Source organism: Lacerta agilis, chromosome 3, assembly GCF_009819535.1.
Source record: "Lacerta agilis isolate rLacAgi1 chromosome 3, rLacAgi1.pri, whole genome shotgun sequence".
Taxonomy (NCBI): Eukaryota; Metazoa; Chordata; class Lepidosauria; order Squamata; family Lacertidae; genus Lacerta; species Lacerta agilis.
In genome coordinates, this window is record NC_046314.1 from 75,850,476 (window position 1) to 76,138,833 (window position 288,358).

Consider the following 288,358-nt stretch of genomic DNA (forward strand, 5'->3'; position numbering starts at 1 on the left):
CTGTGATTGGATATCATGTAACGAATTGGAACATAGGGGCTCAGAATCCTTAGTCCAGACTGAAGCTCAAACAAACACAGATCACTGCATAACAGCTCCCAACCAAGCATATTTTCTTACATAGATGAGGGAAATGGCTCTTGAACCCACTAGTATTCACCCCAGATGCTGCCACACCCCAACTGCCAGCCGGCATGGGAGCCAGAGATACGGTCCTCCTGTAATATGAAGATGCTATCTATACCATTATAGCTGCTGGTGCATATCTTCCCCTTCGTGTTTTTTTTTTTTTCATGTGGCCGTTCATTTTTAATGGCACAGAAAAGTGAAAGAACAGAAGGAGAAGGGGATGCACAGATTTAAAGATGTTCCCTTTCATCTAAAAATGAAACATTAGGCCCCAAGCCTGATTGAGGGTAAAACAACCCAATGCTGCCATCTGCTGGATTGGCCTGCTTCTTACAAGTCCCTCAGGGAGCAGGATTTTTGCTGTCAAATCCTTTAATGGTTACAAAACTCAATGGAACTCATGCCAAAACAGAAGAAATATTTCAGAGCACATTTCTTGCTGGTGCACATACACACTCAATTCTAATTTATCTTCTCAGAAAAGAAAATTAGTTTATGTATTTAGAACCTTTAAGAGGTTTCTAAGATGTTATTGTTTTATTGTTTGTTGTTTGCTGTCCTGGGCTCATTTGGGAGGAAGAGAAGAAGAAGAAGAAGAAGAAGAAGAAGAAGAAGAAGAAGAAGAAGAAGAAGAAGAGAGTTTGGATTTGATATCCCCCTTTTTACTACCCGAAGGAGTCTCGAAGCGGCTAACATTCTCCTTTCCCTTCCTCCCCCACAACAAATACTCTGTGAGGTGAGTGGGGCTGAGAGACTTCAAAGAAGTGTGACTAGCCCAAGGTCACCCAGCAGCTGCATGTGGAGGAGCGGAGACACGAACCCGGTTCCCCAGATTACGAGTCTACCGCTCTTAACCACTACACCACAGAATATAAATTTAATAATAAACAAATAACACAACCTAGGGTGGTGAGGTATAGGAAACCTGTCCCCCTTTTATGTAGCCACTCTAACAGGGCCAGTCATTTGTCATTTCCTGAACTAAACATATACCAAACCACAGAAATTACATACATAATGTGGTTAATGCAGTTCAGTGGTTTCCCAAGTTCCCTCCCTGGCCCCAACCACTTGAAAATTGCTGGGGGTCTTTGTGGACCACTCAATTATTTTTCTGCCTGTTGTAGCAATTTTGATGAGCCGTGCTAGACACTGTTTGATTGCCATAGAATTCAGATTGCAATACTAAAGATACAATATAAGAATTAAAAGAAGCAACAATAATTCCACTTAAAACACAGTATATGAACATACAGTGTGAAGTCTCTCGTCCACAGCCATGCCATGGGCGACCTGAATGAAGCTTGCAGATCACTGTTGGTTTGTGGACCACAGTTTGGAAATCCCATTAGATGTGGCATTGAGTTCTGGGCATTCAATCAGACATATGCAACTGATTCCCAGTTGTGTCTGGCCTTGTATCAGCTTGTTCTCTCTTTATCGCAACGGCACCCATACTCACTGCTCAGAACAGAGCCAAATTATACACATAGTTTCAGGGCATGTACAGAGTTTGCAACTGAATCAATCTTCTTGATTACATTGGCAGCAAACAAAATGAAGTATTGTACCTGGCACTAAAATGTTTACCACCTGTGTCAAATTTCCTCAGTGCATCTAGGAGCCAACAAACATGGAAGGTTGTACTATCTAAATCACTGTGTCAGGTACCATTCGAAAATTGGGCAGCTTTTTTCTTCAGATCCCAGTGAATGGCTCTGAACACTCTTTTCACCCTTCTCTTCTCCATCTTGCCCATTTCCTTGTACTTGTCTGGTGACCCATATTCTCCTGCATCTTCCTTAAGCACTTACAACCTTCCCACCACCAGTAAGTTAGGAGATGGCAGAATATCCCTTAATGGGGCTTTTGGCAACATCTCATATATTTTGGAGATAACTTTCAAGATTTCATAGTGAGACTCATTACAACAACTTTGCTCCAAGCTGTGAACATACTTTTGGGTCACAGCAGGACTGAATTGCCAATCAGCAGGCAATGCTGAGGACGATATAGTCTCTCTAGCACAGTAGTCAAACACTGAGCTTTCAGCATCTGTAGGGGAAGAAATTCTCTTTCCAGATGATAGTGAAGAGGAACCCTGAGAGGGACTAAAGTGGTGTCTTTGATTCAACACACACACTGGCTATTTGCTCCAAGGAGTTTGCTCCCCACTCCCCACAAAAAACTTCAAATGTAATCTTGAATTTGCAACTATTGTGATTGTACAAAGGTGGCATCAGTGGCTGGTTGAGGGAGGGGGAAATCCGTCTAGACTGTGCCTTTCATTTTAACTATATCCAAAGCTGAAGGGCAGAGGTACAATCCAATGAATTCCTGATTCTGCACAAAGAGCCCTATTATATCCTCTGCTAAAGAGTTGCTTTCATTTAAACCTTTTTAAAATCATTTATCTCCAGTATTTTTTAATGACAGCAGCATTTCACTTAGTGAGACTTCCTCTTGAGTAGGCATGTATAGCGTTGGGCTGAAAGTTAAGTAAAAGGAGGGAATCTGCAGAAAAGTCAGTTGCAAAGGTGTCATGGGCTTTGAAGACACTCAAACTCAGGACACAAGGGAGAAACGTGCTAAGAGGAAGGCACGCTTGGCAAATCCACACCGTGATCAACTCACACCCGGAAACCAATGTCCCCACTGTGGAAGGACATGTGGATCCAGAATTGGCTCATTGTTAAAACCGTGTTTATGGAAGACAATCTTACTCGGCTATGAGTGATCGCCAAAGAAGAAGACAGATCTAGTAAGCAAAAGTAGCAGGCAGAGAGAATCAAGGAGTAGTAGGAGCAAATTTAAAATGCTAGTGGCAAAAGGTCCAGAGGGTGGTTGAATTGTCTGCCTCAGCACATTCAGAGATTACTTTCTCTTCTGGGAATGAGGGAACATGCCCAGCCATAGAATTTAGGAATCCAGGTCTAGCCCAGCATAAAACTCTGGGAGCAGACTATTAGCTGGGAGGTGCTTGAAAACCAGTCTTCAGGTGGTGCTTCCAAGGCCCCATGTCAGGGCTTTACCACACCACCTCTGCACGGCCTCCGCCATCAGCAAAGAAATGGCTCTGGCATCTGCACCAGTTTCCAGTGAGATGTCACAAGATCTCACCAAAATCTCACGAGATCTCATTTCTCCACCAAGGTGGCTGCTTCACTCCACATCACGGAGCAGTGTTCGATGTTTAATGTCTGATGTTTTATCATGTTTTCAAGATTCTGTTGGGAGCCACCCAGTGTGTCTGGTATAAATGATGATGATGATGATGATGATGATGCATCGACTGTGCACTTGCTGCCTTCTATACAAGGCCACAGTCACTTTTGTCTCCCTGATGCCTTAGTATGTGATATGCATGTCCTCAAACGTGGTTTACAAACGTACACATTATACTCCCATGTGCAGTAGTCCTGTGCTATCTTACAAACGACTTGAAAAATACAAGCATCAAATGAGGAGTTGGGTGGGTCATGGTAGCTTGATTTTTAACTTGCTAGATTCTTACTAGCATGAAACATTTTTCTGCAGTGGTACAAAACCTTTCAATGTGACCCTGCACTTAACCCCCCAAACATCCAATCAGCCCATCTATTTGTTTGCTAGTATTTTCCTTTAGAACTTAAGATTACTCTGATCTTTGGAACATCTGGAAATTGTCACATACGATTGTTGACTACAACCTCTGAAGTTTATCCAGCAGGATTTAAGAGAAACATCCCGCTTATAAGACCATTTGGGAGAAATTAACAAAAAAGACGCCATCCACAAGATGAGGAAGGGACACGCAAAAATATCACTCCTCCCAGCCTTGAGGTAACAAGGCCTGCCAGGGCCTGGGGCTTTATTGCCGGTGTATTTTGCAACATGTTCTTGACACAAGAAAAGTGCATTAGTGGTAGATTTAGTACCACATTATTGCTTTCCAGAGGTTGAAGAACATTGCAATTCCTTGGGGGGCTGGTGGAGTTGGGCCAGCCCTGCTTTTATCAATGGCTGAGTAATACTTGTCACTGAAATGTTTATAATAAAATGCTGGGGGTATCACCTTCCTGAAGCAAACAAAACAAGTCAGTGTGATCTTGATACTAACTGCTTTTGAACGGCTCAGTTTTATTAACTGCTGGGCAAAGGCTGTTCTTCTCAGATCTGGAACTATAATCCTGTCACTATGTTTTTGTAATCAATGTTATTAATTCCCCCCCCCCCATTCCCGCAGATAGAGTACATTTGCCTTTAAAAGCTTCATTAAGAGGCATACAGAAACAGGTGCCAGTTTCCCCCATCATTGCTTCAAATAAACCAATAAAATGTTTATACTGTTTTTTTCTGCCTGCTGTACAGTTTCATAACTGTTCTTTGCCTGTCCTGTCTAGTGCAGTTTAGCTGTTGGTTTAGACGATGTGCACCTCTCCAAACAGAAAGGAAGTAAAAACCATGTTGCAGCTCCTGCTAGTCTGATGAACTTAAACTTACCAAACGGAAGAGATTCGGCATATTTTAATGAAAGATAAAACAACAATATAAACATACACAAATTTACAGAGAAAGGATCAGCTTTAATACATTTGGAGTAAAAGGTGTTCTTTTTGTCTTAAAATATGGTATAAAAATAAATGCAAGAAACATTAACATAGAATATACAGACAACAGACAAAGACACAGACTTTCTTTCTCGATGTGACTACATCGGTGAGATGGAACCTTCTGTGCTAATTTATTGTGCAATAGCCGTGATGTCATAGTAGGTATATTTATGAATATATTCAATTTTTTATTTTTAGGTGGTTGGTTTTTTTTTTTTACATTTCTTCCAGTTTGCGACTGACAGTATTGTGAATAAACTCTGCCTAACAGAAGCTTTTTTCACTGTACTTCAGCTTGCAGGAAACAAAAAGACACAGATCCAGCTTGATATGAAGGCGAAAGTGAGCAGAGAGTTTTTCAAAATGGAGGCATCGAAAGGTTAGCGAGTCCCTTGGAGTCTGTAATGCCTTGATATACACAAAAGAAAACGAGTCATGTCCTTTGCTCATGCAACATCTTGTTCTACTGTCCTCTGTCTTCAGGCAATTAGTGAGCTACAAAGTATGTATAATGATTGAGTCTGCTTCCATGCTATAAGGTGATCCTTTTAGTAGGACTGCACTAGACTGGTTAATCTCTTTGATGTGAGCGATTTCCCCTGAGGATAAGATAAAAAACAGACAAACAAAAGAAAACAGAAAATAGAGGCATGATCACTGCAAAACCAGTTCATCGCGAAGCACCTACCTTGCTGTAGGTAACATCAATGCATCAATACATTTTACCCAGGAACTCTGTATGGACTGTTTCACAACAAATGGTTAATCATTTGATGACTGCTGGTATCAAGAGATGACATGCATGTCTGAATTGGCCATCACAGATAAAGGTCATAGATGGAACTTCCTTATCACCTTAGATGCAAGCCTTCCATTGAACTGGTTCAGCTGCCAAATCACCAAGTGTACAGTAATCAATTGCAGGGAACTCAAGTGACATATATGGACGTCTGGTTCTGTACCTGAACATTCTGAATAAATCTAAGTCTAGTGCTAAAAGCAGCTTGGTTTTCCATTTAGCATGCCACACACTGTACCCATTTGTAGCTATCCAATTGAAATTTATCCAATTGAATTCATTAGTTATCAGCAAGCAAACAAAAGACTTCAGAGGCTGGAAAGCTGGAGAGAAGATCGTTTTCGCAGCCCTGACATCATGCTTTTCAGTTTTCACTCTGTCTGAATTCACTTGATACCATAAAAACTCCCTAACATTTTCCCTGCAGTGTGTTTGGCAATATAGGTTAAAGATTTGAAGCCACAGAGTGAACTGCTGAAACAAATCAAGCTACTATTTGATTTACTGCTGCCACCAGGGCCGCCTTTAGCATATGCGCTGCAGGGTGCAAAGATCCGTCCAGTGCCCCCAAGTTTAGTTTAGCCCCCAAATTAACTTTTATTATGCCTTATGTCCAAAAGGAGTTTTTTGTGTTTTGTTGTTGTTGTTGTTGTTTGTTTGTTTAAAGCCAGCTTTTCTAAAGGAGACAAAGAACACATTGGGAGTCAGTGTAAAGACTCCACACATGCGCTTAGGGTCATAGGGAGGTGTCTGAAAGATGAGACGGGTGGGCATTGTACTAATGCGTGGGAGAGGAATCTCGGGCAGCCTTTCATTATGGGAGTAACCTTATTTCTAGAGGAGCTGGGAGGGCCCTTGCAAGCGCGCATATACGAGCTCTTCTTGGGAAGGTTCCGGAGCCTGTGCGCGTTCCTGTCGCTAGATAGGTGCGTTCTCTTTCTATCTGTCTCTCCCACTTTCCTGTCACTCCCCCTCCTCCTGGCAGGCAGGTGGCGCAAGATCAGTTGTGTCAAAGGTGCCGCTGACCCCACTGCCGCATAGCAGCTTAATACAATACGCTTAGGCGGCTTCAGCAGTGGGTGCCTGGCGCCCCCCAGAATTTGGCACCCGGGTGCCCCGCACCCCTTGCACCCCCCAGGTAAAGACGGCCCTGGCTGCCACAAGCTGCTTTTCAAGATTATGACAAATTGCACTGGCCAGGTGCCCCAACAAACACTCCCATATTTCAGTCTGATTATTTAGATAATGGGGACAGACTGAACAAAGATTGCAGTGCTTTGTGTCCTTTGCATGCATTGTTTATTGAGTAATGGTTGGTGGCCGTGACATGGCTACAGAGAGGTAGACACACACCCACACACCCTTACCTTTCAGCACTAGGAGGTAGTGGCAGAGGCAGGGTGCTGCAGCCAGTACACAGTGGCTGAGTAGATGGGTGACCCAGTGCAGACACAGGCTGCTGGTATCCAGCAACTGGGTGCCTCCATGCTGCTGGGTGCAGAACACACACACCCCTCTCCATGTTGTCACCTGGCGGACACCCTCTGCACCCACTATTGTCATGCCAAGCAGCTTACAACATCATCTAGCAAACTGGATGCTGCTGTGATTGAGTATTTGGAGTTGTCATGGAAGGCAGCTGATTCAGGGTGCAGAAGCCCAGAGGTGAGACACTGTTTTAAGGCCTTGACCAACAAGGACTGTTCTATTCTGCAAACATGCCTAATAAAAGGCAGGAGCGTGGCTGAAGTTACCTTGGGTTAGAGAGAAAAAGCACTATTTTTTAAAGGCCACAACCTCTTTCTTGACATGCTGCAGCATAGTTGGTGACAGCAGTGGGGTTAAATAGCTTCTTACTTGTATCCCTCAGTACAGCTTCACTCACCACTTTTCATAATGACTCACTGGAATTCAGTAAATGAGATAAAAGCTAACATATATTGAAGGAAACTGTGCTGAAAGTTGTGGCCTGAATATGTCACATATGAACTGGAACAGTTCTTACCAAGTTTATTCCTCCATAGCATCAGTACCATGAAGATAGAATAATAAAACTAATTTATTAATAATACCCTGCCCATCTGGCTGGGTTTCCCCAGCCACTCTGAGCAGCTCCCAACAGAATACTGTATTAAAAACACAACAGGATTGCCTTCAGATGTCTTCTAAAAGTCAGATAATTGTTTATTTCCTTGACATCTGATGGGAGGACATTCCACAGGGCAGGCACCACTACTGAGAAGGCCCTCTGCCCTCTGTAAATTGTGTGTGTGTGTGTGTGTGTGTAATTTACATTTGGTTCTTTGCAATATGTCTGACAAACCTGCTCTGCTGTGCTGATGCAATTTCCCCAACTCACTCTCATGCCAGGGTGGACAGCCAAACCCTGGCCAACCCAAGATTTACTTAGGCTCTGGATATCAGACCTCCAAGGCCTGAACTGCTCCAGCCAGAGTCAACAGGATGACTGTGTATTTGGTGGACTTTGGGCCATACCTGTTTCTGGGGTAGCCTACACAATGCGTTCCAGTTATTGCTTTTCTTGCTCAGAAGGCGAAAGAGGTTTAAAGAGACCAGAGCAGAAAATGGGGCGCCTGGAGGGGGGCAGGCCCGTGGGCCCCCACCCCTGAAGAGCCAGGGGGAGGGGGAAGAAAGCCAGCTTGGACGTGAAGCGTTGGCCGCAGGACACCCCCTCTCATTCTCTCCCCCTCGCCGCCATGTCGCCGTCTTCGGAGAGCAGCGCGCGGCAGGCGCCGGAAGGAATCCCCACGGCCCCTTCGAGGAGAGGACCCCCGGCCCACTAGCGCGGCACATGCGGGTGGCGGTCCGCCCCCTGGCGCCCTCCCCTCCTCCTCCTCCTCCTCCTCCACCCGGGATGGTTTACTGACCAAGAAAAGAGAACCGGCGTTATCGATCTCCTTTTCTTCTCCTCCTCTCGCTTTCGTGCTCCCCTGACCCCCCCCCCCCAGCCGCCCCTCCAACCGTTTCGGCCCTCGGATTTGCATGGCTGCAGCGTAACCGTGGAGAGGCCAGGGTACCACAAACTTATGGATTTTGATAAGAGAGGAGGCAAAGGGGACGCGGAGGAAGGGCGGAGGATGTCTAAGACGGGGGGCAGCCGCAACACGCACGGGAGCCGGACGTCAGGGACCAACTCCGGAGTCTTAATGGTCGGCCCGAACTTCCGTGTCGGGAAGAAGATTGGGTGCGGGAACTTTGGGGAGCTCCGACTAGGTGAGTCTCTGCACCTTCCGGTCCGTGGCCTGTTTTCAAATTTCCGCCCTGCTTTCCGAACACGATGCATTCCCCGGAAATGGTTTGCTGAACGAACTGGCTGACGATTCCCATTATTTATGGGAAGAGCTGTCCAGCTCTTTTTTAAAGAGCTGTCCAGCTCTTTTTTAAATATTTTTTTTCTTTTTTTTCTTAAATGTTTTAAAATGTTTCTATTATTATTATTATTTCTTTTCATCTTTTTAAGTTTTCTTGTTGTGGGGGTGGGATAGATGTTTAGTGGGGTTTTGAGTTTTGTATAATTTTGGTTACTTGTAATTTTTATAGTTTTTGGTTTGTATTGTTGTGTTTTGTTTTCTGTTTTTATATAGGTTTAATTTTGTTCTTAAGGGGTGGGGTCAGGGCTGCCTGGGAGGGGGTCCCGGCCAACAAAATGGCTGGGGCAGGTTCCACAGGGTGGGATGCACTGGGACAACCGATCTCAGTGATCACGGGCAGGAGGAGGAGTTACGCTAAGACCAGACCATGTCATTGCCGAGGAGGCAGGTTTAGTCGTTGTCTGAGGACTATTCCTGCCTCCGGGTCTGGTCCTGACCGGACGGATACTGGATTCAGCAAGGGATACCCACATGACCTGAAGATGCTGCTGTGCAATGCCAGGTCAATGTTGAATAAAACCACTGCCATCCACGACTTGATTGTGGATGGTGGACTTGACCTGGCATGTGTAACAGAGACTTGGTTGGATGAAGCGGATGGGCCTGTCCTTGCCGCTGCTTGTCCACCAGGTTTCTCTTACGCACAGCAACCCAGGCCATCTGGGCGGGGAGGGGGGGTTGCAGTGATTTTTAGGAAGTCATTAGTTTGCACCAGGCGTCCTATTGGGAAGACCCAGTTCTCTGAGTGCATGTTCTGGAAGTTGGGCAATAGGGGCAGTACAGGATTCCTTTTGGTGTACCGACCTCCCCGCTGCACCAAGGATTCCCTGCCCGAGCTGCTTCAGGTCGTGGCGGATGTTCTCCTGGAGTCACCTAGTTTGGTCGTCCTAGGGGATTTTAACATCCATGCCGACACGACCTTACAAGGGGCCGCTCGGGACTTCGTGGAAAGCATGGCCTCCATGGGGCTGTCCCTGAATAAGTCTGGTCCAACTCATAGCCGAGGACATGCCTTAGACCTGGTATTCACCTCTATGGATGTTGGTGATCTGACATTAAAAAAAAGTGAAACTAAAGAAGTGCCATGGTCAGATCACTTCCTGGTACAACTGGACTTCTCCGCAACCCTTCCCCTCTGCAGGGAGGTGGGACCAATTCGGATGGTCCGCCCCCGCCACTTAATGGATCCAAATGGTTTCCAGAGAGTGGTAGGGGATACTTTATCCCATGTTGATGGCCTTTCAGCCGATTCCCTGGTGGCCCGCTGGAATGTGGAGCTAACCAGGGCTATTGACTGTTTGGCTCCGAAGCGCCCTCTCCGGTTGCATGGAGCCCGGACAGCCCCGTGGTTTTCCCCGGAGCTGAGGGCGATGAAACAATCGTTGAGACGGCTAGAGCGCCGGTGGCAGAAAACCCATTCTGAATCCGACCGAACACAGGTTAGAGCTCAACGTCGAGCCTACCAAGTGGCGATAGCGACGGCGAAGAAGACTTTCTTCACCGCCTCTATTGCATCTGCGGAAAATAGCAGCAGGAGACTCTTTCAGGTGGTTCGGAATCTATCGGAGCCACCTTCGTCATCGGGGCCTGGTAGGGACCCCAAGATCTCCTGCAATGCGTTTGCAAAGTTTTTTGCAGATAAAATCGCTCAGATTCGGAAAGAGATAGACTCCACCGTGGGAGCAGGGCCAGGGCGGGAGAGTGCCAGAGTCCTGTCTAGTCCAGTTGCGTGGGATCAATTTCAGTCTGTTACCTCCGAGGATGTGGACAGGCTGCTTGGACGAGTGAAACCAACCACCTGTCTCCTTGATCCTTGCCCATCCTGGCTTATAAAAGCTAGCCGGGAGGGGCTGGGCGATGGGCTGCGCGGGGTGGTGAATGCTTCCCTCTGTGAGGGAGCCTTCCCAGCCCCGCTGAAAGAGGCGGTCATTAAACCGCTTCTTAAAAAAACATCTTTAGACCCGGCCAATATGGCCAACTATCGCCCAGTCTCAAATCTACCATTCTTGGGCAAGGTGATTGAGAGGGTGGTTGCTGAACAACTCCAGGCACGCCTGGAAGAAGCGGACCATTTGGATCCCTTCCAATCGGGATTCAGGCCTCACCATGGGACTGAAACCGCCTTGGTCGCGCTGGTCGATGATCTCCGGCGGGCTAGGGACAAAGGTGAGAGCTGTTTCCTAGTTCTGCTGGATCTCTCAGCGGCCTTTGACACCATCGACCATAACATCCTTCTAGACCGGCTAGAGGGGTTGGGAGCTGGAGGCACTGTTATACAGTGGTTCCGCTCCTTCCTCCTGGGCCGTGTTCAGAAAGTGGTGGTGGGGGATGAGTGTTCAGACCCCTGGGCTCTCACTTGTGGGGTGCCTCAGGGTTCTGTCCTCTCCCCCATGCTTTTTAATATCTATATGAAGCCGCTGGGAGAGATCATCAGGGGGTTTGGGCTGGGTGTTCATCAGTATGCGGATGATACCCAGCTCTACCTCTCTTTCAAATCAGAACCAGTGAAGGCCGTGAAGGTCCTGTGTGAGTGCCTGGAGGCGGTTGGAGGATGGATGGCGGCTAACAGATTGAGGTTGAATCCTGACAAGACAGAAGTACTGTTCTTGGGGGACAGGAGGAGGGCAGGTGTGGAGGATTCCCTGGTCCTGAATGGGGTAACTGTGCCCCTGAAGGACCAGGTGCGCAGCCTGGGAGTCATTTTGGACTCACAGCTGTCCATGGAAGCGCAGGTTAATTCTGTATCCAGGGCAGCTGTCTACCAGCTCCACCTGGTACGCAGGCTGAGACCCTACCTGCCCGCGGACTGTCTCACCAAAGTGGTGCATGCTCTGGTTATCTCCCGCTTGGACTACTGCAATGCGCTCTATGTGGGGCTGCCTTTGAAGGTGACCCGGAAACTGCAATTAATCCAAAATGCGGCAGCTAGACTGGTGACTGGGAGTGGCCGCCGAGACCACATAACACCGGTCCTGAGAGATCTGCATTGGCTCCCAGTACGTTTCCGAGCACAATTCAAAGTGTTGGTGCTGACCTTTAAAGCCCTAAACGGCCTCGGTCCTGTATACCTGAAGGAGCGTCTCCACCCCCATCATTCAGCCCGGACACTGAGATCCAGCGCCGAGGGCCTTCTGTCTGTTCCCTCACTGCGAGAAGCAAAACTACAGGGAACCAGGCAGAGGGCCTTCTCGGTAGTGGCGCCCGCCCTGTGGAACGCCCTCCCATCACAGGTCAGGGAAATAAACAACTACCTGACATTCAGAAAAAACCTGAAGGCAGCCCTTTTTAGGGAAGTTTTTAATGTTTGATATTGTTGTATTTGGTTTCTGTTGGAAGCCGCCCAGAGTGGCTGGGGAAATCCAGCCAGATGGGCGGGGTACAAATAATAAATATTATTATTATTATTATTATTATTATTGCTGGACTCCCACCATCATTGGTCCTAGCTGGCTATAAAGTGAGACATCCCCTCTCTGTCTATATTCCAGGTGAGCCTACTGTTTAAATCCATTAGTTACATCCTCATAGTCATTACAAGAAAGGAAATCTCCACAGCTCAGAGGTTCACTCTCTAATCCGACACCTTCTGGTCCTCCTGTTTTGATTTTGATTGACTGATGGCATTGTATGTTATATGTTGTTTTAATCTGCTCTTTACCACTTGGCTGGCCTTTGGGCCAAGAAGCGGCATATGAATAAACCATAATAATATGATTCCATATTATAATTGATGATAATGCCATATCCATCTCAGATTTTGTTCAACAGTTTACCTATAATTATAAAAGTGAGTTTCAATCACACATCTCAATTTATTATAATGCTGGCTTTATAGACCCTTCCCCCCCACCCCCACCCCAACCCACCCCAGACAATACAGAATTCACAGAATAACATGCTGTGGGGAAACCACCATGCAAAAATAGGGGTTTTTGTTTCAAACTCCCCACTAATGGTTTATTTTGGTGTGGCTGGATATACACAAAGACATCTTAGTGTGCAAGGCCCATTGAAATGAATAGGATCTGGAAGAGAGCATGAAAAATCCCAAATCCCATAGAATTCTTAAACGTACACTGTACTTATTACTGTGTAGTATTTATGTTCCCCCTAAATATCAATATCCAAACCTCCCCCACCCTCCAAATCTTTATTTTTAGCTCACAAAAGCTACTCAGGATAATGTGGTTCATGATCTCCACTTGCTACATTGTCCTTATCATGATATTAAATCTACTTTAGGTTGTATTTTAAGCCTTGCTTGTTTGGGAGTTATTAAAGAAATTGATTGGAGCATGCTTGCTGGTTGATCTCTTAGGAAGCAACTGAAAACAAAAACCGTGATCTTTGCTGATGTTCAGTACAGACGATCACTTCAGCACACAAGGCTTCATTAACTGGCTGTCACAGCAAAAGCTACAATACGTTACGCTTATACACACACACACACACACTCGCACACATGAAATGCACGTGATTCAGCAGACAGTATCAACAAACTGAAGTATAATTCAAGTTCTTCTACCTCTTTTCATAACAGGTTAGTGCTCGCCCTCAGTGTTGGTGTACAGTTTTTATGGCATGGGAAAATTGGGATGTTTCTGCCCTACAAAAATAAATGTGTTGAATGCTTTAGTTTGAACTTGCACAATGTTGAAAAAAGTGATCCAAAGTCATTGGCACATTTAAAAAAAAAAAACCCCCTCCGAAACAAACACAACATTTGGGGGTGGGAGTGGCTTGTGATTTTAAAAAAAATAATGCAGAGTGAAATGTAATAAATCCAATTGCTTTAAAATTTAGCAATCTCTCTCTCTTTTTAAAAGGAAATGAATGGGATTTTGTTTCCAGAAAAGTGGTGTGGACACGTTGCCTGCTTAAGCTGCTCCTGCCATTTAAACCAGCCTTCCTCAATCTGGTGCCTTCTAGATGTTGCTGGACTACAACTCCCATAATCACCAGTCTTTGGCCCCCATGCTGGCTGTGGTTGATGGCAGCTGGAGTCCAACAACATCTGGAAGGAAGCAGATTGCGGAAGGCAGGTTTAAAAAGCATTCCAAATAATTTCGGCTGGGACTGTGTTTAAAACAGTGCTTGGTGACATGAGCAGGTTGTCACCCAAATACCACCTGAGGAAAGTCTGTTAACCTGCAAGGTTTACAAGGTTATGAACTTACCACACTGCGTGTGAATTTCTCAAAAGATGTTCGGCGATCCATTGTGTTTCCAAACTTAAAGTGAAAGAAAAGAAATAAAAAGGGGAAAGGAAACAAAAGAAGCCGAAAAGAACAGACCATGGGGGGGGGGAGAAACAAACAATGGGCTGCTAAAACACAAAGCTCATGTACAAATCACAAAGCAAACGCAAATGTAGGAGAAGATGTAAAAGCTTGTAGAGAAATAAATAACAGGGAAGCTTTGTGATGTTTCCCCTGATCTGGGAAGGGCAATCTGGATGCAGAAGCAGGTTTACAGGATCAGACGTCCCTTCGGAATGGGATCCCACACAAGCAACTGAGTGTGGCTTGGCTGCAGGGTGAGTGGGTGTGGAAATCGCACCCAGTACTCCCGCACAGTTTCTGCACCACTGAGCCAATGGATGATCCAGTCAGCTTTCCCAGTGCTGATCACCAGGGAGGTGGCGCACGGGTGCTTGCAATAATCTTGGGATCTGTGCCTTTGGTTAGAAATTTCTGGCAAGTGGATCAAACTGGCATTTTATATTTATTTATTTATTTTCACACACGCACACACATAAAATTAAAGCAAAACAATGAGATGCTGATTAAATGACCAGACATTTACAGAAACGAGAAAACCACCCAAATTAGAGAATCTCTGGCTTGTTTTACATCTTCGCTTATTTGATATACAAATAGCAACGTAACTGGAATGGGTGAGGAAAGGTCGTTTGGTTTTAGGCTATTCCGTAGGCAGGCTGTTAAATGTAAGAACTAAAGTACATGTTACGTTGCTCCATATATCTTGCTCTGAATAGCAGTGATGGCAGCCCCCAATCAGTACTGGGACTGTGGTTCTGGTATAGCTCTTTACTCCCCAACACTATTCCAAGAAAAGCGTCCCTGAAATGGCAACTGAAGTCGAGAGGAACTTCTCTCCCATGGTGTATCGCAGCTTCAAAAGGCAGGAATATAGTGGGGAAGGAAAAGGGTTAAAGTGCACCCCCCCCCCAACATCCCAATTCCAATTGCTTTCCCCCATCTGCTATTTAGATTTTCAAAAAAGATATACAGTTCACAATCTAATGTGTTTGGCATCACATATAGTTGGGGGGCCTTCTAAAGCAAAAGAGTATACAATGAACATCAAAAGCCACTCCACTGATTTGTGTTAGTCTAAATCATTTGTTTCCTGTCCTTATAGTATCAACATTCATTTCAATGGGGTTTACACAAGGGAGCCTCCCTATGAACATGAACTAGGGCTAGATGATGCACTTTTAACTAGGACATAGCAATAGACCTAACAGAAAAAAGAAACAGAATTTCCTGTCAACCGAGAATAAAAGGCTTATGATGCTGCAATCCTAGCACACTTATGAGTTCTAAATGAGAGATAGGAGTAAACTCCACTTGACTTAGTGGGACTTACTTCCAAGTAAGCATACACTGTAGGATCTTAAATGCTTTTAAGGTAAATCGTTTCGTAAGATATAATAAGGTGGGGAAAAAATCACTACTCTGAAACACTGTTTCTACAGATATTTGGCCTACTTAAAAGCTATTTTCCTGATTTAGTCCTCTGGTTACTAGGTGAAATTGATAATGTGAATGTCAACATGAAATTGGTTAGTTTAACTTATTCAGTCATGCACAAGTGCAAAACAGACACTGTATATGCCTGGATACCTTCAGTGATGCTCAAGCTTAACTTTTCACCTACCGGATATGCACCTCACCCAAGGCGAGAAAGGAGCCAATATGGTAGCAAGGAGAAACCACCACTGAAATAGTGGAAAGACATAGACAAGATGGACCAATACCTTCTTCTTGGCCTGTAGCAGTTCCTGGTAGGCACTGGATCGTAGAAAACGGGGATATGAATCACTTTTCATCAATTTGTAAATGTGCTCCTAAAATATTTAAAGGAATATAGGAAACTTTAAATCACAACAAGATTGTTTTTGACAGTACACAGAAAACAGATACTGCAGCTGATTGTATGCATGTCAATGTTAATAAAAGTTTCGTGGATGTATAAAAGCATTCCCGGTCGAATGGGAATGGTCTCATCCGCCTAGCATGGGCAGAAGTGTTGTTCCAGCAAAAGACATAGGAAATATTTACTGTAGGGAGTTTGATTGGCAGCTCACCCAACTTGCTCATACTGTGGCTGTTGTGTTGCAGGAAACAAGCACTTGCTGTCCAAGAGCTTCAGGAGGGCATAGGACTGAGTTGGTGCTTGGTGACTGATTTCCTTAACATTGACTGACTGCTTGAGGAAAATATATTGTGCTGCCTAATTGCTGTATCTGAGACTATCGCTATGAGCTTGCTCTCAAGCAATGCTAGAGGAGCACAGATGGGATTGGACAAAGGAATGTCAAAAGCTCAGAATGGGTGGTTGATATTTATTCAATGAGAGCTAATGGTTGGTAGCAGGGCATTTTTTCCCCTCAGCCAGAACCTCAGGTGGGCACCGTTGCCATTATAAGAGAATGAGGGAGGTGTTCATTGGGAGAGATCTAGACACTTTTCTGTTTGTAGATTAGGACAGACTCGCAAAGGGCAATAAAATTAGGATAATGGGGCACTAACATGTAATTGACATGTTGTGTTTATAATAATGTGGGTACACTTAACAGTGATCCCAAATCAGTACTCCTCTTCTTTGCTAAGTAGGGACATTCCTATTCTGGAACAACTATGGGATAACTCTAAACATAACCCATTGCTCTGACTTGTGGAAATGTGCCTGGAGTTCCAGCACACACAGATAAGAAAGGGTTATCGTGTAGTGGATTTCCAGATGCGCAGGATGAACTGAGTTGCTCAGTCCATCTCAAGCATCTTTGTATCTAGATCTCCAGATCCTTAGAATGCCATTGTCAATAGCAATGATAAAAAATTATACGATCAAAGGCCAAGTTGTTCTGCTCAGATAAAAGGACCTATGTAAATAGGTATTCTGAGCTTTTGGGCATGCACCCCCCCCCCAAATGTGCACCATTAGTGTGCATGATAGAAATAAAGATTATGGGAATAAGGATAAGGCCTTGAAGGAAAGGAGGGTTTTCAAGCGAGACCAAACATGTTTAAGGATGAAGTTTCACACGTAGTGAATAGCAACAGGGAATGGGTAGATTATTGCCAGAAAACAAGACACCTTTAGAAAGCTGAGGGTAGCGGCATTGGAGGATGGGGGATATAACAAAGGGCAAGAGACAGGGTGGAACAAGGCAACAGAGAACTTAAAGCTAAGGACGGTGTTATGTACTGAGCTGAATAGGATCCAAAATACAGCAGTCTGATTGGTCCTAGAACAATAGGATCCAGAATGCAGCAGTCTGATTGGTCTGCAGGAGCCACCCAATCCAGCTCCAGGTGGAAGTGAATCCGTAACCCGATTGGCATACAGGAGTATCCCGGAATTAGCCAATCACGTGGGGCCCATTGTGTAAATAGTGTATATAAAACAGACGTTTTGGGTAAACTGCATTCCTCGCCACAATGAGCTGAATAAAGAGCATGAAATCCACACTTGACACTGAGTATATTTCAGAAACAGAGTCTGTGAGAGATGAAATTGTATCTAAAAAAGGGATCTCTTATCTTTAGGCAGCTCTTATCTCTAGTCAGTTGATTGCTGCAATTTTTCATTTCTAACTAAGTAGATCTACCACAGCCAGTGAACCAAATTTACTTTTTAATAAACAAAACTGTTCATCTCAGTGCCATCAACTGTCTTAACTATATGGCCTGTAACCAAATACAGAACAATCCCCTACACCAAAAACACCTTTACAATCCCCTGCCAATTAAGAATGCTTCTGCAGAAAACATGACTACAGACAGCCATCTAGTGGCATAAAAATAGCATTTGCTATGTAGATTTGAGTTCTGAAACGCATTATAGCATTCTACATATGAAAACTGTAATTAGTTCCAACCAGGAAAATATTTCTGTCTGCAAATTGTGATGAAATTAAGCAGACAGTAGTAACCATCCTTATTTTTTTTAAAAAAAGAAAACAACAACAACCATGTCTCAGATTCATTTCAGAGTATGAGACTCTGCTAGTTTAGCATGTAGTACTATACATATGGAGTCACCTGAACTCCTTTCCAACTACACTGGAGAAGCTCGTGAGCAGACAGCTGTGTAGCATTCGAAATGTGAGCAAAAGTGTAAACCTTACGGCAAGCCTTGTTAAATCAATTTGTCTTCCAGTTCCTCTGAACTCAATAGGATTTAGTCGTGGGTGGGTGGGTGGGTGGGTGTGGGTGTGTCATATATGTGTGTGTATATATATAAGGTTGCACCATTAATCTTTTCCTAACTCTGGTTGTTAGGCAATCATTGACTGTTAAAAAATGCTGACATGTTTTATTTATTTATTTGCAGAACAATCCACAAGGGGGAGTAAGGAGAACCCAAAGCAAATGAACTGCCAGATATAGAGCCCTGCTTGACACAAGACAGACAGGAGGGGGAAATGGCATACCGGTATTTCCCTCTTCCCTGCCCCCTTACAGTCTTTGGGGTTGCTTTTTAAAGCTATTTCCCTCCCACATTTTCCAGTGGGACAGAAAATAGAGGAACTTTATCCAGGACTGACATATCCCATGCCCCCCCCACACACCATTTTAGGGTTTATGTGGGGGGAATAGAAGACTTTGGATCCTCCCCAAAGTCAGCAGGTCTACTGTTGTCTCTCCAACATCAATAAGGCAAGGGCTGCAGACATTTCCAGAGCAGCTGAGAAGGGGGTATGAGGTCAGATCTCCCCCTCCAAGGTCAGGACTCTCTTTCTTTGCTCTTGGAGGAGGAGACCCCAGGGAACATAGGATTGCAGACTTAACCAGTGAGGTATGGTATATTGTCTGTCCCGAATCTTGTAACACTGAGCTTCATTGGATGTCCACGAGTCCAAATGTTATGAGGGAGGGAAACTTTTCTCTATCCACTTTTGCCACATCATGTATAATTTTATACACCTGTATCATGTCCCCTCTTACTTGCCTTTCCTCTAACCAAAAGACAACTTTCTGTTTGGTTGGTGGTGGCAATTGTGCCCTGGCACAGCCGTTAGAGAATGACTAGGAGTAGCACTGACAGCCTTGGCAGGACACAGGGTCTTCTGGGACATCCCAGCAAAATTATATTTCAACTTTGCCAATCTTGTCCAGTCTAGTGGGCATTGGTTTGGAGGTGGACCTGAGGGGTCTCCACTCAGGTCCATCTCCATAGCGTAAATTCCAGTTGCGCTGGGAAACATTTGCTCCGATTGAATGCTGAAGAGCGGGTTTCATGGGGAAAGCTCAGGTAAAAGCTTTCAAACACAGACCTGTGCCTGGCAAGAGTGGGGCAAAAGCTAAGTATTTATAAGCCCAGGAATATATTTATGTTTGACTGAATTGTGCCCATTTTTTTTTAAAATCAGCAAGTGAATGAATAATTAAAACAGACCTCATGGGCCTTAAATGGTGTACATCAGGTAGTACATGGCATGTTATGTGAATGCTGAACATTCTGCCAATGATACATTTAGAAAAGTGGAAATGGATTGAAGAACCGTCCATAGGTTTCCACAGCTATACATCTCCCTAGCCAGCAGTTTCTTTGTATATATCTATATTAATGGATTCTGCTAACCTGAGCATCGCCAAATGTATGCCGCCCTGGTTCTTTTACATTCTGCGTGGTTTTGTCATAACTTTTTGAATCTACGTTAATGGCACTCGGTGCTCCAGGGGCAAGAAATTCTTGCCAGATTTCCTGCACTCTGGCAGGGACTTCCCTCATTGGTCTCTTCTTCAAATCTTCTACAGATAACCAGAACCTGTACAAGAAAATGGGGAAACATTAGTTGTGAAGCTACATTTAAAATCCTGCTAACTAAATCTTGTAAACGTTGATGCAAAGCTTCCGTTCCCTGACAGAAAGATTAGTTTCAAAGTTCTATGCTTGTAACGGAACAAATCAAGAAAGGTAGTATTAATGGAAGCAAAAGACCTTCTTACCTTAAATTCTCTGAGCTGAATTCAGACTCCAGGAATTTGAGGAACTGCTCTCTCCCCACAGGGTCTTTCAGGGCTTCATCCATGCTAAATCCCCATCGCTTTACTCTTTGCTGGTTTGGCTCTTTACTGAAAAGGGGGAAAGGTTTTTCAGAGGCAAACGGCTTCAGTTATTTTTTTTTTAATGATTTTGTCAGTTTTCTATTATCCAAGATAGCATTTTACAGCAACTTGTGAGAGATCAGTCTAGGGACTGCTGCAAACATTCCTCCCCCTTCGTTCCCTCATCATTTCCATCGAAAAAAACAGGGATACACCCTCAGAAATGAGTGTTTGCTGCTGGGTTTATTTTGGGGGAAGGTGATGCATTCCATGTGAAGTAGCCCTAAAGGGTAATTAGGCTTGAAGCTAATTTAATGATGTGTAAAAAGCAGTAAACACACCCCAAGACTGCAACTGTAGAGCAGGCTGGTGACTAATGATCTTTCTCTGAAGATAAAAATAGTGACAGTTCATGAAGAGAATCAGCTCGGCTTCTTGACCTAGCAAAGTGCTCAAGTGTGCTGCTTTCCGTTCCACTGTTTCTGTGCTTTGTTACCAGTACATTTGTATGGATGGAGATTGTTCCATGGAAGCTGCGATATTTTTAGGATCCGCCCATGACTCCTCTCCCAGGCCATCTTTTCCCATTTCTTGCTTCAAAGACTTCCTTTTTGTGTTATGTGACTGCCCTGTGTTTAGCTTTCATTGCGAAAGTGATTGACAATGGAAGGCAAGCACTGATGTCCAAACTCTTGATTTCTCCTTCATCAGGGGTGGGGGAAGCTGAATATGGATTCAACTTTAAAAATATTATTTCCCCATCTCTGTTAGGAAACTGGCTCTCTTTTTTTTAAGCAGAAGAACAATTTACCTGAGAATAAGGCCTAGGTCCAAATCACATACAACATACCTTGCTTCTGCTTCCCAGAAAGTAGTATCATCCGACAACCAAGGATTAGATGGGTCGGGTGGTGACAGAAATGGGTCGTATTCCACAAACTGCTCAGTATAAGACAATAAACTAGAAAAACAAAAACAATCTGACATTTTCACAACAGAATTGCTACTATTACTGCTAATACCTTGTTTCCATAGGGCAACTTACTCTCAGTTATTTTGTTTTACTTTTTAGAAAATTATAACGCCGCCCAGCATTCTTATGTCAATACAACCTAGTACCTGCTAAAGAACTTGATAGAACTGAAGGTAATACATACCTTTCTGCAACTTTTGACATTTTTAACCGGTGTCTATCTAGCTGTCTTTGCCAATACTTTATCTACAAAATGCAAAAAGAGAAGACCAAGGTAAGAGGATAATTGCTCAGTTGTCTTTGTCAGATGCGAGTAAGTAGAATTCCATTTGGTCTAAGATAAATTGGGAATCTGCATATGCTCTGAGCCCGTGTGTGTAGCATTGACCCCCGCTGCCCAGCAGCATGCTCCTTGAAACTGGGCATGCAAAGATGTCTCCCTTCCAGCTTATGTATGTTCAAGCTTAAGTTTGCACACACATGGATTCATGGCTTCTACAAATTCCACAGATTCTTATGTAAGTGATAGGCAGCAGATTCCTATAAGCAATTGATAATGTTCTTTGCAAATAATAATAATGACTGTTACGTATTTTAGGGAAACACCCTTTGAATACTAAGCAGGAAAATACATTGGTGTTTGGTGTGATACAATGCCATTCTCAGTGACTTACCTCCCTATTGCTCCCGTACGTGTCCCCTTCCAATGTTTCCCCTCATTGCAGGCCTCTGTGCTGCATGCACAAATATGTGCTCATGTACACAGTGCTGTGCGCCTATGCAATTCTGTGCACCGAGCACCAACTTCATTGCCCTCTGGATCTGTTCACCTCAGCTCTGATTCATGTCAGAACTGAATCCCCATATACTGTGATGGAAAGCAATATGTGGTCCACCTCTGGTGAATTTAAAGAGACCTCGTTTAAATTAAGGGTGCAGCAAACCTCTTCTTGCAATTCCTCTTCTGTGGGTGGTTTAGTTTCTGGCGCTGGTGTGTGTGTAGGGCTGTGACTTCGAATGTCGTTCTGTAATCCGTAAACAGACTATATGTAAACACAGAAAGAGAGAAAATGGTATGTTGGTGCTGCTTTGGTAGGGATAGATGTACTAATTATGCACAAATGTATACAAAACATTTAGTACATTCATTTTACAAGACCCATTTCAATATTTCAAATTGCCACGCCATGCATGAACTTGTGACATGGTAAGATAATGAGTTTATGCAGATGACCAACCAACTCTCTGCTGAGTTCTCTCACAATGATATAGCTTGATCTGCCGAGTGCTAAGGGGGACTTTATCACATACAATAGGAAGCTGCCTTATAACAAGTTAGACCATTGGTCTCTCCACCTCACAACTGTCTACACTCTGACTCTCCAGAGTTTCAGAAAGTCTTTCCCAGTCCTTCCTGAAGATGTCAGGGACAGAACCAGGACCTCTCTTTTCTTTTGTTTTGTAAATAACTTTTAAAATTAATTTTGCATGTACAAAATAAAGTGTATTTTACACACACACACACACACACACACACTACATTGACAAAGAAAATAAATAATAAGATTATTAAAAATAGATAAACTAATGGATACCAATGGAGAGCATATTTATATAGTAGAAAATGTAGAATTTTAAATAATAGGTTGAAGACTATGGTACACGGCAGAGAAAAAGAGGAGGGAGAGAAGAGAGGAAGGTGTGACATAATGAATGAATCAACCAAATTCTTTTAAATGTTGGATGCGGATTTAAATTGTATAAATCATCATTAACCTATTTAATAACCTATACTGAATCGCAAATATTTGTTTGTTTTGCTTTTTCCTCTGGCCACTCTAATAGGGCAGTCTCCCACACTTTCTTATACCAGGATATAAGGTTTTCACCAGTGGAGTCCACCACTGCAGAATAAATATTACCCTATCCTTGGTCAGCAGGACAGAGAGTTGTCACAGGTCAAATAACACACCACTACAGCTGCCCTTAATGAGAGTAGGACAGTATATGTTTACCCCTTTGAATATCTGGGGCAATTATTTGCTCTATATTACAGTTAAAGGGGTTCAGTTGGCTAAACTATTATCTACACCTAGGAGATATTTATTACATCTCATGGGGATGGGCAAAACCATACTTTTCATGCCATAACAGAAATCCAGGGGAAAGAATCGTGCCATAAGAATCCTTGATATTTTGTAAAAAATAAGAGTTTAGAGTTACTTTTATCTTAAAAATAGCTTCTGGGCATTACCTTTCTTGTTTTGTGAGGATTTTTCATTCTAGAAGACTTTTTAATATCCACTTCAGTAGTATTTACACATCCAGGCTAAAAAACAAAACAAAAACAATATGTAAATGTGATGGTTTCATATATAGCTAATTAATTTGGCTTTTAGTTAAGGAAGGTTGGCTTCATTCATCAGCTCACTGCCCCAAATTAGCCACTTGGGGTGACTAGATTCTAGAAATCCGGTATATCATTAAAAAAAATAAAAATCACTTACACTGTAGAACAATAACTTAAGATTTATTAGCTAAACACTATAATCAAATAGTGAAAACACACACACACACCAGCCAATCATTCTTGGCTGAACCTCTAACCATGAAGTATCTCTTTAACAACAACAACAACAACAACAAATCCTTCTCGTTGCAATTGCTGATCTTTCACGGGAAAATCTCTCATACTAAGATACATTGAGATACATTGTGGGACAATTAATTATCCTGGGCACTTTCTGATTTTCTGATTTTAAGACATCAGGTTGGCCAAAGGCTAATCCAGAGAGACAATGATTTAATCTGGAACCCTTTATATTTAAAGCAGGCATGTCCAACAGGTAGATCGTGATCTACCGGTAGATCACTGGACATCTCTGATAGATCACTGGTAGATCACTGGGTCCCCCCAAAGAAGCTCAACAACTTTGGCTCCCCTTAAAAAAGCTCATAATTTTAGCCCTGCTTTCCTCCTCCCAAAACAGGGCTTTCCTTCTTTAAAAAAAGCTCAGCAACTTTGACCTGAACCCCAAAAAGGGGGTAGATCACTGCCAGTTTTTAACTCTGTGAGTAGATCGCAGTCTCTTGGGAGTTGGCCACGCCTGATGTAAAGGATGTGTTTTACTGCTGAGCTATCAAGGATGGGGAACCTCTCACCTCGGATGTAGCATGCAATGCAGCCATATCTACAGATGATTCAAACAATATTCTCTCAAGATTGTGGGGTGGGGAGGCAGGACCATACAGATCATCCACACTTTTTAGCTCTGTCAGACTTTATGGTTAAATGTGGTGAGAGAGCATGGGCATTCATGCTTTTTCACCATCCTGATGGAGGGACTGCTTAGCTAGATTATGAAGTGTCCTCAAAGGAACTTTGGACACTCTGTGTCTTCCAAGAACTTCAGAAGACAGTCCTCCCCCCCACCCCGCACTTCTTCTTGGTAACATTGGCCTCTTTTTTTTTTTTTTTGGTAAAACTTGCATGGGAAGTTAAATAGAGTGGACTTTATCAATGTGAGAAAGCTGACATGAAATGTAAGATAAAGCAACCTGTTCTGCTTTGAAGTCATCCCTTCTTTCCTAAAAGCATTTGAACTCCCAATATAACATAATCCAATAATTCTTCCATCATCAGATCAAAATGGTCAATTAATGGTTGACCCATGTCTATTTGACTTTGTCAATCTCCTTCAACAAATTGTGTTTGTTTGTTTGTTTGTTTGTTATACTCACCAGGGGCAGAGGAAGAGGGGGCGGGGGAGCGCCCTGCCCCCGGCAGCATGATCCCAGTGGGGTTCCATCGCGGCTGGCCCCCCCGCCCGCGCTGGTCGCCCCGCCACCACAGGCAGCGTGCCCCGCCCCCAGGATGCATGCCAGCCCCGCCCCCACCTGCTCTCCACCCCTGGTGCTGGAGCATGAAGCTTCGCCACTGATACTCACAGGTCTCAGGGCAGGTCACAAGATAAAATCACAATAAAAAAATAATAAAATACCTAATAAAAACAAAAACAAGAACAACCCAATAATCTTGTTTCTTGAAGCAGTGTTTTGTTTGTTTGTTTGTTTGTTTGTTTGTTTGTTATGAGACTTATAGCCCACCTTTCCTTTGTCATTGAAACCAAGGTGGCATATAACTGACATTTACCCATGATATGTAGAAATGAAGATACCTGACATTCTGTGATACCTGAATGAACAGATACCTGACATTCTGTTTGCGATCACAGAAAGCAGCCAAGTTAAAAGAGTGTAGTGTTTTGGAAAATAAGGGTTAATGCATGGTTTTAGCTATTTAACTGCATTGTAATTTACTTTTATGGGGACAAACTTTATTTGGATTAGCACATCTTCCTGGACTGCTGCCATCTCACTCATTCTAACTGGGCTTGCCAGTCTTGCAATATGAATACAAATTGTGGGAAACAGATGCTGTGGATATACTAATTTGACTTGATGTTTCATTATTGCTAACAAAATTAAAAACCTATCAGAATTGAAAAAATGTCATAAAATGGCCTGTAAAATCTCTAAACCTATATTGACTTCTATTTCATGTTCACCCAGTCAAAGGCATACCTCAAACAAGGCATACCTCCTTTTCTTCTGGAGCCTTCCTTTTGATTTTTATATCAAATTTCTATTCACTAATATGAACATACCCTTTATATATGTTCTAGAAACAAGCTAAGTTTGTACTGCTGTACATAATGTGCTAAAACGTGCACTGTGCATGCTAGCTCAGATGATTCCTGAAGATCATGTGCTTGTTCGTAGGGACATTATACAGAAGTGTGGTTTAGCTGAACAAGTAATAACAGCTTTGAACCCTTCTGATCCACCCTTTTCTGGATTTTCTTTACTGCATGACGTGTGTAAAACAAAAAGCAGACCCTGGTTGGGGCCTGGTTTCTGTCTGTGAGCAAAGGGGAAATCTCAGAAGCACAGCTTCCACTTACACAAGGTTTTGAACTTGCCAAAATGGGCACAGGCAAACTGTCTGACCCTTAAACCATGAATCTCCACACCTTATTGTTGATGCACATCTTATTCCTGACGCAAATTCTCATGAAATGATTCCAGTTCTTGCCATGTGCAGCATCATTAAAGATCAAGGCCATTATACCTTTCCTCCATGCCATACAGATTTGATTTCCCTGCATGCACTTAAAAGCATGGGGCTCATTATTGTTCACTAAGATAGCACCTTCAAGCACTCCTAGTGCATCACAATTGTTTTATTTATCCCGTGAGGCAGGTTAGAGACAACAAATTTCCACCAGTGTCACTTCTGCAGGGTATTTCTTTGGTCTAATTTCCCACCCTTTGGGCTCTTCGCCAAGCTCAGAAAATACTGCTCTGTTCTGATGCTCCCATAAACTCCACTCACCATCTGTGGCAGCTTTCTGCTTCATCATGTACTTCTCTCAATACACCCAAAACAAATTCTTCTCACCAAAATATTCAGTGACATGGAGATTTTTTTGTAAAACAAAAAGTTACAAAAAGTTAAATGCTTACAAGCGCAGTCATTTAATGGCCACTGTTCCTTGGTAAAGGGCAGTGTGAAAATAGTCTAAATTTGAGTTGGGAACGGGGGTGTGAAAAACATCCCTGACAATTTCCACAAATACTGTTTTCCTCACCTAAATGTGTCAGCACATATCCACAAAAGTGAAAGTGTAATTTTTATACTGGAAACTGATAGATTCCTGGCTGCTTTAGATGCCACATTTTTTTTGCTGACCCCAATTGTGAGGAAATATAAAGAGTAAAACAGGACATCATCATTCATGACCTAAAGAGCCAACTATGATTGCATGGACATATTTCCTCCCAGTTCTTACCAGCTGGAGACCTCAGAAGCTCACCAATAACACACCATGCTTGTGCATAATAAGAGAGTAGATCAAGCAGCTCACTGAGCAAAAGGTACAATGTCTGAACTAACCTTGCAAAGTCAGCAAAAAAACAAATAAAAAAGGAAGAAATAACATCCCTCCAAATCCTAGACAGATGCTGATGCTCCACCTTACAAGGATCCATTTGTTTACATACCACTGGCCGGTGTACATCCCAAAATGCTCTCTCTTGGCTATCGAGGATTTTCCTCTCTATCTTGTCCCTTTTCTTGTCCACTCTGTTGATGGTGAGGTAGATATGTAACACAAAGAATGTAAATTGAAATACCTCTTAAGATGGTGGGTGACAAATCCAGCAACAAAACGTCAGTGGAACTCACTTTGCTTGTGCTTCTGCTTGCATAAAAATAAACTCCCATTTCCGTGCAAATGCTCGCTGTAACCTGGCCAAGCTCTCCTGAAAACATACCACATATTAGCAAGTTCCTCGGGTAGCCCTTTAAAGACTTTCTATCGGCTTTTCAGGCGGACTGTTCCACAGGGCAGCCGGCTCTAGCTGAGACATTGTCACTCATCCACTCTGTGAGCTCCTGCCGTGTTGTGTTGTTGTGTGCAAGCTACTGGATATACCAGTGGTGATGGGTGTGTGCAATTCTTTTTAGATGCCTCTTGTAATAATTATAGGAGAAAGATCCTGGGGAGAGATCTTTGGGGAGCATGAAATGTTCCTAAGATAAATTTATCTGAGCAGTTTTCTTCCTTGTTTAATTACACATCCGAAAGATCCGAATTCCCCTCTGATTTTACAGGATCTCCTGTTAATGGAGTAAGATGCAACATCAAAGGCCTTTGTTTAATCCAGAGAGTTTTATGTCCTCCATTCGCCTGGCATTGCTTTGCAGCCCAGAGCTTTCACTTCCACAGAACTGGATGGGAAAGCTCTCAATGTACACTGCAGCCTCCATGCTGACAATGGATAGCTGGGTCACAAGACAAGTTTCTAGGTGGCTTTTCCCCATAGGTCAGTCCTACATCTAAAAATTGTAACATAAATAAATGTTGAAATTCATATGCTGATCTATTTCCAAGAAAGACTCAGCACTTCTGTCCTTTTTCAGAAGTAAACTGTATATAAATGAGCCTTACATGTTTAGATCCAGGCATAATTGCTGGGGGAACTTGTAAAATTAAAAGTGTAGTGCAGAAGGTGAACCTGAGATGTTCAGGATGCAGCACTGTAGCTACAAGCAGGCTCTTCTCCTGGAGCTGAAAGTAGAATTGGGCCTGTACATGATAGCAGCAATCCTACACACACTTACTGGGAAGTAAGCGCTTCTTAACACGGTGGGGCTTACTTCTGAGTAAAACATACATAGGATTGTGCTGCAAGCCAACTGTGAGCTTTCATATTGGGGCTAACTAAAAGTAATCTGTCTATTAAATGGGTGTTAAAAATGTAGCCTGAAGTGTAGTTGCACTCACAGGAGAATACAGTGGAACCTCAGTTTTCAAACGTCTCAGCTGCCAAATGTTTCGGAAGCCGAATGCCGAAAACCTGGAAGTGAATGCTTCCATTTTTAAACATTTTTTGGAACACAAACGGCTTCCGAGGCACATTTCTCTTCCCCCCCCCCCATTGAAATTGCCGACAGCCCTTTGATTTTCAGTTTTCAAACATTTTGGAAGTCAAATGGTTCCAGAACGGATTACATTCGAAAACCTAAGTTCCACTGTAATAAAAAAGGGTCCTTTTAGTATTTAGCTTTGCAGAATAGTAAAAAAATAATAATACTGTCTGTAATGAGGATTCTTAAAAATATATATTTATATGATGAATATAATTTTATAAAAATATGAGAAGTGAATATTTACATAGGAAAAAAACACAATTGTGTATTGTTTGAAGTAAGGTGCATTTTTCACCCCCAGCTCATATACAGGTTGGCATTAAGCCAACGTGTACATCAGCTTTCCAACCTGTGTACCTACAAACTTTAAACGATACTTTAAGTGAACCTAATTCTGTCTTGTGATGCAGCTTTTTGATTCAGGATCAACACAGACCAGCCTGGGGATCTACTGCATGTACAACTGAAAGCCTTGTTTATTGCTGAACTTGCAGCCTCTAAGAGACCCAGACTATAACAACTCTGTGGAAGCTCAAATTAAATCATCTCTGTTTTTGCCACACTCCTATCACTAATGTAATGCTGCAGATTTTGAAGTTCTCTGCAGGATTTTCAAAACACTAAAGTACCACTGAAGTACCTGTATGTGGGTTACAGTTCCTGAACCTGTATTTTTTAGGAGCGGGTAAAAAAATTAATAACAATAAGAGTGCTGTGTTGTCTTGCTCCCTACACACACTACCAAGTTTCAGAGTCTCATTTATCTGACAGTTCCAGGAAAGGCCCCAGGTACTTACTGCTTCATAGTCTGCTAGCTCAAGCCGTGCTTTGTTTTGCATTGTTCGCTTGCAGAGGTAAACCGCTGGAACACAAAAAATAATCAATCATTTCTTGCTATCTAAAACCCCAGACATCAAGATCTAAAGGCTTAATATGCTTTCCATTCAACCAGAGGTTCCTGAGCATTGTTTCTCCATCTTATGTTTCAGTTTCAAAGGTTAGGGTTTATCCAAACAGGGCTATTTTTCACTAAGGACTCAACTATACAGCTGCAAATAAAATGTTTGAAGTGTGTTTGAAGTGCAATATACAATGTGACACTAGATGGCGATGGTGAGCCGTGTGGGAAATTCAATGTATTTTTTAAAACGCTTTTTAAAAACCATTTTCAGAACAGTTTTTATATGTGTGTAGATGCCACCTAAGATATAGTAGATGTCAAAAGTAGTGATTCAGTGATTTCTACAGCTGTGCATGATTATGATGAGAGTAAATGAATGAGAAGTTTTTAGAATTTTAATTATTTTTATTTACTTTGCTTTCTGCCATTTAATCAAGAGAAAATGCCCCTTTCCTGAACAATGAACACTATGGACCGTGGCCTGGATTGGCACTGTGGAGCTATTAATTATGTTGGAGCACCATATCTGTAAGGGAGAGAGAAAAGCTAACACATTTACCACACCTTAGCCACCTTCATTGTAAGTGCAAGAAATAATGGATTCCTTGTGATAGCATAATAAATGCAAGTGCTTGCACCTGTCAAAAGGCACTTGTGGGTAGAAGCAACAAGGTATCCTTTTGAGGACGTTCTGTAAAGGCCTCCAAATGGGCACCAAGATGTCCCCCCCCCCGTGCCCTTTGAAGCTGCCCTTGAGTCTGTTAGGAGCATCTCATGCCTTTGCAAGATGAACAGAATCTGGGACAGAAAAAGGGGGTGTTCACCCCAAATCACCCTCCCTGCCTCTTTTCCACACATAAATTTGCCTTCCATTCCTCTGCATTCAGCTTCCTGGGCTTTGGGAAGGAGGCACGAGGCTCTTACAGAATCCTGCAGCCCTCCTGCCTCCTTCCCTAAGCCGGAAAGCACTTGCCCGGTTTGGGGAAGGAGGCAGGAGGGCTCTCAGACCCTGCCACAGTACCACGCTTCCATCCCAAAGCTGGGCAGAAGCTTCCTAGGCCTTGGGAAGGAGGCAGGAGGCTCTGATTTGTGGGGGGAAGGTGCCGGTACTGTGTACCAGCATGCACCACCAGAAAAAGCACTGATTTAAGTAACAGGGGAAATAATAATATCAGAGTGGTAATATTTGCTTCTCATTTCCTTTCAGCACACACTATCTGCAGTGATGAAGGCCATATTCCTCAGAATACAAGTTATTGGGAATCACAAGTGGGGAAAGCCGCCCAGAGCAGCTGGGGCATCCCAGTCAGATGGGCATCATACAAATATTGTTATTGTTATTGGGCATTCATATTCATGCCCTGTTTGTGGGTTTCCTGTAGGCATTTGTGAGAACAGGCTACTGGACTGGATGAGTCTTTGGCCTGACCAATCAGGGCTCTTCTCATGTTTTCATGCTGCTGCAGCCCTCTGATACAGCCCCGTTGTGTTTATAGGTTGTCAGAATTAGAATGTTATCCAGATCACAAGCAGAATCCGCTTCCTTTGATTTTGGTGGAAGCAGAATGGTATGTCCCTTACTCTCAAAACCTCATTCAAAACACTCAAGGGGGTTCCGTGCTCACTGGAATAAAAATAAATGGATTCTCCTTAAGTGCCAGATGATGTTTTGATTTTGAAAAGCAGCCAGCACATATGGGCTGCATCAAAGGACTGCGCCCACAGTACTTCTGTCTGTGTTCAGTGGGAAGAGGAAGCCAATACAAATGTCATCGTTTTCTTTGCGATAATAATTTATTTGGGAATTTAAATAAGTAATGCATGGCCCCAAGGTGTGGTGCGCAGGTACACATTTCTTTCTACACTGAGGAATGGATAGATGCAGGAGTGATGGCAATACCTGGAAATAAACACGTGGAGGCACATTTGGCTCCCCCTGATCTGCCCCCTTTTTGCACAAGTAGACTGGGTTAGCTCATTTAACGGCATCCAGTGGACAAGCAGGATTTCCCTATTTCCCTCCATGCATGGTAGATTGCTTTGAAGGTGCTCACACACACAGCAGCTGTTCTGTGTAACCTAGATTGCTCCTGTATGGCTAATGTACATGCTACATTGGAGCACCCCATTAAAATGATCACACAGGGTTATGTTGCAGTAGATTATAAATTTCTCTGTTAAGGGGAATCCCTCCACATGACCATGTGCAAGGGAGATTCTTGATCCTTCCTTTCCTAGCAGCAGATTATAAATTTGCTCCAATATAATAGTCCCTTTTCAGGTTTTTACTTGGAAATGTTTAAGGTTCCCCCACTCCTTCTCTGTCAGCAGCTTAATTGTACCTTCAAACTCACTGGAAATCCCATATATTTTTGTTTTTCTTTTTGGTCAGGAGAGACCAGATAATTATGAGGTTTCAAATGAGAAACAAGCAAGTGGACTAATTATACTTTACATACTTTTTTTTTAAGTAGGAAACCCACAGATATATATATATACATATATGAAGCTGAGTCAGTTGTTGCAACTGAGCTAAACTGCACTTAAACAACACCAACTTTTGAAGTTTTAAGTAGCTATTAAGTTTTAAAGTTTTTACTTTTTAAACTTCGTGCTGTTTGCATTTTTGATTTGTTTTTGCCAAGAAAAACAACCTAAAATATTTTAAATAATATTATTATTTTTAAAAAGTAAATGGGGCAATAATTTACTAACTTTTTTGTCTATCTGACAAGCATTTAAAATGTCATTTATTTTATTTAATATTTTTATATTTCACGTTATTAAAACAAAACACCAAGGCAGCTTCAAATGTACATTGTATTCTCAGAATATATGTCCTCCTGGTTACAGCTATCTGTGTTTATGCCCAAGCCAGCAGGGAAACACTACACCTCTCACTTTGAAAACCAAGTCCTCATGCAAATGTGCGCACAGTGTCGATATTCAATACCAATGTTTTACCTTCTCAATGTTCTAAAATGGCTACTGACCAGAAAATCACTAGACAGAAGAAAACCAAAACCAAACTCTAGCTGCTTGGACGCGGGGTGGGTGGATGGGCTTAATACAAGCCTGATGCATCTTGGGGTAATTCTTCTTTGGGGGAATGTTTTAAATAGCACTTCTCACCAAGTATATAAACCACGATAGCAAAAGTGTTACTACAGCAGTTTGAATACTTGGTGAGAATTGTTCCTTACATTTTAAGTAGGATTATTCTGAAATTATTCTGAAATATTCCAGAGGATTATTCTGAAACATGTGCTTTGGGGATGAATTCTGGAAAGGCAAGGAAATTCTATCCTACTGTTATGAATTCCTCTCTAAATACATGACCTATTCTTTCCCACACACCACAAATAACCAGATTGCATCATTCTATAATACATTCAAACTTAAAACTATGCAAGAATTTAGAAGATTTATTATGACCCAAGTCTTTGTGAACTACAATCCACTTCAGTTATCAAATAAAAGGACTGTAGTAGTTCATGAAGGCTCATACATGAGTTGGCCTTTAAGGTCATGAGACTCTCTATTGGAAAAGACCAACTACTCCTCTAGGAATTTAGCAGGTGAACTTTTCCCTGACATAGAGATAAAGTGATGGGGGGGGGGGAGTCAGTTTCTAATGTTAAAAGCACAGGAACAAGACCTATAATAAACTGGTACCCTCACGATGGTAAACAGGGGCAGATATAGAACGAGTGTAAACTGGATAGTCTGAAAAGCTAACTTTCTTCAGTGACCAGGTGGCATGTTTTGAGTATGCACATTGGTGCATTGCGCATTCTCGTGAATGTTGTTAGGAGACCCCCCTCTTCACCTCACAGAGCTGCCATTCTCTTAAGTCCCTGAGAAGAGGGATTGATTGTTAAACCACTCTGGGAATTGCAGCTCTGTGAGGTAAACAGAGGTCTCCTAACAACACTCAGCACTTTTAACAAACTACAGTTCCCAGGATTATTTCAGAAAAGCCATGATTGGTATGATACTGCTTTAAATAGTGCAGATGGGGCCTCAGTTGGACTGCATCTGATGCTGAAGCTATGAGATAACCTGCCTTCTGAAAAGGTGATCTGACACAAAAGTACTAATACAACTTCAGCTTTACGGCAGGGATAGGAAACATGTGGGCCTCTAGATATTGCTAAGCTACACCTTCCACCATTCCTCACTGTTGACTATGCTGACACAGCTGATGAGACTTTGAGTTCAACAACTTATTGAGGGCCATAGGTCTTCTATTCCTGCTTTAGAATGAAAAACTATTTGTTTAGCTGAGCTTCAGTCCTAGGACTTTGCATTTCACAACTGAGCTGTGCGAACCTGAGATAGGCACAGAATAATTTCAATAACCCCTTAAATTTAAGCTCCCAGGTCATAGGCAAGCACAAACTTCTAATGTACAAAAATAATGTTGACAACCTGGTGAACATATCATTTTTAAGTGCGCCAAAGCCAAACTCCTTTATTTAAAAAGTTGATTCCTTGTTTCCTTTCAAATTTCCACTCAGTCACTATGCACACACTTCTGCAGTGTTAATTTTAAGACTGTAACCAAAACCAGTTGCTCCTTTCATGCCATGTATATAGTCCAGAAAATTATAAGTGAAGCAGGAAAGAGCAACAATGCAACACAATAATAGACTGGGCGCAGTACAATGCAATAAATGTCCATGGCCAGGGTTGTTGTTTTTTGACAGTGCCCATTTACATTTATATATTCATTTTGTGGAATGAATAAGGTGCTTCATTTTGAAATGTGTTGAATGTGTTTCAGATTTAATGTTAAGTTTAATTTTTAAGCCCTGCATGCATAATACATGGCATAAATATCAAAAAGGAAAGTAACCTTATGCCAAAGAGAAATGTAATGGACCACTTAACAGTGAACTTCTCAAACTCTTGCTGTCTTTCACAAGAATGCTACAAGAGGTCACCTAATGATCCCCTATGCTTTGTTTATGGGGCAGAGATTGAAATAAAATTACATCTAAGTAACATTTTACACCAGGCATAGGCAAACTCTGTCCCTCCAGATGTTTGGGACTACAATTCCCATCATCCCTAGCTAACAGTACCAGTGGTCAGGGATGATGGGAATTGTAGTCCCAAACATCTGGAGGGCCGGAGTTTGCCTGTGCCTTGTTTTACACCTAATATAAGTTAGAAAGATATTAGCAAAGGTGGCCATGGGATGGTGGTCATGCCCAGATTCACATGTCTGTGACCTAGTCTGAATTAGTTCTCAGTTTTGGGCATTATTAAGTTGATCGCTGGCTGTTGTTTCAACCAAACACAAATGTCAAATTCACTACCAGTGAACAGTGTCAGCTTTGGGCTTCAGAGGACCCTTGGCCAAGATGCTTTGAGTGGGTCCACCTCCTCCTTCCCTTTGCCACCACTGTCAGTTCACTAATCAAACTCAGTCTGGGACAAAACTGTACAACCATCCAAAGGGAGAGCAGAAGGCAAATGGGAAATGCAGCTCCATCTCCTCCTCTCTCTTGTTGTTGCTCGTGTGCTCAGGATAGCTGAACAGTGACCAGGGAGTAACAGCAAGACAGAGGAGGAGCAAAAGCACCAGGCTGATCCAGGGGTTAACAGTGGGACCCTTTCTGGGGAGTGGGCCTTGGGTGGTGCCCAAAAATGCCTACATCTGGTGCCAACCCTGCCTTTGAATTAATTTCTGAGTCAGCACATTTACAAAGTGGCAAAAATAATGCTATTTTTGTATTCCCATGTTGTGTGCAGATTTGACCTCTGCCTTAGTAAACTTTGTAAACCAAAGCCAATCTTGAGCTCAGCATTAGCAGTTCTTGACCTGGGTTTGAAAAGTAAAGCCAGCAGTGGTTTAGTGAAAAAGACAGATTAAATGCAAAAGACGATTATGAGACTTTCATCCATACAATGCAAGACTCCGGAGTGAAAGAGAAGAGAGATCCACACTGACCATAATCTGTGTTTTCCGGCTCCCAACAATTGGATGGCCAAAAATAAGGTGTCTGCAAAATAAAACAAAAATGGAAAAATGTAGGAATTTATGTCTGACAAAACATAAACATGCATACTACATTTCCTTTGACTTTTAAAATTAACTGTCTGGGGAGTGGCTAACAGTATCAATTGAACATACTGTATTTAAATGTCATACAGCAAATAAAAATTGATACTCCAAATAATGTTGTTATAACTTTGTGCATAGAATCAAATGTTTCTTATAAGGTTGGTCAATTATCTATATTTTTCTGAAGACACTCACCACTTCTTCTTTGCAGGAGAAACCAATGCAAGTCTGGTGCCAATTTACAGCATAACTTGACTTGCTGGAAGTAGCACAGACCACCTTCTCTATAGGCTGCTGCAGTTTTTCTGCTGTATACAATGGATTGCTTCAGAGCATCTTTGCAGTGACTAGCTAGGAACCGGCCTATACCTCTGCCTTGGGCCACTCAGAATCTCTTGTACTTTTGTAACTTAGATAGAAGTTATAAACCTGCCTTCATTTTGCTATTTAACTGCAGCTTCAAGACCTAGATTATGTAAGTAAATACTACTTTTACTTCTTCACAAAGCAATGTATGCGTGGTTGATATTTTTTAGTGAGGGGGACTGAAGGGGTCATACCAGGAAAATCCAGTCTGCCTTAAAGCATCCTGGATTATTGTTTCTAGAAGGTTAAATCAGTCTTGCCTTAGCTTTCAAGTTTAAAGCTGCAAAGGATGGTACTCTGCTAATCTCACTCATATGAGCAAGGAAGGATAATAGCTAAATAATATATCCTCTCCTATTGCTTAAATCCATTCCTAATCAGATGGCGGGTGTTCTCATTCCTATCTGGAAATGTGGAGCACTGAACCAAGGACTGACTACATGCAGAGCAAATACTTTATCACTGAGCTATTGCCCTTCTCCTAAGTATCCATAAATTATTCCTCCTCTTCCTTTGGCCACCTTCTTAAACTACTCCAATAATTGCTTTTCTAACAAAGCTCTGCACACAACACTGCCAGCAATTGAATGTGGATCTGTCTGTGCGCTATTCCTTCGGGATGTGTTTGCAGATGGCTACTTCTATAGCCACTAGCTATATCAAGGCACCTCTCCCCCACTCCCTGCACAAACGCATGTGTTTTATGTACCGGTATGTGGCTGGGAGAGATACTGGACCACATCATGAACAGAGGTCTGCTGTATTGACAATGAAGAAATCCCTTGCTGTTACATGTAAAGTCAATGAAATAAAGCAGGAATACTTACTTGGAACCGGTAAAAGGTGCCATCATCTTTCAGCGTCAAAACATGGTCTGAGATAGGAAAGAAATAACCATGGGCTGCCATTAATGTTCCCAAATGAAGAGCTTCCACTGTGCCAGAGGGAAACAAAAGCAATTAACATGTTAGTTTGTTTGTTTTTAAAACTTCATGGAGAAGTGTTTGAACATTTATTCTTCTGAGAGAATTTTCACCAGCTGATGACAATTTAGACGGGGAAAATATATATAAATAAGAGACAGGAAGTAAAGATGAAATTATGCACTCTTCTTTCCTGACTTAGGACCTCATTAAGTCAGCATACATCCAATTATCAGAAAACAAATGCCAGTGCTTTTTTTCTAAAAAAATAATAATGTTTAGAGGTACTCTCATTTCCCTTCTCATATTGAAATACTGCCCCTCAATGAGGCCAAACTTAGATTCACAAAATGTTTAGGCTATGTGTACCCCTGTCTCCCCCTCCCAGGAAAAAAAAGCAATGAGTAAGGCTACCACCTTCGTATGAGTTAAGAATAAGAAAGGTTGGTAGAAAATGTTCTAGATGCTGATTTTCCTGTATCAAAGAACTGAATATCGTTAAGCTGCTAGTGCAATGGCTGCTTACAGCCACTACCAAAATATAGATGATAGGTAGGTAGGTAGGTAGGTAGGTATTCAAACTAAGATGTTCTTCCATACACAAGCAAAGCAATCCAGCATATTGCCCAGTGATCTTGAGATCTCAGCAGGATTTGCATCTGTGTAACTTCATATTATTTATATTATTCATATCCACATGAGATCCCTGTACCCATCTTTTATATCTTTTTTATTTTAACTCTGTTAAAAGTATGGGTTCTACATAGCTCCTAGCAAAGACCTTTGCTACCCGTGTCTGTGTTATAAGGGGTCCTTGATCAAGAGATTTCATAACTTATCAAGGCAAACAAATGATTACACTCTGAGCTCTTCTTCAGTCTACTTCGAAGCTTCACCCACCTCATCAAAACTCTCCACACAGTGTCTAGCCTCACAGGAAGGGACCCCCGAAAGCCATATCCCCTCAGAACAAATAAGCAGGCATTGAGTAGTATGCAACTGAGATTTACTCAGAGTAGACTTACTGAAATTAATTAACCTAACTCCATCATGTTTATTGTTTTCAATGCATCTAACTCTGAGTAAAACTTAGTTGACTATCACCTAAACTCTCTGCGGCTCATTCCACCCCCTTGTGAATCTTGTTATGGACACCCTATCATGACCAGTCATTTATTTAAAGTATTTATTACTTGCTTTTCTATGCATGAATCCAAAGCAATGTACATAAACTACAAAGCAGTGCAAGCAACCAATTACTATACTAATATACCACAGGCATCCCACTTGTTTCTGTAGAATAGCATACACACCACTCATTCAGGAAGGGGAACTAATATGAGGCTGGAAGGTCATTTTAAAATATAATTTCCCACTAACAAATTACATAAGGAACACCTGGAACTGGAGATGGGACAGTCTTTTCATATTGAAATTCAGATAATAAATACTTGAATAGCAATCTACAATTGCCATTCCAGAATGATATTCTGAGCATAATGGAACATATTCTAAATAATGATTTTTAGAAATGTAAATATAGCTTCCACTTCCAAAATACAAATATAGCATTTGCTTCATAGTTACTATAGCTCCTGAAAGCTACATGTCAGAAATTTCCTTTGATCTGCATTTCATGAATAGAAGCTTTCAATTTGCCAGGGACAAATTGGAGCAGATGTTTCATTAATGTGTACTTCCAACAACCCAAGCAAGTGAGATTATTGGGCATTTATTTACCTTTACTGCACAAGGATGGTAGAGGTTCCCATTACTGAGACATAACTCAGTTTTTTTTTATCATAGGACAATGAAATATTTCCCCCTTGGCTTCTCAATCTCTACTTTTTCTGCATAAATTTGCTTGCTTAGCATTTAAGGAAGATTGAAATTCATAAGGAGGTTGTTGTACGAGTCAGGAAAGATCGTTTTGAGATATGGCAGTTGGCAAGAGGAGGTGTCGTTTACTTGCTGGTTGAAAAAGCATTTGTCGGCATCGATCCAGTTCTGTATACATCTTCTGCTCAGTCATGTTTATGCTCAAAGTTTCTTTCACAGAGAAAAGGGGGGGGGACCCATCACATTACATGAGCTGCATGTATGGTGGGATCAAAGGAAACAGACAGAGAGAGACACAGGAAGAAGAAAAAGGCTGGATTTCCCCCCCCCCTAAAATGCATCTGTAGCTTCTGCCCTGCCTGTCTCTAGAAGCAGTAGTGGGATGATTGGTTCCAGCAGTTGTAATAAGGAAGGAGCAGGAACCATAGTTGTCAAGTCTCCCTTTTTTTGCGGGAAACTCCCTTATTCCAAGCCGTTTCCCGCTGCTATCCCTGATTTTTTATATCCCTTAAATTTCCCTTATTTCAAAGGGAATATTCCTCTCCCCAGGCACGTCTCTACCCTGTGGCAACAGTGGCATGGGGAACCAGGGCTAGGCGGCAAGCTGAGTGTCCAGGAAGGAGAGTTGGAGTCCGGGGAGAGCAGAGCTTTTCCCCCTCTGCAATCCTAGAGTGCTGCTGAGGGAGGAGGAGGAGAGTCCACCACCCACCCACCTCCCTGCCCACGCAGCTGGAGGACCATGCTAAGGAAAGAGGCCACGCTTCCCAAACTTCCTGCCCCACGTTCCTCAACATCCGGTTGCCGAGTGCGCGCCAAGTGTGAGGAGCAAGGAGAGAGCTGCGTCAGAGACCCTTAAAAGTTCTCCTGGATCTGAAAGCGAGCTATCGTGCAGCGCAGGAGAAAAACACAGACAGGTGGGCTCCGTAAGTTGCCCGTGAAGCCGCCTGGACCTTTAACTCCCACCCCACCCCACCCACCCACGCCTCTTTCTCGCTCCATCGCCCCCCATCATCTTCGCAGGGACAGCAAGAGCTGCATGGCTCATCCAGGGAAGGGGGGGGCAAAGTAGGCAGAGACAGGAGGAGACGGCGACGGAGACTTTTTATGGGGCTGACATAGAGAGCTTTCTCTCCTTCCTCCGGTGGGTCTCTAACCCCCACCCCACCCCTAGATTTGTTCCTGGTGAGTTCTGGCACCTCTTTCTCTAGAAAAATAGCACTGGGAGGACATTAAGCATAATATTGTTTGGTCTACGTAGTAGGCAGAAGACCAGAGGCCTGCCTTAAAAGGAGTGGTGAGGGACTTTGTTGTCCCAGAGTGGTTGCAACTCAGTGTTCTTCTCTGAGGGGTTGTCCACATTGGAGTTTAATGGGAATTTAAGGTTGCTTATGTCTCTGTTTATTTAGCAATGCCCTCATAATGCCCTTCCCCACTCAGCCCCTATCTCACACATTCTCACTTGTAAATCGGGTTTTCCCAATCTGAGAATAAGCCTAAAAGGGGGAACAGTGTGTGTGTTGCCAAACCAGTCAGGGCCAAAGGGATTGGGATGGTTCTGACAAGAGGAGAGAGGTGAGAAGCCAGTTGCAAATTGTGCCCCCCCCATCCTGCTTTAGAGGTCCCTTATCCCGTAAGAGAGAACCTTTTGGGAATGGCACATGCAGAAAGAGAAGAGCGAAATACATCCACCCATTTGTCCAAAAATAGCAGATCAAGAATAAATATTTGCTTTCCTTTTTATTGTATTGCCATGTGCCGGCCATTCCTTGAAACTACAGGCTGGGATTTAATCAGTGCCAGATTTATGTATAGGCTAAGTAGGCTGAAGCCTAGGGCCTCTAAATCTAGGGGGCCTCACCAGCCCTCCCACTCCCCAAGACTTCATGTGAGGGCAGGACAACTCGGGCCTCTAAATCTAGGCGGCCTCGTCAGCCTGCCTGCTCTCCAGTGCCACAGTCTCCCCTCTCCCAAAATTGTAAACCCAAGACTTCATGCAAGGGCAGGGCAACTCAGGCCCAGCAACTATTAGACTCAGGGCTACCCAGTGGGGCCCAATTTGAAGCAGTGGGGCGCAACTTGATTTTTTTTTTGTAGGGCCCCAGTTCACACCCAAAATCTGCAGAATCTTATAGACATAAATAAAATCCATCTAGATTGCCTTAGTGTGGGGGGGGGCCCTTAGAGTGGCCCGCGGGGTCCAATTGCTCCAATTGCTTTAAGGTCAGCCCTGATGAGACTGTGTAGGGGTTGGACTGATAAGCCCTGCACCTTGTAGGTCCCTGATGTCACCATTCAGAGTACAGACTCAAGGACTTGTTGTGGAAATAAAGGGGGGCACTTATTGTAGCTCTATTAGGGGAATAGAGGGTCTCCTAACAACTGTAATAAAGTACAGTTCCCAGGATGCTTTGGGGGAAGTCAAGACTGTTTAAAGTGGTATGATGTTGCTTTAAATGTCTAGTGCAGACTGGGCCTTATTTCAGTCTTTGCTGACCTGGTGCCCTCCAGAAATTTTGGCCTACAACTCCCATCAGCTCTAGCCAGCTGTAGTCCAAAACATCTGGAGGGTGTCAAATTGGCCAAAGCTGGCTTAGTTCTAATCTGGAGATCAACTAAATAAAGTCTCTGCTAGGTGTTACATATACCAGGGTACACACCAAGGATTCTGGGATACGGAAGCAAGAATTACTCTCCATTTTTTGTTTGTAATCCAGATCTGTCCCATACAATATAGGAAACACACACAGGTTCCTGGTTAGGCAGGCAGCAGAAGAGGAAAATGACAGTTTTTTTTATATTAGCAAAGCAAGGGATTAATTTTGTTGGTGTACCATCTAAGAGTAAACTGAAGCCAAATTGTGCAGTATTGCACAACTGAAACTGAGTCTGCAACTGACCTTAGGGCAAAGGTGGTTAATTCTCAGGTCAAAAGCCTAATCTAGCTCCCCAACAATTTTTTCCTGGCTTCCTAAGACCCTACTGATCCCAGTGGAAGAAGCAAAAATAAAAATAAAATAAACACACTGCTGTGAATTGGCGGAGACCAGCATCCTCATGGAGATTCAAATTGCCCTCCCCAGTTATCATATTGATAATTTGATGAATGGAGGAGGGGCTGAGGGAACACTGGGTGGGGCAAAACTAGAAAAGAATTTTCTCCATTGTTACCCTGTCAATATCAGTTCTCCAATTTCCCCCCAATTGGGCCAATTACAGGGCAGGTTTGCAATACAAATACTGCTTTAGAAAATACTGCCTACAAACAGAGTCCAGCAGCAGCCGGCTTAGCCTTCTGAGTGGAACTCTTCCTCCGTAGGCAAAAGCTTCAGGTCCTGCGGGGATTCGGTGCTGGAGCTTCCCGTGCGTGAGTTTAAGCTACCCACGCATGAGATACCAGTTGCCGGGGATAAGCGGCCAGCGTTCCGCGTGCGTATGGGCACGGGCGCCGGCCAAGCCTCAATATCTGAAGGTTCGTGAGTAAGACGGAAATGACTCCGAAGGCGCGTGAGTAAGTGGATGCCTCGAAACTAAATGGATGCCTCGAAAATGAATGGATGCCTCGAATCTGAATGGATGCCTCGAAACTGTACTTGGAACTACTTGTGACCTCCTGCACTATCACTTAAAGTAAAGGAAACTAAACCAAGGGCAAAGTTAAAGCATTAAATGAAAATCCCTATCGTTTTTCGACTAAAATTAAATCCAAACCTTTTCCCCAATAAAGACAGACACCGACGTTTCTTTTATGGCTTTGGCTGACCCGCATAGGCTTCTACACATTGCTGTTCCTAGCCCTATGCTAAGTTTTCCCTAAACTCTCAGTCCCTACACCGCCAAATCTTCCGCCATGCTAAACTAAATAAAACTACAACGATAAATCTTCTGCGATCTAACCCTATACTAGATCTAAAGGCTATCTAACCTTTACCGATAAATCTTCCGCGAACTAAACCTAACTACCACCGGCACGCGCTTCCAACCCAGCCAACCCTCAGCCCAAAGACCCTTAAACTAAACTTAACCCAACTGAAAGAACTAAAGAAGAACGTGACTGAGATGACTAAGATCTTAAAGGAACTGACCTGCCTAAGCAGGGAGCCTCAGCCTTTTATTGAGAACCAGGTATGACATCACGATCAATATATTAACCAATAAAACCACTGTTGCTGCCCCCAAAAAAGGCGGGAAGCAGAATAAACGTCCATTGATAACTTTGAAAACCCCTGGAACTACAATTTTAGGCGGAGTAATCCCAGTGGCAAAATGCCTCCGCTCAAAAGTGAAAGTGAAAGCAAGAGTCAGTGGCAAAGTGCTCACTGACTCCAAAACGGAAGGATACGAAAAGTAGTGCATAATAACCATTAAAATAAACAAATAACCGCGGATCTTTAACGGATCCACGAAGTGTATTCCCACAAGGTCCATTCCAACTTTTCTCTTCTGCCTGCACCTGTCTTTATCTCTTGGCTCTATCTGAGCTCTGCTAGTCACCTTTTGTGAAGAGAGATCTGTGAGGATGAGGGACTGCTCTTGTGGCACACAAGCAAGGCAGAGGAGGAGCCATCCTGCTTTTGGTGCTGCCTGCTTCTGCCTGCTTCTTGTTGTGATTGTTTTGTAAGCTTTTTGTCCCTTTACCTCTTCCTTGTTCATATTTGTTTGTGTTGTTGTCCACCCTCCTGTCTTCTTTCATTGAAATAAACAAATTAAAACCCTGGGTACACACCCCAATGAGTTGTCCTGCACACACCTATGTGCTTAACCACTTTACTGGAAGCAACTCCTCGATGTTTCTCATTATCAAATGGTACAAATATCCACTGGTATGAATGCAACATGTAGATATATATGGCTTTTATTAGTTTGACTTGCTGTGTATTATGTGGCTGGCTTTGATGGGGGGGTTTCCTATCTGGAATATCTGCTTTGTGCATTTTTAGTTCCCACTTCTGTCTTGCAATGGACAACTATTATTCATGAGGCCACAAAAGTGGCTTGCCAGAATCCACCCCAGCCTCAGCAAATCATGCATATTTCATTTGTGAGATTTTGCAGAAAATGTGCCTGTGGACAAACACACCAATAAAAGGCATTGGGGGAGGGAGAGATTTAAGAAAATGGAAGGAGAAGAGTGCCAGGGTTGAAAAGTGTTTTGAGGGAAACAACCAGAATATTCCATTACTAAAAGCCATGGTCCTCTAGAAGAACACTCATAAATATGCCTGTAGAAGACAAATCAATACCAAACTTGTGTTTATGCTGGATCTCTCAGCGGCCTTTGACACCATCGACCATAACATCCTTCTAGACCGGCTAGAGGGGTTGGGAGCTGGAGGCACTGTTATACAGTGGTTCCGCTCCTTCCTCCTGGGCCGTGTTCAGAAAGTGGTGGTGGGGGATGAGTGTTCAGACCCCTGGGCTCTCACTTGTGGGGTGCCTCAGGGTTCTGTCCTCTCCCCCATGCTTTTTAATATCTATATGAAGCCGCTGGGAGAGATCATCAGGGGGTTTGGGCTGGGTGTTCATCAGTATGCGGATGATACCCAGCTCTACCTCTCTTTCAAATCAGAACCAGTGAAGGCCGTGAAGGTCCTGTGTGAGTGCCTGGAGGCGGTTGGAGGATGGATGGTGGCTAACAGATTGAGGTTGAATCCTGACAAGACAGAAGTACTGTTCTTGGGGGACAGGAGGAGGGCAGGTGTGGAGGATTCCCTGGTCCTGAATGGGGTAACTGTGCCCCTGAAGGACCAGGTGCGCAGCCTGGGAGTCATTTTGGACTCACAGCTGTCCATGGAAGCGCAGGTTAATTCTGTATCCAGGGCAGCTGTCTACCAGCTCCACCTGGTACGCAGGCTGAGACCCTACCTGCCCGCGGACTGTCTCACCAAAGTGGTGCATGCTCTGGTTATCTCCCGCTTGGACTACTGCAATGCGCTCTATGTGGGGCTGCCTTTGAAGGTGACCCGGAAACTGCAATTAATCCAAAATGTGGCAGCTAGACTGGTGACTGGGAGTGGCCGCCGAGACCACATAACACCGGTCCTGAGAGATCTGCATTGGCTCCCAATACGTTTCCGAGCACAATTCAAAGTGTTGGTGCTGACCTTTAAAGCCCTAAACGGCCTCGGTCCTGTATACCTGAAGGAGCGTCTCCACCCCCATCATTCAGCCCGGACACTGAGATCCAGCGCCGAGGGCCTTCTGTCTGTTCCCTCACTGCGAGAAGCAAAACTACAGGGAACCAGGCAGAGGGCCTTCTCGGTAGTGGCGCCCGCCCTGTGGAACGCCCTCCCATCACAGGTCAGGGAAATAAACAACTACCTGACATTCAGAAAAAACCTGAAGGCAGCCCTTTTTAGGGAAGTTTTTAATGTTTGATATTGTTGTATTTGGTTTCTGTTGGAAGCCGCCCAGAGTGGCTGGGGAAATCCAGCCAGATGGGCGGGGTACAAATAATAAATATTATTATTATTATTATTATTTATGTTTTTGCTATTCCCTGAAACCACCACAGAGCTAATCTAGCTGAGTGGAATCACAGCTGGAAACACTGCCATCATAGGAACTGTGTGTGGAGTTTTCATTGGCAGCTAGGATGGCTGGCTTAGGGGATTTATCAAAAAACTTTAGTTCAGAGATGTGGGTGGCGCTGTGGTGTAAACCACTGAGCCTTGGGCTTGCTGATCGGTAGGTCGGCGGTTTGAATCCCCGCGACGGGGTGAGCTCCCGTTGTTTGGTCCCAGCTCCTGCCAACCTAGCAGTTTGAAAGCACGTCAAAGTGCAAGTAGATAAATAGGTACCACTCCAGCAGGAAGGTAAACAGTGTTTCCTTGCGTTGCTCTGGTTTCACCAGAAGTGGCTTAGTCATGCTGGCCACTTCACCCAGAAAAACTGTCTGTGGACAAACGTCGGCTCCCTCGGCCAGTAAAGCAAGATGAGCGCCGCAACCCCAGAGTCGTTCGCAACTGGACTTAACTGTCAGGGGTCCCTTTACCTTTTTAAGTTCAGGTTTACAGCAGACATACTCTTTATTGAGGGTTGTTCCAGTTGATAGGGTGTACGTGTTATTTGGTTGTTATAAGGCAGAACTAGAACTAGAGCTAGAACTGGGAGTTCCTGGAGTACAGGGGGAAGTGTGCCTATGCACAGCAAGGTTAGTGTTCTTGACCCTTACTTCTGCCACCTGGTTTCTTCTACCTTATCAAACTAGCGTTCTCCTTTATTATTGCTGAATCCCAGGGCTCAAAGACAATGTGCCCCTTTTCTCCATTTGAGGTTCAAGAGGGCATGGCTGCATGAAACTCACTGCTGCCCCTCCCAGCTTATCAGGCCTTATTTTTATTTTCTGACGCTAGCCGAGAATGTAGCTATGTCATGACATGGTATCATTCCAAGTGGGGATAAATGGGTTTCCAATGGTTGTCACTAGCCAAAGGGAGATTGCAAGGGTACTTAGTGAATGTTCCCCTCTGCCCCCAAAAGGGAAGTCAGCTTTGCCTCCTTTCACAATGGACTCTTTTCCTTCCTTCAATGGAAGGTTTTGGACCACTAACCCTGTAGCTGGGGATGCTTCTTGCAAATTGATGGTCACTTTTAAATAATGCATAACTACAGTAAAATTGTTACTGTTATTGTCTTTAAGCAGATGCTTGACAGCCATCTGTCAGGAATGCTTTGATGGTGTTTCCTGCTTGGCAGGGGGTTGGACTGGATGGCCCTTGTGGTCTCTTCCAACTCTATGATTCTATGATTCTATTATTCTAATCACTCACTAGGGCAGCTATAGTATTCATAACATATAGAACTGATAAAGAAAAGTGTTTTTTATATATATTTGCGCGCACACACACACACACACACACAGTGCTCATAGGAACTGAAAGAATTAAAAAGGGATAAGCTAAATGTAAACATGTTGTGTATTGGTTTTTGATCTCTTGGTTTCTGAACTCTTCCTAGGCACTTTCTAGGTCTGTGGTACTTCTAGAAATCCTAGATAGGAAGGCAGAAGATAGAGGAAGTTAGGAAATATAGAAGGGGTGGAAATGGACATGGTTCCATTCTGAATATCATGGATATGAATTGAAAAGAAAGTCTGAGGGAAAGGAATGTGGGACGCAGAAGGATTGGGGGGACGGGACGGGACAGAACGCTGGCAAGACATGGGATTGTACCCCACAAAGTCACCCTGTTAGCACAAGGATTTCCATCTGTGCAACATAAATTCTTTTCCCATGGCTCCCTCCAATTTGCTCTAGGGGTTTTGCTCTAGCATTAACAGGGAAACTTTGTTGGCAACAACCCATGGCACCCCACAAGACAATGTTTCTATTGCTAATGTAGAGGCTTCCTCCTCCCTGCCTTGTTTTGAGGAAGGGGGTTTGTCAAGGTGAGCTAGAAATCTTTCTTGAAATTTAGTTAAAAGTATACAGTTACTTTAAAGTTATCTAATTTTTTAAAAAAAAATATAGCCAGTGTTCAATTGGCCATGATATTTAGAACCAGAATATTGCTGTCTTAAAATAGTAACTTAAAAACATGTAACTTAAGTAACCTGAAACTTAAAATAGTATATTTTTCAAAGACTCCCTAGGTTTGAATCTCTCAGTCATTGCTCCAGTTCTGTCATAAGCTGACACAGGAACATTTTTTAAAACTAGTATTAGCATATAATTAGAACTGAACGTTTAATGGGATGATATTTTTAAAATGATGAATACCACAATCCGTACAGTTGATGTCACAGATGATGCTTCTGGTACCACCAGATAAAAGGGTCATGGCATTCATCCACCAGTATCTCGGAAGTCTGTGCATACATTGTAAATAGGTAAAAACAGCTGCTGGAACCTTGGGAATTGGTTATTCCATCACTGCCTTAGGAAGCACATCTTTAGGCATTCAGTATGAACATGTAATGTGGCTTTCATACATAGGGATGTAAGGGTCTGTCCAGTTCAGTTCTCTCAGTTTCTCATTTTTCCCATCTTGAATTTATTTCTCCATGTTTCTGCAGCAATTTGCAATTTATTTATTTATTTTTAAATGGGTGAAAATTATTCAGTGAATTTCTTCTAATAGCCACATTCTTGTCTGCCATTTTGGAACAGTCTTCGTTGGGAGGTGGTTGACTCTCCTTCCTTGGAGGTTTTTAAGCTGAGGTTAGATGACCATCTGTCATGGATGCTTTAGTTGATATTCCTCAATTGCAGGGGGTTGGACTAAATGACCTTTGCTGTCACAACTCTACATTCTATGCTACTATGACCAATGTATACTTCTTTTTTGCAAGCAGCTTCTCTTAATATAATGCTTTTTGTATGTTCTTTTCGCTAATATATTCATTTTCATACACAATTCCCCATAATATATGCTTTTTTGTAATGTTTGATTGGAGAACAACGATGCAAAATTTGGATCCTACTCACACAGTGCCTCCTTCTGGCTGAGATGGATTGTACATGCACTGGAGGTGGGTGTGGCCAACACATGCATCACATGCACCAAGGGTAGCCTGATCTCATCAAGTGCTCCCTTCCTTGTTTTTTGTGTTTGGATTCCATTGACTGCTATGTACTGGTGGCTGGAAGCCAATATATAGGCTAGCATATTTGCAAGGGGAAAACCCATGTTCAAAACACTTTGCACAGAGGTGTAGTGAAGAAAATATGAAATAACTTCATGTTTCCCACCATGAGCTCCTTTAAGACAAAAAAGATATACAAAGAGAGCTTTCATTACAACAACACTTTTTACAAAGATGCCACGATACTGGTAACTTGGAAGACAGAAAGCATTTAATTTATGTAGTGTTGTGCAGCTGAGGTCTACACAGGGACAGAAAAAATCAGAGTGAGGAAATTGCCAATAATGATATACGTCCTTTGGAACCCCGTGGTAGGCCGGCACCAAAATCGGCTTTCATTTTAAAATTTCTAACACTCTTCACTCCAGGAAAAATCTCATAAAGTCTGACTAAAGTTTACTTCAAAGACTTGGAAGCAAACTCCAGCTTATGAATTGTTGAAATTCAGCCATCCATGTTCTTTGATGGCTCTAAAACAGTTTATGGCGGGAATGGGAAAAAGCTGACAAATTTTATTGGAATTATTCGCACGATATGGAACCGCAATCTCTGTGCAAGCATTCAAGTTAATCCTAGTTATCAGAACAAACCTGAGCACTTTAGTTCTTGTATAAAATCTCGTTGGGGAACTAATGGCCATTAGCGCTTAGGAACTTGGCTTTGGTTCACACTAATAAAGCCACAACTCTGCAATACCTCAAAGTGTATTAACAAGAAACGTGGATCTGGATTATCTATGACAGGATAGCACAACATGCACCAAATGGAGTGGTTTTGGCACTTCTTCAATGGTGATATAATTTAGCCATTCTCAATCTAGGAAACTGGGTAGTACATCAAACACATCCAGGTACTGTTGTGTGCAAGACACTGTGGACCAAGCAGGACACTAGAGTGATAAATCTGGCTTGAACTTCCATGCTCCTTAAGAAAGAATAATAAAAGTCTTCTATTGCAAACACTTCCTAAACGAAAGGAGGAACACCATCATTTTAGGTTAAATAAAACACACGCAAGCTGTATGAATAATAAGAGCTATTCATGGCTGCTAACACATTAACACAATACCACTGAATCTCAGCAGTGTGAAGATGTGATCTCTCCATTCTCAGCAGAAAGCTGTGAAGCAGTATATAGCCCTGGCATTAGAAAAGGTCCTTGCTGCTCAATTGCTAGCTGCCTCTGCAAAGGATCTGATGAAACATTTTTGCACAGGCTAAAAAGGCAACAGAATGAATATGGCCACATAATGTTTGTGTTGCATTTTAAAACTTCCCTGCCATAACTATATCTATGTAGCACTTGCTTTATACAGTGTTTCACAATATTTATTGTGTCCACTTTCCCAACAGTCATTTGCAACTGCTTACAGATGGAAAACTAAGACTGAAAGTCAGGCAATTAATGCAAGGCCAACAAAATGGGTTTACTTTGCTGGTAACATTTGAACAACCCAGTTTTCTGGCCCAAAACCAGCTTCAATCACATTACACATTATCACCAGTAGCAGTAATAGTAGTAGTATTAGTAGTAGTAATAGTAGTAGTAGTAGTAGTAGTATTTTCACATTGCCCTCCCTCTCATGGAAGCCAGAACAAAAATAAAACACATACAAAAATTAAAACATCTATGTCACAGAAATCATTCACATATACAAATACAGATTCAAAACTGCTGCAGATTCAAAACTGTTGCAGTTTTATAACAGTTATATCCCCAAAGGCTGAGTGAACGAATACACCTTCTGTTGTCATTAGTGTGTGGGATAACTGCACTTCCAACCAGGAGGGAATTCCAAAAGCCAGCAGCACTATATGCCCTGTTCTGAAGTACTACGTAGGTATACAATATTGACTCCAAAGCCACGCCCAAGCTGGAACCTAGCATGAACAGGACACATGTGCAAGATAGAAACTATGAGTGCTTCTAGGTGCTATTACTCATAGAATCATAGAGTTGGAAGAGACTACAAGGGCCATCCAGTCCAATCCCCTGCCAAGCAGGAAACACAATCAAAGCATTCCTCGGTAGGATTCAATCACATACCAGCATATTCCGGTTGTGAAGTCAAAGTTGTTTTGACACTCCTGTACAACAACAACAACACACACACCCTTTGACTTTCTGCTTTACAGAAAGTGATAAGAAAACGTGTTAGGAAGTGTGGAATAACACCTGCTTGACACAACGTATTCTAATCTCCCTGCGAACAAATCATAACAAATGTTCAATAAATAACAGACATCAGCTAACCTCCCCACAAACTTTGTGAAAACAAATCAGGATTAAAGCTCAATAAACAGGTTTTCTGTTTCTTGTGATCTTCAGATAAAGGGCAGTATATAAATTTAATAAATAATAATATTCTAAGAGACTGTCCTGAAAGGAGTTTTCTCCACAAGGGTAACTGCAAAAAGAATTTCATATTGGCCAATGACTAGAGTGGCAAAGGAGGGGGGGAAATGAGGCAGGATTATGGAAGGGGTAGGAATGAGTGATATAAAAGCAGTGTTTTAACTGACAACTTGCCCACACCCGGTCAATGCTTCCCATTTAGGAACCATGTGCCACCTGGAAACAGACTTTGTACTGGTGCCATTAGTACCTGGTCCATGTTCGCAGCACAGCTGGTTTTATAAGCGCAATCATGCCATCCAATGTACCCTCAGATCCTGTAATAGCAAAGTCATTCCTCATTGACACCCACTAGCGAATTCCCATCTGAAGGCTTTTCTATACTCAGAACCAGCTCTGCTGGTTGAGGAGGAGGAGGTCATTGCGGCAAAAGAGAGTAGTGGCAAATAGCATTCACACTTTGCATTCCGTTTGCTAAATTCCAAGCGGGTTTCCCATTTACTTTAATCTGAGGGAAAATGGATGTCAAATTGCACAGGGAGTCGCAGGTAGGCAGTCCTAAGAATAGCAGGAGCTCACATGTAACAAATAACTGAGGCTTCCTACATTATATGTGCACTTCTGCAAATCACTCTCACGACAAAAATGAAATAAAGCGGGAAGGATTTATACCTGTTCCTACCAGAGATTATGTGGGATTATAGAAGCTAACAAAAGTTCTAAACCAAGCTGCACACATTTTCTCAACCATTTCAAAGGTGAAAATGGGGACACTCTGCTCTGCTGCGTGAGCATTTAGGACTAAGCCATGGTAGACAATCATAGTCCTTTAGAATGCTTAGTCCTTAAGGTACTGCAAAACCATTTGTTCCCTTTATATTATAATTTCTGATGGTCTGAAACTTTGCCTCTCCACTTCCACAGGGCCGTTAGCTGGCAGGGGAAACTGGAGACTTTTGTAGTAAGTTGGGGAAAACTCTAACCTTTTTCATGTTCCACAAGGCAATAGAAGCTTTCACAGTCTCTCTCTTTTACTCAAAAAACGTTTTGCCACCACATGGTGCTGGAACCACAATAAGCAGCAGACCAGCAGCTGTCCTCAATGGTATCAGAATGGCCCCATGGAAACAGGGCTAAGCCATAGGGTGGCACTGTTTCCAGTGGCACTGTTAGTAAAAATTATTTTTATATGCATAATTGCTTTATCTATTACAGGTAGGTAGCCGTGTTGGTCTGCCGTAGTTGAAACAAAATAAAAAATAAAAAAAATCCTTCCAGTAGCACCTTAGAGACCAACTAAGTTTGTTCTTGGTATGAGCTTTCGTGTGCATGCACACTTCTTCAGATACCTGAAGAAGCACGTATCTGAAGAAGTGTGCATGCACACGAAAGCTCATACCAAGAACAAACTTAGTTGGTCTCTAAGGTGCTACTGGAAGGAATTTTTTTATTTTTTATTTTGCTTTATGTATGTTTCACTGATGTTTTCATTGTTAAATCACTTCAAGATGATTTACCGGTATATCACATGGTTCAAATGGAACAAACAAACATGCATTAAAAAGATGTCTGCCCCCCAGCACTACTTGTCCCCCTGAGAAGACCATTATTATGTCATTCATCTGCATCAAATGAGCCAAAGGTAGAATCATAGAATTGTAGTGTTGGAAGGAACCCTGGTCATCTAGTCCAACCCCCTGCAATGTAGGAATCCTGCCCACAATAATCCCTGGGTGGGCTTGAACCACCAACCTTCTGGTTAGCAGCCAAATGCACTGACCCACTGTGCCTTATTTATTATTGAAGAAATGAATTTAGGCTTCCTGTCAAACAACAGACAAATTATAAGCAGAAAAATTGAGTCAACTTATGGAGAGAGCCTTCCACTCACAAAATTCCTCCGATTTGTGAGAGTTTCTTTCATTAATGGAGGCTACTTCCATTCATAAAAGGCAACCTTTGGGACCAGCCCAATATTGTTAGATATGACGCTTCTGATATTCAAGCTCATTCTTTTTTCTCTTCACCTCACTGAGATTTGCAACATTTTTCTTTTTGTAGTATTGCTATATAAAATTCTCCTTGCCCTGTTCAGTTTCTATATTCTCAAGTGTTTTTCTTGTCCCCAAGAGAATACATATATAAAGTTACTTAAGCCAAGGCTAGTTGCATTGGAACTGCTTGTGGTGAGATAAAACAGATTTCTTTTTCCTTTAAGGTATTTTTAAAGGTGGAGTAATGACTGTATATGCATCTATAAAATGTGTTATCACTCTGCATTTGTCGGTCTATATTTTATTTCTATGTACCGTACTCTTACTGTTAGCATGAATGATTAACTCAATAAATCCCTGCTTTTAGCATGTTGCTGGTGAAAGTTTGTTTCAATGAACACGTTTTAAAAATATATTCTAATTCTGGTTTTGATGTAATAAACTTGCTTAAAGGGTTTACCTGTGCTATCTCATGATTCTGTTAAGACTGAAGATGCTTGTTTATGGGAACACTCGGTGCTTGATGTTCAAAGACCCTAAACACATGATCAAGGCTGAATGTGAGAAGTCCACATCCTTGTGTTTAAATATTACAATTGCAAACACTAAAGGAAAGGGAGCCTAAAAGTCAGTTGAATTTTCACAGGGGTGCAAAGTTCTCATGAACCCCTTCCAACCATCCATGGAACCTGCACAAATGGTCTGATACTCCTGTGGGAAACTGTCATATGACTCAATATTTCAAGGTAATGGCTCCTGCAGAGGTTTCCGAGAACAGAGTGCCACTTCTTAAAAACCTACTGTGATCACAGATTTTGGAATCCTCTAACTCTCTGAAACTATCCTCCATGGTGTTATGATTTATAATGGGAACAACAGGAAGCTTAGACAGCTTTCCAAAAGTACAAAGGGGATAGCGTTCAATAAACAAAAACAATATATTTACCTGGGTCTTCTATAGATAAATTCTTTGTTAACCACTGAACAATGTCGGAACCTAGAAAAAATTGTGAAAAATAATTAAAATGCAGCTGCCATATTTTAAACATGCATGACATTCTAGAAAAGAAAAGTTTGCTTCCCCAAGAGCACCCATATCTGCAGTAATATGTGCACTTTCCTTGGAGTAAGCTCCATGGAATACAAAATGAAAATTGTAGAACTGGAAATAGTCTGTTTCCCATTGTCAAAGAAATATTTATCATGGACACTGTGGTCACAAATGAGGCCCTTGTACCACACTGACCTTATTGCACACATGTTGACATGGGCTTTCACTTTAATTATTCAATGCCTGCTTATTTCATTTGGACTTTCACATTCTACCTTGTTTTTAATATTCTGTGGGGAATCGCCCAGAGTGGCTGGGGAGGCCCAGCCAGATGAGCAGGGTGTAAGTAATAAATTATTATTATTATTATTATTATTATTATTACTCTGCACAGGTCCTACATTCTGGCAGTAGATTTGATAGCAGTTTGCATTGGGTTTCCCTACATTTTCAAGTTATTATGTTCAAGCGCTGTATGTACATAGAGGGAATAAAATAGGCCCTGGAAAGCTATGGCTTCCAGGAGAACATCCCTGGGACTGTCAGGTGCATCAGATCTCTCTCATCAAGGAGAGCTTGCATAGTTTAATCCCTTTGCTTACCCTCTCATTGTTTCCAATAATTTGGAAACTGTTTAAATAAAAAACTAAAAAATTGCAAACTGGTGTGGAAATGGGGAACTGAACTTAAGACTGGAAAAATAATAAAGTGAAAAACTTAAATTGACAAATTTGCGTATGCCTACAAAAATTGTCCCTGTGCTGCAGACACCGTTAGTTTGTTCTGCATCCCAGTAAAAAAACAATGCAGCATTTTATTCCACATTCTCGATTTACTTATTTGTTACAAGCATGTAAAAACAGCTTAAAATCCAAAAATCTCAACTACCGGTATGTTCCTATCTAGCTATTGAACTTTGCTCATGGATTTCCTGTTGTGCATTTTCTTTACCTCTGAGGCCTGCTATGTGTTGGTTGCACCCTTGTGTCCCATCTACAGCATACATTTTAAGCACACGGCTTCTCCCAAGGAATCCTGGGAACTGTAGTTTGCTAAGGGCTCTCGGAATTGTAGCTCTTTGAAGGACAAACTCCTGTTGCCATGATTGCTTGGGGGAAGTCATGCATTTAAATGTTTAGGGTGGCTGGTGCAGAGAGAGCAACTTTTTGCATGTGTCCTGAAGTTTTCTCAGTCATTGCTCCATTTGGTACCCCCTCCATGCAATGTTTCTCAGCTCCTGCACATACATTAGCAAGTTATATAGTTGGGAGGAGAGGGGTAGTTCATGAACTAAATGTACAGCAAAACGTTGGCTAAGCAAAAAAGCTCTAAAATTCTCTTCTAATTGTAAATTCCAATTAGAACTTCAGTTGCATAACCCTGTGTTGTGAATAAGGAATACAGGCAATACCAAAGATGGGTATTAAGTCACCACAAACTTGTCCACCCACTTCACAGCAGAGGTGACACCACCTTCCCCTTAAAGGCATAATGCACACATACGAGACATCTCCGAGTATTTTTGGGCTTGTCATTTCTGTGGTGGCCACAGAATCAGGTTTCTGTTGTACTTTTCAGACGATGTATTACACAATGGAAAGATGGCGGGAAGGTACATGTTAGAAAATTACTAAGTCAGCTTCAGGGGCCACTTTTACCACAAAGTAGACACTCAAATCAGAACATTTCAGATATGAACCTAGGGAGAGAATATTTTGGTCAAAGCTGTTGGCAAGTCAAATTAAAGTAGACAGATCAGTTAATCTGCTGTTCATGTATTTAAAGCAGTTTAATCATAGTGACTTCAGAGGAGCTAAAGAAATTCAAGTACTCCAGCTTAACATCAGGAAGTCAACATTTCCGATTTTCACCTTAGAGGTACAATGCCGACTTCATAAAATGCATTATCTTATGTGTTTCATATATTATTACTGTTGTTTCGTAAAATTTATGCACTGCTTGGTTGTAAAAACCTAAAAGCAGTTTACAAAAATAATAAAACAATTAAAAATGGTAAAAAAAACTTAAAACAACTAATTAAAACATTTTAAAAAATTAAAATCAGTGATAAACTAAGATAGTTTAAAAATTCATCAGCGTTATGCATGTCTGGTTATATGTGGATTTAACAGTATATTGTATGGCAGTTGCCTATATATGAGGCAAGTTTTTAGTCACAATTTCACTTGACTTTTTAAAAAATACAAACACCATGGGAAAAACAAGGTTCATTTTTCTTGGTGTTGCTAATATAGATGATTATGATCAGCAAATCTGTTCCACCGAACTATTCCGCTAAGCTTATACTGTATTTTACGACATTAATGCGCATCTACATAGAACTAAAATGATTATGCAAAATTATCTAGCAAGACGAGATTCCTAAATTATGTAGGTCTTACAGTTATCCCTCATGCAGAGAAAATATTTATTCTTGCATCATCAGTACTCCCTTTCATTACAGTTAAATGTCAATAAAAAAAAATCAGCTTTAATTTATGTCATTTCAAATCAAGAGTTACCTAGCAGTCAAGGAAATTGGCACACCACAAATACATCTATTTTTTAAAAATGTGATCATAGAATCATAGAATTGTATATATGTGAGGATCCTAATGCTGTGTATATAGAATATAAATATACTTTTCACTTGGAGCATTTGAAAAGCCAAAAAGAAACTTCCGCCTTAGAATTCAACGGGGCTTTTATAAGTGTTTCAGGCACCTTCAAAGAAACAAAGTATGTCCCTCCTCCTGGATCAGTCAGAGATATGTCAGTGTAAGTCCTCCATCCCAGCTCAGCCAACTTATGAGCTCAGGCCAGGGTAAGTCCTGAATAAAGAAGGGGGGGCAGCATGGGGCAGCAGAAGAATCAGTGCTATTCCAAACTCAGTCAAATGACCTAGCAACCCAGCAGAAATTACACAGGCAAAAGGGGATGGTGTAAGCCAAACTATATTTTAAAGGCTTAATTTGCCAGGCTGAGGCCAGCTCAGGCAGCTGTAGCCCAGCTTCTAAGCACAGTTTGGGGTGGGGTGCGTTACACCAATATAATCTACCCCCATCATAAATTATACAGACTTCCTTGCCTGTGCTGCCCCCATGAACTTCTACCAGGTCTCCCTCCTGTTGGCTTAAATCCCAGTGGGTGCCACTGCCTAGTCTCAGCAAATTTCTTTCTCTTCCCTTTTCCCTGATTGATTTCACTGCATTCCAGCTATACTATGTGTATTAGCGCATGTTCTTAGAACTGATAGCTTGTATGATGATTATTAACTTTTTGCATATTCTTCTAAAACTAGGCTATGTTGTTAGTGTGTTGTTTATACCTATTTTTAATAAGTCTGCTAATTCCCTTTGGATGCAATAGAATTATTTGAAATTTATTTTATTTTCCTTGACCACATTAATCCACGTGCACCTAGATCCAGTGGCATGTGAGAAGTCTGTTCACCAGCAGCTGCTCCCACAGCACCCGACAAGAAGAAGAAGAAGAAGAAGAAGAGGAGGAGGAGGAGGAGGAGAAGGAGTTTGGATTTGATATCCCGCTTTTCACTACCTGAAGGAGTCTCAAAGCAGCTAACATTCTCCTTTCCCTTCCTCCCCCACAACAAACACTCTGTGAGGTGAGTGGGGCTGAGAGACTTCAGAGAAGTGTGACTAGCCCAAGGTCACCCAGCAGCTGCATGTGGAGGAGTGGAGACGCGAACCCGGTTCCCCAGATTACGAGTCTACCGCTCTTAACCACTACACCACAGGGAGTTCTGGGTGTTGGGTTCCTACCTGAGCAGGTGGGGGGCATAATCCCCTCTCCACGTATCAGGTTTTGGATTGGCCAGTGGCAGGTAGGCTTGGATGCAGGGCTGGCCTTGGGGGCAGGAATGATGAAGCAGCCAGGCTTCCCTCAGGTCTGCTGTTGGTGTATTTAAACAACCTGCACCTGGAACCCCTACCTGGTTTTCCTTATCGGTTCCTGGTCAAGTGTTGTCATGATCTGGCAGGATTTCGGGGAGGAGGCAGAGGATTCTGGCGAGGGATGCAGCTGGGAGTGGGTCACACAGGAGCAAGCTGGGGGTGGGGAAGGAGAGGTCGTTGTAGACAATAATCACAGGATGACAGAGGATGATGAGGGGGCAGGGGCTAGTGCACAGGAAGCCAAGCAGCAGGACCCCTCGCCAGACACAGAGAGACATCCATCCCCACAAACATGGCGGGTCCTAAGGCGTAGGGAACAGTGGACAGGGCACTCCAGGAAGCAGCGGCAGGCCAGGGCCTGCAGCCTAGTTCACTAGTTGGCCAGGTGGGGAAGGAGTCATGTGATTCCTCAGCTGGGGCAATCTGAGAGCAGGTGAAGGTCACATGCTTCATGAAGCCCAGATGCTGCAATCAGCAGACACAGCATAAGAAAGCAGCAGGGCTGAGGTACTGTGTCTGCTCAACTGCCCATGCTGAGGGACCTCGCCTGGGATTCTCCTTGGACCTTCATGGGTTTCTACTTCAAGACTGACTGCTGAACTACTGTCTTGGCTTACTTGGACTGACCCCAGACTGTGTTTCCTGATCTTTGCACTTGGCCTGCATAGATTGGCTTCTGAACTTCGTCATATGGATTTGCTTTTGGGAAAAGGAACTTTGCTGTGTCGATTGGCTTCTGGATGTGGAACTTTGTCTGCCAAATAGCTTGCCAGGGGATCAGGACAAGTGTGCTGTGTCCTCATTTAATCTAGTCGGTGGAGACAGAGGGAAGCCCAAAGCCTTGGCCTGCAACTGCAAACTTCCATGCACACTGTGCAGTTTATAACAACCCCCTTAATGGCACATGTGGTTACACCCTAATACTTACCCTGAGATTTGTAGCAATGTAAATGGTGGCTGCCTTCCTCTACATACTAGAAAGAGAGCAATATTTTTCCACAAGCATCATCTGACTCTTATCAAGTGTACTTGAACTGAACTTATTCCACAGTAAGCTCAACTCCTCCTGCAAGAATTGTTCTGAAAAGGAGCCTTGCTTGATTTGATCACCTCTCTGCTGCTGCTGAGAACGCTAAAGGAGGAACAATAATTTTTAAAGAACAGGTATGAAACTTATGTTGCCTCTACAAAAGAACAATATGATTTTCTTTGGCTGAACGTTCTTAAAAGTGAAGTAACTACTGTAGTCTGTTTCCCCACCACCACCACCCAATCTAATGTTAAGCCACTTTAAGTAGTTCCAAGTATTTATATGGTTACTATTTTAAAAATATGTGCATTAGCTCCATTGTTCCCTGGAGGCGGTTCAGCTCTTGTGTGTTAACTGAGCGCAAATTTTCACAGCTCAGTTGCAAGAAACTCATAAAAGAAGGGGGAGACTGGGAAGCACAGCAGCAGGCTCAGTTACAGGGGCTATTCGATTAGCCTTCATTAACGGTGTCACAACAGAGCCATGTTTTCACATCATCTCCTTTCTTCCCAAGTTATATTCCACGCAGAAGCTGAACTAATCCTTTTCTCTAAAAAGCATCAGTAACACTGCAATTTGCACATCAATAACCTCCCCCATAAAACAGTAACAGCTGCTTGTGACTGTTAGTCACAGTTTAGCAATACAAGAACAAGCCTTGGTAGGCCTTGGACTTACATGCTCCCCTTCCTCCCCTGACATGGCCAAGATGAGAAGTTCAGAAGCTTTCACTTCCATTTTTGGTTACGCACAACTTGCCATCTCTTTTGAACCCAACAAATGGTGGTTAACTTTAACTACAGGTTACTGAAACAAGTCGGCTTAAAACCGTAGGGTAAGAAGTTGGTTTGTGTCCACAAACTGGTTAAGTTTAACCACGGTTTAGAGGTTGGATGAAACATTAAAGTGTGGCTAATCTAACATGGAAGCGGAAGCTTCCAGTCTCCTCCTTAGGACCACAATGGAGGAAGTGTAGAGGGAGGCAGCATGTAAACTGTGGCTCATCCTTCTAACACCAAAACATAATTTAACATTTTGGCCAAACTCTCCCATTGTCTACTAGGCTACAACCTGAGCTTCTCCTTCAGTATCTGTCCCGTTGTACTCCAGCTCCATTGTGCTTAGTTGACTATGGCTTGCAGCCTAGTGCAAACAATCTGCATGCAGAAGTCTGTTTCAATGTGTGGGGTGGCCTTTCTGTTTCAAGGTACAAAAGCACCTTAACAGCTTAAGTACAATAAGCCTCCTCAGCTTCAAGTCCTCTCAACGGGGCTCTTCACTAACAACATGGTTGGCATACTTATTAAACAAATCACCTGTTGTTGTTTTCCTGTCTCTGAAACACTGCAACACTCTGCAAGAGGTCAGTGGGACAATGGATGAAGTTTAAGTATGTGCATAGCAAATTTGCTTAAATCAGCCAATTTTCATGCTACATAAAATGAACTTGTAGTTTCCTTGTTTGGAAAGCAGCCTGAATGACTTTTTATCAGCCTGTTTACATGCAAATATTAATATGAACAAAGAAGCAAGGTTAGCCAAGATTTCATTCTTGCAAGACTTTTCTGTGAAAGGAGAACATGTCATCCATCTATCCGTGTTATTATAGTTTGACAGCTAATCAGACTTTCTGTACAAGCCGGTGTCCCATTCTACATTTCCTGCTCCCACACACCTACAATTAGAATTTTGCCACAGTTACCCACTTATATCATTAGGTTTAATAAGAACCAGATTAAATAAGTTGCAAGAATTGTCGTTCATGTTCTCATTAATGTGTGAACTGTTCTATGTGGATCTCTATTTAACATCGGACTGTTGCTGACATAACCTTAGAGTAAGACTAACAAAACCAGCAACTGACCTGAGAATCTGAAAATCTAAAAATCTGGGAAGTTGGTTGGAGCCACTAGGATTGTTGCAGTGTTACCTCTGATAAACAGGTGATGTTAGTTTGTAGCAAAACCTTGTTTTGGTCTCATATTCGTTCATTTTGAATGCACTAACCAAGACTCTCATCTGAAATTTGTCTGTTATGCCGGATTCCGAAAGTGCTACCTAAAAGAGCAAACCCTGTCACTATAAACCAGACAGCCTGACAGCCCTGAACTGTAAGATCATGCTGTCTTTCTGACATCAAGCACTATGATCCTTGAGAAGAAATTCTTTAAAAAGTATGAGCATCTCTGATGGCTAAGGTTATATTTGTACTGTAGTGTCACCCTAGTCACTTCTTGCACTAGTTTCCCTCAGCAGTTTGTCAATCCCCATACTATTGTAACCATTTGGGACCATATATTAACATATTACTGTTGCTATAAGAAGGTTGCTATTACTGTTAGGAATGTGGGAAGCTACTTTATCCTGAGTTAGACAGTTGGTCCATCCAGCTCAGTATTGTATCTACACTGACTGACTGGTTCTGAAAGGTTTCAGACATGACACTCCCCCAGACCTTCCAGGAGATGTCGGAGCTTGTACCTAAGACCTTCTTCATTCAAAGCATGTACTATACCATTGAGCTAAGGTCCCGTCCCATTGTTAAATGTTTATTATTAATAACTATGGTAGTAATCAAAATGTCTTCGGAGCAACTTGTCCTTCACCATCCATTATAATGCTGCAGTGATTATTTGGCAATAACATCAAATGACAAAGACAGTGGTGCCAACTCATCCAAGCAGCACTAGCTAGCATTTTGGTCAGCTCACAATATCATAAGTTACAAGAATATACTGTAAACCTGAACAATTATGGTCGAAACAACGTCCCAACCTTCCACCTTCATCCTGTGTCCCTAAATGTAACTTACCTGGAAGACAATTTCTTTAAAGCCTTGCTAGCCAAACCCCCAAGCAACAGCAACAAAAAATGAATTAAGACTGTGGCACAAAATTTCCTTTTAATAATATGGTGTTATTGCTGTTTTTTTGACATTTCAAACTGATCTGTGTATATTATCGCAGCAATGCTTACAACAGCTCTGTAAGGTAGACCTGTATTTTATCCCCGGGTTGCAGGTGGGGAAAAGAGGCTGAGAGGATGCTAGCTTGTTTAATACCATCTTGTGAGTTTGTGGCTGAGGGATGATTTGAGAAAACAAAAGTGACAAGCCCCAAGGTGCAAATAATAATAAATCCTCACTGATTACATGACACATTTCAAGGCTAGCTGGCTGCTCCCCAGAGAAATCTAGAATACTGTAGCAAAGCATCTTCTTAATAACAGTTTGCTTCCCTGATTAAGGTTTGAAACACATTGAATAGGTGTTCAGGTTTTATTAAATACATTTAAATGGCACCTTTCTCCTTCAGCAGTTGAAGTGAGATAAAACTCAAAAAGTGCCTAACAATGCAATCAGACACATGCCTACACAGCAGTAAGACACACTGAGTTCAATAGGTCTTACTCTCGTGTAAGTGTGTACAGGACATACTCTGAAAAACCATTGGAAGACTTCAGGAAGTTTGATATTTCTGATATATTTAAAGGATTATCAGTGGCACTTGTAATTTTCTGTCTTCTGCCTGAGACTGAGAACTGTGCATTTTATGTTACCTTTCACATGACGTAAAGGCCACTCCTGGATATCTAGTGGAATATACTGGACATTTAGCATTATATTTTCTATCCCCATATTGTGGTTTTTTTTGGGGGGGGGGTGGAATCAGTTTGCAACTCTGTTAACTCAAAAAATCATGGGAGTTTTCCATTATAATTTCATGCTTTTTACTGCAGTGTAAAAAGCAGTGTTGGAAGTCAGTACAGAATTATAACTAGGAAATCTTACTCAATAAACCCTATGCCTAACTACAGCTCTGGTTAGTCCCTTATACAAGACTTCATGCATCTGAAGAAGTGGACACTGGCATACAATAGCTCATGCCAGAATACATTTTTTTAGTCTTGAAAATTCCTGAAAGCTTTGTTGTTTTGTGCTTCAACAGACTGATATGGAATTTTCTTCTCATTCTGAGACCTTAGCTTAGCTTATTTTGACCCTTCTGGATTTTATAATGTTACTCTCAACAAGGCAGGCGAGAGAATCTGAGAATGTTCTTTCTGTAGCTTTTGTTAAGAGAACCTTCTGAAGTTCCTCTATTTTTAGAGATGTAGTTCAAGATATTTCTGTCACGGTACAGCAAATGTCTGAGCGGAGGGCAAACTCCATGCACTCTGTACTCCATTGCAAAATGAGATCTCCTGGTTGAACCTCCTTTCTCCTCTGTGCTATGTGATTATTTAAACCTCCACAAAGTGAGCTTGCCCTGTCACTACAGCAGTTTTATATCTGTAAATTTTTCATTCCAGAAACACAAAAAGACAGAGCCACAAACTCCATGCTATGAGGAAAAGTTGGTGCTCCTGACACTGAGATCTACCCAATTGGTGTTGAACTGTGACAGGGCCTTTTCAGTGGTGGTTCCCCATTTTTGGAGTGCCTTCCCTGGTTAGGTTTGTCTGTCTCCATCATTATTAACTTTCAATATGATTTTGAAAATGTTCCTGTTTACCCAGGCTGAACGATACTATCCCTGGCAACCCTCAGATTGCTAGATGGATAAATATTTTTAATTCTTGTGGAGGAGCACAAGAGCGCCACTCTCCCCTCACAGTTTATCACTCAATGATGTGGTCTATCTACTATTCAGTTCTCCATTCCTTTAGGATTGCAGCCTAACTGTTTATTTATTGAATGTGCAGTTTGTGTTATATAGTATTAATAGGTTAGTTGTTATTAGGTCAATATTTGTATCTTTTACAATATGCTCATTTGCTTGCATCTATTTTCAAACATGCTACCTTTTAGTTTATTGTCCCCCATGGAATATATACTTGGAAGACATCAGACGAAAACATGTTAGGTCACATCTGAGCTGTTGTGCAACTCTTACTCATCTAGCTACTACAGATAGATCAAGACAAGTGTGAGTAATGGCTAAGAATAAGACAATGGTTATTTATTGTCTGGAAAGAGCTACAGAAAAGCAGACCTGAATTTCATTTCGGAACACATTTGATGCAAACCTTGGTTGTTTTCTCTTTCTGCCACACATTTTGCTGTGTAATTAAGCTAATCGCAGTTTATATTAGTCTCCAGGCTTAATAATCTATTGCACATATTTTTAAATATATCTATTTACAAGATTCCTCAAGACCATTTAAAAACCTGTTTGCTTGTAAAGGTTAAGGGAAATGTTTGATAAAGCATTTGAGATTTTATTCTTAGCAATCTTGCACTCAAGCATAGATGTTTAAAGGGCAAAATTGTGACATGAGAAGAGCTTGTGCAGTACTGACGTCAATGGGCCTGGCATACGCACATAGGATTGATTTTGGCTCCACGCTTGCTTTTTGTTTTTCCTTTTTGAGTGGGTTAGTTCATTTACACTGTTCTGAGCAAAACTTACTAATAGTAAGCCACACTTACTAGGGATGGGGGAGGAAATTAATTTAGTTTGCATTTAAAGGTGGACCTAACTCGCACTTTTCAGAATGATACGCGAACCGAAACACACTCATCCTTTGAAATTCACGCTTCTCTTAATTTTGCAATGCAGTTCTCCAGCCACGTAATGTGTATAAAAATGCATATGCTAAGGTAAAGTGTGCATTCAGCGAAAATAGCACCAAAAGAACATTATATTAAGGGGAAAGTGCTTTGCAAATAAATGTATACATATTAGGAACGAATTCATACAAAAATGTGTTTATTATCAGAAATTCACAATAAAACACTGGTGAATTTTCATGAGGACTTAAAAAGAAAAGAAAAATCAAATTGATGTGGAAATGTGAAGAACTTAAGATTGGGAAAATGAGAAACAGAGTGAGGATATCTCTGATAATTACCCAAGGTGCTGGAAATCTTGGGAATGAGCACCACCAGAAGCTGTGGTTTGGTTCAGGGTTTTTCCCAGTTCTCACTACTACCAGGGCAGAACTGGACACATTGCAGCAAGTATAGGATTCTCAGACCTATATTTGCCACTAATGAGGAAGTAGTGGTTGAGGAATTTGCAAGGAAGATAGAATGGACCATAACAGCACTTTACGCCTTCCACCCCATTTTCCCCAGCCATTCCCCACTCCCAACTCCTGCTGTCATGCATGTTCTAAGGCAAAATTGGATAAGGGTTGCAAAGCAGAAATAATAGACAGGGGAAGGGTCAAGCACTCCAGCGCACTAATTCTTCCCTGAAAATACCCCTCTCCTAGGTGCTTTGAACAGTGGTAGCAAGTAGCAATCATGGTGGCGGAGATCCAATATACACCACCAGTGCCCTGAGTATTTGCAATCCAGTTTGCCTGATTTCTTTATCAGCGACAACAGATGAGACTAGTGGGTCACCTAATACGCATGACCATTTACGGTGGTTGTTTGCACAAAGAAAATAGATATGCCCTCGTACGCTGATCAGTTTTTTGTTTGTTTTGCAATTTCAGATTGGATGGTAGATCATTGACTGGCCACAAATGCTGGTCTGTAACCTTCTCAAGTCCTAATGGTGACACTATATTATTCCCCAGGGTTAGCATATTAATCAGTCTTTCCCCCCTTTGAGCATCGAATAATAAAATGCTTTCTAAGATTTGATGCACAGAATTAAAGTGGTGATTGACTTGGTATATTTTTAGACCTTCCATAAATCCCCCTCTCCTTAGGCCCAGAAATAATGTGCTGTGCTGTATTGTCAGGGTTGTGCATACAATAATTATGTTTCACCTTTATTTGCCATTTCTAGGTGCAACAGCTGAATTCACTAGTGCAGTAGTTTTCAAGGGTTGTTGCTGGGAATCCATTGCCAACTTGGAAGTTTATTAGGAGCTTCTCAAGGAGAAGTTCAGAAATGGTAGGTAGGTTTTCCTGAAATACAGGTTGAATAATGTCTTCTTCTCCAAAGCACCGTCATAGTGAGCTTTGAGTGTATTCTAGGTCAGGTACCTTCTTTCAAATCCTAATGATATTGTTACCCAGGCTTACCATATTAATTTTCTTCCTAACACAGAACTCACTCGTCAGTCACAGCTCTGACTTCACTCCATAGTCAAAAACACAAAATAGGTGGGAACAGTCAGGCTCTTCTTACAGAAATCACTTAGAAGAGGACCTGCATGTTTTGCTTCATAACTTTATTTTTAGGCGGGTTAGGGCAGAGCTTTCCAAACTTTTCATGCTGGTGACACACCTTTTAGACATGCATCATTTCGCGATGTAGTAATTCAGTTTTGCAACATTTTGCGACACAGTAATTCAGTTTTACTAGCAGACCAGATGTTAAACTAACCTCTTTCCAGCCACGGGAGGAGCACGGGGAGAGTTCGCATGACACACCTACACACTATAGTTGACACACTAAGATGTCGTGACACAGTTTGGAAAGTCCTGGGCTAGAGACTGTTGGCTGTAGACCTGGTACATCAGTACCCAGTGGCGGATTAAAGGTATGTGTAATATGCAAGAATTGGGGGGGGGGCCTGCAGCTGATGGCCCACCAAGTTATTAGCATACATCACTGAGAGGATACGTTTGAAACATGACTACAAATGATGAACTGCTATTGTTGTGGAACACCCATCAGATGTCAAGGAAATAAGCAGCTATCCTATTTTTAAGAGACATCTGAAGGCAGCCCTGTTTAGGGACGTTTTTAATATCTAACGCTGTATTGTTTTAACATTCGTTTGGGAGCCGCCCAGAGTGGCTGGGGAAGCTAAGCCAGATGGGCGGGGTACAAATAATAAATTGTTGTTGTTGTTGTTGCAGTATTTAGTATTCTAGCATTGTAATGTGTTGTTGCCACTCTTCATTTTTACTACACCATGAATGAAGTTAGTGGAGGCCTGGTCCATTTGGGTGGGGGTCACCAAGCCTGTACCTGGGAAGTCCAGCTTGGGCAAGATCTAGCCTGCATACACAATGTACCTTCAAAGCACATCAAAGCACTGTTTGTGAGCTGTGTAGGCTAGCTGCTGTCAGAGACGGAATGCAGGATCAGACAAGCACAGCAAAGGGTTCTTAGATTTTTGTAGTTATCCTAGATATTCATAGTTATAGTCCTGTTTTACATTGAAAGATAATGTCTCAAAACCTACATTGCACACAGGCGAGAGAGCAGGCATGCATCTGACAGCAGCCCCCACTTTACCAGGGTGGTCTATCCAGTGTAAAACTGGAGCATATGACACCTTGTTGTGTGGTTTCTCAATGCAATCCATTTTGCTCATCATTGGTTGGTCACCAAATTCACATAGCTAATACTTCCCCAACCTGTTTTGTCTGTGAGTATACAATGGAGGTCAGCGACAAAATAGAAAGGCAAAGGGGGGGGGAGCATTCCCGTTCCAAGACATTTTGTTCTGTTCTGCACCTTGAATTGTTCTGCCAATCCTGGGCAATGTTGTTTAAACAATCCTGTTGCTATGGCAGATTGAAGAGCATAGGAGTCAAGCAGCTATTCCTTGTCCTCCGTTGTACTAGGCACAATCACACGAAATTGCAGGAGCCTGGAAATTACCATCTGCGTGCATTTCACTGTTTGTAAGTTTGGCTGGCATTAATAATACTTTTATCTCCAAGGCCTAAGTGTACAGTCACATCAAGATTGATACAGGTGGGTAGCCGTGTTGGTCTGCCATAGTCAAAACAAAATCGAAAATTCTTTCTAGTAGCACCTTAGAGACCAACTGAGTAACTCAGTTGGTCTCTAAGGTGCTACTAGAAAGAATTTTCGATTTTATCAAGATTGATAGTTTTTTTCAACCTAATTACCACCAAGAGATTGATTTCTCACAACACTTGTTTGAAAACTCTGTAATCTGATAATTTAAAGTTTGATAACTAGGCTTAACTAATCCAGTGACCTATTTGCTTGTGATTTCTTATAACAGCAATGAATTATTTGCACACCATTTATGTATCATTGATAGTCACTGTTAATAAACATAGGGCCATGTCTCCAAAATGAAGCATCCCAGTTGAAGTGCTAACATTTCAGGGCTATAAATTTATATTCAGGCAAAGAGTCTGGCTCTTCAAGTGTGACCTTCACACAGCACTCCTTACTGCTGGGGTGGATTCTAACTCCCTTCAGCCTGAGCTGTCATGACTCCTGGTCAGGGTGGTAAATGATGTAATCTAGTAACAGCTGGAGGATTGCATATTAGCCATCCCTGCTTTACTGTATTGGGGGTGCTTTACATAAAGTATATAATTAAGAATGGTTATTCCACTTCACAGCTTGTGGTGAGCCCTGCTGAGAGCTATATGGAAAAATATATCATGCTAAACAAAATTTGGAGCAAGCAGTATGGAAGCAAAAGGCAAGCTCCTGCAAGCTTCCACTGTGATTAGAAGCTTTAGGCCCCTTGGCTCTAAGCCAGGTGTACAGAACTTGTGACCTACCAAGCTCCAGCCATCTATGATGGCCCATCAAGAGCTCTTGTTTTTTTGCAGTTTGCTGGGGACCAGAAAAAAAAGTGCAGCTATCATGTAGCTCACCAGCATGGTTGGTGCATGCAGCTTCCTGAATCACAAGTTCTGTAGGCCTGCTTTATGCCTTAGCTTAAATGGTGAGGTGGATGGTTGAGTCCCTAATGACTAGCTCTCAAGCGACTATGCAAACGCAGATCATCTTGAAATTTGCACACAGAGAGGGGGCGTGAAAGAGTGCACATGGCTGATGGCAAGTAGTGGGTGGGTGGGTAGGCAGGATAAATAGATGGAACAAAAGCACAGGGAACGGAATGCAAAAGTGAAAAGAATAGTGCATTACCGAACATACAAGAAGCTGAGCAGAATGATATGGGAAAGTAGAAAGAATGGGCTTAGCCATGCTGGTCTCAACCAGCAGAACTTCTTGTGTACCATTTCTAGACACATAAAGAATAATCCTGTGGAATAAAAGATTTGCTGCTTTTATTTTGCTCCCCCAGCAAGAAGTTCAGGAGAGCACCTCACCACCACCAAACAACTTATCCACACAACATTGTGAGGTAGCTTAGGCTGAGGGAAAAGATGACTTGCCATAGGTAACCCTATCAACCAGCCTTAACCAACCTGGTGCACTCTAGCAGGTTACTGTGGAAGCCCAGCCAGATAGGCGGGGTGTAAATAAATTATTATTACTACTACTACTACTGTTGCTGCTGCTGCTGCTATAATAAGTATTATAATCTGCAGCTGATGTGAGTTGAGTCCAAAACATCGAGGGGTGTGTGTGTCCATTTAGACTGCTATAGACCAAGTAACAAAGGGTCTAGAACCTGGGTCTCTAGGGTCAAAGGCCTTAAAATATTTAAGTCTCATTCTTCATAAGACAGAGAAAAGATCAGAGCTTTTCTTGTCTCCCTTATCACCCTTGATGGGGCTACGCTATTGTTTATTTGTTCAATTTGAGTTCCTTGACAACAGGGCTGAATTTGTCAGTTTTAATTCTGTCAAATTCTCATTTTCCCATATTAAATTCGGTTCCCCACAATCCTGCAGCAATTTGTAATAACAATAATTAAATTCTTATGAATCTAGTGCAAATTCTCTCAAAATACACATTTTTGTACGCAATCGGCCCAATATACACCTTTTTGCAAAGCAATTTCCTGTCACACTTTCCCCTAATATATGCCTTTTTGCACATGTTGGTGGACTGGAGAACTGCACTGCAAATTTCAGGGGTGTATTAATTTTGAAGGATGGTGGTACTTTGGTGCATGCATTGTTTCACAAAGTGCAGATTGGGTAGATTCAACTTTACAGGTGCACTTAATTGAACGCCACACCACCCCATCCCTATTTGACACATTATGAGTCACCAAGCAATTTACCAAATGTATACAGAAGCGTCTATGCAGCATCTCACAAGCATATGATTGGCATGGAGGCACCAGGAGCTGACTAGAACCACGGGTTCGTGGCATGTGCACCAGCCAGGCTCAGTGATAGAGCACTTTCTTTGCAAACAATGCTGTAAAGTCTTGCATGCTCAGCAGAGAGATCAATCCAGTTGTAAGACATTTGTGTCCCTGCTGTGTGTCCCTGCTGCCATGGTGGCAGAATCATGAGTCACCCAGCACTTAGGCAATGGGACTGCTGCAGCAGGGACCCACCTTGGGTTCGGTTGTGAACTGACATAGGTCTTGAAGGTGACTGTGCTCAACCACAATCATCATCCACTGGGGAAGGGCCATAGCTCAGTGGTAGAGTGTCGGTTTTGCATTTATAAGGTCTCAGGTTCAATCCCCAGGTAGGGCTGGGATAAAACTCCCTGTCTGAAATCCAAGAGAATCGCTGCCAGCCATTGTAGAAGAACATTGAGCTAGATGAACAAAGGCTACTTCTTTTGCCCTGGGTTCTCATGTAATATTATTATTTTCCTAAGCTTAATGCGGGCACCAGGTGAGGGACCTCTGTGGCTTCATAGTAGCCCTCATGTCTGAGGTCCAACGCTTCACGTTGCTTGTGGCAAAGGAGACAAATAACACTGAGCAGCAACATTGGATGGGAGGATCCAGTAAGAATTTTGAGCAGGAGCAGTCTATCTGAGTGCAGGAACTTAGAACTACAACTGCAGTGCTCTTCAAAGACCCACTGGCCTTTTTAACTCACACCAGGGCTGGTTATTGTGGGGCAGGGAGAAGACTGTCACTATTGGAGCCTGCCCCAGTGTTGAAATGACTGCATGCCACCAGCTCAATGTGTGAAGCACTTATCAGACTGAAACAACCTGAAACTACAGGGGCAGCATCAACAAGATGACTCAGCCAACAAGATCAGTCAGCCTTGTATACGTCATAATATAGAGAACAGATGGCTGAGAGACACAGATACCATTTACCTAGAAACATTAAATGTGCCTGTGCATCAGTGGCTGACTCACAAGGTCCTCGTGTTTTTTATTATTATTCTTCAGAGCACAGAGCAAGCATTAATTCATGGTGATTTTTAAGAGGGGAGATAACCTGAATAAATCCAGTTGTGGATCTATACTATTTATGGGCCACCGGCTTGAAAGGTTGTGATTCTGGGGTGGAAAAGAAGATGGTTTCCCCTTCACTGCACTCGGGAACGTTCAAGAGCCGGAGACAAGGTGGGGGTGAGAGGGAAATCAACACCATCTTTTAATGGTCAGTCTTTCTGCAAACTGGAACAACAACATAAATGACGAGGGTTGTTTAATCCAACAACATGCATGCTTGCCTGTGTAAAATAGTAACAGAAAATGTCTGTGTGCGCATGCGTGCATAATGATGTTCTAGAACTGCATTCATGTCCATGGGAACAATCTGAGCCAAAAGCCCTCACTCAGGAAAAGGTAAAGGAAAGGAAAGGTAAAGGACCTCTGGATGGTTAAGTCCAGTCAAAGGTAACTATGGGGTGCTGCGCTCATTTTGCTTTCCAGGCTGAGGAAGCCGGCGTCTGTCCACAGACAGCTTTCCAGGCAGAAATTGTGACTCAAACATAAATTGTGACTCAAAGCATGCCACAAATCATTCACATAGTTTTCCTCTAGTCAATGGCAGACCAGCAGGCGTCAAGATTCATTTTGTCATAGAATCCCGCCCACGGCTGTTCCTAGGTGAGCTTGATCCATCAACCTTCTGGTTAACAGGTAGACACAGGTAGACACAACGACCCATTGCGCCACTACACACAAGTTGATTTGCTGCTGCTACCAACAGTAAAGTGTGGGTGGGTGTGGATTTTATATCTTCTTAGTGGGTACTAACATTAGAGATGGATGTCTTCCCATCGGAATACTTTAAAAGGACATTTTTAATAAGTTACATTTAAGTCTGTGATGACAATTTTGCAAAATTGTCACAGACTTCCATTAGTTTATTTGCTCTGCCTGCTCTGCTAATGCTCCAGATGGCTCAATCCACTGGATTGGAAAGTAATCATAAGAAATGAAGAATTGCAAACTCAAACAAAACCTTTTAATGAGATTTGGTGTGCCCACCACAACCTGCACAATTTTCATTTGGTTTCTCTGAAAACACAGGTGACCCTTGATCTTGACTGGTTTCTGGCTTTGAAGTAAACTATGCCCACTCTTTAAAAATGAAATTGGGAGAGCAAAATCATCTCTGAATGCTAACATTATTTAAAGGAAGGCTTTTCACTTAATGAAAGCAGTATTCAGCTATTATTAATCACAGGGCAGAAAGTCTTCCCACCAGGGATACACTGAGATTGTAGGGTGAAATCTAAACTAATCTTCTAAAAATAATAATAATTGTGTCCTATCACAGAATCATGGAACTGTAGAGATGGAAGGGACCATGAGGGTCATTTAATTCAAACCCCTGCAAGGTAAGAGTCTTTTGCCCAACGTGGGGCTTGAGCCCACAACCCTCAGATTAAGAGCCTCAAGCTCTACCAACTAAGCTATATTGCTGCCTCTGTCATCACTGCTAGTTATATAGTACCAACTAGGGTTGCCAAAAAGTAAAGCACCTACAAATTTTAGAAAGGCCCCAAAATTGTTAAGCTCTTTTTTGGAACAAACCCAAATAGTTGAGCTTTTGGGAAAACACAGTGGGTGGCGCTGTGGTCTAAACCACTGAGCCTGGGGCTTGCCGATCAGAAGGTCGGTGGTTCGAATCCCCGCAACGGGGTGAGCTCCCGTTGCTCAGTCCTAACTCCTGCCAATCTAGCAGTTCGAAAGCACATCAAAGTGCAAGTACCATATATACGTGAGTATAAGCCGACACAAATATAAGCCGAGGCACCTAATTTGACCACAAAAAACTGGGAAAACTTATTGACTTAAGTATAAGCCGAGGGTGGGAAATGCAGCAGCTACTGGTAAATTTCAAAAATAAAAATAAATACCAATAAAAGGCTTGGAAAGAAAGGGTCTCTTTACAGGGAGGGCTCAGGGGGAGGGGGCATATTCAGGGAGGAATTAAGGGAGCAGATTCTGGGAAGGTTTCAGGGGTGGGTAGTTTCAGGGTGGGCAGTTTCTATGGCGGACTGAGCTGGGATGGGATGGGGGCAAAAGCAACAGGCTCTCTGGGGCTGAGCCGGCTTGCGCGCCTGCTCGATACTTGTCCTCCCGCTGCCCCCGTCGCTACCTCTGTTCCCCTTCGGGGAAAAGGGACGGGAGGAGGAGGAGGAGGCGATCCTTGCGCAGAGCAGGCACAGGAGGAGGGATCAGAGAGCAGGCACAGATGGGGGATCGGCAGGGCAGGGGAGACAAGCAGCAAGAAAGGATCCCTTTCTTGCCGCTTGTCCCTTTGCAGCCGCCCGCTTCACCTGAGTATAAGCCGAGGGTGGCTTTTTCAGCCCAAAAAATGGGCTGAAAAAGTCGGCTTATACTCACGTATATACGGTAGTTAAATAGGTACTGCTCCGGTGGGAAGGTAAACGACGTTTCCGTGCGCTGCTCTGGTTCGCCAGATGAGGCTTTGTCGTGCTGGCCACATGACCCGGAAGCTGTCTGCAGACAAATGCCGGCTCCCTTGGCCTATAGAGCAAGATGAGTGCCGCAACCCTAGAGTCATCCGCGACTGGACCTAATGGTCAGGGGTACCTTTATCTTTACCTTTAACCCCAAAATCGTGATTTTAAGCTTTTTAATTGCACCCTTAGGTTGTTATGACAACAATTTATATATTAATTTGTTTGAGTGTTCAAAGCACTTCATGTACAATAGCTCAGCAATCTTAGGGAGATACAAAAAAATGTGCCTTTCTGCAACACAAGCAAGCGAAACAAAACTTATTGTGAGATGTAAGAGTTCCAACTTGGGGGCTCAAACTGAAGAGAACAAAAGCAATGACTGTTATAAAAAGGGGGGGGGAGGTGCAAACATTTTGTGGCAAACTTTAACCAGGCCAATCAAAGCTTTGAGAGAATATTCCTCAATGGCCCTTGAATAAATATCACAGATCTGCATGAATGGATGTTGTTTGCCTTTACAAGATATAAATTACACAGCACTTGGGGGGAAATCATGCAACATATGTTTCCCATAAGCACGAGCGTAAACAGCATTCTAACATGTCACTACGGATTTACTGACATCTCTTTTTACCAGAAAGTGGTGCATGATGGATGAAGCTTACAATTCTAGTGCAGAAGAAGCCAAAGACTAAGCCAGGAGCCTTTTACCATCTACTGAATTATATTTGTACGACAGACCACTGGAGATCTGAAATGCCACCAAATTTCTTACAACAGTTATTCCAGGTACTAAGAGGTGGCATCTCTTAGTTCACAATAGCTCGTGTCAAAACTTTTTAATGTTTCTGCTGCAACAGACTATTAAAATGACCCCTCTGGAACTTACTCCCAAATCTCAGTGTTGAGTGGTGTTATTGCCCTACCAACAAACTTGCAAACGGAATGCCAAACGGCTGAATTAAGCCAACTATGCTCCTTCACAACATTCATCTAATATATACCCATGTTGACAATTGTTTGATGGTTTGCCTGTTATTGCTTCAGCTGTGACCACAAGCGGGGGAGTGGGATCATCCAATAAGCAACTTGCTATATGCAGCTCCTCCTCAGCTTGTGGGTAGATCAGGAGGGGGAGCCTGGGAAGGCCCAGTGAATGTCTGGATCTCTCTATTCAGCCCTTCAATTAGCAAAAACAGTTTTCACAGTATAATTTCCAGAAGTGATATCCAAGGCTATGTAGGCACAGGAGGAATGAATCTGCATTAATTTGAAATGTGACTTCATTACAGATCAATTAATCCATATTGAATATGTCTGAATCATTTAATTCAAATTTACACTCTCTAGTCTTCAAAGCCCTCAGCTGACAAATGCCCCCATTAATGTCATTAACCCCTGTCTCATCTGTAAGAAGATCCAGGAAATTTCCCTCAACAAAAGACTGGGGTTAAATCAAATCAGAGTGCATAATTTAATTTAACAAAACGGGACCATAAACACAAAGGTTTAATTAATCCAGATTGCTTTGGAGAACCAGCCACACCACAAGAACTCCCCACTCGCCTCCCCCTGCTTTGGTGATTTGTTTTTGTGTTGTGCTGAACTGTGAAACCTCATTTAAATAATACATACATATAACCCATCATGGGGAAAAATATATAAGCTATTGGATTGGGTAAGGGTGAGGACCCTAGCTTGGTGGTAGACCATCTGCTTTGAAAGCAAATCCCTGGTTCAACCCCCATAAGATCCCTGCCTGATATCCTGTATTGCATGCCACCCCAATCTCAGAGTGGTACGAGATTCCAGGGGTTCCAGGCTCTTACCCAGGGACTACCTGTATGTTTCCCTTTGAAAATGAGGCTCAGTGGAGACTGTGGTGTCTTTATGATATATGGTTTATTTACACGTATATACAACCTGCACCTATGATGGATGGGCTCATATCATTCACACCCCAAGAAGGTCTTGCTTCTCCCATAGCCCTAGCCTTGGATTCGAGCAGAAATCAAAAATTGTGTGCTTTCATGCTTCTTTCTTTCTTTCTTTCTACCACCTCCCCCTTAGGTCACATCACAGGAAACTCTACTCCAAACTCTGGCAAGAGAAGGGGTCCCATCCATTTGCCTTTGGCACAGAGCCCCCTCTCCTTAGCTTTCTTAATGGGACATCACTTTTCCTTTGTTTTTTAATGCCTCATCACACCAGGCATTTACCTCATTAGGAGTCTAGCCTGTTATATTTTAACACTTGCTGAATCCAGGGGTTCCATGTCTGGTACCCAGTTTAACACTCCAGGTCTTGATTCATTTCTAACACTTGCTGGGCCCAGGAATTATAGGTGTCTGACACCCCCAAACTCATAACACCTGGAAAGCCACTGCTGGTCAGGGTACAGAATAACTCATTGTGCCAGAGAGACCAATGGTCTGCCTTTGTATCAGGCAGCTTGCTGTGCTAATTTGGATCTAGGCTTGGTCATGATTAGAGCAGATCCACCATAATCAATGGGATGTAAAGTATCACTAAGGTCCCAATGGCACTAAATATTTAAAGCAGTATCATACCACTTTAAACAGCCATGGCTTTCCCCAAAGATCTTGAAAACTGACGTTTAAGGGTGCTGAGAGTTGCTAGAAGACCCCAAGAGAGCTGCAATTCCCAGAGTTTCCTGGGAAAGGGGATTGGTAATTGTTAAACCACTCTGCACCCTCAAAAAAACAACAACACATTTTCTAGAATTCTTTGCCATGACTATTTAAAGTGCTGTGATAGTTCTTTGGATATATACTGCAGATGGGGCATAAGTCTGGATCCAAGCCATGGTGTCTAACATGCATTTAAAGAGCTTTGGAAAAATTTTAAAGCAATGCTCTATCTTATTTAACAATATCAAGCATAGAAAGCTATTATACATAATTTCTTTGATTAATATATCAGGTTTCCTTCACTTATCATTAGTTCAAGCCATTCTGTCTACAATCACAGCTCTGAAAATGAAACCTGGACTGCATAAATCAAGTGCCTCCTCTTATTACTGATATTCTAATCAGCACCAGACAAGAAGACACCGAAACTCATAAGTGTGATTATCTCTGTTGATTGTTTCATGTGATTAAGGTATTAAATTGCTGCTTTCCTGTCAGCAGCTCTCAAGAATTAAGGAATGCCAGTCCCATGAACATGTTTGCTTCTCGGCCTGGATGCTAACTTTTCAATGGATATAAAGGGAAAGATCCCAAGATGAGACTGTGGCCAGTCTGTCATTTTAACATTAACCAGCCTCTATAATGGGTAAGTGAAGAAGTCATATCCTCAGTTTACTGATTAAGTCCGTCTAGCAAGGAAATCCCATGGTAATTTCCACCCATTATAACTATCTTGCCAATAAACTGACAAACTGAAATGAAGCATTTTGATATAAGTGAAGCAGCTTCTACCCTAGGTAGGTCATGAAATATGTGAAGGTGATCCATTTCATGTTTGCTACCAACAAAATCTGGGATGTGTTCCCCCAGGATCCCTGTGATGCTCCAGATGTTGATTGACAACAATGCCCATAATAATAATTTATTTATACCCCACCCATCTGGCTGGGTTTCCCCAGCCACTATGGGCAGCTCCCAAAAGAATATTAAAAACATGATAAAACATCAAACATTGACTATGATGCCCAACTGACCACTGACCATGCTGCTTGGAGCTGATGGGACTTAAAAGTCTAACAACATCTGGAGAGCCCAGATTCTCTCCCCCCCCATCTTACTTTTAGAGCTTGCTGTGGTATAACTATCCTACCATGAAAAAATGACAAAAATCCTGTAAGAAATTTAGCAAACAAAGTAGACATTTGCTTAGACGTTTAGATTAACCATCTGGGCAATGAGTAGGATTGAAATTTAGGTCACCAAAACAAAGATGCAAAGTGCATTTTATCAGGAGATTCTGAATTGGTTCCAAAGTACTTAGAACTGAAGCAGGGGAGATTTGGAAATTCAACTCTAGGGTACCATTAACTTTAAATGAAAACATTTCCATCTTAGTTTCACTTTGAATAATCAGGGATTAGTTATTAATGTGTTTAGAAGAGAAGCTGTAGGCAGGATTTTTGTCAGGAATGTTAATTTAATTATCAGCCATTAAGAATTTGCGCAGGGATATCTGTACAACAGGAGAATTGTGTTTCAAGGACATATAAACACTTTCATCAATTTTATCAATAGATATAGGATTGGAGGACTTGTCTCCATAGGGAATCCCATAATTGGACCTAACAGCATGCAGCTGAGGGGGTTTAATCTTAAAAGGATTATTTTCCTTCCGCCAAATATCTGGGAGAAAATAAACATTAGTTTATTTTATCTGATTTTTGCAAGTCATTTTCTTGTCAAAGCCTTAGCTCTTCCAGACACCTTGGCATCAAGGAGAGACAATTTTTATTAACTTGTGCAGCAAATGCTTTGAGTTAAAGAGACAAAAGCAGCCAAATAACGTGAATCAATATCACTCCTCCTTCACCTCTCAACAGTTGTTCACACCCGCACATAAAAACTCATCACTTCACCTTCACTTCTTTGCATCCCCAAGCCTCTCTGGTCCTCCCTACTTCTCTTTGTTTAAAGCACATTACACATGAAATGTACAAATATTTTGCTCCTGTATTCCCAAAGATCCTGCTTCAGATGCTCAGATGTTAAGATAATGCACCACCACAGCATGCAATGTATGGGGAGCTCAGTTGGGGCCTCTGCTATATTTGGGGGGGGCTCTTGGCGCAGTTTCAATTATGCCCCCAACCTCCCCAATGAGGGAAGGGTGGATGGGAGCTGAGCTTGACTCAAGTTTAAAAGCAGCAGCAGCAGCACCCACTGCTGAAGAATATCCAGCACCCCAGCAGGGAAAGCTTGTCCCCCCCCCCAGCTGATCATGCACACAGACCCTTTCTTCCTCCAATTCCTCCGCTTTCTGCTTTGTCTTCTCCTTACTTTTCCTGCTTGGGATCCACAACCTCATTGGGCCTTATCTCCCAGTTTGTCAGGTGCAGAGGCTCCATTAATGTCCTTAATCTGCCCACCCACATATGGGACTCTTAGCTCTACATCAACGAGCTGTGCCTGTCCCCTGGTACTCCTGAATGGTGGCAATGTCACCTTCCTGTCATCCTCTTGATTAATTTTATTTAATTGAATACACATAACAATGCTCACAACTCAAAAGATGGTTCCAGAGTCATGGAGCTAATGACTTCGTTGCTTGTTTTATGTTTTAACTAGGTGTTTGAGCTATCATTGTCCACATATATCTGTTACAGCCAGTGCATTTCCAACAGTACATAAGGTATATTTTGAACCTTACCAGAGAAGACACTGGGAATCTTGGAAAGAAAACTTTTGACTGTACGAATAAGAATCCCATTTTTCTCATCTTGCATACGAGCTATGACATCTTCCATCTGGGCAAAAGAGAAAGAAAGAAAACAAACAATTTGCATCACTGCAATTAATGTGTGAAGAGACATAACTGTTTTCTCACACACAAAAAAGAACCAGCACCTGAAGATTACATTTGTTTCTAATGAGATATCCGATAGGTAGTTTATGAAAAGTTCAGTATGATGAAATGGTAAAAACTATAAAACAATACCAAAGCAACCTACAATAGCAAGTTTCTTTCAGTCACCCATGGCCTTGCAGGTTCCAAGGAACAAAGGTGACACTAGCAATCTCAAGACACTATCTAGTGACCATCCACTATGACTAGCTCCAGGAGCCTAGTAGGGTTTTGTGCTGGTGTTTCACAGTTCCCCACTTTTAAGATTAGTAGAGTTTTCAGAGCAGCTTGTTATCAGCATGAAGATCCACTGTTCACATGCAAAGTCTTGGCTATGGCTGAAGTATCCCTCTGTATAATGGACTCTTGAGGATTAGTTCCTATCAGATATTAATGCCCAGGTACAAAATACACAGCAGATGCGCACATGAATTATGCTTATTATCCTTCTTCATCATCCTTAAAATACATGCGCTCTATATTTTAAGGAGAATGGAATATAGCAGTCTGATACATACCTGATGCACCACTCATGTATTTTGTACTAGAGTATTCTCATCCAAGTACAAAAAGACTCACAACAACTCACACTAAATTGGTTCTGACATAGCTCTGAACTGAAGGGAAAGTCAGGGACAGAGTCTAAGGAACTGCCAAACCAATATTTTTCACTCAAGAATCACTGTGTGTCCACCACCACTTTCTATCTTCCAACTGACAGCAGTTGCAAGTAAATTCACACACACACACACACACACACACACACACACAGTCAGTCCATAAAGAACATGTCTCCTATGAGGTGATTGTAGCTGAGCAATGTAGTAATACAAAACCTTTTATTAAGTCATTTATGAAAGTAGTAGTCCAGTGTTAGCTGCTTTAAGGGCTGGATTCTGAAACCAAACATTGGTTTAAAAGATGGCGCTGAAAACTGTTCGCTGAAATTTCTCATTTTCAAGGACAGCATTTATGATAGTATGGAACCAGGAAAATGTAAACCTCAACTTTCTGATTGAAGGCTTGCCTAACCCACATAAACTAGATAGATTAATAATTTGGGGACGGGTCGTGGAGTCCCAATCTGTCTCTCACTGACAGTTCTCAGATAAGACATTTCACATGAAAACATAGCTTTTTACACCGAAAGCAGCCTGCTGTGCATGTTCATTCATACTCTGAAAAGAAGGAAAGAATGTGAAATAAGTTTGTATCTTGTAAGACAATTCAAACAATTATATGTTTTGATTTTCATGATGGTTGGTTTACCCAGAAACGTTACTGAGCTCTGCTATATGTTGTTCTATGTGAGTTTTGGAGAAAGTTCACTGGAGCTTGACTCACTCCTTCTCTTAAGCACAACAGAATAAAAAAAGAATATAAGCCAAAAAGTAATGGCAAAATATGTATCAGATTGCTACACAGATAAAAACTTGATTTAAAATTTCAGCTCCCCCCCCCACCATGTTTCAATATATGTAGGAACCATATATGGATGCATCTGTCAATTGTGGTTACTCTTAGTGTCTCATTTTTCCAATCTTAAATTCAGTTCCCCACACTTCCACATGGTGCATTTTTAAAAGTTGCTTTGAAAATGCATCTGTATTTTAATGTGACTTTCTCCTAATGTTTCTATGTAATTGTGCCTACTGTACACAAGTTTGCAAAGCAATTCCATATAAAACAATCAATTTTTGTATAGCATTATTTATTTATTTACTAATATATGTATTTTCATGCACACTTTGTCCTAGTAAAGGGCTCCTTGGGGAGGAAGGACAGGGTATGCATTCAATAATTAACAATAATAAATAACATATACATTCTGTACACTTTACTTGGCTGGAGAACTGCAAATTTTGAAGAATTGCACATTTCAAAGTATGGCTGTGTTTCAGTTCTCATATTGTTTCGGAAAGTGTAGGTTAGGGAGGTTTGCCTTGTCTCCCAGCTGTTGCCTTCCACATGAAGTCAGTTGTGGATGGAGCATTCACTTCAGGCCAAGGACCTCCATACCTCAGCCTAAAAAAACCTTCAATAACTGCCTGCCTACCCCCTAAGTCCCCATATAAGGGCCTAGCCTTGCTTCCATTGAAAGTAGCCAGAGTCTTCAGCCTGGGAAGAAGTTGAGAGGTTTGAAAAATGAAGCCAGCAGCCATTGACTAACTGTCCCACATTTGTGGGTATTACAACGTATCAATGGTTAGGAAAAACCAGGAAATATCAATGGTGAACCAACAAAATCTCTCCCTGCCATTCTCTATTCAAGGTCAGACCAAATATCACCCTCACTATAAGACACATGGCTAGGAGAGCGCATATCCCCCTATTAATGCTGTATATTAGGCTTTTCCTGGCATTGAATTGATCTTATTTTACAAAATGGAGGCTGCAAACCTATACGTGCTTAGCTGAGGAATATGTCCCATTGAACTAAGTACCTTTTGGCTCACAACTCTATTTCCATCATGTGCAATCCCAGTTTCTGTGTTGTCTACTTTATATTTAGCAAACATGCATTAATTTCCTCTGCAAAAACATTAGGCCCCTCTGCTTGTATCCCAAATCTCTTCTCCACCACTCACTGCCTAGAACAATGGAACATGTGTAATAGCTTAATTGGGGCAATCCAACGGAATCTTCTTCTAGTTTTGATCAAGTAGTCTAATCTGGAGAGTGGCAGCTGTTCTCTGGCATAATTCCCCCCCCCTTGTTGATATGCCGCTGTTCTCTTCCTAAACTCCACAGTAAAGGATAAGCTCCTTTTGCTTTGCCTTGGCATTTAGCCTCTTGTGGTTCATTTATCTCCTTATCTGTTTAAACCAGACCAGCTCTGACAATGCAGCAGTGCATTTCAGTCTGAACCTTTCTTTTCAGAAAGCTACAAATCCTTCATGTGTGCAAGGCGCAAAATAGCTGCTGAGATTAAGAAAAGGTGGGGGGGGGGCACATCTCTGCAACAAATAAGCAACTTGCTGTTTGCACCACAGAGCGGCAACAGAAATTAGCAAACAGATGAAGGACACCTATGTTTCCAGTAAATGTCAGAAAATCTGGATTTGATGTTTACTGGATGGTAAAATGTTGGATTAAACATCACGACATACCAATATATCACCATGTCTGAAATCAGAATGTGAATGGGGTAATGGCAACCACTACTACTCAGGGGTCTAAAACTGGTACAGTTTTACTTACCTTTAACAAATTACAGGTGGGTAGCCGTGCTGGTCTGCCATAGTCAAAACAAAATAGAAAATTCTTTCCAGTAGCACCTTAGTGACCAACTGAGTTTGTTCTTGGTATGAGCTTTCGTGTGCATGCACACTTCACGCGCACACACACAGAGAGTGATTTGTGATACCGGTATATTGCCATGTTAAATATTATGAAACCGTTATCACAATGTGGACTTAAAACCAATTTTGGACAATGTATCAATATATTGTCCAACCCTTGGAGAGACTCAGATTCAAATTCACACTCAGCCGTGAAGCTCCCTGGGTAACCTTGAGGCAGCTACCAAATCTCAACTTAACCTACCTCACAGAGGAGTTGTGAGAATAGAACAGGGATATTGTGTAAATTATCTTGACCTCCTTGGAAGGAAAGCTAGGCTATGCAGGCCTGACTGCAAATGAATACAACCCATTTCACAAAAAGAAAAATGTACAGTGGTACCTCAGGTTACAGACGCTTCAGGTTACAGACGCTTCAGGTTACAGACTCCGCTAACCCAGAAATGGTACCTCGGGTTATGAACTTTGCTTCAGGATGAGAAGAGAAATCAGGCAGCGGCAGCAGCAGGAGGCCCCATTAGCTAAAGTGGTGCTTCAGGTTAAGAACGGTTTCAGGTTAAGAACGGACCTCCGGAACGAATTAAGTACGTAACCAGAGCGACCACTGTATTGCTGGTAAAATGAATGCATTTGAAATACTGGATCAAGTGCAGCACAACATTGCTCTTCATCTCTTAAATTAAAATCTGATTAGTTTAATTCTTTCTAATATTCCATTGTTTATAGTTTGTTATCAGGCAGCATATAAATAATGTTAATAAATAACATTAGGCGTGTGGGATGGGTGGGTGGGGCTTACAACAAAAGAAGCCAGAAGCTCTAGCTATCTTTTTGACTTTATATTTGAGAAGGGAAGGTGCAAATGTGTGGCCTATCATCTTAGCAGAAGAGAACAGGTGTTCATCCAGATTCAAACAGGAGTCGATCAAGTTAATAACTACCCAAATACCATGGACATTTTCAAACCCAATACCCTTCTGATCCTTTGAGTGTTCCAGCCAATGTGGGAGTGCATTGCTCAGCAATGATAGTGTCAGCCTTAATTTTATTCTGTGACAATGTGACAGACCTTGGTGTACAAAGGGCAAAGCAGAGGACCTGACATACAAGAACCTTAAAGGCACTTTTTACACTGCCTTGCATAGCCCGCCCCTAAACAACTGTTTGGCAACATAAGATCTGTTGGAGAATATCCAAGGGAGAACTAAATGTTTAGAAGCCAGGGATGCTCACATTCATTCAGATGTTCTATTCTAAGATTGAATAACACAACTATTCCTCTACGGCTTTGTCTCATATTTCGTATTCAAGTCTGTTTTCATTTTTAATCATAGTTATTCTTTTCGCTCAGCTGAATTATGGACATCCTGATCTTTCAATTGCTAGAGTGCTAAAAGGCATCCATGAATAAAATTGACAGAGCTTGGCCAAGCATTATGAGAGCAGATGTTTCATTTTTATATCTTCATTTAAAAAATTAAGAAATACAATGCCTATGTCATATCTTATTTATAGGTATACAAAAAAAGTATCAGGTGTTAAACCGATTATGATACACCAAGACCAAAACACCAACACGGCTTGCAAATATAAAGAACAATTTTACTTGATTAAACACACTAAAGTGCAACGTGCATGTCAAAGCCTGGAGATACTTATAGACAAACAGTCAACAAATAGCACAACTCTGCCAGTAATGTATATAATAATAATGTCATAGCGCAGTGCAAACATGCAAATTTTCCTGCAGATTATATTATTATTATTATTATTATTATTATTATTATTATTATTATTATTACTATATTTATTATTTGTACCCTGCCCATCTGGCTGGGTAATATATACATTATTGGCAGAGTTGTGCCATTAGTTGTCTGTTTGTCTATAAGTATCTCCAGGTTTTGACATGCAAGTTGCACTTTAGTGTGTTTAATCAAGTAAAATTGTTCTTTATATTTGCAAGCCGCGTTGGTGTTTTAGTCTTGGTATATCTTATTTATGCCCAGCAAAAATACATAACCCATAAAGAAAATCTCAGCTTCCAATTACCCTTTAAATCTCCAGTTGGACTGAGAGAAAGGGCATCAGCATCTCCTCTGTGGGTCCTCTCACCCTTTCCTCTCCAGTGTCATGCCACCCATGGTAAGCAGGACTCCAGGTAAGCAGCATACAGATGAGGGATGGGGATGGAAGACTTGATCATGGAAGGAATGAGTGTCCAGAAGCAAAAAAGCTTGTTACCCTTTCTCCCAGTTCAGCTGGACATTTATGATGCAATGCTATACACGCCTACTTAAAAGGAAGCCCCATTCCGTTCAATGAGATTTAACTCTAGAGCAAGAGATTTCCAAATGATCTTGCATATAATTCTGTGTACTCTGGCTCAACAAAGGTAACAATATTATTGTGCACATGCATGCGCGCACACACACACACGCACACACACACACACACATTTCCATTAGGACAATGAAGAAAATAATTCTGATTATGATCCAGCAAACGCTCCACTTAGCTCCATAGAGTTTCTTCTTCTTCTCCAAACAGAGCATGTACATATATCCCTTAAACTAACCTCAGTGCTTAAATTGTTGCTGTTGTTTAACTCAGGATAACTTGCAAACAACTTGCAGTGCAGCACAGCCAGGATACTATTGTGAGCCGTGCAAGCGTACTAGCTTGTTGAATTCCAAAACAAGCTACAAATATTGCAAACCCCAAACCTAAATCTCCTCTGCTGAAATGCTTTTGTATATGTTTATATAATGGACGCTTTGCCCATTTTTCTTTATGAACTGTTTTAACTTGTAACTAGAGCTGAGCTGAAAGCTTTATCTAATTTATAATCTATCTAATTTATATGTATTTGTTTTAGTGAAACTGGGGGTATGGGATGGGCAAATTGGGGGACAGGAGACTTACTGGAAAAGCAACAGTTCCTTCCCTACCTTTCCCCACCTTTTTTAAGGTGGCACCTTAAAAAGGTGGGGAAGGAACTGTTGCTTTTCCAGTAAGTGTCCTGGCCCAGTGACTGCCATTTTTCACGCACATTGACCACTGGAATGTCCTAGATCATAAATTTCCAATATTAATAAATACTTGTTACTCATGTTCTCCTAACGGAGAATGGTTCAATCACCTCATAAAAGGTTACATTCCAAATGCAGTTTTCTTTAGGCCACTGAAGTCTATTGGGTCAAACTAAACAGCTGCTAAATACTTAGCATGCGGTTACATCTCTAGCTTTTGGCACCAAAGGGAATTCCCCCTCGCCCAGGCTCCCAGCTACTAAACTAGTAGCTTTCATTCCAATCAAACTGGGAAGAGAAGAGGTAAGTCTTCACTCCTTGCCACTGCTTTCCTGATAAAAGATTCCCTCTGGACCTGTAGTTAATAAGACAAACATTAGATACATACGTGCACGCTATGTAGTGAATGCCTAGTTAACCCTATTCCGCTCTCCTCAGCTCTCACACCATCCTGGAGCCACCATTGCTCTCTTCAAAAGACCAGGGCTGTTTTTACACTTCTAAATGAAACAATAAAAGCAGGTAGTGTGATCTAAATACATTCTGAAGTTAAGCTTCAAACCCACGCTGCTGTCCAGCCAACAATTGTTATATATTTTTCAAGGTAATCCTGTGATCTCAAGCGCAATCTTGAATATGGATGTGTAGCCTAAATGGCAAGGAAAGTGCTAAAGGAGAGAGGAAACTCTGGGTGTCCTAGAGATGAGTCACCTGTTTCTACAATAAATTCAGGATGCTGCAGAGAGGTAAATGTTCCTTCAGTCACATTGGTTCACGAAGCTTATTTCCCCACACACAGCCAAACCATCAGTGAATTGTAACCAGTCTCTCTCTCTGGAGTAAGTCAAACATCTAATTCACATAGTGGTCAGGTGGATATGAAGTATGAGGGCTGAACATGATATTGATTCAGCTTGGGGCCCAATTCATGTAACTGCTTTTAATGCTATTTCCCTCTGTCTGCTTGACTGGACTTGCATGGGGTAGAAATATGTTTCTCACGAAACTGCTGCAAGTACCACTGCAATACAAAGTGGGTTGTGTGAAACCTCCATCCTGAGTAAGTTCTGACGCGTGCACACTCAAAGCTAAAAAAGTTATGGCCAGGGGAGTTAAGCAAGTCTCGTTGCCCTCTCTACATTTGAATGTACTGTATAGCTTATAAAATGGTTTGGATACTTCTTTGGAAATATGGACTGCCTGTATGAATTGATATAAGTCAGGATCAATAAAATGCTTTTGTTGATAATGTTGCTTTTCTTCTTCTGCTGCTCTCTTTGGAAAAAAGGAAGTTAAATATAAAAAATACAAATATAGGCAGCTCAACATGTTTAGTTATATGGTTTTATTAATTTATTAGTGGGCAGTTGAGCAGAATATTGTGTGGCTGTAATTCTTCATAGCTCCACAAGCAAAAACAAAATTAAAAAAATCTGATGTTTTTGATGTTTTTTTGTAAGGAAAGGTGAAATGTCAGGGGAATGTTTCTGGAACATCACTAAGGGGGGCAGGGCACAAGCCCCCATGGCTACCATCCTATGCATGTGCAGGAACCCAACAGTGGACAGAAAACTCCCATATGTCATGGGAATGGCTCATCAGTGACTTAGAAAAGGGCACAACTGGGAAGATTTGTTCAAATTTTGCATTGTTTGTTCAACGTTGTTTAGTCATTACATATTACAAAATAATTACCTAGTTTCCAGTTAGGAAGAGGACTGTATATTTATAAAAAGGCAGTACAACCATCTTTTAAGCATTCAGAATGCAGCAACAGTGCTTGGGTGATGGTGGTAGATGAATGATAGCGGAACCCTCCTAGTGGCAGCAGCACTGCATGACCCAAGGCAGGGGTGTGGCAGGACTGAAGTTGGAGAAACTCTAGGCTACTGCCAACATGAAGTTCCCCCAATCTTGACACTGCCTCACTCCACCCCTTCTCACATGCACCACTGCTGTCAGAGTGTAATGAATGGATACATGGTCTGCTTGTGGGTATCAAGAGACATCTAGCCTCGTCACTGTTGGAAACAGAACACTGAACTAAATGCTCTGATCCAGCCTGATGGGTCTTGCAGTCTTGTTATTTTAGTGCAGTGTGGTGACAATTTGCCTGGCTGAAGCAATTTTATGGAAGACTGTGTTTTATCCGCCATGGCTGTCTCTGCTTTACCATTGATGTGACTTACTTTTGTGACTTTAATTATTGTAAAAGCAGCCCAAAGTATTATATGTGTATTAAAATGGTGGGGTATAAAGGGAAATAAATATATAGTAGTGAAGCTTCCATTAGCCCATGAAGTCAACAGAAATGCTCCAAGCCCTACAAGACATGCATTTGCAAAAGCAGATGAGCTATTCTTTCTACATCCTCTGTCACAGATGCTCTTGCATAATGGTGACTATTACACAGCACAGAAAAGAGAATCAATCTCAATGTTCAGAAAGAGAGAAGTGGACTGTTGTTGTGGGCGTGAGGATCAATGAAATTACTTGACGATTGACTACTGTAATTCCTTTTTATGGCCTTTCCAAATTGTTGTTTTCCAGGGGAACAATGAAGTAGAGTAGTCTCTAGAGGCAAGAAGCAGGATCAAGACTCACACACAGGAATGCAGGATTTCTGCAAACAGGAAAAGGTTCAAGACATTCTTCCCGTTGAAGTGCAACCTTGATGCTGTGGTATGCAGAGCAGCAAAGTGTGGCAAGCTCAAAACAGAGGTTAATATGTGGTTTCAGCTTTGTGTTTTCTTCACACACTTTCAGAATTGGCCCGCACTGTCCTTACATATTTGGAAAATCTCTCTATCTGTATCAAAAGGCTGAGAGCATTCCTCTGTTTTTACATATATTCAGGTAAAGCTTCTTCACATTGTTGAGAAAACTGCTCAAATTGTTACCCCAGGTTGAACATCCCATCTTTTACCTTCCACATTCTGTAAATTACCATCTACTCTGCCTCCAGTGCACTCCCACCAATGGCTCTTGAGCATGTGCGCACATGACATTAACCACATTGTGGAGCTATCCTGTAGTTGTTGTTTTTGAAATTGATTTTCAATTTCAAGTAACAAAACATACCCATGCAAGTAAAACAGAGCATAATAGTCATAAAGAAAAGAAAAAAGAAAAATGGCAGCTGGTGGTTGTAGTTTTAGATGTTCCAAGAAAGGCAACCAAGTGTAAGTGCCTCTCCATAAGGTTCCATGATTCAATGGAAGGTGAAAACAATGTATGATAGTCTTAACCAGGCTTCCTCAACCTCAGCCCTCCAGATGTTTTGAGACTACAATTCCCATCATCCCTGACCACTGGTCCTGCTAGCTAGGGATCATGGGAGTTGTAGGCCAAAAACATCTGGAGGGCCAAGGTTGAGGAAGCCTGGAACAGACAAAAAGAGCTCAACAACTTTTGTGTCCGGAATTTTACTTGTATAAATATGGCAACCCTATGTAACTTCATTTCTCGCAGTGAGGGAACCACCAGAAGGCACTTGGAACTGGACCTCATATTATAGAAGACAGTGCAATTTTATATGTCACTGGGGCATTCCACTGTGACGTGTGTGACATTCAGACAACGTTTTTGGTACATTTGTAATTATTTTGACCCTATAACAACTGCTGGTTCGAAAGCAATTAATTGACATCTGTCATTTATGTCTATAGCTCTCCAGGTGTTGCTGAGCTACAACTCCCATCAGCTCCAGCAAGCATGGCTAATGGCCACAGATTGTGGGAATTGTAGTTCAGGGACATATGGCGAGCCAAAACTTCCCCATGCCTGCTCTAAGACATTTCATAGGAAAAGTGAAAGGTTCTTCTATGCAAAATGGTAGCAGGCATTCCGGTTATTAACCATCTACTCTAGCACTTGGCAATTCCTTCTGGTGTGTATAAAATGCAATTTCTATTTAAAGGTGAAACAACCAACTCTATTACCTTATAAGCTAATATTATTTTAATTACCTATTTATTACATTTGTATCTCACCTTTCTCCAGGAAGTTCGGTGCAGAGCACATAAGGCTGCTCATTTTATCCTCTGAAATCCACCATTCTGCTCCTGCTGTTTGCATGACATGAACTAGGCCTGAGACACAAGCGGTGGCATGCAGTACAAGGCAGAAACAGATGGCTGTTCAAAGACACACACATACAGTGGCTCCAAGCCAAAAAAAGGATGCATGAAACAGCTGAGACTGTGCCTTTTTTCAAAACCCACCTGACCCATCAGCTGTTTAGTGGAAGAGGGAGGGACAGCTGACCCATTCTCCTCCTGAACAGGCAAGCAGCAAGACTACAGTTTTGTTCAAAAGGCTACACAAACACACACACACACACACACACTTTATTGGAAAGAAGGCAAACTGTACATGGCAGCCTCCATTTACACCCACAATTCCCCATGCACTCTATGGCATGCAGCATGCTGATACATGTACAGTATTTGGAATTTTTTTCTTTATTTAAAATACAAAGTTATAAAATATGGCTACACAATATGTGCCCCAAAGGTTGGACACCAATAGCAGATGCTAAAGACATAAAGAATGTAATTACAATAATATTAAATCTCTATAAGCTATAATAGGCCAATACAAAAGATGAAACTGTTTCTACTATCCCACTACTGGGTTAGGCAGTTTAAAGTACGCAATACTAAAATTATTAAGAGCAATGTTAACTGAAAGGGAGGGGGGTGAATCCTATGAGATGCAAAGAGAACAGCTATAATCTTGGATTGCGATGTATTATATGTTCCCATTAACTTATTAACCTATTAAATGGTACCAGAGTAGTGTCTGAAAGCATATGAGGCTATCAGCTTGCTGGACCTGCTCCGTGCTAGGAGACTAGTGTGCTGCCTTGGGTTCCATGACAGAAGAGAGGTGAGACAGAATTTAAAAAATAAAGAAATGAATAAAGAAATCATAATGAGAAATTTCTAAATTGCACTGGTGCTTCAGAAACCATAGGAAATTCATGAAATGCACTTATAGCCCCTGACTAAGTGAGGGTATGTGAATGTGGGCAACTCCAAATTGAGAAAGATTCTTCCTGAAGAGTTTAATTACTTTTCAGCTATTAACTTTGATATCTATTTAGCTTTTCATTTTTTAATCTGTGCTGTTTTAATTTGTGTAAGCTGCCTTGAGCCTTGGGGTATGGGGGGAAAGTGGTATATAAAACAACAACAATAACAACAACAACAACAACAACAACAACAACAACATGTTAGCACTAAACAGTAACTTAAAAAGAAGATAAGAAAATAGCCCGGCAATCAAGATGCTGCTGATTTGAGTCTGAGTATTGGAGCCCATATTTCCCAATTAGATGCATCTGCAATAGTACGGCTGACTGTGTGCTAGCAGAGTATTGAGAAGCGAATTTACCCAGTTTAGCAATTGGTGATAAAAGTGCAAGGAAAAGCTACACAGATAATGCACCATCCTGCTCAAAGGTAGATGTATATTAGGGCAAAACAGAAATAGGGCAGGGTTCACTGCCTGTCAGCAGAAGTCCTGCACAATGACTTCTGCTTGTGCAACGGGGCTTCCCCCTCGCTCTTCCTCTCCCCCCAGAACCCCCCAACATTGGCTCTGGGGGAAGAAGGGGGATCTTTCCCCATTCTAGGACAACTCTAACCACTTTACTATGCTGTATCTAAACTTAACTTTTGGTTAAATATTTTGGCTGCCACCATAAATAACACGGCTGAATTTCAAACCAGGCTGTGGAACTCATCAGGCATAACTTAAATCCTACTGAGTAGAGTTCCAAGCCTAAATTGAACCCCATAGATTCATACACACGATGACTCAGAGAGAAAGTTCCATTTTGCTAATTTGTTCCTTCAGCATTTGACAAAGTTCAGCGAGTTGAGATGCTTTCGCTTTTTCAATGCTTCAGAGCAAATTATTCAGAAAGGTAAATTATTATCATAAATACTGGTACCAAATACCATCTGCCTGTAGAGAATGATTATTAAGTGGGTGGGGGGTGAGCTAGTACAATTATCTGGAGACAATTGGACGAGTCTCTAATACATAAAAACTGTTGAATAGGTACACCAGCAAAATATTGAAAGAGCAATTTAGCTCAAGCAACGTCTATGCCAGAACTTTTTGTCTGTATATTAGAAATGCCTTGATTTCAAGTTTATTATCCGTAATTGATGTGTGCTAGTCTCAGAACATTTCCTGCTAAGAATGAAAGCACCATTTGCTAGGCTCTGAGAAGCAGCCAGAACATTTTTGTTGCTTCTTTGCAAATCATCACACAATAGGACGCTTCAGAGATCTAGACATTAAATCTGTTCTGTTGAAGTTGTATTTTTTACTTAGGCTGTATACCGCCTTGTGATATTTCATACAAAAGTGTAGTTTATAAATATTTAAATACATTATATTTTGCTTGTTTCTCATCTTAAATGATATGCAACTAATGAATTAAATCGGGGGTGGCTAAGCTATTGCTCTCTAGGTGTTGCTGCTCAGCAGAACTCCCACCAGCCTCAACCAGCATGCCATATGCCCCAGGGTTACAGAGATGCAATTCAGCAGCCTCCGGAGGTGCACAGGTTAGCCACCCCTGAATTAAATAAAAACACTGTTCACAAAGTCTTGAATACTGAAGTCTGTAGAGTGCTCTAAAAACACGCCCATCACAATTAATACCTTATATTTCCCAAGCAGAACACCCGAGGGAGGATTTATAATTCCAGACAAGTTGCATTCAGGCCATTATTCCAAATACTGTATGAAACCTTGGTTTTAAAAGGGAGCATTTAAATTCAAATCATGGAATTGTAAAGTTAGAAGGGACCATGACAGATGCCCTCCCTCCCCAACCTCTGCTTAAAAACCCCCAACGAAGGAGAGCCCATGACCTCCCGAGGGAAACCATTTCCACTGTTGAGAAAGCACTTACTGTCGGAAAAGTCCTTCCTGATGCTTAGTCGGAATCTCCTTCCTTGTAACTGGTCAAAGCTCTGAAAGTCCATGTTCATTTTTTTGCCTTTAAAAGTGCAAGGTAGTGCCTAATTTTATGGTTATACGGCAGGACAATGGGCTGTATCCAACACGACAGGTTCGCTGTCACAATGGTCTTCCATGCTCTGCTACAGACCTTCCTCTTCCCCTTCTGCCCCCACCACCCACATTCATTGGAGGGTTGGGCAATGCTCCAGAGCAGAGAGGAAATGGAAGTCCTGTTGTACCAGTGGAAACCTGCTAGCGCAGCATTGACTACAATCCATCATCTCCACCACTCTCACCCCCCCCTCCCATGAAGGTCACCTTACTTTCCCTCTCTGCAAATGCCTGGAGGGTAGGCATCATAGGCTGCAATCCTATCCTCCACTGCATTTAGGCCTATATGATAACTGCCCTGAGATCTATAGGTATAGAGTGGTATACAAATTTAATAAACAACAACATATTTAAATTAAACACCAGGGAACCTTGAGGCTAAGCACAATATATGAAGTGGTTCCATAAAAGAAATACTCCTTCCAGGTTGAGATCACTGGATTGTGCTACGCAGAGGACCGGTTGAACTGCCAGCGGTTATATAGCATTTTTATTGATTTTTCTTGCTGCTCTTTACGAAGAGAAAAATAAAGTCAATGTTCTTGCTGCAAAGCATTTGTTGCTGCTCTAATAGCTGTTTGCTTGAGCTTGCTAATATTTTTGTTATAAAGTGTCTGCTGGTTGCGGTGGATACCTGACGGCGAGTTTCTGAACTGCCACCAGAATTTGAGCTACTTGTGACTGGTGAGGTATCTAATATAGGCAGAGTTGAACTAAAATTCTGGGAACAGGCAATATCCCTCTGGTTGAAAATTCATTATAACCCAAAGGGAATGATATCTCATTTCCTGGCTGCAGCCCCTTATCCACCTTGGCTTTCACAAATTGCTAACAAGATCAAACAAATTGGTCTAAACCCCGAAGACCTCTTTAATGACACCCTGAATAAGGCAAAAACAACTATCACTCAGAAGCTCCTTGGGTTCCAATTCACGAGCGCTTATGTCTATGCATGACCAATAAGGTGGAATCTGTTACTGACATTCTCCTATTTTGTGAACTTTACAGTGAAGAACGGTCTCGACTCATATTACCCCTTTTATCAAAATCTATACCTTTGCAATATTATTTGGAATTCAGCCCCGAAATTTTACGCAAATTCCTTTTGAGCTCAGTATCCTACGCTGTGGCCAAATTTTGCACCTTAGCTATTAAAAAAACGTAAATCTCTTTTAATGAAAAATACATTATAAACTTCTTTTGCGGCATTGATCTTTTGTCCTGGCTCTTGGGATTTTGATTTCTTGTGGGGGTGTTGCCGTTTTTTTGTTTTTTGTTTTTACTTACGTTGCTTTGTATTGCTGGCTCTTGCTGTAATAAAATTGATTGATTGATTGATTGATTGATTGATTGATTGATTGAATATGGGCAGAGTACCAAATTGCCAGAGAGGTCTTCCTTGCTCGTAACAGATATTTTCCAAATGCTTGGGGTCATTACAGGTAGCAGGAGATGATGAAGCACACATTTACGTTGCTTAATACAACGAAAATCAATAGGCTGAACAGCCAAAGCAATTTGCTACCAAGGAGTGTGATGGAGTCTCCTTCTTTGGAGGTCTTTAAGCAGAGGCTTGACAGCCATCTGTCAGGAATGCTTTGATGGTGTTTCCTGCTTGGCAGGGGGTTGGACTGGATGGCCCTTGTGGTCTCTTCCAACTCTATGATTCTATGATTCTACTCTGTTCCCATATGTTTTGTGACTACAACTCCCATCAGCCCGTCAGTTTGGCCAGGCTGGCAGAGACTGATGGGAGGTGCAGTTACAACTGTCTGCAGGAAACAGTTTTAAACCGACCCTTCCACACTGTCTTGGGAATTAACAAATGCTTTTATTATTACCGGATTTGGGGTGGAGTGAGGGGAAGCCATATGGCTGGGACTGGAAGGCTTTTAGCGGTAATCTTGTCAGGGGTCGACCCCCCCCCCCTTAAATTTACAATATATAAATACTATACACACACAAATAAAAAAGGATTAACCCACATAAGCACAGAGCAGGAAATAATCTAGGAAAGCATGCCAGAAATGACTGTTGGAAGGAGACTGTGAAGTTCAATATCCAGAACTTAAATATCCATAAAGATTTCAAGCAAATGTGTGTTCTCCCCCCCCCCCCACCAATGATTTTATTTAAAGTGAGAAATGGTGGTTATATGTGTGCTAAGTATCATAATGCTACCAGTGATACAGGAGTCAGAATGTACAAAATAAACTGTGGTGACATTAAGATAAACTGTCAGAGAGTTTTGACAACCTGGTAGCCTCTAGGTGGTTCTGAACTACAATTCCCACAATATAACATATGGAGGCCACCAGGTTGTCAAACACTGATGTACGCCATTGTGTGTGTGTGTGTGTGTGTGTGTGAGAGAGAGAGAGAGAGAGAGAGAGAGAGAGAGAGAGATCCTTTCCTAATTCTGACAATATACAAATACAAGCAACTATGAGGACATCCTTGAAACTCCCAATAAAAACAGAAGCTGAACAACATTATACAAAGCTTTCACTTAAAAACTGCATTTCCTGTAAAACAATTGTTAGGGACTGGCCAATGGTGTATATCATTTTAGTCTAATGGAAGTTGCAAGGAATACTATTAACCTCCGCCGACAGCGCAGGCACAGCATTACAAAAGACCGTTTATGTAATTCATTAAAAATGATCAGTGAGGCATTCTAGAGCCACCGAGATGAAGAACCAGTTTTATGTCTGTTCATAGCTGGCTGCGTCTTATGCTTCACAACTCTTTAGGGGCCCATTTGTCAGAAGTGCTCCAGTGTTTATGGAAGGCAGCTGGCTGTTGGCTCTGCAGCTTTCCACAACTCTTGCTTTGTCACAACTTAGGTGGCATTGTGCATGCTGCTGGCATCCCCCCGTCCCCGCTCCATGTGCCATTTGAAGGACACATCTCAGATGTGAAATTTCTTGAGGATATCATTACACACAAACACACTTGCGAGCCACCAACAACAACAACATTTTAAAATCCCCTTTGACGAATGGCAACCATCAGCTAGGAATATAGGAAGCTGGCTTATGATGACTCAGACCATTGGTACATCTGGCTCATTATTGTCTAAATTGACTGGCGGAGTTCTCTCCCGGTCCTTCCTAGAGATGTGTTTGTTTGCCATCTGCAGTTTCATTAAAAAATATATCAAGGCAATATACAACAGATAAGAACAAAATCAACAAAATGTACCCATAAACACTCATTAAAGACATCACTAAAGCACCTAGCAGTTCGAAAGCATGTCAAAGTGCAAGTAGATAAATAGGTACTGCTCTGGCGGGAAGGTAAACGTCATTTCTGTGCGCTGCTCTGGTTCACCAGAGGCGGCTTAGTCATGCTGACCACATGACCCGGAAGCTGTATGCCGGCTCCCTCGGCCATTAACATGAGATGAGCCCTGCAACCCCAGAGTCGTCCACGACTGGACCTAGTGGGATAGAATTTTTAAAATGTGAGGTTCTGTCTGAAACAGGACAGGACCCTGTACAACCTCAGAACCCTGTGCAACTCATTTTGCTGCTGTTTATACATCCAGCCTCTGCCAGTGTGGAGTTGAACTCTCTTTTTAGGATGCACATTAGCTCTCCAGAGGCATCCCCTCTACACACATTAATGCACTAATGTCTGAGTCATAAGTCAGCTTCTTTTGATCTGAGGACTTTAGATAACTGGAGCTGTGCCCAGATCAGCCAAGGGGTTTACCGTTCGAGGAAAGTATCATTATTTGATACCCATTTAAAAGCCAGAATACCTATCTTTTTCCATGAGCAGGTAAACTGCTTCTTCCATAGCCTTGTTTAACAGAGAGCCTAAATGATCGGACTCTGTGTCAATGCATGCCATAACCAAAAGAAAAGCATTCTCTTGTTTGCGCCTTAATAGTCTGAGTTACAGGTGCTGCTAAGAGCCAAGGGGGAAGCATCAGGGAAGCTGCACTGTATCAAGACATGCCATCTAGTTTAGTATTGTCTGCACTGATGGGCAGCAGCTCTCCAGTCTTTCCAAGCCCTCCATGGAGAAGCCAATCATTGACCCTGGGACCTTCTGCGTGTAACGGAGATGCTCTTACCCCTGAGCTATAGCCCTTGGGCAGTACAGAAGTGAAGTGCAATGGAAAAGGCATGGCTGGTATGCAGGAGGCAGGAGGTGGGAAAGATTTCAGAAGCAGCATCAAGATAGAGGAGGCAGAAGCAGATGCCTCAAGTGTGGACAGCTTGCAAGAGAGGAGAGAGTCACTGGCTGCCAATGACTGCTAAAGAGGTGTGAACAGCATGAAGCAGGATGGGGTAGAAGAAGAAGAAGAAGAGTTTGGATTTGATATCCCGCTTTTCACTACCCGAAGGAGTCTCAAAGCGGCTAACATTCTCCTATCCCTTCCTCCCCCACAACAAACACTCTGTGAGGTGAGTGGGGCTGAGAGACTTCAGAGAAGTGTGACTAGCCCAAGGTCACCCAGCAGCTGCATGTGGAGGAGCGGAGACACGAACCCGGTTCCCCAGATTATGAGACTACCGCTCTTAACCACTACACCACACTGGCTCTCAAAAAAAGAGAGAGAGAAAAGGGAGGAGGCCATGGAAAAGGCCTGTGGTATATGGAATGTGTCTTTAATGGAAGAGTCCAGTTCCTGCCTGATACTGGTGTGGTATCATTTAGTCACACCGTGTGTGTTACAAGAATGGATGCGTGTTGGTCCTAATGAAAAAGAAAGCTGCTTATACGCCTACATTACTCTTCTCAGTGCTCACCTGAGTGAGTCCATCTCTCCACCCTTAGGCTCTCATGCAAAGGGATAGCGTTCCAGGGAAGAGGTCCATCAGAGCCACCTCTTCAGGCCAGGCTATGAGGCCTTCTCCCCTTGCCCCCACTTCTCCTGTCTCCTTGCTCTGCAGGCCTCACCTAGAAAAGGTGGATTGATTTTCCTGTTCCAAAGTCTTTCTCTTTTCACAGGGCATTACTTCTTCAGTCTTCTCAACAACTATACGTAATTGTACCCCATACTTAGGTGCATTTAAGTTTCACTACAAAGAGAAATAGCAAGCAGAATTACTGAATTGAAAAGTTGGTCCCATTCATGAAATACGCATGATTTTTGAGCCATTAAAGCAACATAGCCTGTAATTAGTTGTGTTGCCGCTAAATATAATCAGCAAAGGAATGAAGAGGCATGGGGCAGTCTATACCAGATCGACCTAGGCTTTACATTCTGCCTGAATCTTTTTAATGAAGTGCAACTTGAACTTAAAGTGATTGCAGATTATTTGCAGAAGACAAATTACGATGTGACTCATGTATGAGTTCTTAGAAAACTGGAACATCTGAAGGATTAGGAGAAGAATTTCAGCAAAACCATGGCTGATGTACAGATTATAACAGGGGGGGAAATCACATCAATATGCCAACTGAATAAAAGAGAGTCTGCTAAAGCTTTGTTAGTGAATTAAACACAGCAGAAGGTATGTATCCAAAAACTGATCATGGGTAACAGCCAGCTAAGTAGATCAGCTTGCACAAGGATTTCTACTTGCACAACACAACTTCCCCTCCTTTTCTTTGCCCCGTGCACCCTTGCCAAATATTTCTGGAGGGTTAGGGAAAACCCCAGAAGAGGTTTGGGTGTCAATACAGGTAGGGTACGACAAAGGTCCGTATAGTTAAAGCTATGGTTTTCCCAGTAGTAATGTATGAAAGTGAGAGCTGGACCATCAAGAAGGCTGATCGCCGAAGAATTGATGCTTTTGAATTATGGTGCTGGAGGAGACTCTTGAGAGTCCCATGGACTGCAAGAAGATCAAACCTATCCATTCTTAAGGAAATCAGCCCAGAGTGCTCACTAGAAGGACAGATCCTGAAGTTGAGGCTCCAGTACTTTGGCCACCTCATGAGAAGAGAAGACTCCCTAGAAAAGACCCTGATGTTGGGAAAGATGGAGGGCACAAGGAGAAGGGGACGACAGAGGATGAGATGGTTGGACAGTGTTCTCGAAGCTACTAACATGAGTTTGGCCAAACTGCGGGAGGCAGTGGAGGATAGGCGTGCCTGGCGTGCTCTGGTCCATGGGGTCATGAAGAGTCGGACACGACTGAACGACTGAACAACAACAACAACAGGTAGAGGAGAGGCAGCGTAGTTCTTTTGTGCAAGTGGAAATCATTGAAGCAATGGATCTACTCTGTTGAATACTACTCCATATTTTTAAAGTTAAGGTGTTTTTATCTATTGTCGATTGCACGATTAGTGATTTTAAGATTTGCAGCCAACTACAATGTTTTGAATAGGGTTGGTGCTTTCAGTCCCCAAAGCCATTACTGTCTTGATCCAGAAAAATAACCTCATCACTGCAATACTATGATGGATTTGAAGCAAAACTTGGACTATTTTTAGAAGAGATATAAAAATAAGAGACACAAATACAAATTGCTACAATGAACCGAGTGCTTTATCTTTCCGAAAAAACTGAAAATGTCTTTCAACAAACTCTACAGATTGTATGCCATTGCCACCACGATACCTCCATCAAGTGCTGAATGTGAATTAACTGTTTTATGTCTGCAGAAATTAAGGCCTATTTGAAAAGCAGGATGTGTGACGAATGCCTAAATAACATTGTCATACTAAGAGCAAAGAGATTCTCCAAAGCCCCCAGCACTGAAACTGTTGTTAACCATTTTGCAGAACAGCAAGAGACACGCAAAAAGGATATGCAAACTGTTTTGCGGAGTTTCATTAGAACTGGCAGGTTCAGCTTCCATAGACCATCTGATTAGCCCAGACTCTTATTAGCTTCGATACCAAACAGCAAATCTTTGATTTCCTAGCGGAATAAGACCTGGGGCTACCTTGACTTGTCTCAGTTTCCTCTTCATTTTCTCTCACTGAGAGTTTACACCTGGTTAATTCCACCTGCACTAGTTCGAAAGTAATTGCATTTTCTAAAGAAATACATCTTTATTCTGTCTGCCATCAAGGAAATGTTTGCATAAGGCAGGGCTGTCTAACTTGTTTGGGGGTTGCATATGTTGCTGCACTACAACTCCCATCATCCCTGAACACTGGCTGATAGGAGTTGGAGTACAACAACATGGTATGTATAAATAAATAAATAAATAAATAAATAAATAAATAACTAAATAAATAAATAAATATCACCTAAATTAATTATCAGTCGTCTATTGTCAATTTTATTTATTTCTGCCTTTCCAAATACACTCAATGCTTTACATCAAACTGACACAAAAAATTACAATATAAAAAATAATATAATAATTAGCCTGTAACATCTCAATAGTTAACATGTATCAATAACACCACACCACCCAAATATAAAAATATCAGGTAACAGTCCATTAAACAATTAATCAAAATATACAATTCATAGTTACAAAAGCATAACATCTAAAAAAAACTTGAAAACAGATAGAAATATCCAATACAATTTATTTAAATAATTTTTTATTAGTTTTCACATTTTTATACATATTATCTTTCACATATGTCCAATTACAAGGTTCCGTGAACCTTCCGACTTCCTCCCCTCCCTCCCATGGGTTCTTAAATTTAAAGTTTTGGTTTGTTTTGGCGTATTATAATTTTTCCAACTATTATGTATCCTTATTTTATCATAGTCAATTTCACATCACAAATGTCATTACAACGCTACCAATGTTTTTAACTGCTTAAAAATATCCAATACAATTTAGAGGAGAATCGATCAAGAAGAAATCCACAAAACAAAAATGTCTAAGATTCAGTAAGACTGGCTGGAGTGGCAGAGGCTGGTGCAGTTGGGGAGCCCAAGGATCAGATCTCCTAGGGGATTTGAAGACCCTGGTACCCCACTCCAAATGCCTTGTTTCAGAGTTCTCTCCAGACTACGGCTAACAGGGAAACTGCCCATCCACTAGGGTAGAGTTCCTCACCACTCACAACACTCCTGTCCACTGGGAGAGGTCGGTAGAAATATGACTACATGACATTGTACAACCTCCCCCTCCCATCACCAGCCATCTATATCATGGGATTATGGCTGCACTCTTAATCTGTTAAAAAGATGTTAACACTGAAAAGCAAACAAGTCCCAAGGAAAATTGCAAATCACTGCCTCTATAATCAGCAACGTTCTCCTCTAGTAGGTTTGATAGATGAAGAGTTTGTAATGGATTTTTGATGTAGAGGAAAGGAAGACGTGATACCTTGTGGCTTTATCTGTATTTTATTCCCCTTGTTTACTTCCTCCTCCTGAAATATGGTGCTACATGCTAAGTGCATAAACCCTGAAATACACAATAAATTTGGCTTTCATGACCTGAAAACTTCTAATTATTCTAATTATTAATTGCTCCCCTGGGCTCTTTTTGGAGGAAGGAGATGGTGTAAATTTAATAAAATAAGTTAAATAAATTCTGGCCAAAATTGTGTGGGCTCTTCACTGGAAAAATCCACAGCTCACAGACATGGACAAACTGATGTGATACATAGAAGGTGTGGTAGTAATCAGAAAACGATGGTTGTGGAACATTGGATTCGCTTTGTAGAGTATTACAAAGATTTGGCAGGATTTTATTTGCATAATAATAAATATATAAATTTCGCATAATTTGCTTTCTGCCGTACAATTATGTGTCTTCCATAGACATATGAATCAAGAAAAAAAGAGAACTGATTACTAGAGAAAGTGGTTAACTTCAAACAGAAAGAAATCCCTGACACTGCAATCCTGGACATGTCTACTCAGAATTCATCTCTATGAAATGCAGTAAGGCTTACTCCCAGGTAAGAGGGTATAGGACTCCAGCCTCCTTGGCAACCATAGGTGCTACAGTGAAACTCTTGCAATGAGAGTCACTATATAATTCTGCTAACAGTTTCTATTATTATTATTTTTGAGGGGGGGACACAGCCCCTTCAAATAGTTTCTATGATTTTTCATATGGTACTTGTACAAAGCAGTGTTTGAAAATATAATAATAACAAACCAAGTGAACAGCATGGCAGCAAGAGTGATCATCATTCAAATATTTCAGTTCAAAGTTATTGTATCCCTATATGCAAAATAAACTATTTTGTGCTGAGGACCTATGATTATTTACTAGGCATTGCTGCTTTAGTCCGCTAAACATGTTCTTAAAGTACTCAATTCCTTCCTATGTACTGATTCTAATGTACTGATTAAGAACTCTTTAGGCCTCTGGATGGGCTGGCGATAGCTACAGCATAACTACAAGTTTACTGCTGTTTTGTGGAGAATAAAACCCAGTTCAGCTTCTCCTTTGGCAGGACGGCAACCCCATGAGAAATGTGGATCCACCAGATCACACCTCCTCTTTGGGACCTGTTATGTACTGAGTTGAATAGGATCCAAAATGCACCAGTCTGATTGGTCCTAGAACAATAGGATTGAGATTGCAGCAGTCTGACTGGTCCCAGAACAATAGGATTGAGATTGCAGCAGTCTGATTGGTCCCAGAACAATAGGATTGAGATTGCAGCAGTCTGATTGGTCCGCAGGAGCCACCCAATCCAGCTCCAGGTGGAAGTGAATCCGCACTCCGATTGGCATACAGGAGTATCCCGGAATTAGCCAATCACGTGGGGCCCATTGTGTAAATAGTGTATATAAAGCAAACGTTTTGGGGGAACTGCATTCCTCACTACTATGAGCTGAATAAAGAGCATGAAAGTCACACTTGACTCCAAGTATATTTCAGGACCCAAGTGGTTTTATTGTTTAATTCTCTGTATGGCTCATTTTTAATTCATGCCATGTAGAAATGCTAAGGCTTAAGCAGCGTATAATACCACATGATTAAGCAAAGCTGAGGTGTAAAGGTGAATTTTAATTATTACATTACATTTGTAACATATTTTTTTCTCCTCACAACAACAACCCTGTGAGGTAGGTTAGGCTGAGAGACACCGAATCCTATTTCACCTTGTAAACTTCAGGGATAAGGTAAGAATTGGATTTCGTGTCCTAGTCCAAATTTAGGACTATCCAATACACTTTATCTCTTAAATGTTTAAACATTCTCACAGCTACGAGAAACCCTGATCCATATTTGTATAGTTCTTCAAAAAAATAAAATAAAAGAGCCTTCAGATGTGTAACACAATACAGAATATCTAGATGTTAAATATCAAGTGCTGATGCATTTCCTTGAAAATCAAATTTCATAATGAGCAGCAAGCATCAAAGTTCTGACTGTATTTTCTAAAATGAAATCAACACAAAATCAACTCTAATCTATAAAAGGATGGGAAACCATCTTTGAGAGTGGAGTTCAAAAATGTTTTTTAATTTCCTGTAAGTGAATCTTCATAAACTAATTAATCTCCATGCTCTCTTTATTAATGTTACACTGAACATCAGATACAGTAAGGAAAGGCAAATGACAATTAACAGGTGTGGCTGGATAACAAAATGAGGTTTTAAAAAATGTTTATTTTCTCTTTTCCTAAATGGTGTGTGCCCTGATGCTTTCTCCAGAAATTACTACAGTTCTTTGGTGGCAGAGCACGAACTCCCTCGTACTCTGCTCTGACCTAGTAAAAGGCTCAGTCAAGCAATGTTTACTTCCCTGCTGAGGGATGTTAATGGACGTTTACAGGAAAAATGCTCTTGGGCTTCATCTTGCCTTAGAAGCTGCTGGTTCATGGATGCGCTTCTTGTTCACCTTGGCACACAGACCAGAAGACTCAAAAGGTCACCTTTTCAGTCTCTTCATTGAAGATGCCATCCCAGCTGCTGTAAAGCTATGGATAGCATGGGGAGAAGTCACAGCACAACTGCAGATCTGCTTGTACACACTCTGGCAAGCCAGATTCAGCCAAAATACAATTTTCTTAGGAGAATTACAGCTGTCTCTAAAAGCATAAGCTGCAAATCACCAGTATGCCATGGACTTTTGCATTGTAGAAGATCTCAGTCCTCAGCAACTCAAAAGAAAAGCTGCAAGGGCTGGGGGAGGGGGGGTGCAAAGGACTGAAGCCTTCATTTGATAATGCAACTAAACACAGCAGCTCTGGTTTCCTCCCACCATGTCGGAGCTTGGAAGATGCGGACCATTTGGATCCCTTCCAATTGGGATTCAGGCCTCATCATGGGACTGAAACTGCCTTTGTCGCGCTGGTTGATGATCTCCAGCGGGCTAGGGACAAAGGTGAGAGCTGTTTCCTAGTTCTGCTGGATCGAACATGACATCCTTCTGGACCATCTAGAGGGGCTGGGAGCTGGGGGCACTGTTATACAGTTGTTCCGCTTCTTCCTCCTGGGTTGTGTCCAGAAAGTGCTGTTGGGGGATGGGTGTTCATATCCCTGGGCTCTCACTTTTGGGGTCCCTCGGGGTTCTGTCCTCTCCCCCATGCTTTTTAACATTTATATGAAGCCTCTGGGGGAGATCATCAGGGGAGTTGGCTGGGTCTTCATCAGTATGAGGATGATACCCAGCTCTACCTCTCTTTTAAATCAGAACCAGTGAAGACGGTGAATGTCCTGTGTCAGTGTCTGGAGGCGGTTGGAGGATGGATGGGGGCTAACAGATTGAGCTTGAATCCTGACAAAAGAGAAGTACTGTTTTGGGGGGACAGGAGGAGGGCAGGTGTGGAGGATTCCCTGGTCCTGAATGGGGTAACTGTGCTCCTGAAGGACCAGGTGCGCAGCCTGGGAGTCATTTTGGATTCACAGCTGTCCATTGAGGAGCAAGTCAATTCCATCTCCAGGGCAGCTGTCTACCAGCTCCATCTGGTATGCAGGCTGATACCCTACCTGCCCACAGACTGTCTCGCCAGAGTGGTGCATGCTCTGGTTATCTCCCGCTTGGACTACTGCAATGCGCTCTATGTGGGGCTACCTTTGAAGGTGACCCGGAAACTACAACTAATCTAGAATGCAGCAGCTAGATTGGTGACAGGGAGTGGCCGCCGGGACCATATAGCACTGGTCCTGAAAGACCTACATTGGCTCCCAGTACATTTCTGAGTACAATTCAAAGTGTTGGTGCTGACCTTTAAAGCCCTAAACAGCCTAGGTGCAGTATACCTGAATGAGCGTCTCCACCCCCATCGTTCTGCCTGGACACTGAGGTCCAGCTCCGAGGGCCTTCTGGTGGTTCCCTCACTACAAGAAATGAGGTTACAGGGAACCAGGCAGAGGGCCTTCTCGGAAGTGGTGCCCACCCTGTGGAACACCCTCCCAACAGATGTCAAAGAAATAAACAACTATCTTACTTTTAGAATACATCTGAAGGCAGCCCTGAATTGGGAAAATTTTTAATGACTGATATTTTATCACGTTTTTAATATTCTGTTGTGAGCCGCCCAGAGTGGCTGGGGAAACCCAGCCAGATGGGTGGGGTATAAATAATAAATTTGTTGTTATTATTACTACTACTACTACTACTACTACTATAGCGAAAGGAGGTGTGAGAGTTAAGATACTAGTCATGGTACCTTGGATCACACATGTGTTGCCTGCCTGTGTGCTGGGCAGCAGCATCCTGAGAAAGACAAGTCCTTGGGAGAATGTGTGCAAATCTGCCCTGAGGTAAAGACACTTGGTAGCTTTCTCCTCTTCTCTTCCATCCCTTCTCACAGATCTGGCTGCGCCGGCTTCAACAAATCTCTTGCTTCTTAAAAATCTTGCATAATGAGCTGTTTTGTAGGTGGGCTGAGAACAAGCTGACAAACTTGACCATTTTCCATGACTTGCTGGCAAATCTTTTTTCACTGAGTGCGCTGCATGTTAATGTCATCATCAGCCACCGGCTGCTATAGCAACGGGGATATTTAGGAAATGATTTTAACTGAATATCACAGCCGCCCAGTACCTCAAGAAGGGAGCTTTCTAAGGAGGAAACAGATAGCAGCTACCAATTTAATTAATTTTTTTAACACTGTGTATTTTCTTGTTGTGATATTGCCCTGTCATTGTTTCAAATCGATAAAATAACCACATGCTGTAATTAGCTCCAGGCCGTGTTGAAGACCCTTTATCTGATAAGATTAAGCACCACTTAGATGTTCTGACCTTTGATTTACTGCTTTTACTTCCATGGTATATGTTAACCACTGCATGTTCTGATTCATGGCTTTATTACTGAAGGAAAATAGCATGTATATGATTCATGTGGCTGGATTAATGAATGAAGAAGTCACTTGTCTTCACGTCAGGTTCTCCAGATCCAGATCAACTCATCTAAAAGATCTGCAGAATATAAATGTTTGTTCTCGTGAACAGTAGCGGCAGGGTGGTGGGTGGGGGTGCTCACCTCACCTCCAACAGCTGATTGGCTGCTACTTACCAGGAGGTAGAGGCAGAGGGGCAAGGTGGCAGGGAGGCCAGCACAGCGCAAATGCAGTGGCAGAGCCAATCTGGCACTCCTGCCTGTGCATTTGCACCATGCCAATTTCCCCACTGTTTTGGCTGACCTGCTCTCCTTTCTGATAAGCAGCAGCAACTTAGCTGCTGAAGGTCAGGTGAGTGCCACCAGTAGCCTACCACCCTATTGCTCATGAAGCTGCCAAGAGGGTTCTCTGCTACTTTTTCCTTGGCAGAAAACTTAGCTGAGGGAGAGCGAGAGGCCTCAAACATTAGAGTACCAAACGCATAAGGAAAACCAGGATGGCAACACCAAGATACTTGGAATGGAACCTATGAGTGGCTCACTTAAGATTTTGTAACAGATAGAACATGTTGTGACATCTGTTGCTCAGCAGCAAATGACAGGGACGTTCCTCTTCCAAACACATCCATAAACAAGATTGCACATGAAGCTTTGATTCAAAATGGCTTCTCAAGTAAAAAGAAAGCACTTCCACCATGCAGCTGTCCAAGCTATCTTCTCTGCTAAATGGGGCAAATGTACATGGCAACTGAACCTACACAGTAGAAATAAGCACCACTGAGTTCATTGGAACTTACTCCCAGATAGTGCACAGGATTGCAGTCATGCCCCATAAATTTACTTGTGGACTTGTTTTAGTAGTTTGTTTTGGACTTCTGTGTTTTTAAGGTGGAGTTTTAAACAGTGTGTTGGATAAGGAAGATATATAGAAACCTAGTGGCATGACTCTGGATTTTTGTTGGTGTCATGGCTATAGGAGCTGTCATTATACACTTCACTATGGTCAGGAATTGCCCCCAAATGTGCTTGCAGTGACTTATAGGACGCTTAAGAGTCTGAAATAAGAAGATTGCCACTTTGAACTCTGCACATTGCTTAGGAACTGAGTTAGTACACAACTGTTTTGCATTTTGCACTGGCTCAGAGACTTCAACCATGTCTTTACCAAATGAAGGCAACCATGATGTTGTAATTTAGCCGTTTTCATATTGCTAAGTCACTTTTCTCAATGAAGGAGAAACAAGTCTCCTGCCAGATCTTGATTGTGGAGATCACATATTTATTTTACACACACACACACACACACACACACACACACACACTGGTGCTGGTGCTGTTTTATAGCAACAGGGAGAATTATTCAGTACCAGGAAACATCTAGACCAGGGGTAGTCAACCTTTTTATACCATCACCCACTAATGCATCTTTCTTGATCATAAAATTTCCTTACCGCCCACCAGTGCTGCAGTAACATGTGTCGTAGAACCCAACACCACGCACCAAGAATCCTGAAATGCCCACTAGTGAGTGGTAGGGACCAGGTGAGCAAAGAAAAGGCCTTGATGAGTAACCAAATGAGCAACAACCACAACAAACTGTGACCTAGAGCAATTTGTATCAGTGCTATTACTATTCATAAAGCAGCCCTTTGCAAGCATCTATGGTAGAGCTCATCTGGCAGCTTCACAAAATGAAGCTTTGTGGGGTGTTTCTATTCCTATCCTTCACAAACCAGTTTGGCAAAATCTGGAATCCATATGCATGTAGGCAATGAGTCATTTTACTCTAAACTTTGGAAGGCAGCCAGAAGCACAACGTTGTCAGGGTTGGCTCTGGGGGGAAAAAATGTATTAATGGAGCTCAGTACATTTATCTCTCTATTGCTTTCTAAACCCGAGAATGAATCAAGCGATAGACTATTTCAATTTGCGGATTTCCTTATTTTTTAAACAAACCTTAACTCCCTGTTAAAGGTAGCATGCTTCTGAATATCATTGCTGGGAACCACAAGTGTGGAAAGTGCTATTGTGCTCATGTACTGCTTGTGATCCGGCTAGCCACTGTGGGAATAGATTGCAAGACAAGATAGATCCCTTGACCAGATACAGTCGAGATCTTCTTATGCTCTAAGGTCCTTATGACTTCTTCCTCTACTTTTATTGTTACCCAGACAAGGCTGTCCTGTTTCCTTTACCCTCCAGCTCCTACTTCTCTCACTTGGTTACATTTTCCATTTTAGGCTGCCCATTCTAGCAACCAATTTTCGCCTGCAAGAAAAGCGAAGAAACTGACATGGGCAATTTCACTGGGTATTTTCCACCCCAAGTTGAATTCCATTGTATCTTGGGCTAGCGCAGTGTCCCAAAGCAAACCATGTGTGTAGTGTCAGGAGAAAAGCACTTTAATCTGTTTTCCTGGATCAGTTTCCCCCCCCCCTTTATAAATCCACATGGGACGACTTCTTTTTTTACATCAATATATTAACTTTGCCTGGGGTAAAGAAAATAAAAACCCTCATAACTTTCCATTTTTGTTTACAGGAAACAAGATGTACATGATAAGCAGCACATGAACGTGTGTGGAAGGAAGGTGTTCAGCATCTACCAACCTTCAAAGTGCCTCTAACTAGCCCACCAGTTCACACCTGCAATTCTCCCCCTTGCTGCTTTCTTACCTCCTTCATCCGTTAAGCCCCACATCAAACCTGTTTCTCCTACAAAGTCTTCTTTTATGATCAGGAGTAACTATAAGTAGTAGAACAAAAAGGCGTTTTTTTCTATTTTAAAAAAAGAGGGGGAGAAAGTCACACAAAAATAGAAGCAGTTCCTATTTCCAGAGAATTTCTTTTCAGATAATTTACTTTAACACACCCCTCAAGCATTACATGGTAATATTTGTAACCCAACCTACAGAATCTTACTGCAATCATATCAGTGTTTGTTCACCTGCTGCAGCACTTTTGTTTAAACAGGTATTATTAAAATGCTGCCTCTTGGATTTGATAATGCTCTCTTGGGCAAGCTGCAAACGAGGGGACAAAATTTACAGACTGGTGTGTGGTTTTTGTCTACTCTAACTGGGGGCTCCTTTGAAAAATAAGTACTTTCAGAGTCTGGAAATGCTGAGTCAGGAAGAACTGAAAGACCTTCCTCATTCCAGCTACAAAGGTTATTCTTTGAACCAAGACAGATTAGTGCATTGCATGCAATATTGTTACAGGTCTTGGGATGGGTCTGGAGAGTCTCACGGGATCTCTTCGAATCCAGTGATAGGCTGTAAATGCTCTGACTGTAAGAGAGTGCAGGATCTTTGCCAGGACATGTTCCTTTGTTAACTTATCATTATCAGCTCATCTGCTACATTTGTGAATGGTCCAGAAAGGTGGGAAGATGGCTCATCCTTTGGTGCCCAGGGGGAAGTGTGCAGATTTGAATTCAGACTAAGTGGAAGGCTGGGTGAGGAGACACATAGCTCCTTCCAGACTAGAGCGTGATTGTTGCAGCTATATTGTGCAATGTGTTTCGCAACATGCTGAATTCAGTTTGCTTTAGTTTGTGCGGAGATGCTTCTCCAGTGTGACCACATTATTGCTGCACAGAGCAGCTATAGTGCAGCAAAAGCCAGAACATTCGTGGTATAAAAAAAATTGGGATTTCGGAAGGAAGTTATGGAATACGCATTGATTGGAAATGAAGCAGTCCAAGCGCCCCAATATCTTCACAGCCGTAAACAGTATTGAAAGCAGGGTCGCATGTGACTGACCAGATAGCATCATGAGCACAAATGAATGTGCAATGAAAAGGATGTCTGGAGAGGCCCACAGAGTGCTGAGTTTCTCTCTGCGAGAATCCCATGCTGCTGGTGGTGCTCTTAAAAACCTAATGGGAACCAGTGAATTTGGAACATCACTTATGCTCACCTATGTGTGTGTTTATAGTCAAACAGGCCAAACCCTACACCAAAGGATAAATGGACATAAATCTGATATCAGGAATTACAAGACAGAGAAACCAGTAGGAGAACACTTCAATCTCCCAGGACATTCTATACAAGATCTCAAAGTAGCTGTCTTATTACAAAAGAATTTCAGAAATAGACTGGAAAGAGAAGTTGCTGAATTGCAACTTATTACCAAACTTAAAACCATGGAGAGACCTGGTCTGAATAGAGACATTGGATTCTTATCTCATTATACATGATAAAGCTATTTTTAGCCATCTCACCCTTTGCTTTTTCCTGTAAGACCAATTGCAGTCATTAACAGTCAACAGGTTTACCACACCTATCAGCCAATCACCCATTCCTACCACCCTTCTGAGTCATACCCCTCCCCACCCTCTCACTATATATAAGGGTCTGGTGACTTCTGTTTCAGTGTATCTGAAGAAGTGTGCATGTACATGAAAGCTCATACCAATAACAAACTTAGCTGGTCTCTAAGGTGCTACTGGAAGGAATTTTTTAGTTTTGTTTCGACTACGTCAGACCAACATGGCTACCTACCTTTAACTAGGTTTATATTCCCCTACGTACAAATAAAACCATTTACCACAAAAACACCATGAGCCTCTAGTGAAACAGAACCTGAGTATGCTCTGTGTTCCCTGGAGTTTTCACTGCCTGGAGAACTGAGGCACACCTAACCATATGCATAAGAGGTTTTTGATGAAGTACTGTAGTGTTTTCAAGGCTTGTCTGCTTTGATCCAAGTTCATTCTTGGAAACAGAGTACATCAGCAGAATTGAGCAGCTCAGCTACCACAGGAGAAATTACAGGGTTATTCCAGAAGTCAAGAGCCCAGAAGATAAAATATTCATCTTATATGAATATTTCATTTAACTGAAGAAACCAGTCATATAAAGTGCCTGTGCATTTCACACAAGACCCGGGGGGGGGGGGGGAGGATGGAAGAAGGAATGGGGAAGGTTCTGGGAGAGGCACTAGGAAGCCATGAAGAAAGGTATAGTCGTGTAAATGATATCTGGCCCACCCTATTTTCTCAACTGTCATTTGTTTTAACATGGTATTTTTATATTGTTGCAACCACGTGGTGAATGACAGGTAAGAAACCTAAATAAATAGCAGCAACAACCATGGGCCTGCTGTCTCTTTAACATTTGTATAGTTCTCTAACATGGGTCTTTGCTCTGCTCCAATGACATATCTATGGAAGCTCAATCCTCACTTATTTGTTTAGGCCAATAACCTTTTCTGTCCCAGCTGGGAGATGGGGTCCTAGCCAAGTGAGGGCTCCTGCTAGACACTGAGTCCAGGGACACCAGGTCAAATAACATTAGCAGCAGGTCCTGGTCCACAGAGCAGAATCACGTCAAGCACAGGCCAAGTTCCAGCAAAGGAAAGTCAACACATAAAAGTCTAAATCAGGAAGGTTAGACAAATCAAAAGTCACCTTCTGAAACACAAAGAAACAAGGTGGCGCAGCAACCTGGAAAGCTCCAAGTGGCAACTAGATGGATATCAGAAGTTTCCCTTTTTTTGCAGCCAGCCCTATCGCTGATGAGTGGAGTCTCCATTCTTAAAGGGAGTCAGCCTTTGGACTCAGGTGGTGTGGAAGACGTTGATGTTCTTCTGTGCCTTTTAAGCTGGAGTCCTAGAAGCCTGAATAGGGCAACACGACCTCTTCAGGCGAGGGAGGTGTTGGCCTTCTGGGTTCCTCTGGTGCTGGAACTCCCATGGAGGACAGGACAGCAAAGGGACAGCAAATAGCCATTTCCCACAAGAATGGGGAGTCCGAGCCCTGCGTCATACCACCACCTTTCAGGAATCTTTGTCTTAAATACTGATGTGTGCTACTGCAAAAAAAGGTTTTAAAAATAAAAGTTGCACACTCTCTTTTTATCCTCCATAATAAAGGATGACATCCAATTAAATAACTGTGTGAGCAGAACAACTTTCACTTGAACAGCAGGACTTTCTCCTTCTGCCCCAGCACATACTATATAATTGCCTGGTCATTTTATCTTGGCCTGATGGATAGATTCCTATTTTTGTTGTTGTTATTTAGTCGTTTAGTCGTGTCTGACTCTTCGTGACCCCATGGACCAGAGCACGCCAGACACCCCTGTCTTCCACTGCCTCCCGCAGTTTGGTCAAACTCATGTTGGTAGCTTTGAGAACACTGTCCAACCATCTCATCCTCTGTCGTCCCCTTCTCCTTGTGTATAAATTCCTATTATGCATTGGTTATTACCACAACAGCATTTCTAACTAAACTGATGTGTCTCTGAATGCATTTGGTTTATGATGAAGACTGTTTTCTCACAGTTGCATACATATTTTTTTATAAACCCAGTGTACTTAACTAGTAGCCTTTGGAAAGTGAAGGATTTTTTTTTTTAGTGAAAAGAAGATTAAACCCCTCCGCTACAGAAAGCGAGAGAATCTGATTATTTATCTTCATCATGTTGCCCATAGTGAAAATATAAAGACAAGTGAAGACTCAGAATATACTCAGAGACAGTAAGCCCCATCCCAGTCACCCAGATCAATGAAGTCACATGTGAATGTGCATTTAAAGGAAGAAAGTATTTTAAATTATTTAGGTCATAAATCCTTGCCATCACTGGCATCTGGTATTAGAATTGTAAGCATCTGCCATTTAATGTTCTGTCCTAAAAGCAAGGCCAGTTTATCCTCAATAAATATACAAAGTATTCTGTGTGACAAAACTTCCCGATTAAATAAATTTCAAGGGTTGTTTTTGTTTTTCTAGAGTCATACTTTAGAAATCTCCCAACTTTGACTTTTTTTTGGCTATTTCAGCAGATACCATTTAATGTAGCTTTTCCTGATTAAAGTGGACAGAACAAACTGAGCTTACTGAAGTTACTTTCAAGATACCCTTGGAAATAACAGCTAAACCCTTCAGAGGCCAAGAAGAATCCTGATGATTGGCAGACAGGAAACACACAGACACTCCCTTCTGAGAGGGCTCAGTTTTGGAGACAGGTAGTTCTAAGTCAGAATGAAAGATCATTATTGGGCTGGGTGTTCATCAGTATGCAGATGACACCCAGCTCTACCTCTCTTTCAAATCAGAACCAGTGAAGACGGTGAAGGTCCTGTGTGAGTGCCTGGAGGCGGTTGGAGGATGGATGGCGGCTAACAGATTGAGGATGAATCCTGACAAGACAGAAGTACTGTTTTGGGGGGACAGGAGGAGGGCAGGTGTGGAGGATTCCCTGGTCCTGAATGGGGTAACTGTGCCCCTGAAGGACCAGGTGCGCAGCCTGGGAGTCATTTTGGACTCACAGCTGTCCATGGAGGCGCAGGTCAATTCTGTGTCCAGGGCAGCTGTCTACCAGCTCCATCTGGTACGCAGGCTGAGACCCTACCAGAGTGGTGCATGCTCTGGTTATCTCCCGCTTGGACTACTGCAATGCGCTCTATGTGGGGCTACCTTTGAAGGTGACCTGGAAACTGCAATTAATCCAGAATGCAGCAGCTAGACTGGTGACTCAGAGCGGCCGCCGGGACCACATAACACCGGTCCTGAGAGATCTACATTGGCTCCCAGTGCGTTTCCGAGCACAATTCAAAGTGTTGGTGCTGACTTTTAAAGCCCTAAATGGCCTTTGCCGAGTATACCTGAAGGAGCGTCTCCACCCCCATCGTTCAGCCCAGACACTGAGATCCAACGCCGAGGGCCTTCTGGCAGTTCCCTCACTGTGAGAAGCAAAGCTACAGGGAACCAGGCAGAGGGCCTTCTCAGTAGTGGCACCCACCCTGTGGAACGCCCTCCCATCACAGGTCAAGGAAATAAACAACTACCTGACATTCAGAAAATACCTGAAGGCAGCCCTTTTTAAAGAAGTTTTTAATGTGTGATATTTTTGTATTTTATTTCTGTTGGAAGCCGCCCAGAGTGGCTGGGGAAATCCAGCCAGATGGGCGGGGTACAAATAATAAATATTATTATTATTATTATTATTATTATTATTATTATTATTATTCCTTCCACCTCTCCCCTAACTCTTCCCCCAACTGCATAATCTCTATGACAACAGTGTATCATACTGAATGTAAACTGATTGTGAAGAAGACTCAATGAATGGAAAGTGAAGATGCTATACTGTATGTACTTTTCCATGTTTATTTCTTTTTCACAAGAAAATATGTAATAAAAACTAATTTAGGTCAGCCATCAAAACTCACATGGCAGCCAGCTTCCCTACATTAGTAAAATCGAGGGATGGGGAGATCTGTCAGTTTTGGTTTTCTCCGTTCTACATTTTTCTCATTTTAAATTAAGTTATCCACATTTCTACAGAAAAAGAATCCTCATGAAATTCTTTCAGCATTTTAGTGTTAATTTCTCCTAACAAACCCATGTTTGAATGCAGTTTTGACTACAGTGGATGCTCGGGTTGTGAATGTGATCCGTGCAGGAGGCACGAGCATGCGCAGGTTGCGATTTGGCGCTTCTGTGCATGTACAAAGTGTGATTTAGTGCTTCTGTGCATGCGCCGAAACCCGGAAGTAACCCATTCCAGTACTTCCGGGTTTGGCGTGGTGCGCAACCCAAAAACACACAACCTGAAGTGGCCGTAACCCGAGGTATGACTGTAATGTACACAGAAATACACTTAGGTTCTCTCATGCTTAAGGGTTACATAAAAATTCCGAGAGCTTTCCCCAAGCTCTGAGCCAAACCAGAATGCTAGAGATTCCTGCAGGTCACTATCAAAGCACATGACAAACATGGGTATAAAAAGTTCAGTTGAAACCAGTGAGGTTGACCAGTGGTATAATGGACCTGACACAGACAGCCACCACTGGCATATGCATAAATCTAGGAGACAGTAACTAGTTCTAAGGGCAAGAAATGCTGAAGAAACACTGAGGATGGGATGGAGAGTGGTGTGTTAGACCTCCCCATCCCCTCAAAGTGGATTATCAGCAAATATTGTCCCTCAGCAGCTGACTTGGGGTAGGGAATGTTCTTCAGTTGCTGACTCCTAAAAAAAGGTTCCTGAACGTGACTGGGTTAAAAACTGTCTCAACATGTACTTATAGTCTTTTTCTTTGGCAATCACTTGTAGCCGAGTAAGATTGTCTTCCATGAAAACGATCTCAACAGTGAGTCTGTAAGTGACTGTGGAGGCCAATTCTGGATCCACACATTATTTCACAGTGGGGACATAGGTTTCCAGGTGGGAGTTGATCACAGGGAGGGTTTGCCAAACGTGCCTTCCTCTTAGCTCGTTTCTCCTTTTCACCCTGAGTTTGTGCTTCTTCAAAGTCCACGACATCATTGGTAAAGGCTGTTCTCCAATTGGAGCACTTGCAACACATACTTACAGTACACATATCATGGCTGTTCCAAGGGATCTGCACTGGCTATCTATTAGTCAATGAGCCAGTTTTAAGGCCTTGTTGTTGTTGTTGTTCAGTCGTTCAGTCGTGTCCGACTCTTCGTGACCCCATGGACCAGAGCACGCCAGGCACACCTATCCTTCACTGCCTCTCGCAGTTTGGCCAAACTCATGTTAGTAGCTTCAAGAACACTGTCCAACCATCTCATCCTCTGTCGTCCCCTTCTCCTTGTGCCCTCCATCTTTCCCAACATCAGGGTCTTTTCTAGGGATTCTTCTCTTCTCATGAGGTGGCCAAAGTACTGGAGCCTCAACTTCAGGATCTGTCCTTCTAGTGAGTACTCAGGGCTGATTTCTTTGAGAATGGATAGGTTTGATCTTCTTGCAGTCCATGGGACTCTCAAGAGTCTCCTCCAGCACCATAATTCAAGGCCTTGTTACTTACATGTAAAGCCCTAAACACCTCTAGACTAAGCTACCTGAAAGATAATACTTCCCTCAGCAAATGGAATCTGGTTAATCCTGCGATGGTTTGCGGTGATGTAGAAGTGTGATTTTTCAGTGGTGACATTGACATGGAATGCACTGCCTGCTAATATGCAAAAGGCCCCATCTGTATCAGAATTCTGCAGGCCTTTGAAAATGCATCTGTTGATCTCTCAACCCAAGTCTTCTGTTTTAATGAGACTGTTTCATTGCATTTTTAAATTATGGATGTTTATGTTTTAATGGGATTGTTTTATTGCGTAGTTTAATTATGGAGGTTTGTATTTAAATGTTTGCATGATTGGTTTTTATACTTTCAAACCACTTAGAAGCATATTTTGGCATTGAGCAGTATGTAAATTAATGAATAAGAATGATAGTAATCATTTTATTATCAATGGCAAAGATACTCCCATTTCCAAATAGCTGGTAGTTGCAGGGTACCTGGATTAGAGCATCCCCATTGAAAAGAAATGTAAAAAGGTAAAGGTAAAGGACCCCTGAATGGTTATGTCCAGTCGAATTCAACTATGTGGTGCTGCGCTCATCTCTGCTTTCAGGCCAAGGGAGCCGGCATTTGTCCACAGACAGCTTTTCTGGGACATGTGGCCAGCATAACTAAACTGCTTCTGGCACACGGGACACTGCAACGAATGCCAGAGCTCACGGAAACGCCATTTACCTTCCCACCACAGCTGTACCTTTATCTACTCGTGCTAGTATGCTTTCAAACTGCTAGGTTGGCAGGAGCTAGGGCAAAGCAACAGGAGCTCACCCCATCGCAAGGATTTGAACTGCTGACCTTACAATCGGCAAGGCCAAGAGGCTCAGTGGTTTAGACCACAGCGCCACCCGTGTCCCTTGAAGAAATGTACTTCCTAGTTAATAAGGTGAGCTTTTCTTTAAAGAAAGAAAAAGTGCAATGGCATAACCAAATAGCAGGAAATAATATTTTTGCTAAAAGTGCAAGCAATCAACAACAGATCATCTTTACGTGAAATAAAGAGCACCTATCCACCCCCACCCCACCCCAGTTTGCTTCATTGCCTTCTTGTCATGGTAAAAGCATTCCAGGAGGAGACTAATGAATCCAGCACCAACCCACATCCTCACACACTGCACTTAATGCCTGCATTCGTCATCCAGTAAACCTTGCCAGATCTGTGTCACAACTGTGCTCAGAACTCTTACTTCAATATAAAAAGTTCAACACGGGGGGCACTGCCAATCACTCCCAGCAGTGATGCAAACCACTATCACTGAACTGTTATGCCTGTTAGGGTGCTCTAAAAGCTATTTGCACTGCAACGTTTCAGTTCTACTAAGCAGTAGAGAAAACCAATTTTGATTGCCATCTATATTGCAGTCACATAGTCTCAGAAGTATAGCTATTTTCTAGCAATCTGCAGACAAGGTGATCTTTTGAAACAACATTTAGATGGGGCGGAACAGGAAGGGTTTCCTGCTATTACTTTTGAAGAAGCCTGATTCTGAAGACTAATTTGGACAACTACTACCCAGTCTCAAACCTGCCTTTTTTAGGCAAGTGGTCAGAGTGAGTCATAACCTCTTCCAAAGTGGTCTTGGAAGAAGCCAATTACTTGGCCCCATTTCCATTCAGTTTCAGGTCTGCTCTTTGGATGGAAACAGCCTAGGTTGTCTAGTGCTAGAGAACGGAGGTGGGCGGAGGGAGGTGACTCTATTAGTTCTCCTGAACTTCTCAGCACCTATGAATACTATCAATAATTGTATTCTGGACCACCTGTCTGGGTTGGTTTGAGGAAACACAGTTTTACAGTCGTTTCTGTCCTTCGTTGATGGGAGTTTTAAGAAGGGTGGTGCTGGGGGAATTCTCTACCCCCCATGGTCATAGGCTTAAGATGTTCCACAGAAGTAGACTCAGGCCCCAAATACCCAAAAGAGTGCCTCCTTCCCTACAGACCCTCTTGTGTGCTAAGATTGATGGAGGGTGCCCTCTTGGTTGTTCCATCACTCTCAGAAACTGAGCAGGTGATTGCCTGTGAGAAAACATTCTCTGTGGCAGCCCCTAGGTTGTGAAACTCCCTTCCCACAAGACGCACCTGGCACCTTTAACGTGGTCTATGTCGGGCCACCTTTGAAGTCAGCTTGGAAACTTCAGCTAGTTCTCAATAGGGTCAAGAGAATCTGATTGTCACAGCAGTTGCTGTGGTCCACTCCTTGGGGGCCACATCTGCCACCTCCTAGGCAGCCCCTCCCCCCATGCTGTTGTTGTTGTTGTTCAGTCGTTCAGTCGTGTCCGACTCTTCGTGACCCCATGGACCAGAGCACGCCAGGCACGCCTATCCTTCACTGCCTCTCGCAGTTTGGCCAAACTCATGTTAGTAGCTTCGATGCTACCTCTTGGCAAATAGGAGGCACTGCTGGTCTCCTCCAACCCCTAGGGAGGAAATGGCAGGGGCTGCCTTCTGGGATCTCCTGGGCTCTGCACCCACCCAGGTAGATTCAGAGCAGGCACATTCCCCCTACCCAGTCTCATGACGGCCTTTGAATCCCACTTCAACCATCAGTTAAAGTTGCTTTGATTCCTCACCTCACCCCACCCCTTGTTCTCAATATAGATCTTCACTCTCCACTTGTTCCTAATGTAGATCGCCACTCACCCCTTCTTCACTGGTGAGGTGAGCACACAAAAGTGCCAAAATGCCTTGCGCTAGAAGAGAAGACTCCCTACAAAAGACCCTGATGTTGGGAAAGATGGAGGGCACAAGGAGAAGGGGACGACAGAGGATGAGATGGTTGAACAGTGTTCTCGAAGCTACTAACATGAGTTTGGCCAAACTGCGAGAGGCAGTGAAGGATAGGCGTGCCTGGCGTGCTCTGGTCCATGGGGTCACGAAGAGTCGGACACGACTGAACGACTGAACAACAACAACAATAACAACAACAACAACAACAACAACAACAGCCCTGCTAGGATCTGAAATACTAGAGTTCAACCCCCTACTCATGTGTGAGGTTAGGCTAGTCACCAGCTCTCAGCCCTACCCATCTCCCATTGTGGGTGGGGCATCCACCAAGCTCCGCACAATCTAAATGTGCTGACATCACTAACATAAGGAATACCAAACTGCTGTCAGAACAAATAACCTCCTTAGCCGCCAGCCATGCCTATATACTTGCTTTATCTCACTCAGTGAGCCTGCTTGGCTGTGACTGACCTGCTCCACCTTCATGGCATCCTCCAGGGATCTCTACATTTGGATGGATAGCCTTGCCAATGTTTATTCATGTGTCTGACTTCCCCACAAGCTTATAACTAGAAACGGCTCATTTTCAAAGGCAGCTTTCAGGCGGCAAGAGCTATATAATGCAATTCAATAGTTTGTCCATTTCAGAAAGTGACCCAAAATAGATACAGTGAATTAACAAGACATCAAAGCACATTATAATACTTTGTCTAATGATGAGAACTGAAAAGGCTCAGTAAAGGAAATCAGCACTCGAAAGGCCATGAGGTTGGAGCAGGGGGGACCGTTTCCATTTCTTCTGCTAGAACCCCAGGCAATCAAGGGATTTTTATTCAGTTTTAATCACAAAAGCTAGTGCCTATTCTAGGACCAAAAAAGGAAACGGCGTTGCCCAGAAATGAAGTGTTGCATTTATTAAAAGTCTTTAGAGGGGAGACTCATCTCCCTTGCTGTGTCTCTTGGTACCTCAGCAAGTACTGATTAGTGGGTGGAAGAGAGCCAGCTCCCCTCCTTTACCTGCTAATGCTGCTGCTCTGCTATTCTGAAATAGTACTTTGCAATTCCTCAAAGATCTACTGCTTAGTTAATCAACATAAACATTGCTTTCTCCTCGCAGTGGCAGCTGGACACACAACCTTGAAAAAATGAATTACAGTGGCTCATGACCAACTCTTCATTCATCTGCTCCTTAAGAACTAATGACACATGTATTGCGACAGTCTCTTCAGCTACATCTCCAAACACACCAACACAAAAGCTATGGCTGGGAGTGAAGTAGCATTGGCTTCCCCACTGCTGTATTTGAGTCTGCTTTTATTTTATTTTTGTCCAGGGCAGGCACTGGATTTATTTTCGCTGTTGACAACGGCTACCACTCTAAATGCTGCAGTTGTTGAGGTTCAAAAATGTAGTCACAGACTGGGTTAAGTTCACAATTCTTTTTCTTATTCGAAAGAATAACAGAAGCTTCTCTGCAGCTACAATCCCCACATTCCCCTTTTTACAAGGCTTATAATACCACAACATTCCTATCCCCTGTATTAGGGATAGTCAATGTCATGTCCTCCCAATGCTGCAGGACTACAAATTCCATCATCCCTGATCATTGGGGATGCTAACTGGTGCTGATGAAGTCTAACAACATTTACATCTCTGTCATATAGCATCAGATCACCTTTGTAAACAAACCACTCTTCCTAAGCTTTTCCTGACCCCATTTCTTACCCATATTTCTTCATACCAGTGCTGAGAATTCCTTTTTTTTTTCCTACCTCAGCATTCTTATCCCAGATATAGTGCTTCCACTCTCTAATAACTGCACATGCCTACAAAACACTCAAGGATCAAGATTTCAGAAGCTCAGGAAATGGGCACGAGCCAATTCAAAACAGCCTCTCTCTTTCCTCTTATGATAATGGTTTGTCTTCCATAAAATCATGTTGCAAATTACATTTGTGAGCGTTATTCTTGAGTAAAGAAATGGTGCTTCTCTACACTTTAATTATATCTCACTGAAATATCGCATAGCATATCAACTATCTCAAGCAGATAAAAGTACAAAATCTTACTTATTTTCTTGAGGACTAGAAACCTGATCTAGAGAAAAAATACAAACAAGAATGCTGTTTTAATTGCATACAGCTTAGAAGTTTAACAAGAAAACAGTGATCTTTTCCTGGTGTGTACTTGTGACTGACCCAAAAGGCAAAAAATAAAAAATAAAAATAAAAAGCAGCCCAATTTCTCCCTATCAAAGTACCTCCATTGCAGGAAAAAAAATCACCTGCTAAGTGTCAAACTCTGTGTTAAATGCACAGAAGCAAACAGAAAAGAAAGAGTAGTAAACCTAAGAAGTCGGTCATTTTAGAGCTGAACCTCAAGAGGTTCACCTTATGCTCCTTTTGAAACTTCCTTCTCCATCTTAGAAAAACATAGCTGGATTAATTTGCAGTCAGGAGTTTGAATGGCTTTGCCTCCCAACAATAGCTAGAAAGAGCTGGCAGTGCAACAGAATCCTTATCAGCATCTCTGCTGGAATAATTTCATTAGTGAGATAACTTGTTGCAGCAGTGTTATTCAAAAGGCTGGGCCTAAGCTATCAAAATCCCAGAGATCGCAATGCAACATTTCATAAAGATGTTAATAAAGTATCACAGATGCTGGAGCGAAGGAAACAAAAAACAAAACATTTCAGATTGTTTCTTCTGATGAAAAACTGGCATGTGCAAAACAGCATGGAATACAGGACCCTTTTATGGAAAGCGACTGTTTTACAGAAGAGTGAGCCTCAGCTGTGATGCCAGAAGAAATTGAAGCAAAAATAGAAAGTGACCACATTCAAAACACATTATAAGAAACAGAGTATTAGATGTGAGTGCAATCCTCTGCAGTATGCATGTTTAACTTAATGGGCAATAAGACCTACTGAGTTCAATGGGGCTTACTTCCTTGTAGTAAATTTTTACCTAGGCCTTCCCTGACTCATACGATCTGATGCTTTACTCATTTTTATGTTATGTTATTTTATAATATTGTTATAAATGTGGGTTTTGTTGCATTTGTTGTTTTCTTACTCTTTTCTAAAATATATTGAGCTGTATATAAATACATACACAATGCTTAGGCAAGGTTTAGTAGGTTTAATAAGGCTACACACATTCAATAGGAAATAAGATCCACAGAGCTCTGTGAGCTTTAAAGGTAAAGGTAAAGGGACTCCTGACCATTAGGTCCAGTTGTAGGGTTGCGGCGCTCATCTCGCGCTATAGGCTGAGGGAGCCAGCGTACAGCTTCCGGGTCATGTGGCCAGCATGACTAAGCCGCTTCTGGCGAACCAGAGCAGCGCACGGAAATGCCATTTACCTTCCCGCTGGAGCGGTACCTATTTATCTACTTGCGCTTGGATGTGCTTTCCAATTGCTAGGTTGGCAGGAGCAGGGACCGAGCAACGGGAGCTCACCCCGTCGCGGGGATTCAAACCGCCAACCTTCTGATCAGCAAGCCCTAGACTCTGTGGTTTAACCCACAGCGCCACTGTGTGTCCCTTTTGAGTAAAAAATCATGGAATGTTACTTGAGATAGTGCAGCTGAAAGTGTATAAAAACTTAAAGCCCTGTCTCATGAGTTGCTATGCTGTGCTAGTAGCAATCTTAATCTGTCCTAACCCCTAAGGGAATGTCCTAACCCCTAGATGTGAATTTCATCACAAACTTTGTTTTCTCAAGGTATGTTTTCAAAGTTAATAGTGACTGAATAGGCCAATGGCTATGTCATGGCTGATGGGTACGGGTTTGGGACTACACAATCAACAGTTGTTTGCAACTTCAGAAAACCTACAGAAACCTTCTTATATGTACATATGGCACCTAACTGGATCAGGGTAGCTTCCCTAAAAAGAATTCAAATGAACAAAGGATAAGTGAAGGGGGGTAATTTACACATTGCAGCAGAAATGTAAAGAACTGAATTCAAGATTGGAAAAATGAGAAACTGAGAAATCCTTCCATCCCTAATTTACAGCAGTTTATATAACAAGTTCAAAAATGGTTGATATTTGTAGGATCGGGCTTACAAAAGGCACAAGCCCCTACTATTCATTCATTAACCTGCAATAAACATTTGTTCAAAATGATTTGCACCAAAATCTACCCATAAGAATAAAATGTAACAAAATTCTAAAGATTTGTTCATGTTTTTAATATAAAATTTCTCAGTTGGGAGCGGGGGAGAAGAATAGATTTGTTAGATCTGTTGCAGAATCCAGAGCCTAGACTTTACTTGATAGTGCTGAACAAACATTTAAAGTATTTCATGACATCCTTAATTGGGGGGGGGGAGGTTATCCTCAAAAAAAGCTTTTAATCTGAATGGCAGCATTTATGGGAATTGGGGAGAGGGGAGTATGTGTGAGAAAGAAAACTTTCTTTGCATCCATAATAAAGGTCAGTGCCTGTCTTGTACTTTCTTATTTCTGCATATGAGTTTTCCCCTGGTGATTGGGAGGAAATGGAGTGTGTGTTGCCGGGGGGAGGGTTAATAACCAAAGCACTGGGGAAATGGATGTAGATGCCATCTGGCTTTCACAGATGGGTCTGTACTGTGGGTCTTGTATCCTGCAGTTTTTCTCACCATCTTTCCTTGTGGTGGAATTTGAAGCAGAGAAAGACACAGAGACTACAATGGCAAATAGTGTGCTTTCTTCACATATCAAACAGACCCCACTGACACCCACGAGAGTTGCGTTGTCTTACACTATCTCATTTTAGCATTCTTTCTACTGGACTATTTTTTAAAAAAAAAAATTTAAAGCTACAGGTGAGGGTGCAAGTTGGAATGTTGCTCCCTCTGAAAATTATCTGCACATAGGAAACAAGCCCAGCTGCCTCCTTGACATGCTGTATTTCCAAGTGCAAGCAAACCTTTGTCCCCCAACCTGCAAAATGCAAACCAGAAAATGTTTTATCCCATAATTATGCCCACTGTGCAAAAATAAGCAGAGTCCCATTGTATAAGTTTGCATTTGCTTTACACTAGGCAAATACCTCACTGAGAGGTTGTTGGCATACATCTGTCTCAATGAGACAACAGAGTGAAGTCAAACTGCTGCGTTAGCAGCATCAAAGTGAACACCCTGGGGTTCAAGCCTGGGCAGTGTGTATGGAGGTCTCGGGCTGCCCCATCAACACGACACACACACACACACACACCTCTGCCTCACTGATTTGTTCCAAAGGAAAGCAGAGCAATAAGTCTGGCACCAGTTTTGCTGCAGGAGTTGCTGGAAGAAGGTGAACCAGGCACCAACTAACCATCTTAGATACTCCACTCTGGATTTGTGTAGGGCTTACTCCTTAGCCTTTTCTTCTCCCAAAAATATCCCGCAAGGCAGCAAAGGTTTAGGATCAGAGTTTTCCTTCTCCTAGATGGGCTACCTTCCTAGGTTGACAAGCCCCATCGGCCCCTCACTTCCTCTACAGCACGTGCAGAAACTGCCTTCTTGACCATTGGAGCCACTGTTGGTCTCATCCACTCAATCCACCGGAGTCTGTCTTTGCATGCAGAAGATGTAAACACCAACATATTCTCTAGGCATGGGCATCTAGAAACTGCCCATGACCCACAAGTAGAACTGTAAAACTGAACCTTCTTATCACTGCATAGGGACTGAATTATGAGCACATCTCATTGAAAAATCCAGTGCTATTTATAGTGTCAAGCGTCATAGTCCCATTATTTAAGCCTTTACAGCTGCCACATTTCAAATACTTGTAAAGATCTTTTGACTCTCATGTCTCTAAAGGATTATTGTAAAGTTGGAAAAAGGAACATAAAAGGGCATTTAAAATTAGCAAAGAAGTTAGTTATCTTCTTTCTGTATCTCTCTGTATACTTTTATATATATATTCAGATATATAATTCTATTAATGGTTAATTGTTCTTTAATGATTCCCCACTGTGTTTTAGCTGTTCTTATTTTATCTATAAGCCCCCTTAAGTCCCCTGTTAGGGGAAAAGGTGGGAAGGAATGAAGGAAGGAAGGAAGGAAAGAAAGAAAGAAAGAAAGAAAGAAAGAAAGAAAGAAAGAAAGAAAGAAAGAAAGAAAGAATAGCTACCCAACCCTATCAGTAAGGCTAAAGCGTTTTGCAGCCTTTTCTTCCGGGGGCGGGGGGAGGGGACCTAACTGGGGGAGCCAAAAAAGTAAAAATGAATGGGAGAGTTGATTGAGAAAAACATTAGCACTCTGGCTGAGCCAATGAAATTGACTGGGACTGTGAATCTGGAACTATGTCCAAAGACAAAGGAAAATAATTGGCCACATGATATATACTTAAATTGTAGAAGTTGCTGCCACAAGAAGTAGTGATGGCAACTAACTGATATAACTTTTTAAAAAAGAAGAAGAAAGAAATGGTTCTCCACAAAGAGCTACAATTTCCAAAGTAGTTTAACAATCAATTTTTCTTTCCCAGGGAACTCAGGGAATTGTATCTCTATGAGGGGGTCTCCTACCAACTCTCGGCAGCCTTAATGAACAATGGTTCCCAGGATTCTTTGGGAGAAGCCATGAATTTAAAAATGTTTGATAATGCTTAAAATGAAAAGTGCAGATGGGGCCTGGTATTCACAGGCATAAATAAATACTGCATAGTGCCTCTGATACCAGAGATTGTGCATAGATATCATGGCTATCTGTTCAGCTTTGGTGATTTCTACGAAGACTGGAGGGGAAATGGATTGGCTCTTAGTGTTCCCCATTTCTCAAAAACAATTAGTCATTTGTTCATTCTGATTATACAATATATATAGTTGAGGGAGCAAACAGAATGAGAGATACATATATACACCAGCTGCACAAGCGATAATATCTGGTTAAATTCTACATCTACTATTTCAGATGTTTTATTGCTGAAAATTAAATCTACAAGTTCCAGGAATAACAGGGCTATATATATACACACATATATATGAGAGAGAGAGAAAATACAATCAGGACTTTAACTCATGAATGGCATACTTCACGATAACAATCACTCTGGCTTGGATACAGACTTCATTATAAATGCAAATGCACTATAAAGCATACATTTATTTTCATGATGATTAAATTATGGCTAATTGTGACTCATTAACCATCAGCATACAAGGAACCTGGGTTTGCCAAATGAATGTTCTTATGAGGCAGAAATACATTTTAGATCACAATAAATTTTATGCACATGGATCGTTTTAATTTCTACCTCAAGAAGCAGCATCAACCACACTAGGCAAAACGAACTCACTGAGCCTCACATTAAACCAAAGTCCTGGGCCTGAATAGGAAGACTTCATTTACAATATAACAGAATGAATCTTGGCTATTAATGATGACTCACAATGAAGTAATGGCTTATATGCATTAAAGGCCATTGCAACGATATGGGCCTCAAACCACGTTCATTTTCTCTTACATGATGTAAACACAGTACTTTCCAATGGAGTCAGTTCTGAGAGTCTGCCAGTCATTTCATATATGCAGATTAGATTCTGTCCATGTTATCACAGGCTCTCTTTACAAAGGTATGTTCCATAAAGCTAAAAAGAAACGCATATTTGCTCCTACAAGACGCAGAGATGGGCACCAACTTGGATGGCTTTCAAGGAGGATTAGACAAATTCAAGGAGGCTACTTAGCCACAACGGCTATGCTCTACCCTCTGAATACCAGTTGCTGGAAATCCCAACTGGGGAGAATGTGAATGTGCTCAAGTCATGCTTGTTGACTTCCCAAAGACCCCTGGTTGGCCACTGCGAGAACAGCATGCTCAACTAGATGAGCCTTGTTTGATCCAGCAGGGCTCTTCATACGTCCTTCATTTCCTTATTCTTACTTTCAATGGTCTCTATAGCCTCCCCTGCTTATATCTCTACCTTTAAACCCAAATAACATACCTACCTATGAACTTTGCACCTCCAGTTCCACCACCTTTAGCTATATGAAAGTCTCCGGCTTCATCATAAGACTCTGTCTTTCCAGCTCCATCTTCCAGGACAAACTGCATGATGCCACAATCCTCACTCCTCAAAGAAAACCTTTTCAGTGAAGTCTTTAGTCTAACCATGAGCTCCTTTGCTGTCCTGTAACCAAGCCTCTGTGTCCACACTGTTGCTTATCTTTTCCCTATAGGCCCCTGCCTCCACTTCCCTTCCACAAGTAAAATTTCTGCTAAAACTCACACCGTTGGCTACAAATATATACAATACATACATACCTACAAAATCATGTATGAGAGGAAAAGTTGTAGATGCTTCCTAAGGGGCAGGGGGGGGCAGGGATTGTCTTTAATGTGTTGGAAACAGTGGATCACTGTTTTAGAATTCTTTCATATTTAGACAATGGTCACTCAAAGCTATCCTTAAAAGGAATAACAAAGTTCACAGGACTATGGATATCATTATAACGGCAAGAACTACATCCCCACATCTGAACACACTTGGCTTCTCTCCACATTCCAAGATTATTTTGTTGATAAGAAGGCATAGCCTTTCTGAAGTGGGGAGGGGAATCCTATATATATGTTTTGTTTCAGTCTAAAAATATTAACTAACCATGGAAGCATGCCAATATAACCACACTAGGGACCGAAAAGAAGTTCTCAGAGTGATATATATGGAAGAATAAACTTGTGAGCTATTTGTGGAACAACTGGATGAACTTGCTAAGATACTAGATTGCTAGGTTTTCTATTATACCTGATTTACACTTCAGAGGCAAGCGGTCATTTTGAGAGGACAATAGATCAAACAAATGTACGATTAACATGGCAGATTTCTAACTTACAGTTGCCACCTCCTCATAGGATCTTTAAAATTAAACATTGACCTATAGACTTAAAGTGTAAATTTGATAGAGGACCATTTTGTTTTATACAATCAGCACTTTACAGATAACTCTGTGTGTGTGTGTGTGCTCATATGTGAAGGATCTCTAAGGAATGGTGGTAAAGACTTTTCCTTATTGGTGGAGCTTCTTTTTCAATAAGGGTTTCCCCAAAATAAAATAGGCTGCCACTGGCCAAGCTGAACTTTCTGACATGCCTACAACTATGCTGTACAGCTGCTTGGGGACTTTCTAATCTTTACTGCCAAGGACTCCTCTCTTCAGCCCAGTGCTAGGGAAAAATCAAGAGGAAGGCATTTGGGGTTTATGTTCCTAAAGCCCAGAAATGCCATACCTTATGCATCCTTGTGGGATGCTCTCCCCAGGGAGGTTCACCTGGCGCCTTCATCATACACCTTTAGGTGCCAGGCAAAAATGTTTCTCTTCAACCAGGTCTTTGGCTGATTGAAATGTTAACAGCATATGCAGAGTGCATTGCAGAGGAGAAAATTTGAGGGACAGCACCTGTGACCACCTAACTGGATTGTTGCAAGTGACAAAGACTAAGGCTAAGACTTATTACCAGTGTATAGTGCAGCTAGGTCATTCTTTTTCTCAGTTCAGTTTGAAACTGCTTGGGGGGGCACTGTCTCCACCCTCTATTACTATTAATTTATTATGCATTTTGTGTTATAAACCACCCTGTGGTCTCTTGATGAAGGGTGGTATACAAATTAAAGAAACTAATAATAATAGAAATGCAGGAGAGATATGAATTGTGGCTAACACTGTGTGTGCACTGCTTTCTACAGCAGTAGTGGGAATCACACTGTATGCAGAATACACAGCCTAAGAGCAAAGCCTCATGTTTTTATGGGAGTCTGAGATCAGTAAAATCTGTGCTCATTTCAGAGATATTGTTTTGTGCAGTACTGTAGTGAGATAATCACCATCTAAAATGTCAATGGTCTATATGGCCAATCCGTTTGTTTGTTTGTTTGTTTGTTTGTTTGTTTTCAGACTACATTCATCTCCCCAATGACTCTGCATGTACATTGTAAAGGAGCTAGTCAGTTCTGCCTCAATGACCTTTGTGAAAAAGGGTTATGCTAGGAATGTGGAATGAAAAGAAATACCCAAGACATTGCTTTCTCAGGAGGTGCGCAAAGTCCTTGATACTTTAGATGACACATCACATGATGTGAGTGTGTAGAACAGGAAAATTCCAGTAGAACAGAAAGAATGCCACATAGTTCGAGTTGCAGTTAAATGAATAACTGCAGACTGCCGAATAACTATACTGTATTTTTAACATTGTATTTTTAAATCATTGTAGCACTCCTTGGGACCCCCATGGTGAAAGACAGGCAATTAAACTAACTAATAGTAACAATAGCAATAATAAATTGCCAAGATCGTCAATGTTTCCATGGCATGAGCCTCACTCCACCTTAAAAAATAAACACACAAACAAATAACAATTTGGATAGGTAACTTATTACACTAGCTGTAACATGTTAACCATATGAAATTATAAGATACAATTGCACAGCACCCGGAAACTGCTTCTCCATATCCAAGTCACTGTGAAATAATACCATAATTCAAAATTACACCTTTGTAGGTGTACTTTTACAGTTTTATAGTTATACTTATATAACTATAAATATTAGCTATGTATAGAGTTGATTGTGCATCCAGTTGCTTATATTTAAATGGCTACAAGTGCCAGAAGTTCATAAACTTATGGTAGCTGTCAAATGCAATCACAGCCCCAGTGCCAATGCTCTTGCAGTCAAAAAGCCACCAGATGGCACAGATGAGCAATTCTCAACTTCTGCTCTCATCCACTATCTAGTCTACTTATTGCTGTGCCACTTGCTGTTACAGGAGCACTGGCCTACATTGCTGAGCTGTGCAGTGTATTGGATTGGCTCATTTCATGAGTCTAACTCCACAAGTCATAACATTGCACATGTTAGAGTAGTCTTTGCAAGTGATCTGACGCACTTCACCATTTTTAATAGCTCCTAGGAGCAGGCCTTGCCGACAAAGGTCCGTATAGTTAAAGTTACAGGTGGGTAGCCGTGTTGGTCTGCCATAGTCAAAACAAAATCGAAAATTCTTTCTAGTAGCACCTTAGAGACCAACTGAGTTTGTTCCTGGTATGAGCTTTCGTGTGCATGCACACTTCCTCAGATACACTGAAACAGAAGTCACCAGATCCTTAAATATAGTGGGGGAGTGGGGAGGGGTATTACTCAGAAGGGTGGTGGGAATGGGTGATAGGCTGATAAGTGTGGAAAACCTGTTGACGACTCTAAACGGCTGCAATTAGTCTTGCAGGGAAAGGCAAGGGGTGAGATGGCTAAAGATGGCTTTGTTATGTATAATGAGATAAGAATCCAATGTCTTTGTTCAAACCAGGTTTCTCCATGGTTTTAAGTTTGGTGATTAGTTGCAATTCAGCCACTTCTCTTTCCAGTCTATTTCTGAAATTTCTTTGTATTAAGACAGCTACTTTGAGATCTTTTATAGAATGTCCTGGGAGATTGAAGTGTTCTCCTACTGGTTTCTCTGTCTTGTGATTCCTGATATCAGATTTATGTCCATTTATCCTTTGGCGTAGGGTTTGGCCTGTTTGTCCAATATAGAGAGCTGAAGGGCACTGTTGGCATTTGATTGCATACACAATGTTGGAAGATGAGCAATTAAATAGTCCTGAGATGGTGTGTTTGATGTTGTTGGGACCAGTAATGGTGTTATCCGGGTTTATGTGGCAGCAAAGTTGGCATCTGGGTTTATTGCAGGCTCTGGTACCAGTGTCCATGTTGAGTCCTGTTTTTGTATTATTGTGGGTGAGGAGCTGTTTGAGATTGGGTGGCTGTTTGTATGCGATGAAGGGTCTTCCTCCCAGAGCTTGAGAAAGAGAACTGTCATTGTCTAGGAGAGGTTGTAGATCTCTGATGATGCGTTGTACTGTTTTAACTTGGGAGCTGTATGTGATGACTAGTGGTGTTCTGTTATTTTCTTTTTTGGGTCTGTCTTGCAGCAAGTTCTCTCTCGGTATCAGTCTGGCTCTGTCGATCTGTTGTTTAACTTCATCAGGTGGATATTTTAGTTCTAAAAAGGTTTGCTGTAGATCTCTTAGGTGAGAGTCTCTGTCTGTAGAGTTGGAACAGATGCGGCTGTAACGTAGGGCCTGGCTATACAATGGATTGTTTGGTATGTTTGGGATGGTAGCTAGAAGCATGTAGATATGTTTGTCGGTCAGTTGGTTTACGGTATAAGGTGGTGTCTATGTGTCCATCTTTAGCCATCTCACCCCTTGCCTTTCCCTGCAAGACTAATTGCAGCCGTTTAGAGTCGTCAACAGGTTTTCCACACTTATCAGCCTATCACCCATTCCCACCATCCTTCTGAGTAATACCCCTCCCCACTCCCCCACTATATTTAAGGATCTGGTGACTTCTGTTTCAGTGTATCTGAAGAAGTGTGCATGCACACGAAAGCTCATACCAGGAACAAACTCAGTTGGTCTCTAAGGTGCTACTAGAAAGAATTTTCGATTTCGTATAGTTAAAGTTACCGGTATGTTTTCCCAGTAGTGATGTATGGAAGTGAGAGCTGGACCATAAAGAAGGCTGATCGCTGAAGAATTGATGCTTTTGAATTATGTATTACTGGTTCTGGAGGAGACTCTTGAGAGTCCCATGGACTGCAAAAAGATCAAACCTATCCATTCTGAAGGAAATCAGCCCTGAGTGCTCACTGGAAGGACAGGTCCTGAAGCTGAGGCTCCTCATGAGAAGAGAAGACTCCCCGGAAAAGACCCTGATGTTGGGAAAGATGGAGGGCACAAGGAGAAGGGGACGACAGAGGACAAGATGGTTGGACAGTGTTCTCGAAGCTACCAACATGAATCTGACCAAACTGCGGGAGGCAGTGGAAGACAGGAGTGCCTGGCGTGCTCTGCTCCATGGGGTCACGAAGAGTCGGACATGACTAAACGACTAAACAACAACAAGGAGCAGGCCATTGCTATCATTCGAACATGGAGGTGGAAAGCCATCTGTGATAACACTATTTCCAGTCATCGCCCTTGAAATACTACAAAGCTCTAGGCTGCAACTAGTTAGAACTAGGCAAAGTCCATTGACTTTGTTTTCCTGCACATGACACCAATGTTGCAGCTATGGCTGGACCACAGTCTAAAGGGCCCCCAAAAGACTGCCAAGAGTGTGTGGGCAGTGGCAAACAGGACAAACATCTGTACCTGGGTTGGCATGAGCATCCTGGGGCCCACTAAGGCTAATACTGTTGGTAATCACATGTTTTCTTTCTTTCTTTCTTTCCTTTTTTTAAAATCATACTCAGGTGGCCAGGCACATGCATGGTTACAAATTTTCATTTTAAAAATTCCCCATAGCTACTGAGTGGGAACATAAGTTTGTTTTCTTTTAACTTAGCATTGACCTAATTTCCCACTAATTTAATCAGCTACGAATAACACTCACCATGAAGATGGTTGGGTTGATGTTGAATACAGAAAATCTAGATTTATATCCATTCTGAAAGTTAAGTAAACACATTCAAGTTTCCTCAGCCATTGCACTATGCCTTCACTAAGCTAACTTACATTGATTTCTTAAATAAAGAAGATCTCCTTCAGTCAAGAATGCCGATCTTTGGATGACCAGGGATGGTATACATTAGCAGCTGCTAAAAAAAAATTGGGCTCATCTCCTGCTTTCTTCATACACACAATACTTGAGTCAGCTCAGCAGGAACTGAAACAATAACCAGAGGGATACCATATGCAAGGGTCTAATAAGAAGCACATAAGAAACTAAAACTGGGGGGGGGAGAGATACCCTAGAATAGGTGCAAGGCTAGTAAGTAGCTGCAGCAGACAAAGAGCGTAGCCTGAAATCTGTGATGGGATGCTCAAACAAAAGGAGTGCAGCTGAACTGAGAATGTTGTGCCCCTTAGGGACACAGGAAGTTGCCTTCTCCTGACTCAGACCATTGGTCCAGCTAATTCAGAATAGTCTACACTAATTGGCAGTAGCTCTCCAAGGGTTCAAACAAAAATGTTGGCTGAGATATGAGGAACTGAACATTCTGCATGTGAGCATATACTCTACCACTGAGCTATGACTGTTCCCAGGATTGACTCCTGTGATTGACGACCTGGTATTCCCAGAACCAGAAGCATTATGGACTGTAACACTAGTGTCCCACATCAAATCACTACTACTTCCCTTATATGTCCTGGTGGCAAAGGGAGCAGGGAACGCAAGCCAGACTCACACAGTTCCTGCTTTGAGCCCCACATTCCTATAGGTTGAAATAATTCTGATCCCACCCTGGCTTCAATGGGCTTAAATAGCCCACTGGTGCTATCACAGGGGAAAGATAAGCAGATTTCAAACATCATGCATATATAGAGACATATGCAGTCTAGCATTGGCTCTGCACATATGAAAACATTTGGCCATTGTAATTCAGACTCTTAGCAGTGATATAAAAGTGTGCTTGGGCTTGTTGATTTCTGTCGATTTAAATGTGCCTTGTTCTTTGCTGTTTTGTGGCCCAAGTATTGAATGGTAGCAGCAAACACTGTGAACCAAGGTCAAAATGAACAATGCCACCATTAATGAGTCATGTCCTGCAATTGATAAGGTTGAAGAAGCTTGATTGGAGAAAATTGGATAGCTGATAGAATAGGAAGCTATAAAGCCAGAGTTCATAATTTTTGACATGCTACTTTAAACCAACACTAGAGAATAAAATACATTAAAGATTTGCCTGGAAGCAATTAAACAAAAGTCTTACAGTAAGCCAGATACATTCTTCCCTGTTACTGACAGGGAGTGGTGTACCAGTCACAAACTGCAAGCAGAGAACATATGTTTTCTCCTAAAACAACTATGTGATGGTTGTTGTTGTTTTTTTTTTGTTATTTTATAATGAGGATGGCATCTTAAAAGACTGATGCAGCTGGCATTCTATTAAAAGACAGAGCTTACCCCCAGGCACAACTTATCCTGGCATGCAAGTATCTTCAAATCTGGAAGAAAAGTCTATGCAATGTGCCATTTTCCAAAGTGAGGGTTTTCACTTAAGAACTCAGATGCAGGCAGGAAGCAGGCAGAAAAAAGGAAGGAAACAGCTTGGAAGAAATTTCATAAAGGATTGACTGACATAGGGTAGTTGGTTCTTTGCCCAAATAACATCACACTGGGAATGAGGCACTCACGTAAACCCGTACATAGTTGTCAACACATGTTATGAAGGGGTAACTGAGAGAGTTGCTCATAGAAACCATGCTAAGTGCGTGTTTTCGTCTTCTTGTCTATGCACTTTAAGAAAAATCCCACTCTAAATTCTTAGAACATGGGGCTCCAAAGTGACGCTGGCCAGCTCTTTGCATTCATGGAGCAGGAATCAAGCAGTGCTCAGTCCCATCCCATTCACCCCCAGCTACAGGCGCAGGGCTAGAACTGCCCTCTACAACATCCAAGAGATACCTAAGAGAAGTGCAGGTGTGCCCACTGGTTTAGGAGATTTGGGGTGATACTGGGGGTCATTCCAACTGTGCCCCTTGCTATTTTTCTACAAGGGAAAGGACTACCATCATTGGAAAGCTCCTCTTGTCTTTCCCCTTACCTCATGAGGTGGGTTTGGTGTCCACTAGACTTTGTACTACTTCCACTGGGGTGCCCACCCATGGAAGCCCTTCTGCCAACCAAGATGTCTCAGGCCTCTTCATTGTATTCTTTCAGGCATCTCAAATAGGCATGGTTTTTTTAAGAAGGCTTTTGGGTGATTAAGGAACTTTAGTGCTGGCTTAGGCTCTTTATTTTAACTGACTGATGGATTTCTTAATTCATGCTATATTGCACTGGATTTAGTTTGGGGTTTTTTGTTTTTTTAATTGTACCACCATCATACTCATCTGTTGGCTACCTTAAATTTCCTTTGAAAACAAGGTGGGGTAGAATTATTTTAAATTAATAAATAGTCATTTGTAAATACAGAGTGTGATCCTGTAGAAATGTATATTTCTAGCACTTTTCTCACTAAGCACAATTATAAATTATAAGGTGTGCACATTTTTTGTTAAACTTTTGAAACCAGAGGAGGCTTTCCTTGCAGTTACAAGATGCAACACATAGCCAAGATTATTAAGATAAGCATTTTGTAAACTTTCAAAAATACAGAGAGTGTGCAATAGTTTGTCCTTTAGGAGCTATCCCACACCGTACACAGAATAAGACGGTAGAAATTTGGACAGCATGTTGGTGGGGGTTGCCTCGTGTGAACTAGGACATCAGAGAGATGGCTACACGAAAGTGGGAATCTTTTCTATTTGTTTTACAAGAGGGTACTTTAAAAATAAGAGGGAGCATTCAAACACATGATCTTTCCACTTGTGGTTGAGTTTAGTTCATTCTGCAGAATAAGTAGCTTGACTCCAACTCTCCCCTCTTGTATTCTTAGCTTCATCTTAATCATACCAACAGCAATATCATATTTGTACTTTGTCATAAGCTATGTGCTCTTAAAACATAAATGAAACCATCAAACCTTTACAGAGACCTTCTATCACCACAAATATTCAGGCACATCATGAGGTATTTCTAAAAAGAATTCCTTCTATCTACAGGAATTAAATGGCAATTGCAGAGGGAAGTGAAAGGTTACATCAAAACACTGATGTTAGTTGTGTATTCTTGGTAATCGTACCAGAAAACTATTAAATGAACTGTATAATTGTGCTTTCCAATACATCAGACATTTCTGGAAGAGATTCAACAATGAAGCAGAAGCAAACGCATGCAAAAATGTAGCGGTATAAGGAAAAAAATATTGCCACAAAGCACCTAGCTTTAAAGTCATGCAGCATAATGGACACTGTGTACTTAGACTTTCAAAAAGCTTTTGATAAAATCTCTCACCAAAGACTCATCAGTAATCTTAGCTCCTCTTATGGATCAGTAGCTGACTAAGGAACAGAAGCAGAGAGCAAGAAAAAATGGACAACTCTCCTGGCGGAGGGATATAGAAAGTGGAGTCTCCCAAGGATCAGTATTTGGACTGTGCTTTTTAACTTGTGCACATATGAACTAGGGTTAGGGGTGAGCAGTGAGCTGGCCAGGTTTGCTGATGATACTAAACTGTTCAGGGTCATTAAAACAAAAAGGGATCTCTTAAAAATTAAACTTGCAAATGTAAGCAAGTGTAAAGGGATGCTCACCATTGGGACAAAAATCCTAATCTAACATACACTAAAGGGGGGGGGGGGGGGTTGAGCTAGCAGTAAATGACTGAGAATGAGACCTCAGGGCCTCTGTGTGGATAGAGTGGTGAAGGTGTAGACCCAGTGTGTGGCAGCTGTGAACAAAAGTGAACCCTAGGTTAGGAATCATTAGGCAAGGAATTGAAAATAAAGCTCCCAATTTCATAATGGTCATTATCGAAATCAATGGAGCAACCACACTTGGAATACTGTGTACAGTTTTGGTCACAACACCTTGAAAAGGAGTTGGAGAAGGTTAGAAAAGGGCAACCAAAATGATAGAGGGGTTGCAGGACCTCCTCTATGAAAAAGGTTACAAATTTGAGGCTTTTTAGGAGTGTGGGGTTGGGGGGGGGGATATGAGTATGGGAAGATGTGACAGTAGTGTATTGAATTATACACAGCATGGAGAAAGTGGACAGAGAAAAGTTTCTCTCCCTCTCTCATAATCTGAAAACCCAGGGCCATCCAGCGAAACTGAACAGTGGAAAATTCAAGGCAGACAAAAGTTCACTACCTCTTCATACAGTCCATAGTTAAAACTAGGGCAGTTGCTACTATAAGTTGTCGTAATGACTATCAACTTGGATGGGGATTGGAGGTGATGCGCCTCTGACTATCAGTGGGGGCACAGCTGGGGAGACTCCTGCTCCCTAGTAGGCTTCCCATAGGCATCTTGCTGTTTATTGCAAGAACAGAATGCTGGACTAGATGGGGCTTTGGTCTAATCCAGCAGGGCTCTTCTTATGTTCTTAAGGCAAAATTGCTTCTAAACCTTCATTTTGCCATGCTCTTTTGCTGTTTAATCTTTTGAGTGTTTCAGAAATCAAATAATGCTCTGCTTGTACCCACCACCATACCCCCTGTGTACATTCAGTGTTGCTTTACAAATTTGGAACCAAGCAATGTTGGATAATATTTTGCCTGTGTTTCCATATCTACTTGTAAACTATAACGAGTGGTTTTTTTCTGGGGGGACGCATACCCCTAAACATTTTGTGAATCTTTGTACTTTTGTCCATTTACTGTATTTATTTTTCCCAATTTGAACTATAAAATGGTGATTTTCTTGAGTCAAAATGAGAATACCCCTAAACATATTTTAAAAAAACAAACAAACCCCACTGACTATAACTATGCATGGACATTTTCATTTACAGTGGTACCTATGGTTAAGTACTTAATTCGTTCCGGAGGTCCGTTCTTAACCTGAAACTGTTCTTAACCTGAAGCACCACTTTAGCTAATGGGGCCTCCCGCTGCCGCTACGCTGCCAGAGCACAATATCTGTTCTTATCCTGAAGCAAAGTTCTTAACCTGAAGCGTTATTTCTGGGTTAGCGGAGTCTGTAACCTGAAGCGTATGTAACCTGAAGCGTATGTAACCCGAGGTACCACTGTGTGCTGAAGACATTAAAATATGGCCTAGCAGTGCAATCCTACACATGATTACTGAGAAGTATGTTCAATGAAATTTACTTCCTAGTGAGTGGCTTCAGGATTACAGCCTTAGATATACAATAATAATAACCAGCTACATACCACAGGTGTTTCCTCTTTTAGTCTTTTTCTCTCTTTTTTGCATCAGAAATGTATTAAGTTTTAAAAAAAAGACTTAATATTTTAAATGCTATATAAGGTGCGGTGAGATCTTGCTCTTTTGACTTCAAGAAACTAATACGACAACCACTCTGGAAGTTCTTCCCATGCAATATGTCTAAAGTCTACAAAAAAAAAAATAACCTAAAACCGGAGAGATATTTCAGTACTTCTAGCAAAATGAATCCAATCTGCAAGGAATAATAAGTATATTTTTGTAATCTTGAGCACTTTCACATATTCAAATTATTTATAAGCTTCCACAACCAACTGCTGTCATGGGTTTCGACATAACTCTTTCCACTATATACAGTGAGCTCTGGAATAAACTGGAATAAACTTGATGTCAAACAGTTAAGCAGCTACACTTGAAAAACTGCTATCAAGTGATTGTTACACAACATGGCTTTGCTCTCACACTATATTATACCAATTTCATTGGTGGGAGAATCAAGAGCAAAAGCATGCCTAAGTGCCAAATAAGTGCCATATATATATATACACACAAACTCCAAGTCTCTGTCTCTCTCTTTCTACGTATATATATTTAAAAGCTTCCTACCTTTCTGTACACCAACATATTTGGGGATTCATCAGCCACCCCGTTGCTGCTCTGTCCATAATTATTTCCTTGTGCCATGTCTGAATGGTTTGGTCTGCTGGCAAATCTTCTGCAGTGCAATTTGCCTCTGTTGAAAATGAAAGTGATCTCAGTCAGAGATTTTGGCGGGCCCCCTGCGGATGCTGACGATTAAGAGCTCTGACTTCCCAACAGAGCACTTCCAAGTGCCACTTTCACTCACCCCTGTGACCTTGCCCCAGTTGCTGCGTTGAGGGAAAGCAGCCGTTTCCCCTTGGCCACCCAGTTCATCTTTTCCCCTCTGCCTATAAATAAGGCAACCCTACACTTTTCCAATGCTGTTTAGAGTATTTTTTAAAAGCCGTTTGAAAGGCTACAACATTGTCCTAACGAGCATCAAGGCGATGTAGGCACCCTTCTTGCGAGCGCCGTTCCCTCCACCCCCGTCCAAAGCAGGCCACTTGGCCGCCACCTTTTGCCCCGGGAGTCAAGGAGCGAACAGCCTCCGGCAGCAGCCCTTCTAATTGCTCGCTCCGAGGCGAAGCTCCTTCTGTGCCTCATTAAACGCAAACCAGCCAGCCCAGCACCGTTCCCTCTGCGACATGCAGGCTGCAACACACACGTGTCTGCTCGTCGAGCACCCCCACCCCGCACGCATCTCTCTCTCCCCCCAGCAGGATCCATCCGGTGCTTTCCCTCGCCGGACTCCCCCCCCCCCCCCAGAAACAGTTGCTGGACTGGAGGGATAGCTCAGCTGGTAGAGCACGAGACTCTGAACCTCAGGGTCGTGGTTTCGAGCCTCACGCCGGGAAACACATCCCTGCATTGCAGCGGGGGGTCAGACTAGATGACCCCGGGGGTCCCTCGCGACTCTACAATGCTATAGCGGCGAGAAGACCGCGCGGTGCCTCACTCTGCGTGGAAGAATGCGACCCCGTTCAAAGATGGCAGAGACTTGAATAAAAATAAAAAGGACTGTTCCAACCACAGCCCTCCGGCCTCGGCGCCAGCCCGGCTCTCGGCGCCCCTGCCCTTCCCCGCCAGCGGGCGGATGGCTTCGCCCAGCAAATGGCAGGCGGGCTTGTTTTGCCCTGCAGTGAGGAGCCGAGGCTGGGCGCGTGATTTCAGCACCGCGGACAGCGCCTCCCGCGCCCCCTCGCCCAGCTTCACACACAACGGGAGCGCGAGCGAGCGCACACACAGCCCCCCACATTCCCTCGCTGGCCGCCGCCTTGGGCTCTCTTTACCTCCTGGGCCAAGGTCACACGCGGCGGCGGCGGCGGAGCCTCTCTCCTCGTCGCCTGCCTGCCTGCCTGGCCCCCGAGGCGGTCTCTGTCAGCCGGCAGCGGACGGCCAAGAGCCAGGCTCGTTCATCACACAAACAAGGCGGGCGACACGGCTGCTCCGGGGTGCTGGGGCCGCCAGCTCTGCTCCACAGCTTGCGGCTCCCGCACAGCTTTTGCAGCAGCAGCAGCAGCCAGGCTCCCTCCCTGGAATGGAGCGAGGCCGCCGGTCACGTGGGGAAATGGAACGTCAATGGTGCTGCTGCTGCTGCTCCGCCGCACCAGCTGCTTTCCCGAGCAGCGGCTGCGCGCCTCTCTCTCTCCCCAGCGGGAAACGCGCGCGCGCTCACTGAGCGCCTACTAGCGCCTGCAATTGCCCGCGGGTCGGGCAATAACCTTGACGGGGACTTCGGCAGGATGAGGACCCGGGAGAACGGAGCAAGGGGCGGCGGGGGCGGGCGTAGAATTGCCTGCGTAATTGCTGCAGCTGGAAAGGGTGTCGCTCGCTTTGCACCCGTGGCGTGCGCTGCTCGGGCTACTGAAACTTCAAGGAACACGACTCCGATGCCTTTTCTTCAGAAAGCCCTTCCGCAGTCCCCGAAATGTGGGGGGGACATCTTGCCTTTTGTTGTTGTTGACATTCTGTGCGTGCCCAGAGGCACTCCTTTTTTCTGTGGCTGCAACAGCCCCACTAAGCTGTTGCGAAGCCTGGCACTGGGGGGAGGGGTTCCCCTCAGTTAAATCTTGCGCGTTGGCGCTTTACTCCAGGCGCAAATCTTGAGGAGTATTGCCAAACTTGTTGCTAGCTAATAATTGAGGAACGTGGCAAACGCGTTGTGTGATAACGTTTTAGTGGTCTGTCAGATCTAGTGCATCCAATTATCTTATTTGCTCCACTTGTTCAGCTTGTAATATTGTAACAGTTTGATGCTGACAGCTATGTTGCTTTCAGCTGATGTCAAAATGGGAACAAAAATGTTTTTTTTTGTTTTGTTTTTTAAGCGGGTAGGGTCCATTTTAAGAGTAAACAAGTGAAGAAGACCCACCCTTTCTTTTCTTCTGAGGCTTTCGACAAAAACTCTGAATGTGATAGGAGGGTTAGAAGCTCCTCTATTCTGTAAATGAAACCTGATCCTCAGGGTTTACAAAAACCACCTGATTTTCTGCTACAATGCCAGATGATGTCATATACAACACTGTGCTGTTCTGTAGATCTCTCTGAATATAGTCTAATACAAGGGAGAAACTAGGGAGTGGGAAGTATGTTTGTTTTTGCATGGTTTCAGTTTAGAGTAGCCTAATAAAATATCCACCTGCTGACTAAGGCAAACAAAGTAGAGCTGTGTCTGAATGCCTCCTCAACATTCTCCACTGTATTGGTTGGCAGAGAAACTGGCAGCTGGGGGGGGGGAGTGTTTTCTCCTGGCAAAGGGGGAGTTCCCCAGCAATTTCTCAGTGTTGGGATTCACCACTAGCAGTGACACAACTTCTGTTTTCTTGTAAGGATCCAGCCCCCATCCAATGCAAATGGCAGAAGCAACTGTGTTGGCTACCCAACCACCATTCTGCCTCTTTCCCAATGCTCAAGATCTAGGCTGGTTCCAGGGCATTATGGGTGGGAAATGGCAGCTGCAGGGGGTGGGGTGCTGGGGACTATTGGAGAAAATTCTGCAAAGTGACCTTAGGGATGAAAAAAAAAGGGGAAACTCAATTTTTCTCAGAAGAATACCTTCTGATATTTATTTCTATTCTTAGCTCTAAATATATGGTATATAATTACTTGTGCACAGTGTGACTCTCTTTTTTTGCACCCAAAGAACTACAGAAATGGAAAGAGATGCCACACCCACACCACAAAATAATTTATTTGGCTAGCATCCTTAATGGTGTAGAGATATTTCCTTCTGTTATTCATTTCTGTTTTGTTGGTCGTAATTTAGGGCCAGTTAACATACCATTTCTTGATCATAGCTGTTATAAAAGGAAAGGGTAAGTTTACTTCCTGGGGTGCAGATTGTATGGTAACAGGCCAGTAAATATTCTACTATGTGCCATGAACACAGCTCATCATATTGTTGAAAACCTTTAGAAAGTGAATTGAGTCATACAGTGATAGACCAGAATCAGAATATCTTACAATCTAATTACAAGGTCATATTGTTGATGGAGAAGGGAGCTATCATTTAATTTGGGGGAAATATACACAGTTTAAAAATCCCTATGGTGTAACTCACTGTAATGTGGATGTTCCTTTACTCAATTTCCCCCAGTGTCCAGGTCCAAATTTGCTTGTCATGGGCACGTTGATACAAAAAGGTTATGAGAATTGGATTTTGGGGTTTTGTGAAAGCAATACAATCCCAAAGCAAGGTCAAATATATTTAGCTCACAGTTAAAGTATAGCCCTCAAATTAAAGAAAAACTTACAAGTTACGATCGACACAAAAATAATTTCCCTCATAATACAGGTTGTAAACAAATATGACATGCAGCTACTTACTGCCAGAGCACATGACTGCCATTCTCTGACATTATGACAAACATAATTACAAGTCATTGGTGTCAAATACAGAGTATGGCCCAGCTACAAGAGAACTTATAAATCCATTTGATTTCAAGCCTTAACACCTCCAATTTAATCAATGGGAATTAAAACTGTTTAACTGCAGTTGCATCAGCACCCTATTTATTTTTATAGATCTAAAGAGTAAAAGAAATTTAATCCAGAATGGATACCTTTTACTGGAGCGAAATATTATTCCCGTTAATGTGCTTGTTCTTATGTCCTATTTTTATGATTGAACAGATTATAATATTGATACAACTACTAAACATAGTTGTATCAATATGATAAATATCATATGTATGTTTATAGGATAAAATACATAGAATTCTTGCTAAAATTTTAAAATGAAAACTTCATTCTCAAATAGGATTTTTTTAAAGGATCCTTTAAGAATTTGAATTGGTCCTGATTCTATTTTTTGCTCTCATAAACAGACAAACAAGATCCTTGAAATCTTTTGCCTATAAAGTTTTTCTTCAGTTTTATACATCTGTCTCGTTAAAACAAGCAGCAATATATAAATATATAGTTAACATTATTTGGGCCTAGATTTTAATCCAGATGATACTAGCAGGGACATGTTATTACTTGCAGTGTGCACTTAAAACAATAATTATTCACGCTGTTAAAAATTACTGTTCCCAGAGCCAATAAGCATTTTAATCATGTTATTATATTTGATTCAAAAACTAATTGCCCATTTTTGACACCCTTAAGAAAATATTTAGGTTTACAGATGATGAAGACTTTCTTCCAATCAAGCTCAGCAGGGGCCCCTTTTGTTGGGGAAAGACAAATAATGCAATATAGCAAGGGAGATCCACCCCATTGGGAGACAGTCTTGAGTGTGGATTGCTGTTCTGAATGTGATCTGTACACAAACAAAAGAGCTCTGCATGGTGAAGCATCTAACAAACAGAGATGTGCCTGGAGATAGCAGGATACAGGTAAAAGTAAAGGACCCCTAGATGGTGAAGTCCAGTCAACAGCGACTATGGGGTTGCGGCGCTCATCTTGCTTCAGGCCAAGGGAACTGGTGTTCATCCACAGACAGCTTTCTGGGTCATGTGGCCAGCATGACAAACTACTTCTGGTGCAATAGAACACATGGAAACTCTGTTTACCTTCCCGCCACAGCGGTACCTATCTATCTACTTGTATTTGTGTGCTGTTGAACTGCTAGGTTGGCAGGGACAAAGCAATGGGAGCTCACCCCATTGCGGGGATTCAAATCGCCGACCTTCTGACTGGCAAGCCCAAGAGGCTCAGTGGTTTTGACCAAAGCACCACCCATGTCCCTTAGCAGGATATACCTGTAGGTATAACTATAGATATGTTGTTGTTTAGTCGTTTCGTCATGTCCACTGCCTCTATATAGGTATATAGAGATTCCTGCACTGCAGGGGGCTGTACTAGATGACCCTCAGTTGTCCCTTCCAACTCTACAATTCTATGATTCTATATACTGCTACTTCTAAATATTATTATAATTTTAACTAGCATTGATAGTGAGCTCAGATGAGCACTGAGTTACCAGTCTTCAAGACAGAACAGTCTAGGCTTCTACATTCATAAGATTTGGATCTATCTCCATTAGCACTGTGTGGTGATTGTAAAACATTACCAAATGAGTGGTGCTTGTGCATGAGTGATTCCACCCACAGTTCATATATGATTCAAGTTGGATATATTATGCAATAATATCTTAAGGTGCAGTCCATGCTCCCAGAGTTGGGTTTCATGTGTAAGAGCATGCATGTTAGAGGTTTCTCATGGGGTCATGGCCTGATACACAGACTCAATGGAGGAGCTAGAGACTCCACACCACCAAAAAACCAAAGGTTCCTTGCACAGGAGATAGAAACACACCAGCTATCTCCAACATGGAATCTGAGCTCCCTCCTCCAGCACAGTGTGAGCCCCAGACATTACCCTGGAATAGACTTAGGTCCTACCACATTGTCACTTCAAGGATTGTAACAGATGCCATCAAGTGCAAATGGGAGCACTCTGGTTCTGCTATCCAATAAGCCAATCATTGGAAGCCATCTGTTTTGGAGGCAGTACCCATATGTATTAAATCTGCTAATGATTGACAGCAGATATGTCAACCCTTCAAGAAGCCACAACAGAGCTTTGAGATTGAAAATCTGGAAGCTTATTTTGGCTTCCAATTATTTAAGGTGTCAGAAGACAGCTCACCTTTGCTAGTAACATGTAACTGTTTTCCCATATACTTCCTCCCCGCCTCCAGCTTCTGGGCAGGTTGCTCTGAGTCACTATTGACCTGGGTAAGAATCCCAACTCAATACAAAAAGCACTGGAAGAACAGGAGGGAAGCATAAGCTCTTTTAACTACATTGATTTTGTGTGCAAATGCTTGGTTCAGATTAGGCAAGTGAAAAATAATCCATTTTATCTTGAATATGTCACCTAAAACTACAATTACCTACATATGGCTGCACTATGCCATGAGCAGAAAATCCTTATCTATAGATAGATATTAGACACTTGAATAAGGCATCTCCAAAAATAATGTGTCTTGTGTGAAGATGGATAGATCAACTTGTATTTCTACCATCTTTTCTCTTCTCTCCCCCCACAGCCAACAGTAGTGTATACACAACAACAGCATGCATGTGGTAGTCACACACAACCCATGCAAGCTGCACGCTTTTATTTGAGTTAACGGTTAACACTTACTTGAACATATGTTGACAAACAGCCACCACCTCCACTACCTTTCACAGAATCATAGATTGTAGATTTGGAAGGGATCCTGAGGGTCATCTAGTCCAACCCCCTGCAATGCAGGACTATGTCCCAGTTGGGGATCAAACTTGTGACCTAGGTGTTATCAGCACCGACTGAGTGGTCCTTGTAGGCAGAGTATCTGTGCTTCTGCCCCTTCTGAGGAAGAAGAGATGGCATGGTGATAAAACAAGTAATTGAAATCATACTTTCTTGTGGACTTTCGGTGCAACATCAAAAGCTAAAGGAACAAATGGGTTGGTTTGTTCCGCTTCTCTCACCTGCCCCCCCATCCCCCCCAGCATGCAACAGTCAGAAGCCCTGGGAAGCTGCACTAGATACACAGATAACCTTCTGCCCTTTAAGAAAGGTTACAAGTGTTTGGAGTCTAATGATCAGAGTACATTTCAAGGTTGCCCTTCACAAGGCATTTATTTTTAATAGACAGGATTTTTTCCCCCTAGAGATCACCACCTTTTAGATGACCACAACTCTGAGAGGTTTGGAAATCCTGGGCTGCTGATTTTTCTTCAGCATTTGAAACAGTATATTTCAGAGGGAGCTGCATATGACCAAGCAGGATGCAGATGTACCTCATTTCTCTTAAATGCCTTGATAATTTATTTATCACACTATTGCCCCAGCCTTCCACCAAGAAGCCAATTAGTGACCTGTTACCTTTTGCCTTCAGCCTGTGAGGGAGTTTGGGCTAAGAGATATGGGCTGACCCAAGGTGACGCAGTGAATGGACATACCTGTTTTTCATTATATCCCACCTTTCTTTCATGGTGGAATCCAAGGCAGCGTAGTTGTGGTTCCCAGGCCTCCATCCATCCAGGCACTGACTAGATCATCATCACCTTGTTTCAACAAGGCATTAGCCTCATGTGACTTCACACAATGCAATTTAATTTAAACGAGGATTTAAATAAATGAGGCCCAATTTAAATGAGGATTTGAACTCAGGTCTCCTTGGTCCTAGTCCAACCATGAGCCCAACTAACGTGTGTGTGTGTGTGTGTGTGTGTTTAATTTATAACTTTGTGTTTTAATCACTGTAACCCGTCCTGGGACTTTAGGGTGAAGGGCAAGTAATCAACAACAACCTCATCAACAACAACAACAAGAAGAAGAACAGCAAGCCTGGAGAATTACCGTAATTTGTATGCCTGGAGTTTTGTTATTTGTTTTATCCTGTTTGCCTGAACTACACGCTCATTTATCCCAATTTTCATTTTTGTCTCTTGAGCCAGCAAGACGGTGACACAGTACCAAATGCTTGACAGTTCTCTCAGTTGCTGCTCTCCCAACAGTCACAAAAATCATTGCTAAGGGAGCAAAGGTGCTGCCTATCCAGTAAGAGTGTCTGCCTCTCCTCTGCCCCCATCCTACCGGAAATGAAATGTACTGACAAGGCATCATTTCTGGCCATGCAGCTAAAACCAAGCCACAGCAACTTTGTAGTGTCCTAAGTGCTAAGATCAGAGATAAAATTCCTCTGCCTGCTCTTTAGAGATCCTCTAAAGCAGGTTAGGGAACATTTTTTGGGGCCAGTAGGCCACATCCTTAACTGTCATCACACCTGCAGCCAACTTGGACAGGTGGGCAGGACAACCCACTTGCTGATTGACAGATAGGCTGTCCCACCCACCTGTCAAATTTCCTTGCACAGCACTTCCTAGCCTCCCAGCATCCGAGGGGCTTTGCCAGCCCTATGCTTGGCCCTTGGAATGTGCTGAGCTTGCAAAGCGTTTCCCAAGTACCTGGCAACCAACTGGCTGCTGGGAAGCGCTGCACAAAGCACTTTGCAAGCCCTGTGCTCAGTGCTTCTCAATACAGTTGATAAGCCAATCCGCTGAATCAAATATTTCAACCCTGCTTTCTGCAAAGATTGCTGCATGAAGTTCCCCACAGGGATCTCAGTTGCACAGCTGATCCAGCCCCATCTCTACCTGCCCCACATTTGATATCACATGTGCTAGGTGTAGTTTGAGGACGGTGTGGTTTGAGGAAAGTGACCTCCTGGGCCAAACTGGGATCTGTGCTGGGCCAAATTTGGCCTAGTAGCTGGAGGTTCTCCACCCAGGCAGTGAGGAGTCTTTTTATCCTCTGGCTGGGAGATACAGCACTCAAACTGCTCTTTTAAGGGACACGGGTGGCGCTGTGGTCTGAACGACTGAGCCTCTTGGGCTTGCCGATCAGAAGGTCAGTGGTTCAAATCCTCATGATGGGGTGAGCTCCCATTGCTCGGTCCCAGTTCCTGTCAACCTAGCAGTTCGAAAGCACGTCAAAGTGCAAGTAGATAAATAGGTACCACTCCGGCAGGAAGGCAAACGGCGTTTCCGTGTGCTGCTCTGGTTTCGGTGTTCCAGAAGCGGCTTAGTCATGCTGGCCACATAACCCGGAAAAACTTCTGCGGACAAACGCCGGCTCCCTCGGCCTGTAAAGCAAGATGAGCGACGCAACCCCAGAGTTGTCTGCAACTGGACTTAACTGTCAGGGGTCCTTTAGTTTTACCTTTAACTGCTCTTTTAGAGATCATTCTCCAAAGTGTGTAGTGAGATAAAGCTGCAGGGACTGTTGAGGGACTTCCTGTGCCCTGGCAGGCCAGATCCAGTCTATGGGTGGTGAGCTGGCCACCCCTGCAGCAGAGGATCAGAGCTGCATATCAGTTGCCCCTAGGAATAGGCATGAGAGTACAATCTGCAAAGTGAAATCTGAAATAAGATGTGAAGGACTATTATCTTTGACTATTAATAGGGGTTTCCCCCTCTCAATAGTATGGCTATGTATCTTGAATTATTATCTACGCAGCTCATGAAACTTTACCTATTCTTTTTGTTGAAAGGAAAATGAAGCATATATATGAAACATAATGCTATAGAGTATGAGCTAATTATTGGCAGGTAGAAAAGACCTTCAAAGAGAGGCCAACATTACTAATTCCTTTTCCTGTGAAAAGGATCCCACTGCGGAATGATAATAGAATAGCACATCCCTACAAGAGAGAGGGGGGTACAAGACATATCAATAGTGATTCTGGACTCTGTTAATAGGGGTGACCTTGGTTCTGAAAGAATATGATAATGTACAGGTATGGCATGCACTACCTTCACAGAATGAGGGCACACTCTTAGACCAAGAAAAAAGGAGAGGAGAGGAAAGGACCTGTGCACTCAGTAAAGGTTTTATTAGCCACTTTCATACTTTTAGGTGAAGACAGGGAATTGTACTCGTGTGTGTGTGTATATATAGACTTTCATAAAAAAAACATTGTTTTTTTAAGTAAAATAAAATCAAGGAATCACTGCAGTCAGTGGCGGAGCTTCGTGCTCCGGCACCAGGGGAGGTGGAGAACAGGTGGGGGCGGGGCTGGTGTGCGTCCTGGGGGCAGGGCGTGCTGTCCGCAGGGGCGTGCCATGCATCCTGGGGCGGGGCGCCCAGAGCAGGCAGGGGGGCAGCCACAATGGCACCCTACCAGGATCACGTTGTCAGGGGCAGTACACTCCCCCCGCACTCCTCTTCCTCTGCCAGTGACTGCAGTACCCAAGTCAGTCTGCTGGCACTTTCTGAATAGTTATAAAACACTGCAATTCTTAAATGCTAAATAATTTCACAATAGTACTAGTACCGGAACAATGCTTTTACCATTAAGCCATTTACTCTAAATTCACTGGGTGATATCCAATGTTATTTATACTCCAGAGGGACTCTATCTGAAGTTCTTATTTGTTCCTATGGGTGTGTGATCTGCAGCAGCATCACAGAAGGTAAGAAGTATGTGACAGTGTCCTCTGGAAGTGCTGAGGGCAGCCCTCAATAACACGTTTTGCCAAGATCTGTCTACAAAATGTCCTTGACTGGGAGTTGTCATTAAGAGTAACCACTTGCCGAAGTGAGGGTGCAAGTTGCTTCAAACACTTGCAGATCCAATCAGTATCTTGGCGCTCCCAAAAGCTGGATTTTGAACAATTTGCACAAAATGATAGCAATGATAAAAATGAATTTTGCTGGATCACAAGCAAGGTTCTAATCTGAAGAAACAAAATGTGGGGGTTTCCTTAGTCATTCAAGCAGGATAAATCAAACCCAAAAGTCAGAAGAGTGAACACTTATCACCACCACCACCACTAAATAAAGGAGTTGGGAGAAACCACTGCATGGAAGGCTATATCTCATCATAGCTGACTGCAATATGGTGTTGCAGAAGATTGACATAAAGGTTTTATGGGGTGGGGGTGCAGCTGGTGTGCATTTGTTCCCACCTGTGAATGGAAAGTTAATATTGGTTTTGCCAGCTGAAGGCCTGAGGTTGAGATCTTTCCACTCCGCTTCCTTTTTATGTGTGATTTTGACTAGGTTTACCTTGTTTTTTGCTTTTTGCTTTTTACAGTGCAACATGGTCAATAAACTTCCCTGTAAAATGGTTTTATTAGTGCTTCCTCCATCCTCTCTCTTGACACTTAATAAAAAGGACTCCTTGGCAACATGCGCAAACACAGACACTGGAAGGAAACAGCAGGTATGTGGCTTTCGTGCAAATCCCTCCAACCTACTGATATATCCTCGAACCTAGTAAAAATCAAGGTTTACAAGCAGGTGCTGATCATCAAGCAAGACAATCCTGCCCTCAAGTTAACGTTTTTTGAATGAAGATGGGATTGCTACTAAATCCTCCTCTTCTTCTTCTGGTGGGAAATTAAATATACAGTACATGATCATAGTGGATAGTGATACCTTTGTTCAGATGGAGCATTTTGCACAAATAAGCACCAAATAGCAAGGGAGAACAAAAAGAAAAGGACAGGCTAATAACAACAACCCTTGTCTTCTCTTAGATACCCTCCCTCAAGTCTCCAGATACAAACATCCATTCCACAGCTGCAAAGAGAGACCAAGGGCACAGTTTGCAGTGGCGATGCTATGTCACCCAAGAAACACTTTTCAGAGAGCTGTCCACATGTATACCGTATTTTCCCATGTATAAGATGATGCTTTTTGCTATAAAAAAAAAAGGCAAAAATTGGTTGTCATCTTATACACAGATAGTGAATGCAGAGGGGGGACATGTGAAGCAAGCAGGAGATCGGCAGTGGCGATTGGGCGGGTGTTCGGCAGCTGCGGCAAGGCCTGCTGGCGATTGGCTGTGGCAATTGGGCAGGCGATTGGCGGCTGCGGCAACTGGGCAGGTGGGCTGTTGGTGGCGGTGAGCAGGCAGACAATTGACAGCTGCGGTAAGGTGTACGATCGGCAGTGGCTGTGGCAAGCGATCGGTAGTGGCGGGCAGGCAGGTGAGTGATTGGTGGAAGTGACCTCCCCCACCCACCCCAAAAGCTAAACAATTTAATTTCTTCATTTTGGGGTTTAAAAAAATAGGGGTCACCTTATACATGGGGGCTTCTTATACATGGAAAAAATACAGAAAATATGGTATATTCCTACACAGAAAACATCACTTTGCAGACATCCATGCTAAGGCTGGGAATGGGACGTTGGGGACAGGGCCAGCAATATGAGCCTACTCCCCCATGTATCTATGATTGTTTTGTGTGTAAGTAAGATAGCTCAGTTGGTAGAGCATGAGACCTTTTAATCACAGGGACACTGGGCAAAAGATTCTTGCATTAAAAAACAGGAGGTTAAACTTTTCCAATACGCAGTGACTGCAGCTAGGATTTGCTAGCACAAAGGTGGAAACAAGAAGAAATACCGACAAAAGAAGACTGGACAGTGAAATTGATGGAATATGCAGAACTGGATAAAATGACGGGAAGAATCCGGGAACAGCGGGACCAGAAATTCATCAAAGACTGGTTAAAGTTTACGAACTATTTGACAAACAATTTGCAGTTGAATACGCTAATGGGACTTCAAGAAGCTTTGTAGTTAATGTGTAGAAATATTATTGTAATTATGGTAGTTAGAGTGAGTAAGAGATTTATGATAAGGTAAGCAATGGTAGATCAAAGAAGTATAATATTAAGATATAACTCTGAATGCCATGTGGAAAGTCTGAGGGAAGTCACGGCTATGATAGCCAAAATTGAAAAATGTATGTGAATGTATATTTTTTTGTAGTAATTTAGTATAAAATAATAAAAAATTATTTAAAAAAAAAGATTCCTGCATTGCAGAGGGTTAAACCAGATGACCCTTGTCCCTTCCAATTCTATGATTCTATGAATTTGGGGGAGGGGTTTCTTTTGGCTGCAGCAATGAACATTGTAGTAGGCATATTGGAATTTATTTTCTTTTTTAACCACTTTTCTATGAAACATCTCAAAGCCATTTAACAATAGGAACCAAACATAAAAGCAGATAAAATAATGCCATATGTAAAGACACTGAAAACAATTCATAGAAGAAAACTAAAACCATTCAGATATATATGGTTTCAAATCAAATGACACACAAATACAGTACTTACATTCATCTTTCAAATATTTTAAATTCTAAGCCTTTCTATTTAGTTAAAGTATTGGCATTTCTCCCCTACTTTTTGGCAGAAGGTGGCTAGGAGAAAATGAGGGTGACAAACATCAGGTGTTTGAAAAAGTTCAGAGCTTTCCATCCTGAGGACAACTGGATAATTTCATTCACTGATAAATGCCTTAGATCAAAGTAAATGCATTCAAGAGCTAAACAAATTATAATTAGAGAAGAAGTCCTCAGGATTATTCATATCTTTTTAAGTCTTACCAAGAGTGTTTCCTGTGTACATATGTTCAGCTGGGTTTCAAACATAGTAGTTGCCAATTTACTGCTTTCTCAATGCTATCTAGGAGCTAAACCAAATAAATCTCAGTTTGTGAATCAGCAGTTCTCTTACCACTCAAGTGATTAATTGAAATGAAGAAGAAAATCATATCTGGACAGGCTATAATATCTAGCGCAGACAGCACAAGCAAGTAAGCATATTTACTAGGGGCACAATTCAGTGGAAAGGTCTATACAAATCCCATTGGGAGTTACACTCTTTGGATCATTTTGCCAGTGCAAGCAGATCAGATGATCCCCCCTTTGCCCCCCCCCCCGAGTACAGTTGTGGGGGTTCTCCTGACCCTCCAGAATGGATTTGGATGGTGTGGGTGGAGAAGAGGGCAAGGGAGAGGAAGAAAGTCTTGTGCTAGTGGGAGCCCTTGTGCTGTCTTTCACTAGCATGCCAGCTTAGTTGAATCTGGGCCACTGAAATGAAAGGGAAATGTGCAAGGGCAGCTCCCATTAACCCATAGAGAGCTTTTGCTGGATCGTGTCCTACAACCAAGTAGGACTTACAAATTCGCTGGGGCAGACCTAATCTTACTGAATGTGTTTTAATAAAGTGTAGAGGTCTAAGCACCTTCTTGATATGTTGACTGTTTAGCACAATCTGATTTCGGAATTCCCAGTAGCAGTGGACATCCATTGTACTGATTAAGTGCTTTGTAAAAGGGTGATAATTATATAGTTGCTTGTGCTATCAGTGCTTTTTTATGAAAAGGAAAGGAAGGGAAGGGTGCTGGTACTCACACTGACAAAAGTGCTAGAGGTGCCAGCACAAAATGGCCTCCATGTGCAGCAAAAACGGTACTGATACTCCATACTGCTGGGCATCATCACAAAAAAGGCCTGAATATTATTAGATGTTTGGAAGAAAACCATACAGTGCATAATAATGGAAGATCCATTTGTGGGTAAGCAAGACTGCAAATCACTTTATAAAATTCAGCATTGTCAGTGAAATCCCTTAACTTTGTCATTCCAACCACTTTTGTTGCTTGTGGTAGCCATTTTATGGAGAGAGAGAAAGATATCAAGATGTATCATTGTATTGTTGTTGTTTATTCGTTTAGTCGTGTCCGACTCTTCATGACCCCATGGACCAGAGCACGCCAGGCACTCCTGTCTTCCGCTGCCTCCCGCAGTTCGGTCAAACTCATGTTAGTGTTCGAGAACACTGTCCAACCATGTTAGTGTTCGAGAACACTGTCCAACCATCTCATCCTCTGTCGTCCCCTTCTCCTTGTGCCCTCCATCTTTCCCAACATCAGGGTCTTTTCCAGGTAGTCTTCTCTACTCATGAGGTGGCCAAAGTATTGGAGCCTCAGCTTCAGGATCTGTCCTTCCAGTGAGCACTCAGGCCTGATTTCCTTCAGAATGGATAGGTTTGATCTTCTTGCAGTCCATGGGACTCTCAAGAGTCTCCTCCAGCACCAGTAATACATAATCATTGTATTACTTGTACTAAATAGACTCTTTATATAATTTCTGTTGTACCCTCCACAAGACCACAACCATCTGAGAATTCTCATCCTTCTCTTATGCAAGAGGAAAGAGCCACTCTTGGACCTCAGAGTCCCAGCTCACTATCAGACAGCATTGAGGACAGCGTCTCCATTAATTTTTGCTTAGCTTTTCCCTGCCCTCTGCCCTCCTTTCTCCCTCTTTCTCTGTGGTGTATAAAGCAGAAACAACTCCTTCCATCCCTCTGACCTTATTTATCTATTGAATAAGATTTCTTATCCATCCTTCACCATAAGGTTCCAATGTGAGTTACAGCAACAGCAAATACAATTTAACACTCCCCCAGATAAAATCATTACCATTATAAGATACAACTGTTCCGAATGGAACAAAGCAATATTATCTTCCAGTCCCACCTTGTGTCATTTACCTGGACTTGCTTTTAAACAACTCCAGCCTCAATGCAATGATTTTGTAAAGTTGACGACAAAAACCAGCCCCCTGCATTAAGTATGCTGACTCCAAAGTAAGTCTCACTGAGTTCAAAAGACTTACAAGTAAGGGTGCCCTAGGACTGCAGCTGTCCCCAGAAAAGGGTGACTTGCTGTCTGCCTGCGGAGGATGGAGCTGAACTGCTTCTCTCTCAAAGGCAGCACTGCAGGGGGTGGCGGGCTGCCTCTCTCTGGCTTTGTGGGTGCCTGGCCTCCAAAATTATATTATTGTGGGTGCCCAAACACCCACAGCCCCCTGGAATTGACTGCTATGATCAGGCCAGTTGGCAGACCAATTCTGCATTGCAAATATGTCTGCATGAAGGCTGGCAACATCAACCCTGCTGTGTGGGAATTCCTTGCAGGTGACTGCAGTGCGTGGAGACAGGCAGTCAAGTCGTGTATCCATAGCAGTGACCAGAGGAGAAATGACTTCTGGGAGGAGCGCAGAGAGAAGAAACGCCACGGCCCATCTGCAACAGCACAAATTGGGTGCCTTGGTCTGCCCCAGCTGCAACAAAACGTCTCGCTCCCATGTCAGTCTCGACAACCACAGCAGGTGCTGCAGCCTTCCAACAGTTTAACTTCACCACCAAAGCCATGCTCCTCCATTGTCCCAAATAAGTGTATATAGCAGAGGTTGGCAATTTTTGGGGAACCATGAGCACATTTGCATTGTTGTGAGCAGTGCGATTTTTCTAGAAATAGAGGTGCCAGAACTCACCATGAACACCTCCCTTGTTCTGGTATCCAGGGGCGGAAGAAGCTGCTTCGCCACCCAGGGAGGCAAACCTGGGGGTGGAGTCACTTTGTAGCGCGCATGAGCAACGTTGCTATGTTCGACACATGCGTAGCGATGCTGCGCATGCGTGCTACCGAGCAGAGGTGAGCCAGGGAGGGGCATCAGCAGCCCAAGAGAAGCCCACCCCTCCCCTCCACCCGCAGCCCAAGCAGCAAAGCGCGCACCGATGGCTAACCTGCTCAGAGCGCGCTTTGCTATTTCCGGCTCGGGTGGAGGCGAGGGGCAGGCCTGCGCCTCGCCTCCGCCCTTGCCGGAAATAGCAAAGTGCTCTCCAAGCAGGTTTGCGAGCCCCGCCGCCAAGCGTGGCTTTTTCCTGGCGTCCACAGGGCTCGGCTTGGGTGTCACGCCAGAGGGGGCACGCAGAGTGTCACCCCCTCCAGCCTGGAACCCGGGGCACCCCACCCCCTTCCTACGCCACTGCTGGCATCCACCCGAGAGGTGCCGGAACTGAGTTCTGGCAAGTTCTGGATGAAGAAAAGCCTTGGTTGCAGGCACCACACATGCTCTTCAAACAAGCATAGATGGCAACCTTTTTATTGGATACAGTGGAATGCTTCTTTCAAACCTACTTTCAGTGGGCGAGGGGACCCTGTGAAGACATGCACCACATTGCCAGTCTTTGGGTTATAGGATTAATTGAGCAACTTGGTTCCTTTTCTATATTTTGTTCTATATTGAACAACTTGGTTCCTTTTCTGGCAAGGATTTTAGAGAAGATAAACAGGGAACGGTTGGGCATAACTGCTAGCTTGACGCTGCTGCCACGCCACGAGTGTAAGAGAAACCATTTGTTCTCTTTGAAACCCATAATTTCATATGGTTCATTTCTCCTTCTTCAGTGTGCAATCTGTATTTACTTATTTTTCAGTCACAGTTGCAAGAATGCTGTTGTGAAGCTGTTTGATTCTTCTCTCCCTCAAACGATGCTCGGATTATGGCAAGATGTTGAGTTAATGACTGTGAATTAGGCATTGATCTTAAGCTCTGCCCACACTGTCCTGCAGTCAGAGACAAATTGCAGCTGTCTGTGTTTACTATGAACTCCAGCCTGTGCACTGGAATTATGTGTTAAATTGGGGTCCATTCTGAGTCACCCTGTGGAAAGACCAACACACATTACAACAGATCACAGGGCTGCCTGTCTGGAACTGCTGACATTGCCCAACCCTTCTCACAACACGCAAGAACAGCTCTATGCAGTGGGGACAAACCATCAAAATTGGGGCTGTTTTTCCAGCTTTGTGCAGGGTTGTGAATTATTTTGTTTCATTAAATTCATATACCGCCCTTCATCCAAGAATCAAAGGGCAGTTTATATTATAAAAACACAAAAATGCATTACCGTATTTTTCGCCCCATAGGACGCACTGGACCATAGGGCGCACCTCATTTTTAGAGGAGGAAACAAGGAAAAAAATATTTTTCTAGTTTTCCTCCTCTAAAAGCCCTGGTGTTTTTTTTAGGATCAACTAAAAGTTTTGCAGCTTTTTTGCAAAGGGAAAAGCCCTGGTTTTTTGAGGATCAGCTAAAAGTTTTGCAGCTTTTTTTGCAAAGGGAAAAGCCCTGGTTTTTTGAGGATCAGCTAAATGTTTTGCAGCTTTTTTTGCAAAGGGTAAAGCCCTGTTTTTTTGAGGATCAGCTAAAAGTTTTGCAGCTTTTTTCGCAAAGGGGAAAAAGCAAAGCTCCTTTTGCAAAGGGGGAAAAGCAAAGAGGAATGGGGTTCAACTCACATTTCTGAAGAATCTTAAGGAAAGGGAGCAGTTTCTACTGTTTCCAGACAGATAATCTAATCAGCCAGTCACATGTCCTGGGGAAACAAACAACCTCCCTCTGCAGCACATTCAACAAAGGAGGGCGGGCTGAAAGGGAGCCGGGGACTCTTATCTCTCTCCTGATCTCTTGCTGATCAGCTGCTGAGCAGGTCCTTTCAACACTCCCTTTTCTCTTTGTAAAATAGAAAGCACAATCTGCTTTTGGCCCCTGGACAATTTAGCTTCAGGGACCACCATTCACCCCATAAGACGCACAGGTATTTCCACTTACTTTTAAGGAGGAAAAAAGTGTGTCTTATGGAGCGAAAAATATGTATATCTTCTTTGGATTCATGGGGAAGTCATGTTCAAACATCCCCTGGCCCATCTGTGTCTTCTCCGCCCCCCCCCCCTCCAATGATTTCTAAATGCATCATTTTAATCTGTTTCCAGCCTTTGTAAATCTTTGGCATTCCTCTTTTATCTGTTCCTCATTTTCCTTTATTTTTATTCTGATGGGTCAATTTCTTTTTCTGATTTCACCCCATGGTATATTTTGTAAATTTCGGTGTAAAAGCAGGGGGAGGGCAATACTGGCCACTGCCCAGAGAACCTTTTCTGGAATAAATATGTTGCAAATAAATTAAAATAACCATCCTGTTGTTCTTCTGCAGAAGCTGGGCAGGCCTGGACCTGGAAGCTGAATGAGGAAGAGAGACCCCCCTTGGGAAGAAATGCTAAGCTGCTCTGAATGGATTCCAATGAATGCAAGTATTTAATTTGACACATTGGGCATCCTTTCTCACTCTTAGATTCTTTTTTAAAAAATGTTTCTTAAAAAAAAAAACCTAAAAAAACCCTGCCTGTTTTCCAGAGTACAGTGTGACACTTCACACGAGTAACAGGCACTTCCTCCTACCATGTTCAAAACTGTGAAATATATTTGAAAATAGATTTTAATTAACATTAGCGCTTTCATAATTTGTGCTGGCAGCAGCCTGTTAGCAGACTCCAGCAGCATGAGAAATTGTAACTATTTTCAACTTGCTTATTACATTGGCATCCCCAGGGGTGAAGACCCTGTGGTCCATCAGATGTTGGGCTCCAGTTCCCATTTCTCGCCCCACCCCCCTTTCCAAGCCTCTTGGACCATTTGCTGGTTCCAGACCCACCCGACCTCTGGCACCAGGCCTTATTGATTTCATGTGATGCTCTAAGTGTCCCTAATTTCCAGGGACGTCCCCGATTTAGAGAAGCCATCCCGGTTTCTGATTTGATCCTGGAATGTCCCACTTTTCTTTAGGATGTTTCTATTTTCATTGGAGAAATGTTGGAGGGTATGGAGTTATCCGACCCCTGAACCATCTGAAGGCAATCCTTCATAGGGAAGTTTGTTTTAATGTTTTATTATGTTTCTATATATATTGGAAGCTGCCCAGAGTGGCTGGAGCAATCCAGTAAGATGTGTGGGGTATGAATAGTAAAATTATCATTATAGAATAGGACATCCCTATTTTCTTTTTCAAAATGATTTTTATTGAATTTCCAGATAAACGTATTATTTACACATACAGGTAATATTATTAAATCTTATTTTCCATTTTGTATATATATACAGATAGTTTCTAGAAAGAGAAACTAAACTAAAAAGAAAAAAAGGGAAAGAACTTCCACACTTCCTTCTTCTGTTATTTTTGTAATCGTTCTTAATTTGCGCAGTTCAATCTTCCTTATTCGATTAATCATCTGCCGGGTATTATTCCAATAGTTACAATTTTCTAAATAACCGTTTCCATATTTTCCCCTTATGTCTTACACATAATGTCCATGTATTCCATTTGTATCTATAACTACACATTATATTGCATTGTTATCTCGTTTGTTTTTCCGTCAGAGAAACGTTGGAGGGTATGCTTTCAGCCAAATACGGGCTTTCTGCCATTTCTTCTTTTGGTTGTAGCCCATTCCGAGTCCCGCTGCTGAGCAAGCAGGGGCTAGGAGTCTCCGAGGAACACTTGCCTGAGAGCAGAATCTACATACAAAGTCAGACAGTCCAGAGTTCAGGGAATCCAGATGATCACAGAGCCAAGAGTCCAGATGGAGAGCAAGCAGCAGCAAGACAAAGCTGGGAACCACAGCTGTTGTTTCCAGCATCTGACTGCTGCTGAGAGCTCTGTTGAAGAAGGCCAGAGCCAGCTGATTCTCATCAGTGCCTTCTCCTCTGTGAAGGCTGATCAGCTGCAGGTTGAGTCACTCTGCCTTCTCCCCCTTCAGGCTGCTGTTCCGCAGGCGAAGCTGACTCCTGGCCCATGGCACTGTTGTTGTTGCAGGCTAACAGGGAGGAACAGCTGTACCCCTTTTGCATTTTATCCACATGAAAGAGGCGGCCATGTGACACGTCCCCATCCTCAGGGCCAGGCATGCCATTGGCTCTGTGGGCAGGACATATTTGTGCACATGAGCAAAAATATCAAGGTAAGATGTGGACAAAGATGTGTATATTAGTCAAAACAACGTGCAAAAAAAATGTGTTATGGTTTGGGGAAATTGCTTTGCAGTCATGTCTATGCAGTTTTTCTTTTTGCCAATGCATTCTATTCTCAAACCATGGCACTTCAGCTTGCGTATGCGGAAACATATTATGGAATGTTTCTCTGTGGGAAAAAAAATACTCCCTCCATGTATAAAAGAAGTATCTCAGAGAGAAGGGTCAGATACAACTGTTCCCCAACACTCCAACTTTCTGTGTTTTTATATGGAAGGACATTCAGTTGTGCAGGGATTTTTTGTTATTTTTCTTTTGTTCTGAACAGAGCTACTGCCCGGGAACAATTTTATCACTTTATTTGCTGTTTCTGTGAACTGGCATTTTGGTGAAAGAGGTATATTCCGCGCCCCTGCAAAGAAATGAGATCCGAAAGAATGTGTGCCTAATCCAGGAGCTTAGTTCTCAAAGTCAGGTGCCATAGTGATTGCTAAAGGAAGTGTAAACTATTTACTTATCCATCCATAACAGGTTTTGGGTGCCGTGGCTGGTTCAGAAGAACATGGAAATACCCAGCACATTTGCAATGCTCGGTGGGAATGAAGATCCAGCAGAAGACAATGGCATGGTTTGCACATAATACTCAGCTGGACTGTGCACAATGAGAAAACTGCGACTGTCTCCCCCACCCTCCTGCCACCAGGAGCTAAGCCAGGCACCCCCAACCTTTGCCCCTCCAGATGTTTTGGACGACAATTCCCATCACCCCTGACCACTGGTCCTGTTAGCTAGGGATCATGGGAGTTGTAGGCCAAAAACATCTGGAGGGCCGAGGTTGAGGAAGCCTGAGCTAAGCCATGGCTGAGAGCTCAGCCATCAGCTGTAACAAATTTCAGCACCAAGGCCATGCACCCTGCATGGCACCCACATTCACAGGCCCAAGCTGGCACTCCTGGTGAGTAGGTTAAAAACTGATTAGTTACATTTTATATTGTGTGGGTGTTGCTTTTAAATGAAGTTCTAAACTGCCTTGGGAAATTTATAACCAGTTTCTTTGTAATTCATAAATAACCGAATTAAATAACTGAAACAAATTTATCCTATTGATATGTCTTCTTTCCCCCCTGTAACTGGAGCTATGTAATAATTCCTGGAAACAACACTGATTTTTTTTCCTGGTAACTACAGAATGTTGTGTACATTAAAAGGCACCCTGTCTCCATTTGCTGTGTAGCTTACTCTGGAGTTTCCTGGCTTTCAAGCAATTAAAACGTCATTTGTAATACTCTACTAAAAGGTACCCTCCCCCAATAATAGATAATTTATCCCGATGTCAAAGCAATCAGGAAAAAACGCTGGAAGACAAATTTAAAAAGCACTACTAAGCAGCCAACACAGGTGCATGGTTTATGCAAATGTGTCAAATTAGACTATTTGCCCATCATTAGAAAAAACTTGCAGAGGATCCATGTATGTTTGCAGTAATTTATCTGTGTTTTTTTTAATACAAGCTTCTGCTGAAGCAGAGAGGTTTAAATTGCAGTTCCAGGATTTTAAGTTGGCTAATCAGTATGAAAGCATGTAATTTTTGATGATTCATCACAGTTTTGCTTCTGAAAGGGGGATTTTTTGGTAAATACGCTAATGAGAACATCCCTGATTCGGCAGCCCTCCTGCACATACTGGAAATTCAGTGTGTGCTGTTGGAGCTACATGCAAGAAAGTTCACTTAACAGGAAACAGAGCTCATTCTTTTCTAAGCCAATATAGACTTCTTTCCGTAAACTACTGCTTAAGTACAGTATTTATGTCCACCTCAATGTTCCTCGGGGCACATGTGGAGTTTGGTGCATGCACTAGAGCTTTTGCATTGCAGTAATCACAAATATTTGTAATTCCTCCCTGGTGAGTTTTGTTTTGAGGATGCCAAGTAGCACCTTGTGCAAGGACAGAGGTGGTGAGTAGCAATGTGAATGTCAGACCAAGCCAGACCATTGGCCAGTGTGGTGTAGTGGTTAAGAGCGGTGGACTCGTAATCTGGGGAACCAGGTTCGCGTCTCCGCTCCTCCACCCTGCTGCGTGACCTTGGGCTAGTCACACTTCTCTGAAGTCTCTCAGCCTCACTCACCTCACAGAGTGTTTGTTGTGGGGGAGGAAGGGAAAGGAGATTGTTAGCCGCCTTGGGACTCCTTAAGGGGAGTGAAAGGTGGGATATGAAGTCCAAACTCCTCCTCCTCCTCTTCTTCTTCTCTACAGTGACTGGCAGCCTCTCTTCAGGGTTTCAGGTCCAGCTCTACCTAGAGATGCCAGGGAGCTCCTTCCCCACAAAGTGGTTACTCATGCTGGCTGCATATGTACAGCACCTAAATGGGAGCAAGTGCCACTGTGGTCTAAACCACTGAGCCTCTTGGGCTTGCTGATCAGAAGGTCTGCAGTTCAAATCCACACAACGGGGTAAGCTCCCGTTGCTCTGTCCCAACCTAGCATTTCAAAAGCACGCCAGTGCAAGTAGATAAATAGGTACCGCTGCAGCAGGAAGGTAAATGGCGTTTCCATGCGCACTGGCTTCCATCACAGTGTTCCATTGCACCAGAAGCGGTTTGGTCCTGCTGGCCACATGACCAGGAAAGCTGTCTGTGGACAAACGACGGTTCCCTCGGCATGAAAGCGAGATGAGCACCACAACCCCATAGTCACATTTGACTCTACTTAACAGTCATGGGGTCCTTTACCTTTACCTTTACCTGCAACCACCATGACCCACTCAGGCCCAGTGCCAGCACCTAGAATGGGGCATGGACATCTGACCCCAAAGGCTCAATGTGGCTGATGCTGCTTGCTGGCAACCCCTTTTAAAGGGGGGGGGTTGGTTCTTAGCCTGGCTCTGTAGTGAGCAGCAGCTGCCATTATGGCAGGGCCCAAGAGGTGTTCTGGTGCAATGAACATGATGGTTGCAGAAATTCTTTCTTACTTCCATGTATTGCCCTGGGTTCAGATTCTCCCACCTGCCCCAAACTGCCCACCACTGGTAGGCTCACTCTGTGTGCACTGGGGATGCCCCACTTGTGTCCTTTCCACCCTGGTGCCAACCTTGGATACACTCCATTGACACTAGCAGGCATGTGTAGAAACTGCACATTTGTGCACTGGTGCACAAGGGGTGAATCTTTTGAACATTGAAACCACACCAGATAAAGAGCCTAGATGGCCGATGGCTTCTTGACTCTCACCTAATGGAGGCTGTGGCATCGTAGAATCATAGCGTTGGAAGGGACCCTGAGGATCATCTAGTCCAACTCCCTGCAATGCAGGAATATTTCCCAGGTACTGGGGAATGAACTTGGGAGCTTCTGTGTGGAAAGCAGGTGCTCCTCCACAGAACCCATCCCCACCCACCAGCCTTGTTTCCAAAATTCAAGGTATGCAGAAGATCAGAGATTCCTCTTCTGATGTGGGCACACATGAGGGAGAAGGCCATCCTTCTGGCATCCTGGAGCTATTGGGTGTGGTGTAGTGGCTGGAGCATCAGACTAGGACATGGGAGACCAAGGTTCAAATTCCCATTTGGCCATGAAGCTTACTGGGTGACCTGAGCCAACCGCCAACTCTCAGCCTGAATAATAATAATAATAAAATTTAATTTTGTTAGTTACTTTATCTTGCCCAAAAGGATTTACAACCATCAGGGTTGTCATGATGATAATATGGAAAGCAGGCGGTGCGGGGGGGAATGTATGCTGCCTTCAACTCCTTGGAGGAAAGGTGAGATCTAAAATGTAATAAATAAATTAAAATAGCCTGCTTAGGGAGGAAGGCCCAGGGCAATAAGCCAGAAAAAAACGTGTGAAGCAACTTCTCTCTTCCACAGTGATTTCAACTGTTCCTGTTAAAAAGGGGTCTGAAGGACCAATTATTTCTTTTCAGCTTAACTGCCTGATCACACTGTTCTCATGTAAGTATTCCAAACAACAGCTGCTTTTCGGTGTCTTCCTGTCATCTGGTGTTTTGGACATCAGGCTAAGCCTTCTCATATTCTGTTTAAAATATCAAGGCGAGAAACAGAGGATTAATCATGGTTGGGCACTAGTCAATAAAGTGCAGAGAGGGTTAGAGGACGTTCTCTGCCTCAACCTGCAGGACATTTCAACTCTTGCCTTTGACTTGATGTAGACTCAAGTGGATTCTGTCCTTGCCCTGGATAAAGGCTGCCAAAGGGCTCTTTTTGTTTAAACCATGGTAATAAACTGTATTTCCCTTTATGCTGCAGTTGCATTGGATGCAATGCACACCCTTGATTTCAGAACATCCCAATTTCACCAAAGATGTCTGCTTGTTAATGCAATAATATGGATAGATAACTAGAGTCTTGCTTTTCTGCTTCTAAGCTTTAAATTGGGAGTTGGGAACCTCTAGCCCATGGGACAATCTACACCTGCCACGTTGTCCACGTTGGCCCCAAAGACCGTTTTCCACAAACCACACTCACCTGTCCATCAGTTAATACCATTGGGGTGGTGTCAGCTGGTGGTGGGGGCCAGCATGATCTCCCTGCAGCCAGCAGGACTGAACCCTCTGCTCATCAACCATGCAGTGAATAGCCTACACTGGCAAAACAGACCCGCACAGCCAGCGGAATTGTTTAAATTGTGTCCTTGAATCCTGAACCCCTTATCCCTGCCGCCAATTTTTATGTTCCAACTAGTTCCAGCTGGTACTTAATGTTCCAACTAGTACATAACGGTCATAGTTAAAAAGTGGTCATAGTAAAAGCCACATATGATTCATTGCAGTATGGGTCTAACCAGCAATGACCCACTTTCAAGAGCTAGGCAAAGGATACAGCTCTCCCACTCACCAAAGTAGTGCATTCAAAGGCAGCTCCAGTTGTCAGAAAGGTGCATGATATAAGAATCAATACCATTGTCATTTATTTCTGCCTGTAAGGCCTCTGACACATCAGCATAAAGGAACCACGGTATAATTGAGAAGTGGATGCAAGGGGTTCTCAACCAATACAGCTCTTCCCTGACACTTTGACACTACAAGGAAAAGTGCAAACTTGACTTCATTGATTTTCATTTTTTCAAGCCCAAGGCTGTTAAGAAACAGTATGAAGCTGTGAAAAGCGGAATTTCACAGTTCTTTCAGCTTTAATAATTTACAAGCAGTCATTTTAGTATTGGAGGTGGGTTCTTTTTTTAATGCTTCCATATTCTCCCCACCCCACCCCCTTTCTTGGTTTTCTTGTCCCTTTTGGGAGGGAGCTCATACAATCACAGTTTGATGAGACTAAGAGATCATTGTGTCCAGCTTGCCTCTACCACTTCCTGCTCTCTCTCTCTCATGCTGCCTCCAGAGCAATCAAAACACATTCCGTCCACTGAATTGTCCAAGGGGAATTTTATTGCAACACCATATTAAATCACTTGAGGAGCAGATTATTTCTGGCTTAACGGCAGTCTTGGGAACCTCATAAATCTTAGTACAGTGGTACCTCAGGTTACATACGCTTCAGATTACATACTCCGCTAACCCAGAAATAACGCTTCAGGTTAAGAACTTTGCTTCAGGATAAGAACAGAAATCGTGCTCTGGCGGCGCAGCAGCAGTGGGAGGTCCCATTAGCTAAAGTGGTGCTTCAGGTTAAGAACAGTTTCAGGTTAAGAACGGACCTCCGGAACGAATTTAGTACGTAACCAGAGGTACCACTGTACAAGAGTGGCATCTATCTCAGGCCTGTATTAATGACAGATTTTCAAATCCATAGGATACAAACAGCCAGTTCACACAGGGAGCCCAGATTGCTCTGATCTACACACCATGCACTTTTTTCCATTTGCTCTCATGTTGATGCACAAAAGCACATTCCTGCTGCTTCTGTTTCATTTTGGCGTAAGGCTGGCTGGCCACCCATCTGCTGAAGGATCTAGCCCATGGAACAAATGATCGGTCTGTTGCTGGCCCTCCTAAGTTTTATTTCAAGGTATGGTGAAAGTGAGAAAAATAGTCTTCCAAAGGTGTTCATAAGCAGGAAAGATATCACAAACTTTGAATTTACAAAATTAAAAAAAAAAAATTCCTTCCAGTAGCACCTTAGAGACCAATTAAGTTTGTTCTTGGTATGAGCTTTCGTGTGCATGCACACTTCTTCACGAAAGCTCATACCAAGAGCAAACTTAGTTGGTCTCTAAGGTGCTACTGGAAGGATTTTTTTATTTTATTTTGACTATGGCAGACCAACACGGCTACCTACCTGTAATTTGAATTTACAGTTCTGCTTTTAATTTTGTATGTCACGGACAAGCTTGTACTTGAAGAGGAATGGGGCATTTCACATCAATGCTCAGAGAATCACATGGCACTTTCAGGTGTGCTCCAGAAAGGCAACTTCATAAGTGAGGCACGAGGCATGTTATATAAACATAAATAATAGTGTTTATTTTCCATGTGTGTATCAGAAAGTTAAAGGGCAATGGCCGATCTATCTCTTTGAGCAGTGCTTTTTTTCTTTAAAAAAAATGTTTATCGGTACTCTCATTTTTACTCAAGAAAATCACCATTTTATAGTTCACATCGGAAAAAATAAATACAGTAAATGGACAAAAGTACAAAGATTCATGAAATGTTTAGGAGTATGCATACCCCTGCATCCCCTCAGAAAAAAGCACTGTCTTTAGGTCTAGGGGAGCTCTTGGGAAGTGCTTTTGAAATTATTCCCATTTGTGATTTCTTTATTTACTGCATGAAATTTATATACCGCCTGATTGCAGAACAAACCTTAAAGCAGTTTACAAAAAAGATAACATAATAAAACCACCACTAAAAGTTTCACAACTATAGTTTAAAGCATAAAGAAAGTTAAAACCACAATAGAGTAGATTAAAATAAATTACAACTCACAGTTTTCCCCCCTCCCCTGAACTTTCTGGATAAAGTAAAGGTAAAGGGACCCCTGACCATTAGGTCCAGTCACGGACGACTCTTGGGTTTCGGCGCTCATCTCGCTTTACTGGCCAAGGGAGCCGGCGTACAGCTTCTGGGTCATGTGGCCAGCATGACTAAGCCACTTCTGGGGAACCAGAGCAGCACACAGAAACGTCGTTTACCTTCCTGCTGGAGTGGTACCTTTTTATCTACTTGCACTGCATGCTTTCGAACTACTAGGTTGGCAGGAGCTGGGACCAAGCAACGGGAGCTCACCCCGTCACAGGGATTCGAACCGCCGACCTTCTGATCGGCAAGCTCTAGGCTCTGTGGTTTAACACACAGCACCACCCACATGAAGTCTGCTTTCATAGGAAAGCCTTTGGACCAATCCTAGGGTCTTAAACACTTGGGAAATGTTCTGTGTCAGAGCTACAATAAACTATTATGAGTAGGATACTGGTTTGAGCGGGCTGCTGATAATGGATCTTTCATTTAAATAAATGCGTATGTCTTGTTCATTCTAACATTATTATGAGGAAGCTTCCATAAGTACTCTGGAACTCCCTGCCTATTGAAACCAGGCAGGCACCTTCACTGTATTCATTTTGGCACCAGCTGAATACATTCTTATTTAGGCAAGCCTACCCAGAAGTTCAGGGATGTGGGTGGTGCTGTGTGTTAAAGAGTCAAGCAAAACATTTCATTCACCGATGGTGTCGGAGTGCTGATTTAAAAAACAGAAAATACATTGGTTTAGAATGAATTTTAGAGGACAAGAAAAATGTATAATTACTTTCAGGATAAGTAGCTCCAGTCTATGGAATAAAACCAAACAATAGACATTACCGAAGGCAGGACATGCCATTGCAGTTAGGAGAGCATCAGTTACTGTAGATACTCTCACACAGGAATAAAACTAGCGCCACTTAATGATAGGAATCCAATTGTGTGACTTCTTTCCAATGCAGCTTTTACAGAAAGAGCTTTCAAATGCTCTCTCTCCTGTTCAAAACAAAGAGGAACATAGTGACAATCGGAAAGGTGGGCTGGAAATCCCCTAACTAAATAAAATAAAAGTGATGTTTCCCTCACAGTTAGAGAATGTTCTGGAACCTCAGACGCAGAGGCCAAATTTGACCCTCCAAACCTTCCTGCCTGGCCCTCAAGACTTTTCCCAGGCCACATCCCTCACCAGTCCTCTCAAGTTTTTATGCCTGTCTGGAATTTGTCACTGAATTCTGATCATGCTTTTTGCTTCCCTGGATGGAGGACAGAGAGGGAGGGAGGGAGGGAGAGAGAGAGAAGGTAAAATTCGCATTAGGATCTTTGCCCACTTTTGCCTTGGCCCTACCCATCAATGGCATGTGGCTCTTAGAATATTGCCCAGAAAGGAACGTGGTCCTCGGGCTGCAAAATGTTCTCCATCCCTGTTCTGGAACACATTACAGGGTTCATTAAGTGTGATATTCAAGCCTACTGGTGAAGCAGGTTTTGGTCCAGGATTAGGAGAATCCTCTGAATGGCCCAAGCTGTTTGAGAGTGGAACAGACTGCCTTGGGAAGTGGTGGTCTCTCTTTCCCTGGAGCTATTTAGGCAAAGGACGAATGGATGGCCATCTGTCAGGGTTGCTGTAGCTGCATTTTAGATCCTGCATTGAGAAGGGGGATGGGCCAGATGATCTTGAAAGTCCCCTTCCATTCTTTAAACAATTGTAACTGAGTGCACATCCTGGAACACAGTGATCCTTCTCCAGCAGCTGCACAAAACAGGGGATGACAGTGGGGCTGAGCTAAAATGGCCTCCCCAAATAATATTAACACTGGATATGCAGTCACTCCTAAAATTCACAGACTATAAATATGGGGAAGCTTCCTCCCAAATAAGAACTGAATTTCCCCAACAGTTCTGGAGGAGCTTGAAAAAGAAAACATTCAGAAAATCGTTTTCGGATAAATTTCAGGTCAGTCCTTGAAGGCTGATAGTTTGGAACTAGCATTCCTTTGAAGTAAATTGTCCAACAAAGGTGATCTTGTCTTTGAAAGAGCTTTTGTCAATGAGCTTCAAAGGGAGCCTGGGGTTCTCCAGAACACTGTCTGAAAACAAGTGCTTTCGGGAAATCTTTTTTTAAAACAAAAGTGGTAACATTAAAGCTAACAAAATGATCAAGCAGCATGTAGGGCTTAATCCCACAACCCCTTTTACCATTTACATGAAAGGTACACTCTGTGAGCATGCTTAGCTGCAGATAACAGTAATGGGCATTTACTAACATAAATATGTAATTTAAGTATTCCATGTTAACTCCTCATTGACATATTTTACAAGGAGCGTCTAACCATAGCTGTCAACTTTTCCCTTTTTTAAGGGGAATTCCCTTATTCCGAATAGGATTCCTCGCAAGAAAAGGGAAAAGCTGACAGCTATGCATCCAACCAATATCCTTGACTCATTGTGGGCAAAGCAGCACCTGAGGACAAGGTAGCCAAAACCAGGAAGCACTGCAGAACTGTAAGCTGATATCTTCTGTTGAGAATAACTTCTTGGATTTTCAGTATGTTCAGTCAGACAAGCTCTAAACTTAATTACAGGCGTTCCTCCACTTATGTGTGTTTGACCTGTGCATGACCACATATAAGCGTGGTGTGGGGAAATAATTAAATATATGAATTTAACTTTCAAAAATAGTCTGAAACGAGCGGGGAAACGGCAAAAACGGTGCAAAAAGAGGGGGGAAAGGCACCGGGAGCCTTTGGACTGAGCTTTGAGTCCTGTGGAGAGTTGGAGTTTGAGAAAGGAGGTTTGAAGGGAGTGATTATGGTGGAGTCTGGTGGATTTTTGTGGCTGTTCCAGAGGTTTAGATGATGTTCACAGGCTTTTTAGATGGTGCTCCCCACTATATGTGATTTTGCGTATATGCATGGCGCCCGGGAACATAACCCTCGCATAAGTGGGGAGACGCCTGTAGTTTTTCATGAGACTTAGGAATAAAGATCTGCATTTAAAACATTTCTCATTAAAAACTCTATTTATGATATATGCATACTCCCCCATTTCAGTCAGTGTGGAAGGCATTTATGGTTTTAGCAACATGGTGAGCAGAGGAAGAAGAAAGAAAGAAAGAAAGAAAGAAAGAAAGAAAGAAAGAAAGAAAGAAAGAAAGAAAGAAAGAAAGAAAGAAAGAATGTGGTCAGATGAGAAACGACAACAGTAATTTTCTTGTAATGAATTCCTTTACTTTTGTGGCTAAGCCAACACTGCATGTATCCACAGGCCAGGAGCCAGTTCTGCACAAAGCTCCCTCTTTAGCTCACGGCACGGATGTGGAGCCTGTGGGTCCCTGATCTTGGCTGGACTACAACTCCCATCATCCCTGACCATTTAGCTGTGCTGACTGGAGCTGATGGGGGTTTGGATCCAGCAACATCTGGACAGCTACAGGTTCCCCATGGCTGCTCTGTGGGTGGCTGCTTTTCCTTTTGTTGATATCCTGCAACCTACGGCATGTTTTGAGGAACAACCTTCCAGCTGAAGACAGACAGGTCCTCTCCCTGCTGAAATTCTGGCACCTACTGAAAACTTTTTTTTTTAAATCCAGCAGGCATTTAAAACTGAAACCTGCTACAAAATAACTTTCTTTTTTTCTTCTTCTTTTTCTTTTTGCAATGACCAAGCCAATCTTCCTTTATTTGTTATGAAGCGAAACTGGAATCCCAAGGAACGTGGACTGTTACCCAATAGAGATTCTCAAAAGCTTTGCATATGTAATGCCTATCAACATGCGCCACAAGGTGACACACAAATGTGCAATGTGATAAGTGCCAAATCCATCACTTCCAATAAACTGTTTCCTCAGCAGGAGAGAGCTTGACAATGATTTCCCGGTGGTAGACTATGCTTGCCCATCTCTGCCCTATTTATTTCCTCTAAAAGACCTGCCAGGGGGTGAGAGTGGGGAATCAAGTAGCTTTGGAGAGAGCACAAAAAGGGATAACTAAAATAACCACACTTTTGTGAGGGAGAACCCACTGAACTCAAACATGCAGGGTTATAAGAGTCCGTTTGCAAATTTTGAGTGTGTGTGTGTGTGTGTGTGTGTGTGTGTGTATTGCTTTTCCATGTTTGCTTTTCCATGGTTGATACTGTTGCATGCACACAGCCCAAACTCTGGTCAAAGAGACTCCAGGGATCCCTAGGCCAACCCCAACCTCTCTCACCACCAAAGGAACACAAGTGAACAGCAGAGAACCTGCACAAGCAACGCTGACACCAAACCCTACATATATTAAGTAAAATAGAAACATTGTCACCCGACCCCAACCCCACTCATCTTTCCCCCCTCCACCTCTTCCCCCCCCTTTCTTCCTAATGTCTCAACAAATGAAACTGATTTGTAAAAATGTTACATGGGAAAAAATATGAGAGAGAGACATTGCACATACTTTTGTAAATCAAGAAAATATTTAATAAAAATACATTTTTAAAAAAGAGACTCCAGGGATTTCAGAGCTGAATGTAGGTTCAGCTTCCTTGATACAAAAGTCAATGGAGACTGTGGTGTCTTTGGGATAGCTGGTTTTATTTCCACCTATATACAAGCTAAGTACAGGAAGGAAGGAAGGAAGGAAGGAAGGAAGGAAGGAAGGAAGGAAGGAAGGAAAGGCTCACAGCATTAGCATTCCAGCAGATCTTGCCTCTGTGTTAGGTTTCCATGGAAAAACCCCCAGCAAAGCCATAGCTTTGGATTCAGCCCACAGAGAAAGCCCAACTGTTATGTCTAGCTTCTATCCCAGCCAAAAACTCCCACAAAAAAATCCTCTGGCTGCTGTTCTTCTGCTTACAAGATACAGTAATGTTGTCTCCTGTCAGGTGAGGGGGTGCAGAAATGACTACCCCTCCTTCTGGGGAGCACCATCGCTTAGTGGTCACTATGGCAACATGGTCAGCCCTTCAGTTAAGGAGATGGGCCAATTAGGGCTATTTCCTCTTAAGAAAGGGAACCAGTTCAACATGTTTGCCTTGAACAGGTTGCAACCTTTCTTCATGGGCGGGCCTCTGTATCCCTTGGGTCATTTTGCTTGCCTATTTTTTTACATGTGCCATGAAAATTCATTGAATTTGTTGGATTTATAAAAGTGTCAGGAAGCAAAAACAAAACAAACCAGGTTGGGGAACCTAATACCTTTTGGTATGCAAGAAAACAGTGTTTGGCAATTAACAATGCTTCTTCATCACAGCTCATGGAGCCAACATTGGCTTTGATAAGACAATCTGTTCCTATGGGGAGCTTGCTAGTTAGCACTGAAGGAGGAATGATTTATAGTTCTGATGTTTTAAACAATAGCACACACACACACACACACACACACACACACAGAGCTTCTGCTAGCTTTATAATGACTAAACTACTCTTTGGATCGAGCCCATAATCCTTATTTAATTCAGCAGCTGTTGCCTTTTTGGAAGCCAAAACGCCTGGTAAATGAAACCTGTGTTCCCATATTGCATGTGAAGAAAATCCAGAAGGTTTCTGCCTGGTTCACCTAACTTTGGTTGTATTTACAGAGACGCTAATAATGTGATTCTGGTGCATGTTTCCTAAGGCAAATGTTCAACTTCCCAAGTTACCATGCTTTTTATTATTCATGGTAAATCACTGTCTGTCATGGAAGGCTTAGAGTTGTGGTAGGGAACCGGTGGTCTGCTAGACATTGTTGGACTCCAGCTCCCATCAGCCCTAGTTAGCATGACCAATGGTCAGGAAATCTGAGAGTTGTAGTCCAGCAACATCAAGAGGGCCAAACATTCACCAGCTGTGGCTTAAAGGTCACACACCAGCCAGAAAGCCAGATGGGAACTTTGTAACAAAAACAGAACAGCAGCAGGAAACACTTGACACCACCCAGATAGAACTAAGTCCAGTGCCACCTAGTGATTAAACTGTATAATGACACTATCCACATAGTGTTCATATTTTTCCTTTTCGGGAATGCATGGTTATTGAAAGTTACCAGCGTGAGTAGAGCTGTAATTTTTCAGGGTTCAGCTTCCATTTCAAGATCTTCAGAAGTTATTTTTCTGAGGGAGGTGATGATGGATGCAATACTTGTGCTTATAAATGCATACCTATGAACACTGGCAATATTCAGTCCATGCCCTGCCATTTCATGGATGCTAAGCTGTATTTTCAATGGTGATAGCGTGTTGTGATTTTTGTTTCTCATTATTTCAGAGTTGGTATCCTCTGGTAGCTGTTGATTTGGACTTGGTTTCAAGATTCTTCTAATTTTGCCAATGCATCAGATAAGTGACTCAGACCAGCAGGAAACTGGTAGACTAGACATGTCTGTAAGTGGGGATGATATTTGTTACTGGAGCTGGATTTAACAGTATCCAGACTTTCAGCGTATTCTGAATTAGAAACCAACCAGTAGAATAGATCATCCTCTGTAAACCAACATATCCAAAGTATTAAACCAGAAAATTATTACTAAATAAAAGATATCTTCTTTGATGCCTACAGACTGTCAGTATTCTGTGGGAGGGATTCAAGTGCATACCAGGAATTTAGGTTTGCACAATTAAAACGGATTAAAGTGCCCAGTCACCCTAGTGCAACAACAACATCGTTTTCTGTGGTTAACAGAGCAGTGGGAAAAGGCACTGAAATTTGTGGGATGAACAAATACTTAACGGAAAGATGTGTGAACTCCACACAAACAGACTAAGTGTTGTATAACCTACCCACATGACTGTGTATAGTCTAATGTCAGCGCAAGCTTTGTGTGAGAAAATCAGGATGAATGCTCAATATGCAGGTTATCTGGATGAGCCCCTTATTTGTTTGGTTCCTGTCATACATTTTGTTGCTTACTATGTTGTTGCTGTTCAGTCGTGTCCGACTCTTCGTGACCCCATGGACCAGAGCACGCCAGGCACGCCTATCCTTCACTGCCTCTCGCAGTTTGGCCAAACTCATGTTAGTAGCTTCAAGAACACTGTTGCTTACTATAATGAGATCCATTTGCCACTAGAGGGAGATCCTGCACTTTAGTAAACTTGGCAGCATGCTAGGAATTTGATGTAATTTGTTACTATTCACATTTAATAGCATTCTTGCGGTTATCACAGGTGTCTGTGTGAACTATAGTGGAGCTGCAGGAACCAGAGGAGGGCACAGAGAGAAACAGTTCTCTCTGTCTGTAGTTTACTTATGCACACAGTATAGGTTATTTGCTGAAGCATTCCTTATAAGAATTCGTTTCTCAGCAAAAGATGTTAAAATACCATTAACTAAGGTGCAGAAACTTTCCAATGTATCTTACAAATGTCCTGCTATTCAGCTGTAATTTAAATCAAATTAAATACTTATGGAATATGAAAAGTGCTTGTAATATTTATTTTCCACAGATATACTTAGAATCAGAGAATTGGAAGGGACCTTGAGGGTGGCTGGGGAAGCCCAGCCAGATGGGTAGGGAATTAATAATAATAATAATAATAATAATAATAATAATAATGCATACAGACGTCCTTACAGAACCAGTGTACTGCAGTGGTTAGAGTGCCAGACTAGGACCTGGGAGACCAGGGTTCAAATCCCCACTCAGCCATGAAGCTCACTGAGTGACCTTGGGCCGGTCAGTCACTCTCAGCCTAACCTACCTCGCAGGGTTGTTGTGGGGATTCAATGAGGAGGGTGAGAACCATGTACACCACATCAAGCTCCTCTAGGTCTAGAGCAAAAGGTAGGATGTAAATGCAATCTAAATAAATAAATATACAGATTTAACTAATGCCACGTGCACTAAAAGTACACTGTCCATTTAGAGAACAGCTCCAATTCCTCCTTAAACAGAGGCCACAGACAATTGACTGATTCTCTTTTTTAGAGTATCTTTCCTCTTCCCTGTCTTCTTTCACCTATTCAAAATCAGTTTCATTTTAAAATGCACCGTATTCAACTAGTGTGACGTGGTGGTGACAGCAGCCTTCACCATTCACTTCTCTGCCCTGACACACACCCAGCTACAACTCCCATCAATCCTAGTTGCTGGCTGGGACTTCTGGGAATTGTAGTTCAAAACAGCTGGATGGCACCAGGTTGGCAAAGGCTGGTCAAAGTGTTGGACCCAGCAGACAAGGTTCAAATCCTCATTTAGCCAGAATGCTGACCTTGAGCCAGTCTCTCAGCCTCATACATACACAGAACCTCGTGGACCTTCATGGTTTTTACAAGGAAACCCTGAACACTGCCATCAAAACACAGATCATATCTGTGTCCACAGATGTCTTTTGCGGTTTGGTGCGGATGAGGGGCCCATGCAAACACACAAAGAACCATCGGGATCCATGTTTCCTACTCCATTTTTGTGTCACGGCAGATCTGGTAAATACTTGATTGGTAATTTTTGTAATGTCAGGCAGAGACATCAGTGTTAACTTTAATTTGTTGGTGGGGGCGGGTGTGCCTTGTAAAAACCCAGAGATCCATATTTTGTGCCATGGTGGTGCGAACATGTGCTGGAGCTGTGATTTTTGGAGACCTACATTTGAAGGGAGAAATCCCATATTAATATCATGCAAATAGAAGAGGATATTTTTCTTTTTAACTCTGGAGTTTCTTACTTTTCCAATGCCCCACTGCAACCATTTTGTGGCTGGCACCCACAAGACTTTCCCAAGTGTCTGCAAGCCTGCAAATGTTGGTTTCGATGGAGGGCACTGGAGAACCAGGAGGAGGGGAGGGGAGGGGAGGGGAGGGGAAAGGGAAAGGGAAAGGGAAAGGGAAAGGGAAAGGGAAAGGGAAAGGGAAAGGGAAAGGGAAAGGGAAAGGGAAAGGGAAAGGGAAAGGAAAGGAAAATCTGGAACAGGAGAACTCCACGCTGCAGCATTTCGTTGCAGGTTTCATTTGTTTCTGTATATTCCACACAGGAGAAAGAGACTGTGGGTTAATTATCTCATGGTGTCCAGCAAGTGGTGCTGTACATCAACTTTCTCCCCACAAAGCCACAGGAACTAACCCACACAGGCAGTGCACTATTTATTTATGTGGTTAGTGCAACAGCACCCTGGATCCTTTGTGTTCCCGTCATTCTAGTTTCATCCAGTTAATTTGTATTCTCTTTCCCTATAAATTCACACATATGTCAGGGAGCTGGTATGGGGCAGTTGCCATAATTGTCACTTTGGTGTGGGAGTAGGCTCAGATTAATTTTCCTCTGCTAGATATTTAATAATAATAATAATAATAATAATAATAATAATATCTTCAGGTCACCTTGAGTCCCTGTAAAGGAAAAAGGCAGGATATAAATAAATATAATAAACAAACAAATAAATCTGCAGTCATTGAGGTTCTCCCAAGCCTGCTGAGACCTTGGGTTTGTGGTGTGTAGGCTGTTTACCGACCTAAGCAATGATGTGCACAACCTGAAGATCAAAGTTAGTCAGAACAAGGAAGAGATACATTTTCATTTCCCAAGATTCCGCCACCAAGAGCTAGAACCAAGCAGAGAGATAAAGATATAGAAGGGTGTCTCTGGCACCCCAATCGCTGAGGTGACCAGAGACAGGAAGCAGGCTTTGCTCCCATCCCAGTGCACCCTTTACTTTGTCCTATGTAATTGGCTGCCATTTAGTCCTGTTGGGAAAACACTGTGATTGGGGGCACTATTACAATGACAGCAAACTTGCCTTCCACCCAACAGTGTATGCCCTCAACTTCACTGATAGGAATCCTGCAGAGAGGATGCAATGTGTTTCTAGCAGAAGCCGAATAAAATTATTATTATTATATTTTATTTATATGTTGCCAATCTGATAGGTTTGCCCCAGACACTCTGGGCAGCTTCCAACAAAATTATAAAAACACAGTAAAGGCTTTGCAATACCACAAGTCCTCCATCCACTCACTTCTCTGCATTAGAATCACAAGTGCTAGATAGTATCACAACAGACAACAAAAGGGGTACTACATTTATACTAGCATTCCTGATGTATATATATATTGCTTATTATTTTCTATTTTAAATATTTAGCCTTATTTTATTGTATTCAGTATGTAGTTATACAAATTAGTAATGTAAGTGTACAGTATTTCAGGCACTGGCCATAATCCCTCACCATAATCCTGTGTGTTATGCATGTTTGTGTGAAACCAGACATAATGTTAAATGAGTTTTACTATGCGCTATGTGAATAAGTACCTGTCCTGAATCTTCCAACATTCAGCTTCATTGGACGTCCATGAATCCTAGTGTTATGAGGGAGAAAAAACTTCCGCTGTACTTTTTCTCCACACCATGCATAATTTTATATGCGTCTGCTATGTAATCTCTGACTCACCTTTTCTCTAAATCAGTGTTTTTCAACCTTTTTTGGGCAAAGGCACACTTGTTTCATGAAAAAAATCACGAGGCACACCACCATTAGAAAATGTTAAAAAATGTTAAAAAATTTAACTCTGTGCCTATATTGACTATATATAAAGTAATTTTTCAATTTTTCCTACGGCACACCAGGCAACATCTCGCGGCACACTAGTGTGCCGCGGAACAGTGGTTGAAAAACACTGCTCTAAATTAAGAAGTCCCAAGTACTGCAACCTCTCCTCCGAGTGGAGTAACTATGGTTTTTGTTGTGAATGCAGTGGGAGAAGGGTTAATCCTCCCCCTCCCAACTGTTAGTAATAAAATAAAAACACAGCATTTTAGTGATTCATCCTGCCTCACGTATAGAAGGATACTGAAAAGCTGGAACGTGTCCAGAGGAGGGCAACCAAAATGGTCAAAGGCCTGGAAACGATGCCTTATGAGGAACGGCTTAGGGAGCTGGGTATGTTTAGCCTGGAGAAGAGAAGGTTAAGGGGTGATATGATAGCCATGTTCAAATATATCAAAGGATGTCATCTAGAGGAGGGAGAAAGGTTGTTTTCTGCTGCTCCAGAGAAGCGGACACGGGGCAATGGCTTCAAACTACAAGAAAGAAGATTCCACCTAAACATTAGGAAGAACTTCCTGACAGTAAGGGCAGTTCAACAGTGGAATTTTCTAAGGAGTGTGGTGGAGTCTCCTTCTTTGGAGGTCTTTAAGCGGAGGCTTGACAGCCATCTGTCAGGAATGCTTTGATGGTGTTTCCTGCTTGGCAGGGGGTTGGACTGGATGGCCCTTGTGGTCTCTTCCAACTCTATGATTCTAGTTTGGCCCTTAGGCTCAGATGGCTGTTTGCCCTTTTGAATCATTCATTTGTTTTGAACTCCTGCGCCCGCCTCAGAGAAGGTCCACTACAGCACCAACCGTGTCTTGTAACAAATGTTCCCACACCTTTTGGAATTCGCAGTTGCCTGAAGCGCTACAACTCTCTGCTTAAATATATTCAGCGCAAGCACTTCTTATGCGCGGCTGTAACGGAGATGCCAGTTGCTAACTATCTCAGCTCTCGCAAAGTTAACCAGTTCCGTTTTTAAGGGGAGGCAGGGAATGCCACACCACTAAGATACAATTTCCTTTAGGAACCAATTTATTTATTTTGAGCTGCCACCTGTTTGGACATGAGGCGGAAGCTCGGCCTACAAAAAAGCACCCCCCCAAAAAACACTACTGCCTATATGTACCCCAACACTGAATTCAAGACAAGTGCTTGAGGCTGTCAAGCAGGCTCAAACCGGCTTGCGACATCACACCGTGTTAAAATACAGCACCAGACATCGCTTAAAAAGAAATAAATCAGTGAGGCTTTGCTGAAGGAACTATGGCCTACTTGAGAAGCTTTTATTTCCCTGGTTCATGTACAGTGCAGCAAGAGATAGGTAGGTGATCAAGACATGATATGGAAAAATAAATATTCTAAGTAAAATAAAATAAAAACCCACCCATCCGCCACGTGTCATTGTTTTAGTACTGCCACAACAATTAACATGTTACAGAGAGCTTGGGGCTGGTGGCAGGGCAATCTTACACTTTTCTTCTCAGGCGTAGTCCCCAATTATTTCAATGGGACTTATTATGAAGTACACAAGCGAAGGATTGCAGTCTGAATTACTTCCATATCTTGCTTCTGAAAGTCGGAGCTTGGTCTTCCTAATTGTGCCACAAAGACAGTCTTTAAACCTAAAGACAGTTTGGTTAGCAGAAGTCCGCTTGAATCCCAGGAGCCCCTATAGTGGCTTCACTTGGATTACATTTATTTTTGTGCCCGTGTATTTCGTGCTTTTGTCTATCTGCTGTGTGTCGTCGCTGGTGATAATAAAAATGATTGAGGAAGAGCTGAAAGTCACTTTCTTCTTTGGCCTGTCGCCTGCCTTGTGGGACACAACAATGGGCCTTATCGGTTTCTCGTTCCCTACTGCTGGCTTTTCTTTCAAGCGCCTCTGGAACCTCAGGAGGCGAACACAGAAGAGCTGCATGAGGCATCGCCGAAACTGCAAGGGAAGCAAATTACAGTGAAAACCCGGCATTCAGAAAGCGACACTTTCACACTACATATACCAGAATGACATGGGTGCCACATAAAATCAGTTATCAGAGCCTGCTGAGTGTAACACTCATGTGATACACTAGAGTACAGTGGCTTGATAACTCTCCTTCAATAGGTTCCCAAACATACATGGAAAAGCTGCATTTTCAGTTTTCATTCTGGCAGCAGACCAGGTATCTGCACGTGTGACAATCTTGATTTGCACCAACACATTAGAACAGGAATGGGGTGGAACCAGTGATCCTCCAGTTAATGGATCTTGAATCCCATCTGACCATGGCCAGTGCTCAGGGACAATGGGAGTCGCAGTCCAAAAATATCTGGAGGTCCAGAGGTTTCTTACTCCTGCATTATAAAAGGTAAAGGGACCCCGACTATTAGGTCCAGTCGTGTCCAACTCTGGGGTTGTGGCGCTCATCTCGCGTTACTGGCCGAGGGAGCCGGCGTACAGCTTCCGGGTCATGTGGCCAGCATGACTAAGCTGCTTCTGGTGAACCAGAGCAGCAGACGGAAACAGCATTTACCTTCCTACTGGAGAGGTACCTATTTATCTACATGCACTTTGACGTGCTTTCAAATTGCTAGGTGGGCAGGAGCTGGGACCGAGCAACAGGAGCTCACCCCGTCGCAGGGATTCGAACCGCCGACCTTCTGATCGGCAAGCCCTAGGCTCTGTGGTTTAACCCACAGTGCCACCCATGTCCCTCTCCTGCATTATACGATACCGGTAATTCCATATGTTTGGCCACTGCATCAGCCAACCGTACGGTGAAGGGCGAGCAAGAAAACTCCCTGAAAGGAAATTATTTTCAATGGGTGCAAAAGTATTAATGCAAACTGGATGGATTAGATCATATCCAGCACATATAATACCATGGGGGGGGGAATCTACAGCACTTCATCAGTCATAATGAATTTCAGCTGCTTCTATTAACCTATTTAGACTTCTGTAGTAGCTAATGCAAGATCCAGGCGCTGAACAGAACAGATAACAGCCGAAATGATTGCCTCATTTTATCAAAGGAAAACTCCGCTCTTTAATCCCCATGGATGAATTAGCATGCTCATATTTCAGTAGCTTTTATAAAGCCCACTTAAAGTCACTACTATATATCCAATTCTGAATTACCATGGTATACTCCTGGACTCCATGGGCTCAGCTTAGGAGGCAGAGTGACAGGGTGCCTCTGGTCCTTATTGGATTGTCAGTCCCTAACAGTCATTTTGGGAGACTTTTGTTCCACCCAGTGGTGCAAGGTGAAAGATTTTCTGGTGGTCTATTTTTCCACAGAAAGTTTTCAACTTCGTACACTCTTTCGCAGCAATTAATGAATGAATGCCCATTGCAAATACAGTATTAGGCAAGTATCATGGAGCAAGCCTGGCAATTTCAAAGGTTTTTAAACTTTGTTTTCTAAATTTAAGTATAATAATCATGCTAAATTAGATTACTCCCCATGGCAGCCGAAAACTTTGCAAAGAATACTCCTCAACACAAGCTATCCTAATCTGCACATAGCACAATGTTCCAGAAAACTTCTGTTACTGGTTCTGCCACACTGTCAGTTGTCTACGGGGTGCCTCCATCCCATTTAGCTGTTTCACATGTTCCATCCTGTCCCTTATGCTACTTAATATCTACATGAACTTGCTAGAAGCCATCCAGAGGTTTGGGCTGAAGGTTCATCAGCACGCAGATGGGATTCAGCTTTACCTCTTTCCCACTGACAGCCTGTGGACTTCTAAACAGGTAGTAGGAGGCTATTTTGGATTAGACAAGAGGAGCAACCTGAAGGTTAATCCAGACAAAGCAAAAGTAGTGGTAGGAGAACCAGCAAGCCTGTGCAGAGGTGCTCATCTTGGCCTTCACAGAATTGAATAAAGTTTGGGGGTGCTGCTGTTTTCACACCAGGACTGAATGGAAGTTCGGGTGCTGCAGGTAGCCAGGAGTGCCTTTTACTAGCTTGAACCACCTGCAACCCTTCCTAAAGAAGTCAGACCTTGCCTCGGTTGTCCATGCCCTTGTCACCTCCAGACTTTACTGCTATAACACACATCACATAAGAGTGGCCTTTGCAAGACGGTTTAGCCCTCCCACAATTTCCAGCAACTGGTATCCAAGGAGGAATATGGCCTCCAACAGTTGGGGGCGGAACACAGCCACTGTGGCTGCTACCCATCGATAGCCTTAGCCTCCATTAAGTTTTCTAATCCTCTTTTAAAGTTATCCATGGGCATCACTACCTGCTGTAGGAATGAATGCTGCAGTTTAACTAAGTGCTATGCGAAGAAGCACTTTTGTCTACCATTCTGAACCTTCCAATGATTCAGCTTCATTTCATGTTCCTGAGTCGAAATCGATTGAAACCCATATAACTAGGGTGGCTCCCTTGTATGCTCATGGTAGACTTACAATTCCAGGTATTCCCTAGCACGTCCTCTTCATCCTTGTGAATTGGTGCCCTGGATGCAAGGACGGCAAACTAGGACACCCACCAGACATGCTTTGAGCCTATGTATGGTGCTAGTGGTAAAAGGAACAGCGTCCTTGTTAAGTTACTAGGAAGCTTCATCCTAGCCAGATTTCACTGTTCCTCCCCTCCCTGAAGTTCTGTTTGTCTTGCCTTCTGTGCCTTTCTTGCCTATTTTCCTATAGATGCAAGATAATACTATGTGTAATTTCTGCTGTGTTGTGCTTATGTCGGGAGGAAGACCACCTCTATTGCGTAATGCATTAGATGCGATCCTTTTGGCCTCAGTAAGTAACTCTGCTTTTCAGCTGCTTACCTTTCTGCTCATGAAGATGTAGATAACTGGATTGTAGGCAGTGCTTGACTTGGCAAATAACGACGGAATAATAGCCACTGTTGGAGTTATAAGGTGGCCATACCCATAGGCTACTAAAAGCGAGACCACTGCATAAGGCATCCAACAGATAAGAAAGGTGGTCATCATTAAAAAACACATTTTAGCTACTTTCTTTTCGTATCTTAAGATCTTGATCACTTGGACAGTGTGCAAATCTTCAACGCAACGAAGCTGCAAAGAAAAATAATGAAAAACAATCAAACAGCACATATTTTAAAGAGCATTCAGTTCCAAATCCTTCAGAGAGAAGAATGCCATTGTAGGTGGTCTTATTATTTGATAGCTAACCACATTTCAAAAATTATTAAGGCATCATCCTTCTCACCAGCTTCATTTAAATAAGATTTCTGACGATGCCCTGACTTCTGAAGACATAGCTGTGTTCATCTGTTGCAGCAAAAACATTATTGTGACTAATAGATCTATGGAATAATTCTGAAGACTACCAATTAAGTTACGTCCTGTCCATGAAAATGTATGCCATAATAATTTTTATGTCTTGAAGGTGCCACAGAGCCTTTATTTTGTTATCCGTTATTGTTCAGTTACACCAACAAAAACATTAACAGCAGAAACTCACTATGTAATGAGCTACGGCGATTTTATGGTAATCCCTATAGAGTTCCTGTAATTACTAATACTAGCAATTTTTATAGATTTATTGATTTTATTTACAATCACACATATATGTGATTGTATACATGTAAAATTACCTAGTGTGACTTTCTGCATTATTCAAACAAGTATGTAATAATATTGTATTGTTAATTCTTTAACTATTTCAATGGTTTAACAATTCAATACTAAACATGCTTACTTGGAAATAAGCTCTATCAATTTTGATTTTATTTATTCCTTTGTAAATCTTTAGTATTACTGGCTTACCTAGATACCAGTTTTTTAACTGAACTGAATGGTAGCAATTCTTAAATCTTTCTTGGAATCACATTATTCCTAACAGTACAATACTGGATTATGCTATAAGATGACACATGCTGGAAGCACCTATGAAATTGTTTCAAGGTCATTATGTGCAGACACCCAAATCCTCAACATTATTCACAGCCCAATGACTTGTTCCGTTTCCCTTTAGGAGTGTAACACTGCACACTGTTACTAGGTAAAATACGAACACTAGATTATGCGTGTGCACTAGGCAAAGCTCCTTCGAGTCAAGGATATCAAATTCACCTGCTACATTTTGCCCACATGTATTAGAGGCACTATTTCCGAGAGAATGTTGTCAGGAAAAGTAAGGCAAGATGTGAAAATATGTGTCTTCTTCTTTGGTAATCACTCGTAGCCGAGTAAGATTGCCTTCCATAAACACAGTTTTTAACAATGAGTCCATAAATGACTTTGGAGGCCAATTCTGGATCCACAAATCCTTCCACAGTGGGGACATTGGTTTCCGGGCAGGAGTTGATCACGGTGTGGATTTGCCAAGCATGCCTTCTCCCTTGTGTCCTGAGTTCGGGTGTCTTCAAAGCCCATGACACCTTTGGTAAAGGCTGTTCTCCAACTGGAGCACTCGCAGGCCAGTGTTTCCCAGTTGTCAGTCAGCTTATCAATATACAGTATGCTGGCTGAAACCCTACCTGCCCGCAGACTGTCTCACCAGAGTGGTGCATGCTCTGGTTATCTCCCACTTGGACTACTGCAATGCACTCTATGTGGGTCTACCTTTGAAGGTGACCCGGAAACTACAACTAATCCAGAATGCGGCAGCTAGACTGGTGACTGGGAGTGGCCACCAAGATCATATAACACCAGTCCTGAAAGACCTACATTGGCTCCCAGTACGTTTCCGACCACGATTCAAAGTGTTGGGGCTGACTTTTAAAGTCCTAAACAGCCTCAGCCCAGTAGACCTGAAGGAGCATCTCCACCCCCATCGCTCAGCCTGGACACTGAGGTCCTCCTCAGAGGGCCTTCTGGCAGTTCCCTCACTGTGAGAAGTGAGGTTACAGGTAACCAGGCAGAGGGCCTTCTCGGTAGTGGTGCCCGCCCTGTTGAACGCCCTCCCATCAGATGTCAAGGAAATAAACAACTATTTGACTTTTAGAAGATATCTGAAGGCAGCCCTGTTAGGGGAAGTTTTTAATGTTTTGTGTTTTATCAAGTTTTTAATATTCTGTTGGGAGCTGCCCAGAGTGGCTGGGGAAACCCAGCCTGATGGGCAGGGTATAAATTGTTGTTGTTGTTGTTGTTCAGTCGTTCAGTCGTGTCCGACTCTTCGTGACCCCATGGACCAGAGCACGCCAGGCACGCCTATTATTATTATTATTATTATTCACATAAATCACATTTTGATCACTCTGCATTTGCCCATTTGAATTCTAGTGAAAAGCCACTGCTTTAATTAACTCACCATTCGTATCGCATAAAGAATATGTCCATAGCAGTAAGCCATGATCCCAACTGGTGTGACAAGACAGCCAAGGAAAAAGAAGAGGACAAAGGAAGTATCGCTGGGCGCTTTTGACCTCCAATCCACTGAACAACCTAATCCATGAATTTCTAGAGTGTAGTGATTCCAGCCTAGGAGAGGTGCTCCTGTCCAAGCTAAGGAATACAGCCAGATGTATGTGATTGCCCTCCAAGACCACGCGAAATCAATCACTCTTGCATGGACTACTCTAAGGTAGCGTTCGTAGGCCAGGACAGTGAGAGTAATAATGGAAACGATTCCTGTAGGGAGACATAAATAAAACGTTTAGTTTAGATTATTAAATTATCCCCAATACAGAGATGCATTTTGTAATAACTAAGTACTTTGTAGAAAAACACAATTAAGCTAAAATGATTCATCCCTCCCCCACAAAAAACCACTTAAAAAATACCCCCCCAAATAGGAACAAAAACCAAAGATCACCATTATAAGACAGACTAACAGTGCACATCCAAATACCTGGAAAAACAAATACATCTTCACTTAGTACAGAACAGATTACAATGCTGGCACCAGGAGAGCTTCCTTGGGGAGAGTGTTCCATAAGAATTTCCTAGCCAATAAACACACGTTTTCTGGTTTTGCATGCAGGCTTGTGGCGCTTGTTTCATTGCTCTGTATACCTAGTTGTATATGGTCAAAATAAAACATCCAATTGACTGAATAAGCAAATAATTTATGTTAATAATAAAAGTAGTAATTTATTACTTATACCCAACCCATCTAACTGGGTTGCCCCAGCCACTCTGGGTGGCTTGCAAAATAATAAAAACACAGCAAAGCATCAAACATTGAAAACTGTTGTTGGTGACAGGTCTATATGTAGTCAAAGAATACCTATCACTTATAACCTAGGCAAAGGGGCTTGAATAACTCAGGGAAGCTATGGACAGGTCAAGATGGGCAGGTCATAGTGGAGAGTTTTGACCAAACGTGATCCACCTGGAGGAGGAACCGGCAAGCTACTCCAGTATCCCTGCCAAGAAAAACTCCATGGATCAGTGTTCTCAAAGCTACCAACATGAGTCTGACCAACTGCGGGAGGCAGTGGAAGACAGGAGTGCTTGGTGTGCTCTGGTCCATGGGGTCACGAAGAGTCGGATACGACTAAACGACTAATCAACAAAATAACCTGTTAGCTCAAAAAAACAAAACAAAACAAAACCCAGTAACCTTATGTTAGAACCACTACCCCTTATAATCAAATTCAGAAAAAAGCATTAGATTACAAGCAGTCTCAGACAAGGTCTGTCGTGATGACACCCACTACTGCTACACACACACTTTGAAAAGGCTTATTCAGCAGATGGTAAAAGGGAAGTCAAAAGGGAAGCATGAATTCAGCAGGAGTCCCACGACATTCTGATGGACTTGCAATGAGATCCAGATGGAACAAAACCACCAGAGTGCCTGTTATTGATGCATTCTTTGAACACAGCACTTCCAGTCGATAGAAAGATCATTCTAGACAGCAAACATTGTTCAGACCACAGTTGCCCCCCCCCACTGCTTCTCTGTCTAGCTTGCTCCACCCCATGTTTTCCTGGCATTCACAACTGCTAGCAACTCCCACCTGGGGAGTTGAGAGGAGGGAAGTGATGGTGGCATCCCTGCATGCGCAGTGGGAGTGGGGTGTGCGTGTGTGCATGCTCATGCACACAAGCCAGCACCAAATGTCACGGCTGAAAAGGTTGTGCACCCCTGGGTCTGGGCCGTTTCCCAACTTTACATGAAGCAGCTCAACATAAACAGAGCCAGCGCAGCCTGCTTGCTATCAGTAACATGTTAACATGTGAAAAAATAACCTAAAGTTCTGTTTTCAAAGCATGTGCATCATCTGCTACATGAGGAAAGATGCACATTCCCCCCGCCCCTTGCCCCAGTAGGGAGCTCATGAGTCGATTAAGGCACACTTGACGAAGCAGGCATTCAAATTTAAGTAAAGGCAAATGCGAACAGCCACTTTTTACATGCTGAAGTCAAGATGAGTCATCTTTTCTCAGTTCATTCGTATGGGCTGAACTAGCCCTGTGCATGGGTGAGTGCACAGGGCTGGCTTTTAGGGGCAGGTGACTGCCTGTAGACCCATGCTTGGAAGCATCTGTCATGGTCTATCAACTCAACCATCCACTCGCCAGCCGAAAGAAGCAGCACGAACAGCTCATATGGTATGAATAAACACAGGATTTCAGATACTGGCATGCAGGTTCATCATCTTGTATGACAAAGATAAGTCATGCACACAAAATGTTGCATTGAAGTCACGGAATAGGGGTGACAACTGTAATACAAAATTCAGAAGCTGACAGGGTGGATTTGATTTAAATCAAATGGATTTAAATCAGGATTTAAATCACTAGTCAGTAAGACTTGATTTAAATCATATTTTTAAACAGAAAGACTCATTCTTGCTGGTATAATCTTAATATTTATAACCAGAGGAAGGTTTCATTTTTGGAATAATCAATTTTCAGAGTAGTTTTTACAGTTATATAAAAAATTACTGATTTTGTTATACTATTATAAATAAATAGAGAGATAATTATGAAATTATTGTGAGGTTTAATGAGTTAACTTTATATTTGGACAACTTTTCTGCTGTACTTTACTGGAGGGAGAAAAATAAACATTTCCTTCATAACAATTTAAACAATTTATTTAACTAAAGCAATAACATTATAGCATATGTATCCATGTTTGTTAACTGATGTGGTTAAACGTGGGGTTTTTTTTTTTTAAAAAAAACTTAGACTGAGTTTAAGCATAAATGAAAAACTTAAAACAAATCCTTATTTCCTGATGAACAGCCTTTGGACTACAATGTAACTTAAATAGAAAACTATATTTAGAAAGATTTTTCCTCCAAAAGCATTTTCTTTTTAAAAATCTGATTTTATTTTTATTTTATTTTTTAAAAAATCATTTATTTTTATCCACCCTGGAAGCTGAGCAACTTTGAGGGTGGAGGGGCACCAAAAATGAACCTCAGCTGGGTGCCGTTTGGTGCAGGGCCAGATTGTTAGGGCAAACTGGAAGCACAAGAAGGCATCTTCCTAGAACTCTTACAAACATCCTGCCATAGATACCCAGATGCTAGTGCCCACCACAAATATCAGCTCTGTGGCTGCTAGGGCAAAACACCTCACAGAAGCAAGCAAGGGAGGGGGAGTCCAAGTCTCAAAACAGGACCCCCCTACTTCCTTTGCATCTCCAAGCCCCCATGCCTTTAGTGATGGACCCCTTAGCTACTTACAACTTTTCTTAAAAGATTGGGTGGAGGGCAAGGTTGGGATAAAATTGAGAGTAGTCCAGGTGTGGCTTTACGGATTGTATTAAAGTTTTTATAACTCCCCAGCCCAAAATCTGGAGACAGGTTCACCTGGCTTCCTACCGAGAGGAAGAGAGAGGCAGCGTCAAACTGGCTCCGCTGCTGTGCCGACACTGTGTTGAGTAAGCTCTCAGTAAGCAACAGTGTTGAGAAGCCATGGGTGCTCCACACACTCTGCCTGCTGTTGCCTAAAAAGCATCCAGCTCTGCCTCTGCGTGTTGCCATCTCTGTCCTCTCTGGTTTCAGTGCTTTCAAATAATGCATGACCAGAGAGAGATTCAGCAGCTGCCGCAGTATCCAGCATGGAGCAGCTGTGGCGGGATGTGAATAATCATTCCTCCATGCACCAATCCCTGTCCACTACCCCACTTCTCTCTAATCCACCTACAACTATCACAAAGAACACCTATTCCAAGATTAGGAGTGGGGAAACAGTGGGGTTGTCTGAGAGAACCAGAAGATGGGGGAAAGGCTTAAAATCCTCATCTCTTGCCCACCGCTTTTCTCCCTTGGATAGTTCAGTTGGTTAGCGTGTGGTGCTGCTGACAACACCAAGGTCACAAGTTTGATCCCCATAAGGGACAGCTGCATATTCCTGCATTGCAGGGAGCTGAACTAGATGTTCCTCGGGGTCCCTTCGAACTCTGTCATTCTATGAAATGCCTTCCCCTGAAATTATTGTTAGTAAGACAGCATTTGCAAATGTGGAGCTCTAGCTTAAGGTTTGAATGACTAGATATGCATCTCCACCAAGAAAAAGAAGCTGGCACTTGTTTTGGGGAGCTCAGTGTCCTCTTCTTGGTGGAGCAGTGCTCATTTAGTTTAAAGATTGAAGGTTGCACAAGGCTTGCTGCCAGCACCTCTCTTAATGCTCCAAAGCTTCCCAAGGCTTAGAGATGCCAGAGCTAAATATAGCCCAGTCTTCCAACACAAACAGTGCTCTGCAGGCTTCAATGAAACCCATGCCCAATTAAATTCCGTACGTCAGCAACTGAGCACTACCTTTGGCTTCTGGACTTCCCTGGCTTTTCTGAAATCCCTTTACTCCGCCCCCCATATTAATGCTATGGCTTATGCCTCTGCAGAGTACTCGGGTAAAGGACACACAGAAATCCATTTCTGCATATGGCTGCAATACTGCCCTACATACAGCAGATAAACAGGCCTAGTTCCACAGGTTACCTTTTCACTTGATTCCTGCAAGCAAAAATCGTTAGACTGAACAGTTTCTAACTGCAATACACCTTGTCCTTAAGAGTAACCGGGCAGCTATTTACAGTGCACAGTGACTTGACTGCTGAAATCATTGCTGGAGAGCTGTTTCCTGCAGATAGTTCCTACTGCTCAAAGGCGCTTGCTCGTAGGCAGGGGGGAAAGGGCTGATCAGTGGCTAGCTGTGCTTTCTGGCATGTTTTCCTCCACTGCCAAAACAAAGAATAGGTTCTATTGATTCTACCTTGAAGATGTAGCTGTCTATCATCCAGTGGGCTCACAAGCTCTGCCTTCTCTTCCTCCAGCATTGTTTAGCATGTTTTAGATTAACTGCGGTTTAGTATGTCATTTGCACTCTAAACAGTGGTTGATCTTAAAACAAGTTAGCTTCATAAACTAGGATCTGAAGTTGGATTTGTTTCAGAAAGCCACAGCTAAGATTGGCAGGTTTGTCCAAGTTTGGAGGCTGTCACAACCTGTGATTAACCTAAAATGAAAACAAAAGCTTTTGAACTCATCCTTGTAGAAATGCTGGAGGAGGACTGGCGTAATGTTTTGCATTACGTTCAAATGAAGAGACTGGCCCATGGGCACCCAGCAAGCTTCACAGCTGATTGAGGTCCAGAACCTGCATCCACACAGTCCTAGTCCAACCCTCTTATTAATACACTATGCTGGTTCCAAGCATTCTTCAGATGATAATAATGAAGCAGTGCCACATTCATTAACAACAAAAGCTGGCAAAAGAAGAGAACAAAGTAGGAACCATGCAATGGTTACAAATGTCACTGAAGAGAAGAAGAACATGTGTCGTACTTGAAGTAGTTGTTTTCACTTCAAATAATAAGTGAACAACACGGAAGTAAGGCAATGAGGCAACAACATTTTCTTCACTCACCGTGATATGGAACTAATAGTAAGCACTGATTCCGAGGGAAAGATGTTGACTAACAATCCCACTGCCCGGATTTTTTTTGAAATCGGTCACAATATGCTCAAACATGTAAGCTGCCTCAAATTCGCTGGCTGGAAGCTGAACGGGAAAGTGCAGTCTAATGCGCAAAAAGAAATGCCAATTCAAGGCTACATCCACATAGCAGTTTATTCCAGTTCCCCAAACTGTTAATTTCTGCATTATAGTTGAGCTTTCACATGATATAAAAGCCATTTCCATAGATACAGTGGAATATAGGGCAAGTTTAGCATGCTATTTACAAGCTTTTTTCCCTGGAAGCAAATAAGATGGCAATGAGCACTAAACTTGTGCTATATTTCTGCAAGTGGATTTTATGTCACGTGAAAGCTCAAATATAACGCAGAACTTAGCATGGAGGGAAATGTCGGGAAATGGAATAAGCTGTCATGTGAGTGCAGCCCAAGTCACCCCTGGGAGCTGGAAATGCAGCCTTCAAAAAGGAAAAGCCTGTGGTAGATTTGGAGGTACCCTCAGGCTTCCAGTAAGAACAGATGTGACTACTTACTAAAGGAACTTAACAGCTTATTTTAAAATAGAAACACAACTGAGGTGCAGACCTCCTTATCAAGCAACACAAACAGTACCTAGGGATCCTTCTTTCTCCTGCTACCTTGGAAAGGAAGATGGCCCCTTTTGCAGTTACTTAATTCCTCATTCTCTAAGTAGCATTGCATGCACTTTGCCACACCCACTCCAAATTCCAGAAAGCGGCAGAGCATCTCCTTCGCTTGCAAAAGGTTCCGGGTTTAATCCCAGGCATCTCCAGGTATGGCTGAAAAAGGCCCCTGTCTGCAACTCTGGAGGGTCACTGCCCGCCAAAGCCAACAGTAGATGGTTCCACAGTACGATTCTGCATGTGACAGGTCCAGCATCACTAGCAGAAGCTGAAGGAATGGTTGGGTTCAACTGGGAAATAGAGCAAGGTGCGCCATGCAGCCCAGGGACCAAAAGCCGTGTCGGATGCATGCCTGTGCAACCCCTTAACACCTTTTAGCTCCCTCAGCACCTCAGCTTTCTGCTCCTGCAGAATCAGGCCTGAATAGAGTGACACAACAGAAGTGATTTTGTAGCTGTATGGCAGTAGGAAAAAATGCATTAAACCAGGAGATTTTGGATTAAGCAAACAGCTATGTTCAGCTTTCTATTTCTGTTCTACAATGTAAAGATGCTGCCCTACCACTCTTCGACTGCAAAAACCAACTAAGTGAAAAATTCTATGGGAAAGTTAATTTTACGCATCACTGTGCCTGTGTGTACATACTGACCTACTTTCTAAATGCAACTTCGTAAAACTGGCCTTTATATCCTTATGAAAGAACTTGGTTATTTAACACTACCTAATTTACTGGCTTATGCTTCCTGGATCCTTTTCTAAATGGATCCCTGAGCCAGACAGGCACACTTGACACAGGGCAGCTGATCACTGATTTTAGAATTGCAGAAATTGAGTAACAGTTGAGATGAGGAACTTAATGGATGGAAGAAGTGCAGCTTATTGCATGGAAGATACCACCTTAGCACAAGAGATTGGGTGGGGATGATGGTTAGGATCCTTGCAGTCCTCTTTAACTCAAATTATTAACATTTCCTTAAACAAACAGAAGCTGTTCACCATGTCAGTTGAGTTCAAAAGAAAAAACAATAATAAATAGTGAAAAGTTTCCTTGAATTGTTTTCAATGTGAAGATGAAAGCTTTGTCTCCCTCCACTGGCTGTCAAGTTGAATCTTACTATATGGCCGATTACATATAAAATGATTCATTTAAAAAATGATTCAATATGGTATCCATACACCCTGCACCATATCCTGAAAGAGGAAACCAGCTGTGTTTCCCCACTTCTATTTGTTGAAGACGTAATCTCAAAGACGTCAGATGGATGACAAATACTCGAGAGCAGCATCAACATGATTTAAATGTCCAGTCATGTGCCAGGAACCAAGGTAAGATGAATAAACTTGGGTCACTGCAACAGTTGTTTATATGAATTGCATTTGTTATAAAAGCACTGCCACAGTGTCCCTGGACATTATCATTACTGTTGTCAGGGTTCCCCCCCCCCCAAAGGCAAGTAGCACAAATCTACGCCTGCTCACCTGGAAGCAACTCCCACTGCATTCTGTTGGGTTCACCCCCTTGCAACTGTGTTTACAACTGCAGCCTTAACTTGCACCAGTCTGTACAATATGTTCCTGGACTATAAGGTGCGCACCTCTTAAGTGGGCCGCAGAACTTTAGGCAGATGCTAATGTTGCATCCCAACCGATCAACAACCCGGAGTCAGGTGTCTATCTAAAATAAGATTTCTAAGAAGAGACTTTATTCCTTTCCGATATATGACTGTCAAAAAGCAGTTGAGGTACATTCTAAAGGGAGTTGTGGCTTGGAGATGACAGCTTCTTGCCACAATGCAGAAAATAGCACATTAGAACGATTTGTGCTTTTCTGTATGGTACAAGAAGAGATTGAGTCCTTTTGAGGATAAAGTGTTACTGGTAGGTATCATTCAGCATTTTTTAAAAGCTGACAACTCCAATTAAGGCAGCGAAAGCAACAGCACTCCAAGACAGCCTCCATAAATGCATTTGCCTAGAATGAGCACCAGCTGACATATGGGTAGGAAATATAGATTATGAATGAGTGAAGGAGCAAGGCTTAGCTGAGCTGCCTTCCCCCTGCAGATAACCTTTCGTGAGAATCAGGGACTACACCTTTAAGTTCCTATACTAGCAGGCCCATAGAACCTATTTGCACATGAGCTTGAAGATTGTGCAAATCACTCTCGTTTCAATGGGACCCTGACCACTGAGCATGCTGGCAGGGCTTATGGGAACTAGCATTCAACAATATCTGGGGAGCCACAGGTTCCCCACTCCCTACACACACAAGCAACAAATGCATCCTGTGGAGCTTCTGCATGTCCAAGAATAACGGACTGTAGAGAAACCAAGTGATGTCCACCTGTGTGCAAACAGCCCTCGGAGGAATCCATTCCCCAGGTACGGAAACCTCCAATATTATGTGCATGCAGCCACCATGTTGCTGGCATTCTTTTTTAAAAAATTAAGGCTTTTCATCAGGAATGGGAAGCCATTTTCAGCCCAAGGGCCGCATTTTTTCTGAGACAATCTTTTGGGGGCCGCACACCAGCAGCCAGGGGTGGAGGAAGTGGGGTGTGGTGGGGGCGGTCCACCCCGTGTGTCACCACTGAGGGGGTGACAAAATGCCGGGTGGCACTCACTGTGGGGCCTGCAGCATGCCCGAGCCTGGGGAAAACGTGGTGGCTTGGGTGCACACAGGCTCCCCGCTGCCCAAACAGTCCGCCCACTGCCTCCTCCCCCCCAGCTGTAGGGCAGCTGAGTGGGAGGAGGCAGGCAGACTCCGGAGACCCCACAGAGTGTCCTACCCCAGCAGGCCCTGCCCGGTAGGTGGCTGGCCCCACCCCCGGGGACGCGTGCCACCCCAGGCAACCGAATGGATTGGTCCACTGCAATCCCACTGCAGCAGCCAAAGTCGGAGGCAACCATGGGCAAACCATCAATAATAATAATAATAGTAATAATTTTATATCTACCCCGCCCTTCCCAATCCAAAAACCGGGCTCAGGGCGGCTAACAACAAATATAAGACAATGATTAAAACAACTTTAAAAACAGCATAAAAAACAAACATCAGTGGAATCACCAGGGCTAACTGGCCAGGTTTTAATGTAGGGACCCAGAAGGGTTTCTTCAGAAAGAAGGGAAAGGGAAAAGGAATAGGGGATCAGGCTAGATTAAAGGCCAGGCGGAATAACTCTGTTTTACAGGCCCTGCGGAAGGAGGTCAGGTCACGCAGGACCCTAGTCTCATGGGACAGAGTATTCCACCAGGTCGGAGCTGACACTGAAAAAGCCCTGGCCCTTGTGGAGGATAATCTGGCTTCTTTTGGGCCCGGGACCCTTAAACTATTGTTACTGGATCACTGTGGTCAGGTTGGGGTGGGAAAGGTAGGGGACCAACTGCTTGATATGGCGCAGATGGAAAAATGTTGCCTTAACTGTTGCTGTAACCTGCGCCTCCATGGAAAGGGAGGCATCTAGGATTACACCCAAACTCTTAACGGAAGGCGCCGGGACCAATTGAGCCCCCACAAGAGAAGGGAGTTGGTCTGCCCGCTCTATACCATCCCAACCCAGCCAGAGGACTTCTGTCTTCGAGGGATTTAATTTCAGTTGGCTCCCGCGAAGCCATCCAGCCACAGCTTCCACGCATCTGGTCAGCGTGTCTGGAGCCAAGTCGGAGTGGCCGTCCATCAGCAGATAGAGCTGGGTGTCATCAGCATATTGGTGACAACCCAGCCCAAATCTCCATACAATCTGGGCGAGGGGGCACATAAAGATGTTGAAGAGCATTGGGGAGAAGATTGTGCCCTGCGGGACTCCACACACCAAGGAGTGACGCGACGACATCTCCCTCCCTAGCTCGCCACCCCGACCAGAGAGGAAAGAGCGCAGCCATAGTCGGTCTGTGCCCTGAATCCCTGCGTCGGCAAGGCGGTGGTCCAAAAGATTGTACTCGACCATGTCAAAGGCTGCTGACAGATCTAAAAGAATCAGCAGTCCCGACCTGCCTCGATCCAGTTGTCTACGGAGATCATCCGTTAGGGCAACCAAAGCCGTCTCGGTCCCGAAACCAGGATGGAAGCCGGACTGAAATGGATCTAGAGCCGATGTTTCCTCCAGAAACCTACCAAGCTGTTCAGCAACTGCTCTCTCAGTTACCTTACCCAGATATGGGAGATTTGAAACTGGGAGGTAATTGGCTAGATCTAAAGAATCTAATGAAGTTTTCTTTAAGAGCGGACACACCACTGTTAATTTTACCTCTGTGCAGTAAGCTAGATTCTACACACACAACCCTCTGTATCTTCCATCCAGGCAAGCAGGAAGCACCATCAGGACACATTTCAGCCAGGCCAAAACACTCAGAGATTGTGCAAAGCAGGGCTGGTTAGGGGTGTTGCCTGGGACCCACACTCCAAAGCCAGGAGGGCCACTCTGACACCAGCCCTGCTTTTCATGGAAATGATTTGGCTCTTAAATTCCTTCAAAAGGAATTCGCCAGGCATAGAAACACACAGGAGTTAGGAGGAGGTTATGACTGCTTTCCAGCGATGTGGTACATGTGTCATCACAAATGGCTTCCTTGTGCACGTACCTTTAGCTTTTCTCCAAAAATAGCTACAGACTCCTGGCATGTCGAGTGAATGTAAGAAATCTGGGGATAGCTATCTTACCTGGGAGTGTGTATGTGTTTTAATGAATTAAAAGGCATACTCCGTTCTACTAAGGACACCAATTTAAATGTAGCTTAATGACTACATGTCTCTGCAAATGGCTTCAGGGAAGGGGAAGCAAATTTCCACTAGCATTGTTTGATTTGTTCTCCAACAGTTTCACCCATTTTTCCACTTCGGGAAGGAAAACATATAAACAAAATTGTGTGATTTTGGTTCGCAGAGATACCTGAATCACAACAGTTGCAGCCTGTGATTCATTTCGGGCGGGGGGGGGGGGAAATAAACTGAAGATGAGGAAAAACGTACTCATAGATTGAACGCTGATGTTGTGAATCATCCTGGGTGCTGTAGAAACGCAAAGGAATATGAATGAAAGGAGGTGGAAACGTATCTGATGGGTCTGAGGAAAAGACGAGAAAAATGAAGATGAAATTGCCAAGGAAGTAGCAGATTAGAAAAGAAATGGAGAATGATGAAGGTGGTTTCCCCCTGAAATTATTTACAAGTGGGACTGAAAACAAAACGAGGCAATGTGGAATAGATCCTATTCTGGTTCCAGCCAGCCATCCTATCTATTCCTGGGGTCAAGAAGCAGCGGTCCATCAGCACAGTCAATTGTCTGGGCGGGGGGGGGGGTATCATCCAGCAGCATCTGGTGGGAGCCAGGTTCCTCACTCCTGCTCCTGCCACCTGGTTTTCCATTTTATTCTGTCAATCAGCATTCCATGGCCACTGAGGATGCTCAGTCAACATTAGGTTGTATTGGGGTTCCCTTCCCCTTAACAGCTTCCCCTCCCCCCTAAAGTTTAAACATCTAAAACCTGTGGAAATATTGATGTTCCCCCAAGCCTACTGATACCCTGATCTTGAGGATCTACACTCAAAGCTTGAGTCTGTTATTAGTAGGATATATAGGTAACAACAAGGCAATCACCTGCTTGCAAGGAACTTTCACCCTAATACAGATAACTGACCATAGGTGGGGAACAACACATGGGTACAGTGGAATATTTGGTATCAGCTACAGTTAGGAATGACAATCAGGAATTAAGTCAAAAGACTAATAGAGAAGATGAGCTTTTGCAGGGATTTAAAGGGACGCGGGTGGCGCTGTGGCCTAAACCACAGAGCCTGGGGCTTGCCGATCAGAGGGTCGGTGGTTCGAATCCCTGCGATGGGGTGAACTCCCATTGTTTGGTCCCAGCTCCTGCCAACCTAGCAGTTCGAAAGCACGTCAAAGTGCAAGTAGATAAATAGGTACCGCGCTGGTGGGAAGGTAAACGGCGTTTCTGTGCGCTGCTCTGGTTTCGCCAGAAGTGGCTTAGTCATGCTGGCCACATGACCCGGAAGCTGTCTGCTGACAAACGCCAGCTCCCTCAGCCTATAGGGCGAGATAAGCGCACAACCCCAGAGTTGCCCGCGACTGGACTTAATGGTCAGGGGTCCCTTTACCTTTACCTAAAGGGAAAGCAAGAGTTCAGCTGTCCAGCAGGAGCTGGAGATGTCACTTATAGACAGTATGCATGATATGGAAGCTGATTGATAGAGGAGCTATGGGTGCCTGTGGGCAAATGAAGACACAAGACTTAAGTGGGGGTGGGGACTAGATTGAGGCAGATGCAAGTCGGTGGCACCATAAATGTGGTGAGAGTTATTCTTTGGGGGCTTTTGCCCTAGATTACGTACAGGTGTTCCGTGTGTGCCTGGCAAAATAAAGATATGGTGAAAGGACAGGTGTTCGTGGGGTAATGCTAAAATGGAGATGTTTGTAAAACAGAATGATGGTCAGAGAGAGGGGTTAGATCTATGGGGCACATAGTGTTGGGAGCCTTTGCCCCTCCGGAGGATGCTAAGCTACAATTCCTATTATCCATGGCCATTAGCCACTCTTGCTGGGGTTGATGAGAGTTTTAGTTCAACAGCATATGGAGGGTCAAAGGTTCCCCACACCTGGGATTGTGTACACAGGAGATCTAGAAAGTACACAGGAAGCAGCCACTGAACTGTGTGGAATGAAGGGGTGTGGGTTTTCTGGAAGGGAAAAAAATTTGAGCTGGATTTCCCCCCAGAAAAAAATAATCCTATGCAAAGAGTGGTCTAATTTAGCACGTTTGTTTTACTTTCATTTAATAAACAAGGCTAAGCACTTCAAAAATGCCAGACTTGCCTAATGTTGTATTTGCAAGCAGCACCCCTTTATTGTTACTAACGTACCTACAAAACTGATTATCTTCCATGGCAAAATGAAGTACGGGATAATTTTCAGCCCCACATCACTAAGTGGAATATAAGGGCATTTCCACAAAGACAAAAGCCTGAAGGCTCTGCAGATCTATGCAACTGGCACAGCTCTCAGTACCACTTGTACAAGTAAGAACCAAGACCGTGCATGCAGCACTGCAGACCAAAGTGATCAGGTACCATCGCTCAGCTAGCGTTCTGCAAAGAGATGTCCTGGTGTCTACACAATTCTTGCTTCATGGATTTACAACTACCCCCCCCCCCACACACACACTCTTCCTAATGAGATGGAAAGACACCCCAAAGAAGCTAGAGGAGAAAGGAGAAAACCTGCATATCAGAAGGTTGGATGTGAAATGAAAGTGATACCACCTGCACGACCAGGAATGAGCATGCATAGCAAATCAGATAGGGAACACAGACATGAAGTGGAAAATAAGAGGGGGGGGGTGTACAGCATTTATGGCAGTTTCTAGCTCAAGCCAAAAGCCACCTATATTGCCAGAATAACGTTCAGGCTAGATTCTTTAGAAGCCCCATTTCCTAGAACTGAACTGTGAGAGCTGCACTCTGCACGTGTTCAGAGCCATCCATCTAATTTTGACAGAACGTGACGGGGATTGCACTCACTCTCAAACTCTCCGGTGATTATAATCCGAGGAAAGGGAGGGAAGAAAAGGAGGCCGTACAGGACTTGACCTGAAGGGATTACAGGAGAGATGTCAGCTGGTTGGAAGAAGGGCAGTCCGTTATTCCGGGAGGCGCAAGTGGGAGAAATGGGCTGCCAGGGGGACGGCACCCTTCTCTTTCCTCCCAAGTATTCTTTTATTGAAAAGACAGAGGTGTGTTGATCTGCATCCCTGGGGAACACCAGAGCCTTGGAAACACGGACAAACGCACGTACACACACACACACACACAGCATATAGCGAGCTCCTCTTTCACCCTCCTCCCCGTCTGGACCCCGTCTCTCTGCACATGGCCAGAAGCGCCCTCGCCCCCCGCGACTCCCCTTACCGAAGAGGCTGTTGCTGAAGCCGTCCCACACGCAGCCGGCGGCGTCCCAAACCCAGCGGTTCCGCAGGCAGGAGAGGAAGGTGAAGCAGACGCCGAAGAGCGACACGAGCAGGTCGCTGAGGCTGATGTTGACCAGGAAGAGGTTGGTGGGCGTGCGGAGCCGCTTGAACTTGGCGTACAGCACCAGCACCAGCAGGTTGTTGCACAAGCCCAGGATGCCGATGGTGGCCAGCAGCAGCGCCAGCAGCTCGTAGGTGCTGGCGCTGAACTGCGGCCCCGCCGCCGGATCCGGCGGCTGCACCGGCTGCTGCTCCGAGTCCTGCTCCCCCGGCGTCGGCTGCAGGCTGCTGCGGCTGCTATTCCCGGAGTACATCGCTCGGTGTTGGCGCGCAAAAAAAAAACTCCGCTCACATGTCGCCACAACCACCACGGCGGGCCGTCGCCGCTGCAGAGCTCCGGCGCCGCGTAACCTCCACAGCAGCGCCCGGCACTTGCGAGCGCGCCCGAGCCCGTCGGAGAGCCAGCAGAAGCGCTCCCGCCGCGACCGCTCTTGGCGCCACAAGGGCGGGGAAGGGAGGGGCCATGGGCCTGGGCCCGCCTCCGGCCCGCCCTCCTGAAGAGAAGCTGGCGAGGGGCGTCGTGAGGCGCCTTGCTCCGAAGGGCCGGCGCGCCGCGTGGAGTTGCCTCGTGCTCCTTCTCCGCGGAGAAGGCGAAGCGCGGGAGAGCGCGCGGGCAGCTGGGAAGTCAGCGGGGAGAGCTCCAGGGGGCTCCACCACTCACGAAGTCAGTCGGAGTTTAAGTCCGATCCTGAGCGAATTTAACGCGAGTTAGGGAAGGGGTATGTTTAGGGCCGGATTTAGGTTTGATGAGGCCCTAAGCTACTGGAGGTAATGGGGCACTTTATATGGCCGGCTGTTCTTTGTCAACAACAAATTGTCACTTTTTTGTGTTGAATATATGCTATATGGTAATTTGTGGGCGTAATAGGTGTATACCCCTTTATGGTCTGTAAGACCATAAAGAAGGCTGATCGCCGAAGAATTGATGCTTTTGAATTATGGTGCTGGAGGAGACTCTTGAGAGTCCCATGGACTGCAAAAAGATCAAACCTAACCATTCTTAAAGAAATCAGCCCTGAATGCTCACTAGAAGGACAGATCCTGAAGTTGAGGTTCCAGTACTTTGGCCACCTCATGAGAAGTGAAGACTCCCTGGAAAAGACCCTGATGTTGGGAAAGATGGAGGGCACAAGGAGAAGGGGACGACAGAGGATGAGATCGTTCTCGAAGCTACTAACGTGAGTTTGGCCAAACTGTGAGAGGCAGTGAAGGATAGGCGTGCCTGGCGTGCTCTGGTCCATGGGGTCATGAAGAGTCGGACACGACTGAACGACTGAACAACAACAACAACAATAATAGGTATATAAGGCCATTTGCACATAACAAATAGGAGCCTACACAACACAAAACACTGTTGCTGTATGTAGGTTTTATTTTATTTGTTTTTTATCTTACATTTTAGAAATGTACATCCATGTTGGTTTGTTTTTTAAAAAAAATGGGGGGGGGCAAGACAGTAGGGTCCTAAGCTATAGCTTGTTTAGTTTATATGTAAATCTGGCACTGGGTGTGTTTGTGTGGAAGGAACTGGGCGAAAGAGTGGTTGCTTGCCCTCTAGCCTGGGAGGTTAATATTTTGTGTTGGGCTCCTGTCCATAAAAAGGAGAACTACTCTTTTTTTTAAAGGTTATATTAAATATTCCCTCGGCAGCTGACAAGCAAGCGATATATGATGAATAAACCTGGGTGGATTGTTTGGAGATGACTGGTTTTTTGTTTGTTTTTAATGCTGCCATTTAATGCTCTCTTGACCCAAGAAGAACCAGGCTGGATCTGCCCAACCAACATCCTGTTGTCCACAGGAGTCAACCTGGAAAGTCCACAAGGTAGACAAGGACAGTTATTGAATAGAAACACTATATTGAAGAGAAACACGACCCAGGAGACCAGCCCTAGGAGAGCTGACTGAGAGGTGTAGCCTGGCTGGAGAGGTTTGTTGCTATTCTATGCAGGCTCCCAGGTCTCATGAGAAGTAACTTCTGTTAAACCATTCAGTCACCTTGTAGGGAGTTTCTACATAAAGACCTAAGGACGACACAAATAGCACTGTCCCTTCTTATCGGCAGCTTCCTCTGGTCTTGAAGGTACTATACAGCCCATCAGGACCAGCAGCTGCTGCTATTAGGAAATAAGAGCTTACTGAATCTATTCCTGCATCTTGTTCTCACTGTAGCCAACCAGAAGCCTTTCTAGGCAGAGCATAGGCACCATGTCTAGTCCTCTTTTCAAAGCCATATAATTTGGTAGCCAACTTGCTAGAGCTGATTTCCATAGAAGTATGTAGAGAATTGCTCCTATCAAGTATTAAGGGTGACCTGGCTTGTATAAACGTGACACGGAGTGTGTTCGTTTATCCGTCCTACTTTGAAAACTAATATTGCTATGTAGGTTATAAAGATCAAGGCGTTGTGTATGCTTCTGAACTCTGAGCCTTACGCCTTGAGTCAACAGGCATGGTGCTGGGATGTACGAATCCATAATAACTGCTAGATGTCAGTGAGCTGTTTTTCAACTATATTTCATCATTAAACTAGCTAAGCTATAACTATTTATTCTTACTCATTTGCCTTGGAACAATGGAATTGCCTGTAATTTGCAGTTCTTTAAGTTTGTTTGTTTGTTTGTTTTGAAGATCTATGCCCCACCTGTTATCCAATGATCCTAAAAAGGGGGAAATGTGTAACTAGATTGGGGAGAGAGGCAGATAGAAAACAAACTATAACACACATACACACGTTTTATAACACACATTTGAACACAAACTGCAGCAAAATGTAGTGTAGTGTTTCTGTTCAGAATTACAGCTATTCCATAACTTCGCCCTCCTCAATTCATGGCTGCTCTCAATCTTCAGTGACCTCTTTTTGGGAGGTTTCCCTAACCCCTAAGGGTTTCCCCCCTAAAGTTTTTCATACTTCCCCAAGCCTGCTCTTGCCTCTCTTGTGAATGATGGAGGGAGGGAGGGATGATTAATCATGCTGCATGTACATCACCTGAATTGCCCTATGCTTGATGACTCTTCCAAATACATTGGGTGATCCAGAGTTCTTTCTGTGTTGATTCATACAAACGATTACCTGATGGTAGTGTCTGAACAAATGCATAAATCACAAAGTAGGATGAATAATCTGCCTAAAATGGGTTTGTTTGTTTGTTTTGTTTGTTTGTGTGTGTGTGTGTTTGGCAAATTGTGACTTTGGAAATTGTCTAAATGTAAATAGTAACGATAGCTATGTCATTGGATGCCCTTGGCAGTGCACAGTGTTACCTTGGGTTACAGACACTTCAGGTTACAGACTCAGCTAACCCAGAAATAGTACCTCGGGTTAAGAACTTTGCTTCAGGATGAGAACAGAAATCACGCGGTGGTGGCATGGCAACAGCGGGAGGCCCCATTAGCTAAAGTGGTACCTCAGGTTAAGAACAGTTTCAGGTTAAGAACGGACCTCCAGAACGAATTAAGTTCTTAACCCGAGGTACCCCTCTAATCTTATTCACATCTACTCAGAAGCAATCTCCATCAAGTTTAATGGGATTTACTCCAAGGTCAGTGTGTAGGATCGCAGCTTAAAAGTTCAATGGCCAAAGGATCACATGATTAAGGGGGCTTTATGTTTGTGCCTCTTAGACATCACCCCACTGCCTCATATTTCTAATCAGCCTTGAATTAGATGGATATGGCACAGAAGTTTTCTGTTTTGTTTTTAAGTCTAAAACTTCACTGGGCATTTAAGCCCTTGGGCATACCTAAATATCTCTTTGGGTCCTTGCCAAGGTCCTGGAAAGCTGTAATACTTCCCAATTAGCAAAATAAACAAATTCTCTCCTCTCTGCGCTCTCAGCAGGCAGCTGGATTAATTTACATTAGCTTTCATTTTAATGAGTTCCATGTGTATCTGTCCCGCATGTTTTCTGAACGGAGTCTTCTTGTTTCAAAGAGAAGAGTAGGGTACATACACAGCAAAATATTGATTAAAAAACCACAAGATGTTATTGAAACACTTATTATTAGTATGGATGGTCTGTTGTGCTTTGTAAAATATTCTAAACTTTTCACTGTTCCGTGATTGAAAACTCAAATCACAGCACACACATTGCTTAATTTCTCATGGGGAAGATTGATGATTTGGAATACCAATAATTGATTTTAAGTTTTCTTTTGGTAAGTTAGCCATATGTCTTTCTAGAAGATGCATTGCAGTTCAGGGATCTAACCTTTAAAATGTGTTTCTAGTTAATTGGGGTAGTGTCATAGCTCAGTGGCAGAACATTTGCTCATGTTCAGGTAGAGAATACCCCCAGAGTGAAACCCTGGATAACCTCTGCCAGTCAGTGTAGACAATTCCCAAACTCAATGGACCAATGTTTTGATTGAGTAAAGGGCAGCCTCTTATTTTCCTTCTATGAGCTCTGCACTTATGTCGTTTTCCTCTGACTAAGCAGGAAGCCTACAAGTGAATGTGTTTTATTTCCATATGAAATAAAACATGAAAGTCAACTTTGAAGGAAGCCAATCAACCAACCCAGGGCCAGGGCAGGTACTCTCTACAAATCTAGGTGTTTATAAAACCCTCCATATCTTTATTTCTTGGGGGGGGGGGTGATATCCAACATTAGTCAAACTCAGAAAAGACCTATTGAAATCAAGACAAATAACTCCAGACAACTGATTCCAATGGGTCCACTCTGCATATGATTTAGTTAGATATCGTGCAGTTTTTCAGAAGATATTAGCCATTTATATAGCACACATATTCCACAACTTTCAAGCCTTAAAATTTCCACAGTGTTCATTCCATAAAGCACCTGTCAGCAAAGTATTCTGCATTTGACCACTTCTCTGGTGTTTCATATCTGTTTCATTCTGCCTCTCTGGGGGACCTATTTTTATTGGTTTTTAACAGCTTTTTTGTTTTGTTTTATTAAACAAGCCAGCTTGACCACCTTTTAAAAAATGAATTGGGGTGTGTTCTATACATTTATGTATGTAAACACTATAGGAACATCTCCAGAACACACCAAAATTGAGTATTTTGCACAGCTGTAGCAAATCTTAACATTCTAGATGAATGTGTTTCCTTCCTGTGATTATATTTTTTAAAAATAGAATGAGTCATTCTAATTTCATTCATAGCAGATAGTGCAGGTTGAGGGGACGAAATCAGATAATAATGTTGTCGGGGTGATCTGCAATTTTAGGATGCCGTTGTGAGATTTTCTAGAATCTGAATTAGGAAGGCAACTTGCTTTGTCCTCTATTATTCTCATCACTGTATGATACCATGACCTGAAGAACATGGCCACAAACTGAGAATTAGACGGGATTTGTCATTGATTTCAGTGGGCTTAAGCACATGGAGCCCTTCTTTGAAATGTGCCCAATATTGATTGGTCCACAGAATCTAGTCTTGCACTGTTTCCTCATCTTAAATTTCCCATGAGGAATGCATATGGATTAGTTCCACTTCTGTAGTCCTTGTTTGCAATACTCATTGTCTTTGTGATTTATTTGTGAGAAGAAGCAGAGGGAAGAAAAACCCAACTAATTTGTACCAGATAGAGGTAAATTGAATTGATCCTTTTTGCCTTGCTTTGGGATATGATATGAAACACATCTTTTGTTTCATTATTCATGTGGAATAACATGGTAGAATGCCCAAAGTAGCACACCACATCAGAATTCCTTTAATGTGTGGCTTAATATTTATGAGTTTTGCTGAAAACGTGATTACGCAAAGGATTGGGCATCTGAATGTAAATTTAGATAGAAGTGTACTTAGAGGGCTTACCTATACAGTCAATATCATGAGGTGGTTCTCTCAAGGTTACTATCCTGGGCAGTAGTTCTCTTTCTAGATTTTGGAATATTTCAGCCATTTATCCTGAGCAGTTATCTAGAGTTTCTTCTTTAGAGATCACTTCCTGTACGAGAGATCAGTACTGCATTTATATAGCCAAAAAAGGAACCATAATTTACAGCTCCTGGCCATCCTTTTACTCATTTCAACATCTGATTTATCCTGTTAAATGTAAATGCAAGTGCATTAATAGCTCAAAGTGAATAGAAAGGTTTGTGCCGCAGAGCAACTGTTCACATACTGTGCCTCAGACATGCAGAATACAAAAACGAGGACTGGGGTGGTATTAAATCAAAATGCTTTACGATCTAGGGAAGTGGACCGAGAAAGGCGATGATTGACACTTCATGCATTCCTTATGGCATAGTATTTCTTGCTTTGATTCAGAACAGAATTCGTTTTGCAATGCAAGTATTTGCAGCCATTCAACAAACAGGTGAAAAGTGTTTAAAAAACTGAAGTGTTAGGCCACTGCTGCTGCTGCATTGCCACCTGTCTTTTCACTGGTACCCCTTTAAATGTGTTTTTGGGAGTGGGAATTATTTGGTTCGTGTTGGTTGTTTTTCCTGTCCTTGTGCTTCTTGTTCTCGTTTTTATTATGTCTTTTGTGTGTTTATATTGTGTTCTGAACCACCCTGTTTAGCTCAGTGAAATGTGTGTAGGAGAATTTGCCTCTGGATTGTGCCCCCCCCCCCGTCCTGCAGCCAGCTGCCTTTCCTGCAGATTTGTTGTCAATTGTGAATCACGCCAACAGACTAGCAGAAAAGACAGGCTATAAAGTTTATGGCTAGAGGAAGCTATAAATCCCCAAAGCCGCTCACTCTTTTTAAAAGTTCTGATGTTAACAAATAATTTGAAAAGGGTCAAGGTCCCTTTCAGCTTCTAAAGTCCAGCAAGCTGTAGCGTGTGTTCACAATACCTCCTTAGAGCACAATGAAGTTATCCTCCCCCCACCGTGCTTTTCACAGCTCTTCTACCCTAGCTGTTCACATCAGCACAACTTCATTCGTGTCAGATTCGTTCCTGTTTATGTACACATCAGGGGGTGTCAAGGGGGCGGGGATGTCTACCCTATGCAAAGGTGGTGAAACCTTGGCTAGAGACAAATTAGGAATGACTTAAGGACTTACTGGTGTGAAGCTGGTTTGAGAAGCAATGCATCAAGTATTTCATAACAAAGAGCAAGATACTTGCCCAACTTGGATAATGTGTTAATACAGATTAAAAATGCAGTGCTGGAAATTCAGCAAGTGCACAGTAAACGGGAGTGTGAACAGAGCCATGCTATCTGTATGCAAGGCAGAACTTAACATCCCTTTCCCATGTAGCTATGCAGGTCTTTTGCATAAATACAGTCTGCCAGCTTTGTGTCTGTACTAGGTAAAGGTAAAGGGACCCCTGACCATTAGGTCCAGTCCCGGACGACTCTGCAGTTGCGGCCCTCATTTCACTTTACTGGCTGAGGGAGCCGGCGTACAGCTTCCGGGTCATGTGGCCAGCATGACTAAGCCGCTTCTGGCGAACCAGAGCAGCACACAGAAACACTCTCTGTACAGAAAAATTTAAAAAAATGTTAAAAAGTAGGAACTTTTCACATAGATATTTACCAAGCAAGAACTAAATATTTACAAGTAACCAAAATATATTTCAAATTACCTAATCCTACCACAACTTTTTAACACCCCTCAAATCAGGATTTTTAAAGATGAAAAATTCAACACGCCCTACAGGTCAATCGATTAATGCTTCATAGTTTCTTTAAAAATTGTAAGTTTGGGTAGGGTGGTACTTCCGAGACGTCAAAGGAGAAAGAAAGTGTTAACTTCATTTGCCAGCTGCACTTTCCTGCTTACCTGAGGGTGGGGGAATGGAGGCAATGGTGCTTCCCAGCTGAGGTGTGCTCTTTGGAACGGAGCAAGGAGTCAGCAGGGTCAGGGAAGCTCTGTGGTGACAGCACCACAGCTCTGTGCAAGGCCAGCGTTACCAACCTGGAGTTCTCCCGACCTTGTCACCTCATCCCAACCCAACAAGCACAGTGCTGCCACTGGGAAGAAGCCACTGCCTCCGCCCGCTAGCTTCAGTAGTCTGGTGACATTCCCTCTGTAATCGTGGACAATGTCCCATGGAAATAGCACTATGTCATGACATGACATAATTCCCAGGGGGGTTCCTGGAGAGAGAGAAAGACGTCGTCATTCTACAACATTCTATTCCAAATTGCTGAAGGAATGCTGACAGGCTGCTTGAAGTGGCAGCAAAACATTTTGTCCTGGTTTGGTTTTTAAAAATTCCTGGCCTCCATCTTAAGAGAAGCACATCCCTGAAAGTTTCTTCAAAATTTGTTGCACCTGAATGTTCACTGGGGATGAACTCAAGTGGAGGGTATTATAAAACTACTCAGCAAACACAGAAAGCAAGGAATACTATTTCTAAAAAAGTTGACACTGTGTCCTGGTTTCTGTTTATCTCCTGTCGAGAAGCCCCAAGCTTCTGTTCACATTCTAATCAAATGCACTTGTATACAGTAATTGTTTCTGACTATGATTTGGCTACATTACTTACACATTGAAACACAGCAAATTTCTTCTTGGACTGTTTTGCTCGTAAGTGCACCACATGTTTACCCACCAAGGACTGTCAATGGCAAGTTTCCTTTTCCCTTTATTAGTATTTTAAAAATAATATTGTTATGTGTGTTCTTCCTTTTTGTTGCCTTAGTTTTATTTCAAAATAAAATTCATTTAAAAAACACTTTAGATTTCACATATTCTAACAAAGCATTTGCTATATAAACCAAGGCTCAAGGAGGACGAAAATGAGATATTGCTAGAGGGTGGGTGTGTTTTTTTAGCTACCATGGAGCAACCAGATCAAACTGGCTTTTCAGCTCTGTTGTGACTTCTGCGAAATCATGATCAGCCCGTGACCCTGATTCTCCATGGCATCTATTCTATGGCAGAAAAGAAAAACCCTGATCTTCTTACCTGCCTTTTTATAAAGTGACATTTTGTTTTTCTCTTTAGTACTCTCTGCTTTTTGTTAGCCTTGGGGCCATATAATGATCAGTGGTGTTGGACTGCATCTATATATAGCTAAACCATTTAGCCATTAAAAACGCCTTAAGGAAAAAACAACCTTTTGTGTATTCTGCTGCTGTTCAGCATTGCGTTCTTCATTTTGCCATTTACTTCTGCTTTGATTGGATTAGACATAAATATTTATCCGCTAATGCCCATCATATAATTTCTGAAATAAAATTTGCACACGGGTCTCTCATCCTGCAATTAAGTCCTGTTGTGAAAAAGCAGGCCATAGGATTCTGATTAAAAAGAAGTAGTGGCAGTAGATTATAAAACCACAGTAAAACATCAAACATTAAAAACTAAGGTCCTTGGACCCTAAACTATAGGGTAGTTTAGGTCAGCACCAACACTTTGAATTATGCTCGGAACTGTACTGGAAGCCAATGTACCGTAGATCTTTTGGGACTGGTGTTGTATGGGCCTGTCGGCTGTTCCCAGTCACCGGTCTGGCAGCCACATTCTGGATTAGTTGTAGTTTCTGAGTCACCTTTAAGTTTAAGTTTCTGAGTCGACCACATAGCAGTAGTCCAAGTGGGAGATAACCAGCACATGTACCACTCTGGCGAGACAGTGCACAGGCAGGTAGGGTCTCAGCTGGCATACCTCATGGAGCTGGTAGACAGTTGCCCTGGACACAGAAAGCTACTTAGTCCTACAAGACTTCAAGCCAGGATTCTGCGCCTTCAGGATTTCCCCAGATGCTAGCTGAGTGCTGGGTGACAAAGCAATCCTAGACACTTGCTGTGACGTACTCTAATCTTATGAGCCTGGATTCTATGGGGCTCTTCCTGCTTCATACTGTGCATTGTTCAGCCCCTCATGGCTTATGGCAAGGGTTACCAACATGGTACTTTTCACCTGTTGTGAACTACATCTCCTATCACCTCTGATCATTGGTCAGGCTGGCTGCAACTGATGGAAGTTGTAGCCCACAGGATTTGGAGTGTACCGCATTAGTATGGCCTGGCCTATAGTATGCTCAGGTTCCCATCTAGCTGTAGATAGATATCTCCTTTCCTGCTTTGCAGTAAAATACACTGTTTAAACAACTTGAATTCTTGTCTTGATTTTTTCTTGCACATTAGCAATTGCCATCAATTATATCCTATTTCACAGGCTCCGGCAGGTTAGAATAATAAGAGAGTGCAGTTCCTAGACCATGGGTAGGCAAACTAATGCCTGGGGGCAGGATCTGGCCCAATCACCTTCTAAATCCGGCCCGCGGATGGTCCGGGAATCAGCGTGTTTTTACATGAGTAGAATGTGTCCTTTTATTTAAAATGCATCTCTGGGTTATTTGTGCGGCATAGGAATCATAGAATCATAGAGTTGGAAGAGACCACAAGGGCCATCCAGTCCAACCCCCTGCCAAGCAGGAAACACCATCAAAGCATTCCTGACAGATGGCTGTCAAGCCTCTGCTTAAAGACCTCCAAAGAAGGAGACTCCACCACACTCCTTGGTAGCAAATTCCACTGCCGAACAGCTCTCACTGTCAGGAAGTTCTTCCTAATGTTTAGGTGGAATCTTCTTTCTTGTAGTTTGAATCCATTGCCCCATGTCCGCTTCTCTGGAGCAGCAGAAAACAACCTTTCACCCTCCTCTATATGACATCCTTTTATATATTTGAACAGGCTATCATATCACCCCTTAACCTTCTCTTCTCCAGGCTAAACATACCCAGCTCCCTAAGCCGTTCCTCATAAGGCATCGTTTCCAGGCCTTTGACCATTTTGGTTGCCCTCTTCTGGACACGTTCCAGCTTGTCAGTATCCTTCTTGAACTGTGGTGCCCAGAACTGGACACAGTATTCCAGGTGAGGTCTGACCAGAGCAGAATATAGTGGTACTATTACCTCCCTTGATCTAGACGCTATACTCCTATTGATGCAGCCCAGAATTGCATTGGCTTTTTTAGCTGCTGCATCACACTGTTGACTCATGTCAAGTTTGTGGTCTACCAAGACTCCTAGATCCTTTTCACATGTACTGCTCTCAAGCCAGGTGTCACCCATCCTGTATTTGTGCCTTTCATTTTTTTTGGAATTCGTTCTCTCCCCCCAAAAAACAATATAGTCCAGGCCCCCACAAGGTCTGAGAGACAGTGGACCGCCCCCCTGCTTAAAAAGTTTGCTGACCCCTGGACCTAGACGTTTGAAGTTGAATGAAGAAGGCTGGGTTTCCTGTATGAGATTCCCCCATAAATAAATCGAATCTCAGAGCATTTTGCTTCCTCCTTGTCCTGCTTTTTTCTGATGGAGATTGAACTGATTTTCAGCAGGCCAAACCCTACGCCAAAGGATAAATGGACATAAATCTGATATCAGGAATCACAAGACAGAAACCAGTAGGAGAACACTTCAATCTCCCAGGACATTCTATAAAAGATCTCAAAGTAGCTGTCTTAATACAAAGAAATTTAGGAAATAGACTGGAAAGAGAAGTGGCTGAATTGCAACTAATCACCAAACTTAAAACCATGGAGAAACCTGGTCTGAACAAAGACATTGGATTCTTATCTCATTGTTGTTGTTCAGTCGTTCAGTCATGTCCGACTCTTCGTGACCCCATGGACCAGAGCACGCCAGGCACGCCTATCCTTCACTGCCTCTCGCAGTTTGGCCAAACTCATGTTAGTAGCTTCGAGAACACTGTCCAACCATCCTCTGTCGTCCCCTTCTCCTTGTGCCCTCCATCTTTCCCAACATCAGGGTCTTTTCTAGGGAGTCTTCTCTTCTCATGAGGTGGCCAAAGTACTGGAGCCTCAACTTCAGGATCTGTCCTTCTAGTGAGCATTCAGGGCTGATTTCTTTGAGAATGGATAGGTTTGATCTTCTTGCAGTCCATGGGACTCTCAAGAGTCTCCTCCAGCACCATAATTCAAAAGCATCAATTCTTCGGCGATCAGCCTTCTTGATGGTCCAGCTCTCACTTCCGTACATTACTACTGGGAAGACCATAGCTTTAACTATACGGACCTTTGTCGGCAAGGTGATGTCTTTGCTTTTTAAGATGCTGTCTAGGTTTTTCATTGCTTTTCTCCCAAGAAGCAGGCGTCTTCTAATTTCGTGACTGCTGTCACCATCTGCAGTGATCATGGAACCCAAGAAAGTGAAATCTCTCACTGCCTCCATTTCTTCCCCTTCTATTTGCCAGGAGGTGATGGGACCAGTGGCCATGATCTTAGTTTTTTTGATGTTGAGCTTCAGACCATATCTTGCGCTTTCCTCTTTCACCCTCATTAAAAGGTTCTTTAATTCCTCCTCACTTTCTGCCATCAAGGTAGTATCATCAGCATATCTGAGGTTGTTGATATTTTTTCCGGCAATCTTAATTCCGGTTTGGGATTCATCCAGTCCAGCCTTTCGCATGATGAATCTTATCTCATTATACATGACAAAACTATCTTTAGCCATCTCACCCCTTGCCTTTCCCTGCAAGACTAATTGCAGCCGTTAAGAGTCGTCAACAGCTTTTCCACACGTATCAGCTTATCACCCATTCCCACCACCCTCTGAGTAATACCCCTCCCCACTCCCTCCCTATATTTAAGGATCTGGTGACTTCTGTTTCAGTGTATCTGAAGAAGTGTGCATGCACACGAAAGCTCATACCAAGAACAAACTTAGTTGGTCTCTAAGGTGCTACTGGAAAGAAAATTTTATTTTGTTTTGACTATGGCAGACCAACACGGCTACCCACCTGTAAGTGATTTTCAGCAGCTTGCCAGTTATGGTGGTTTGTGATCTAGCTGGACCTAATGACCAATGAGGCTCAATGAAGAGTTATGACATCAGGTAGTTAGTGGCACACACTTGCCTGCCTGAGATGCTGCACGTCAAGGCCAGTCACCACTTCTCATTCACCTAAGCAACACTTCAGCTCATGTAGCTGGCATATTCTCAAAGCATTAACATCAGAAAATACAACTGAGAACGAGACAAGGAACATTAGAGCGTGTAGAAAGGAGATTTTGCTGTGTCCCACCCATCTCATGAAACAGAATGTCTAGGAAAAAAATTCAAGATGATGATATTTCCATCAACATCCCTGATGGAGCTGATTTTAAAAATTTATTGAAACTGTTTCAGAAATTAGTTGACGAGACAGTTGCTCAGAAAAGGGATGAAAGATTGGGCTTGTATATAAAAGATGCTGGTAAGGAATCTGATCGTACACGCAGAGGGGTGGGATTTGGGGTGATAAATGGGTTTACCCTTCGGAATGAATTAAGTCATCCTAGAAAGGATTCTACCATTTCTCCCTTTCTTGCTCAAAACTTTCTCTAATACTGGGACCCGGGAAGCCAAAGATCCCTGTTGTACTATTTCATAAATAGCGAGACAGAAAAGGGATTCCAAATGAAAATGAAAACAAAACTAAAATCTCCAAACACTGATGATGATGGATTTCAGCATGAGCAGCATGAGGTGATGGTTGGAAAAGTATCGAAAATAGCTGTGCTGATGTTTTAGCTTTTGTATTCTTTTCTTTCATTGCAGATGAAATTGATTACGATAAATTCTTTGCTGAAGTCCAGAGGCTGTTTGGTACAGATGTGAAACCACAAGATGTTAAAACCTTCTATAGGAAGATTAGCAACAATCCTGATGGGCGGACGGAATGGTGCGAGGTAGATTAATAATAATAATAATAATAATAATAATAATAATAATAATAATAATAAATTTATACCCCACCCATCTGGCTGGGTTTCCCCAGCCACTCTGGGCAGCTCCCAACCGAATATTAAAAACAATACAGCATTAAACACTAAAACTTCCCTAAACAAGGCTGCCTTCAGATGTCTATTAAAAGTAAGATTATTTCCTTGACATCTGATGGGAGGGCGTTCGACAGGGCAGGCGCCACTACCCAGAAGGCCCTCTGCTTGGTTCCCTGTAACCTCACTTCTCGCAGTGAAGGAACCGCCAGAAGGCCCTTGGCGCTGGACCTCAGTGTCCAGGCTGAACGATGGGGGTGGAGACGTTCCTTCGGGTATACAGGACCGAGGCCGTTGAGGGCTTTAAAGGTCAGCACCAACACTTTGAATTGTGCTTGGAAACATACTGGTGTTGCTGTTTTTGGTGCATAAATGTGTCTTGAGCTCAACCCTAGGTCAAACCAATCTATTTTTTTTTTATAAGAATTTATTGGCATTTTTCTATAACAACATATACCCACACCCACACCTACAATTAAACAAATGCAAAACAAATAAAACAAATACAAACAATGTCAAGTTTTCTTATTGCATCTTTCTAAAAAAAGAAAAAAAAAATTCTATTTCCATATCTTGACCATTGACTTCCCCTGCCTTTTCACCTTCGATTTTATATCCTTAATCTATTTTATAACCATTTCTCCTGAAAAAAGAAAAAAGAAATTAAATTCAATTATATAGTTACATTCAATTATATCTTCAACATTTTACTAAGAATGCATCACCATAATAATACCTCATCATAATTCTTCTTAATTTAATCTTATCGATTTCTTATCTTAATCTACATCTTAATCTTACTCCTCTTAATCCATAAACTTAATCCACTTAAATTCACTTTACTTATACTCCACCTCACAGATCTTCACAAATCATTCGCATCAAATCTATCTCTTCTATCCTTAAGATTGCTGCTAATAACATAAAAACTTGAAATATCTCCTTTCATGTTCAAATAAAGAGTATAACCAAATATTGTTGACAGTGTTCACCCTCCGATTTCAATTTACCATATCAGGCTACTTTAAGTTTTATTTAATGCTTCACCCCACACCCCCTCTGTCCATTATTCTTCTCCTAGTGGCATCAGCACTGAACATCCATGTAACTTCCCTCTCCCAACGTCCACAGATCCAGGCACAGTCCAAACCTCTCCTTGCCACGAGTTCAGAGGTGTCCATCTCATCATCTCTCAGCTTCTTCGGTTCTTTGTAACATTCCTTTTCTTCTTGTAGATACCTTAATTCTCTGTCCCTGGCCCCCGAGCTCACACCTCGGGGACTGGATATAAAAAATCTTGACGTCGCCTTGGGGCTGCCACCCCCAAAAAGCGAATTTCTTCTCCGAAGTAGCTCACTCATTTCTCTCCATCTTTCCATCCACCCTCTCAGCTCCTTGGCAAGGCTTTCTTCCAAAGTAGCAAAAGTTTTAAAAGCCTCCTCTGTGGGCAATTGGTTCCCTTTCAGACCCCCACACAAGACTTTGACTTTTCTATAAAGCAGTTCCACCTTCAAGGCAGTGAGTCTCTGTTCATCCGTTAGTCCAGAGTTCAATACCAGTTCAAGGACGAAGCCCAGCATACTGGCAGAGGAGGAGGAAGTGGGTGTTATATTTCTACTCCCCTCTTTGTTCGACGCCATTTTTCTGAGCTGGAGCGCAAATACCGCAACTTTAAATGGAGATATTTTCCTCTAGTTAGCTTCCCAAAAAAAGAGTTTGCCAGTCTCATGTGTCAATTTTAAATACATTGTAGCCAGTTCTGTAGCAGTAATCACTCAAATTGGTTACATTCTTCAACTCGAAGGGAGGGAGGCAGGCTGCCTTTCTCCTTCCCCCCGGATCGTTCCAAAAGCACGATTTCTAATCAGATTCTTTACTCACGACCACCGGGTTCCTTTAGCTCCATTCTTCACAGGTAGAACTTAGACGCTCACCGCGGGCTTTGTCGCCGCATTTGCATCCCGGTTGGGGCATGTCCCCGAAGCCCGGCTCCGTTGTCCCTTCACCCCCACTCCCCCCTTACAGGGGGAGCGAGGGAAGGGTTCGGAGCCTCCGCGGGCGCTGCCGGGGAGCCCAGGGTGCGGGACGCTCTTCCCGCACCCCAACCGGAGCCCCGCTTTGCGGTAGCGGGGCTCCTAACCCCCGGGATGGACAGGGCGCTTCGGACCCGAAGCAGCCCTCGACCACCCGGCGATTGCGTCGCCGCCGGAAGTAGGTCAAACCAATCTAATCTGCATTCTCATATGAAACCATTTACAAGAAAGATAATGCTGATACACTTTTACTATTCCTACTGATACAAGAGACCACGCTAAGTTAAACCGTAGCTTAGCTACTGTCCCACACTGACCTTAAAAGCCAAGGGAGGAGCAAAGGGCATGTAAGTGCCTCCTCAGGAGCCAGCACAGTCATGGCAAGTCGTTCTTTGTTTTACTGTGACTTGCAAACCAGGCCATTATAATGAAGGAGCCGGTAGGGTGAGACCATGGGGATCAGGAAAGGCTTTACTAAGTGAGCCAGTGAGGATGAGAGGGAGCTGTCTTCTTGGGCAGGAGGTTGTCCCAGCACAGAGAAGGAATCTTTTTTGCCCTTGCAAGTGTTTTGATCAAGTTTCTCCTGCGTTCCTACTTATGGAACAAGGAGAACCCAAGAAGGATAGCAGCTCAAGCGAATGATTGAAGGGCTTGCAATCTGTTCAACATTGCACCCGCAGTAGACCATCTCCTCTGTGACTGAAATAATGCATAGTTAGCTCCTAAATAATCAGAGGAGTGGCCTTTTATAAGGAGACTGAAGTGGGCTTTGTGAGCATGAAAAGCACTTCATCAGGAAAGTGAACTCTTGACAATTTCTGCTTAACTGATGTTCCAGGGAAGCGCATGAATTTAGCTGATAAAGGCAATTCTTATAATTCACACCATTCATTTTCTGGCTGCTGACTAACTTTATGCTGCTTCAGCTCACAGAATAGTAATCACTGGAAAGCAGCCTGTGGTTTTTGGTGAGGCTTTTCTGAGTGGGAAGGGGGACGAAGTTACGAACAACAAGTGAGAATATTACCAGTTCGGCCATGCTATAAACGTAGCACACAAACTCCAGGGTTATGGGATACATGTGTCTCAAACCACAACTCCTAGCAGTATATCTTTGGTACTGCTCCGACTTTGTTCTTGTAGAATGATAGAATCTTAGAGTTGGAAGGGACCTCAAGGGTCATCTAGTCGAACCCCCTGCAATGCAGGAATCTCAGCTAAAGCATCCATGACAGATGGCCATCCAACCTCTGTTTAAAAACCTCCAAGGAAGGAGAGTCCACCACCTCTCGTGGGAGTCTGTTCCACTGCAGAACAGCTCTTACTGTCAGAAAGTTTTTTCGAATAATTAGTCGGAATCTCCTTTCTTGTAACTTGAAGCCATTGGTTTGAGTCCTACCCTCCAGAGCAGGAGAAAACAATCATGCTCCCTCTTCCATGTGACAGCCCTTAAGATATTTGAAGATGGCTATCCTATCTCCTCTCAGTCTCCTCTTTTCCACACTAAACATGCTCAGCTCCATCAAACGTTCCTCATAAGGCTTAGTTTCCAGACCCCTGATCATCTTGGTTGCCCTCCTCTGCACACATTTCAGCTTGTCAACATCCTTCTTAAATTGTGGTACCCAGAATTGAACACAGTATTCCTGACATAGTCTGACCAAGGCAGAATAGAGTGGTACTATGACTTCCCTTGATATGGCCATTATTTTGTGATGGTACTTGCCTGTATAGAGTACAATCACCTTTTTTCATTTTGCTATCCATGTCAGCCATTTTGTGCTGCCACCCACAATTCTGTTGTCAAGGTATGAGCACTGGCACCTCTTTTAAAGCAAAGCACTGCTTATAAATATTCATGAACCTTAAATAAAAATGAACTCTACAAGTGGTACTCCTAAACCATGGCTTTTTCTGGCAAAAAGTAGAACTTATACCCTGGAGTTCTCTCATCGGCTCCCTCTGCTTTTCATGTTTAAAGTATTATGCGGCTAGGGCAATGAAGCTCACAGGCAGCTACAGAAGCACTTGATAGGCTGCTCTCCATAAGGTGGAATGTGATTGGCTCCAGAGGCAATTTGGGGTCCATAAAGTTCTCTTCAGATGAATGTGCTTCTGATTACAGTGCCTTTTTCACCAACTAGATCAGTAGACCGTAGCTAAGTGGTCCATGTATTACACCATTAACCTTTTGAAAGCTGCATTTAAATCATTCTTTTCCCTATAAATCTTTCTTGTCTTCTCTAGGGTTGGAGAGGAATTTAAAAGAGCGCTTTGTTTAGTTCTTCATGTAAACCTTTGCTAGCAGTAAGAAAAAAAGAGGGGGAGGGAATGAGAAGCTGGAGCCTGCAAGAAAGAGGGAGGCAAGATCTGATCTCTTTCTCCACGGGGTGTGGATATGAGGGGTTTGCCCAAGAAAGGATGCTAAGAGGGAAGTGTTGCGGTTTCCTCATTCTGTACCTTATTGATATTGCTATATCATGGATTAGATGTACTACGCAGACAGATTCTATATCTGACATCAAAACAATCCTTGGCAATAAGTTCTTACAAACGTGGAACTATGAGTTGTTTCACATATTCACACAGTTTGTGCATTGGTTACTGCAATGAACTGCATGTGGGGCTTAGAATCATAGAATCATAGAGTTGGAAGAGACCACAAGGGCCATCCAGTCCAACCCCCTGCCAAGCAGGAAACACCATCAAAGCATTCCTGACAGATGGCTGTCAAGCCTCTGCTTAAAGACCTCCAAAGAAGGAGACTCCACCACACTCCTTGGTAGCAAATTCCACTGCCGAACAGCTCTCACTGTCAGGAAGTTCTTCCTAATGTTTAGGTGGAATCTTCTTTCTTGTAGTTTGAATCCATTGCCCCGTGTCCGCTTCTCTGGAGCAGCAGAAAACAACCTTTCACCCTCCTCTATATGACATCCTTTTATATATTTGAACATGGCTATCAGATCACCCCTTAACCTTCTCTTCTCCAGGCTAAACATACCCAGCTCCCTAAGCCATTCCTCATAAGGCATCGTTTCCAGGCCTTTGACCATTTTGGTTGCCCTCTTCTGGACACGTTCCAGCTTGTCAGTATCCTTCTTGAACTGTGGTGCCCAGAACTGGACACAGTATTCCAGGTGAGGTCTGACCAGAGCAGAATATAGTGGTACTATTACCTCCCTTGATCTAGACGCTATACTCCTATTGATGCAGCCCAGAATTGCATTGGCTTTTTTAGCTGCTGCATCACACTGTTGGCTTCGGTTAGTGCAGAATGCTGCGGCAAGATTGCTGGAAGGAATCAAACCCTGTTAGCCTTTAACATCTCTGCTCAGGGACCTGAACCAGTTGCCCGTTTACTACTGGGTCAAGTTAAAGGTGTTACTATTAATATATAACGCCCTTAACAGTTTGGGACCAGTTCACTTGCAATATCACCTTTCCCCATATATGCCCATTTGACTGCTTCAGTCTGAGGAATTGGCTCTGTTACAGGTGACACATCGTACCTGTTCCCCATTTGTAAGAACTTGATATTTTAGTGTGGCAGCACCCACCCTTTGGAACTCCCTGCCTATTAAGATCAGGCAGGCACCTTCACTGTACTCTTTTCAGAGCCTGCTAAAAACATCTTGTGTGAACTTGCCTTCTTCCACTCATGCAGCACTTGGAAATTATGGTAGAAAATTGGATACAGAATTACAAGAAAATCAAACGACATCTAATACACCATCAGCCATGGAGGTTAAACATCATTAAAAGATAAGGCACTTTGGCCGCAACGCTAAAAGGCCCTTAGGATTTGGTTACATAGCTGAGAAATGCTCAAAGTTTATCTGTTGAAACCACAGCTAAATTTGCTTTTGAAGACAAAGGCCATTTTCCGCAAGGGACTGAAATCATGTTTCTGTTTTCCCTGTGTTTGTAAATCAAAGGCAGACCTATACACTGACTAGAAAGCTTTTGAAATGACTTCTTCCTGTAATGAGCCATCCTATATTTTGTGTGCTGAGTCTGACTTTCATTTCAGTCATGCCTGGAACCTAATTTTGGAGTCCTTCTGAAGGCTTTTTCCTGGACAAAAGGAACATAGCTTTTCTCCCCACCCCCCATCCTCTTGCTTGTTGTTTCTATCAACCATGAACACAGAGTCTGAAACAGTCTAGAGAAATTTCCTTACTCCGAGGGGTGTCAAGTAATCGCTGAGCTGGTTCACATGTACAGTAATACTAAGCCAAACTGTTTCTTAGCATGAATTTGCAGGTTCCCAAAGAGAAGACAGCAGTCTCTGAAAATTTTTACATATCACTTGGGAAGACAGGCAAACTAATGCCAGTGTACTGGAAGAAGCAAATATCACCAGTGTCAAAGCAATGATTCTTCAGCATCAACTTTGTTGGACTGGTCATGTTGTTTGGATGCCTGATTATTGTCTTCCAAAGCAACTACTCTATTCCATACTTAAAAATGGAAAACGTAATGCTGGTGGTCAACAAAAGAGGCTTAAAAACCCTCTGAAGGCAAATCTTTAAAAATGTAGCATAAATACCGACAACTGGGAATCACTGGCCTGCGAGCGCTCCAGTTAGAGAACAGCCCTCACCGAAGCTGTCATGAACTTTGAAGATGAAGAGTTGATGAAGAGTTCAACTCCAGACTTGAACTCTCACACATTCACACTAAGCCATGGTTCGACTTAGCATTGCATGAGAAACCAGCTCAGCATATCTTTCTGGGCTCTGTCTAATTCAGCTAGCTAAAATTGCCCCTTGATTACATGAAGATTTTTTTCTTTGTAATATTCTTCTTTGGCCACCTTTTCATAAGCCCTTGCCTCTTGACCTCCTGTGCCTCAGTAATTGGTCCATTCATCACCAGGAAAATGGTCAACTTCCTGAGACTTCATCCTGAATAATAGGTGCTGTGTGGCAGTGGTGACCGGACAGTTGCCCTCTATGCCCTCAAGCCTTGTTTTGGAAAATAGAGTTTAAAATTCCTCTTAATTTTGAAAGTTTGTATGCCTTATCTCTGCATAACCCCTAGGGTTCCAATGTTTACACTTTTCTATCTTGCATTAAAAACATTTAGAAGTGATGCATTAGAGAATAAAGATCTGTAGTTTTAGCTGTGGAAAAACCCAGAGTTGATCTTTCAGTCAATCACATTCTATATTGGACTGCAGTAGTTGTGAGGACACACACATACATAGTGATAAATACAATCTGCAGCAAAAGCAGCATATATATATTTAAAAAAATACCCTACTGTCTCAAGTAACCTGGTCCTGAACTGTATAGAACTTGGCCCGGTAGCAGGCTGAGTGCCATTGCAAATCCCACAAGCAAGGTGCTACATGCTGTTAAAAGTTTGCACCACAAGCAACCTAGCTGTGATGTTCTGTATCACCTGCAGCCTCCAAACCAACCCCAAGAGCAGCCGCACAGAGAACAGAGTGTAGTAATCCAACTGTGAGGTCGGACAGCTGTGGTTGAGCTATCTTGATCCAGGATTGGCTGTAGTTGTCTTACCAACCAAAGGTGGCAAAAGGCACATCTAGCCACATGTGCCTCCAGTGACAGAGCTGGCCCTCTCCTCCCCACCCAACTAGCCATGAAACAAACAAACAAATAAATAAATAATTCATTATTTATATCCTGCCCATCTGGATGGGTTTCCCCAGCCACTCTGGGAGGCCTCCAACAAAATATTAAAATACAATAGTCTATTAAACATTAAAAGCTTCCCTAAACAGGGCTGCCTTCATATGTCTTCTAAAAGTCTGGTAGTTGTTTTTCTCTTTGACACCTGGTGGGAGGGCATTCCACAGGGCAGGTACCACTACCGAGAAAGACAAGGATCCAAAGGTAACATCACATACTCACAGGTACTCTGTCAATGTCATTAGGCTGCAAAACTTGAAACTGATTGCATAAAACATGGCTTGAAGGAGCATTGGAATTCTTGTTTGAGAATGCATCAGTCATGGCATCTAGCTAGCTACAGATATCGATGACTTCATCCTCAAAATGCCTAGCAGCCAACTCTTGGATGGTTTCTAAGGTGTCCTGGGTACCAACCACTGGTATGGATGTCAATAGCAATGGACCACCCTGATGATCTCTGCTGGCCATGTTCTCGAGGAAGCAGTGAAATAGGCACAATTATGTGCTCTAGTCATCTTCATAGTGGGACGTCTGCCACCTGTATTCTAGCCATCATCTGGCTACTACTGACTACCTAATATTGGGTAGGGTTTTAAATATATATCATTATTTCTCCATGAAGTTTAGGTTCTTCTTGTGTGGTGCTGCATTTTGTTTGGCTTGTTTTAGATCTTTGGATATTATATACTGGAGGGTGATGCTCTTGCTGCCCAGCTTGATGAAGAAAATATGGTTTTCCTGGTATCCAAAAAGCAGCGGATTGCAAAAGCAGGTAGGATCTTTTAATGTTCTCTCCCCTTACTGAACTTCTGCATAATGTGTCATCAGATGTGGGCAGAACAATATATTGCCCCTCCTCCTCTCCCAGTAAGCAACATTAGCCCTTCTGCCAGGAAGTCAGAGTAGTGGCTCCTCCTATTCGGTGAGCGGCTTCTGGTTGCAAATCTATACACACTTGCTGGAGAGAAAGCTCCATTGCACTCAGAAATGCTTATGTCTGAATAGACCTGCCCAGGATTGAACTGTGCCTGCTATTATAGGGTTCCTGTTAGACTATTACGTCATTAAAATAGATTTCCCAAACAGTTTGTTGATTTTCTTTTCTAAATCACAGCTTTTCTGTTGTAACTCTAAGCTGCATTTTTCTCCATTTTTAATGCATTCTATGGCACTGCTGCAACCATCTGTTCACTTGTACTCACGTGTGAACTGCTCTTGACAAAAACTGCTTATAATTCTATTGTAAACGCCCTCACTGGTCTTTAGCCATTACTTATTTATTTTATTTTATTTTACAACATTTGTATATGGCTTACTCAATAGAAAGCCCTTAAGCAGGTCACGAAGAACAATAGAAAGCATCTACTTAAAATAAATCATTAAAAACAAGTTTGACATAAAAGTTTATAAAAACATTTTTTTAAAAAATCAGCTTAGTTCTCACTGAATGGGTATACTTGCCTCTGGACGGTACCATTTCTTTACAAGTAGGGATGGGGGAGAAATTCTGTTTGTTCACGTTTAAAGGTTTAAATCTCCCTAATTTGCACTTTCCAAAACAATTACAGTGGTGCCCCGCTAGACGAAAATAATTCGTTCTGCGGAAATTTTCGTCTAGCGGGTTTTTCATCTTGCGGAGCGGCAATGACAGCCGCGCTCCGCAAAACGAAAAAAAAAAGAGACGAATATTTTTCGTCTTGCGAGGCAGCCCCATAGACTTTTTCGTCTAGCGGGGCAGCCTTCCGCTAGACGAATGCCTTCGTCTAGCGAGTTTTTCGTCTAGCGAGGCATTCGTCTAGCGGGGCACCACTGTACATACAATTTTGCAGTGTAGTTTTCCAGCCAATTAACATGTACGAAAATGCATATATTTAGTGAAAACTACAAATTTCTAAAATGAATTATATTAGGGAAAATTCCTCTGAAAAGACATGTCTATTAGGCAAAATTCCATATAGATGTGTATCTTGCCTTGAACTAATTATGTGCATTACCTAATTCCTAGAAGTTTTGTTGTGCGAATTTTAGAATGTATTTTGTCTTTGGCAGGAGTCAAGAGACGGGATGTAATAAAGTGCATAGTGAAAGTACCACAGCTGGATTTTCTAGTAACAGCATCACAGAAAGGGATGCTGTCCATTTTCTCCAGCCAGGTAATTTTAGAAGTAAACTAGATTTGTTTTCTCTACTGTACAGAGCACTTTCTAATATGAACAGCTAATTACAATTATAAATGCACCTGCCCTTTAATTACATGAGTGAGATAGTCAAGCAAACATATGCCATACAAAAGATATTTGGCTTCAGGTTCCTGAAATACATAGGCATTTAATACAATTTTCATGTTTTATTCTGGCCCAAATTCAAATAAAGTAAGAACAGGTCACTAGAAAGTGTTCTGTGGAAGCTTAATTGAAGTAAATGGCTATTGCACAAACTGAAAATGTGTTCTTGCCCAGGCCACCTTAGTTTGGATGATACATTAGTAGGAAAAGAAGCTCTTGGTATATAAAACATTATAAAACATTATGCACCCATCCTTTCCCACTCATTCAGACAAAGGCTTTCAGAAAAATGAGTAGCTTACACAGACATTTAATACATATTGTTCAAAAAATTGTATGGCTAGAAACCAGTTCTCAGCATCCCAACACTCTACCATGACAAAGATGGGAGTTATGCAGGTAAAAATTCAGAATCATCCAGATAGGAGCAAGCTTGATGCTGGGGTCTCCAGGAGCAGGTTCAGTCTGACAAGTTGAGCCATTTCCACAGCAGGGTCCTCCATTTCCTTCCTTGTTGAGAACAGTAAAAGCCTGCAGCTGGGCATTTTGGAAAAGGGCTTTGACAAGGGGCACCCAACTGCAGCCTCACATCTTTTTGGAGGGACCTGCTGGGATGACATAAGAAACTCTAATGGGATTTACAACAATTATGTAACCAGAATTTTTTTCAAAGTATGTGATGGAAACTGCTAAGAATGTAAACCATGGCAGTTCGACATACCTGCTCCTTACCTGCTCCCAGGTAACCTAGGAGAAATACCTGTGTCAGAAATGCAGGGGCAATTCAGTGCTGGCAGTAGTGAGCTAGGTAGACCAATGATCTGACTCGGTAGAAGGCAGCTTCTGTGGGAGGCTGGTCCATTAGGGCAAATGGGGCACTGCCCCACCATCCTCATTCTGCCCTCAGACAGCCCCCACCTGCCTGCCTTTTTGTTTATAACCTGTCCATGAGTGGCAGTGCCTGCCACCTTCTTCCTTTTGGGTCTCAGTTTTGCCCTTGCAGAACTCAGAAGGGAGGAGAATGTGGGCAAAAGCAGGATTGGTTGGCTTAGGCACCACCCACTGGTGGCCTCCCTGCCTTCCCAATGGGAACCACCACTGGAAGCTTCCCATTTTCCTAAAACAGAATATTAGAGTACAAGAGTGTACAAACATGGGAATCAGTATGACCATGCATGAATTGTGTGTGAAGATAATGAGATTATGTGCAGTACATATCGGTAAGCTGGTGAAAACCCATCTCTGAAATAATTCCATAAAATGTTGGTAGTTACCACTTGTGTTTCATCCTTTTCTCTTTCTTTTTTTGTAACCCGTTTAAGCGAGATGTTGATAACATCTCTAGAGAGGGGGAATAAAAGCTATGCTAATAAATTTCACAAGGATGCAACATCTTTTGTTTAAATGCAGCACAGTAAACCACCCTGGCAGAAGGTACAAAGATGAGGATATGTGCTGTTTGTTACCTTTATACAGTACTTCTGTAGTTCTTGTGCAAGTAGCTTATGAAATGTCGTGACTATGCAGTAATGTTTCCAAGCAGCAAAACGCACCCAGGATTTCAATTTAATTAGGACACAATAAGCATTATAGGCATGTACAAGATAATAAAAGATCCTTGCAGGTGATTAAATACAAAAGCAAGGCTGAGACATTTGGGAACTACTGAAGGAATGTGGGAGAAAACCTATCCAGTATTCTTGTACATTATATCTCTTTCACAGTTATACGAAGAACTGCTCTAAAAAAGAATCCCCCTCAGAGAGCTCCCAGCTGCTACCTAAGATTTTCCACTGATGTCACAATGACGTCAGTACTACCATTTCATTTCCAAAGCTCAAAAAAATATTACCTTACTTTTTGAAAGCTCTGCATGGAAATCGTGAGTCACATTGATATAACAGTCCCTGCTGTTGTGAAAACGAATAGGGTATGAGTGTGCCCACATCTTTGGCAGGTCATTAAGGATATAATCACACATGAGAATAAACCACTTGACTGATAGCTCAGTTGGTTGGAGCGTGGTGCTGATAATGCCAAGGTTGCAAGTTTGATCTCCATATGGGACAGGTGCATATTCAGGTTGGACTAGAAGATCCCCAGGGTCCCTTCCAACTCTATGATTCTATGACTGTTAATGAGCATTCTGACAAATGGGAGATTTATCTTTGCAGTTTAAACCCAGTTGAAACAAGAGGCACTTGTGTGAATAGTCCCTTAACATTATTTATTAAATTTGGATGCCTCTTTTCATCCAAAGACCACAGGGCAGTTTACAACATAAAACTACAAAATGAAAATACAATACAGGGTGGCCCAAAAGTCGGTATACTGCTTTAGAATCCACTTTCTTTGTTTTTGGCTCAAGTTCTCATCATTCACAATATCAGTAAAAAATAATAATCCTATTAGTAGTAGTAGTAGTAGTAGTAGTATACCTGCTTTTAGGCTACCCTGTATATATAACAACAACAACCCCCATCCCACAAACACATTTAAAAGGCCATACATTGTTTAATCAACCAAAGGCCCAGTTGTAGAGAAACATTTTCATCTGTTGCCTAAAGATACGTCATGGAGGTGCCAGGTGACCCTCCTTGAGGAGAGCATTTCACAAGTGGGGAGCCACTGCAGAAAACACTCATTCTTGTGTGGCCGCCCTCTGGACCTCTCATGGAGGGAGCACACAAAAAAGAGCCTCAGATGATGAGTGCAGGGTCTAGGTCAGTTCATATGAGGAGAGGCAGTCCTTGAGGTATCATGGTCCTGAGCTGTTTAAGGCTTTATAGGTAAAAACCAGCACTTTGAATTGGTCCTGGAAACTGATTGGCAGCTACTGCAATCAGGCCACATTTGGTGTTATATGCTCAACCCGTTTTGCCCCAGTAAGCAACCTGGTCCCTGAATTCTGCACCAGCTGAAGTTTCTAAACCATCTTCAGAGGCAGTCCCACATATAATGTGTTGCAGTAATCTAACATAGAGCTTACTAGAGCATAGGCAACAGTTGTTAGGTTATCCTTGTCCATATAGGGGCGCAGCTGGACCACCAGCTGAAGTTGATGGAGGGCATTGTGCACCACTAAGGCCACCTGAGCCTCAAGTAACAGCAGAGGATTCAGAAGTACCCTCAAGCTACATACCTGCTCCTTCAGAGGGAGTGTAACCTCATCAAGAGTAGGCAACCTCCCATCCAGCCTAGGGAACTACCCACTGACAGTCTTATCGGGATTGAACATCAGTTTGTTGGCTCTCATCCAGTCCATTACTGGGCTAAGACACCTCCACTGCCGCACCTGCAGATGTAAAGAAGTTCCTTGATCAAAATGTTTCCAGCATCAATATGGACAAAGCTGATCATTTGACAGAAATTATCTCACCATGAACATTTACACACACACACACACACACGTAATTTGAGGAAATCTTTTTCTTTAATGAGATAAATAGTTTACAGTCCACTTTTTATGACTAAACAAATGATCTTTAAGTTTCCTGTCTTCTGTGAGATTCAGAAAAATCCCTGTATTATGACTGCCTATAATCCCTGTAGTACCTCTAAGAGCAAGATTTTTTCTTGCACAAAACAGAATAACATTCAAAATAACCATTAAAATGTCCCATCATTTCTCTTTTTCTGCTTAAATTGCCTTTGTAGGCAATCATCAATAAGTCCATTTAAAAAACAAAACAAAACTAAGCTCTTCCATTTTGAAAAATTAGCTCGATGGTCTGATTTGTTTTCATGAGCAACAGTTCAATTCAGAGCCTTTGACATACTGCAAATATTTGAATATGCTTCAGGGATGTTTGTCACAAACAATACACAGGGAAACCAAAACAACGTCTTCGATATTTTCAGGTGCACCAGCCAATTTTATGATTAACAACTTTGCCATTGGGGAGTTTTTTTGGAAACCAATTACTAGAAAATTTGCAGCCATCTTCCAGTGCAGATTCCTAAAAATGAGCATCTTACTGTAGTTAGATCCATGTTCAATTATTTTTAGTATCCTGTCTGTATCAAATTAAAAGAAAGACAAGACGAAAATCAAGCTCATATACATATAAGCAGTGCTTCTGGTGACAATACTCACTGGTATAGAATCCTGCCACCTCTTTTAATGCTGATCATGGCAACCATCTCATTTTTGGGTATGGGCACCTCATTTCCCAGTAGTAATGTACGGAAGTGAGAGCTGGACCATCAAGAAGACTGATCGCCAAAGAATTGATGCTTTTGAATTATGGTGCTGGAGGAGACTCTTGAGAGTCCCATGGACTGCAAGAAGATCAAACCTATCCATTCTCAAGGAAATCGGCCCTGAGTGCTCACTAGAAGGACAGATCATGAAGTTGAGGCTCCAGTACTTTGGCCACCTCATGTGAAGAGAAGACTCCCTGGAAAAGACCCTGATGTTGGGAAAGATGGAGGGCACAAGGAGAAGGGGACGACAGAGGACAAGATGGTTGGACAGTGTTCTCGAAGCTACTAACATGAGTTTGGCCAAACAGCGGGAGGCAGTGAAGGATAGGCATGCCTGGCGTGCTCTGGTCCAAGGGGTCACGAAGAGTCGGACACGACTGAACAACAACAACAACAACAACAACCTCATTTTTAACCCAAGGAAGCATTGCATATGAGACTGTGACACTGTGAGTTTAGTAAAACAATGTCTTTGTGTGCTCTGTGTGGTTTTGATTCTGTCGCAAACATGCTCTAGCCACACATGTATTCTGAGAGCAGAGCAGGGGGAACTGTGACTGCATCTCACACTTCCTTACCTGGTTCTTGAAATGTTTACCTGGTTGCCACCAACCTGAGTTTAAATAGTATTATTTTTCTTGCAACTGCATCTCACTCACTTCCATGATTTTTTCCTTGATTTTCCAGATGAGGATCCTGACGAGCACAAGCATTCCCGTAAGTTTACTCTTTTACTCAAAAAATCAATTAAGAATTAGACATCAGTGAAGTGAAACAAGTAGATGTTTGTATTTGAAGCTCCCATATAATTTTGCATTGTGAAACACGCCTGGGTTTTGACAGCTTCATTATTTCCCATTTGAGTATGAAAATACTATCCATGGCATGATTATCTTACATATTTAGATCAAAAGATGCATTAAAAAGCTGATGTAATTCATGAAATAAAACCTATGTTTTGAGATGAAAATAGTGGCAATAAGATTACTTTGGTAGTTACTCATCTACCTTTAATTTACAAAAAAAAAAAGCTGGGACAAAACACTGACCATATTTCTTCAAAGCTAAGAAAGCTTGATTGTATTCTGACAATAATCCCACAATAATACAGTACAATAGCCAGACTTAACATGGACACTGGTACCAGAGCCTGCAATAAACCCAGATGCCAACTTTGCTGCTACATAAACCACATAAACCCGGACAACACCATTACTGGCCCCAACAACATCAAACATACCAATTCAGAACTATTTAATGCCATCAAATGCCAACAGTGCCCTTCACCTCACTATATTGGACAAAGGATAAATGGACACAAATCTGACATGAGGAATCACAAGACAGAAACCAGTAAGAGAAGACTTCAGGCCCCCAGGACATTCTATACAAGATCTCAAAGTAGCTGTCTTATTACAAAGGAATTTCAGAAATAGACTGGAAAGAGAAGTTGCTGAATTGCAACTTATCACCAAACTTAAAATCATGGAGAGACCTGGTCTGAATAGAGACATTGGATTCTTATCTCATTATACATGACAAAGCTATTTTTAGCCATCTCACCCCTTGCTTTTTTCTGCAAGGAGAATTGCAGTCATTAACAGTTATCAGCAGTTTTACCTCACCCATTCCCACCACCCTTCTGAGTAGTACCCCTCCCCACCCTCTCACTATATATAGCAGGCATGTCCAACAGGTAGATTGTGATCTACCAGTAGATCACTGGATGTCTGCGGTAGATCACTGGTAGATCATGGGCTCCCCCCAAAGAAGCTAAAAACTGCAGCTCCCCTTAAAGCTCAACATTTTACCTCCTTCCTAAAAAAAGCTCAACAACTTTAACCTTAACCCCACCAAAAAGGGGGTAGATCACTGCCAGTTTTTAACTCTGTGAGTAGATCGCAGTCACTCCTTTTTTATATATATTTTTTATTTTTTTGATATATATTTTTTGGATATAATTTATTTATTTATTTTGATATTTTTTATTTTTTTATATAGATCGCAGTCACTCCTGATATATAGGATCTGGTGACTTCTATTTCAGTGTATCTGAAGAAGTGTGCATGCACACGAAAGCTCATACCAATAACAAACTTAGTTGGTCCCTATGGTGCTACTGGAATGAATTTTTTTATTTTTTATTTTGTATTCTGACAACAACTTCCTGCAGTTTTGGAAAGTGTGGCTGCAATGTTATATATACTTCCTTGGGAGTAAGTCTGCTGAACAATACTGAGTAAACATGCAAGTGACTTGTTCAAAGACTACCAAGTAGTTATTTATTTAAAATCATGGTACCAATGACGAAGGACTCTGCTTTTTCATGTGGGGGGGAAATACAGAACTGTGCATTTACACACATACAAACAAAGTTACCTCATTTTAAATAGTATGAGTTATGCGGCTATGTTTCTTTTGTGTTACCAAAATGCTGAGAAACGAAACTTAACTGAAATGTGCACATAACTATAATGTAGTTGCCATATTGTGTCAGGGCTATTTCCACTGCTACAAAGGGAGTCCACCTTCGCATTATCCATTCATTCACCGTATAGATTTTCCCCATCGCTACAATGAAGATTGCACTGCACATTCCCTTTTGGAACACCTTTTTGCCATTTTGGTTCAGAAAACCCATCTAAACTATCACAAACTTTTGATGCTGTGCTGCTAATCCCGTTTGGAGTTAATAGGCGTCTGAAGACAGAGACAGAAGAAGAGGAAGAGTTTGGATTTGATATCCCGCTTTTCACTACCCGAAGGAGTCTCAGAGAGGCTAACATTCTCCTTTCCCTTCCTCCCCCACAACAAACAACAAAGAAGTGTGACTAGCCCAAGGTCACCCAGCAGCTGCATGTGGAGGAGCGGAGACACGAACCCGGTTCCCCAGATTACGAGTCTACCACTCTTAACCACTATACCACACTGGCTCTCTGAGGTTCCTTCAGATTAGGTGCATCATTTATCTGGGAACTAACTGCTTCCAGGTTGTTTGAAGAGAGTTGAGCTTGCTAGTTAGAGATTATTGAATTTAATGTCCAACAGCTGCTGCTGGCACAACAGTGAGCAATAAATCGATTCATTAGGATAACTTCTCTTCCCTGCTCTTGATTATGAGGCAGCATAATTTTCTCTTCTGACTGCATTCCCCAGGTGATCATATTACTTGAACTATGTTCTTATTATAAACATTTTTCCCATAGCAGGCCTGCCGGTTCCTTGCTGCACTCATTTGGACAAAAATTATAAAATGCTGCCATTGCGACTGGTTCGCTTTTAACATGGTTAGATCTGGTTCATAAAAATCACATGCTGTAAACAGAATTTCAGGTTCTGCAATAATTTTGACAGCTATGGCCTCTTAAATTTAATTTAGATTCCATTAGCGTTTCAAATTGCTCTATACAAATAGCAGAGCACAGGGCAATATGTCTTTGTGTAGCACCCAACACATGATATGAAATTAATTTATAGCTGTGTTGAAGCGCAGAAAGGTTAAAGGATTTCCATCATAATCAGATGCAAGCGACTACAAAATGTCTGAAACATTCAACGTTTCAATTTCAGCTTGATTCTAGGGATATTGAAAAGCTAGGGTGCACATGATTATAAAAGTTATATTATAAATTATTAAAATACTTCCACATCTTTATTCCACTGGCATCATATTTGTAATTCCATAAACACGACTTTATCACCAAATTCTGGGAAACTCAACTTTTACAGCTGTAGTTGATACTTTGACTGTAAATATTCCTTGAATTATTCTTCTTTCTATAAATCATTCCTAAGGAGACTTTCAGAAATCAATTAAAGATAAAGGTTATTTCTTTGCAAACTAGCAAAGAGGTTGATTCTGCCAACATTTCTTTTTAATCAGGACACCTCCTGGATTACTGGGTGTGATTACCTCAGTCAGCTCAAGCGTGTTGTTGCTGTGACAGAAAGAACTATCATCATCTGGGATTATAAAACACCGGGCACTGCCATGGTAAGATACTGAGTCATGCAAGTGTGTGTGTATGTGCATATGTGTTTTTGGGGTAGGGGGACAAAACAAAAATCTAAAGAATGTTTTTTGGTATTGTGCTGCAGTTTAACTCAACTATTCTGCATTCTTGTTAGCATATCTCATATTGAAGCATTATAGCTAGTAAGCAGCTGTATAGAGAACAGAGACTGGACTCAGTTCCTACATGCAGCAAATATAATAATAATAATAATAATAATAATAATAATAATAATAATAATAATTTATTTGTACCCCGCCCATCTGGCTGGGTCTCCCCAGCCACTCTGGGCGGCTTCCACCAAACATTAAAATACATTTAAAATATCACAGTTTAAAAACTTCCCTAAACAGGGCTGCCTTCAGGTGTTTTCTGAATGTCAGGTAGTTGTTTATTCCCTTGACTTCTGATGGGAGGGCGTTCCCATCCTATTAGATCATGAAGGGATATAAGCCTGGGCTAGAGAGCTATAGCTTCTCTGTCCAATTAGGACAAAAATAAACTTGACATGGGAAATCTGTGATTGGATAGTCTGGTAACTCTTTTTTGGGGGGGTGTTATTGTTAAAAGTAGCAACAGGGGGCTAGATTGGTACTACAGCACTGGGGGTGAGGATAGTTCTTCCTTGCCATTTCACAGTTTTAAATGACCCAGCTTCTGTTGGTCACAGCTTCTGTTGGTCACAGACAGGTACCCAAAGCCTCCGCTTTACCACTGTGCTACAGCACTGTACTTAACTATCTCTCTCTGTCCCCCCTCTCCCCCCCCCCACAAATATTTTTATCAGGATAGTTACTATAGTTTCTCCCAAAGCATTCTGGAAATAATAGTTTGCTGATGTTGCTGAGAATTCTCCTGACAGGTCCTTAGTGTTCCCCTTACAGTTCTCAGATTTTTTTTGGGGGGGGGAGTCAATATTAAACCTGTTTCTCTATGGCATAGGTATAACTCAGGGGTACAAACTACTTGTACTGATCGTAAAGCAGACTTTTTTTGTGAATGGCATATTATCAAGTATATTTATTTCGAGGGACAAGGCAGCACATCCTCTGCCCCCTTTATTATTTGTTTCCGCCATTGCGCCACTAGCTGCTGAGATAAAGGAGAATCAAGAGATTAAAGGGATCCAGATAAATAAAACAGCAAAAAAATAAAGCTCTACGCAGATGATACCTTGTTAACTCTAGCAAATCCTATGCAGTCTTCAACAGCACCAGAGAAACGAATGTGGAAGTGTGGCTGCATATAAATAAAATAAAGCAAAAACAGAAATGATAGGAATAGATACTGGAGAGGAGGGGTGGGGGGAACAAAGGTATAATTTTGATTTCCATTGGTCTACTAAACCAGTGCATTACTTATAGAATTAACACAAGACCTTCAGGAACTCTACCAAAATAATTATGAAGAGTTTATTAAGGAATGTCAATTGCTTTTGGCAGCATGGCATAAATTGAACCTGTTTGAAAGGAAAATTTAAAAAATTCCTTCCAGTAGCACCTTAGAGACCAACTAAGTTTGAGCTTTCGTGTGCATGCACACTTCTTCAGATACAATGAAACAGAAGTCACCAGGCCCTTATATATAGTGAGAGAGTGGGGAGGGGTATTACTCAGAAGGGTGGAAGGACTTTTTTTATTTTTTATTTTGTTTTGACTATGGCAGACCAACACGGCTACCTACCTGTAACTGTTTGAAAAGGTTTGTGTGCTACTTAGGCATATTTGACAAGCTAGTATATATATCTCACAGGTTGCAGCCAGGGTTTTCGAACTATCTTCTTACATAATTTTTCTGAATAGCATCTTTGATTTTAAGCCAAGAATTCTTATTGGCGGATTAACAGAATAAATGCCAAAACATCTAATCAACAATCTGCTTTATTTCATAGGACAATTGTTTTATCATCAAACCCATGGAACATTGCCTTATTTGTGTTTGTGCCGTCCAGCGACCAGCAGAACTACTAGTGAAGGATGACATTTTACTGGGGGATGACGCAGGATACGTAAACATGTATACCATGACCAGCGATGACTTCGGCCTAAAGCAAACTAAATCTAAAAAGAAACAAATTATAGTTATCGATTCTAGGAAATTCAAAAGGTAAGTCCAGATACTTTGACAATTCTCATTACTGAGACTGGAAGTTATTGTTTTTAAATAGAGCCCATGATGGGAAGATTCCACACTTCTTGACACAAAGAGAACATAAATATTGTATAGAACAGGCACCCCCAAACTTGGACCTCCAGCTGTTTTGGGACTACAATTCCCATCGTCCCTGACCACTGGTCCTGTTAGCTAGGGATGATGGGAGTTGTAGTCCCAAAACAGCTGGAGGGCTGAGTTTGGGGGTGCCTGGTATAGAACAATGGGCCAGGTTTTCCTTGACATCAGTAGGATACGGCTAGAGCAAACCATGAAGGGGGAAAAAATCCCATTTCAAATTATTTACTTGGTATAGAGATTATACCTGGAAAAGAGCCTGATGTTGGGAAAGATGGAGGGCAGAAGGAGAAGGGGACGACAGAGGATGAGATGGTTGGACAGTGTTCTCGAAGCGACTAGCACGAGTTTGGCCAAACTTCAGGAGGCAGTGGAGGATAGGGGTGCCTGGCGTGCTCTGGTCCATGGGGTCACGAAGAGTCGGACACAACTGAACGACTGAACAACAACAACAATAGAGATTATAATTTATATTCCATTTGAGCTCAGTTTCTTATATGTGTAGATATTTGAATTAGTATTTTGTTTTATCATCCCCAGCATAAGACGCAAGCTACATGAGGACTGGGTTGTGAAAGTCAAATTCTTTCCGGCCTTGAATTGTTTTGGATCCTGTTCTTTGGATAGTGTTCATTCTTTGGTTTTGGATGACCTGAGAAGACTCGAAGACAACACGTAAGTCCCTATTGTACTATATATGATTTTCATACAGATAGTCACACGTATGGGTTAAGTCAAATTGAAAACTTTAGAGGAATTGTGAGTTATATGAGCTGTGGTTTTTTTAAAAAAAAAATGAAATCAAAATTAGTAATCTAAAGCCTACCAAAGTGATCTTTCATACAACTATCTAGCAAATTAGGGCACACTATTAGTCTAAAATGTTGGTTTCTTTCTTGTACACCACAGAGGTGACATGAAATTTCATTCAGGTAGGTAGCCGTGTTGGTCTGACGCAGTCAAAATAAATTTAAAAAATTAAAAAATGTCTAGTAGCACCTTAGAGACTAACCAAGTTTGTTCTGGGTATAAGTTTTCGTGTGCATGCAAGCTTTACGAAAGCTTATACCCAGAACAAACTTAGCTGGTCTCTAAGGTGCTACTGGACATTTTTTTTTAATTTTTAATGAAATTTCATGTTTACAATCTCAACAGTCATTTGAAGATTTTTGTTTTAGTACATGCTATAAAGTATAAACAAATAGGTAATTCTCAGAAAAAAGCAAACATCAGCATTAACTAACATTCCCCCCAAATATCATTCAAACACACAATGAATACCATACCATACTTTATAATGTAATATATATATTATAAAGTAATATATATATATATATATATATACAATGTAGAGTCAAATACAAAAAAAGAGTTTGCTCCCACTACATAGGACTATAGGAATTTGCCTAATACCAAGACAAGCCATTGGTTGTCAGTACTGTCTGCCCTAATTGGCTGTGGCTCTCCAGGGTTCCAGGCAGGGTTCTCTCCCAGCCCTACCTGGAGGTGCTGGGGATTGTACCACTGAGCTGTGGCCCTTCCAACCTCTTATTAATATTGCACGAGGGAGAAATAAAGGAGCAAAGAAGGGCAGAGCCTCTGCCCCACCGAAGCCACCAGAGCAGAATACTTATTTATATGGGGTTATAGAGCTAAAACAAGGAGACAGAGTGAGAGCCATAAGAGAAAGAACTGTGAGAAAGAGAGTTAGGTGTGGAAGGATGTCTGAGCTTCCAGCCTTGGTGGTGAGCCCAGAAATAGCAGACAGAATTTACAATTTATATTACTTGGTGATTGTGGGTGGGGAGTGGTCCTTTCCTCCCTGAGGAGTTGAGGACTCACCAGGCAGATCCTGGAGTAAGGATCAGATCCTGGGCTCCATGGTGATGTTTAGGGAACAAAAAACTGGACAATTATGTACTACTTTGGCTAATGTTACTCATTACTCCTTCCGTTTTGGAAGAGAGAACCGGCTACCACCCTTGCGTAAGACTTTATAGCCTTATTTGATCAAATGTTTTCTTGTTATTGCAGACCTGTCAGGGAGTTCTCGGTACCAAGGGGAGTTAACGCTTTCACATACTGTGGAAAAGCCAATATTGTTGTTACTGGGGGTAGGTAAAAATGCCTTCAATCTACTTAATATGTTTTGGTGACCATTTCCAAAATTTCTCGGTTACTAAATAATTCCAATGTTATTGCTGCTGCCTACAAAAAATAAATTATTGTTGTTATTATTAGTTACAGGTAGGTAGCCGTGTTGGTCTGCCATAGTAAAAAAAAATAAAAAATCCTTCCAATAGCACCTTAGAGACCAACTAAGTTTGTTATTGGTATGAGCTTTCGTGTGCATGCACACACTGTTATCTGAAGAAGTGTGCATGCACACGAAAGCTCATACCAATAACAAACTTAGTTGGTCTCTAAGGTGCTACTGGAAGGATTTTTTTTTATGTTGTTGTTGTTGTTATTTCTAAAATGCCCTCATCCAAAGATCACAGGGTGGTTCACAATATAAAAAAAACAAAAATGCATACTATAACAACAAACAAAAACAATACCTCCCACAGGTTAAAAGGCCACAGATTGCTTAAGCAGCCAAAGGCCTGGGAGAAGAGGAATGTTTTTGCCTGGCGCCTAAAGATAGGCAACAAAGGCACTTGGTGAGCCTCCTTGGGGAGAGCATTCCACAAGTGCGGAGCCACCACAAAAAGGCCTGTTCTTACGTTGCCTGACCAATGCCTGACTCGGTATAAGGCTGTTTCCTATCTTCCTATGCTCCATCCTGACAGTGATGTACCAGCGGCAATTTACATTAGTTGAAAGTCTCTGGATGAAGTAGCAGCATCAAGGCAATTCTGCCATATTCTTGCTAAGCACCAAATCTAATGTGAAGGAGAAGCAGACGGTAGACATAGAGTCTTCCTATATAGTATCATTTCAGACTGTTGGTGTTTCTCCTAGTTGTCTGCCATGTTTCATGCCTGGGATGGCATAGGTTTGTTATAGAGAAAGTGAAATAATATCTCAAATTGCAGGCTTTGCTAGGTTAGTATTCAGCATCACAATGAGCTTCCAGTTGTTCAGATCAGCAGTGTTGTTTGTTGAACAGCAGTGAGCATGTGGAATAATTGACAATAAATACCATATTGGCCTGAATATAAGCCACACCCAAATATAAGCCGCACCTTTAAAATTGGAGGGGGGGGGGAATACCCGAATATAAGCCACTCCATTCCTCGCTGCTCCTGGCTGCATTTGGGGCAGTGGGGATGGCAGCCGCGCTGCTTTGCCTGCGGCCTTTCCCCTTCCTCACTCTCTCCCTTCCTGGCCTTCGGGGAAAGGATGGGGGAGTATGCGCGGGCGCTGTTTGCCCCGCGTTCCTGGCTGCATACTGTAAGGTCGCAAATATAAGGCACACTTTAACTTTTCATGGTCAGAATTTGGGGGGAAAGTGAGGCTTATATTCAGGCCAATACAGTATGTCTAAAACTGAGCACATTTGGGTCCAGCTATAGCACTACTCTATGTAGCTCAATTATCAGAAAAAAATAAAAATGTCTGATGCTAAATATAGACAGTTAGGTTACCGATATCCTCTTATTGATTAGCAGAGAGAGTGTGCCTGAAATCTTCAACATTTTATTCCCTGTAAAATAAAAATTGACATCCTAGCAATGTTTTTTTTACTGAATTACACAAACATTTGCTGAATGCATTGATCATGCAACTAAAACAAGAACTTATTTAAGAAATGAGTCAGCTGCTCCTAAATACTAATACTTGGGACTAAAAGCAATTTATTGTTGTTGTTGTTCAGTCGTTCAGTCGTGTCCGACTCTTCGTGACCCCATGGACCACTAGGCTGTCCGTGGCTGTTACTGTACTGTTCTAATAAAGTGTTGCCAAGTCTTTCATGTCAGTGGAATAATGTTGTTTTAAATCATTCGAAAAACTGTGAGTTGTAACTCAGTAAATCTTTGCTGATGAAACTGTCTTTTCATCATTTTGTTCAGAAGTATTGGGAGAAGGTTGAACAGAGAGTGTATTCTTTTATTGCTCATCATTCATGTCAACATAATTCTTAGAAGTCATAAATTTAATGAATGCTGCAGAGGTCTGGCTGCCTTCAAATCCTTTTTATACATTGTTACGCAGCCCAAAGTCTGCCTAACACTTTCTCTGAGTCAGTTCTGTAGCACATGCTGCTTTTTGACAAATACAGGGAACTATGGAATTGTTTCTGATTTTTTTCCATTCACACCTACCCACACCTGATCTTCACACTGTACTCTGTTTGAGGGACAGCTGCTTCTGTGTGTCATCATCAACACCACCAAAAAAGCATCCCTACTGCCTGCCTGCTGGGCTGACATTTTAGATGAAAGATGCACAAGAAATAACAGAGCTTTATTCTTGGAACTCAAAGAAGAAGTTTACAAGGAAGTTGAGTGTAGTCTTACGCCTAGTCACAGGGACATAATGGTGATACAAAACAACATTTTTAACTTGGTATCTTCCCCATGCTTTGAACTACAGCCACCACCATCTCTGACTATTGGCCATGCTAGCTGGGGCTGATGGGAGTTGGAGTCCAAAAAACCTCTGGAGGGCACCAGGTTGAGAAAGACTGGTACAAGCATTTCTCAGGTTATTCTTCAAAACATGGTGGCAGCATCCTTACTCTAGGGGCAGTAATGGAAAAGTAGAAGAAAATGAATGGTTGGGAAAAACTAGCATTATGCTAGACCCTCTTGATTTTTTTCTTTAAAAAGCAAGGCGTGCATCTGTAATTTCTTTTTCAAGTACATGTATTGCAATTGGCTCCCCAAACACATGGCTGGGAAATTAAGCACAGCCCCTTGCCATAAAGGTTAACACAGGCAAACATGCTGAAGCCAGAGCCTATCCAGGTGCTAAATAAATCATTTTAAAATTGTCGAAACAAAATGCACACACTGTTATCTGAAGAAGTGTGCATGCATACGAAAGCTCATACCAAGAACAAACTCAGTTGGTCTCTAAGGTGCTACTGGAAGGATTTTTATTTTTTTGTTTTCACTACGGCAGACCAACATGGCTACCTACCTGTGATTTTAAAATTGTGTTACTGAAACATTTCTGTAAACCAGTCACCCCTGTCTAAAATAGCTAGTCACAAAGTATTAGTTTGCGCATTTCATACATTCTTTGGTTACCTGCTTTCTAGATGTGCCTATTATTTTCAACAGAGGATCACTCAGTCCTAGTCAGAACAGGCTGACACTGTGATATGATAAGGTTTCAAGAACAGAGCATGGTTCCTTAAAACCTCTGCAGTCACTACCGGGGTAGCAGAATACAGAAAGAAGAGAGTTGCTCCCCCTAAAAGAGATGGGAGGACTCTTGTTAAGTTCAAAGGAATCATATGCATGGGAGAAGGATCACCAGATCTGCATGAAACATGATGAATAGAGACTCCAGTGTCACAGGGTGGTAGTCAACTAAGTTTTACTCAGAGAAGGCCCACTGAAATTAATGGATCCTAACCCTAATCTCAGTGGCTCTCTTTGGGATATTCTTCTCTCTATTGCTCTCATATGCCTTCAGTTTGACTGAAGATGGTGTGTGCTTCCGTTCAAGGAGCGACAGGGATCTGTTCCACCTGGTCTGTTCCACGACAAGACAAACATGCAGTGGGTTCTCATCCAAGAGATGTTGTTTGCAGATGACGCAGCCTTGACAGCGCACTCCGAGGAAGCTCTACAGAGACTCATCAATCACTTTGCCCAAGCCTGCTTGGATTTTGGCCTCACCATCACCCTGATGAAGACCAACATCTTGGATCAGGATATTGCCAGCACTCCACACATCAGCATGGGTGACCACACGCTTGAGGTGGTAGACAATTTTGTCTACCTGGGCTGTAGCATAACCAGCAAATTCCATGCACAGTGAACTGTACAAGCATATTGGCAAGGTAGTGGAGGCAATGGCTCATCTTTCCAAAAGGGTGTGGAGGAATGTGATGCTAACAACTCCCAAGATGAAAATCTACCAGGCTTGTGTGGTGAGCACGCTGTAGGCAACAGCTCACTACCCGCCAGGAGCAACGCCTCAATGCCTTCTGTATGTGCTGCACCAGGAAGATTTTGGGCAGCACATGGCAGGACAGAGTCTCAAACAAAGATGTGCTCTTCCAAGTTCACATTCCCAGTATGTTCGCATTTACGTCTCAGAGATGTCTACGCTGGCTTGGTCATGTACACATAGTGGCAGATGGCAGGATCCCCAAGGATGTGCTTTACAGGGAGTTTGCTTGAGGCACCATGCCTGTTGGCAGACCAACTCTGTTCTATAAATATGTCTGCAAACATGAAATGAAGTCTGGCAATATTAACCATGCCGTGGGAATTTCTTGCAGATGACCACAGTGCTGGAGACATTCAGGTTGTGTATCCACATCAATGGCCACAGGAGAAATGACCAGCCCAGAGAACAGAAAGGCTATGGTGCATCTGTAAAAGCGAAACTGGATGCCTTCATTTGCCCCAGCTGCAATAAGATATGTCTCTCCTGTATCAGTCTCGGCAGCTACAGCAGATGCTGTAACTCTACAACCGTTTGACGTAACCCTCAGTGGTGCACGATTCCATTGTCCCTCGAGAGCGATGGAGGCCAAAAACTAACTGCATAATATTTAGAAGAAAACCACCCGGAGTGGCACTGCACAACCTGTGACTGTGCTGGTCAGACATGTAACACCTACTACAAAGGATAACATACAGTTATCTAAGGAGGAATAAGGACATAGAGAGGAAACAGAATCATCCCCCATACACACCCATTAGACCATCTAGCTAAGAATTCCCATGTGGTATTTGCAATATCAACACAGTATTACATGCAACTACAGAAGAAAGTAATACAAATCCCACAAATTTGCTTCTGACAGGCTAATAGCTCAAACAAACTCGGACAGACAAAGAGCTTTCCAAACCTCCAAAATGGAGGTTACATCTTAAAATGGCAACATGTTGGTTTGAGAGGCATAGAAAAAATAATAACCCCCCCCCACAAACGGCTAAATTATATGGTAATAATAATAATCTCATATCATGTACCAGTCGGTGGTGGTGGTGGTGGTGGTGGTGGTGATAATAATAATACCACAGTATATTAATAATTCTACCAGAATTGAGTTGTTGTGCAGCCCAGGTAACAGGCTCACTGGTCCATTCCTTTCTCCAGGAGATGATAAAATTCTTCGTTTGTGGCATCCTAACATCAATACGAAGCCAGTGGGGAAGCTGATGGGACATTTATTTAGCATAACAGAGATTGTCACCAATGAAAAGGACCAGCACATTATTAGCCTTTCGACTGCAAAGGTAAACTACTTTTTCACTGTGTCTTACAGAGAGGCAGCATGTAAAGCTGCTGCAAAAAAAATGGTCAGGGGTTCTCTCATTTTCCTACTCGTATTGAAATAGTTGTTGTTGTTTAGTCGTTTAGTCGTGTCCAACTCTTTGTGACCCCATGGACCAGAGCACGCCAGGCACTCCTGTCTTCCACTGCCTCCCGTAGTTTGGTCAGACTCTTGTTGGTAGCCATATTGAAATACTGCCCCTCAATAAGGCCAAACTTAGATTCACAAAATGTTTAGGGGTATGTGTGCCCCTGCGTCCCCCCAGAAAAAAAGCACTGGATATAGGAGGTAGTCAGCTGTATAGTGCATTAGTCCAAAACTACTCTTTTCAATGTTTCCCCGAAGTCTTTATTTAAATCCCTTTCCCCCAATCAAAATGTTGAATATATTGGAAAAGCCCAGGGAAGCAGTATATAAACATATGGGAAATGGCTGCTTGAATAAAGGGATGATATAGAAAATCTTGTTAACATATATCCATTTGCAAATAGTGAAATTGTTTATTTATGCGGCATTTCTAAAAAGAATCTGCATTAACATCATGGTGACACCAATACTTTCTTTCCTCTTTCTTTAGTCCAAAAGGGACTCCATGCAGTCTAGAGCGTTGTATTACCTAGCCATGAGTTTGAATTTCTCTGGAGAAAAAACAAACAAACAAACAAAGCACAATCAGTGCAATCTTGATCCTTTCTGAGCTTTGCACATATATTTTTCACTCTTGATACTTGTACTGGAATATAACACTTAAAATAGTATTGGAATATAAGTTTATAGTGTTGTGAGTTTGGGGGGAGTAGGCTGTATGCCGAGACCCTTCTAATGTCTGAGCTCCACTTCTAATTCTTGGAATAGCTTCTGGTCAGGTGATAGCCTGGGTGATGGGCCATTAAGGGGAACAAAGGAAGTGGATCTGTGCAAGACGGCAAAAAGATGGAGGCTCCTCCCCCAACTGCTGGGTAGTTAGAAAGACAAAGTCTGAGAGCTGAGAATTGGAGTGATGTGAGGTAGGAGCAATGCTTTTTTCTGAGTTTGCTCAATGGAACGCAGTACTGGCACCTTTCCCCCCCAAATGTTAAAAGTGTAGCACTTACTGTAACTACTTAACGGTGAGTACGATGAAGTCTTTTTCTTTTTTTAAAAAAACACACTGGGTAGAAGGAAAGCTGCAAGCTGGGAAGTGAGAGATTCAGAGCAATGTTTCTTAATATATAAATATAATAATTATAATATAATATAAATAATAATATATTAATAATATTAATATAGCAATATGCTAGCCGGGTGTAGCAAGGAGATACATCTTACTATAACCCTATAGTATCAAAAGTGTAGTTTCTGCTTTCTCATCAGCCTACCATTGCATGAATGAGCTCTTGGCAAGCCCAGCCAGAGTCCACTGTATTCTTTGTTTGTATCAAGGCAAAACAAAAGCCTTCTGGAAACTATTAGAGGGAATTAAGAAGACTTAGTGTTGATGATGCAAGCACAACACCAGAGTGGGGAATTGAGTTCCAGTATCTGCTTCCCTACTTACCTTCCGTTCACTACCTGCTCTGACTCTGCTCTCTTGAGGTTGAACAGCTGCATTCCTTGTCAGATTATAGCTGCGAATTAATTTGGCCTGATCAAGCTGATAAAACCGGGGAGGGGGCAGTAATTAAATCAATTAAAAGTGTGTAATTGAACAAACCAGAGGAAATGTGAGGTTGGCCACAATTCAAAAAGAGCTCACATCCAGAAATGAAGAGGCGTGGTGATTGGTCTCAGCCCTTGAAATGTCAGTACATTCTGTCATCTGCATCCCTCTCTCCTGAGTGGTGAGAGGTTTTGAAGATTACCTGAGATGGTGGTATCGTTGTGATGTATGGTTTTATTTACACATTTACACAAGCTAAGATGGTAGTGCTCACAGCATTAAAACTCCAGCAGATCATGTTCCCCTGTTAGGTTTTGGGGGGTTTGGAGCAACGCCATACTTTTGAACTTGACACAGAGAGGAAGCCAAGTTTATGTGTCTTCCCAGCTTGAAATGAGACTGGCCAAGATTATCTGTGGTCTAAAAACAGATGGAAGCAACTCAGGAAAAATCCAGTAAGACAACCATTTGATGATGACATGTGGCTGCCCCATATCACTGAGCAAAGTGCAACAATTATTGTTTCCAAGGGTGCCTCCAGAGGATCTGTATACAGTACTGGGCAAACATCCTGATTTTTTTTGCTGGTGATTAGACAATGTTGACTATTTAATGAGTATTCTGAGTTGTTTGCAAGAAGGTTTGTTGATGTTGCATTAGAGCAAGTTCTCATTCTATGCAGTGCATTTTCTCATTACTTTCCTTACTGCGAAGTCTGATACCGGTGCATTTTTTTTTATTGTCCGAAATGCAGAACTTTGCGTTTGTCCTTGTTGAATGGCATTTTTTGGGGGGGATCCAGCTCAGTTTTCTATTTTATCAAGATCATTTTGAATTTTATTCCTGCCTTTTGAGTGTTAGGTTTCCTCACACTTTTGTAACCTTCACAAATCTGATAAAGATTCTGTCCACTTCTTCATCCATGTCATTGATGAACGTGTCAAAGAGCCTCAGTCCCAGGGCAGAGCCCTGCAGGATCCCATTTGAAACCTCCCAAAATTTGACAATGAGCTATTGATAAGCGCTCTTTTTCTAACCAAGATACAGTGCAGAATTTTGTCAAGATAAAACTGTGTCCACAACATTCCCATACTCTCTTAGTTAGTAATCTAATCAGAAAAAGAGATTATTATTATTATTATTATTATTATTATTATTATTATTATACCCCACCCATCTGACTGGGTTGCCCCAGCCACTCTGGGCGGCTTGCAACAAATATAAAAACATAATCACTTCCATTCGTAAACATCATAAATGTTTTCAGGGTGCAATGTTATAAATGTTATTATTCTAGACAGTATAGTTGTAAAGTTGCAAAAGTCTGACTTTTTTAAGCCATATCCACAATTTATTTTAAAATACTCAGCTTCACCCGGTTTCTTCTGGTTTATCCGGATTCCAGCCAAATGGCCTTTGTTCACATTTTCCAGCGCTATCCATTGAAATGACATTGCAAATTAGACAGATGTTTCCCATAGTGCACTGGGCTCAGCAGGCTGCTTCTACTCACGGAGAGGTTCTTTGTAGAGAGCAAGCAGCAGAGTGCTGTGGGTTTAAATAGAAAGCTGTGGGGCCCATTTGTGAATACAAATCTTTCATAGAGAAAGGCTTACTGAATATAGCCATTCTTCTCCACCCCCCACCCCCACCCCGTTGCTCTCTGGATGGAAGACTGACGTACATTTTATAATGGAGACTCAGTCGCAATAAATAGGGTGTGAACTGTAAGAACAATCACAACAAAATTCACTGTTTGAACAAATTCTAGAGTACATTCCCTATATACACCTGACACTTCTGGGTAGGAAAAAATGGACTGAAATGGGTCAAGTGGAGAAAATGTACATTTTTGTTTTTACACATTGGTTTTGTTCAAAGTAGCAGCAGGGAGCAGCCTCTGTCATCAATGGGGCGACACGATCCACCGTTTTATTCCTATTGCGCTCAAGGAACAAGACCTACGGTGTATGTATAGGATGTCAACTTTAAGCATATATTTAACAATCTCTTTGATTTTTATGTATAATCCAGAGAGCAAGACTTTACATATGTACATCATTTTATTTGTATGCCACCTTCCCATAGTTAAAGCCATGCTCAAGGCAGCTTTCAACATGGGGGGAAAATGTAATTACAAACAAAGGTAGTCACAGACAACAAATCAGACACCAAAAAACACCAAGCTAAATTTCCACATATACATAAGATACAAAAAAATATTATCAGTAGCAGCAAAAACCCTGCCCCCTTCTCTTTAAAGATAGACTCCCAGCAACTCTTAAGAATTTCATTGTGGTTGGATGTCTCAGGAAGCTGCCCAAGTAGCATCTGTTTTTACATTTGCCAACTGGAAAAACAAAATGAGATTTGGGCGCCTTCCCCTAATACTGGCAGCCCCTTTTTGCTGCTGCTTGACTAAATATTAATGCCATTTCCATATATTCTCAAATTAAAATAAACAAAAAATAATTCTGAATGTGATATTCAGACTGTGATACTAGACACAGAGGCTCTACTGAACAGTGATCCACTCCCTTGTTTTCCAGTTGTGTAACATACTAGAATCTGGAGCAGTTCAAACCCAGGACTCAAGCCCCATCTGGACTATACGTTTAAAGTTGTATCCTACCACTTTAAACAGCCATGGCTTCCTCAAAAGAATCCTGGGAACTGTAGTTTGTTAAGGGTGCTGAGAGTTTTCGGGAGACCCCTATTCCCTTCACAGAGTTAGAACTTTCAGAGTAGTTTAACAATCCATCCCTTGTCCTAGGAGACTTTGCTTTAAGTGTATAGTGCCTCAGTCTCCCCTCTCTCTTCCCCAACCAGGGAAACAATCTTGCTCTTAGACAGCTATGAAAGAGTCTAGGAGGCCTCGCTTTTCACTAAAGTCATTTTAATGAAACCATGACCTGCCCTGAGCACTGTCCTTGTCTGTTTTTTTTTCTGGGGCCCTTGTAATCTTACACAAAATGGGACTTACTGAGAAAACATGCAAAGAATTACACCCTCTGGTTACTGTATATTCTGGCGTATAAGACTACTTTTTAATCCAGGAAAATCTTCTCCAAAGTCGGGGGTCGTCTTATACGCCGGGTGGAGAATCTGTGGTCGAGTATATCTCAAACTCTGTATTTTAACGGGAAAAGTTGGGGGTCGTCTTATATGCCCAGTCGTCTTATACGCCGGAAAATACGGTATTTAAAATGGCTCTGCTTCAAATCTGAACAAGACAGTAGCACCAGGGGCGTAGCAAGGTAAATTGGTACCCGGGGGCAAAAAAAAAAATTGTCAACTCCCCCCCCCCCGAGGCATAGGAAGGTCAGGTGGTACCCGGTGCAGAAAATTTCTTGTCAACCCCCCCAATTGATTCCCCCCCCTCCTAAAATGGTTTTACATTATTTCATATTTTCTTACAAAGGAATAATAACAAGTAATAATAAGAATAAACTTTTATTTATATCCCACCCTCCCCGGCCGAAGTCGGGCTCAGGGTGGCTAACATCAGATACATAACATTGGTATAAAATCAAACAATAATTAAATTACCTCCTAAAAATATCTCAAAATCAAATTAAAGTCTAATTAGATGGCTTTCCACAGGGTTAGGGTTGGGAACAGTAAGTGCTCCACTGAACTGAAATTTCAGCCTTCACAACATAGGAAAACAGCCAAGTAAACAGCTATTTCATATATAGCTATATAATCCCCAGTATAGTAAGATAAGACCTTTGGAACAGGCATTTTTTTAAAAAGGTTTTTTTTTATGAACCGCCCTAGTAGGGCAGTGATTGTTCCTTGATAATTTGTCACCCCCTCCATTATGGAACATGGGGCGGACCGCCCCCTACACCCCCCTTGCTACGCCCCTGAGTAGCACAGCCAGAATTTCATCCATTCCCTACGTAGCCGAGAGCCAACTAAATAGGAGAAACATTCTATGAGAAAAGTAACCCAGACATGAAACCTGTATCCTCCAGGAATAGCTTTCAGTGTCACAATTGTGCAGCTACCCTATAATTTTCATTTTTACTCACATTAAGGTCTCCATAGACTTCTTGAATTGTGTAAGTGGACTACAATGCTATCAGAAAGCCTGTAAAATCCACAGTCAAAACACTGGTGAAAGCCAAGCAATTTTCATGTAATGCCTAATAATACTATTCAAGCTGCAGTTCTGATGGTCTCTCATCCCACTGAGATTAATGCGACTTGAGCTCTGATCACTGTTCGAGGTGTCAGTCTCCAGGATCAGATGTCCTTCATATTCTTTACCTATATTCAGTTATTGTAGCAGCCTGTTGGGGAAAAGATCTTAACTGAAATGTTTGGTTACGTAAGGTTCCTGGGTGGTTGCTCATGAGTAACCAGGCAAAACTCCAGCCGTTCCTTTAGTAGTTTTATTGTGCATACTATGTACAGTGCAGAGCTTAAAAGAACATGCCTGTATCAACCGTCTGCAGAATCCGGGAGTGGCCCCTTCTGGTTCTGACCCCAACATAAGAGTTTCGGCATACGAAATCCCTGCCTCCCCTTTCTTCTTTTGACCCCTCTGCGCATTTGGGGCGACGGAAATGGCGTGTCTCTCTCCTCGCCTGCTGAGCGAGGGGAGTGCGGGGTCTTTCCAGCATCCCCAGAGCCTCGGCTCTCCAGCTCCTGGGCAGCCTGCCCCTCCCCACTGGAGACCTCGCTGCTCCCTCTGCTGGACGAAGAGGTGCTACTGGTCAGGTGGGACTGAGGCTCTCTGTAGCATCCCGAGAGCCCTTCCACCACCCTGTGCTGAGCATGGGACAGTCCCCTGACAGGTTATGGCAGTCCATATAACTCAAAGAATGTTCTTTAGGGATTTTTAAGAGGCACATAGTTAGAGCTAGTTACATCTCTCTTAAATACACATCTCCATCTTTTTCAAGCATTTCCAGGTACAGGGGAAAGCAAACAATTCCTGGACAGGATGAGCTCCCACTGGGCTTAGTTAGCAACTTGCTCACACTCATGTGTTCTCCATAGATGAAACAAAGCAAAAGTAAGATCAGTGGGATCACATGCAAAAACATGTGGAATCTCACACAAGCTGCACTTACTTTGATACGGGGTCAACAGTACCAAACTAAGCATGGATTCATAGTTTTCAGTTTCAAAAACTTGCACTCGAATAGCAATCTACATGCAGATGCATGACAGGGTCATCTGCTACTTTGCCCAGGCAAGTTCTCTTAATTTGTCAGAACTTAGAATAGTGCTGTTCGCTATAAATAAAAGCCTTCCCCCAAAGCGGGTTGTCGATGGTCACCTCCAAATGTCCCGAGCAAATGTGCTGGAATTTCTCGGCTGCCCATTGTGCCTGACCTCACGCAGCTATGCGTGTGTGCACATTGTTACTTACACAGTGGTGGCACTGACATCCCCAGCCCCGCTTGCAGCAAACTCGTGTCAAAGTTACTCATGTTTAAACTTGTCGCTTGCATAATTGCTGCAGCTCATGCCCACAGGACAAGGAAAAAGATCAAGGTGAAAGTGTTTGTTCCTGTCTCTCTCTGTAGGAGCTTTGGGATTTACCTATGAAATGGCAACTTTCTCTTCTGAATGGCAAAGGAATAGTGTGCCTGTCAAATATCACGTAATGAGCTCCAAGGGCTATATTATTTATCCATTGCCAAATAATTTATGGCAAACTATCATGCCGTCCATGGAAAAGCATTGTGTAAGATCAAATTCTCTATACTCATAATGGAATTCTGTTCATACAGTCCTGAAGTTTAGAAAATTGTGTGTGCATGGCCATCGGGTGCGAGACCCAGAAAAGTTTTGCATTGCAGATTAGTAGGGCCAAGATTAGAACTTTAGACTTCCTATTGTTACGCCAACCCCCAATCTCTTTTGAGCAGTGCACAAGCTTCCAGACGATTCCAGGCACTCACCCTGGGTTGTGTTTCCATTGAGAATCAAGACACGGCAGAGACTGCAGTGACTTTGAGATATAATACGGCTTATTCAAATACAACCTGAGTGTATGTGGAGGGAGTTGCAAATCTTACAGCATTGTCATCTCAAGAGTGTCTCTCCCTGCTTCTCTCATGGCTTCTTCCAGATGGAGTCCAGAGCCATGCTCCCAAGTTTCTGGGCTGTCGCCTTCCCAGCCAGCACCCAAGATGGTTCTGACTTCCTTTCTTCTTCCTAGAAAACCCTGCCAAAACCCAAAGCTCCTTCCTGTCACCTCACACCCCTCCCGGCCACCTTGGTAACTTCTGTTTTACCAAGACCTGGGGGATTCCTCTTGAGGTGACCTCTGCTTATTGTTTCATAATGCTACATTCAGCCAGCCGAGTACGGCTAGTGAGCATAGGCTACACCCAGGAGAACTGCTGCAGCCTGTATTTTCCTTCCAATGTCCCAAATATTATCTCAACACTACCATTTCTTGATTTCTACTCTTCACTAATAAACTCTAGCACTCCAAATCTGTAACACTAGAATAGGAAAATGCATTGTAGATCCTGCAAAAAATGCCTACTTTCTAAAAAAGCTGAATCAGAACTCTAAAGCACGGATCATATGGCATTTGCTAAGCAGTAAGGCTGCAGCCCTATACACCAGGGGCAGTCATCCTTTTTATACCTACTGCCTACTAATGCATCTTTCTTGATGGTGAAATTTCCTTACCACCCACCAGTGGTCGATGGAAGGAGTATTCAGCTTGTGCCGTAGAACCCCCTACCACCCACCTAGAATCCTGAAACGCCCACTAGTGGGTGGTAGGGACCAGGTTCACAACCCCTGCTGAGAGTAAGTCCCATTGAACAGAATGTGGTTTACCTCTGAATAGATATATGTATGTTTACACTGCACATCTCATTGAAATCCGTCTTATTAATAGACACAAATAGAGTTGCTATTCTGTGGTGGGGCAGGGTGCCCTCCTGTTACTGGCCTACAACTCCCATCATCCCTGATTATTGATCAAGTTGGCTGGAGCTGATGGGAGTTGTAGTGCAGTGTCTAGAGCAGGCATAGGCAAACTCAGCCCTCCAGGTGTTTTGGGACTACAACTCCCATCATCCCTGACTACTGGTCCTGTTAGCTAGGGATGATGGGAGTTGTAGTCCCAAAACATTTGGAGGGCCGGGTTTGCCTATGCCTGATCTAGAGAGCAGCTTGTTGGCTATACTGTGCTATAGCATTTTCACAAGTGATCCCGGGAACAGTGTTTTGTCTAGAATATGCCACATGTTATACATTCAATAATATAAAACAAACAAAAAATTAAAAGCTAAGGTGCATCTACATTTGAATTTCTGTTTTAAAAATGTAAAAGAACCCCTTTTAAAACACTATTTGTTTATACAGCTGCATATATTTAAATTGGATCTTAAAGGGGAAGAATCCAGTCATAGTGAAACTCATTTAACACCACTGATTTCATCGGTGACCAGATAGTAAAAAAGTCATTTACACTGAATGCATTCCAAGTGGTTCTTATTTAAAGTTGATTTGAGCATTGGAGGCAAAATCTGTCTTCAGTCTGAGTGAAACCATAATGACATTTCATTCAAGTTTTGCCCCCATAAAATTGATTGATGTTATATTTATGTTTTTGCTACTAGTTTCCATCTTGGTGCTAGAGAAAGTGATTTAAAATGCAATTACTTTTAGAATTCACTGACTTTAATCTAAATTTAATGTGTCCTTCCCTGACAAATTGTGGGAAACTCTAGGTCAAGTGCATCCTGGGGGGTGGCATGCTTGAATGGAAAAATGAAATCCAAAATATAATTTGAACTTCTATATAGAACATATGGTGGTTCCTTTTTTTGTGAAACAAGACAGCATGGTGACACAATAAACTCTTTAGCTGATGAAGAAATAAACAATTTATCTGCCTCGGTAGTTCAGTTGTGAGAGCATGAGACTTTTAATCTCAGGGTTGTGGGTTCAGGCCCATGTTTGGTAAAAAAAATACCTGCACTGCAGGAGGTTGGACTAGATGACCTTTGTGGTCCCTTCCAACTCTACAATTCTAAGATTATATGATTCTAACTGTTAAGTACAGTCAGTTTAAGAGTGAAGATCCATTTAGTACTGAGGTGGCTAATCATTTTGGGGACTTTGCGTTGTGTTTGTAAGTTAGTATAGGTCAGGTTTTGTGGGGGAAAACCTAATAAATACAATTATTGTTAATATTGATAACTACACACACAAACACACACACACTTAAAAGTGGGAAACACTGGGGAAAGGCATTGTGGACACAAAAATATGTGTTGGCATCCTGACATCATAGTGGGATACCAAAGGATCAGAAAATAATAAAGGGGTATTTTCAGACCACAAAAAAGTATTGAAAGTCAGATGTGGCCTGCAGACCATGGGTTAGCCCCCCCCCCCCCCCCGCCTTACTCTGGGAATATTGAGACGCTTGGTCCATGCATACACAGCTTAGGCAAAGAAAGTGGCTGAAAATGTCCAATCTAAAGCAATTGTACAGTATGCATGTATAGATAATGGACATGGGACCCTTGTCCTTAATTCAACTGTCCCGTAGATTTCAGCGTAACTTAGACAAAGGAAAACACCTTCAGGATTTCTGGCCAGAAATAAGGTTGCTTAGTGAGAGGCAAAGAACAACATTTTGCACATGGCCGTTTACACTATGTATCCGATGCTTGAAGCGGGAATTGCAGAGGGACGCACTGGTCCCATCACTTCTCTTTCTCTCCATATAATATTTAATAATGTAGGGTAGTTTATTGATTTCAATGGATCTACAGTGGTACCTCGGGTTACATACGCTTCAGGTAACCAGAAATAACGCTTCAGGTTAAGAACTTTGCTTCAGGATAAGAACAGAAATTGTGCTCTGGCGGTGCAGCGGCAGCGGGAGGCCCCATTAGCTAAAGTGGTGCTTCAGGTTAAGAACGGATCTCCAGAACGAATTAAGTACGTAACCAGAGGTACCACTGTAATATGATACGAAACCACTGCACTCCTAGTTTCTCTGTCATTTCCTTGGTTGTTGTGTTTATTACAACATGTTGTTTCACTAGACTTTTAAAAGGAGAGAGGGAGAGCTAAGGATGGGGTTTCTGTTTTTGGTGGGAGGAGTTCATCCTCTGTAACAGACTGTTTTGTACTGATGAGAGTTTTTGCCCATTCAGCTCTCTCTCTCTTGGGATGAAGCAGGGAACAAGGAATCAAAAACAGGTAGCTTATGACAGATGCTCTAACAAAGCCATACAAAGCTATTAGGCAGCCATCTGGCTCTCAGCATGATCCCCAATCCGATTAACTCTGTTCGGCCAAGAGCCCCCAGAACATTAGTAATTTCACAAATTGAGTATAAAATGATTGCTCCTTGTTTTGGAACTTCTCATCAGACAACAGGCAGGCTTGCAAACAGAAGGGTGTTTTTGAAACATATACAGTGGTACCTCGGGTTACATACGCTTCAGGTTACAAACTCCGCTAACCTAGAAATAACGCTTCAGGTTAAGAACTTTGCTTCAGGATAAGAACAGAAATCGTGCTCTGGGTGCGCAGCGGCAGTGGGAGGCCCCATTAGCTAAAGTGGTGCTTCAGGTTAAGAACAGTTTCAGGTTAAGAACAGACCTCCGGAACGAATTAAGTACTTAACCAGAGGTACCACTGTATTGTAATGATGAGGCGAACACACTGGTACATCTATAAATACCCCAAAACATTCAATCCATGGCACATGAAGATCTGTGGGGACGTTTTATGTTATATGTTAGTTTGTCATTCCTGAATTCAATGTCAGGAGAGAACTGTCCATCAAGCCCTGCATTTAATAATGCTCAGGTGCTTTGATCAGCATAGTTTTGGTGCAATGCATAGGCATAGATCTCTGACAATATCATAGTGATGCTTCTATAATTGTTCTGATGCAATAATTGTTATCATTTTTTAAAATAAAAAATGCATTAACTTTTAATTGAGAAATCTGTGGCACTGAAACATGAGATTGTGGTCTTCTAAATGCTGTTAGTCCTGCTGAAGAAAAGGCATTAACATTGCTAGGAAATGCGAATTAGGTTTTGCCCAAATGATGCAGGTAGAAAAAATTAGTAAAGAAAGTATCCATGCTGGCTTTTAAGAAAAAGTGAGAAATAATGCTGGTTTTTGGTTACCAAATCAATTATTTTCAAAGTTTATTTTTCAGATAAAAAAACTAAGGCAGATAAGTATCAAAAACAATAGTTATAAAATATAAAATAATCCACAATGCAAACAAATCAAAAACAAAAATATTAGCATAAAAACCCATTATTATTTTTACAAATAAACTTTTTATTTATTTTCCACATGCTGTGTTCCTGGTTTTTATGCTAACAACCATCAGAATTAAAACAGCAAAATTCCAGAAAGAGGAAATATTGTAGGAAGGCCTTTTAAAACAAGCATATAAAACAATACAATGAGGAGGCCTTGAATTGATTCCAAGTCATATACATAACTTAGGCAGTCTGGGCCTTTTTTTTATTAAAAAAAAAAAAATCTGCTTTTAATTTTGTTTGTGTGTGAGAGAAGTTCTGTCTTGTTGCATTGTTATTGTTTGTTTTTTGTTTTTCTTATGCATTGTTTTTTTACCTATTCTTTGGAAACCACCCAGATAACTTTGTGTTATGGGGCAGCAAATGAATTACATATATAAATAAATGCAGTTATTGTACCACAAGATAACCCATCTTGGTTTTCTTTCAGATTTTCAGAGTGTGGGATATCCAGACACTTTCACTGATGCAGGTCTTCCACGATTCCCAAGCAGGGCCTAGAGAGACACAAATCTTTACTATGGTATTTGACAATAACCATGGCACACTTATTACAGGTGTGTTTGTCTAATCATTAGGAGCGAAATACCTCTGGCGTGCTGATACATAATCGTGAAAAGTAAATGTGTTGTGTTTAGACACATTTAGCTGTGTTGTTTAGACCAAGAGTAGCTACAGAAATGTGAGGAAAACAAACTGGTGGCTTTAAATAATTAAAGCAATCCCATCCTATTATGCTGGTAATTCAAAGCCACAAACATCTAAGTCCTCAAGAAGCACTTATTTGGCATTCATTAAAATCTTGAACATAATTTTTATGTGAAGTAAAGTCTGAAAATAGATTTAGCATAGTTCATAGCCACAGAGGCAGGAATCCCTGTAAGATATGTAAGGGAGATATACCTCTTCCTCCTCCTCACCACCACAGTGTTTTAATAAAATTAATTAATACTATTAATTAATTAGTACCCCACCTATCTGACTGGGTTGCTCCAGCCACTCTGGGCGGCTTCCAACATACCATATTTTTCCGTGTCTAAGACAGTGTTTTTTATTATCAAAAAATGTTTAAAATTGTGGGTCATCTTATACACGGATATTGCAGAGGGAGGACGGGCAATTGGTATTAGCCACGAGGATGAAATTGTAAGCGTTGATGGAGCAGGTGATTGGTGGCTGCGGCAAGGCCTGCTGGCGATTGGCTGCTGCTGTGGCAATTGAGCTGACGACTGGCGGCTTTGGCGAGGCGTGCTATTGTCAGTGGCGGTCAGGCGGGTGAGCAATTGTCAGCAATCCCCCCCCAAAAAAGCTCAACAACTGGGCAATCTCCCCCTATTTCCTAAATAGGGGTATAAAAACATGATAAACCCTTAAACCTTATAAAGCTTCCATATGCAGGGCTGCCTTCAGATAAGAATACTTGATGGGTCATTGAAGCCAGTGACAGTTCCCCATAGCAACTTTCCCCCTCGTTTTCCCCATCTTGAAAAAACATACATGTATTTGTCTTTCACTTTTGGTGAAGAAGTGCACTCACTATTAATCTTTCCATAAGTGCTTGGTTCTGCTGTAATATGTGGTGGCCTTTGAATGTGCAAGAGACTCAATCTTTATATGTTATATCCTCTCTGCTTTTTCAGAAAGGGCAGGCTCCCATTTTCATTCCCCATGCCACTCAACCTCTCTCTTCCTCTCATACACACACTGCATGATGAAGAGTTCATGGTTGTCCTTGCAGAGTCAAGCAACATTCATGATGGGTCTCACAGGCATAGCGGTGGCATGCTCTTGACCTCCCAGCACCAGCACCTCTGCAGCTTATCAGCGAGGTCTGGTGGTTGGTGCTGTGTGGATACACCAGCAAGGCCAACCCAATCTTTATGTGTGGTTAGGGCGCACAGGAGTAACAAAGTGGGTCCTGGCCGCACACTTCACTGGCATGCTGCCCTTGGAGGGCTGGCTGACCCTAAGCGGAACCCTTGGGCTGAATAGGTTTACCCACCCCTGTAGGACATGTTTGCCAGAGTGGCTGACAATAGCATGCAACTGGATGCAATAACCCTTATTATATGATTCACAGGATCAGCTGTGATTGATATTTATCCTCTCACGCGAGTTATACAAGACACGAAACAGGTTCCCCAGACGCACGAGAGGAGCATCAATGTGCTGATTTACAACAAAGTCTTTCGCCAAATTCTAACTATCTGTTCTGAATCAATCGTAAAGGTGAGTATGAATCCTGCAAGCTTTTCAAATGCAAAGCAAAATATTTTGCACAAAGGAGTTAAGAGCAAGTAGGCTATCTTCCTACAGATTGGTAAGCCAGGTATGGGGGACCAGGTGTTGCTGGACTTTAGCTTCCATCATCCTTGACCATTGGCCATCCTGACTGAGGCTGATGGGAACTGAATCGAGAGGGCCGCAGGTTCCTGATCCCTGCATTAAACCCAAGAGAAAATGTTAAGAATAGGAATTATTAGCTGTTTTCTTTCTACTTTCTCTTATTACCTTAGCTTAATGTTTACTATAAATATTTGAAGAAAGTGACAATTATGTAAATATATATCTATGTAGGTTGAATTCCATATAATTCACTTTATCTTTAGGTCTGGGAACTGGAAACAGGCCAACAAATATACCAGATTGAGGATGCCCATGGACCTAATGTTGAGTTGACATGTGCAGCAATTGATAAAAATGGATTCCACCTTGCCACTGGAGCATGCGATGGTAAAACCGTGTTATAATTGCAGATTGTAATAACACCACGTTGTTGTTCAGTCGTTCAGTCGTGTCCGACTCTTCGTGACCCCATGGACCAGAGCACACCAGGCACGCCTATCCTTCACTGGCTCTCGCAGTTTGGCCAAACTCATGTTAGTAGCTTCGAGAACACTGTCCAACCATCTCATCCTCTGTCATCCCCTTCTCCTTGTGCCCTCCATCTTTCCCAACATCAGGGTCTTTTCTAGGGAGTCTTCTCTTCTCATGAGGTGGCCAAAGTACTGGAGCCTCAACTTCAGGATCTGTCCTTCTAGTGAGCACTCAGGGCTGATTTCTTTAAGAATGGATAAGTCTGATCTTCTTGCAGTCCATGGGACTCTCAAGAGTCTCCTCCAGCACCATAATTCAAAAGCATCAATTCTTCGGCGATCAGCCTTCTTTATGGTCCAACTCTCACTTCCGTACATTACTACAGTACTGGGAAAACCATAGCTTTAACTATACGGACCTTTGTCGGCAAGGTGATGTGTTTGCTTTTCAAGATGCTGTCTAGGTTTGTCATTGCTTTTCTCCCAAGAAGCAGACGTCTTCTAATTTCGTGACTGCTGTCACCATCTGCAGTGATCATGGAACCCAAGAAAGTGAAATGTCTCACTGCCTCCATTTCTTCCCCTTCTATTTGCCAGGAGGTGATGGGACCAGTGGCCATGATCTTAGTTTTTTTGATGTTGAGCTTCAGACCATATTTTGCGCTCTCCTCCTTCACACTCATTTAAAGGTTCTTTAATTCCTCCTCACTTTCTCCCATCAAGGTTGTATCATCAGCATATCTGAGGTTGTTGATATTATTTCCGGCAATCTTAATTCCGGTTTGGGATTCATCCAGTCCAGCCTTTCGCATGATGAATTCTGCATATAAGTTAAATAAGCAGGGAGACAATATACAGCCTTGTTGTACTCCTTTCCCAATTTTGAACCAATCAGTTATTCCATATCCAGTTCTAACTGTAGCTTCTTGTCCCACATAGAGATTTCTCAGGAGACAGATGAGGTGATCAGGCACTCCCATTTCTTTAAGAACTTGCCATAGTTTGCTGTGGTCGACACAGTCAAATGCTTTTGCGTAGTCAATGAAGCAGAAGTAAATGTTTTTCTGGAACTCTCTAGCTTTCTTCATAATCCAGCGCATGTTTGCAATTTGGTCTCTGGTTCCTCTGCCCCTTCGAAATCCAGCTTGCACTTCTGGGAGTTCTTGGTCCACATACTGCTTAAGCCTGCCTTGTAGAATTTTAAGCATAACGTTGCTAGCGTGTGAAATGAGTGCAATTGTGCGGTAGTTGGAGCATTCTTTGGCACTGCCCTTCTTTGGGATTGGGATGTAGACTGATCTTCTCCAGTCCTCTGGCCACTGCTGAGTTTTCCAAACTTGCTGGCATATTGAGTGTAGAACCTTAACAGCATCATCTTTTAAAATTTTAAATAGTTCAGCTGGAATATCATCACTTCCACTGGCCTTGTTATTAGCAAGGCTTTCTAAGGCCCATTTGATTTCACTCTCCAGGATGTCTGGCTCAAAGTCAGCAACCACACTACCTGGGGTGTATGAAACCTCCATATCTTTCTGGTATAATTCCTCTGTGTATTCTTGCCACCTCTTCTTGATGTCTTCTGCTTCTGTTAGGTCCTTTCCACTTTTGTCCTTAATTGTGGTAATCTTTGTACAAAATGTTCCTTTCATATCTCCAATTTTCTTGAACAGATCTCTGGTTTTTCCCATTCTGTTATTTTCCTCTATTTCTTTGCATTGCTCGTTTAGAAAGGCCCTCTTGTCTCTCCTTGCTGTTCTTTGGAAATCTGCATTCAATTTCCTGTATCTTCCACTATCTCCCTCGCATTTTGCTTGCCTTCTCTCCCCTGCTATTTCTAAGGCCTCATTGGACAGCCACTTTGCTTTCTTGCATTTCCTTTTCATTGGGATGGTTTTCGTTGCTGCCTCCTGTATAATGTTTCGAGCCTCCATCCACAGTTCTTCTGGCACTCTATCCACCAAATCTAAATCCTTAAACCTGTTCTTCACTTCAACTGTGTATTCATAAGGAATTTGATTTAGATTGTATCTTACTGGCCCCGTGGTTTTTCCTACTTTCTTCAGTTTAAGCTGGAATTTTGCTATAAGAAGCTGATGAACTGAGCCACAGTCAGCTCCAGGTCTTGTTTTTGCTGAGTGTATAGAGCTTCTCCATATTTGGCTGCAGAGAATATAATCAATCTGATTTCGATGTTGCCCATCTGGTGATGTCCATGTGTAGAGTCATCTCTTGTGTTGTTGGAAAAGAGTGTTTGTGATGACCAGCTTGTTCTCTTGACAGAACTCTATTAGCCTTTGCCCTACTTCATTTTGAACTCCAAGGCCAAACTTGCCAGTTGTTCCTTTTATCTCTTGACTCCCTACTTTAGCATTCCAATCCCCTATAATGAGAAGAACATCCTTCTTTGGTGTCATTTCTATAAGGTGTTGTAAGTCTTCATAGAATTGGTCAATTTCAGTTTCTTCAGCACTGGTAGTTGGTGCATAAACTTGGATTACTGTGATGTTAAAAGGTCTGCCTTAGATTCGTATCGAGATCATTCTATCATTTTTGATATTGCATCCCAACACCACATCTTTATATAATTGCTTTGTGATGAGGGCTGTAAGAATACTTAACTGGAACCTATTTTCAGTACCCTAGGACTTCTTAATGAAGGCCAGTTGAAAGCTGCTTCCTATATGACAAGGAGAAATCTCAGGTGCTTCCATGATGAGTGACATTCCTTCTGCTTTGTTGCACGTTTAGGAACTGTGAAGACTTGGGATTTTGGAAGTGGACAGCAACTTAAAGTTTTGCCTTTAACCAGGGAAAGCACATTTAATGAACACTGGCTGATGCAAATGGTTTACCTGAAGGCTAGTGGAAGTAGACATGTCATCCTGGTCTTGGAGTACAGTGGGACTATCAAAATTGTTCAGGTTTTGTTATAGCTTGTTTTTATTTGGTTTGTTTGTCAATTAATTATACACCCTTCACCCTTAGGTCCCAGAGCAAGTTACAACATTAGAACACAATGTTAAAAATGGTGCTTGCACTAACAGGACATTTATAACAGGAAGGGGTTGAATTCCAACCAGTGGTTTCAATATATCCAGTATATCTCAGCTAAAGACAACCAACCATGCCCTGCCCTCCCAACCTCTCTCATTGCCAAGGAAAAATAATAAATGAAAGAGAACCTACCCAAGTGACACAGACGCAAAAACCTCACACATACACTAAGTAAAATAATGTAAATTCACCATCCCCCTTCTCCTCCCTCTCTTCTCCCCCAACCATATACTGTGTACAACATTAATGTCTCACATGGAATGTAACTGATCAGTAGAAAAGACTCTACAACTTGGAAATAGAGACAATGAACGTACTTTTGTAACCCAAGAAAATCTTTAATAAAAATCCTTCCAATCTTCTTATTCCAATATATATATATATATATATATATATATATATATATATGAGAAGGATTTTCATATATATATCTCCAGTATATCTGAATAATTAGGTTAGCCTCAGTTAGAAAACACACCACCCCAAAATATTTATATTTGAAGAAATAAATTGTGCCACGTTGATTCTCAATTTTTACTCGTAGGGTAATGAAGGTGAAGCCTATCTATGCATTACTTGGGAGCTCCCTGAAGCAGTATCACTTGCTCTACAAGGCAATCCACTCATGTCCCTAAAACTGAGTCCCAATGCCAAGAAAAGTAATGGATTTTTTCCAGATGTTCAGCTGCTGCTTGATAAGGTGCCTGTGAAAAAATCAAAGGATGAGGTGAGTATTGATTGGCAAATCTGTCCATTTCAGTTTCTCTCAGTTTCTCATTTTTCCAAACTTAATTTCAGTCTGCCACATATCCATACCAGTTGACAATTTGAAAAAAAATCCTCATGAAAATTGAGCATTTTAATTCAAATTTATCCTAATTTTTGTGTCCAGTTTTCCCTAATAAAATGCATTTGTATATGTTATGCATGCATTTCTAATGCATGCATTTCAATGTGCATTGAATGTGCATTTTTGTATATATGACTTGCCTTGTAACAGCATTGCAAAATTTGAAGAAATGCAAAATTTGATGGGTGGCTTGTTTGGTTGATTGTTTCACTTTGCTTGTTGTTCCAGTAAGTGAGAATTAGATGGGTTCATATTAAAATGCAAACTGAACTGAATTTCTCTTCCATCCCTAGAGGTGGGTGCATTTCCAGACTTTTCAAGACTGCTAAGAAGGAAGTGTCTTGGAGCCTGGGTACACATTATACTCACCACTGAGAAGTAACCGCATGAAGTAATCTTGGTTTTTACTGTTGAGAGGTCTCTTTGAAGAGGGGCAGAGAAAACTCAATGGGATTATAGAGAGCAGTGCAAGGGACTTCGGTTGGGTGGATGGAAAAACCATCTGTCAATGTTTGCCTGCAGGGGTGGGGACAGATAAAGATCTGGGCCAAAAAGATCCCATACTCTTTCCCTCCAATTTTCTCTGCCTCCAGAGAGCCAGTGTGGTGTAGTGGTTAAGAGTGGTAGACTCGTTATCTGGGGAACCGGGTTCGCGTCTCCACTCCTCCACATGCAGCTGCTGGGTGACCTTGGGCTAGTCACAATTCTCTGAAGTCTCTCAGCCCCACTCACCTCACAGAGTGTTTGTTGTGGGGGAGGAAGGGAAAGGAGAATGTTAGCCGCTTTGAGACTCCTTCGGGTAGTGAAAAGCGGGATATCAAATCCAAACTCTTCTCCTTCTTCTTCTTCTACTTTTCATGTAGGCAGCCTCTTGTGCCGTATAGTCATTTTCTTTGGACTGGGTGATGGGTGAAATGCCATGACACTTTTGTTTGCTGCTAGCCATGCTTAAATACACAGTGGTTGCATAGTCCTGTGTTTTCACAGTTTGGAACAAGAATTTTAAGAAGCAAAGGCAGGTATTTTCTATCCTTTAAAGGATGAGACTGTATGTAAAGGTAAAGGGACCTCTGACCATTAGGTCCAGTCGTGGACGACTCTGGGGTTGCGGCGCTCATCTCGCTTTATTGGCTGAGGGAGCCGACGTACAGCTTCCGGGTCATGTGGCCAGCATGACTAAGCCGCTTCTGGCGAACCAGAGCAGCACACAGAAATGCCGTTTACCTTCCCGCTGGAGCGGTACCTATTTATCTGCTTGCACTTTGTGCTTTCGAACTGCTAGGTTGGCAGGAGTAGGGGCCGTGCAATGGGAGCTTACCCCGTTGCGGGGATTCAAACTTTCGACCTTCTGATCGGCAAGCCCAAGAAGCTTGGTGGTTTAACCCACAGTGCCACCCACTGTACATACCGGCTTTTAAATACAATTTTAACAATCGTCTTCTTTTGTCGGTCTTTCAGTTACCTCTGAAAATAGAAGTGAAATGCTTTGACCTGCTAAGAGTGGAAGGTTACAATTTGTTAGCTACTGCAAGTGCAAATGGCGCAATCATCATGTGGGATTTTGAATCTGCCACTGCCAGGCACATGTGAGTAATGAAAGCTGTGAGAGTCACCCAACACAGACCAAACAGATTGCAATGTGGAACTGCGTTTTTTATGGGAGTCTTGCTCTTAAGTGACTGTAGAAATGTGTGGCAAATTGGGCCCCTGAAGGTTGAACCCCAGTCTGACACCCTCACCCTGCCCAGCACTGTACATGTCGTCCATTTTATTTCAGTCTGAGACCCAGGCAAAGGCCTTCTTCAGCCCCTTTCCCCACTTTTCTTCAGCTTGACCCTCAATGGATGCTCTTGCCACAGTGCTGCTCTTCATGCACCTTGGGTGATCACGACCCTGAGTAAGCAGAGAGACAGACAACTGGGAGCAAGCAAGTGAGCTACATAAAGCAGGGAACGTGGGCACATCATCTCATACAGCTCACACTGCCAGAGGGGACCAGCTCCTTGCCTCCATCTTGGCTTGGGTCATACGAGTCACTGGGCAGAAGCTATGTGCTACCCCTTTGGCCTTGCTCAGTTCAACATCTGGAAATGGTTGGAATTAGCTCCCAACCAATGCATCCTTCAGTACACACCTAGAAGGCAAAAAATACTTCTTCTTTTTTTACAGATTTAAAGCTGCAAACACTGTCCAAGAAGATGGAGAAGAATTATTAGGAATCAACGGGTTACTGTTCCTCTACCGAAGTGCTGCCTCAGAGAGGTAGGTGGACTATATATCAGGCATATGCAAGTCATATTAGGTCAGCTTTTGCTAACTTGGAACCCTCCAGATGTTTGGGGTTGCTTGGAGGGTTCAAGGTTGGCAGATGCTATATTAGACCTATACTGGGTTAAAGCAACAGTGAGTGAGCTAGCTCTTGGACTTGGGTGAAACTGATGAGCGTTTCTCCAACCTAGTGGTGGCAGCCAGTGTTGCACAAGCAGACTTCCACTAATGCAACTGGGCTTCTCCTTCTTCTTCCCCTTCCTGTGTTTCTTTATTACTGTTAATTGGGGCAAAGATTTTATTTATTTATTTGCTTGCTTGCTTGCTTGTTTATATGATTCCTGGCTGATGGAGCCAGCCACACTTCCCTTGGGAGGGAGTTTCACACATTAGGAGTTCCCCATGAAAAAGCTCTGTCCCCAATGCCCATCAGTCTAATTTTAATGGCAGACCAACAAGCTGGTTCTCCAGTAAAGGCAGTCCTTCAAATAACCTGGCCCTAAACAGTTTAGGTCTTTTAAGTTATTGGTCCATCCAGTGCTGTCTTCTGCAACAGACAGCAGCTCTCTTAAGTAGATATGGCAGGCACTGAGTATTCTGTACTGGGCTAGATGAACAAAGTCTAACTTAGTTTTGTATATGCCCCTGCTAAGGTAGGAATGTCGGGAAGGACAATCAGCTCCTTGCATGTTTGGCCTTGTTCATTCACAACCCATCAGGTTACATTTCTGGTTGGTATTGGTGTTGCTCAAACTCCACATGGCAAAGACAATTGCTTCTATTCTGTCCCATCTCCAAAATAATTTGCCATTTAAAGCTGTTGGGGAAATCTGCCAATCTTGTTTTCGAGTAAGCCCTCATTGTCAATACAATGTATTTTTTAGGTATAAGCTTCTGGCATTTCTGTTTGGCATTCTCAAATGCCTATTAACACTCTTTGGCACCTAGACTCTCCCCTTCACAAAGGAAACTTAGCGAGACTTCCACCGAAAGTTTCGACCCACTGAGTGATGTCAACCCTACACAGGAGGTGGAAAGCAGCTTTGCAGTCATGAAGAAGGTATGTCCTTTGACGTTTGTACAGCAGCCCAAAACACTTGTAAGAATGTTGTGCATGATAACATTTAGATTTGCTAAAAACTCAGACAAGACAGCAAAGCGTGAAGTGTTTATCTCCATAAAGGCAACATGGGAGAGAAAGGAGTGTTAGCACATGTTATTCTCTCATACAGAGTAACCAAGATTCCTATAGACATAAAATGCAGGGCTGCTGTCATGCTGCAGTTTGCGTAGTCGCCAAAAGGTGGCTATGGCAACTCCAGTGTGACAACAGGGTAGCAGGTGGACAAGGCACACTGTTTAATGGGGAGGGCAGAGGTGCTTCAAAGAGCAAACAGCTCTGTGAAGTGCCTTCCTCCTCCATTAAACACAACTGCAGTGAGGTTCAACAGTGGAGGGAGGGAGTTTAGAAAATTGGGTCTCTGAAGCTCCTCCCCTCCTTTAAAACCTGGTGGGGCTTGGAGCAAGCTGGAAGAGGAAGGGGCTTGTGTCCGCAAGCGGTGGTGGAGATAGGTGGGGGCATGGCTAAGATGTAAAGGGAGGGGTATTTGGTCAAGTGTAAAGGAAGGGAGCATTGGAAGAAGGAGTTTGGTGTGTGATTGGAGGTGATGAGCAGACCGAGCAAGGGCAGCAGCCCCCAGTACTCTTCGTGTTATTTCAGATGCACATCAGCAGCATTTCCAGATATAACGAGGAATGCTCAAAGGGCCGGTGCATGAGCAGAATTTCCCTTTCTTCAAGTCACATTTTAAGAATAGATTATTTGTAGCAATTAATGATCATTTCTGGAGACGGGATGAGCAAGCTAGGCCAGTTCCCTCCTCCGTGCAAAAAGTCAAAATATGCAAGCATGTTTTCAGTAATCACTGCAATTATTGTGATGTTTGCTGCAGTGAATGCTGTACTGTCTGCTCAGTATCAGAACATGTGAGAAATATGATAGCCTCTGTACTAGCAAAAGCTGGAGATTAATGTTAGGCGATGAACTAGGTAAAAATGTCAATAGATGGCAAATGCCACATAAAGTCATGTTCTCTGGTTCATAGATAAAGAAGCTGAGATTAGGGGGAAGTGAAATTAGAAGCTGGGGAAAAACCAGAGGACTGTGCAAGCCTGAGGCTTTGCTTGGGCTCCTCCTAGCTCATGCATGCAGTGTTGAACCATGGTTTAGCATTAAGTGCCACAGTGGCCAGTAAGAACAGTGATTTGTGCACATGCACAGTAAGCAAGATGAGGGTAAGTATGATTCTACAGGAAGACTGCACTGTGAAACTGTGGAATTGCAATACATTAAATGGTGGCGGTAGTTGCTGTTGTTAAATGTATTACCCAGCTTTCACCCACAGGTCACAGGTTACAATTAAAAATCAGAATTGAAATTTATTACTTTCACAGGAATAGGTTTATAGGCTATCATTTGTGGACTCTGAATCAAGATAAAGGATTTTTGGAAGCTGCAGCAATATGTTGTCAGCATTTCTGGGAATGGAAGTCTTCTTCTTTTTTCTTCCTAGCAGTCAACAACTAGAGTTTAGTTTTTATGCAAGCTATTTTCAGTTCAGAACCTCTCTTTCAATATGCATGCTATTGTTTCATTTCAGGAAGGTGTTAAAAGCGAAACAGAAACCAAAACAGAAACTTCAGGTATGAACTGGAATGTCAGAGTTAAGTTGCAGAAAATCTTCTAATATAAGACCATGTTTGAGAATTTTTTTATAAAAAAAATAGCTATCAGAAATTAAGCAAGTGGTTGAGTAAAGGAATAGTTAAACATATGTAAATACCACAGAAAAGGTTTTGAAATCATGCTCATTCAGTGAACGACACAGAAAGGTTTTGAAGAAGCCCTTACTCAGTTAAATGTTTGAGTTTGCTTGTGCTAGTGGATAACTGAAGTTGCCAGAATATTATTATTAAAGACTGGTAAAATGAAGGATTAAATCTTGTACACAAAGACTAGGAAACCCATGCATGTTATCTTTGAGCAATTGCTTACCAGAACTGATCCCTTTCTGGAGACCATGAACTTGCATTGAATTGTGAACTGCACTCACTACTAGAAACCCAAATAATGATCAAGATTATTTACACAAAGATGAAACAAATAGATTGAGCCTTACTTATCTGGAAGCTCTTTTGTCACTATCTACTTGTGTCACTTTCAGTTCAATTTAAGCTTATGATTGTGCAGGAAATCAGAGACTGAACCAAGTTATACCTCAGCAGGCTACTTAATGACTTAACCAAGATGTAGAATTCCATGCAAGTCTATACCCCCTTAGCAACCCCTGCCCTGGAGGCTGTTAATGAAGATGCTGACATTGAAATATCAGTATAAAACACATTTTGCCATAAAGTATGTGTCCAAGTTCTAAGCGAAAAATAAGCACTATTGTGACGAACTGAAAGTTCTTACTATTTATTGAACTTCTTGTTAGTTGCTTGTTACATGAAAAACTCTCCAAGCTATTTAAAACATGCAATTCACAAACCATACATAAAACAACATACACACCCCAGTAGAGAGCTTTGGCAGCCCCCTAACAGGGAAAAGAATGTCATAGTCCATCCAAAGCATGGACAGGGGGAGATTAGTTTTGACCTGGCATTCAAAGGTTGACAGTGAAGGTGCCAGGCAGACGTCATTGGGAAGAGAATTCCACAAATGTAGAGCCAAAACTGAAAAAAAGAGAAGAGTTTGGATTTGATATCCTGCTTTATCACTACCCGAAGGAGTCTCAAAGCAGCTAACATTCTCCTTTCCCTTCCTCCCCCACAACAAACAACAAAGAAGTGTGACTAGCCCAAGGTCACCCAGCAGCTGCATGTGGAGGAGCGGAGACGCAAACCCGGTTCCCCAGATTACGAGTCTACCGCTCTTAACCACTGCACCACACTGGCCTTCTCCCTATAATCAATTATGCTTTCTTTTAGAAGCAAAATTTACAGGGTCACCCACCTTGGAGAACAAAACAAGGGGATCTCCTTTATTACAACCTCCAAATCAGGAAACAGAACATCAGTCAAGACCTATACTTGCCTCTGGCCATGAAGACGGTTTTATTTATCTCTGGACTATAACGGTAGGGTCCTTTTGCATAACTGGATTGTGGTAGCAAACAATGGGTTCAAGCATCCTTGTATTGTGCTATCAGCCAAAGGATGTACAATCCAAAAAAGATTATTCTTCTACATCTCCTGTCCTCTTTCTCCATTTTGGTAGGAAACACATAAAATTGTATTACTATTTATGCTACATCAACAAAGGAAAGGATTAAAAAAAATATGTAGAACAAAAAAATCATTGTTTAGAATTCACTCTGTTCCAGCTGTTCTTCCAACAATAGCCTGCGGAAAGCTACAAAATGGGGCATTGGGGGGGGGGCAGGGGTTCTGCACCAACAACTTTGGATCTGCCCAACAGATTCCTCAAAGGGATCAAGCCTCAGGCCCCTCAGCTGTGATGCAACCCCCCACCCACCCCCATGACCATGAGCAGCAGGGTTTAGGTTGCGGTAGTAAAATCTGCCACTGCCCTGCTGTTCCCTAGCCCAGGATTGCTGTGTTAGCCAGGGTGCTAGTAGACTGGTGTGACTCCAAACCCCCAATGTCAGAAAACGCTGCTTTGTTAAAAGAAAGTCCGATTGTGTTTTTGTTTGTGAAGGGAGATCTACTGAGAGAAATTTTGCCTTTCACAAAACATCCTCCAATTCCTTTGACAGCACTGTGCACTGGTGTATCTTCTAAAACACTTTTTGCCGCTAATAAAGGTAAGCAACCATTTCTCAGTTAAGGCTGTCATAACAATTCGTAAGCATTAAAAAAAAAAAAATGGGTGCAGACTAGAACTGAACCCTTTCCAAAGCCTAGCCATCGGTCGTATTACTAAAACCATGTCAAACTTTTGAAGATAAGACTCCAGTTAACTAAAGAATATCTGTAAGCACTCCGATACTAAGAACATGCAAGTGTGAAATAAAATTAAAAAGAAATCCTGCATATGTCTCCTCAGAAAGGGAGGAAAGGAAAGGAAAGGGAATAGAGGGCTGTAGTCTTAATTACGTCAGTTTAAACATGCATATAAACACTAAGCAAATAATACAGGTACTTTACTTTGAGGGATCCCTGGGGAATCAGTGCTCAGCAACAAGGAAGCAGCCAAGTGCTAGATCTTTTTCTTATTTTTTTTAAAAATATTTTTATTAGTTTTTCAGATATATAAAAAGTTCTCGGCTGCTGTATATTGTCAGATGAACAGTTATTCTTATCCTGATACAAAATCATGTAACAATTTCTTTAAACAAACAACACAAAACAAACCACATTTTGGAAAATTTGGGCTGTAAACTGGGCACATAATCCAGATCCAGTAATCATAATTTAAATCAAAACCAGAATCTTAAAACTCTACCACATCAAGGGAAATTGACCACAACATTAATTTTACATTATGTTTAATGTATTAACCAAATTTTCTCATAAACAAAAGGGGGTTCTTGACAGTGGTCCTCCTTACCTGCAAATAAGATAAAATTGAACCAAACTGTTCCAAATTATCATTACTCTTTCTGAGTCTGAACAATCTGATTGTAAGGTGCCAGCCTCAAGAAGGCTCTATCTGAACCTGTAAAATCCTATTATTAATTTAAAGACTAATCCAGAACCCATCTTGGTCATTATTTACAGATGTCATAAGCCATGAAATTATCTCTGAATTGCTCCTGGTCCATATGTGTAAATATGATTTTTGACGGGGCATTTCTCTTGCAGAGGGGCATGTTATACGGTGGCATATTGGCTCCTTCTTAGAAGATCCACAGGATACCAACAAGGTGAGGCAGCTAGACAACAAGTGCATGCTTTTAATTCACTTATTACATGGAAAATAGATATCCCCTTACCAATGCCATTTTGCCCATTTTCTCTCCTTGCTTGCACTGCAAATCAGAACTTTCATGTTAAAAAGATTGGCTAAATAAAATGTGAAGAACGGTGAAGGTCTAGTATAATCCTAAAAACATGAGGCTTTGTGTTTGACCCGGGGTTTATGATTGGACCAGGGCTTACTGTATTCTAGAAAATTTATAAAATCTGGCACATGTTTGTGATTTGACAAGTAATCCAACTGGTCAGCCTCACCCTCCAAAAAATCCATTCTCTAACCATATTAGTTACCACACCTCACTAATGATCTGAATGAAGGGTGTTGTTAGGGGTGGCCCTGAACCATGAATCTCTCTTGGCCGGCCTTCCCTTTCCTTCCTTACACCCTCTCCCCTTTCGAAAACTTTTTTTTTTAAAAGAAAAATTACTTGCTTGCCTTTAGGGCAGCTATGACTTGGTGCCACCCGCCATTCCCAGAGGAATTTCATGGGCCTGTGCCCTGAGTCCTGTACTCCAGGAGGAACCTCCAGCCAATAGGCCCAAGTTGTCCCCACAAGGATATTTCCGTGGCGTCTTCAGATGGGCACAAGGGTACAGTTATATCCTGTGTTTGTTGTGTATATCTGTTTCCCAGCCTACAACCGGGGCACTCTCCGTGCAAACCTGCATTGAATCCCTTGCTAAAGCAATGAAAGAGCAATTCTGAAGCAAGAAAGGGTGTGCATCAGAATCTCCGGCAGAAACAGGAAGTTTTTCTTACCATCATATTAGGAGGGGGATCCCTAGAAACTGCTGCTAAAATGAGGAAAGAAACCATTGCCTTCTAGCAATTTGGCCCGCAAGACCGATCCTGATAAGGATCTGGCCCATGGAGTCAATGAGGTACCTAGCAACACTCCAGGTCTGAAAATGGACCAGCTTTTCTCTGTAGCTGTGCCCGAGGCCTGATGTCCATCTTTGGTGGAGACACAGACAGGCCTGTTTCCTGCCAGACATGATGTACTTCCACGCTGGAGGACTGAACGAGTATTTATTTAAAGCATTCATTTTCCACCCTTCAATTCAAAATGTTCAGAACAGTATGCAGTCTGCACCGGTAGCAAGGTTCCCTGATCATCTAGGTGGTTTTACTGTTTTTAAAGTTGATGGGTTTTGTAATTCCCCCCCCCTCATTTTATCTTGTACAACAGTTTGAATCCTTCCAGCTGTGAACTTGTTTCTAAATATGTAAAAGTAAAAGAAAGAGTTGGTTAGCTGTGTTGGGCTGACTTACCTAAACCTGTTCACATCAGCTGCGTGAATGTTAGAGCTTCTCAATGCCCACCAAAGCTGTCTCACGTATTGCTAACCTCTCTTATTCTGCAGCATATAAAGCAACTAATTTGCTGGAGAGCCCATTCCGCCAAAATAGTCAGCTTGTTCTATGAAGAAGAAAAATGCCTTGTGGTGACTGCTGGTAGTGATAGTTCTGTCAGGTTAGTTACAGTTAGTTTTAAGCATTTCAATTTGGCCTATGCCAGAGTTGCTTTGTCAGCTTGGTGGGGCTTTTAAAGCAAATAGCTTTCCCCAGTGAATCCTAGGAAGTGTAATCTGTTAAGGGTGCTGGGAATCGTAGCTCTGAGGGGTAAATTACAGTTCCCAGAATTGTCTGAGAGAAGCCATGGTTTCCAATATTGAGTTGAATTCCATGTCAGTGGCAGCCATGTTTTTCTTCAAAAGTTCAGTTGACTTCCAGGGTACTGTATAGAAAAATCATGGTCACTTGCCCCCCCCCCCCCAAAAAAAAATATGGCCACTGCTGAAACTCAGTGTGAGTAATTTGGGGAATTTTTTTTTTTGAATGAGGGCCCAGGGCAAGCACCCACCACGGGCCCTGTTGGGGCACTGTGATCCCAGCAACTGCCAAAGATGTTCTTGTGCCTGACTGCAGTTTCTGTTCCTGGTGGACATGCTGAATAACTATTTTTCTATGGGATGCCACAGGCTAACCACTACAGACAAAGAGGTTTTGAGCACTGGTTCTTAATATATTGTGCTGTGAGCATTCCAATTCTTTTCAAGTGGAAATCTGTTTTGTTTTTTGTTAGTAGTCTTATGCTTAGAAATTGATATTTTTTTTAACATTTCTTTGTCGGCCTTCTTTTGCACACAGGCTCTGGCATGCAACCGATGGACACTACTTTGGTTACTTTGGTCAGCGCAGGTTGTTTGAACTTTTGGAATCCACGGATATCATTTTGCCCTGTGACGTGAATGAAATTCCCTTCAGCATAAGAGACGACAGCAAATATATGGATAAAAAGCAGAAGTTTGAATATCCTCTGGTCCTTGACAGAGAGAAGTAAGATTGGCCACATATTACATTGCATGAGGAGAAACACCTGCAGTTTCTTTAGCAACTTGTGTATAAGGCAAGGGTGGGAAACTTGTGGCCCTCCATCAGCTGTTGGACTCCAACTCACATCAGTTCCAGCCATCTTGGCCATTGGTCAGGAATGATGAAAACAACATCTGGAGAGTAACAGTTTCCCCATCTCTGCTATATATAATTACTACAGAATAAACTGAACGGAGGCTAAGCAATGAGGGTTGTGGCCACAAGTATGGAGCCAAGTATCCTTTCCACCCACATGCCATTTTACGGTCACAAAACTTGTGTCAGTCACCACAATCCCCCCCCCCCAAGCTAAGCAATGCCTGTGAAACTTCCCAGGTGCCCCACAGCTGATCCCCAAACAGTGTCCCCGAACCCTCTCCACAAATAAGCAAGGGGTTGACTTTCTTCATTTTCTTTCCATCCTGTTCTGATGTGACACAAAAATAATTATTCACATTAATAAATGAAGTTGTGACTTTTTAAGCAGCTGTTATATATATACAGGGGTGTGTGTGTGTGTGTGTGTGTGTGTGTGTGCATATGCTAGTTACCTTTATGCCCACATAAAGATTTCAACAGCTTGCTCGTGAAATAAAATTAATATTTCAAATGAGTGCACATTTAAGGTTTCAGAGGTATAAATAACTGCCCTTTGGGGTTAGAACCTGTGAAAGCTGTCCTTTGTAATACACATTGCAATGAATTGTAGTCTATATATATAATGACAACAATACAATTCAGCAACATGGTGTTAGGTTTAGCACTTGCACTAAGTGCATTTAGGGCCCATACTCCTAAGGCAGGAGTCAGCAGTTCCTTCATCCACACCCACCCACAACTTTTAGGCAGCTGTCAATTTTTTTTTATTGTTTAAAGCACTGCTTGCATGTTTATGCCATTACATGTTGGTTTGTGCGCCCCCCCCCCCTTTTTAAGGTAACTTTTTAAAATGGAACAACTGCCCTGCGGGGTAGGGGTGGGGTAATTCATGATATCACAGGCACCTGCCAATCAGCTGTCAGTTTCTGCAAAAAAAAATAGGATGAGTGGACTTCTAAAAGGACCCTACCATTCACATTATATATGTGGATCATTTACATTCTTTTGAATTTACCTTTCTTAGTTATGGGGCCATACATCTGCAGAGCATTCCTATGTATATTTACACAGAAGCAAGTCCCTCTGTGGTCAGTGAGTCTTACTGTGCTTCCGGTTACAGCCCTAAAAGGGCAAAACTGTACTGCTTTAAATTTTCTAAATTTTATTGCAATTATCTTTTATTGCAAATTATACTTTATTTATACCTTGCATGATTGTGACATTAAGATTCTTTTGTTTTGTAAGTGCAACATATTTTCCTCTCTTTTTTTTCTAGATGGAAGACTCTGACCAGAAGCTCCTTGTCATCGAAAAAGCCTGGCCCTTTCGAAGTTGATCAAGATTTCAAGTTTTTCAAAGCCCTGGCTTCTCCTATGGTACTAAGAGACAATTGTCATGTCAGAGCTCCCTAAAACTGCCTATACATAGAATCATAGAATTGGAAGGGTCCCAAGGGTCATCTAGTCCAACCCCCTGCAATGCAGGAATCTCAGCTAAAGCATCTATGACAGATGGCCATCCATATCTTTAGTTGCTAGGTGAAAATGTTTCTCTTTAACCAGGCCTTTGGCTGATTAACATTCTATGTCCCTTTAAATGTGTTTTGGGGGGTATTGGTTTCTTCTTGTTGTTTTTATTATGTACTTTGTTTTCCCATTTTGTATTTTTATGCTAAAACCTGCTCTGTGATCTTCAAAGGAAGGGTCCTCCATCTGTAGAGACAATGTTCATTCATGAAGCCACTCATAGAAGTGGACCATGCTAGATAGAGTTGCATGTGTAAATTGTGATTAACTGAATTTTTTGGGGGGCTGCCCATCCTAAATACAACGGGTGCTTCTAGTTTGTTGCTACTTTATGGTGCAAGCTATACATTGAAAACACATTACTCCCCCCCCCCCAAATAATCATTGGAACCATAGTTCAACCCTCCTGGAGCTGTAATTTCCAGTACCCTTAACAAGCCACAGTCCCAGCTGTTTTAAGGCATTTGCCTGAACATGTGAAGACTGCATCTATGCATGGGGGTAAGGATACATTGCGTGTGGAGGTCCCCAACGCCACCCCCAAATAATTCAGACACGAGACATCATTTTTTGTTTGGATTTTTGGCAGAATTTAGGCCACAACTTTACTAAATTACAAATCAATGTGAGTGGTTGCGTAGGCATTGGTCCGGACTAGTTGCCCGACGGGACAGAGCTGACCACATGTCAGCAGTGGGAAATCCCATCTGGGGAGAGATCTGGGGGTTGGTACGCAGAACCTTCCCCCTCCCCAGTGGGTCCCAGGGGCTCTCGCGTGGGCCCTGACCCCTACCGGGGTTTTGGACTAGCATATTAGCCCCTGGATTCCTTTAACAGAATTCCCAGCACACCATCACCATTTGGAGGGACTACCGCCCCTCCAATCACACATGATGACCAATGCCTAACCGCCAACCTTACAAGTTGTGACTAGTTGCTAAGCAGTAGGCAAAAACCAGATGGCAACAGCCAATCAGCCAACTGGCAAAATTCCTACCAGGCCCCTGCCCCAAAAGCAGACGACCTCATGACAGGCATAGCAAGGTCAACACAGAGGCCTAAACACAGGGGGGGGGGTGATCCGCAGCATGCAGCCAAGAGGGCGGTCAGTCACGAGGCTGACCCATATCTAGGCTGCTGGCTGTCCATCACCAATCGATACATGTGAATCTCCCTAACAACACCCCCAAGCCCAATCAGAGCTGTGGCCATCTATACTATTCCGCCCACAGCAATGGAGGTGGCTTGCTGGCCCCTACCGTAACACGTGCTCTCTATGAGGGAGAACCCGCTTTGTCACCAATTCTTCCAGTGTCACCAGACAATTCAGGCTCCTCTTCTGACCCTTGCCTGTTAGCATGAAGGTCAGAAGAAGGTTTCAAAAAAGCACATTCTGAGCCCTGATTTGACAATTTTGACAGTAGCACCAGATTTTATTTTATTTTTCATTTGTAGATACATGTTTCTGTTCAGGTATTGGCTATAATGTTACATCACTGAATGTACTAAATCCTATACAATTAGATGTGGTGGGGCTTTTTATTTATTTCATTATTAGTATTTGTTTTTGAGGTCTTTGCTGGAACTGGAAATGTGATGGTATTGTTTGTGTCTTCTAGATTAACAAATACCCCCTGGAAAGTTTCAAATCTGGCAACAAAGATACTGGTGTTGTATTTGGGTCTATACCTATATACAGGGTGAGTTCAAAGTAATTTGCTTAAATGAATGTTTCATAATGAAAGAAACATTAAAATTAAGCAATTTTGAAAATCATTCTCAGATTGTGAATTGCTACCATTTGCTTCTCAGTTAAGTATCTTCTTTTTACTGAGCATGAATTATTCCTTTTCTGCTCTGAGTTTTGTTTCCTTCCTATAATATATCAACTGTCCTGTAAGATACATTATGGCTCACCTATTATAGCGAGTAATATTTGACTTTTACTAAGGCCTTGAGTCCGACGAAGAGTCGGACACGACTGAACGACTGAACAACAACAAGGCCTTGAGCATCACATATGGGCCATAAAACACCTGCATTCAGCACGTTGTCATAATGCCAGGGCTGTCTGTAGAGGAGATACTGAGCCACAGTTATATCACAATCCTTTGCCTACTTACCCAGAAGCAGGTCCCACTGACCTTTCATGGTACATGTGCTGGGTAAGATGAAAACTGCTACTGTGTGCTGGGACCTAGCATGACAGAGGTTTGTCCCAGTTGGCTCCTAGATGCTGTACCGTAGACACTTTATTATGAGCTGAGCCTTAAATTCATTTTTCTGTTACACTGGAGTCTTCTGTACCAGTACAGTGGTACCTCTGGTTGCAACGGGATCCGTTCCAGAGGCCCGTTCGCAACATGAAAAGAGCGCAACCTGAAGCGCTGTATCTGTGCATGTGCACAGCGCAATTTGGCGCTTCTGCGCATGCGCAAAGCACGATTGAGTGCTTCTGCGCATGCACATGCTCCGAAACCCGAAAGTAGCCCATTCCGGTACTTCCGGGTTCAGCGCGTTCGTAACCCGTAGCGAACACAACCAGAGGTATGACTGTATACAGATTGCAAGGCAGTCAAGAAACATATGAATCTTCACTAGGCTATTTAGGACAACTGCCAGTCTCCCATTTCCCGTTAATAGTTTAAAAGAATTTTGTGGCATGCTTTCTGACAGAGAAGCAATAAAACCTGAAAAACAATCGCTTCCTTTTTTCCAACTGGACAGTTATAAACCAGGAATACCTCTGTTAGAGTCACAGGGAGTTAAAGACGAGTAAAAATAGAAATATAACACATTTCAGTAGTTCTATTTGGGGGAAGTACATTATTCCAAAAGCTGTGTCTTGTTGACTGAGCAGCCATAAATTGTTGTTCTTGCCTTTAAAATAATGCTTATATATTTGAGTGGTGAGAAGCTCCAGGAGCACAGCACTTACCCAGGGTTGGTTCTTTTTAGATTTCTTTTTTGGGGGAGGCTTAATTGTGTTTTCTTGTACTTGGGTTTATTTACAAATACGCATGTTGATCATAAATGGGGATACACAGCTTAAGCACCCCAACATACAGCCAAAGTTCACTACTCCTACAACAGATATCCATAGAAACAGCCAGCACCCTATGAAGCCCCAAACTCTCATCACACACCAACACCTGAATTGCCTCTTCCTTAACTGGGAAGGCAGAAGAACTGCTCTCTTCTCTCATCTTGTTTCCTATTCTAAACATTCCCAAAATCATCCTGCATGGAAAAGCAATTTTCTAAACATTGAGCTCCCATGGCAATAGACTGCCCGTAGTTTACCTAACAAAGGGATGGACTTGGCTGAATTGGCTAACAGGTTTGACCAACTTTAAGCAACCTTTCTGATCTGCTCCTGTCCGATGTGTTTGGCTTCAAATATTGCAAAGCAGATTCAGAAGTCAATAACTTTAATATGACATTTTGTTAAGGATTGGAAATTTGGCTATTTAAATAGCTTGACAGTCTGCTGAATAAAAGACTGGCAGAAAATCAGGTATGGACCTGATCCTGACACCCTTTACATCCTGTCCACTCCTTCCCATACATACACTATCCCATGTCTGAGACTTTCCTGTTGCTGATAGCTAACCCACAAATGGTGCTGCACTCATGGGACAGCTGCTTGGAAAGCTCCAATTGCATCAGGTCTGTGTTGTTTAATAGGAAAACACCCTAACAAAATGTGCACCAAGCTACAGAAACCCCACATTCTCCATTTCCACTCTTAGTCTATTGGGATTTATGCATTAAGGCCCAGTGCTAACCTGCTTAACTGAGAAAAAGTGCAATTGAACTTGAGTGTAGGATTTTACTGTGGAAAAGACACATCTGAAAATATGTTATATAGAGCTAAAGACAAATAACAAAAGTAATTGCAGAATGTGACTCTCTTGCTTTTCACTGGGGTGCAAAATGAAAGACAACACGGAAAAATTAGACTGAAAATTAAGTTCACACATATACTATGGGAAATAACTGGCATGAGCAAGCCACCTTTCTACAGAAAGATTTAGAGAGAATAATATATAAGCAATTGAAAATGAGTCAAAATTCAATCCAAAATCACTTTCCACCTCTACAGAAGTAATAGAAATTCTCCTTCATTCAGTACAACTAAGTGTTTTTGCTACCACAAGCTACTCTTAATGTGGAAAGCAGATTCTATGAGGGCAGACTAAAGACAACAGGTGTATCTTGCTTATAAAAAAGAGATTGCAATCCAAATCACTCTTGAAAACTGAAATGCCGGGGTTTTTTGTTTTTGTTTTATACTTTATTAGTGCTTTTCCTTTATAAATCTTGAAGCAGTTCACAGGTGTGCATTAAAGTAATTAAGATCAGCAAGTGACAACAATTCAAATATCTAGGTAGTTGCATCACATAATTTCAGTAGCGACAGCAGCCAGTCAAGAAATGCCGTGGGGAGCTCATGCCACAAAATGGGCACAACAATGCATATTAGAATTGCATATAAGGGATAGAGAAGGATTTGCCTGATTTGATCTAGCCAGATCCTGATTATCTGGATTGCATCACGAGTCTACTTTAGTCCATTTTAGAATCTGCAGTCCTGAATCTGCTGAAAGCAATAAAGTGCCTTCAAGTTCTGTCAATCTCAGCGGGGACTTGCTCTGTTCTACTCAAAGTGCACAGCAGCAAGACAGACAAACAAACCATATGCTAGTAGCTGGATTATTTCTGGAACTTTTTATAGGTGTGGTACAGTAGATTTTAAATGGACAAAGGCACCACTGGAGCCCTCAGACCACCTTGTAGATGCTTTAATTTCATGCTGACTTAAAAGTATTTCCCTTTTAAAAATCAAATGGAAACAAGACAGGTGTAGTTCTGTCCTTTTGTAGAAGTGGAACAGACAAGACCGCAATGGGTCTCTCCATCCCTTATTACTTCTGAGCAAAACGAGCAGGATGGATCTCAAATAAGGAGCATGGTGTTTGTTGACAACAAATGCTAACAACAAAACAAGGCAGAGAGACGGGGGGGGGGGGACAGTTGTACATGTTGCCCACTAATGACAGCACAAGAATGAATGGTTATAAAATGAAGGGAGACAAATACAGAGAACATGCACCACTTTCAGCATCCTTGTTCTGGAATAAACATGCATTTTATATGGTGGCAATGGAACTTACAGTTCATGAGTGAATTCTTTAGAGTGTAAAATTTATATGGGCTTTGAAGAAGAAACAGTACCACAGTGGAAGCAGCTGTCTTGAGGGGGCTGTTGGATCTTCTTCCTTGGAGGTTTTTCAAGAAGAGGCCAGACGGGCACAAGCTATATTGTCTTGGGGGAAATAGCTGAAGAAGGTAATCAGCTGGGCTTCTTCAAACAATGTAGATGTGACCAAAAGAATGACACTGTTCCAAAAGCAAAAGCCAGAAGAACAAGTTTGCTTTTGGGGGGAATTATATAACCTGACACCATATTGGTAAGATCTTTAGGTCGCTACTTGCTGGGTTGCCAAAGGGATGTTTTTGTAAACAGGAAAATGGTGGTGGTGGAGTGGTTTCACTTTGGGCTATCTATATACCGTAAATGGAAAAAATTGGTGTGAGAGGACAGGTATATTGGTAAAAGGCTTTGTAGTCTAGAAGCTTCTGTGGATTTATTTCACAAACTTGGTCATGGCCCCTTGAATAAACGAACCACAAACATGCCTACATAGGCAAGCAATATTATCATTCTTATGATTCCTATCTTGTTGGCACTACTCAGAAAGAAACTTTGAAAAATAACAGATAGAAAACCCATCAGTTTAACTCTCACCTCAGCACCCACAGCATTTATTTCCCATTCTCAAAAGCAGCCAAAGAGCCTTGAAGCACCCTAAATAACTAATTTATTATGGCATGAGCTTTCATGGACTTCATCAGAAGCATGAAGATAAATCTCAGTGATCAGTCATATGAAGAAGAAAATTGTAAGTTGAATGGCAATGAGATGACTAAATTACAGTCAATGATAATGAGACCTTCAATAAATGTTATAGGCACACCTTTAACCTTTCACGGTACCAGGTTTTGTGATAATTAATGAGGTTATAGTATTAACAATGGTAGTGGGCAGGGAACTATTCACAGCAAACAGTCATAGATAGCACAGATATGTTGGTATTGACCATCTAATTGTGCTATAATAAAATTATTTGTCTCCATTTCACCCACAGCAAGCTGAAACTGCTTGATGAATTTTTGTGTTGCATTCTTCCATTAAAAGTGTTCCACAATGGCCACCATAAGGTCCATTACAGAATGTCCTAGGAGTTGGGGATATTTTCTCACTGGTTTATGGACAATCCCATTCGTGACGTCAGATTTGTGGCCATTTATGCTTTTGCATAGAGACTTGTCATGTGTGTCCTATTTAGAATGCAGAAGAGCATTGTTGGCATAAATCACACCTACCTCAGCTACGTATGTGTTAATTATGTTTCCCTGGCAAATAACTTCTATCTCGGCCTCAGTTTACCTTATGAAAAAGAAATTATAATATTGACCAACTGCAAAGGATTGCTGCGAGGGTGAACATGATAAATGTAATAAAAACTTGTACATCAAAAGTGTTTCATATAAATAACAGCAAGAAGCTAAGGGATTTTTTCTTAGTGCAGATTTCACAAACGTTGCACCTGTCCACATAATTCTTGATTTTTTTCTAAATTACTTGTAAAAGGTTACAACTCCTCCGAAGATTAAACCTATTCCTACAAAGGATCAGGAAGACTCTGTTGACAGTCTTCGCAGGAGAAGCAGAACTATTTCCCATTCAGTAAGTGTACTGTTTCTTCGTGCAGCATGCTGTTATGTCTAAGAATGTAAGATGCATGGAGGGAGTTTCTGGATTTTAAATTTCAGGCAATACAATTGAATCTGCTTAAATTTAAATAATTCACCTTCTGAACTGACACATCTGTTTGGCTACTTCTCGGTCAATTAGCTGTGGATAGTTTGTTTTGCAAAAATGAAATTAAGCTTGGGACAAATTATGAAGTGCAAAAAGCAAAAACAGTAAACTAAATGGTTATAGCATTCTTTGTTCATCACCGTGAACCTTCAAAGTCTACAAGCCAGGATGGGGGAGGAATCCAGTTAACTTTGCATTTATAGGCAAACCTCCCCAATTCGCCCTTTCCAAAACAATATGTGGACAAAGCACAGCCACCCTTTGAAATTTGCCCTTCTCTGAATTTTGAAAGGCAGTTTTCCATCAAGTAATATGTACAAAAATGCAAATACTAAAGTGTGCATATATATTTGTGAAAATAACATACAGAAAATAGTCATAGTGGGGAAAATTTGCTTTGCAAAGATGTATCTGTTGGGGGAAATTGCATACAAATATGTGTATTTTGGGAGAAATTTGCACTAAAATGCTGATTGATTTTTACAAGGATTTTTTTTTTTGAGGGGTGTCCACAATGATGTGGAAATGTGGAGATCTGAACTTAAGAGTGAAAAAATTAGAAATCGAAAGAAACTGAAATAGACAGATTAGCCCATCCCTCCCTCCAAGTAATTCCCCCCCCCCTGAAATGCTGGCAAAGAAGTATACGTAGGAGTGTATTGTCAGAGGAAAATTTTGGAGTGTAAGAAAGTAGACATATTCTAATGCTGCTCTTCTCGTCTGCCAAATTAGAAGTTGTCTGATAGAGCCCCATTAGCAGTGTGGTGGAGCAGAGAAGAGACGACCCCTTTTTTCCTGCAAGGCAAGCTGAAACCATAAAGCAAGGAAGGCTGACTCTTGTGCCTTTAAGTAGTACTAGTTCAGCATTAGCTGTAGGGAAACTACTTACTGTTGCTGAACCTTTCTAGTTGTTTGGAAACCCACAAACCTCTAATATGTGCTTGTAGTCAAGCTGCTCCCACTTGCCCTATAGTTCCCTCCAGTCAGCCTCCTTAAACTAAATCCTAGCCTCCTTCCTTTAAAAACACATGTGTCTTTTGCAAGATCTGGACCAAAAGCAAGCAAAGCAATTTAACAAGAGGGCTGCACAAGAATAACAGAAGGTGGGGAGAGAGATTGGGTCTTCTGATTGTAATAGACTCATGTGTGCTGGTACCCCCTTTGATATTCAGGATCTTGTGCAAAGATCGGTATAATGCTCGCATACTATTTGGGTTACTTTGCCTTAAAATGGGCATAAGTAAGCATTTGCTCTGCTCTTTCTCTTACAGCCATCGCGTATCATCGCTGCAAAAGCTGCAAAAGCTGCAAAAACCCTTCAGGCCCCTCCTTTCTAACCTCCTCTAATGCCAATCCAAGTATGAAAACCATGAAACAGGAAGATGTGTTGCAACGAACATCGGTGAAAATAAAATCGTGATAACACAAAGGGAAAGATCTCTGGATTTTTGTATCTGAAACACTAGGCATGCACAAGCCTACAGACATCATTTTCAGCAGTTTCTTTTCCCATTGTTAATATCATTGCCATTCTCCAACAGAGGAATTTTTAAGTGAGACTCCAGCACACTATATCTGAACTAGAACTAATAACTAAATTTAATACTGTTTATTTGGGCTTGGATGGAGACAGCAGTTTCCTGTTCCACCTCAGGTGTTGATTTAATGAGCAGTGCTAAAATGATTGTGTTTTCACTAGTTACTGCTGTTGGGAATAATTCCTGTGTTTGTTGGTGTAAATTTAGGCTTGAGCTGAATTGTTACAGACTGTGCTTTTTGCATGTCTTTGCCATTTTTGCCCCAATGTTTGCAGTTTTTCCTGTCCTCTGTACACTCACACCAGCCAGCTGAGGATAATGTGCCTCTGATGAACTGTACTCTGGTCCATGAAAACTTATATGCCATAATAAATTTACTAGTCCTTAAGTTGCTGTAAGGCTCTGTTGGTTTTGCTGCAAAAGGCTAAGATTACCCCTCTGGATCATGTTGAAAACTTTTTTAAAAAAATAGCTTTTCTTTTATTAATACCAGAAAATATCCAACATAAGCACAGATTAAGTATCAGTTAATCCTGCCAATGGGGACACGGGTGGCGCTGTGGTTGAAACCACTGAGCCTAGGGCTTACTGATCGGAAGGTCGGTGGTTCGAATCTCTGCGACCGTTGCTTGATCCCAGCTCCTGCCAACCTAGCAGTTTGAAAGCACGTCAAAGTGCAAGTAGATAAATAGGTACCGCTCCGGCGGGAAGGTAAATGGCGTTATCGTGCACTGCTCTGGTTTCACCAGAAGCGGCTTAGTCATGCTGGCCCGGAAAAACTGTCTACGGACCAATGTCTCCCTCAGCCAATAAAGCAAGATGAGTGCCGAAACCCCAGAGTCGTTCGTGACTGGACTTAACTGTCAGGGTTCCTTTACCTAATCCTGCCGATGAGGCACTGGCAGGGGAGGGAAGTCACATTCTCAAACTAGCTTATATCCAAGTACAGTAGGCCCACATACTTTATATTATGAGTGCAATAAGATTAGTCTGTCATATAGAATAGCCGAGTAAGCCAGTCTTCCTGGCACTGAGAGAGAACCCAACATACAGAAATATTTCTGAGAAAACGAGCCTGTGTTATATCCCTTCCAAATACATGAACCAAATGGGGACTCGGGGAAAATCTTTTAACTTCCCATGAAAACTAGCTGTGACAAGGTAGATAAACCAGTTTCCTTCCTTGAAATAAGAAGAGGGATGCAAGTCCACTCACATTACTCCCTGGGAGCAACCCAGAGGAACAATCTGCCCATGATGCACTCATTCAAGATGGGCACCTACTTACTAAGGACACTGGAACATGGGTTGGGGCTCTTGTCTTCTGTCCCAGACCCTGCTCCAAGTGAGTCCTGCTACAGGTGGGTCACCCTCTCTCTACTCTTGCTTTCCCCCAACTTGGTGCACTTCAGATGTTTTGAACTGCAACTTCCAACAGGCCCAGCCATTATGGTCAATACGCAGGGTGATGGGAATTGTAGTCCAAATTATATGGAGGTTGGAAAAAGCTGCCCTGCCCAGTCTAAGGATGGACTTCTTGCTACTTATCACTGTAAATGTTTTACAAAATGTAATGTTTTATCAGTCATGAATATTTTAATATTGCTGATCCATGTTTAAGGGATTCTTGTCTTAATATTATCCTAATGCGTAATTTGTTAAGAAACATCTGTCAACTGATTGATTTACATAGGTATCCATGCCTCCCTTTTCAAGGCAAAAAAAGTCTTCACAGAGTGGCTATAAAGTAAGCAGGGGTAAAAATTATGTGACCCAACCATCTACAAGTCACCTACAATAGCTGTGCAAACTTCAGTGTAATGCTGTTGTTTTAAGTGTGACCAGACTGGTTTAAATGCTTTTCGGATTGCGCCTCTGGTACTAGCTGATAAACCTGTGTGTAGGAATGTCATGTCAAAATGCTTTATGCAACACCTCAGAATTTTGTTGAGTGCTGGCTAAGATGTGTTAGCCCACACATTTCAAGTGCACAGCCTTATTCTGTGCGTGAACTGGCTCTCAGATGAATGCATGAAGTCCTCAGCACCACTTAAGCATCCATTAAAGGTCTCCCAGGTATGTTCTGACCTTGCTTGACACAACTGTTGTGGCACTCTGTGATTACATTTTAGATTTCATCTTCCTATGGAGAGAGAAAACAGAACCTAATGGGACTTAATTGCTTAAGGTCATTTTTATAAAAGTTAACTTCAAATGGAGAGTGTGTTGTTATGTGCATTGATTCCATAATACTTTTCTACACACAGAAGACTCTTGGCTGTGTTTTCCAGGGTTTTGTAACCTTGAAAATGCCAACTTTTGTTCCTTCCTCATGTCTTGTTTTTATAATACTGTTCCGCTGCTTTTATGTTTGTGTTTTTTGTACACTGCCTTGAGAGATTTTAGAAATCTTAGACATTTTAGAGGTTTAGAAATTCATTTATTTCATAAAATTTATACAGCACTTGACTGTTAAAAAAAAACCTCAAAGAAAAACAAGTAAAATTCACACCAGTACTTTCAAACATGCAAAAGTTAGAATACTGAAAACAGATTATAATTACCTGAACTTTTGAAGCATCTGGGTACGCTTGTCTAAACAACAATATTTTTAGCAAATAGCAGGTGTTGAAAAGAGTACAGTGAAGGTGCCTGCTTGATCTCAACAACGGCAGGGAGTTCCAAAGTGCAGGTGCTGCCACACTAAGCAATCAGATTCTTACAATGGGTATTACTGTAACAGCTATTATGTGGCACCTGTGGTAGTGCCAATTCTGTCGATCGAAGCAGTCGAGTGAGCGCATGTGCGGTAAGGCGATCTCATAGGTCTCATAGAAATGCTTTTAAATAAATAAATAATGTTGACTTAGGCTGTGTGTATACACTTCTGAATACTCTGGGCATACACAGGACATTAGTCACAATCTGTATCTATTCTGTATCCTGATATTTCTTATGAAATACTGCATTTTGATGCATTTCTCCCCCAATCCAGTTTTGGTTTGAATCAGGAAGAAGAATGACCCACCCAGGCAGGCAGGCAGGCAGGCAGACATACACACCCCCTAGTAAAACAAGACAAATAATTTTAATAAAAAACAGCACCAGCCCTTTCATTCAAAGCAGTCAGTTCCCCTGCTGGAACAAGAAATTCTTCACCTGCTGGAGGAAGGACAAAAATGAGGGTGCCAGTCTAGCTTCTCGGGGGGGGGGGGGGGTCCAAAATCTAGGGTTTATTGTTTTAAGTAATTTGGGGTTGCACTGGCAAAAAAGACCAATAAGTATAAAAAATAATAATAATCTGCACAGCCCTGTTTTCTTTGGTAATAGGTACAGTCCTGCAAAACAGCTGACCTCCTAGGTTCAGACTTTTATCCCTGCTGTCATAGCTGCATAAAGCTTCCTAATCAAGTAACTGCCTCTCATTCTTTGTGTTCCATAATTTCAGCTGCTGCTGCTTTCTATTAATCCTGTCAAAGGCAGCAAGAAGGTCACCAAAAGCCACATACAGAGGTCGATTTTGGAGCAGTGCATTTTAACGAGGCCAGATAACTCCACACCACCCTCAACACACAAAGAGAAATTGCATTCCAGTAAAAGAAACTCGGTCACCCCCACTGACTTGGCTTGCTTTGCCTTTCTGAAATTTATTATTTGGCACAGCCATTAAAAGCTTTCCATGTTCTTCTCCCTACATCAGAAATGGCTTCTGCAACTCTGCCCTTTGCTCCTGTTCTCAGCAGGGAAATCGTACGGCAAATTGTGGCCAATTGATCAAAAGTCCCAAGTATGAAGTAGGGCTTCAGCAGTTCTTGGGTTTAAAAACAATGAAAAAAGAGGGTGTAAGAGGGCTTAAGCTGTACTTATGTCAGAGGTGGGGAAGCTTTTTCAGCTGCGGACCACATTTACTCTTGGCAATCACCCCAAGGTATGGCAAAAAAAAGTGTGTCCACGCCATACTCTCACATACCACACACTACACAACAAGCCCACACTACACTCCCTCTTCAGCTGGGAGAATTCACCAGGAGTGGATTTTGCCGCTGGTGGTTGTCAAGCACTCAGGAAAGGCCAGAGTCCTCAACTGCATACAGTATTATGGTATGGTAATTATAATGATCTTTGCAGGCCAGTGTCAGCAACCTCTAAGCTTCTTTGCAACCAATTAAAAGCCCATACGTTTTGTCAATTTGCGTACTTTTCCCTTGGCACATCCCTGTTTCACAATCTTTCAAGCATTACAGCAATACATTGATTTTAAACGGTAGGCAGCATTTGACTAAGCTGCAGATTTCAATTGATGCTCTTAACACTGCAAAAGCTGCAGGTGAGGTGTGAAAAACAGTATCTATATTTGAACCACCATATTTGCATATTTGCTGCGGGACATCTTGTGCACTTTACATCACTGGTAAAGAAGTGACAAATGTGAATATATTTTTGTCCTTCGAGTGGGTTTGTTAATTTACACCTACTAGAAAAAGAAAACGTTTTGCATATGAGTGACGGTAATATGAAGAAGCCCACAGATGAAGAATGGAAAAAACAGTGAGTTCTCTGTTTTCTCACAAATCTGTGAGTTGTATAAAATCTCACTACAAGTTAAGCACCCAAAACATTAAAGTGGCCGAGGAATGATTTGTTAAATTACCGACCCCATCTAACAAAAATAATGACCAGACTAGCCAAGTTAGGATGATGAGGTCTGACCAATCTATGACAAGTTATTGTAAAGCTGCATACATATTCAGTGGCTTGCAGGCCTATGCTCAGTGGAGCTTCTTTGCAAGTAAACATTCATTGTATCAGGCCATATTTGAACCAAGAAGCAAATTACCTTTGGAATGAATACATGCAAGCTATTTATTATACTGAAGCTGTAACATGTAAGAGTCCACACTTAAAAGAATGAGTACAATGTGGTTCAGAGTTGATATTATTTTTTGTATCTTTATTTTAGATCTTATGATGATTTACGTGATATTATTTTTTGTATCTTTATTTTATTGCCATTTACGTGGCAACAGTTAAATTTGGTTGTGTACTTTTTGATGGTTTGCTTATTCTTTATGACTACTTGAACTTTGGAAAGGCCAAACCCTCCAAATGTCCCTATTTTCCAGGGGCAGTTCCGGATTTATAGAAGCCATCCTGGTTCCTCATTTGATCCCGGAATGTCCCGCTTTTCCATAGAACATCCCTATTTTCATAAGAGAAATACTGGAGGGTATGGAGTCATCCAACCGCTGAGCCATCTGAAGACAATCCTGTATAGGGAAGTTGTTTTTAATGTTAAATGTTTTAAAATATGTTGTAATCTACCCAGAATAGCGGGGGGGGGGGGCAACCCAGTCAGATAGATAGGGTATTACCGTATTATTATTATTATTATTATTATTATTATTATTATTAAATACGGTGTCCCTATTTTCATTGGAGAAATGTTGGAGGGTATGAAAGGCGGCATGCAAATAAATAAAAAATAAATAACGGAGAGGGAATGGAACGAAACAGCCCTGTCCACCACGAATTTGCCCTCCTCAGCGAGCAGGGTGCATTAACTACATTGCCCAGCATGCGCGAGGTTATCTTCGGGAAAACTGGGGCACGCTCCTGGCGGCCGCGTTGCATGCCGGGCGATGTAGTCGAGAGGAGGCGCCTTCGCTTCCTCGGAGGGAGGGAGAGAAGAGAGAGCGGCAGTGCGCATGCGAGGAGGAGGAGGAGGAGGAGGCGGGGCCCGGAGGCTGGGAAGGCGCGCGGGGCTTGAAAATCGCTTTTACGGTTTCCCGCGCTGCGTAGCCGGCGCTCTTCTTGCTTAGTGGACGGAGCCGGTCCGGTCCGCCGTCGCTGTCGACGGGCTCTTTCTTCTCCGTGCTGAAGGTACCGGGGCCGGAATAGGCAGGTTCTTGGCGGCGGCGGCCGCAGGGTGGGTCGGCTGTACATTTCTAAACTCCCCACGAGGGTCGGGTGGGCGAGCCTAATTCGTATCGTTTTCAGAGGGATACCCTGCCAATGGGTCGTGGAGTGGGTGCGTGCGCTGAATCCAATATACTTTCCTTTTCTGAGAAAAGCAAATGCACGACCTTGGCTCCCCCACTCCGCACACAAAGGATAGTGTGTTTTGTTTTGTTTTGGCCCCGAACACGAATGCACAGACTTCAAGCTTGCCGAATCTACTTCGATTATTATTATTATTATTATTATTAATATTTTATTAGAACCCGGAGAGCTGCCAACCGAAACCTATTGCAAAAGACATAACATATACAGTACTGTATATGCATGCAACTCTGAACCCAATGATTTGTTTTGAGCACCAGAACTGAACGGAGCTCACAGTCCTTCAGTATAAAAATCCACTCCTGATTACCCCAAGCATTATTCATTTCAACAGTACAGTATATTTTTGGGGCGATGTAATCACTTAGTGTCTGCGTTGGAAATCCCTGCCGCTCAGTTGCAAATCACCCAGAGATCGATATGCCAATAGTTCCCACCAGCTCACTCCTGGATTACAATGTATAAATAAGATTGTAGTCTCCTCTGCCCTTGTGGCTAGAAGGGATTGCTGCCTGATTCAGTTTGTTTACTTGGAAGCAAGCCCCACTGAACTTAATAGTGTGATTTGCACTGTTTGGGGGGAAATCCCACTATCCTGATCCAGTTAAGTGGGTTTTTTTTATATTCATTGATTTCAATTAGCACATACCCTGTTTCTCCTAAAATAAGACATAGCCATAAAATAAGCCATAGCAGGATTTCTATGCATTTGCGAAATATAAGCCGTTCCCCAAAAATAAGCCATACCCCGAAAATAAGCCATAGTGACGTGGTACCTCCCATTAAAACAGCCTGGGGAGGCGTGGCTATGCAGCGTACCGATGCAACACGGTTAAAATAAGACATCCCCTGAAAATAAGCCATACTGTGTTTTTTTGAGCAAAAAAAAAATATAAGACGGTGTCTTATTTTAGGAGAAACACGGTAACTTGCAGTACTGTATTTAAATGTGCAATCTTTTATGTGAAATTACATGGGGAGTGGGGAGTGGAAGAGCTCGGCCATCTAACCTTTATGTAAGTGCTTCTTGCCACCACAATTGTGTTGTGAAAATGAACATGGGTTACTAGTCCTCTGCATTTTTGTGGATCAAGGGGTTTGAACTGCCAGGTTTTCAGTCACTTATTCTTTGGTAGATGGGTTACTGGGTATGCCAACTCAGCAGCTAATAGAATCCCCTGATTCTTTCCTTCAGTTTTAATAAAAAATTTCCCCATTCAGGTCAGATGGGATCTTACACATTGTGTAGAACAGGGAGAGATGGAAGGATGTGGATTGGTAAACATCAGATTTTGCTTCACTGTTGTGGCTCATAACATTCATTCCGAAGACTGTTTCAAACATCACAAAATCATTAAACGAACAGCTGTTCTATATAGAAATTGGTACTGCGTATAGAAAATCACATGTATTTTGCAGTGTGTATGCATGTTAGGAAGCCATTGTAGACAGCAGCTTCCCACTGTGTGTTTATGTTGCCCTTATATACAGTACACCAGTGTTTTTCAACCTTTTTTGGGCAAAGGCACACTTGTTTCATGAAAAAAATCACGAGGCACACCACCATTAGAAAATGTTAAAAAATTTAACTCTGTGCCTATATTGACTATATATAAAGTAATTTTTCAATTTTTCCCACGGCACACCAGGCAACATCTCGCGGCACACCAGTGTGCCGCGGAACAGTGGTTGAAAAACACTGCAGTACACAATGGAGGGGGGAGCAGTCATCATAAGCTGAACCTAACCTATGTGTACCAATGATGAAGCTTGCACACTAATTTATTTATGCTTGTATTTTGTATCATTTGAACTGTCCCTGGAATGAAAAACTTAGGGTAACTATACAAAATTCCTGGCAGGTAACTGGTATCTCTAGGGTCTCTTACATTGGGGTCAGCATGGAGTATTTCATCTCTTGGTGGTTTCATACGGATGTTTGGTTTAGTTGCAGAGTGTTGTTTTGTTTTTGTTTCTCAAGGATTGAGGTTGTATTGACTTTGCTTCCTTACTAGTTTCCTGGATTTGACTTAAGAACAATGGGGATCCAAGGTTTGCTCCAATTTATTAAAGAGGCTGCTGAATCTGCTCATGTAAAGAAATACAAAGGACAAGTAGTTGCTGTGGATACTTACTGCTGGCTCCACAAAGGAGCCTATGCATGTGCTGAAAAACTAGCCAAAGGAGAACCCACAGATCAGTAAGTTTAAAGCAATTTGACAGACAGAATGGGTGTTCATGGGTTGTTGTTTTTATTCTTATATATAGTGTTGTTTTTTATGTTGATCTTTCCTGTGAACTGCCCTGAGACCTCCGGGTATAGGGCAGTATATACCGTATTGGCCTGGATATAAGCCTCACTTTCCCCCCAAATTTCGACCGTGAAAAGTTAATGTGTGGCTTAAATTTGCAACCTTTTTCTTGTGGCGAGCAGAAAAAATTTGCATGGGGAACTGGATCAGCCCCCCCCCCCCGGCCTCTTTTCTGTAAGACATATTTAATTCACATGAGAGATTAATTGGCTTTGGGTTGTTGTTTTTTTTAAAAAAAATCTATTGACCACACTTTCATTTAAAATGGCACGAGGCAGTATACAACCTATAAACACAGTACTACAATAAAAACAACTTTAAATGTTGAACAGATCAGTTAAAGTTGTTTGGCAAAGAATCTCTAATTGGAGAGTTTTGTCTGAATACAGTTTTTAGAAGACAGTTTTGACTTGCAGTCCTTTATTTGATGTATAATGCTCAGTGGAAAAATATATGTGGAAAATACTGCCACTAACAGATCTCGTAATCAATTAGCAACAGTCGACAAGAAAAATAGGAAAAGTACATAATGTGCTATCCAATGCATAAATTAAATTAAAAGGAATAATATTAATTTGTGGTTGTGTTTTAAGTTACTTCTGACTGCTGCAGGCTACTTAAACCCCATTTAATCAATAGAATGTAAACAGCTGGCACTCAGGATTGCAGCTAAAATGAAAGCAGTCTGAAAAATGTGGAAATCTCTATGATCATCTTTGGCCACTGATACCCATAAGTTCATACGTAAGATGAAATGATGACTGTTCCTCTTCTATATATGTTTAACATAATTACCATTACTGTTTTTTCAACTAAGTTCACATCATTAATTTCTGTTGGCTACGTACTGGATTAGGCATGGAATTGTTACATTTTTATTCCCGCTTTCCTCTAAAGAGCTCAAGGCAGTGAACATGGTTCTTCCTCACCCCATTGAATCCTCACAACAATGCTGAAAGAGGCTCTGGGTCACTCAGTGAGCTTCATGGCTGACTGGGGATTTGAACCCTTGTCTCTCAGTTCCTAGTCCACCGCTCTAGCCATTATGCCACATTAACTCTCCTTGGATGCTGTGGTACCAAGGTATCTTAATCTTGTGGATATTTTGGTATTGCAAAGCTAAGTATGCCTTGACTTTTTATAACTAAGCTTCCTCTAGCAGTTTACATTTTAGGATTAAGGTGAGCATTTCCTAACTGATATATGGCAACTGTGTTTGTTTCTACAGATATGTAGCTTATTGCATGAAGCTTGCTGATATGCTTCTGTCATTTGGGGTCAAACCCATTCTAGTATTTGATGGCTGTACCCTGCCTTCCAAAAAGCAAGTTGAAAAGTCACGACGAGAGTAAGTCTTATGCCCCCCCCCGCCGCCATTAGAAATTCAAATTGGTGGTTTGCAGGATATGTGTGCTTTAAAGACAGTAACTTTCACGTAAAAACAATTCAAATGTTAACGTCATGAGAGCAGAATTTATAAAGCAATGCAGTGTTGAAATCTAAGCAGACTTCCGTAATGCTGCAATGTGGCATATGATCCTGTTGACAATAACGTTAGCTAAATTTGCAAAACCTCTCAGTACTGAACATGACCTACAACCATCTCAATAGCAAACACATTCAGCGTTAACAAAAGTCAACAAATAGAACTTCTGCTCCTGTATCACAGACTTTCCTACTCCCTGAAAAGCTGTTCCAGAAAGTTCCTGAACCTGCTGGAACAGGTATAGCATGAGGCACTGCTTTTGGAAGTGGGAATTGAACTTAAAAAGTACTCTGGCATGCACATAGAAATCTTGCACCCTGGTTAAAACAGTGGGGTGGTATTATAGTAACAGTTTCAGCAGATGAAAGTGCAGTGAAATGCTTATGTTCCATTTCCTTCAATGGGGACCAGGCAAACCTAAAGTTTACACAATGTATTTTATACATTTATACTTTCTTTCGTATCTGGCTTTCAAGATCTTATATACAGTGGACCTTCGTGTAACGTAACTTTCAGGTTGCGAACGCGGCAAATCCGGAAGTGTATACTTCTGGAGTTTTACCACATGCGCAGAAGCACTCTATCGCATCGTGCACGTACGCCTCATGTTGCGGACTTTTCAGGGTACGTAAGAACTCCCGGAACGAATTAAGTTCGTATCCGGAGGGTCCACTGTAGCAGACTCAGACACCATAGTTCAGACATTCACAGAACCCTGAGGGCATAAAGTGTAAAGGGACATACTCCCACAGTCCCCACTCAGTCCATCCTGACCTTCCCATGCCTGGGGGTGGGGGAGGCTTCTAAGCCAGCCTTAGATCAGGAACCCTAAGAACACAGGGTTCTTGATCATCCAATCGCTCAACATAGGAAGTTGAAACACATAGCGACATCGAGTGTCTAGGTTGTGTGTGCCTCCTCCAAGGCACTGCCCTCATGCTTTCTTTGAAATGCTCAAATAAGGTTTATGCACATGTCTCTGATGTGTAATGCAATGCTGGTGCTGTCCACCTGTTCAGTTACGGTTCTGTGACACTGAGACGACGGGTTTCTTTTTGTTATCTTGAAGAAAACGGCAAGCAAACCTCCTGAAAGGGAAACAGCTGCTCCGTGAAGGGAAATTATCAGAAGCCAGAGAATGCTTTGCACGTAGCATTAATGTTACGCATGCTATGGCCTGTGAAGTGATTAAAGTAAGTAGCCTTTTAGCTGGTAGGTCGTTGCTGCTTTCCCATTTTATATTTATTGGCAGAATAACTGCATTTGTAATACACCCTGATGT

General features: G+C 42.4%; 4 protein-coding genes across 8 annotated transcripts in view; 2 read left to right on the plus strand and 2 right to left on the minus strand.

Moving 5' to 3' along the window:
• Positions 1 to 4,619: 4,619 nt before the first annotated feature.
• On the minus strand, positions 4,620 to 138,654 carry RGS7 (regulator of G protein signaling 7). 5 transcript variants are annotated; one of them, XM_033144349.1, is made up of 19 exons: positions 138,374 to 138,654; positions 137,109 to 137,235; positions 78,475 to 78,571; positions 53,664 to 53,714; positions 36,851 to 36,957; positions 35,544 to 35,595; positions 29,481 to 29,545; positions 27,436 to 27,512; positions 27,252 to 27,333; positions 23,443 to 23,517; positions 22,133 to 22,231; positions 21,373 to 21,434; positions 21,066 to 21,176; positions 20,117 to 20,242; positions 19,749 to 19,935; positions 15,916 to 16,005; positions 14,090 to 14,143; positions 13,438 to 13,518; positions 4,620 to 5,320 (listed from the first exon to the last, which is right to left on the minus strand). In XM_033144349.1, exons 2-18 carry the CDS (start codon positions 137,184 to 137,186, stop codon positions 13,444 to 13,446), a joined length of 1,488 nt encoding a protein of 495 aa, XP_033000240.1. In that variant the 5' UTR covers positions 137,187 to 137,235; positions 138,374 to 138,654; the 3' UTR covers positions 4,620 to 5,320; positions 13,438 to 13,443. The 5 variants fall into 5 exon arrangements, with proteins under 5 accessions (XP_033000240.1, XP_033000241.1, XP_033000238.1 ...); XM_033144350.1 differs by lacking the exon at positions 138,374 to 138,654 and adding an exon at positions 138,040 to 138,084; XM_033144347.1 differs by lacking the exons at positions 14,090 to 14,143; positions 138,374 to 138,654.
• Positions 138,655 to 176,048: 37,394 nt separating this feature from the next.
• On the minus strand, positions 176,049 to 196,678 carry OPN3 (opsin 3). The gene is made up of 4 exons (XM_033144352.1): positions 196,253 to 196,678; positions 182,119 to 182,438; positions 179,667 to 179,918; positions 176,049 to 176,823 (listed from the first exon to the last, which is right to left on the minus strand). The coding sequence occupies exons 1-4, from the start codon at positions 196,623 to 196,625 to the stop codon at positions 176,560 to 176,562; spliced, it is 1,209 nt and encodes a 402-aa protein (XP_033000243.1). The 5' UTR covers positions 196,626 to 196,678; the 3' UTR covers positions 176,049 to 176,559.
• A 12,576-nt stretch (positions 196,679 to 209,254) lies between these two features.
• WDR64 (WD repeat domain 64) lies at positions 209,255 to 277,017 on the plus strand. Its single transcript, XM_033145436.1, has 27 exons — positions 209,255 to 209,468; positions 209,813 to 209,943; positions 218,399 to 218,501; positions 219,779 to 219,882; positions 224,908 to 224,937; positions 228,104 to 228,214; positions 230,125 to 230,339; positions 231,003 to 231,137; positions 232,497 to 232,576; positions 237,693 to 237,832; positions 250,229 to 250,355; positions 251,879 to 252,027; positions 252,408 to 252,531; positions 255,363 to 255,535; positions 256,213 to 256,395; positions 257,977 to 258,104; positions 258,688 to 258,780; positions 259,753 to 259,995; positions 262,754 to 262,928; positions 263,510 to 263,615; positions 264,616 to 264,677; positions 266,095 to 266,204; positions 266,882 to 267,070; positions 268,482 to 268,581; positions 270,351 to 270,431; positions 275,450 to 275,545; positions 276,952 to 277,017. Exons 1-27 carry the CDS (start codon positions 209,315 to 209,317, stop codon positions 277,015 to 277,017), a joined length of 3,408 nt encoding a protein of 1,135 aa, XP_033001327.1. The 5' UTR covers positions 209,255 to 209,314.
• Positions 277,018 to 285,293: 8,276 nt separating this feature from the next.
• The window catches only part of EXO1 (exonuclease 1), a 19,738-nt gene continuing 16,673 nt past the window's right edge, over positions 285,294 to 288,358 (plus strand). Inside the window, exons 1-3 of the mRNA XM_033144353.1 lie at positions 285,294 to 285,478; positions 286,819 to 286,938; positions 288,146 to 288,269. Of these exons, the coding sequence (XP_033000244.1) occupies positions 285,318 to 285,478; positions 286,819 to 286,938; positions 288,146 to 288,269 (405 nt within the window). The 5' untranslated portion in view covers positions 285,294 to 285,317. The remainder of the gene's footprint in view (positions 285,479 to 286,818; positions 286,939 to 288,145; positions 288,270 to 288,358) is intronic.

What these genes read in the sequence shown, in the direction of transcription:
- RGS7 (XM_033144349.1), bottom strand. Translation starts at nt 137,186, where the DNA reads ATGGCACAAGGAAATAATTATGGACAGAGCAGCAACGGGGTGGCTGAT. An exon ending in CAAGCAGAAGCACAAGCAAA is followed by an intron (nt 27,334 to 27,435) that starts GTGAGTTCCACT and finishes CACCATCAACAG; the next exon opens with AGTGGACAAGAAAAGGGACA. An exon ending in AGAAATTCACACGCAGTGTG is followed by an intron (nt 13,519 to 14,089) that starts GTAAGTTCATAA and finishes TTATTTTTGTAG; the next exon opens with GGCAGAAACATCCCAATTTT.
- OPN3 (XM_033144352.1), bottom strand. Translation starts at nt 196,625, where the DNA reads ATGTACTCCGGGAATAGCAGCCGCAGCAGCCTGCAGCCGACGCCGGGG. An exon ending in CTTCAGCAACAGCCTCTTCG is followed by an intron (nt 182,439 to 196,252) that starts GTAAGGGGAGTC and finishes GTCTCCCTACAG; the next exon opens with GAATCGTTTCCATTATTACT. An exon ending in TTCTTTATGCGATACGAATG is followed by an intron (nt 179,919 to 182,118) that starts GTGAGTTAATTA and finishes TTTTCTTTGCAG; the next exon opens with CTTCGTTGCGTTGAAGATTT.
- WDR64 (XM_033145436.1), top strand. Translation starts at nt 209,315, where the DNA reads ATGTCTAGGAAAAAAATTCAAGATGATGATATTTCCATCAACATCCCT. An exon ending in TGTCCATTTTCTCCAGCCAG is followed by an intron (nt 219,883 to 224,907) that starts GTAATTTTAGAA and finishes TTGATTTTCCAG; the next exon opens with ATGAGGATCCTGACGAGCAC. An exon ending in TGCCACTGGAGCATGCGATG is followed by an intron (nt 252,532 to 255,362) that starts GTAAAACCGTGT and finishes TTGCACGTTTAG; the next exon opens with GAACTGTGAAGACTTGGGAT.